Source organism: Neovison vison, chromosome 6 (assembly GCF_020171115.1).
Source record: "Neovison vison isolate M4711 chromosome 6, ASM_NN_V1, whole genome shotgun sequence".
Classification (NCBI taxonomy): Eukaryota; Metazoa; Chordata; class Mammalia; order Carnivora; family Mustelidae; genus Neogale; species Neogale vison.
Genome location: NC_058096.1, coordinates 147,118,702 through 147,407,059, shown reverse-complemented (window position 1 = coordinate 147,407,059; position 288,358 = coordinate 147,118,702). Strand labels below are relative to the sequence as shown.

At 40.7% G+C, this 288,358-nt stretch overlaps 5 protein-coding genes, 1 long non-coding RNA gene and 4 pseudogenes across 13 annotated transcripts; 5 read left to right on the top strand and 5 right to left on the bottom strand.

The window, feature by feature from the left end:
• Positions 1 to 12,098: 12,098 nt before the first annotated feature.
• LOC122909030 lies at positions 12,099 to 12,978 on the top strand (annotated as a pseudogene).
• A 9,289-nt stretch (positions 12,979 to 22,267) lies between these two features.
• On the bottom strand, positions 22,268 to 51,404 carry NR1D2 (nuclear receptor subfamily 1 group D member 2). The gene is made up of 8 exons (XM_044252557.1): positions 51,183 to 51,404; positions 42,354 to 42,620; positions 41,400 to 41,488; positions 38,937 to 39,081; positions 35,897 to 36,516; positions 34,009 to 34,194; positions 31,830 to 32,040; positions 22,268 to 25,651 (listed from the first exon to the last, which is right to left on the bottom strand). The coding sequence occupies exons 1-8, from the start codon at positions 51,196 to 51,198 to the stop codon at positions 25,455 to 25,457; spliced, it is 1,731 nt and encodes a 576-aa protein (XP_044108492.1). The 5' UTR covers positions 51,199 to 51,404; the 3' UTR covers positions 22,268 to 25,454.
• Positions 51,405 to 59,833: 8,429 nt separating this feature from the next.
• On the bottom strand, positions 59,834 to 60,111 carry LOC122910574 (small nuclear ribonucleoprotein E-like). Its single transcript, XM_044255191.1, is given in 2 exon segments — positions 59,834 to 60,084; positions 60,087 to 60,111. Coding segments are annotated over 2 exon segments (276 nt in total).
• Positions 60,112 to 66,825: 6,714 nt separating this feature from the next.
• LOC122910907 lies at positions 66,826 to 67,014 on the top strand (annotated as a pseudogene).
• Positions 67,015 to 104,779: 37,765 nt separating this feature from the next.
• RPL15 (ribosomal protein L15) lies at positions 104,780 to 107,266 on the bottom strand. The gene is made up of 4 exons (XM_044252555.1): positions 107,197 to 107,266; positions 106,345 to 106,533; positions 105,901 to 106,037; positions 104,780 to 105,136 (listed from the first exon to the last, which is right to left on the bottom strand). Exons 2-4 carry the CDS (start codon positions 106,514 to 106,516, stop codon positions 104,831 to 104,833), a joined length of 615 nt encoding a protein of 204 aa, XP_044108490.1. The 5' UTR covers positions 106,517 to 106,533; positions 107,197 to 107,266; the 3' UTR covers positions 104,780 to 104,830.
• Positions 107,267 to 107,341: 75 nt separating this feature from the next.
• On the top strand, positions 107,342 to 177,584 carry NKIRAS1 (NFKB inhibitor interacting Ras like 1). Of its 8 annotated transcripts, none has more exons than XM_044252546.1 (7): positions 107,342 to 107,591; positions 114,379 to 114,491; positions 130,663 to 130,904; positions 137,292 to 137,399; positions 141,764 to 141,839; positions 156,543 to 156,584; positions 162,711 to 163,263. In XM_044252546.1, exons 2-7 carry the CDS (start codon positions 114,398 to 114,400, stop codon positions 162,764 to 162,766), a joined length of 618 nt encoding a protein of 205 aa, XP_044108481.1. In that variant the 5' UTR covers positions 107,342 to 107,591; positions 114,379 to 114,397; the 3' UTR covers positions 162,767 to 163,263. The 8 variants fall into 8 exon arrangements, with proteins under 8 accessions (XP_044108481.1, XP_044108483.1, XP_044108482.1 ...); XM_044252548.1 differs by lacking the exon at positions 162,711 to 163,263 and adding an exon at positions 156,825 to 159,139 and having other exon boundaries at positions 107,343 to 107,591; XM_044252547.1 differs by lacking the exons at positions 156,543 to 156,584; positions 162,711 to 163,263 and adding an exon at positions 177,113 to 177,201 and having other exon boundaries at positions 107,343 to 107,591.
• UBE2E1 (ubiquitin conjugating enzyme E2 E1) lies at positions 139,287 to 225,725 on the bottom strand. Its single transcript, XM_044252556.1, has 6 exons — positions 225,562 to 225,725; positions 224,266 to 224,450; positions 220,202 to 220,252; positions 142,436 to 142,568; positions 141,135 to 141,282; positions 139,287 to 140,081 (listed from the first exon to the last, which is right to left on the bottom strand). Exons 2-6 carry the CDS (start codon positions 224,415 to 224,417, stop codon positions 139,984 to 139,986), a joined length of 582 nt encoding a protein of 193 aa, XP_044108491.1. The 5' UTR covers positions 224,418 to 224,450; positions 225,562 to 225,725; the 3' UTR covers positions 139,287 to 139,983.
• Positions 208,903 to 209,544, top strand: LOC122909027 (annotated as a pseudogene).
• Positions 225,726 to 259,286: 33,561 nt separating the features above from the next.
• On the bottom strand, positions 259,287 to 284,468 carry LOC122909022. The gene is made up of 4 exons (XR_006385065.1): positions 284,309 to 284,468; positions 283,153 to 283,326; positions 263,293 to 263,424; positions 259,287 to 259,348 (listed from the first exon to the last, which is right to left on the bottom strand). It is a non-coding gene; the product is annotated as an uncharacterized LOC122909022 (long non-coding RNA).
• On the top strand, positions 272,360 to 273,108 carry LOC122909021 (annotated as a pseudogene).
• Positions 284,469 to 288,358: the final 3,890 nt, after the last annotated feature.

Below are 288,358 nucleotides of genomic sequence, written 5' to 3'. Positions count from 1 at the left end.
GGAATCCCTGCTCAGCAGGGAGCCTGCTCCTCCCTCTCCTTCTGCCTGCCACTACCCCTGCTTGTGCCTGTACTTGCGCTCTCTCTCTCGCTCTCTCTCTTTCTGACAAATAAAAAAAAATCTTTTAAAAAATTAAATTTAAATTGTGTTTTTTAAAAAACAAATAAAAGACAGACCAGGGAAGAGGAGCCTTTGAAATAGGGGATGAATGAGGAACACTCTTAGTAAACCTTAAAGTCAAAAAATACAAATCAATGTAATATACTCATTTAGCCAGTGAGCATTTATTAAGCACTTACTATATTCTAAGTGCCACGGTAGTGGCTAAAAATAATTTATAATCCATGCCCTAAAAAGCTCACAGCCTTGAAAGAGTTGGGGGTGGGGGACATAAATAAGCAGATGAAGGTGCAGCACTTAAGTCAAACTGGTAAGAATCCAAAAGGTTTCCCAAGGGAGATGGTTGCTGAACCAAGCCTTAGAAATATGACAAATAGGAATCCACCAAAAGAAGGTGTGCAGATTGTTACATCTACCCATGGAGTAATAAGTGGTATAAGACGTACCCTCACACTGTAAACAACTAGAAAACTGGACAAAATACATGAAACGGTTGACATCAACCACAACAAGACTGTAATCTCTGAGAGAAAGTAAATAAACAAGGTGAACCCCCCCCACAACTGACCTGGTTTTCTGTCTGGAGGCACTTTCTGGACTTTGGCACAGGGAAGAGAACCCAGACAGAACCTGGCAGACTCACTGGAGTTAAGGATATAAATATAGGCCCCTGGGGAGGCTAAAATATTTGGAATTTATATGCAGAAAAAGTTTTCAAGAAATCCGCAGAGGGGTTTCCTCAAATCTTCAACTGAATACTAGTCTGTAAATACTTCGATAAAGCTCCACAAAGCCAAAAACAGGACAACGGCCAGGTAGCTCTCAGTTGAATAATTCCCACAGTCCATTTGGGGCAAGGAGATTTTTGATCCACCACCACCCCACCCCACCCCCCAGCAAGAGCAGAGAGGTATCACTGAATACAAGGGCATTCAAAGCAACTCCAAAAGTGTCATGCCTTAGTAGCAGAATAAATGGTACTCTAGACCCATCCTAACAAAGCTTAAAAACAAGCATAGAAAGGATCATCTGAGGGCACCTGAGTGGCTCAGTTGGGTAAGCATTCGACTCTTGATTTCAGCTCAGGTCATGATCTCTGGGACGTGCAATCAAGCCCTGTGTTGGGGTCTGTGCTCAGCACAGAGTCAGCTTGAAATTCATTCTCTCTCTCTCTCTCTCTCTCTCTCTTCTCCTTCTGCTCCTCCCCCTGCTCATGCTCATGCATGCTCCATCTCTCTCAAATAAATAAATAAAATCTTTTTTTTTTAAAGAGGATAAACTGATCTGCAAGTAAGCTGACTGCCTACCAAAACAAAACTGACATTCTATTTAAACAACAAATCTGAACACCAAAAAAAGTATCACTTATAATGCCAACATTTAAAAAATTACTAGACATGGAAAGAAGCAGGAAAAAATGACCCACATCCAGGAGAAAGAGTAGTCGAAAGAAACAGACCCCAAAATAACAAGGATAATGGAATTATCAGGGGAAGGTATGTGGGTAAGGGATGGAATTCCAAACCAAGAGAGTAGTTAGAATACACAGAGCTTCTGGACAATTCACCTGGAGAATGTCTAGTTCTTTTTGGTTCCACTGATGAAAACAGATTATTTGGGACAGACCCCCACTATTTTTAGAGGAACTGGGTGACCTGAAGCAAATGTAGAGCTAGGCTCCACCTGGAGAAATCTAGAAGATTCATGTCAGTCTTGCCTACTGTCAAACAGAATTGCTGTCTTCCCTCCCCACTAAGGCATTCCAAATTAAGTTCCCAGGGACAAGCTGGAATCTGAGTGTCTCTATTCTAGTCATAGTTTTCTCACTCAAAGATGAACTTGGATTAAATACCTGCATCTTTAAAGAAAGGAAAGGGATTCAGCTTAAAAGAGCACTTACTATGTGCCAGATACTATACTAGGCCCTCCAATATATATTATTTCACTTAATCCTTATATTAGCCTGTGAGACAGATACTTATCTCCTTAGAAATTGAAACACTAAGGGAATTTGGGTAAATTGGAAGGGGAGGTGAACCATGAGAGACTATGGACTCTGAAAAACAATCTGAGGGGTTTGAAGTGGCGGGGGGGGGGGGGAGTGGGGTACCAGGTGGTGGGTATTATAAGGGGCACGGCTTGCATGGAGCACTGGGTGTGGTGAAAAAATAATGAATAATGTTTTTCTGAAAATAAATAAATTGGAAAAAAAAAAAGAAATTGAAACACTTAGGTCCAGAAATTAAGAAGTTTGCTTGTGGTCAATTATGTAAAGGCCAGTTTGAACTGAAATCTGCAAAAATTCAATAAATCAAACGTCAATGAATGCTTTGAAGTCCTCTTGTGTAATAAAGTCTTTGTAGTCAAGCACAACCTGAGTCCAAATTCCAGTTCCGCCACTTGCTAGCTGGCTGCCTTCGGAAAGTTTCCCAGCTCTTCAAGACTCAGGTTCTACGTTATGTTGACTGGGAAGAGCAAATCATACTTTTTGTGATCATAGGGAAGATTAAGTGAGAAGATTAAAAATGAAAAGAACTCAGAATAGAGCCAGGTACATAGTAGGTATTCAACAAACAGCTACACAGTCTATCCTCTCCTGAATTAAATATCTGATCTGCACTTATAGCATGTTGGGGGGGTTGGGGGACCAAAGTTAAGATGTTAACCAAAGTTAACAAAATCAAATTTAAAAACTTTCAGCAAATGTATAAGACAGTGGTTCTCAAAATGAGGTCCCTTGACCAGGAGGATCAATATCACCTGGAATTTGTTACAAATTCCCATTTTCTGACCCCACTCCAGCCCTAATACTAAATCAGAAATTCCAAGTAGGGCTCCTTAAAATACAGACAGTGGGCCCTACTCAGAGTTTCTGATTCAGTATTAGGGCTGGAGTGGAATTAGAAAATGGGAATTTCTAACAAATTACAGGTGATATTAATCCTCCTGGTCAAGGGACCTGTCCGTATTTTAAGGAGCCCTCAGGTGATGTGGATGCACACTGAAGTTTCAGAACCACGTGTGTTAGAGTTTTGCCATGGCATTAATTTAACTCAAATATTGCAAAGACTGTGGTTAGATCCTAATAATCTGACGATCACTGTCCTTTGGTTTTTATGCATTTTTTTCAGATTACTCTAATGTACTTGCTGATTAAACCTCGATACAGGAAAGAGTAAGCCAAGTGAGGGGCCCCTGGGTGGCTCAGATGGTTGGTCGTCTGCCTTCATCTCAGATCATGTTCTCCAGGTCCTTGAATCAAGCCCCATGTCAGGCTCCCAGCTCAGCAGGGAGTCTGCTTCTCTCTCTCTATGCCTCTCCCACTGCTTGTGCCCTCTGTCTCTCTCTCAAATGAATAAATAAAATCTTTACCAAAAAAAGAAAAAAAAGAGTAAACCAAGTGAAATGATGTTGCATTAAACACGTTACAAGAAGGAATTCAATATAAAAAGATAAATGTCGAGAAGTTCTTAAGAAAAGTCATTTAAATGGCCAAATGGAAGATGGGAAGACTAAATTGGGAGCATCTTTCCTAATCTTAGGAAGAGGTAAGCGCAGATGACACCTCAGAAATCCAACTAATTTCACAATGAATTATTTTCCCGTTCAATTAAGCTATTCCTCCCCCAATCCCTTTCACAAAAACTGGGTTCCAAACTCACCTATTATGTTTTCACAACTTGAAAATCTGAAAAACAACAAAGCAATATCAATCCAGAAATCACATACTTGTCATTAGGTGCAAAAGTTTATGTGCTTGAAGACCTCAAAACATTGAATGCTACAGAACAAGAACGGGATGTGGGCTGTGGGCTGGGCAGCTGAAACCAATTATGCAGGAAATTTGGCATCTAAAGTAAATGGTACATCTGAATACTTGGAATGACTCTCAATTATATTAAAGTAGTTTTAATTTTTTCCAATTGCTACACTACTCCTCCACATCCCTCTCCCAAGGCTCTACTCGTCCATGCTTGCTTGCAGCTGATTTCAATTGTTTTCTATTTTCTTAATCTTCCCTATTATCTCCGCCGGTTTTTTTCCCTTCATCATCATGATTTTTTTTTTCTTACAAGGCACTCACGCAGCATCTGATGCTTCTACAAACGGAGAGATTTTTCTTCCCATCCTTGAAGCGACAGCTTGTCTTTCCCCTGAAGTGTCTTTGTCGCAATGCTTGATAAACTGTTTATTTTTCCTAACAGCTTTCCTTTTTTGTCTGAAAAACAAACATTAACCAAAAAAGTCCTTGTTTCCCTAAATTGATACTTTTTATGCAATCCCTGGTGCTAGAGCGCCGCCTGCTGAGAAAATGGGGATTAGCAGATCACACGGCTTTTGGTTTTGTAGAGGATAAAAGAATTCGAGTTGCCATTTTCTCATCCTAGGTACAGATTCTTCAGGAACAAGTGTAATATTCTTAAGAATCCTTCCACTCACTATCCAGCAGAAGTCAATAGACATTACCCCTAACAGAACTTCACCACAGTATAATAAAACTATTTTTTACCACCATCTACCAAAGACTTAACAAAATACCCTGTGTAGAAGAGAATTGCCAGCCAGTGAGGTAGGGCCTTTCTCTGAATCAGCTAATGATATGGAACTGGTGACCTCATATGGCAGACTATTCTGCCCACTACAGAGAGCCCAAATTATTGCATAGGCCTTATACTAAACTGAAGTCAGCTTTCTATACTCCTCATAGCTTTTATCTGCAATTCCCAATTCTTCTTCTGAGACACTACAAAATTTAATCATTTTTCTGCAAGTGAGCCCTTTAATATTGGAAATATGCTACCATATCCTCCTAAACATTCAAAATACTGATCACTCCCCAATAACTATAACCCAGAAAAATCTGATTTTGTGTGCAACTTGTTATGGACTAATGTTTGTGTCCCTCAAAATTCATATGTTGAAATCACGGCTCCCAAGGTGATATTTCGAGGTGGGGCCTTTGGAAGGTAATTGGGTTTAGATGAGGCCATAAGGATGGGGTCCTCACAATGGTATTAGTGCCCTTATAAGAAGCAATAAGAGAGCTTTCTCTTCCTTTCTTCCTACCTTTCTCTCAATCTTGCCCACTCCCCAGCAAGAAGGCAGAATCTGCAAGCCAGGAAGAGAGCCCTCACCACAACTCAACCATGCTACACCCTGACCTCAGACTTAACAGCCTCTAGACTGTGAGAAATAAACTTCTGTTGGTCAAACAACCCAGTCAATGGCATTTTGTTATGAAGTGATCCCACTCTACACACATACCACAGTTATATCTTGCAATAATCCATAGTACATTCTATACCCTATAAATTTTATATTCAAGGAGTTACATTTTCAAGTGAGCTAACTGGATGTCCCTATTCCACAACTGAGACACTGAAGCAAAACTTCATACACACACACACACACACACACACACACACACACAAATGCATTCACATATACACATATATGCCACAGCAAGTTTTTGCCACAATCAGTTTTGTAAAAAGCTCCTCACCAACTGCTAACCTGCCATCTCAGCTGAACTCAAAATTCTAATTTTCAGGGCTTCTCTGTTACTCCAAAACATTCATAGTGCCTGGTTTCTCAGAAACTTACATTTTCAACAGTCACCTGAGAAATTTTCTTGCTAGTTGGCCCATTCTCAAAAAATACAAATCCAGTGTGGTAGATTGAAAAAATGATCACAAATTCTTTTCCTCCTTCTACCTATGCCCTAGCAATGTGAGAGTCTTTTTCTCCACTTCTGGTCTGGCCCTGAGATTTTCTCTAATAGAAATGATATTGTATGAGCTCAAACGCTATGTCTCAAGAGGCTTTGAGTGTTCCTGATTTCACTCTTGGAACCCTGAGTTGCCATATGAATGAACCTAAAACAGATGCTGAAAGGTAATACATGGAGAAAGGTCTCAGTCATATGAGCCGTACAAGCTGAATCCACTATAGGCCTAACTCAGAGATAGAGCAGGTTTGGTTCCAGACTACCACAACAAAGCAGATAGTACAATAAAGCAAATCAAACTGATTTTTTTGTGTCCCAGTGCATATAAAAGTTATGTTTACACTGAACTATATTCTATTAAGTCCAAGTAACACTATGTCTAAAACAAAATATATGTACATTAATTTAAAAATACTTTATTGCTAAAAAAACGGTAACAATCATCTGAGCTCTCAGCAAGTCATAATCTTTCTGCTGATAGAGGGTCATGCCTCAGTGTTGATGGTTGCTGACTGATCAGGGTGATGGTTGCCAAAAGTTAGGGTGGCTGTGGCAATTTCTTAAAACACAACAAAAATGAAATTTGTCGGGGCGCCTGGGTGGCTCAGTGGGTTAAAGCCTCTGCCTTCAGCTCAGGTCATGATCCCAGGGTCCCGGGATCGAGCCCCGCATCCAGCTCTCTGCTCAGCAGGGAGCCTGCTTCCTCCTCTCTCTCTCTCTCTTTCTCTCTCTCTCTCTCTGCTTGCCTCTCTGCCTACTTGTGATCGCTGTCTGTCAAATAAATAAATAAAATCTTTTTTAAAAAAATGAAATTTGTCACATCAACTGACTCTTCTTTTCACTTGAATACCTAGATGTCATTGTAGGGTTATTAAGTAGCCTAACTTCAACATTGTTGTGTCTCAGGGAATAGGGAGGCCAGAGGAGAGGGAGAAAGATAATATTAATCTATTAGATTCACCCTTATTATACGGGTGCAGTTCATGGAACCCCAAAACAATTACAAAATAACACCAAAGATCACTGATCACAAATCACCAACACATAATGCTGAAAAAGTATAAAATATTTCAAGAATTCCCAAAATGGGACACAGAGACACAGAGTGACCAAATCCTGTTAGAAAAATGGCACTAATTGGGGCACCTGGGTGGCTCAGAGGGTTAAAGCCTCTGCCTTCGGCTCAGGTCATGGTCCCAGGGTCCTGGGATTGAGCCCCACATTGGGCTCTCTGCTCAGCAGGGAGCCTGCTTCCCCCTCTTCTGTCTGCCTGCCTCTCTGCCTACTTGTGATCTCTGGCAGTGAAAGAAAGAAAGAAAGAAAGAAAGAAAGAGAAAGAGAGGGAGGGAGGGAGGAAGAAAGGAAGGAAGGAAGGAAGGAAGGAAGGAAAAGAAAGATGGCACTAAATAGCATTTGCTTGACCCAGGTTGGCACAGACCTTCAATCTGTAAAAAATGCAATATTTGCAAAGCACAATAAAATGAGGTGTATCTGTATAAGCCAATCAAACCAGTCAAACCACCAACTGACCAGCTACCTGAGTAAACCCAGCCAAGATCAACCAAGCTTAGCCTAAACTAAACCTTCCCAACTGAGCCCAGCCTATACTGAAGAATGAGCTTCAGAATTACGAGCTAAAAAGCTATGAAGCTATATGAAACTGCAATATCACCTATAGTGCATTGTAGCCATAAATAATTAACTCACATCTAATCAAGTCTTTAGTTGTAATATCTAGTTCATAGAACTACACGGGATAAAGGAACAAGCTAACTTCTATTTGACAATGAGGCAAGTATATATAAGTAAGCACACACGTATGCACACTCTACACACAATCAATTTACAATATTTAGTTTTTTAAGTTAGAGAATGCCCTGAGAACTTTGCAAGCACATTTCTCCAGCAGTTCTCCTTACTGTGCCTAAAACCTAAATTAGTCCCAACACTGATTACAGTGTTCTGTAAACAGAAGATATAAGGCTGCATCTCAGGGATCCTAAGGAAAGTTGAGGTCCGGCCACTTTAGAACCTATGACAAAGATTTATCTATATGCAGTCTCTAAATTGATCACTTCTCAGTTAAATTTTTTTGGGACCATTTTAATAGTTAGTCTCTGAAACCCAGCCACACAATCTCTATGACCCACACAGAGTCAGGGAAAACCATCAGACCGACCATTTTTTATCTCAAAATTTTTATTCTCCTTGACAAAAAGAAGGACTATTATCAACTTCAGGTTGATTATTATCAACTGCAAGTAATAAAGCAGTCTAGGTATTTGAACTACAAATGGATAAATATGATAGGAGTTTGGGTTCATCTGGTGTAAGGAACAGTTTAGAGTTTTGAAATTCTTTTTAACTAATACTACATATTTAAAAAACCAGAATCATATTTTCTTTAACCCACTGAGCCACCCAGGTGCCCCTTCAGAATCATATTTTCTTAAGGCTTTTCTCCTTCATTTCTAAATCCAAGTGTATTATCAAGGAAACTGGAATCCATGTGCTGTGGAATGTTTTTACACTCCATTCATTACAGTGTATTATACTGTACAACACTGACATTCTCTTTTATAGGAGTTATTTCAAGGTTCATATGATTCTAAGGCTAAAATTTCAGAGGACTTTCTTCTCCCAGGCCCTCAAAGAGTCCCAGAATTTGTAAACCATACTCTTGACTGGAACATCAAGTTCTTTTTTCTTTTTTTCGGATTGTATTTATTTATTTGAGAAAGAGCACGCACAGGCAGAGGGAGAAGGAGAAAGAGAGCACACACAGGCAGAGGGAGAAGGAGAAGCAGGCTCCCTGCTGAGGAGGGAGCCTAATGTGGGGCCTAATCCCAGGACCCTGGAATCATAACCTGAGCCAAAGGCAAATGCTTAACCAACTGAGCCATCCAGGTGCCCCTGGCATATCAAGTTCTTAAGAGATTTTGTCCAAATTTAGTATTCACAAGATGGAAAGATTTCCAGATTAGTCAGACAAATCATTCCCCTTCTTTCCTTTGTCCTTGATTCTAACTGCTTTGGATAAAGAGAATGAAAGTCTTCTCTATGAAGCAGCAGTTAATACAATCTTGCAACTGAATAGAATAGGGTAACACTGGAGAATTCCAAAGTAAGGAAAGAGAAGGCACAATATGAGTGCAAGTTACTACCAGACTCTTCACAAAGCCCTTTCCGAATACTATCTCCCAGTGCTACAGCATCCCCAGACAGCAGATGGGGAACTGCTAACAGCACAGCTGGGGGGAAAAATGCTAATGTGAGCTCAGGTGGATATTTTTACCTCCCTGAGCTTCCAGTGACTTCTCTGAAAAACGGCAAAAGGTGTTATGTGAGAATTTCCTCGATACCTCCAGTTTCCTGGTAAGTGCTCTAGTTACTATTATTGCATAACAAAGTAGTTCAAATGTGAAAGTGTAAAACAATCATTTTCTTTTCCTCATAGATTCTCTGAGTCAGGAATTCAGGAAGCGCTTGACTGGACAGTTCTCCCTGGAGGGTTGCAGTCAGGTATTGGCCGAGGCTGCAGATATCTGAAGGTTCAACTAAGCTAGACATCCTAGATGGTTCACTCACGTGGCTGGTAACTGATTGGAAGCCATTGCCTGGGAACTCAGCTGGGGCTGCTGACAACACATGGCCTCTGCACCATGGCAATCTCACATAGCAGATCAAAGCTCCAAATGCAAGTCCCAGCAACAAAGGTGGAATCCGCATGGCTTTTTATGACCTAACCTTCGAAGTCACATAGATCACTTTTATCATATCCTGTTGGTCAAAGCACTCCCAAGCCTACCTATATTCAAGAGAAAAAAGCAATAGATTCCCATCTCTGAATGGGAAGTGTGTCAAGAATTTGTAGATGAGATTTTAAACCACCATTATTACCATGGATACTCACAAAGAGTAAGACTGACACTACTGCTGCCCTGGCCCATGTCTGAAGTCACCTACAACTGCAGATAACATTTCCTGTGATTGTTGACAGTGGCCATTGCAGGGGCCCAGGTCTTTGTTTCTCAGCCCAAGAGCTTTTTCTCTGTGTGAGAAGGAGCTAAGCCCTCAGAGGCAACCCTCAACCAATAACAGAGTCAGTGGATAAATACTCAACTTCCTTATCCTTTGGCAGGCCAGTTCTGAGGTAAAGTCAGTTGATGTCCAACATGACAGAGAGCCACTTGGCCTAAGGAGCAGCCAGCTCATTAATACCCTCTGTACTGGCTTTTCTCCCTTCTCCCTCCAGCACTCCCTCCCTCATCTTTGCTTTCTGGCATCAATTCCAGCACCTGACTTCCTGTCCTCCAGTCCGCTTTTGGAGACCCAAACTAAAACACCCATTATATGTGTCCTGATTAGAGAAGTCTGGGAACTGTTGCAACCGGTGACCTCGCCAGTTTAAATTCCTGCAATTATTATAAACCATAACAGAAATGTGGTTAACTGGGAAGGTCTGGGATTGCCCTGGGTGCTCAAAGAAGTCCTAGGGAGCCAAAACTGCTCCAGTACCTGGGTGGGTAAATGTTTCATTAATGGACCCCACTTTCCCCATGAAATAAAGTACTTTCTACAGCAAAAAAGGGAGATTCCTCCTTGGTCCCTTAAAAGGAGTCATAAAAGGGGACTTGGGTGGCTCAGTCAGTGAAGTGTCCAACTCTTGATTTTGGTTCAGGTCAGGATCTCAAGGTTGTGAAACTGAGCCCCATATTGGGCTCCGTGCTGGGCATGGAGCCTGCTTAAGACGTTCTTTCTCCTTCTTCCTCTGCCTCTCTCCTCTTCTCTCTTTCTCTCTCTCTCTCTCTCTCCCTCTCCCTCTCCCTCTCTCTTTCTCCCCCCAACACTGCCAAAAAATAATTAATTTTTTTTAAAAATGTTTAAAAGGTAGCCATAAAAAATCAGCATCGGCACTGAATAATGGCCTACAGCCTGAAAAGAAATTAAGCAAGATTGAAAATAAATACATCTGAGTAAAATCTAAACTTTCAGAGCCAGCAAACTTCAGCCAAGTGGAAGGTTTTTTTTATTCTTTAACTTCTCAATCATGCCTACTGGAAGTACTACAACCCAAGCTCAAGGTATGCTCTCAAATTAGCTTATCAGATGAATCAGCCTTCCCTTGGCTCTCAAGATCTTTTATAATTAGCTTTGTAACATAATGCACATAGGCAAAGCTCAGAGGAACGAGAAAATTCATTTAGAGAAGTTGCCAGAGTTCCAGTGTTTTCTCAAGCTTAGCCAGTTAATTCTACTTCTGGGCATAACCCAGAATGGGTCCCAGGGTCTGCCAGGCTTTTCTGGCTTCCTTTAAGTTGGAAATGTCTGGACAACCAGTCTTCAGTTTCTTTGGAGTGTTCTCTTGATATCCCACCTGAATGAAAGAAGTGCAGTTGCAGAAATGACAGACGTCCATCATTCATCAAACCTTGTACTGAAGTGGGAATTTAACTACATATATGCCAAACCTCCTTAACCCATAATTTGTTACTAACAAAGGTAACAAAACTGCATAGGACACAGCAACGTGGTTGTTTTCTTGAAAGAAGTCCAGAGACCAAATTACACAACTTCTAACACTGGGCTATTCAGGGGCCTGGTAAACACAGAAACCACAAGAGGGGAGGGAAGGGAAAGAAGTGGGGGCAGGATGTCTGCTCTAATTCCTCATTCACTCTGCTTTGCTCTGTTTCATAACAATGTCAGCTCTATGGAATAAAACCAAATGTGGTTTCTGTGTCTTTAAGGCCCAAGCAACTTGGGCAATGGATAGGTTGTCATGGCAACTTGCAATTCTACTGTCTACTAAATTGAAAAGCAACAATAGAAAATCCTTAGCAAATAAAGTAGGATACCTCTTAACAACAATTATCTGTTTATCATAGTCTGGTTTTGAGTTCTTCAAGTACAAATACCTAGAATCCTTTGCTATGTTTGATTAAAGAAGGGCTAATTTTTTCCTTTTTTTTTTTTTTCTTTTCAAAAGCTCTCAAGCAGGAGAGAAGAAAACAAACAAACAAGTTTCTGAGGGAGTTTAGATGTCAAGCGTCTTCTATGGCCCCAGAAGAATGCTCCCACTATACACACACACAAAAGGAGGAAGCGGGATTAAGCTACTCAAAAATCTATAGCAACATGAGGTAGAAAAACCTCAGTCAGTGTCTTACATCAGAAAAAGGGCTGAGACCATAAGCTTTGAGATATGTGCTTTGCACATATACATACAAAAAAGTGTTTTAAGCTCTTTTCGTTCCTAGCGCAGCCATGGCTCGTGGTCCCAAGAAACATCTGAAGCGTGTAGCAGCTCCAAAGCATTGGATGCTGGATAAACTGACTGGTGTGTTCGCTCCTCGCCCATCTACTGGTCCCCATAAGCTGAGAGAGTGTCTCCCTCTCATCATTTTCTTAAGGAACAGACTTAAGTATGCCCTAACAGGAGATGAAGTAAAGAAGATCTGTATGCAGCGTTTTATTAAGATTGATGGCAAGGTCAGAAATGATATAACATACCCTGCTGGTTTTATGGATGTCATCAGCATTGACAAGACCAGAGAGAATTTCCACTCGATCTATGATACCAAGGGTCGCTTTGCTGTTCATCGGATTACACTCAAGGAGGCCAAGTACAAGTTGTGCAAAGTGAGAAAGATCTTTGTGCGGACAAAAGGAATCCCCCACCCGGAGACTCACGATGCTCGCACCATCCGCTATCCTGATCCCCTCATCAAGGTCAATGACACCATTCAGATTGATTTGGAAACCGGAAAGATTACTGATTTCATCAAGTTTGACACTGGTAATCTGTGTGTGGTGACCAGGGGTGCTAACCTGGGAAGAATTGGTGTGATCACCAACAGAGAGAGACACCCTGGTTCGTTTGATGTGGTTCACTGAAAGATGCCAATGGCAACAGCTTTGCCACCCGACTCTCCAACATTTTTGTTATTGGCAAAGGCAACAAACCATGGATTTCTCTTCCCCGTGGAAAGGATATCTGCCTCACCATTGCTGAAGAGAGAGACAAGAGACTGGCGGCCAAACAGAGCAGCGGGTAGAATGGTCCCTAGGTGACGTGATTGGAAGTCTTTATACCTAATTAAAGGTCATACAGCACGAAAAAAAAAAAAGTGTTTTAAGATTACAACCCCAATAAAACATCAAAAACTTCTACCATCCACTGTCTATTTAAATGTATTAAAAAACCACTAGGCATCTTGTAAGACACTGGAGCTAAAAAAAAAAAAAAAACACAAGGAAGACCCAGTCTCTGACATCTAATAAGCTCATAGTGGCACATAAGATTTTTTTTAAGATTTTATTTATTTATTTGACAGAGAGAGAGAGAGATCACAAGTAGGCAAAAAGGCAGGCAGAGGGAGAAGCAGGATCCCGCTGAGCAGAGAGCCCAGTGTGGGACTTGATCCCAGAACCCTGAGATCATGACCTGAGCCAAAGGCAGAGGCTTAACCCACTGAGCCACCCAGGAACCCCGGCACATAAATTATATGACCGGTTTTCCCAAGTGTTATGGTTTGAATTGCATCCTCCAAAGAAACTGTATGTTTTAGTCTTAACACACAGTACCTCAGAATGTAACCATATTTGGAGATAGGGTCTATAAAGAGGTCATTAAATTAAAGCAAGGTCATTAGGGTCAGCACTCATCAAATCAGAATACTGTCCTTATAAGAGGAAATTTGGACACAGACATGTACAGAGGTAAGATGATGTGAAGACACAGGAAGAACACAAGCATCTACAACCAAGGAGAGAGAAGCCTTCTCCCGTGGCCGTCAGAAAGACCGAATCCTGCAAATACTTTGATCTCAGACTCCCAGCCTCCAGAACGGTGAGAAGTAAATTTCTGTTGTTTGCCACCCGGCCTGTGGCTCTTTGTTATAACAGCCCTAGCAAATGAGTACGCTGAAGCTATATTCTAGAGTAGTGGTTCTCAATCTTTTGGCTGCATCAGACTCCCCTGGAGGACTTATTAAGACACTGTTGGACCCATGCCCAGAGTTTTCTGATCCAGGAGATCTGGGGAGCGACCACAGAATCTACATTTCTAGTAAGTTCTCAAGTAATGCTAATGCTGCTGGTCTAAGCACTTCCTCTTGAGAACTACTGTTCTAAGAGGTACAAATTATATCAAATCCTAACAGATTCAAGTCAAGAGGCCTCTTTCTCCCTCCTTCCTGAATCTAAAATGGAAAGGATTCTTATCGATTCTGACCTGAGCTTCACACCCAGGTACAGTCACAGGTGAGCTTGCCCCATATACTGCAATCATGAAAAGCTACATCTTGCAGAGATCCTAAACTTTAAGACACAATATCCCTGTCCACTACTAAAACATAGCCCATGAATGCATTCTGATAAATTAGACCAGCAATTCTCCCTTCATCAAGAAATTAGGCAGGTATATGAGGGAAGGAAGGGTTTTCTTCCATTTAGTCAAAGGCGAAAGATGGGGGAAAGTGGACAAAAGTATTTGCCTCTCTTGCCCACACTACAACCCAGGCTACTGGCCCCCTGCCCTGGAGTCACACTTAAGAAGTTCCAAGTCTAAAGCTATGCCCCTCTCCTCAGGCCAAGTATGCCCAGAATCCATACCCCACTCCAGATGATGTTCCAGTACCTAAATTCCTTAACCAAATGACTCTGGGCCTGCTTTCAAGGCCTGAAGAAGGTTCCTTCCTTGACTTCCCACAGCCAGACCAAATTGCCAATATGCACAAAACTCGGCCCAAGGGACAGATGATAAAAGAGAGGGCATGAATAGAGCTTGGACCTAGGAGCTGGAGTGTCCATGAACTTGTGTGAAAGGCTCAGCAGCACATTGGTACTTGGGGTGGAAAGAGTCCTAATATGTAGTATTTACCAATTTCCATAGTATGAATATTCCCACCGTAGCCAATTTCAAGATACCAATATGAAGTCAACTGGCTCACAAAAATTCCTGGAAAAAAACAAACAAACAAACAACAATAACAACAACAACAAAAAAAAACAGTCCTTCACACTAGGGGACAAAGGCAGGAGTGGGGAAAAAAAACAAGGGCAAGCTGGTGGTCTTCATTTGTTTTTTTTTTAAGATTTTATTTATTTATTTGACAGAGATCACAAGTAGGCAGAGAGGCAGGCCAAGAGAGAGAGGGGGAAGCAGGCTTTCTGCTGAGCAGAGAGCCCGATGTGGGGCTCAATCCCAGGACCCTGGGATCATGACCTGAGCCAAAGGCAGAGGCTTTAACCCACTGAGCCACCCAGGCACCCCTCTTCATTTGTATTCTTGCCCTAACGCTGCCTATATTAAAGGTAAGCCAAGGGCATCATCCCTGTATCAACCAAGATTTGCTCTGGTCACCATTCATAGTGGCCAAAAATGCTGAGCTAACAAAGAAGGACCCTTCCTCCCTAACAGTAGTCCATTCAAGATAACATTGTTGGTTCCTTCCCCAAAAGCCATTCTCAAACCCCTTGTTCTCTCCAGAAGAGTCTGATGCTCTCTACAGAGGTAGAAAAATGGTACATACTTGCTTTCCAAGCTCTCTTGTAGCAAGATACACATTCTGGCCAATGGGAGCTGAGAGGGGGAAGTTTGCTTGGGCCTCCTGAGAAAGGTTTCTCCCTAAAAAACAAGAGGAATGGCCTCTCTTATTCTCTGGACATACTCCTTCTGCTGTGATACCTAACAGTGACACCCACCATCTTGTAATCATGAGAGAAAACATTACAAATATGCACAAGATGACAAAGAAGGATCAGAAGCTACTGGGTTGTTTTTTTATTTTAATTAATTATAGTAAAATACATATTACGTGGAAATTTACCATCTTAACAATTTTTAAGTGTACAGTTTTGTAGTGTTTAAATACCATCACACTGTTGTGCAACAAATCTCCAAAACTCTTACATTTTGCAAAACTGAAACTCTGAAACATTCCTCCCCTCCCCCACCAGCCCTAAGCAACTACCACTCTATCCACTCTATTTTCTACGAATGTAACTACTCTAGGTACTTCATATAAATGGAATCACATCGTATTTTTCTTTTTGTGACTGGCATATTTCACTTAGCATAAGGTTTATCTATGTTGTAGCATGTGTCAGAATTTCCTTTCTTTTTAAGTTTGAATAATATGTCACTGTGTATATACCACATGCTGCGTATCCATCAGTGGACACCTGGGTTGCTTCCATCATTTGGCCATTATGAATAATGCTGCTATAATGTGGATATACAAATTTCTCTTCAAGAACCTACTTTCAATTCCTTTGGGTATATATATCTAGAAGTGGAATTGCTGGATCATATGGTGATGCCATTTTTAATTTTCTTTTCTATTTTTAATTGTTTAAAGAAGCACCATACTGTTCTCCACAAAACTGTACCACTTCACATTCCCAACAAGAGTACACAATTGTTTGAATTTTTCCACACCCTCACCAACACCTGTTATTTCCCTTTGTTTTGTTTTTTGTTTGTTCACTTGATAATGGCCAATCTAATGGATATGAGGTGAGCTCCTGGATTCTTCAATGGCATCTGGAGCTATTGAACCAGACTGGAATTGCCCTGCCTCCAGAAGTCTTATGCAGGAAATAAGTAATAAATATCCTTACTGATGAACTCCCTTTTAGATAGGCCTTAAGCATTTTCTAACTGATGAGCTGTTTTTGTCTATAAGAACTCTAAGCAGAAAGAACTAAATTTAATGCTCTGTTTTTCATGTTTTCCATTATATGCTGTTTCTTGTACTCACAGAACTAACAAATTCTATCCCAAGGTCAAGTCATGATATACTATAACACCAAATACAATGGAGTATTCATAATTGTTTTATCCATAATAAACAAAAACTGGAAAGAACCCAGGTATCCACTGACAGGATAAACAAACTATGGTACATCCATATGAAGGAATACCATTTAGCAATAAAAATAATAAAATTATGATGGATAAATCTCAAAAACACTATGCTGAGTGAAGAAGTCTTATACAAGAGAGTACATATGGCCATGATACCATTTATATAAGTTATAGAACAGGTTAATCTAATCTATAGTGGAAAAAAATCAGAACAATAGCTATGACTCTGAGGGGTGGGGACTGCCTAGAAAGGGGCATGAGAAAACTTTCTAAGATCATGGTAATGGTCTATATCTCAACTATTTTTGGGTTACACAGTGAGAATGCATTTGTGAAAATAAAGTGGCAGATATACCCTAAAGACTTGTACATTTCATTATCTATAAACTGTATTTCAAAAGAACAGAGTATAAATCAGCATTTAACTCTAGTAAATTATACGCAAGACAAAAAATTTAAGGGGCAGTTTATTGAGGACTGCAATTTATTTTGAAATACACTTTTTAAAATGCCAAGATAAGGACTGATAGATGGAAGGACAGATAGCTGTGTAATTCACAAGTATAATAAAATGTTAATGGTGGAGGGGTCAGGATGTTCAAAATAAAATTCTTTTGATTTTGCTAGCTAAGAGTGCTGGAAAGTAACAATAGATACAAGTTTTGGTTTTATATGGTAAAAGTTTTCCTGACTACCTTGAGGGTTGGAAAAAAATTAAAAAGACTTAGGAAAAAGACAAGAGAATCATCAACTACAAAAAAAAATTTACACTTTTTCACTTCAACTACAAAATTTTATATTTTTGTTACGATCAAAAACTGGGAAGTGCTGCCATGCAGGAAAGGGCTCAGCTTGAACAGTGAGTGCTGCCACAGGTCTTAGGGCTTCCTGATGTTCCTTCCTTGTGCTTTGTGCGTCCAGTTTCAGTTGCCCCTTCCACTTGGCATTGGGAACCTTGGGGGACATGAAATTCCTAGAGTGACCCCTCTTCCCCCAGCACACTTCCTGTCCCTGACCTTAACAGCTGACTTTGAGCTAAAGGTATTGTGAACACTTAGCAGTGAGGCAGGCACGAGGGAGCAGGGAGTCACACCACAAGGAGAGGGGACAGATGACCAGCAGGGTGCAATGTCACACCAGGGTAAGGCAAGTGTGATCAGTCAACCTTTGGCTGCAGGAACCACATTTCTTTGTCTCCCCTCACCGCACCTCCAACAAAACAAATTTTTCATCCTTTTTTTTCTTTTTTAAAAACCACTCTCTAGTTCTTCTTCTGTGTTTGTTTAGTTTGGGGCGGGTTGTTTGTTTGTTTGTTTGTTTTACATACTATCATATCACAAATGTTAGCCCTGGAAGAGATGTGGGAGGGCTTCCAGTTAAATTCCTTCCTTTTACAGAAGGGAGCTGAACCCAATGATAAAGGGATCTTCTCAAGATCACTGAAGAGCAGAATCACAACTAGAAAGGTATCCTCAATCCTCAGTAAATGGTGAGAACATTCAAAACTCAGACATGAAACTTCTTCCTACCCTTTCAAGGGTATTTTTATTATTTTTCCTAGGAAGGAGCACTGAGCCCATTATCCCTGCCCCTTGTGACGGATGTACACCTTGAACAATAATAGCATCCAGTGGGCCCCTGGGTGGCTCAGTGGGTTGGGCCGCTGCCTTCGACTCGGGTCATGATCTCGGGGTCCTGGGATGGAGTCCCGCGTCGGGCTCTCTGCTCAGCGGGAAGCCTGCTTCCTCCTCTCTCTCTCTCTCTCTGCCTGCCTCTCTGCCTACTTGTGATCTCTCTGTCAAATAAATAAATAAAATCTTTAAAAAAAAAAAATAATAGCATCCAGTGGAATACAAATGACCTTCCTCATACATAGCCGTGTCCCCCTGGCTACATTCCAAGACCCCCAGTGGATGCCTGATTCCAGGAAGTACCGAAACCTAGATACGTGATTTCTTTTCCTATACATACAAACCTATGATGAAGCTTAACTTCTAAATTAGGCGCAGTACGAGATTAACAATAATGAAAAAAGAATGACGTAACAATATACTGTGACAGAAGTTATGTAAATGGCCGCTCTCAAAACACCTTAAGGCGCTGTACTCACCCTTCTCCTTGTGAGGATGGCAGAAAAAAAATGCCTACGTGGGAGGACGTAAGGCGAACGTCGCCACGCTATGACGCAGCGTGGGGCTCTTGCTTCCGGGCGCAATCAAGGCTGAGGGTAGGTCATTGGAACTCCAAAAAGCCCATCTGCGGGACAGGGGGACTACTGTATTCTTGTCTGAGGGCTTGGGAATGGGAGGCGGACCGGGTCATCTTTTGTCACTTGGTTAGCTTCTCCTGGAGACGTTACTGGAAATCAGAAGTATCCGAAGGTTGCGGTCATCACAGTCAACTGTCAGAGCAGTTCCCCGCTGAAAAGGCCTAAATCGGGAACTGCCAGCTCACTTCAGCCCCCGACGTGCCTGTGAGAGGCCAAGCCACACAGGCCAGCCCAGGGAGAGCCTCCTCAGGGGCCCTGCGCTCACTCCTCCCACCCCCCGCCCCCAGACTCTCCTTTCTCTTCTTCTTTATGTCATTTCCTAAGAAAAGACAATTACCTCGTGTCTGTAGAGGACATTACTGCAGAGTTTTTAAATACTTCTCATTTTAGTCTTGTAATCACTTGAAGTAGCTTACACTTCTTACAGATAAGAGAAAAAGTTATGTGGGGGTTGGAGGATAACATTAAACTCCTATTATGTACTGAATCCTGACTAAAGAGCTTCCCCTTACCCGTCACCAAACAATTCCACATATATGAGCTCTACATACGTATAAATCAGAGTACACCTTTAATTTGTATTATTAACAATTTCTCCATCACTTCCTTAAAGCTAGACGACCCTTTAATTTGTATTATTAACAATTTCTCCATCACTTCCTTAAAGCTAGACGACCAGCAAAATAAATCAAGCCTGGATCATAGCATTTGCAGCTTTGCATAGTATAAATAATCCTACTGCCGCCAATTTTGAGCTACCAATGGGCCATCACTTAGGGAGTTGAGAAGAGATGTGCAGGAACACCATGACAAAGTATTGCTACCATATCCATAAAAATAAAGGTACTGAGCCTCAAAAGCATAAATAAGAGTAAAATGTAATTAGGAAGTGAGGAATTTTAAGTATTATCTTCTCAAATATAATTCAAATGTAAGCTTATGTAATTTAACTTTTAATAATGGCTGTTTTAATAACCAGCTCCATAAATTTCCTGAAGTGTAACAGTGAGACCTCAAGAGACCTTATAAGCTGCTCCAGCACACCACAGCTAGAAGAGCATTTACTGGCAATTACTATTTAAGATGCTGTGATTGGTGGTCATTTGCTTCGTGTGCACACAACTTCCACAACACTGTCTGGATTAGTTCCCTGGATTTTCAAGGAAACTCATTTGCATTTGGATAAAAGGAGAAATTCTTGAGCCATATATCTATGTTCAATAAATATGTAATGAGTAACTAAAGCATCAGTTTATTCCTCCAAAGTCCTTTAGATAAAACAGCTTAGAAAGAGAGCAGCCTATGGGGCACCTGGGTGGCTCAGTGGGTTAAGCCTCTGCTTTCGGCTCAGGTCATGATCTCAGGGTCCTGGGATCAAACCCTGCATTGGGCTCTCTACTCAGCAGGGAGCCTGCTTCCCCCTCTCTCTCTGCCTGCCTCTCTGCCTACCTGTGATCTTTCTGTCAAATAAATAAATAAAATCTTTAAGAAAAGAAAAGAAAAAGAGCAGCCTAACTGTAGGGAGCAAAATGATCAAGAGAGAATGAAAGTGTAGGTGCTTTCCACTTTGGAAATTACCCTACTTGCATTTTACTGCAGAACCTGAACAGGAAATGAAATGGCTGTTGTAGGGGGGGAAATAGATGAAAATTTACAAGCAAAGCAACAAAGTATTGGGGAGGGGGGCAGGTGGAGGGAACTGCTGGGGTTACTTACGGATAAGGAGAATTCAGAGAAAAATGAACCTATAGAACAGAAAAAACAGAACTTACCTTAGAGACTTCTCAGAAGATCATTCTCAATTCTGTGGTTACCAGTAGGAAAACAGAGGGGGGAAAAAACATCTGAAAACATCATTTTCATCCCAGGTATTTGAGTCTTCTTTAAAACACTGGTCTCACACTCCTTAGTAATTTTTATTGCAATGTAGGAGAAATGCTAATTTCAAGACCATGTTTCCGTTCTTGCGACCGTGCCCCCATAGAAAGTATTCTGGAGAGGTTGAGTTCCTCCAAGATTGTCCTTATAATTCGCCCACCAATTTTGGCATTGTGAAGAGCAACTCTAACGTGGCTACTAGAATACAGGCCATAGTTGGTGTTAAACCTTCAGATCAAGAATTAAGAAAAGCAAATGTGACAGATTTTAAGAGGCCCAAATGAGTGTAAAACTAAAACCAGATCCAATTGATCTGGTTAATTGACTGTATTTATTCACATGCAGCACTTCCAAAATTCAAAAGGAATTTAATCTACTTTTTCATCAACTATTTATTCAGAGCTTAATGTTTATTATACCGTGCAAAAAAGGGACAAAATACAAATTTATAGAGTAATCCACAGAATATGATCAGTATCCTGACCAACAACCAAAGTGGGTTAACATGTTTTTCTCCTGAAATCACACCTTCCAAGGGTCCCAACAAGTGCTCAACACAGAAAAAAGGAGAAGGGGGCGCTACATGGCAGAAGTTTGAGAAAGACTATGTCCCACTGAAAACTTCCTTAAAGAATTCACAATACACACTTGCTCATTAGAGAATGGGACTCACATAAAGACATCTCGGTAACCTTGTTAACCCAGCATTTCCAAGTTATTTGATCAAGGAGCCCATTTCTCCTACCCAACATCGATTATCATCCACAGAAAAGTAGCGGGTATGGGATGCCTGGTGGCTCAGTTAGTTAAGCAGCTGCCTTCCGCTCAGGTCATGATTCCAGGGTCTGAGAATCAAGTCCCACATCAGGCTCCTTGCTCAGAAGGGAGCCTGCTTCTCTCTGCCTCTGCCTGCTTGTGTGCTCTCCCTCTCTCTTTCTCTGATAAATTCTTTAAAAAAAAAAAAAAAAGTAATGGGTAACACTGATCTAGGAAACAACTGTAGTGAGTGTAGATTGAAGTAATGGCCTCAACTTTGCTGGCATGGCTACAGCCCCTAGAAAAGGGGAAAGGAGGTGGTGGTCTTGCTGAGGCATCTTATGCCATTTATAGCCAAGGCTCAGTCTTGGCTAGATCAAGCACCCTGTTCTCTCACCATCCCCCTCTAAGACAGATTACAAGATACAGTCTCTGAATCTCTGATCCAGCTGTCATTACAGAAAACAGCAACGACCTTTGCTGGACTCTCTAAACAAACTAAAATCAAAAGAGTCCTTCATATACATTCCACCACGATGAATCAGAGATTTAGGTTAAGATGTACTGCTATGCTCAGGGGAAAGTAGGAAGTTAAATTAGAGTCTTACAAAAACATCGAGATAAAAAGATACCAAAACCACACTTGGTTAGAAATAATATTTATTATCCCCTCCCCCCATGTACACATTACTTTTCAGAAACATGAAGATATTGTCCATGTCCTCATCAATAAGTTTGTAGAAAATAAACTTAATTCATATCTTGACAATATATTTCTATCACTTTTTTAAAACAATAGCCATTTTATTTTTCCACATTAGTTCAAGAATAGCTTCAAGTTTTATGTTTTGAATCAAATCAAGACAATCTTTGTTTATAGGCAATTTCCTGACAGATCCCATCCCCCCCAACCCCTAAAAAAAAAATCTATATCCTAAGTGATAAACTCTTCTTGTACATTCAGCAAACTTTATATTGGAAAAGAAAAAGAATAATTGAGATAGGTACTTACTCTCGTGCACAGTAATAAATCTAGCTGAGCTTCTACACCTTGCTTTGCAATGATGTTTACATAAAATAAATCATTTCTTATCGAGTTACAATGGTAATTTCTTGAAATGTAGATACAAAAGCTATACACTTAATCCACTGAAATTGCCTTCTAATTTTTTTTAATCTGTAATTAAACCACCGCCTTAAGGAAAAGCTTCAACTCAAGAAGATGCTTCCCCTTTCCCTCAGCTATATCTGTCTAAAGCTTGAATCCTCTCTCAGATCATGTAGAGATACATTAAAAGCACAGGAAAAAAATGTTTTAGCTTGCTGACATAATGCCCTTAAGTTTGCTGACATAATGCCCATATTTTAACTTAAAATGTAAAATCAGAGTTAAAGCATCACTTAATTCATACAGTACATTATCAATTAATCAACAGTGTCCCACTGACCCAGAAGTTTCCCAAACTGGTTGTCTTCTCCACATTTAGTAAGTTTATACCCAATGACTCAATCAAAGAATGTGCTTATAATAGGCTGCTGGTTTAATTTTAGTAGTTTTAATACTGGGCTATTTTCAAATATAGAGATGCTGCAAGTGGCATATGAACTATTAATTTTGTTTCCCGTTACCTACAGGAAGAATTGTTCACATAAAATTTTACAAGACAAAATGCAACCCTACATATCTATATATAGATGTATACATGTATATATTAAACCTAACTAAAGTTGTATAAGCAATACTAACATAGTTCTGGTTACACACTAAGACAGTAACTGTTTTAAAGATAACATATTATAAAGAGGCTTAGGCAAAAGGCAAAAATTAAGAACAAACATGATCTTTGAGGTTTTCAGGATTACTTCAAAAAGCCATTTCTATTCCCCATAGAAGAAAACTATGCATTTATCTTAGGAAAAAAAATTATAAAAAGTTAATGCTATCATGTAAAGAATTCACAAAAACTATACTGTATATCCCATAAAAGTCTTACCTATGTAAGGTAAATCACAATTATGGTTTATAATGTATTACAGACATCACCATCACCTTTCCTCTTTAATAATGAGAGGATTTAACTTCTTTTTTTGACTTACTTAACAAGTGCCACAGAAATTAAAGTCCCAGTAGCAACAAGTTAAACAAGATTACAAAATAAGGCATTCTGCTCATGTATCATTAAAGTAACAGGCTGAGTAAAGTAAAGCAGGCTCTTTCCATTCTTACAGTTTTATATAATCCAAAAATTATACAGAAGGCAATCTTTTCAAAAAAAATTCCAATTAATTGCTGTTTTTCCAGGGAAACAGAAAAACATACATAAAATCCTCAACTTTGGTTATTTCTCCCAGTGCCATAAATAGAGGCTGATTTTCTCTATTTAATAAAGCCCAATATTAGATATGTGGAGGAAATGTCTCTGTACCACTTCTAAGCCTGTAGGTCACACACACTAAATGATTTTTCAAATTATAGAGTAAATCTAATTTGACAAAATCCCTGTAGTGTTATCTAGGAAAAAAAAAGTGGATTCAAAACACACTTGCACACAAACGCATACACACACATGCACACATATGCACGTGGGGCCAACACATTAAACAGGTTTTCTTAAAACATTGATTGGTTCTCCAAAAAGAATCAAAATATTTATCATTAGGCTGCAGCATGTGTATAAGGGGCAGCAATGTAACCTTTCTCGGTACAAGGTAAGAAATCTAGTACCCTGAACCAAAGATTTAAACAAAGATGAACTCAAAATACATATTTTTTGAAATTTGGACTCAACTGCCTGTTGTACTTTTACATTTAGTGCTGCTTAAATAAAAATAGAGCCTAAGTTCAATAACATACTGTCTAAACATTTAAAGCAATGGTTATATCAATAGGTAAAATGCACCTAATTTGAGTCTTTGACACCACTTGTTTTAAGTTTATTGTATGATAAAAGTTCTTCACAGTTTAAAATATTGTGAAGAAATGTGTTTATGTATAACTATATTCACACAGATATTATGTACACATACTATGTATTTGATGTACCCATAAACTTTGAATATATGTGTGCCAGGAGGATACCCCACACATATGCAGGAACCCTGAATAATAGGTTGGTGTGGACTGTGAAATGATTTCTCAGAAATACTTAGAAATAAGGAAAGAATATTATTATGAATAATTATAATAACAAAAAGTTTATCTTATTTACATAGTGCCTATCTCCCAAGAGGTAAATATGCTTTATAGACATTTTTTAGTATCTGTGAGGTGGGGCATTAAGAACACTATCAATTTTCATTTTCCACAACCAACTAACCTGCCCAGGATCGTACAGTTTAGTAAGTGGCAGAACAGAATACAGACATCAAGATCTCCTAATTTGCAATGTCTCCAATTACCAGATCAAATGGTCTTGTGGTGAAATCAAGTCTTCATCATACAACAGCATTTCTACCACGAAGGATTAATTTTTAAGTCTTCTTGTACTTGTGATTGTGCGTTATATTTATACCACAGGGAGATCAAAATGATTTTTGGTTTTGGCAGATGAAAAAGTCTAACATTCAGTGTGACTATAATTCAGTGTAACTTCTCCAGTTTAAGTGCGACACAGCTGATTGGTCTATAGGGGAAATGCGGTCAATGTCTAACCATGGCTGAAGAAACCTCAATCCAAACAGCTACTGCATAATTACAGAGATAGCCTACAATCTTGTATTGTCTTAAAGGTCTTTTCTATCTCCACATATGTTATACACATATAAATAAGCATTTTAGCACAAAATGTACAGTTAGCATGAATCAGTTCATGTTTAAATAAACAAAGGCCTTAGGGGTGAACTTTAAAGGCCAAGAGCTCCTCAGAGTGCATGTTGTTTAAAGATCGAAGATCTGGCAACTTTAGAAGAAGTTTTGTAAAAATAGAGGCCTCGTTTGGATGGTTTTTCATTATTAAGGTCCTTAGTGCGCGGATGAGAGTTTCCTGCAAAGCCTCCACAGAGTTGACGTTTTCTATTCCAGATCGATCTAACAGAGAGTAAGGAATAGACAGATATGAATAAGAGGATGTTATAAACATTAAATATAAATACCAATTAAAAGAAAACATTAAATAGAAATAAAATTCTTTTTCATCAATCTCATTAATGAGTCTACAACAAGGTTTTATATACATTGGAATAAAGGCAAAAGACAGTTGTCAACATTTAAATCCCAATGGCAAATTTCTGTACCTATTTATTATATTATAAAAAGACACATTACACAGTATACTTGATAAATCAAAATTTGGTATTTAGTATTTTGTTCACAAAACTAGAGGTTCTAATTTTTAAAATTAGATGCCATCTACTAATTTCAACTCTCCTGTCAAAATAAAATAGTGTAGTTTACAAATATATTTTTTTCTTCATACGGAATATATCCACAGTTGTATGTTACCATGTATGGCAGGCAACCTCTAAAATGGCCCCCTCACCCTGGTATCCACACCCTTGTGTATCCCTTTCCCCTTCAGTATGCTAGACTTACTGACTCACTACTGATGAATAAAATACTACCAAAAAAAAAAAAAAGGCTTCCATCATCAGCAAACCCATACTCACCTCCTCTGAGTAAAGCCAGATGCCAAGTGCCATGTTGTGAGCTGCCTATGAAGTAGCCCTTATGCTAAGGAACTGACAGTGGTCTCTGACCAGCATCCAGCAAAGAACTGAGGTACTCAGCCCAACACCTTGCAAGGAAAGGACTCCTGCCACAACCATATGAATAATCCTCGAAGCAGATCCTTCCCTAGTTGAGCCTTCATAGCCAACCACAGCCCTACTCACAGTTGGACTACAATCTCCCAAGAAACCTCAAGCCAGAAGCACCCATATAAGCCATACCCATATTCCTAATCCTCAGAAACTGTGAGATAATAAATGTACATCTTTTCAAGCCACTAAGTTTTAAGGTAATTTGATACGCAGTAAACAGGTAACAATACACTGTGTACCTTTATTACCTAGTTACATTAACCTGCATTCACTTCTATTTAGCATACTGTGTTTATTAAGCTCATCATACAAAATGTAATAAACTAGTGATTTAGTATAATCCAACAATAAAGCAAAGTATCTTAAAATTAGCAAAATCTATACTGTTTACCCATGGACTTTTTTTTTTAGTCATCATCAACGACTATTTCTTCCCTTTACAATAGGAGGCAGTAGAGCCTAAGAAATACTCAATGGCTCCCAGCATAGGGAATTTTAATTAATAAGAAAGATACTGCCAAGGAAGCAAAAATCTCTGGCCATTCACACCCTTTTTATTCATTGTTCACAAGGGTATTTAGGCTCTGCATTGTAGCTGGTAGCTAAAAAGGCCACTTGCAATGCAAAGACTAAAATTTCATAGTCAAGGGGGCAGTCTGATTAACTCTAAATGCAGGAAAAAATGATGAAAACAGGTTTATCTTACATTTAATAAAGTGTGGATTATTATTGAACTATGTGCTAATTATTATGGAAAAAGAAGCAATTTGAATGCTGACTACTGGTTTGGGAGAGTATGTTTTCAGATAAAACTGTTATATGGAGAAAAGACCTCTTAACATACAACTTTGATCATACAATCATAATGGCCATATAAAACTACGTAAAGCCTTCAATGATGCTTCCAAGTGTCTCTCCTGCCTTTAATATTCAAGTAATTGTTTTCTTCAATATCCTTGCAACTTAGTAATTCCCTCACCAAGCACTTACTGAATGTATATGGCTACTGGATAGGTGCTTAGGGAATTAGCAGTCAACGTAACAAACCAAAATTCCTTCCCTGAGAGACCTCTTAGAGCAGAAAAAAATACCTAGTTTGCATCACATCAGTAATTTACAATACCAACAACTGGGAAAACAATGACTGTGAGCCCTACAAACAAAATAATCTAGATCGGCAGAGAAGGATACTTGAGTTAGAACTAATATTATGAGTCTTTCAGTGAATACTCTGTTGGAAAGACTTATGCTTCCTCCTTACAACTCAGAACTTCAGGAAAATGGATTCCTACACCTAAAAATGTGAACTGCATTAAATCTTTCTAAAATTGCATTTCTAAAACCATGATTTCATGATTTCAAGGCCAAATAACCTACCTAAAAATCTAGCTGGATCATAAACAATAATCCTCTAGAAATTAAAACAATACAATGCACAGACTGAAATAAAAATTGATTTTCTAAATGATGTACTAAATGCTACACTACCTACCTCATCGTTTACAGTATAGTTTAATTCACGATATACCTGTCCTCTACTTCCTTAAACTCAGAGAGGTTCTTCATCGCTCAACACCAAATCTCACCAAAATCTTCTGTGTATAATCACGTCCTACAAGATGAAAGTCAAATTCCTTCCACAAAAACCTCTATGAGGACAACTAAAATCCACATTCAGATTGTTCTCACACCTATATGCCCATCCCTCATCTTCAACTGCAAGTGACTGCTGCCATTTCACACAATCTCAAGAACAATCTACCTTCCAGGTATAATTCCCTTTTTCTCCATGGCATCAAGAGTCTTCTAAGAGAATAGGCAAATATCGTGTTTTAGATTTCTCTCTCTCTTAGCAGCTAGAATTATTCTGTTAACAAGCAGTATAACAGAAAGGCTTTGAAGCTAGGCCAACAGTAGTCCAAATGCATACTCAGCCAATTTTTTAAAATGCATGACCTTGGACAATTTAACCCTTCTGTTCCTCAAATTTCTTGCCTATATTTGAAAATAACATATCCTAGCTCACATCAGAGGTCTGCTGTAAGGATAAAATTATATAATGAGGTCTAGAAACTAGCATTTTATCTAACAACAACCAAAACAAAACCCAGATGGCAACTGTAGATTCCAGGAAAAACAAAAAGCTATTTTAAATATAAAGCAAATTCTAAGCAATTAATAGAGAATATAAATGATCCATGTTATTTGATACTTGGAACATTTCCCCCTTGGGAGGCACAGGTTTAGGGCAAGATTTATATTGCCTCCGGCCGCCTTGATGGCTCAGTCAGTTAGGTGTTTGACTTCAGCATTGTAAGGCTCCTCACTCAGCAGGAAGTCGGCTTGTCCCTCTCACTCTCCCTCTGCCACTCCTCATGCTCATGCTGTCTCTCTCTCAAATAAATAAAATCTTAAAATCTGTATTGCCTCATCTACCAATTCAACCCCGCTGTGTCAATACTATGAGTACTATTTACATAATCCTAATACTCAAAATGTAGATTTTTTTACTTTTCAATATTTAGAATCATCAGATAAAGCATGGAAACTAATCATACCTATAGAACAGAATATAAATATTTTCATTCTTGATAATGTAAAAAAAAAAAAAAAAAAGGTATAGCAAAAGAAGCCAGGATATGGAAGGATGATGATACTGTCTCCCTAAGGAGAAGATTCTTTCTCTATTCTATCTGAGAGATTATGTAAAAGTGAATGGTTAAAGAATGTGAGCATATTATAATTTTATATAAAACAAAGTAACTGTAAAAATAAAACTTATAAAGAGAAGACACTTTTGTCAGTTGTATCTACTCAATAAAAAAAGCTAGAAGCATAATATTTAGAATTGAGTGGGCAACTCCCAGAACAATTAAGAAAGATAGTTCAAATTCTAGTTCCCTGGAGAGCAGGCTGGAGAAGGAAGGAGAGACTTATCTTCTGTAGTTTCTGAATTTTATTTTCTTGTATAGAGACTGCTTTAAAAATAACAATAGTCTTTTCTTCGTGGTAAAGATTTAAGTTAGACATCAACATTATCATATGTTTAAGTGAAAGCAAATTATTTTAAAATGCAAGAAACTGTGTGTATGTGTTGCTTGTGTACCTTCATTTAGACAGAACAAAAATAAGAATGCATTACATTCTTTTTTTATAAGTCTTTTCCACTCGGTATGTCACATATTTTTTTATGTACCATAATAAGCAAGCAAATGGTACATGGATGGACTGGTGAACAGACAGAGAAAGACTCCCTAATGTTGACAGTGATCTTTTTTGGTAGCAATATTATCATCTTTATGTTCATCTTAGTATTTTCTACTTTTGCAAAGAACCCATATTATTGTTATGACCAGTAAACAAAACAAGGCTTTTTCAAAAGGAGATTAAAACAAAATAAAAATTATGTTCACTTGGTAGAAAATGTAAGTAAATGGCATATTTCCTGGTAGAGAGCTCCCGTTATCCCCTGCCACTGTTTTCCTTTCTACCATCTCTGAGACAGTCCCTCCTGCTCCACCTCCTCTACTACACCTATCTCAGGAGAGTTCACTCCACTGCCTCCTACCTGAAGTTATTTCAACAGCCTCTCAACCTGACCCTCCAGCTCCAATGACTCACTTTTCTAATCTACCCAAGATAAACATGCAGAACTAATGCCAAACCATGACTCTGTCCATGCCTCATCATTCTCCTACACTGACTTTCCACTGCCCCATTTTTTCAGTTAAAACTTCTCTGCTTAGTTCTCCTTGTGGTCATTCCATAATCCAGTGTTCCTTTAACTCCCAAGCCTTCCATCCCTTTCCTCCTTGATATACACATAGGGCCACCTGCCCCTGCCTTACCTCATGTTCTCCAAAGCCGCTTCATCACTGTTTTGATAGGAAAATCTACTAACCCATCCTTCAAATTCGAGTTGTACTTCCATCTTCCCCACAAAGCTTTCTCAGGTAACTTCATCTTCCTTCCTAGACCCCTACTTTCTCAGTCAGAACCACACAGCTTAATACCATAAAGCTTTTTGTGTTAGTTCTCTCTCTCAAATAACACATATGCTTGGAGAGTAAGCGTGTGTCTTAATGCTTGTTCTGTCTCCCCTGTGCACATATTGATCAGATAAAGAAATTACAAGTATGGATTACCTTTAGTTTCACAATACATTTATTAATCAGATGTCAACTCAAACCATTAATAATTACTTCTCAAGAGACTGCAGAACGGTAGGTGAAGTGCAAGAAGCATTAACTACAAGGTTACTTGTAAGAAAATAAGTTATCTCTTATTAACCTGTTACTGTAATACTATTCCATATCATAAGTGCATTTTTAGCCACCGAGGTAGAGCTGATCAGAATAGGTAGCTAAATTATGCTTCCAAATGACATAACTCTTTATTTACACTCTTATTTACATATAGAGCTATTTACCTAACTCTTATTTACACCACTAATGTACAGGCCCTTTAAGATATACAAAGAACCTAATCTCATTAGGAGTTACTGATTAACAGTTTACCACATAAGCAGGGGCTATAACTTACACTTTATAACCCCCACAGCACCTGGTACAATGGCTTTTACACAGTAGGAAGCAAATACAAAACTTGAAGTAAGTCATATCAAAATACTGTACAATTCTCAATGTTTTAAAATAAAGTTAGTGATACCTAAAAATGGCTGGTACTTACTTATATATCCCCAGGAAAGTCAGTGTTTCAATTTCCCATTTGCTATTATCTTAATAGCTATTATCTAAATTGAAATACTTTGGTCAGAAATAATATAATATAAATGCAAGGTGGCAGGGAAACTGGAAAACATCATCAGTGACTCATATAAATAAACATTAAGTGTGAGGACTCAAAAATCTTGGTCACTCATTCAAACAGAAACTAAGCATCTATTCTGTGCCAGACCCCAGGTTGGCTCACATGGTACAATCCTTTCCTTCCACAAGGAAACTGAGACCCAAAAGAATAGAATTATTTATGCAAATCACACAGAAAATTCAGTGGCAAAGGTAGGTAAAAGCCTACTTGTAATTCACCAAGTTTTGGAACAGACCTCACTAATGTACCTTGATAATTTTAACATTTTCAAGTAATACACACTTTAATTAAAACTTAAATTCGTATCAGAACCACCTATGTTCCCAAAGTTAAATCCACAAAAGCAACAATTTAGAGTTGTAAAAATTACAGGCAAAAGTTAAAGACTAAGACTTGTGGTCAATTTGAGGCCTATATCTAAACATCATTTTATTATCATACAGCACTTTTGAATTTTTGCTATCTGATTTCGCAAAAACAACAGATTATTCATACAGTTTAGCATTTGCCTCAGGCTCTCTTGCCTTATAGATAGCTTGCTGGAACATAGTTCCACCTTCTCTCCACTTGGTTACTTATATTCTGGATGTAGCACAATTTTGCACCAGCCTGCTTACCTGCAGATACCAGGACAACAGCTGTAAACAAACTCATCTCTTCATCACTAAGTTGGAGGGCATTTAGCTTCTCACTAAATTCAAACATAGAGTTTAGCAGATCCCCTGCTCCCATTGAGTGTAAATCATCAACACTGTATTTCTTCCCACTTAAAAAGGTGACCGTACGCTCCTTTGCATCAAACAATGATGCAAACCGTACCATTAAAACCTGGAAAAAGAAAAATGTATTTGAAGGAGTTCAGTACTAATTCTAAGAAATAATTCAGTATTCAAGCCAGTTAAGAAACATCCTACATATAAAAGAAAGTTGTAAAAGAAAAATTGAGTTTATTTTTACCCAGAACCATTTCCTTAAGGCAAATTCTCTACCAAAGCAATAAATATCTGTGGAGTGAACATCAGAAAAATTCCAGCCACTAGTGGCAAAAATACTTGAGTCTTGTGATATTCTGAAACTCTATTAATAAAGATTCTGAAATGCAAATATAAAATTAAAGCAGGCAATAATGCCAAGAAATATGAAACTGGCCCTTGGCCAAAGGCATTAAAGAAACTCTTTAAGCTACCAAGTATATCACATGGTCTCTAAATCCTAAGTAAAAAGAGCAGTATTTCAACACAACAACACTTAGAGACATCAAAACACCAAATAAAGCCAAGACAAATGCACGGATAAACTCTAATTAGACTATTTTAAGAAACCATAACCCAAAGAGACAATACACAAAGAAAACTATTACAGCAGAAGTGTTCCAGACACCAAGTTATAATTCAAATCCAAACCAAATCAGCAACTACTTATCTATGGCACTCCCTCCCCTATAGTAAATGGTAACACCTATGTCACATATTTCTTTCTAACCAGAGGAATACTGAACAAATAGTTCCCTTTTGCAATTTTCCCAAAGACTTGTTTTACTCAAGACAATCCAAAAGAGGGTATTCTATGGCACTAACTAGAACACAGCAATCCCAACTCATATCACAAGGTGGAAAAAACACAAGTCCTGGAGTCTGGGATTTGTGTTATGGTGCTGTGTTAGAAATGTATTGGTAATTTCAGAAAAATCTCTCCATCTCTGTGGGCCACAATTACTTAGCCTCAAAAAATGAATGAACTGAACTTTGAACTTGGTCACTGACACCCCTTTAAGATTCAGAGTTTAAATATTAACTCTAATATTTTCCTTTACATTGAAAATCCTAACCTAACAGTTTTACTTCTAAATTATACCACAGCTATTTATGAACATGGCTCCTTTTCCATTCTGGGCCAGGTCTCCTAAAAACAGAGCCTTAAGGCCAAAGTTTACACGGAATGTGCACTACCATACATGAAAACAGGTTTGAGGAAAAAGGAAATGAGATGACAGGGATGACAGCAATTATCAGCAAATACCAGAGGATGCATTAATGAGCAGGCTGCCACTCAGTATCATTAACAACTGAGAGCTCAGTCTGTGGGACCAGCAGGGGAAAATGAAAATATATTCCCCAGATTCCGTCCCCCAGGGATCAAAGAAGTGGCCCACCAGACACCAACTTTCCACCCACCACCCTGCATTTCAGAATAATATTTAAGTGAGCTCTGAGCAAGTCCTGAGGCTCCTCATACTTCAGCAGCACTTAGAAGCCATAGGTGGGAGGCACTTAACACAGCACTTGTCCTACTCAAGTTGGCAAAAGCAGCTGTCCCCTAAGTCCAGGCAGACTACATCACAGCAAAGGAAGCCAGAGAAGAAAAGGTAGCAAGGATTCTGGATGAGATGAGGCCAAGAAAGTCCACGGTAACAGAGAAGACACATCTCACATAACCCTGAAACATTCTACAATCTCCTAAAAGAGAAAAATCACATTCTATTTACCCTTTGTACTCTGTACTAGAACACCAATCTAGGATTTCAGTGGGTGTCAAACGCTCTGCAGACCCTGCCTGCAGCCCATCCCTAGAAGTAAATACTACAACCTGGAGGAAATCTATACGCTGAGGATACAGAGAAGTTGTATTTCAAGCCCTAAGAAACTCTGGATTTGTCACACCTCTTGCCAAGATTCTGATATGGTTATTCTTTTGCTGGTAATTTTAGCCTCTGGACTATAAGCACTCATTTAGAAAAGAATGAAAATAAAATACTACACACACTGTGCATCGATATTCTAGATAAGTAAAACCTACCTCGAAAGTCCCAGCCTTCAAAAGGTTGACCTGGTCATGCTGAGAGAGATCTCTGAATCCAGGAATACGCTTTGCAAATTCCACCACTTCTTTCACTGCTGGGGTGAAGCTCATTGAAAATTCTTCCCAGATTTCATGCCCAGATTTATGAGGATCCACATATGGAGACTTACTCATTGGACAAACCTAGCATGGACAAAACAGAAAAACTATTAAATTATGAGAGATAGTAAAGAAACTTCGAAAGTAGCATCTCAAATCATTGGAAACCCCAATGTGAAAATAACTCTCACACACAGGTAAAATCTACTAATAATACTTTCTCTTCTTCTACTTGCCTCGTGTTAGAAAGACTCATTGCAACCTATTCTGAAGAGCAATTAGTGCATCACAAAAGAGGCGGCCTAAGCTATTTCAAAAACCTGGGTTTAAGAGTTTATTTTTTAGTACTGCTGCCACCTTATGCTGGTTTTATGATTTTCAAACAAATTCATACATACTTTATTAGCAGTCCTATTCATTAGTCACGGCAGATATTATAATTACTATTTCTTAGAGGAAATGAGATTCTAAGAAGTTTAGTTTATTTCTCTAAATATAGCTAGAAGTCACAGGCCTAGAACCCAATATTTAGTTAATATTTCAAAACTCACTTTTTTCCAAAAGGCACAATTACAGTATTATAATTTCAAAGAAGGAAAAATAGTGAGATGCCTCACTTTTCTAAAAAGGTCATTGACCATTTATTTCATAAACAGTGCTGTGACCACTGGCTTCCACTTGTTCAATTAGAGAATAATGATGGGAGATACAAGGGCCACCTTCTGTATAAGGATTGGTGAGGAAAAACCAGGAAGCCAAACAAGGTATAAGAACACTAGAAAGATGATGAACATTCACTGTGTACTCTGTTAGTAAAATCAGCCTTTAAATTTTCACTAAATCCATAGGAGATGCAGGAATGGGATGATTCTATAACCATGGAGAATATCACAAAATGAGAACCTAAATGCTTGTAAATTTTTCCCTCCTTAAGGTAGCCATTAAGTCTAATATGATATAAGATCACCTTTCTGACCCATGGAATCAAATACTTCCAAGTGACAAGAAAAATCTAACAAAAGAATTGGAGTAGTCTCAGCTATTTTGAAAATGAAAAAAAGAAGACTTTAATTACCTGGCTGTAGAAAATACCAAGCACTATCAAAGGACCTCATGGTTTATACTGGAAATGATGTGGTACTGCTGTTTTTTGATGAAAATTTGGCTGAATATAAACACTGTACTTTCATGTAGATTGTTGTAGTTGATTAAAAAAAAAACTTGAATAATATGAATAACATTAACTCATCTCATAAGACCAAGTCTGAGAAAATCCTTAGAAACTAGCGTATTAAATTATTTCTAAAATTCTCAAACAGTAAAATACCTAACCATGTTCTACATTCAAGGACCTTTTTGTATTATAATGGTTAAAGAACCCTCTCCATAGAAATTAAAGGATTACTAACTGTGGCAAGCTAAATGATCAGCCCTTTGAGAAAATCCCAAAGCTAGTAAAATAGTGATTAATCAGAATGCTTAAATTTTGAAAGGGATTTCTAAGAATTAAAGGATCAATTCTACATGATCCATATTTTATTTAAAATCTTAATCCCATAGTATCAATCAAATCGCATGCTGTACCTAGTTCTGTGTGAAATTGGGTCAATCAACAAATGATGTTATCAGTATTTGACCTAAAATATCACACAATACTGGTTCTGTAAGTCTCAAGTTTTCTGATACCACCCCTGCCCCTGAAGTGTGTATACTCCCCACAAATAAAATAAAACCTTCAAAAGCTTTCCCTGATGCAAGTTGAGTAAAAAAATTGATTTCACTATACCAGATGCATTCTCCCTCCAGTGTTGCACAGGTAACTATTCTTGTTCTCATTCTGAGAAAATCCATCTATCGAAACTCTATCACATACTCGTTGAGTATAAGCATTGGAGAAGTTCATACAATGTCCATTTGCAATACAAATGGCATGCCCATTTGGGTAATGCATTATGTTCCTCCCTTTGTACTGTCCATTGAGGTGCTGCTGGCTCTCACTACATTGAAAATGGCTGCTAAGCCCACTGCCACAATGGTCATGATTTAAATTATACTGCTCCATGCCCTTGGGAATCCGTTCTCTCTGAGGCTGCATGGTCTCTGCTGAGTTTTCTCGCTGCTCCTGATTATACATAAAAGTATCCTTGTGCGCCCTGGTCACCATGCCAATCACTTCATCCTTTGCAAAATCAGAAGAGGGAGAAGAGCTTTTGATGTTTTCTTGTTCCAGCTGGGGCTTGGGTCGCAGCTGTTCCTGGGCTGGTAAGGCTGTCTGTTCATGATGTTCCAAAGTGTCATTCTGCAAATGACCACTGAACTGGCTGTTCATCATAGTCTTCATTGCACTCTGCATTTCAATTAGCATCCTCTGTTTTTCACGCTTAGGAATACGACCAAACCGAACAGCTATTAAAGAAAAAAATATTTAACGTCTATATTCTAAATAAGACCTGTTCATACAAACGAATAACACCAAATTACCTGTTAGCTATGGCCTCTAGTAATACAAATAAAAAATATCTGCATGTTTCTGGCCCAAATTATTCTAAATTTGCTGGTTATATTTTTAATGTTACCAGAGGAAGTGGAAAGGAAAAAAATTTTTCATTTTTCTTCCAAAAAAGAACTAATAAGAGAAGATCTATGTCTTGGGTTTTTAGGAGCAAAACTTTAAAAAATTTTGAAATTAACAAAAATCACAGTTTGAAGCAGATCGGCATTACTACGCAGCACCTATTAACAAGGCTGAAGGCTGTGTTCTTAAGAAGGCAAATGGGATTCAGCTACCCCCAGCCATTAATGTTAATGGAACCTAGTAGGTACAAGTAGTCCCTGAACATCTAACCTTTGTCAATTCATTTTTATAACCCTATTCTCAAGACCCAACTATTAAATATCTGCTCTTGGGGTGCCTAAGTGGCTCAGTCATTTAGCATCTGCCTTCAGCTCAAGTCGTGATCCCAGAGTTCTGGGATCCCCACGTCAGGATTCCCATATCGGGCTCCCTGCTCAGCGGGAGGCCTGCTTCTCCTCCCACTCCCCCTGCTTGGGTTCCCTCTCTCACTCATGCGCTCTCTCTCTCTCTCTCCCCCAAATAAATAAATAATCTTTAAAAAAAAAAAAAAGAAAAAGGAGATTTGCTCTCTTCTTTTCCAGCTTTTTTAAAAGAGAAACTCTTTTTTAAAAAATTTTTAATTAAAAAAAATAGCCAATAGAAATGCAGCTTTTGGAAAATTTGCTGGATTTTAATTAAAATCAATGAAACAAAAATTAAATCATTCATCTTCCCTTTTTTTGGGGTCAAGTTTTAGAATGTGTTCTGTGTCCAACATTCCTATCCCTGAGGGACAGAAAAGAAAAGCTTTCTAGTCTAATATTCATATGGAGATAATAAATACCCACCCAGCAAGAACTCCTTACTAACCTAATTGTAGCCTGTGACATTATTGCTATCATGGACAATTTTATCATGTTTCACTCTACCTCTACTCCCTCCTTCATAAATGATTGCCATTTCTGTTCTTTCGGGGAAATCACAATATCACCAACTTTGGATCAGTATTTCCAGTAATATTAAAAAAAAAAATGTTCAGGCAAATGAAATCCAAAACATCAACTGCTGAAATCCATTACTCAAGAAGCTCTATTACAAACAGTATTTGTGTAATATATTTAGAGTAATTTAAGGGACTGCTTAAGTGATGCTTCCCTAGATAAATATCAGGTTCATTCTTAGCAATTCTTAATTAATCCTACTAAACTAATCCCTCTGAAAACCTCATACTCTTCTGTAATGTTACTTAGAACTGAATGAAACCATCCAAAAGTGATCTTCGTAAGAAAAGAAGAGTCAGGGGTGCCTGGGTGGCTCAGTGGGTTAAAGCCTCTGCCTTTGGCTCAGGTCATGATCCCAGGGTCCTGGGATCGAGCCCCGCATCAGGCTCTCTGCTCAGCAGGGAGCCTGCTTCCTCCTCTCTCTCTGCCTGCCTCTCAGCCTACTTGTAATCTCTACCTGTCAAATAAATAAATAAAATCTTTAAAAAAAAAAGAAAAGAACAGTCAAATGTTCCAGTGATGTCATCCACAGAAAATACTAATAGTCCCACAAATTGACTTTTATTTTTTATGGGAATGGATCATGCCAGAATTTAGCAATCACCTCCACCTCAGACCCTACTGTTCCTTTCAGTTTTGTATCCGCTTTCAATGTATTCAGAACCTATGCCCTAAAAGCACATTACTGTCTCAGTGCTAACAAAGTCACAGAGGTAATTCACATAGGAGAAATGGATTCCTCAGAAATGCTAAGAAATCAAGGAGAAAGAGCCAAGGATTCCTATATTTAAAAAAAAAAAAAAAAAAGAGGGGTGCCTGGGTGGTTCAGTTAAGCCTCCAATTCTTGATTTCAGCTCAGGTCATGATCTGCGGGTCGTGGGATCAAGCTCTGTGTTGGGCTCCACACTGGGCATGGAGCCTGCTTGAGATTCTCTTTCTCTCTCTCTCTCAAAAAAAAAAAAAAAAAAGAGAGAGAGAGAAAAAAATGAATTCTTTTTTTAGGAAATAAAGTATTTATTATCATTAAAGGGGGGGAGGTTACAAGAAGTCCCAAAGAGAGCCAAAAGCTGTTTTTCCAGGGTGATAACACTAAAATTTAACTTTAAAGAATTTAGCATCTTACAAGGCATCAAAATGTGTTTTCTAAAATACGTTTCACTCTAAGCACAAGAAGGCCACTGGTAAGTTGCCTATAGGTCTGGTTTATGCTAAGGAATAAAAGCCTAGTTCCATATGTTTTAAGAAGAGTACTCGTTAAAGTGGGAACATACCATCTCTCGACATTCCAACAGACAGACACTTTTTGAAGCGACACTGCTGACATCTGTTTCTATTCATTCTCATTATAGAACAGTTTTCATTCTTCAGGCACTTCTTGTACTGAATGTTTTGCTGAATGCTTCTCCGAAAGAAACCCTAAGAACAAAGGAAGATGTACTCAGCCATTTAAAAACATCCAGATGAAATCCTTGTAAGCACTCCCCCACAACTATCGAGTATTTTACTAGCTACCTAGAAGTAATTCTGGCTTAGAATACAGGGATACATAAAACTGACACACAGAATTTAACTGGATTCTTACTGTTATTAGTAAGCACCTATGCCTACTAGCCAACCAAAACTCTCCTTCCCCTTCTTCCCTTTGGAGAATCTTGGAGCTTGCCAAGCACCCCTTCACCACATTTTACCCTATTACTGGCCTCTGCCTGAAGCCACACTTTCCAGTCCAAACTTTAATCACACACAAATCCTAAAACTCTTGAAACATGAATGATTTTTAAAAAGCTGACAGAGAAATGTATTCCATAGCTGTAATTCCCTCACTAGAACCAGGACTCCATCAGAAGAGCTTGGTTTTTCCCAGATCATTACCTGCTAATACCAGCAAGGTCTACTTGCATGTGCCAGATGTTCCTGGCTACTTAAGTAACAGGTACATGTGACACCACACACCCATAGAGCTGCTAGTGATCCCAGCCTGATGGCTACAAATAACTGCCTTTACTACACTAACAATTTAAGAATATGTTCTGGAGGCACCTGGGTAGCTCAGTGGGTTAAGCCTCTGCCTTTGCTCAGGTCGTGATCTCAGGGTCCTGGGATCGAGCCCCACATCAGGCTCTCTCCTCAGCAGGGAGCCTGAGCTTCTCACTCTCTCTCTGACTGCCTCTCTGCCTACTTGTGGTGTCTCTCTCTATCAAATAAGTAAATAAAATCCTTAAAAAAAAAAAAAAAAAAAAAAGTATGTTCTGTGATGGGTCTTCAAAGAGCTCCAGCTCCATGGTCTCAGGAAGAACACAGAAATCAAGAACACAGCTACCAAACTTTCAAGTTGCAGTTTCCTTTAATATCATAACTAATCACACATTTCAAGAATCTGTATAATTTTGAAATACAACATTTTAAAATTTTATTATTGCAACGTTATATGTGGACACTAAAATATCTGAACTAGACTCCTCTCTAAGAGGCTATAGAACAATTAGGTGTATTTATCAAGGACACACAATTAGGATCCTTTGCTTTGCTTTTGTTTCTTTAGCAATACAGTGAAAATGATGCCTGCTCTACAGTTACTTCACATTTTTTTTTTTTAAAGATTTTATTTATTTATTTGACAGAGAGAGATTACAAGTAGGCAGAGAGGCAGGCAGAGAGAGAGAGGAGGAAGCAGGCTCCCCACTGAGCAGAGAGCCCGATGTGGGACTCGATCCCAGGACCCTGAGATCATGACCCGAGCCGAAGGCAGCGGCTCAACCCACTGAGCCACCCAGGCGCCCCTCATTTTTATTTTAAAAAAAAAGAAAAGAAAAGAAAGAGTAAACAGTATATAGAGAATTTTTTAAACAGTGGAAAAGTACTAGTTCTGTACTGAATACTGACTAGTCTTGTGAAGTGACCCAGTCATTAAGAGCTACAAAACTCACAATTTATTCAGGGCTACCCTAGAAAATATTTCTTCTTCCATCATGTATATTCTTCATCTTGCTCACCCATCTTATCTTGCCAAACCGGATTCCTACAAATGGCTTTCAGTCAGAAAACAGCAAGAGCAAATGTCTTGATGATATTAATTTCTGATGCTCAGGAGAAACAGTTGTGTCAGATTTTTAAAAAAGAGAGAGAGATTCCCTGGATGTAAGTAGGAGGTATAGACTATCTCACTTGGAATTAGCTGACCCCCCACCCAAGAAACTGTCAACAAACCTTAAAAATAAAATGAGGTTTCTCAAGTGTCCAATTTATATTCAAGATTCTTTTACTCATTTGGCATTACTTCTGAAGATCTACATTTTTACAAATATGTGGGAATTATTCCCAACTCCTAATACCTGATATATCAGAATGTCAACATATCTGAGGAGACCTATTCAAAGTTTGGTTTAAACTAAGCCAACAAGGCAGCAGTGCCTTGTCTGTTTTGCTCCCTGCTATTTCCCCACTACCTGGAATAGTGCCTGATGCATTAATGAATAAGCATCTGTGCACTTGGTTTCATACCATAATTAAGTTTGAGCAAGATAGCAAATTTATTTTGATCAAAATCTTAAAGAAAAAAAATATTTTAACTGTATTAAAAATACATTTTTCAAAACAAGTTACATTTATATACTACATAAAATATTTAAAACTTTAAGAATAGCTATTAACTTCTCTCATCCTCCCAAGTAATCAATTATGGAAACTGGCCAAGGCTAACTCCAATTTCTTTAATCCCAGAACCAGTAGCTTACCTTACAGCCTTCACAAGCATGAACTCCATAGTGGAATCCTGACGCCACATCCCCACAGACTTTACAGAGTAGAACCATGCCACTAAATTCTAAGACACAAACAGACACAAAAGTATAAAGCTGGAAGAAAAACTTCAACTGTTTGTTTTCTTTCCAACTAATTCCAATTTATTTTATTCAACTTGTAAGTACTTTTGAAAGATATCAATCTACTTTAACAATGCAAAGAAAAATCTTTACACCAAATTAACAAATCCAAAGAAATCTTAATTTTCTTTTAAACACAGTTTATGGGACTGCCAAATATATCTCTGAGAGCCTGATGATTTTAAACATACACTGAAATTCTATGAATCTAGAGTTACTTTACACCATATATATGCAACCAGAATTAAAAACAGTTCTCCTCAGACAGAAGAGTCAATTGACAGAGGTGTGAACACGTCTCCACAGGCTGCTGCTATACAATACACAATTCAATTCACCTAACAGGCACCATTCCTCCCCTGTATCAGCCCATCTTACCTCCACATTCACTTAGGGGTCCAAATTCCACCACTCATTTAGTTAACCCAATGCTGCTTTGTTTTCTAATCCCCAATGTTCCTAGCTCCAACTTCATGAAAGCAAACCCCTTCCCATAACAAGTACTCTGTTCTAGAAACCAGATTCAGTACCCAGAGTTCAGAAGAAAGGCAACTGTGAAAATGTGGTAGCAGGAGATACCCTAGAGGAAACACCGTCAGGCACAGTGCAGGTCACATTTCTTGCTCTGTGGCAAGAACCAATCTGACAACCCCCAGGCTGTAACTTTTAAAATCATCGCTGATTTCTTACCTAACTACTAAACTATCATTACCCAAAATGGGGTGAAATGACACCCAAATGAAAAACTGATAAAATAAACCCCACCTGCATTAATGGCACCAACCTTTGAAAATTAAAGTAACTTACTCGTCACTCCACTATGACTCTTTGTCATCCCAGGTGCACTCGATTTGCTTGTTTTCATAGAACAATCTATTCGATCATTCTTCAGGATGCCTTCAATATTGGAGAGATCACCATTTTTGGGATTACCATTGTTATCAGAATTTGAGCTATTTGGAGAAGATGGAACAGAGGAGGAGGAGGACTGGAAACTGTTCTCAGAACCCTCACTGTGACAAGAGGCAGGGCTAGAGGCTGAGCTTGAAGAACTGATATAGGCGATCACACCTCCTAGAAAAAGGGAGAATTCACATAATTAGATACATGCCAATATAGGTTTTCTATTTTTCCAAATCTTAACAGTAAAGTCACTAACTTTAGAAACAGGTTGCTGAAAATTATCCACGTACCCTAAAAGAAGAAAATAACTTACTTCCTTATTTCCTATTCTTCCTGCTTCCACAAGGCTCGAAGCACAGATCATTTCCATGGATTCAAAAAATAAGAAGGTTCTCACTGGCTTAATTATTCTGAGCACACAAAGATCCAAACCTAAAGCTTTTCCTTCCCTGGGTTTTTTTGGGGGGGTTTTGTTTGTTTGTTTGTTTTTACCTAAAAGTAATGAGAAACTTTCCTGACTGACTACAGAGCTTAGAGTAAGCAAACTGTTTTTGCCATGAAGAAGTCTGCTTCTGGTCCTCTCTCTGCCTCCTTCATTACAGTGACACAATCCTAGAAACAAAGTGCTGCCTCCACCAGCACTTGGCTAAAACATAGGTTAACCAGGAACAGATGTAACATTTGGAACTCCAGATAATTTATGTCAAAATGGGGAACCTTTCATAGCAGCTGCTCCCCGAATCTTTCCTGAAAGATTCCTGAAAACTTCTGTGACTACCCACTAATCACCAGCTCTATGCTCCCCCTTCTCCACCCACTTCCGCCACTGGCCTTGCAGACACACTTACCCGTAAACAGCTCTTAAAGAATCCAGACTCACCACCTGTTCTCTGACTTGCTATTTACAGTAAATGTTAAAAGAGGCTGAAAGAATGCATGCTCTAAGAGAATAACATTAAGGCTGACACTAGTTCTTTCTCCATAGAGCTACTCTTAAAACACTACTCAGGACCTCACCAATATAACCTCCACAACCCTAGTGAAAACGGTCTTGGCCTCTTTAAGAGACTATAAACCTCCCAGGTTAAGAAATAGTATTTAAAAGAATATAATTTCAAACATCTTCTCTCGAAGACATAAAATGCTGCAAGAGTTATCCCATGGCCAAATATATTATTTTTCCGAATCCCAGGCCAAACAACTAACTCTCAACTTTTCTGCCAAGATCTACTGTGGTTTCTTTTCCTCTTTCTTCTATCATCAACAAACATTTACAGGCCTTTTCAATGTGATACAAAGGTAAAATTATCTCTGTCACTGTCCTGAGCTCTTGTTTATTTTTTTTTATTTTATTTTATTTTTTTTCCAATTTATTTATTTTCAGAAAAACAGTATTCATTATTTCTGAGCTCTTGTTTAAATCTACAATTTACCTGTTTCCATCTCTTTCTCACTAGACAATAAGCACCTAAGTGCAGTGTCTCCTAATTTTCTATACATGCTTTACAAGTAACAAGCCTGCCATAAATATTTTTAAGACCTACTTCCCTGCCTTTGTGAAGCCCACATTTAATTACACAGACACATCCCAAATATCATAAAACATTGCTAGGAAGTCACAAAACAGGGCATTTCTGAAAACAATCTGGATAACTATACACAGTAGTAAGTGAAGAGTTCTCCACATTCCCTAAGTGATAACTGCAATTTAAGCATTCACTCTGAAATAAACTTCTCTGCTATTGAGAAATGATTCCCCAATCTTTTTTTATTTTTTTATTTTATTTTTTTTTAAAGATTTTATTTATTTACTTGACAGAAAGAAATCACAAGTAGACAGAGAGGCAGGCAGAGAGAGAGAGAGGGAAGCAGGCTCCCTGCTGAGCAGAGAGCCCGATGCGGGACTCGATCCCAGGACTCTAAGATCATGACCTGAGCCGAAGGCAGCGGCTTAACCCACTGAGCCACCCAGGCGCCCGATTCCCCAATCTTTTTTTAGATAAAAGCCACACTTCCCACACTTTATAAGTCAACACACACACACACGCACGCACGTACACACACACACACACACACACACACACACAGCAAAATGCTAAGGCCAAAACAATTCCAAAGAACAGAAAGACACACACAGAAGAAAAAAAATGGGCAGAGGAATTTTAGGTCACTTTTAGTCTGTTGTGTTGAAATAAGGTACCAGACACGCATTTATACCAACTATACATATGAAGGATGGGAAATTCCTGAGAAGTAAAGTGAAACCATTATTCTCAGGGATTTTTGGTCACAACCTAAAATCGAAGTTAAAACAGCACTACCATGTCAAAAAAATACAACAGTATTCATCATACACAAATGTGCATAAATGCAACTAAATGTACCTGAATTCTGAAGACAAAAAATACAATGTGGAGAATTCCATCCACTTTTCCATTCATTAAGCATACACCTGCTATTAGCATTGAAGTTGGAGGTGTGACTCTGTCTTTCTAGACTAACCCACTTCCCAAATGTTCTCTTGGCATGTGCTTATCATCTTCCCAAAGCAAAGCCAGAGCTTCATGATTAATACTAGACCTATGTGCTCCCCACCTATAAACCAGTCATTCTCAAAGTGTGGTCCCTAGATCAAGAGCTTCAGCATCACCTGCAAATCTCTTAAAAATCTAAATTCTCAAGCCCCACTCCAGATCTACTGAATCAGAAACTTTTATCAACCTCTTGGTGAAACTGATACACAATAAAGTAGTTACCCAGTAAAACCGGGACTGTCACAAGCCAATGTCTTTATCTGTGTTCAATGGAAGAAAATGCGACCAAGGGTAATTTTTTTAAGATTTTAATTATTTATTTGAGAGAGACAAAAACAGAGAGAGCACTGGGGGGGTGGGTGCGGAGAGGGAGGGAGGTGACCAGAGGGAGAGGAAGAAGCAGGCTCCCTCTGAGAAAGGAGCCAGATGCTGGACTTGATCACAGGACTCTGGGATCATGACCTGAGCCGAAGGTAGATGCTCAACCGATGGAGCCACCCAGGCACCCCAGTGACCAAGGGTAATTTTGATAATAGAAATGTCATCTACTGCTGATTTTGAAAGCTCCTAAAACTCCAAACACAAGGAGGAAAAATTTCCTAAGTCTGAGTTTATTCTCATGATCCAGAGAAATTATGTAAAATATGTATCATAAGAACCACCTGATACTTTTTCAAAGTACATGTTTTCAAGGCTCTGCCCAGACTAGAGAAGGCCCCTTAGGAATGATCATTTTTAATTTTTAACAAGTTCCCCAGGCAATTCTTTGCACACTGAAGTTTAAGAATAGCTACAATCACTGAATTAAAGCACAAACTGGTTCATAATTTTAAAAGTTGATGTTTTCATTGACATAACTGCCTGAATACCCTTAATATACTGTGAATCCAGAGATAAACAATTTAATTTGAAAGGCCAGCAAATGTCATGTTACCAGGTAAAACCACTGTGCCATCTGTTTTCATAAAATTTTAGAGATCTGAAGTTCACATTAGAAATTCCAGGTGTTAGCAAACTGCTAGTTTTTTCACATGTCTACACACTCAGAATAGAATGCAAAGGAAAGTATTATCCTTTGTCTTCAATAAACTCCAAAAGGAACATCTCACAGCTATTTATCTTACCTAAAGTACTACCACGTTAGGTGATAAATTCACTTCCTTTCATCTCAAGATAGTAAAAGATGAGAAGTGATGGTTTTCCTTAAAGTATGGTTTTCTTAGGGCCAGCGTTTGAGAGAGCCATTTGTGTTTACAAGGTCTTCTGACTACCTCACCTTAGAAATAAACTTGCAGAAATCCCAATGGCTTAATAACTGTTTTAAAACACAACTGGCCAATGGAAGGTATTGTTATTAACTACCCAAAAGCACCTTCCTTTCAAAACCTCCAAAATCAAACCAAAGAAAAATTACTGAGCTACTATCAATCCAGTTAATATCCAATTCCTACCTTTACAGAGCTTAACGAACCTTTTCGGCAAGCATTTGTGCCAAGAACCATGGTATCAAAGATGACCCACCTAGAAGCAGCTCCATTCTCCTAGCAAGACCTTCAACACTGATTTAGTTGTCTTAGCAGCCACTCTTGCTACCAGACACCAAGACCTGATGGTTAGTGACCCAAACAGTTACAATTTAATTTCCTAGAAAGTTAAGAAGTACATCTAATAGTTCCTCAACCCACTGAAGAAAGGGAAGTGAAAACTAGAAGTTCTCAAGTACCTACTGAATACCAAGAACAAAGTGACACAACTCCATATCACATTTTGACCTCACAAGCATTTACTTCCATTATCCCTTTTTCCACAGGAGGAACTCAGAGCTCAGAGAGGTTTAAGTGGCAGGTCCAGGGTTGAAGACCAAGGCCAGAGTATAGACTATATTATCTCTTACTGTTAAGACCTGGGCAAGCAAGTCATTTTCAATCTCTCTAAAACTGAGTCACCTTCTATAAAACGGGACTATCTGCCAGAGATATAAGATTGAAATGAAGTGATGTTCATAAAAGGGGATTATTAAAGTGTTTTTTACAGACATGGTTTTCAATGATAAAGCAAGAAAGGTAAAATTCCCGAACCAGCAAGTCCCAACACTTCCAGAAACAGGCAGAATGTACTTCTTAGATGTCTCAAGCTAAAATTAGCTGAAGCAGTCTTCTCTATTTTTAGTTGGAAAAAAAAATCCCTGGAGCTGGGCCAGGTTCCCAGGCGAGGGCTTACCCAGTGGTCAACTTCAGATAAGCCAGAAGTCAATATCTAATTTTATACTGCTGGGAAGCACTTACTGTTCACCATATATTGGGTTTTCTTACCCCAACTCTAGACTTGCCCATCACCAAAACCTTCTCACTCCCACTGCCCACCATCCTGGAAAGTGTGCTTGATTTCAACTCGTGACTATGCCTTGTGACTTAGAATGAAACAGATTTACCATCAAGAAGCTTTAGTCTTCTCATTTTAAAAGTAGGTTACTAATAATTTCTACTCACAGCATAGTAGATAGATGTAACCTTCCAACTGTGTCCTGAATGTCAGGGCTCTAAAGAACATGGTCCTTTCCCTAAAAAGCCTTATAGACCAAATGAGGAAACAGCTGTGTTAACCATTCACTCCCCTGCATTGTGAGCACTGTTTCATACAAATTACTGTGAACTGCTGAGGATGACACAAGAGCACTCTGGAAGGCAAAAATCAAAAGGGGCAAACAGAGCAAAGATGACGATAAATGGGGTCTTGAAGAACATACAAATCATTTAGTGATATACCACATAAGAGACTTAAGAAAACAAATAAAAAATGGAATGACAAAATAAACCGGTCTTATTCTGTAAAACAGTGTTTTTTGTCTCCATGTAAATTACCAGGGGAAGTAGGAGATTGGGAACACACAAGTGCAATCTAACATCTGGGGGAGAAAGTTTGACGAGCAATAAGACTAAAAGAGAGGAATGACAAGATTAGGAGGCTTTACTGACACCCACCCTTTTCCATCAACTATACCACTATACCAGCTATACCCTATACCACTGCAAATCAAGTGGATGCACACAGTTATTTCCTTTACCCCCAAGAAGACAAGACCACCCAGATGTGCACATGCTATCAGATGTTATGTGGGCTTAGACCTAATACAGCATAGTAGCTTATGATCCCCAAGTGGACTTTGTGGATTCAAAATCTGGCTCCAACACTTGCCTGAATAAGTTAATTAACTTCAATCTACTTAGCTCTTCATCTTCAAATGGTAACAGTACCCGCCTTCACAGAATTAAGTTATGGTATCAAAGTAGTGACACATGTGAAGGGCCCTACACATAGTAAGTACTCAGCCAATATGGGTGATTATTATTTTACCACCATACTTAAGAGTTCAATTAGAAGAGTTCAAACAAAATTAATCCCCCTTATCCTTCCTTCTTTCCTTTAATTTTGAGTGTGTAATATGGACCAGTGGTTTCCCTGGAGGTTATTTCCATACCATCTTCTGAGTATCTTAACTCCCTTCACTAGTCAAGCAACTTGCTACTTCACTTCTAAGTCCTCCCATGATCTTGCTGTTTCTCTCTTCTCTCTACAACTGACTTCTTTATAGTAACTGCTCTCTGACATTTTTTTTTTCAAGCTAGAAATACAGGTTTGTAAAAACAAGAATGAACTATGTGGGAATGTTTTTCCAATTTTTAAAAATGTGAATTACAGCTATGGTTATGAAGTTTGTGCTGTGAGTTATCACTTAAAGAACCTGGTATATTCACCCAAAATCTGCGACAGAAACCTATACAGTTGATTTCTACCACTTCACTATTTCACATCTGCATTAGTCATGGGTAAGTAAAGACACAATATGTCATGACAGAGGAAATGGTCATTGGCTGAATGTGCTGTACTAATACAATGGTATCAACCAAAGGGATGGGTCAGAGGTGTGCCACATAGAATGAATTTGGCCCCACCCTAAGGGCCAATTTGAAGGAAATTACAGGTAATGCTTACCAACACTCCCTCTAACAATATATGGCAGAAACTGTCAAATGTACTGGATAACAGCTTAGAACAAGTTGAAAATGGAGCCAAAAGGAACAAGACAAAATTTAAGAAAACTGCTAATTCCTACACTTTACAGCAAACAATTATCTGCACAATGGATGAGACCTAGCTTCAAAATAGTTCACATAAAAAGTCCTAGTTGATTGCAAGGTTACTATGAGTCAGCAAAGCCAATAAGCCACAAAAGCACAGCCTGCCAGAGAATTCATTTGCAGCAGAATCCAAAACTTGGAACTTGGTAACTGTCCAACCAGTTCCACAGGAGCTTGTTCACCTCTGGGGGCTACAGCCCAAAGGGCAACATGGATGATGATCAAAACAACACTGCAAAGACCAAGTAATAAGAACTGAAAATGGAAGAACTGGGGTGATGTGTTCAACAGTTATCCAAAGGAAGTTTTATTATCTATAGCTCCAAAAGGCAAGATTAAAATCAGTGATACTGTTCCAGGAAGGTTCAAACCAGACTGAAAACTTTCTAGCCTCCTGAGCTAGCCCACCCTACAAGGCTACAAATCTGGAAGAATTCATTCATCCTGAAAGCTGGGTTGAAGAGGCTGAACCTAATAATCTCTAAATCCTTATCAAGCAAAAGTTTAATTCCCTGACAGATTACCCAATATTTTTAAAAACACCCTCAAAGGCTAAACAGACACAGAGGCAATTAAAACACAGAAAATTGTCTTTATTTCTACTATTGGTGAAAAACTCACACTTGTTTTCAAGGTATGGTTTTTTAAAAGTGTGTATACGTATAAAAATATTTACTTAAAACTTAGAAAATATAAACTGGCTTTTTTTAATTCAAATTCAATTAGCCAATATACAGCACATCATTAGTTTAAGATGTAGTGGTCAATAATTTATCACTTGCGTGTAACACCCAGAGCTCATCACAAACTGGCTTCCTCCTTAACTTCACTGGCCTCAGGTGTAAAGACCATCAATGAGGGCAGACAAAAGGCGAAAAGGGAGTACAGTATTGTTCTGTGACGCTGTAACAGGAAACGTAACTAGAAAAATATTGATAAAGCCGAATTCTGTTGATCAGGTTCAAGAAAGGTCGGCAATCAATGGGTTTTTTAAAATCAACTTAAATAAACAATGACCAGTCCGTCCTAAAGTTCCGGGGTCACTTAGGATCACCTAAGTCATCTCGACACTACGTGAGATGAATGATTAGCTATCTGTATGACCTATAGGCTCCCAGCCCAAGGAGATTTTCGAGCCTTTTTTATGATTGAAGGTGTGTAAGGTAGGTCACGTCCTAGAGCAACCATTTTTCCAGGAAATACTGAAGCAGCATCATAACAAAGGCGGGTGCCGTCCTAGCTACCAGACATTGCTCGAGATCTAAGCACCTCAGAACTCCGAGGGGTCTCGCTTTGGGGAAGCACCGAGTCTTCTCCCCAAAGAAACCCCTCTCCGCCTGTGGCGCGTTCTGGCCCCACACTTCTTCCTCAGTATCCCCAAAATCTGCGGCCAGTGCAGTCTGCCTAGCCCAGTCTCCTGACGCTGGGGTGGCAGCGGGTGCACTGCGGCGCCCGCGCTCGCCGCGGGACCGCCCGGGCGCGGGATTCACCGCAAGCGCACGCGCGGCCTCCTCCGCAGTGTGCAACCCCGCGGGGGAGGAGGGAATCGCGGCCACGTCACAGCGCGGAGGGTTCCAAAGGGGCGGGGCCTCCCGGAAGGCTGCGGCGCTCCCCGCCGGCGCGCGCGCGCACCCACCCCCACGTGTCCCTGCGGCCCCGGGGAATGTGGGTCACCGAGCCGAGCGGCCTCACGTGTCCCCGCCCGCCACCGCCGCCTCAGCGCCCATTATGTAATGCCGCGTCACGAGCCCGCCCAGCCAACCGGCACCCGCGCGCCGCCGAACGTAAACACAGCGCGCACGTGGCTCGCGCGGCCCGGCCATGTGAGGGGGGGGCCGGGCCGGCGCCGCCGGGCCGCGCTGCGGCGTTGCAGAGAGCCGGGAGGGCGGCCGTGGAGCGGCCCGGGGGTAGACGCGGGGACCGAGCCAGAGTCGATACGCACCGCACGACAGCCCACCCCACCAGCCCTAGGGTTAGCCCCGCCGCCGCCCTCCGAAGTGCCCCAGCGGGATCCGAGCGCCCCTCCGCCGTGCCCCCACCCTCCGCAGTCCGGCTCTTACCCGCATTCACCTCCATGGTGCCCTCCGGGAGGGAACGAAGCCGCCCGCTTCCCGCAGAGGTGGCAGCGCCTCCTCCGCCTCAGCGCCGCGCCGCCCCGGGCTGGAGGCAGCGGTGGTCGCGGGGCCCGCTCATGGGCAGGGCGGGCGGGGCGCCCGGGACCCGGGCCCCGCGGCCAGAGAGCCGGCTGCTCTGAGAGAGGGCGGCGGCGGCCGGCGAGCGGCGCTCCTCGCGGAGTCCCTGACAACAAAAGCGGCGGCGCGGCGGCTTCCTGCAGCCAGCGCACCGCGGCGGCGAGGGCGGCTGACGGGGAGGGCAGCTGCGACCATGTGACCCGCGCACACACCCCCTCCCTCCGCCCGCCCCTCCGCTGGCCGCTGCGGCGACTCCGCCCCCTCACCGCCGCCACTTCTCCCTTTCCCTCGGCTTCTGCATTCTCGTCTTCGTTCCTTTGGCCCCCTTCCCCATTCCCTCCTCCCCAGATCCCTTTTCCTCTTTCCCCTGCTCCCTCCCCTCCAGGCCGACCTCCGGTCTCGGGCTGGGAGTCCCCTCCATGTCCCCTTCCTCATTCCCTCCCTCCCGTGACACCTCAAGTCACCTCAGTGGTTACCAAGGACCGCCCAGAGGCGCCAAACAGACCGACCTTTCGAGACCCCGGACTGGGCCAACCCCACCTACCCACAGGTCGCGCGCTCCCCCCACGTCCTTCCCCGCCCCCAACAGACCGTTAAACGCTGGACACTTTGCGGGTAGAACCCATTTCGCTTCAGTCTACACCCTTTGGGTTATTTCATCCAATCCCATAGCTTAAATAGACCTGTGTTCGGAGCCTTGCCAGATTTGAATTTCAAAGCGAGACTTCTCTGAGCTCTAGATTCCCACTCTTGACATCCCGTTTGATTATGCCCCCTTGATGTCCCTTAAAGATCTTAAATTAAAGGTGTAGTCAGGGGTGTACATGTGTTAATACTCAGTGAATGCACACGTAAGATTTGTGCGCTTCACCTTGTGTATAAATTTCACATCAAAAGTAAAAAGCTGGAAATAAATGACATGTATGCTGAAGTATGCAGAGGGAAGCCCATTGATGTCTGCAACTGAAACGTATTACAAAAGTAAAATGAGCTGATGGCATGGATAAATGGATAGAAGTATATTAAAATGGTAGTTGTAGATGTTGTAAATGGATATTCATAAAATTATTTTCTAGTTTGCTCTTCGAATATGTTAGTATAAAATGCTGGAGGAAATGTAATGTGTAAAACATTTTTACATGTGCCACACTCCTTCTTCTGTGCCCGCAATCCATTACATACACACACGTTTGTTCCTTCTCCATCTCAATCTTTATGGCAAATCTGCAAGTTCTTGAAACCGGCAAACTGGATTTCTTCCGATTGTGTGTGTGTGTGTGTGTGTGTGTGTGTGTGTCTCACTCTGCCTTCTATACCCTATTTAATAAATCAACAAATTTGAGCTATTCTACCTTCATATATCTTCAATTTCTTTGCTTCTCTCCATCAACATTACTATTACTCTAAACCAAACAATCATCATCTCTTGCCCAAGCTACTGTAATAGCTTCCTAACTGGGGAAAGGGACTGTTCCTCACATCCACCTACAGTCATTTCTCCCTCTCAGTGTCATTTTTTAAATGTAAATGAGATCAGGTTACTCTACTCAAAACCCTCAAATAGTTTCCTATTGCACTTTAAGGAAACTCCAAAGCCTTAGCCTGACCTGCAAAGCCCAGCACAGACTGTAGGCCCTGATTCTCTTTCTAAGGCTTGCCTGCCACCGCCTAAACACTGTTCTCTAACCACAGTGCTCTCTTTTCTTCTCTACCTCAGGGCTTTATCACTCTATGTGATGCTGATGCAAGAGTTCCCCAGGCTGTACTTTGTAGCTTACTTTTTCATTTTATTTATCAACCACCATCTGTTTCTGAGGCCAGTATGAGCAGTCTAGAAGAAAGAAAAGAAATCATAAAAGAGGATACCTCTCTGAAAAGGCTACATACTGTATGATTCCAACTATATAACATTCTGGAAAAGGCAAAGCTATGAAGAGAGTAAAAATATCATTGATTACCAGGGGTTGGGGAGGCAGAGGGATGAAAAGGTAGAGCACAGATGATTTTTTAGGGCAGTAAAACTGTTCTGTACGATACTATGATGGTGGATTCATGTCCAATGTACAAACAAGAGTAAAAGCTGATATAAACTAAAGACTTTGGATAATTATGATGTCAATATAGGTTCATCAGTGGTAACAAATGTACCCCTGTTGTTTGGGCTATTTCTATAATGGGGACAGAATGTATAAAGGAACTCTCTGTACTTTGTTTGATTTTGCTGTAGATATAAAATTGCTCTCAAAAGGGGAGCCTATTGGGACGCCTGGGTGGCTCAGTTGGTTGGACGACTGCCTTCGGCTCAGGGCGTGATCCTGGAGTCCTCAGATCGAGTCCCACATCAGGCTCCCAGCTCCATGGGGAGTCTGCTTCGCTCTCTGACCTTCTCCTCGCTCATGCTCTCTCTCACTGTCTCTCTCTCTCAAATAAATAAATAAAAAATCTTTAAAAAAAAATTTAAAAAAAAAGGGGGAGCCTATTTTAAGAGAGAAAGAGGATACCACCATTTAAATTTGAAAAAAAGAAGAGTGGAGTTGAAAATAAGCCATTGCAAAGGAATGTCCCTTAAGCATCTTAAATTTAAATAAATGAAATAAAATCTGTGTCCATGAGCCTTGTGTTTTCAAAAGGCCACCTCTGACCTGAGAGACATTGTGGATAATTATCAGAGGCTATAAAACTAGAATCCAGGTCAGTGACCAGCCATACCACTAGCCACTGGAAACATTAGGTTTATCAGGGCAAGGAGGATGCAGAGTAGCATCCGAGTTGGGACAGTCCCCAGGGTACTGTCGCTGCAGTGGAAATTGCCTTTTGCTGCTGTCATTCCAGGAAACTTAAGTATTAACTCTGTAGAGTCCATGGCTCAGTCTGTAGGATTCTCAGACTATTCATTCTACCTACTATTATACCTACTATTCTATTTCTACCTACTCCACCTTCCTCATTCCTCTGACCAAAATAATAATTCTGCTGAATGAAGACTGTGTCTTCAAAAGTCATCCATTAAAAAATGCAAATTAAGGAGCACCTGGCTGGCTCAGTTGGTGGAGCATTTGACTCTTGATCTTGGGGTTGTAGGCCCGAGCCCTATGTTGGGTGGAAAGATTGCTTACAAAATCTTTTTCAAAAAGGCAAATGATTTCCCGTGAAAGCTTCCTCATTAATTCTTATATTCCACTAATATTCCACCAGGGCCCTGGGAAACTGAACACAGGATAGACCGATCTGGATGTGGATAAAGAAGAGACGAGCCTAAATATTTGAGTCCTCTCGTCCCAAGATCCAGTAAAATAGATCAACTGAGGTATTGCAGTATGAGGACCTTGATGAAAGAGAAGTATTGGGAAAGAAGATGGATTTTTTTTTAAGTTAAAGCCAGTTAAAAATGTCCAAAGTCATTCCTCATTTTAAAATGTTCCAATGAATACTGCTAGTTCCCAATACCATAACAACATTCTACTTTGTCTTCTCTATGTCCTGGTTCAGGAGTTTTCAAACTCTATATTCTTATAATGATTAAAGACATCAAAAGGCTTTTTTGGGGATGTATTCTTCCAGAGTTACCTATTAAAAATGAAAACAGAAATGTTTAATACACAAGAATACACACACACATATATATATATATACATATATGTATATATATACAGAAAAAATATCAATAAGATCAGTGATGTGTTTATGTGCACATAAACACACATCCTACACACACTATAATATGATAATATCTCACAAGATGTAATAAAGTGAAATATAATCCTAGCAAAAGAGTCAACTTCATTTAACAAATATTTTTACACTGTCCCAGTTTTTAAATTTAAATTTGAATTATTTAAAATTAGATAAAATTTTGGGATGCCTGGGTAGCTCAGTTGATTAAGCTCTGCCTTCAGCTCAGGTCATGATCCCAGGGTTCTGCAACCGGCTCCTTGCTCAGCAGGGAGCCTGCTTCTCTCTCTGCCTCTGCCTATAACTCTGCCTGCTTATGCGTGCACGCTCTCTCTCTCTCTCTCTGACAAATAAATAAAATCTTTTTAAAAAATTAGATAAATTTTTTTAAATTAGATAAAATTGAGGCACCTGGTAGCTCAGTCAGTTGAGTAGTCAACTTGTGATTTCAGCTCAGGTCATGATTTTTTTTTTTTAATTTTTTAATTTAATTTTTAAAGATTTTTTTTTTAATGTGACAGAGATCACAAGTAGGTGGGAGTGGGGGGTGGCAATGGGGAGGGGAGGGCAGGGAGCAGGCTCCCTGATGAGCAGAAAGCCCCATGTGGGGCTCCATCCCAGGACCCTGAGATCATGACCTGGGCCCAAGGAAGAGGCTTTAACCCACTGAGCCACCCAGGCATCCCAACTCAGGTTATGATTGCAGAGTCATGAGATTAAATCCTGAGTTGGGCTCCACACTCAGCATGGAGTCTGCTTGTCCCTTTCCCTTTGCTCCTCCCTGCCACTCATGCGCTCTCATTCTCAAATAAAATCTTTTTTAAAAAATAGATAAAATATAAATTTAACCCCTTGGTTACACTAGCCATGTCTCAAGTGTCAAATGTCACATGTACCATACTAGTCATTACAGATTTATAGAGCCTTTCTTCCTCTTTCTGGGTCAGTATGACAAATTATCCACGTTGTATAAGTTTTCAAGTTTATTGAAACAAAATTCTTCATATTCTCTTGTTATCTCTTTAATCTCCATCAATTCTAACTTCTCATTCTTAATTTTGTTTGCACTGTTTTTTTTCTTTGCTCGGTCCTCAAAGATTTAATTTATCCATTCATTATTTTTGTTTTCAACTTCACGAATTTCTGCTCTTTTTCTTGATCTCCCTTCTTCCATTCACCTTTTCTTTCTAAGATTTTATTTATTTATTTTACACAGAGAGAGAAAGATCACAAGTAGGCAGAGAGGCAGGCAGAGAGTGTGGGAAGCAGGCTCCCTGCTGAGCAGAGAGACTGATGTGGGCTCATTCCCAGGACCCTGGGATCATGACCTGAGCAGAAGGTACATAAGCCTAACCCTCTGAGCCACCCAGACGCCCTTCTGTTCACTTTCAATCTGATTTTTTTAACTTCATAATTTGGACATCTATCTCATCAATGTTGCTTCAGTTGACCAGAGTCAGTTTCTCTTATAATGAAAGAAACCTCATTGGTAAAATTACTTTAATCATTGTCACCTATTACAGAGATTATTTTGCTTACTACTGCGTGTAATAAATTACCCCAAAATGTAGTGATTTAAAATAGCAGCAATCATGGGGTGCCTGGCAGGCTCAGTCAGTGAAGCATCTGACTCTTGATCTCGGGGGTTGTGAGTTTGAGCTGCGCATTGGGTGTAGAGATTATTAAAAATAAAATCTGTGAAAAATAAAATAAAAGTAAAATAGCAGCAATCATGTTATCCTCTCTGCTGACTTCTATGAGTCAGAAATTTGGGGAGCCCCTGGTTGGACATTTATGGCTCAGAGTCTCAACACTGACAATCAGACAGTAGGCAGAGCCAGAACAGCAGGGGGCTGGAGCAGCTAAGGGCTGGACCAAACTTTCTCTCTCCAGTAACTGCAGAGCTTCTCTACACTGTCTCTATATATGGGCTACTCTGGAGTCCCTCACAGCTTGTTGGCCTCAGGGCAGTCAGGCTACCTACAACACAGTAGGCCAGGGCTCCTGTGCAAGCATTCCAGGGAATTAGGCTGAAGTTGTCTCACTTTTTTCTGACCAAGCTTCCGAAGTCAGGCAACATCAATTTCACTGCATTATTGGTTTGTAGCAAGGGAGTTAAAAGCATACCCAGACTGGAAGATAGGGCACATAGATCTCAATCTCTTCTGAAGAGGAACATCAAGGTCATATTTTGGATAGCATGTGAGATGGAATATATTGTTGCAGCTACCATTGTTAAAATAGGGTACAATTTTAAAGAATAACACACGTACACAGTCCATCTTGATCTGAATACCACAATGCAGCATCAAAAACTTAAGATATACTTCTCTGGGTAAGCATTTTCATCCCCTCTACCTGGCCACATTCTCTAAGTGTTGATGTAAGGGGAAAGATTGCTCCAGAGAAAGGAATGAGATAACAAGTGGGTAGGGTAAGGCCCCCACTCCACAGGATTGTTCCAGTTCATTGTTTTATTCTTTGTGCAGCTGAAGGTCAATAGAATAACATTCCAAATACAGACCCAGTCTCTTGTCTATTCTAAGTCCTTTATTGTCCACCATCAATAGTATTTTATAGCATTGGAATGGGACTACTCCCTCAAGGGGAGAATCTAATAGGAGAAAGGGTTATGTCTACATGTAATGAGTGCAACCTATACAACTTGACATGGAAAGCCTGGTTGAATTTAAGTCCTCCACTGATTTAATAACATACTAAACAAATTTGGAGGAAAAATAATAATGGAAATAAGGGGAAAAAAAAGTTGCATGGCTGTTCAACAAACTAAATTGCTATAAGAAATGTTTGAGGGTGCCTGGGTGGCTCAGTGGGTTAAGCCGCTGCCTTCGGCTCGGGTCATGATCTCAGGGTCCTGGGATCGAGTCCCGCATTGGGCTCTCTGCTCAGCGGGGAGCCTGCTTCCTCCTCTCTCTCTCTCTGCCTGCCTCTCTGCCTACTTGTGATCTCTCTCTGTCAAATAAATAAATAAAATCTTTAAAAAAAAAAAGAAATGTTTGAGTATTGAATATTAATTATCTTCAATACTCTTTATCACAGTTTGAAAAAGAAACCAAAAACATCAAATACAAAGAGCTAGCCCTAACAATAGGGCATGCTTTCCCACTAAAGGAACAACACATCTTGCTGACTTTCTCACTCATCTTCCCATCTGATCTTCCTACTTTTGAAAACTTGTCTAACTGAGAATCCCTCCCAGCAGTGGAATCTGTCCTAATGTGACCCCCATTAACTGAACAGTCTCCTAAGTTCTCTATCTCAATTTATCAGCAACATTCAGAGGGCACTGAGAGACTTGGGTGTCTCCCTTTCATCTAGACCAGTGGTTCTCAAAGTGTATGGTCACTGATCACCGCAGCAACACCACCTAGGAACTTGTTTGAATGCAATTTCTTGAGCTCCACCCAGGTCTAATGAATCAGAAACTCTGCAGGTGACGCCAGCAATTTCTGTTTTAACAAACCATCCAGGTGATGCTGATGCACTCAAGTTTGAAAACACTGCTTATGGAGCCAGTAGCATCCATCAACAGAGAATTGATCAGTCCTGTATTTCAGGGCTGTAGGACCATGGGACTAAGTGTATAAGGCCAGTGGCTGCCTCTTTTCAGATTCTTTGCACCATGCTCCCAAGTGAGCAGGATTTGTGTCCTGTAATGTGTACATAATATGACAGGATGTAATACAGCTGTGTAGGATTCTATATGCAAAACCCACATTGCATGCACTTTTGATTTCGGTTCTTCCTACAGACCTGGATGACTTTCTGTCCACAGACTCTAGGAGTAAACTGCTAGTCTCGTGAATTGGTATGCTTACTACTACCAAGTCTTTACTAATTACCTACAGATTTATTTATCTATATTCTAGAAAGTAAATTTATTCCTAAGGCTTAGACACTTCTTTCTGACTGTGCAGGAAAAACAAAATGTCTTAATAGTGGTAACAATAGGATTGTTATTTAAACCATAGTCAGTATACAGGACCATCTCCTACCTTCTAAATCCATATAAAAACTCATTCCTCCTCCTCGTGATGCAGTTCTATAAAAGAAAATTGGAAAAAGTATACCTTACCATTTGCATCATAACCAAGAGACTGCATACTGATTTTTCATATGTCTGGATTCTGTTGTTTTAAAGCAATATGTTGGGATATCCAAAGACTTTTTTTTTAATTATGATTATTTTTTTATTTGACAGACGGAGATCACAAACAGACAGAGAGGCAGGCAGAGAGAGAGAGAGAGAGAAGCAGGCTCCCCGCTGAGCAGAGAGCCCGACGTGGGTCTCGATCCCAGGACTCTGGGATCATGACCTGAGCCAAAGGCAGAGGCTTTAACCCACTGAGCCACCCAGGTGCCCCTGGGATATCCAAAGACTTTACAATTTGTGACTAACATATTCAGCTTTGGTCTAGTAATGACCTTTTTAAATTTTTTTAATAAAAACAATCACAGAGTATTTATTGTCCTCTGGTAATAACATAAAGGTAACCAAAACAATATGAACAGGGGCACCTGGGTGGCTCAGTGGATTAAGCCTCTGCCTTTGGCTTAGGTCATTGTCTCGGTGCTCTGGAGTATAGCCCCGCATCGTGCTCTCTGCTCAATGGGGAGCTTGCTTCCCCCTCTCTCTATGCCTGCCACTCTGCCAACTTATGATCTCTCTCTCTCTCTGTGTCAAATAAATAAATAATCTTTCTTAAAAAATGCAAACAAATATTTTAGAACTACACTCCCAACAAAGGATATCTAAAAAAAAACAAAACAAAAACAAAAAAAACCTACATGGCCTTCTCAAGAATTTCTCACTTTATTGATCATTTCTAGCTGGAGACACTTTGGAGCAGGGTAATATTAACTCCTTTTAGTATGATCTGACCCAGTTGTTTTCTTGACTTTGTTTCAGAATGAATCTCTTCAACATCATCTAACATGAGGTTCATGTACTCATCAAGACCAATGATACAGCCCTCTATCCACATGTTCACTTGCTCATAAAGCCACACCTGAATTCGAGATCTGTTCTGCAAGTCTCTGAAGATAAGGTTGATGGGCTAAATGATCACCTTCTGCACTTTTGGCCCTGGCCACGGTACACCATGATGGAAGCCGACTTTGTAAAGATCTTTTAGGTATGGATCTTCTCTCGGTCTTGGAAGAGAGGCCAAATGTAATTTTAGATTAAGCCAGGAGGCACATTGGTTTTTTTACTACCTCACTATTCAAAGTGTAGTCCTAGACCAGAAGCATTAGGATTACCTGGGAGCCAGAATCTCAAATCCCACCCTAGAGTTACTGAAGCAGAATCTGCATCCTATCAAAAGCTCCAGGTGACCTATCTGCACAAAAAAGTTCAAGAAGCCCAGCAATGCTATACCCAGGAGACAGAGGCTTTGCAGCAGGAGTGTTCTCTGCAAGGAAGTGGTAGGCAGCCTTCTCAAGATGTCCCACAGTGACCCTTGCCTCCTGTTATTCACTCCCTTGTGTAATCCCCTCCCTTGAGTGTGAACTGGACCTATGAATTGCTTCTAAAAATAGACTATGGCAGGGACTCCTGGGTGGCTCATTCAGTTAAGCCTCTACCTTCAACTCACATCATGACCCAGGGTCCTGGAATCAAGTCCCTCATGGGGCTCCCTGCTCAGCAGGGAGCCTGCTTCTCCCTCTCCCACTCCCCCTGCCTGTGTTCTTTCTCTCTGGCAAATAAATAAATAAAACTGCGTTTGAGATGATGTTATAAAAGACTGAGACATATCTTGCTCACACTCTCTCCCTGGCTCTTCTTGCCTGCTTGCCCTGATCAAGCAAGCTGCAGGGCTGTGACCTGCCCTGGAGAGATTCATGGGATAAAGAAGTGAGGGTGGCCTCTGGCCAGCAGCCAGCAAGGAACAGTATCCTGCCAATAAGCACGTGCATGAACCTGGAAGTAGATCTCTCCCCAGCTGAACCTTCAGACAACTTCAGCCACACCTAACACCTTGATTGTGAGATATTAAAGCAGAGAACCCAGCTAAACTGCATGCAGATTTCTCGCCCACAGAACTGTGAGATAACAAATGTTGTTTTAAGCCTTTAGGTTTTAGGGTAATTTGTTACTCAGCAATGGATGACTAATAATGAGCAGGAACCAGTAGATCAGAGATATTAAAAATTCAGATATAATCCAGACTCCCCAGAAGTCACAGGGACCTAACAGACCATTAGATAAACAAACACCTATAGGCAGAGTGAACACTAAAGAAGATTATCACTGAATCCAAGATGAGTAGTGAGACTGAAAACTGGGATTGATTTCAAGTTCACATACGTGAAGCAGGAGGGCCCATCCAGCACTCTACAATGAAGCTTTAAAGTAAATGGGGCTTCCCAGAGCTTCCCAAGATACACACACAAACACATGTGCACGAACACACAGAATATCTAATCAGCTTTTAATTTTTTTTAAAGATTTTTGTTTATTTGTTAGAAAGAGAGAGAGCGCAAGCAATGGGAGCGGCAGACAGAAGAAGAAGTCTCCACACTGAGCAAGGAGCCTGATATGGGACTCAGTCCCAGGACTCTGGGATTGTGACCTGAGCCAAAGGCAGACATTTAACAGCTGAGCCACCCAGGCATCCCTATAATCAGCTTTTAATGCTTCATACAAATATAAACAGATAGCAATGGATCACTAAACTTTTAAGGGAAGATTCTACCATGATGGTAAGAAAACAGAAACTATGAAATAATACACGAAGCAATTGTCTTTATTATTGGAGAGATAAGAGCATCCATGAGATGGATGACAGTGGGATGCTACAAAAAAGCAACACAAAATATGTAAGAGTTCTTGAAAATTAAAGGCAACTTACAAAATAGAAGAAGTATTAGAAAAGTTAGAAATTGGGGGCCTGGGTGGCTCAGTCGTTGAGCGTCTGCCTTCCGCTTGGGTCATAATCCCAGGTTCCTGGGATCCAGGCCTGCATCAGGCTCTCTGCTTGGCAGGAAGCCTGGTTCTCCCTCTCCCACTCCCCCTGCTTGTGTTCCCCTCTCTCACTGTAACTCTCTCTGTCAAATAAATAAAATATATTTTTTAAAAAGTTAGAAATCGATGAAATCACCATTAAGCAGAACATAAAGACAAAAGATGGACATTAGAAATTATTATTTACTTATTTTAAAATATTTTTAAAGTTTTATTTATTTAAGTAATCTCTACATCTCACGTGGAGCCTGAACTCATGACTCTGAAATCAAGAGATGCAGGTCCACTGACTGAGTCAGCCAGGTGTCCCTGAAGTGATTATTTTTTAAACTTAAAGATTAATCCAAGAGCAGGAGTTCCAGAATGAAAAGTATCAAGGAAATAACTGAAAAGAGTTCCCTGGAATGAAATGAAAGGGTTTCCAAATTAGAATACACACATATTATCCTGTGCAACTACTGAGGAAAAAAAAAAAAAAACTTCAAGGCGTGTCAAGATGAAATGTCAGAACATCAGAGAAGATCATAAAAATATCCAGAAAGAAAGATCAGATCACATACAAAACAATAGAAATCTAAATGTCATCAGACTTCTTAACAGTATCACCGAATGCCTCAGGAATGCCTTCCAAATTTTGAGATAAAAATACTTTATCTCAAAACTCAATCAAACCATTAGTCAAATTCAAAGGTAGGATAAAGATATTTTCAGACAAGTAAGTGTTCCAAAAAACTCCCCTTCTGTATACATTTTCTTAGAAGGTCACTAAGGCAATATAACATAGCCTGGGAGAATACAGGGAAGAGAAATGTGCATGTTTATGTGTGTGTGAGTGCAGAAGCATGTGGGTGGGCTAACACACCTACACATATGAGAGGTACTGGAAAAAGGGATGTGTGTGACAAGGAAGTGTTACTTAAATTCTCATCTTCTGTAATAGCAAGTCAATACTAATACCTAAAACTTAAGAATAAAAAAAATAGCACTTTAAGGATCTCATGAAGGATGGGGCAGGAAACCACTGTTACTCATCATAAGACTTATGGTACCATTTGACTTCTTAAATTGTGTGAATTTATCAGTTTGATTAAAATAAAGATTACTTTGAAAACAAATACTGGGGGCACCTAGGTGGCTCAGTCTGTTGAGCATCTGCCTTCAGCTCAGGTCATGATCTCAGGTCCTGGGATCAAGCCCATACCCAGCTCCACACTCAGCCGGGAGTCTGCTTCTCCCTCTCCCTCTGCCCCTCCCCACCATTCATGCTGTCTCTCTCATTCTCTCTCAAATGAATAAATAAAATCTAAAAAAATAAAATCAAAAACCAGGGTGCCTTGTAGCTCAGTCAGCTAAGCAACTGACTCTCAATTTCAGCTGAGGTCATGATCTTCCAGTCCTGAGATTTGGGCTCCACACTGGGCAAGCATCTGCTTGAGTTTCTCTCTCTCCCTCTTCCTCTGTCTTTCCCTTCCCCCTCCACCCCTGCTTCAAGGAGAGTACACACTCATGCACACATGTGTGCTCTCTCGCTCTCTCTCTAAAAAAAAAAAAAAAAAAGTGAAAACTATCCAACTCCCCTTAAATACCACAATCTAAAAAATAATAGAAAATATCTACAGCTGCATTACAGCTGTTTTTAGGTGTCTGAGCTGCTTTCTCACTGGTCCCATGTCTGGTCAGGATATTACTAATAAAACTGTCTTTTTCTCTCTTCCAAATTAAAAAGAAAGAAGAATATTTTGAACCTATAATTGCATTTCTAGGACTCTCTGCTAAGAAAATAATCCTAAATATACAAAAATCTTTATGTGAAACAATATATAGCACTGTTTATATACTATTACAAAATTGGCAAAATTAACCCAACCAAAAGGAAATTCCCCTTGGCCTTTAAAAAAGAATATTTATGAAGATGAGGCCAGAATGTGAAAATGTTGATTATCTAACATTAAGTGAAAAAATCAGTATGAAAAACTGCATATGAAGTAATACTAACAATTAAAAATTAATGATTTTTTAATTTTATGCATTAAGAAAAGATTGGAAGAATACACCAAATTGTTAAAAAATGTTTTTGTTTTAGGGGCGCCTGGGTGGCTCAGTGGGTTAAGCCGCTGCCTTCGGCTCAGGTCATGATCACGGGGTCGTGGGATCGAGTCCCGCATGGGGCTCTCTGCTCGGCGGGGAGCCTGCTTCCCTCTCTCTTTCTCTGCCTGCCTCTCTGTCTACTTGTGACTTCTCTCTGTCAAATAAATAAGTAAAATCTTTAAAATGCAAATTATTAAAAGAAAAAATTTTAAAAAATAAAAAAATGTTTTTGTTTTGATGATGATAGTATAGATGATTTTTTTCCTTTTATTTTGTGCATTATCAAAAAATTTTTAAATTTTTGTATAATATTATAATGAAAATACTTGAAAATATGAATTAAAATTAATATTTATGTTAAAAATGTCTTTGGAGTTTACCATTTTGATGCTGCTAACTTGACCTTAATGTTTTTATCCAGTGAATTTTTTTAATGGAAATCATTTCAAACTTACAGATTGTTGGCTCTTGGACAAGTTTATGGATACAAACATTTAACCACAATTACCCCAATACTGATAGATTTTCAGCAAGAAAGTATTAACTAGAGAAATCCATCACACCAACATGACTTGAATAATTTATTATTGAACAAATCAATAAATGATCAGTTTTTTATATTATGAAGTTAAACTATTTCAAATAGTTTCCATTTTGATTTTGGTTTGGAATTATTTCATAAACATCAAACTTTTCCCTAAAATTCTTATTTAAAAAAGAGCTGATTCATTGATCAATTTTTCTTCTTTCTTCTTTTATTTTTCCTTCCTTTTTGGCCAATCAGAGCTTCAACCATTAAGCTTTCTTTTCTTTTCTTTTAGATTTTATTTATTTATTTGACAGAGAGGAAGAGAGCACAAGCAGAGGGAGCTGCAGAGGGAGAGGGAGAAGCAGACTCCCTGCTCATCACAATGGGATCACAGGATCCTGAGATCATGACGTGAGCCAAAGGCAGATGCTTAACTGACCGAGCCATTCAGGCTCCCCACATTAAGCTTTCTTTCAAGAACTTATTTCTTCCAAGTCCATTTGCCGTATCAAATTTTGCAGATTTTCAATTTGCCAAGATTTAATTCTGTTATTTTTGAGTCAAAACAAATCTTACCATGTTCAATTTTAGCCATTTTAAGTTTTATTTTTACTATAATATTCATTATGAATTTGATTTTTTAAAGCCTGTTGTTTTCCGTTTAAAAAAAATCTAACTCAGGAAAATATGTGATAAATTCTCCTCAGATATTTCAGGATTGGTACAAGGTTCACAACTGGGCTACTCCACTGTGGAACAAATGTCCCAATCATTTTTCCCATTTTGAACCGAGTCTCCAAGCTGCTGATCAAGAAAAAGGTAAAGGCCTAGTCAAAATACCTTACTTCATAAATAACTAGAAATGACAGGATAATATTTATCATTAGCACTTTTAGATGCCCACTTTATATCAGGCACTATAGTAAGTCCTCAGGATGAAAAGATGCTAGTCTCTACTCCGACAACTCTAGGGCTTCTAATGAAGGAAAAGGACTATTACAGTCTTCATAATATGTTCATTAAATTGGGTATACTTAAAAAAATTTTTTTTTAGATTTACTTATTTATTTTAGAGAGAAAGAGAGGACAGAGAGGGGAAGAGAGAGAATCTCCAGCAGACTCCCCACTGAGTATGGAGCCCCATGTGGGGCTTGATCTCACAACTTCCAAACCATGACCTGAGCTGAAATCAAGAGTCCGATGTGCAACAAACTGAACTACCCAGATGCCCCTAAATTGGATATACTTAATGCATTGGTTAAATTGGATGTATTTAATCTTTTGCCACAGTTGATATTTAAGACTTTGCCAGTAAGCAGATAACTACAACGCTGCATCACCTCTAACTACTTCCCTGGTCCACCTGGTTTTTCTCCGTCCTGACATCAAGGCTCTAACCTAGCCCCCACCCACAATATTCCATTCTGAGTGATTCTTTTTAATCTAAAACTATGTTGCCTCCCTGCATAAAGCCCTCCAATACCTGTTCATTTCATATAGAATAAAACCAAGGTTCCCATGACTTAGAAGATCCAACACGACCCAGCCCCTGCCTCTGTCTCCAGCCTCATCTCCCGCTACCCTCTCCCTGACTATCCTTGCATTCCTGCTTCATTGTCCTCCTATCTTTTCCTCTATCCTCCCAGATCAGAGCCTTTACATTTGCTTCCTTCTTGCTTGGGATGATTTTCCCTCAGATCATCACATGGAGCCACATTTTATCCACACTTTATCTCTATTTCCTTCTGGAGACTTCCCTGATCCCCATTTAATGTCTTTTGCTCCTTGTTCCACAGTTCTTGTCACTATCTGAAATTGTTTTATTCATTTACTTTATTGTCCCCTCTACTAAAATATGGGATACATGGAAGCAGGGACCCTGTCCATCATGGTCACTGGTGAATTCCATTTGCCTGACACGTGGCTATTCCAAAATAAATATTTGTGAATTCAGTGAATAAATGATGTGTAGGAAGAGCTGAAATAGAGGAATGAGACACATGTCATGGAAGAGTCCAAAATGTCATCACTAAAGAGATGGATTTTGTTTGGATAATGAGTAGAAATTCATATGGTAGAGTGCAGGCAGTTGAGAAGGGGGCCTCGTGGAAGGATGGAGAAGAAATGAAGCTACGAAAGATCCCAGAAGATAAGTCTGTGTGGAGATGACCAGAGCAGAAAGAAGGAGCAGGTGTACTGAGGAAGGAGATCAATATGGTTGAAACCTGAGTTGTAGCTTTGCGCAGTGGTAGTATCGTAGCCAATGAGGTTTATCCGAGGCGCAATTATTGCTAATTGAAACCTGAGTTGTTTCATTCCTGTCTGACAAAGACACTGCTCAGCAGAATAATGGCCCCCAAATACATCCATATTCTGTAATGTGATTCCCCAGAATCTGTGATTATCTTATGCTAAATTATGAGGGAGTATTAAGGTGCAGATGGAATAAGGTCGGCTGACCCTAAACTAAAGAGATTAGCCTGGGGAGCCCAATGTAATCATGGACATGCTCTTTAAATGGAAAAGAGCAGGACAGAAAGTCAGTGTCCATGTGATGCAGGCTGAGAAAGACCACACAGGCCATTGCTGGCTTTGAAGATGGAAGGGCGGCCACAAAACAAGGAATTTGGGCAACCTCTAGAAGCTGGGAAAGGATTTTTCCCTAGAGCCTCCGGAAAAGAATACAACTCTATAGATGCTACAGTCTACTCTACAGTCTACTCCATTGTGGACTTCTGGCCTACAGACCTATAAATTAATACATTTGGGTTGCAATTTGATGCTAAATTTGTGGTACCTTCTTATAGAAGCAATAGAGAACAAATACAGACACCACAAAGTCACTCAGGTAGAATGAGGAAAGGAAAAACAAAGCTCCCAGCTAGTTTTGAGTATATGGACTGGTAAAAGTTTTGGTAAGCAGTAGAAAGGCTGCATTCTACTCTTGGAATGCTGACTACACACAGTTCATCTTTGCCCAAAATGTGAAAACAACCTGAAGAACTGAGAAATCTTTAACAGGGAAAGAACAGGTAAACGAGATGGGAAAGAAGCCCGCTGTGGGATCCCCACTATTTCCCTCGTCATCCTTTCAAGATTAAGAGATAATTGATTACATGGATCTCTTAAACACTCTTAGAGATTCTATAAAAATCTATTAGGTACCAAGTCTTCTGATGTTCTCTGGAATTTTTTTTTTTTTTTAACTAGAGAGGAAATGGATGCATTCATTTAAAAGAGGGGGGAAAATCTCTGAAGAATGTTTTATTTTCTCAGGAAGATGGGCAAGCTGTGAATAATCACCACTGTGGTTAGCATTCATTCTTACAGAATCGATCCTTGCAGGTCAACCAAATCCCTTTCTTTTGCTTTATAAATTGAGCTGAAATAGTTGTTGCTGACCCGAGAGTGCTGGCTGCCTGCCGGAAAGTGCTGCCCTGCAGGCCCTGTGTAATGAGACAATCCACAGGGCTGATCTCAGCATAAATAAAAGTTCAAGCTGGGACTTAAATTTTTAACACATTTGCAGTATGAAAGCAAAATAGCCAGAGGAACCGCAATGGAATGACATCATTCAAATCACTGAATAAGCGTTTAATCATTCAAAGAATCAATATCATAAAAGACTTGTCATTATGACAGCATGGCCCATAGCTGCCTAGGATGGATATTTCCTTCTTGCTTTATACCCAGGACAAAACATAAGGATACCATTACATTTGGTGTTTAGTTTTGCTTTATTGGAGTGCTTTGTTTGGGGGCGAGGAAAGGTGAGAAGATGTTTGGTTTTCCTTTGTGGAAAAATGTTTTTGCATGTAAAAGATGGAAGGAAGGAAGGAAGGGGCAAATGATAAACACACACACGCACACACACAAACCCTCCCCATTTCTTTTGGACTAATATCAAAGTCAGGTCATTACTTCGCCACTCTTTGATGAGCTAGATTTAGAAATGTCTCATAGCATTTTTAATATTTGTAATATGAATACATAAACTTCAAAAGGCAAAAAATTGTAGTCTCATAAAATATTTATTAGGTTGCTGGTGTGTACACCTTACTAACCCTTTGGAAGCATTGTTTAAAAAAAGTGAAGAAGTATTACATGGTGTGAAACTAAATGTATTCTATTTTAGAGTTTTTATTATTTGTGGTTATATATTCATGACTGTGCCACACTATTAGATTTTCCTTCTTAAAATTAATGACCTGTCCTAGGAAAAATGAAGGAATAAGTAAACCAGGGCAAAACATCTTAAACCAGATGTTAGCATGTTGAGCAATAATTTTGTACTTCATCTTAAGTATATTTTTAAAAATACATAAGCATGCAAATTTTAAAATGACTTTACTGGATTGCAAAAACATTTGTTCATTAACACTCTTTGTTAACCGCCACAACTGTTCTAACACCTTATGAGTACATTCCCCTAAATCTAGCAGAAAAGGTCAGAAGAGGGTGCCTGGGTGGCTTTTTACTTTAAAATTAAAAAGTATTTTTTAAAAAGGAGTACTTAAAAAAAGTACTTAAAAAATGGGCGAAATGAAGCACTAAAGAACAGGAGTTTTGCAGGTGAGGCTGAGTTTTGAAGGGCCACAAACTATTATAATATTTGTATTTTTGCCCCTTAAAAAACGATTTTCCCTTCCGGAGTTGGGAGGAATTGCCCCTCTGAGACTTCATCATGTAAAGAATGCAAAACCAAAAAAAGTAAGGGCTAGAGTGTCCAGAGAGGGGTAGATGGGAAGAAAGAAGCAGTGGGGAAAGGAGGATACAAAAACTCATTGAATGTGGGCAATTGTCCCTCTGACCCCATATATTATATAAGCCAATATGTGCGTACAGCAGATTTTCCCCAAGAGTGGCGCTATTGACACTTTGGTCTGGATAATCCTGTTTTAGAGGGCTGTCCTGTGTGTTATAGGGTTTTATCCCTGGCTTTTACCCACTAGATGCCAATACCAAACCTCCCAGTCCCCAGTTGTGACAACCAAAACAGTCTCCAGACATTGACGAATGTCCCCTTGGGGGTGGGAAGAAAGAGCAAAATTGCCTCACTGAGAACCACTAGTGATTCACAAACTGACAGCAGAAAGGAGAACTAGAGCTCTGGGGGTGTGGAGTAGGAGAGAGAGTAACTGCTGTGGGGGAGGTTAAATGACAAACGGAGACAGCAGAACAGTACTGTATTAGTTTCTTATTGTTGCTGTAACAAATTACCACAAACTTAGTGCTTTAACACAATGCATATTTATTATCTTACAGATCTGTAAGTCACAAGTCCAACAAAGGTCTCACTGGACTAAAATCTAAATATTAGCAGGGCTACATTCCTCTCTGGAGGCTCTTGGGTAGAATCTGTTTTCTTGCCTTTGCTGAAAGCTCTAGGAGGCTGTCCACATTCTTTAGATTGTCCCCCTCTTCCCTCTTCAAATTTTGAATTTGTTAAGTCAAATCCTTCTTATGTGCCCATCTCTCTGACCCTCACGCTCTTCTGCTTCCCTGTCATATTTAAAGGACTCTTGTGATTACATTGAGCCCACCAGATAATCTCCCCATTTCAAGGTTGGCTGCTTAGCAACCTTAATTCCACCTGGAACCTTAGTTCCCCTTTGCTTTGTAACTTACTATATAAATATCACAGGATTCAGGTATAAATATCACAGGATTCGGGACATGGACACCTTCAGAGGGGCCATTGTTCTGCCTACCACAAACCCATATGGGACAATCCCATTAATTTTCATATTACTGACTTCTGCCATAGGAACAAAACAAAACAAAACCCTGCTTTGGAGGAAGAAGCAAGAATGGAACACACTACTAGTTCCTTCCGTTTCCAATGAGAGGCACCTGCAATCTTCTTCATTTCTTTCTAAAACATTGAAGATTATTTTGTGGGAGGTAATAATATATAGTCCTTAGGTGAGCTTGTTTTGTTTAAGATGTACGCTTCAGCTCATGAAATTGCAAGGGAAGACAGGAGCTTCCAGATATCATTTGGTATAGCAGTTGATACAAATGACTGGAATTTCACTGTGTGATTTCTTTGTTTATTAAACCCCTGTTTATTTAGCCCTATTTTATAGGCACTTTCACAATAGCTATTATTGAAACCTGCCTCCTGTGACTAACTCACAACATCCCTTGAAAAGTCTTCTATATCCATAATCACGTCTGATGTTTCCATTTAGTTGTGAGTTTTCAGGTCCATAAATGCACCACATTATAAGGAGATCAAGGGCTCTAAGCCACGTTCCTTTACAACCATTTGTAATCTATTGGCTTCAGGGTAATATGGCTCGTAGAGGTTCTCACCAACTCTCAACTCAAAATTAACCTCTCCATTTACAGCAACTTTAAAAAACAGAGATAGACTCCACTGACTAATCCACTGACTAATAACTCGTATTGCAGCGCCAGATAAACACGGGATCAGAAACTCTGTCTCTGCCCAGTTCCCAAAAGGAGGAAATATGAGACAGTCTTTGGGGCAAGGAAGCAACCGCCAATGCATTTCTGAACCCGCTGGATAGTTGAGGGTGAGAAGACAGATCTGGGTCTCATACCCCTTCACTACTTTTTGGAAGCCCACTTCCCTCCCTCACTCTCTCCCTCTCTTTCCTTTCCCTTTTTCTTTTTGCCTTTCCTCCCCTTCCACTGATATTTATTGAACACCACAATAGACAAAACAGACAAGAAACCTAACTGCACTAGACTTATGACTTCTGGGGGTGAAGGTGGTCAGATAAAGAGTAAATAAATAAGTGAAACATGGGGACTGGCAGATGGTGCTGTTATGGGGATAAAATAAATGGAGAAAGGAAGAAGAGAGAATGCCAAGGGCAAGGATGGGGGAATTTTAAATTTTAAATAAAGGGTCTAGGAAGTTCCCACTGAGAAGGTGACATTTGAGCAAAGACTCAATGGAGGTGAGGGAGCGAGTCATGTCTTTGGAGGAAGATCATTCCAGGCAGAGAGAATAGCCACTGCAAAGAGCCTAAAGCTGGAGCACGGGTAATTGTATTCCAAGACAGCAAGGAGGTCAATGTAGCTGCAAAAGCAGGAAGAAGGAAAAACAGTGGGAAATGAACTCAGGGAGGTAACTATGCCCCTCAGTTCCTGGTAAGAGTGAGACTCAAAGGCAGTGAGTGTGTTCCTCTGTCTTGGGGGAACATTTTGAAAATCGTGGGGTGTTATTGATTGTCACAGTGATGGCAGGGGTGCTACCTGTATTTCATGACTACCTGTATTTCAAGACTGCCGGAAATCCTGCAACTGTGTGGGACAGTCCGACTCAGTGGGGAATTGTCCTGTGTTTAACACAACTTCCAAATGTATTGTCACAGTGAAAGGAGGAAAGAATATTTTATTATATGAGCCTAGAACTTCATTTCACATATAAACACAGACTACTTTTGGTATGATTTTAATATATACCATATTCTCTAGGAGTGTAACTACTTTGCAAATGAAGGTAAGGTTGTTTATCTAGTTTGGAACTTTGCTAAGATTTTTTAAACCGTTCAGAAATCAGATCATTGGTGTGCTGGGTGGCTCAGTCATTAAGCATCTGCCTTCGGCTCAGGTCATTATCCCTGGACCTGGAATGGAGCCCCGCATCAGGCTCCCTTGCTCAGCAGGAAGCCTGCTTCTCTCTCTCCCACTCCCCCTGCTTGTGTTCCCTTTCTCACTGTGTCTCTTTAACTTATAAATAAATAAACAAATAAATAATAAAATAAATAAATAAATAAATAAAATTTTAAAATCTTAAAAAAAAAAGAAATCATATCATTGACGGCAACACCGTTTATGGTATTCGAGTTGCTGATAACGTACACACCTGTATCAGGCTGTATTTACAGTTATTCTGCAGACAAGCATAAACACTATTTATCACTTCATTAGATCATCTGTACTAGTTATATGCAGAAATTTACATATTGAAATACATATTGTTTGTTATAGATTATTTTTATATTTCCTTTATATTACAGTTTGGGCATTATATTGATTTTTCTGAAATTATATTTGTAGATTAGTTGTTATATATACATTTATTATGAAAGTAAAGAGGGCATTATAAATTTTTATTATAAAAAGAGGGTGTTGGGGGTGCCTGGGTGGCTCAGTTGGTTAGGTGTCAGACTCTTGATTTTGGCTCAGGTCATGACCTCAGAGTCATGAAATTGAGCCCTGTGCTCAATTGCATTGGGCTCCACACCAGGTGTGGAGCCTACCTGAGATTCTCTCTCTCACTCTTCCCCTCCCTACTCGCACACATGTGTTTGCTTTCTCTCTCTCAAAAAAAAAAAATTAAAAAAGAGGGTGTTGACCCCCAAAACAAATAATCTAATTAAAAATGGGCAGAGGGGGTGCCTGGGTGGCTCAGTCATTAAGCATCTGCCTTTGGCTTAGGTCAAGATCCCAAGGCCCTGGGATGGAGCCCCGCATTGGGCTCCCTGCTCAGTAGGAAGCCTGCTTCTCCCTCTCCCACTCCCCCTGCTTGTGTTCCCTCTCTCACTGTGTCTCTCTTGTCAAATAAATAAATAAAATCTTTTTTTTTTTAAATGGGCAGAGAACATGAATAGACATTTTTCCAAAGAAGACATACAGATAGCAAACAGACACATGAGAAGATGCTCAACATCACTTATCATCAAGGAAGCAAATCGAAGCTACAAGGAGATGTCACCTCACACCTGTCAGGATGGCTGATAAGAACAACACAAGAAACAGGTGTTGGCAAGGATGTGGAGAAAGGGGAACGCTCTTACATTGTTGGTGGGAATGCAAACTGGTGCGGCCACTCTGGGAAACAGTATGGAGGCTCCTCAAAAAGTCAAAAATAGAACTACCCTATGATCTAGCAATTGCACTACTTGGTATTTACCCAAAGAATACAAAAATGTTAATTCAAAGGGAAACATGCACTCCTGTGTTTACAGCAACATTAGTTACAATAGCCAAATTATGGAAACAGTCCAAGTGTCCATTGACTGATTAATAGAGAAAGATGATGTGTTTTATATATATATGGAGATATATAGAGAGATAAATGTATATCCATGTATCCATCTATATATATATAATGGAATATATTACTCAGCCATAAAAAAGAATGAAATTTGCAATGACATGGATGGAGCTAGAGAGTATTATGCTGAGTTAAATAAGTCATCAGAGGGGTGCCTGGGTGGCTCGGTGGGTTAAAGCCCCTGCCTTCAGCTCAGGTCATCATCCCAGGGTCCTGGGATCAAACACTGCATCCAGCTCTCTGCTCAGCGGGGAGCCTGCTTCCTCCTCTCTCTCTGCCTGCCTCTCTGCCTACTTGTGATCTCTGTCAAATAAATAAAATCTTTAAAAAAAAAAGTCATCAGAGAAAAACAAATAACATATGATTTCACTCATATGTGGAATTTAAGAAACAAAACAAATGAGCAAAGGTGAAAAAAAGAAAGAGAGAGAGAGAGGCAGATCGAGTCCCGCATCGGGCTCTCTGCTCAGCAGGGACCCTGCTTCCTCCTCTCTCTCTCTCTGCCTGCCTCTCTGCCTACTTGTGGTCTCTCTGTCAAATAAATAAATAATCTTTAAAAAAAAAAAAAAAAAAGAAACAAACTTAACTATGGAGAACAAACCGATGGTTCCAGGGGCGGGAGGGATGGTGAAATAGGTGGTGGGGATTAAGGAGTGCAGTTGTGATGAGCACTGGGTGTTGTATGGAAGTGATGAATCACTACAGTGTACACCTGAAACTAATATTACACTGTATGTTAACTAACTGGATTTTAAATTTTAAAAAGAAAGGATTGGGTCCTTTGAACCTCAAGATAGGGTAGAAACTGCTAGTATAGGAGTCTTGTAGGCCTTTTGTCCTTTTTTTTTTTTTTTTTCCTTATTTTATCCTTTACTCTGAGGTTGAAAGACACTGGGGAGTTTTGAGCAGGAGTACCATGATCTAACAAATTTTAGAAGTGTCACTCTTGCTGCTTTGTAGGGAATAGATTTTAGGGAATCCCAACCCAAAGTGTAGAAGGTTTATCAGGACCGTCCTTCTACACTGCTTGGTGGATCCCTACATTTTTATCACTGTAGCCCACCAAGGCTATCAGAGTGCTGCTCTGCCTCTCTACATCTCGGCTACCCCTTCCTACATACTCCTTCCTGAGTGCCACACACCTTCTCCAGACTCCTCATGTTCTCCTGGATCTGGGTTCTCTAAGTTTTCACTGCTTTTAGCTCCAAAGCCTGCATATACATGAATATAGATAAAGTATACATATACTTTATATACTTACATGTGTGTATATATACTTACGTTGCATACTTATACGTGTGTGGATATATACTTTATTCACTTTATATATGTGTGTGTATATAATTATATATAAAATTTATTCTACCTTTCTAGTTGTCCTCAGAGAGAGAACTTGTCCAGATTACCTATTCCACCAATTATAGATCCCACCGTTATTAAAGGTTTAATGGTTTGACTTTTATGATTTAAAAAAAAATTTTCAAAGAAAAGAAACCGAATGATAACATGGTTCTAAGTGGTAGAATTCAGGTAATTTAAAATTTTTTTTTGTATTTTCAAATTTCCTGTAATTTAAAAAAAAAAAAAAACGTCTTCTTGCTTCTTAGCATTATGTTCAAGAAGTTTGAAAGTCTGGGTGCCTCAGGGGCTCAGTGCATTGAGCACCTGACTCTTGATTTCAGCTCGGGTTGTGATCTCAGAGCCATGATCTCAGGGTCATGGGATTGAGCCCCTCTTTGGGCTCCGTATTCAGTGGGGATTCTGCTTAAGATTCTTTCTCTCCCTCTCCCTGTACCTTTTCCATCCCCCAACCCCCCACTTGCTCTCTCTCTCTCTCTCTCTTTCTCTCTAAAATAAATAAATAAAAATCTTAAAAAAAAAAAAAGAAGAAGAAGAAGAAGAGGAAGTTTGAAAGTCTAAAGGCACTTGGCTGGCTCAGACAGTAGAGCATGTGACTCTTAGTCTCAGGTCATGAGTTTGAGCTTCACCCATGTTAGGTGACGAGATTACAATAAAAAAAAAAGCCCCATACATTCTAAGCATATTTAGAAATAGAAATAATTTGTACAGGGAGTCTAGAATGTGGTTTTTATAGTCAATTTTAATGTACATTTTATTTTTTTTTGAGATTTTATTTATTTATTTGACAGAGATCACAAGTAGGTAGAAGGGTAGGCAGAGTGTGGGGGGAAGCAGGCTACCCACTGTGCAGAGAGTCCCATGTGGGGCTCAATCCCAAGACCCTGGGATCATGACCTGAGCCGAAGGCAGAGGCTTTAACCCACCGAGCCACCCAGGCACCCCTAATGTACATTTTAAACATTCTTATTAAATGATGTGAAAAACTTAAAGTAACTTACTATTCCTTGGAGTACTCTGAACACTTGATTAGCCAATAAGTCGAATGTATGTTTACTACTTATTTAAAATTAAAAGTGATTTAGTGTAAGCTTGTTAAGAACACAGTCAGTTATTTTAAGATACATGAGATTTTGGAAACATAATTCACCTAGAAATTACAATTTAATTGACTATTAAAAAAATCACTGGGGGCACCTAGCTGGCTCAGTTGGAAGAGCATGAGACTCAATCTCAGAATCATGAGTTTGGGCCCCACTTTGGTTGAAGAGATTGCTTAAATAAATAAAACTTTAAAAAAAAAGAAAATTATTGTATATAGAAGAGACTACATGTAATTAAATAATTATATTTCCACTACAGACACGAATGTGTTTTGAAAAATCACATTTAAATATTTATCTAAAACTGGTTCAGTTTTTTTTTTCCAATTTATTTATTTTCAGAAAAACAGTATTCATTATTTTTTCACCACACCCAGTGCTCCATGCAAGCTGTGCCCTCTATAATAGCCACCACCTGGTACCCCAACCTCCCAACCCCCCACCACTTCAAACCCCTCAGATTGTTTTTCAGAGTCCATAGTCTCTCATGGTTCATCTCCCCTTCCAATTTACCCCAAAGCACATACCCTCCCCAATGTCCATAACCCTACCCCCCTTCTCCCAACCCCCCTCCCCCCAGCAACCCACAGTTTGTTTCGTGAGATTAAGAGTCGCTTATGGTTTGTCTCCCTCCCTATCCCATCTTGTTTCATGGATTCTTCTCCTACCCACTTAAGCCCCCATGTTGCATCACCACTCCCTCATATTAGGGAGATCATATGATAGTTGTCTTTCTCCGCTTGACTTATTTCGCTAAGCATGATACGCTCTAGTTCCATCCATGTTGTCGCAAATGGCAAGATTTCGTTTCTTTTGATGGCTGCATAGTATTCCATTGTGTATATATACCACATCTTCTTGATCCATTCATCTGTTGATGGACATCTAGGTTCTTTCCATAGTTTGGCTATTGTGGACATTGCTGCTATAAACATTCGGGTGCACGTGCCCCTTTGGATCACTACGTTTGTATCTTTAGGGTAAATTCCCAGTAGTGCAATTGCTGGGTCATAGGGCAGTTCTATTTTCAACATTTTGAGGAACATCCATGCTGTTTTCCAGAGTGGTTGCACCAGCTTGCATTCCCACCAACAGTGTAGGAGGGTTCCCCTTTCTCCGCATCCTTGCCAGCATCTGTCATTTCCTGACTTGTTGATTTTAGCCATTCTGACTGGTGTGAGGTGATATCTCATTGTGGTTTTGATTTGTATTTCCCTGATGCCGAGTGATATGGAGCATTTTTTCATGTGTCTATTGGCCATCTGGATGTCTTCTTTGCAGAAACGTCTGTTCATGTCCTCTGCCCATTTCTTGATTGGATTATTTGTTCTTTGGGTGTTGAGTTTGTTAAGTTCTTTATAGATTTTGGACACCAGTCCTTTATCTGATATGTCATTTGCAAATATCTTCTCCCATTCTGTCAGTTGTCTTTTGGTTTTGTTAACTGTTTCCTTTGCTGTGCAAAAGCTTTTGATTTTGATGAAATCCCAATAGTTCATTTTTGCCCTTGCTTCCCTTGCCTTTGGCGATGTTCCTAGGAAGATGTTGCTGCGGCTGAGGTCGAAGAGGTTGCTGCCTGTGTTCTCCTCAAGGATTTTGATGGATTCCTTTCTCACATTGAGGTCCTTAATCCATTTTGAATCTATTTTTGTGTGTGGTGTAAGGAAATGGTCCAATTTCATTTTTCTGCACGTGGCTGTCCAATTTTCCCAACACCATTTATTGAAGAGGCTGTCTTTTTTCCATTGGACATTCTTTCCTGCTTTGTCGAAGATTAGTTGACCATAGAGTTGAGGGTCTATTTCTGGGCTCTCTATTCTGTTCCATTGGTCTATGTGTCTGTTTTTGTGCCAGTACCATGCTGTCTTGATGATGACAGCTTTGTAATAAAGCTTGAAGTCTGGAATTGTGATGCCACCAACTTTGGCTTTCTTTTTCAATATCCCTTTGGCTATTCGAGGTCTTTTCTGGTTCCATATAAATTTTAAAATTATTTGTTCCATTTCTTTGAAAAAGATGGATGGTACTTTGATAGGAATTGCATTAAATGTGTAGATTGCTTTAGGTAGCATAGACATTTTCACAATATTTATTCTTCCAATCCAGGAGCATGGAACATTTTTCCATTTCTTTGTGTCTTCCTCAATTTCTTTCATGAGTACTTTATAGTTTTCTGAGTATAGATTCTTAGCCTCTTTGGTTAGGTTTATTCCTAGGTATCTTATGGTTTGGGGTGCAATTGTAAATGGGATTGACTCCTTAATTTCTCTTTCTTCTGTCTTGTTGTTGGTGTAGAGAAATGCAACTGATTTCTGTGCATTGATCTTATATCCTGACACTTTACTGAATTCCTGTATAAGTTCTAGCAGTTTTGGAGTGGAGTCTTTTGGGTTTTCCACATAGAGTATCATATCATCTGCGAAGAGTGATAATTTGACTTCTTCTTTGCCGATTTGGATGCCTTTAATTTCCTTTTGTTGTCTGATTGCTGAGGCTAGGACTTCTAGTACTATGTTGAATAGCAGTGGTGATAATGGACATCCCTGCCGTGTTCCTGACATTAGTGGAAAAGCTTTCAGTTTTTCTCCATTGAGAATGATATTTGCAGTTGGTTTTTCATAGATGGCTTTGATGATATTGAGGTATGTGCCCTCTATCCCTACACTTTGAAGGGTTTTGATCAGGAAGGGATGCTGTACTTTGTCAAATGCTTTTTCAGCATCTATTGAGAGTATCATATGGTTCTTGTTCTTTCTTTTATTGATGTGTTGTATCACATTGACTGATTTGCGGATGTTGAACCAACCTTGCAGCCCTGGGATAAATCCCACTTGGTCGTGGTGAATAATCCTTTTAATGTACTGTTGAATCCTATTGGCTAGTACTTTGGTGAGAATTTTTGCATCTGTGTTCATCAAGGATATTGGTCTATAGCTCTCTTTTTTGATGGGATCCTTGTCTGGTTTTGGGATCAAGGTGATGCTGGCCTCATAAAATGAGTTTGGGAGTTTTCCTTCCATTTCTATTTTTTGGAACAATTTCAGGAGAATAGGAATTAGTTCTTCTTTAAATGTTTGGTAGAATTCCCCCGGGAAGCCATCTGGCCCTGGGCTTTTGTTTGTTTGGAGATTTTTAATGACTGTTTCAATCTCCTTACTGGTTATGGGTCTGTTCAGGCTTTCTATTTCTTCCTGGTTCAATTTTGGTAGTTTATATGTTTCTAGGAATGCATCCATTTCTTCCAGATTGTCAAATTTGTTGGCGTAGAGTTGCTCATAGTATGTTCTTATAATAGTTTGTATTTCTTTGGTGTTAGTTGTGATCTCTCCTCTTTCATTCATGATTTTATTTATTTGGGTCCTTTCTCTTTTCTTTTTGATAAGTCTGGCCAAGGGTTTATCAATTTTATTAATTCTTTCCAAGAACCAGCTCCTAGTTTGGTTGATTTGTTCTATTGTTTTTTTTGTTTCTATTTCATTGATTTCTGCTCTGATCTTTATGATTTCTCTTCTCCTGCTGGGCTTAGGGTTTCTTTCTTGTTCTTTCTCCAGCTCCTTGAGGTGTAGGGTTAGGTTGTGTACCTGAGACCTTTCTTGTTTCTTGAGAAAAGCTTGTACCGCTATATATTTTCCTCTCAGGACTGCCTTTGTTGTGTCCCACAGATTTTGAACCGTTGTATTTTCATTATCATTTGTTTCCATGATTTTTTTCAATTCTTCTTTAATTTCCCGGTTGACCCATTCATTCTTTAGAAGGATGCTGTTTAGTCTCCATGTATTTGTGTTCTTTCCAGACTTCCTCTTGTGGTTGAGTTCTAGCTTCAGAGCATTGTGGTCTGAAAATATGCAGGGAATGATCCCAATCTTTTGATACTGGTTGAGTCCTGATTTAGGACCGAGGATGTGATCTATTCTGGAGAATGTTCCATGTGCACTAGAGAAGAATGTGTATTCTGTTGCTTTGGGGTGAAATGTTCTGAATATATCTGTGATGTCCATCTCATCCAGTGTATCATTTAAGGCCTTTATTTCCCTGTTGATCTTTTGCTTGGATGATCTGTCCATTTCAGTGAGGGGAGTGTTAAAGTCCCCTACTATTATTGTATTATTGTTGATGTGTTTCTTTGATTTTGTTATTAATTGGTTTATATAGTTGGCTGCTCCCACATTGGGGGCATAGATATTTAAAATTGTTAGATCTTCTTGTTGGACAGACCCTTTGAGTATGATATAGTGTCCTTCCTCATCTCTTATTATAGTCTTTGGCTTAAAATCTAAGTGATCTGATATAAGGATTGCCACTCCTGCTTTTTTCTGATGTCCATTAGCATGGTAAATTCTTTTCCACCCCCTCACTTTAAGTCTGGAGGTGTCTTCGGGTTTAAAATGGGTTTCTTGGAGGCAACATATAGATGGGTTTTGTTTTTTTATCCATTCTGATACCCTGTGTCTTTTGATTGGGGCATTTAGCCCATTAACATTCAGGGTAACTATTGAGAGATATGATTTTAGTGCCATTGTATTGCCTGTAAGGTGACTGTTACTGTATATTGTCTCTGTTCCTTTCTGATCTACCACTTGTAGGCTCTCTCTTTGCTTAGAGGACCCCTTTCAGTATTTCCTGTAGAGCTGGTTTGGTGTTTGCAAATTCTTTCAGTTTTTGTTTGTCCTGGAAGCTTTTAATCTCTCCTTCTATTTTCAATGATAGCCTAGCTGGATATAGTATTCTTGGCTGCATGTTTTTCTCGTTTAGTGCTCTGAAAATATCATGCCAGCTCTTTCTGGCCTGCCAGGTCTCTGTGGATAAGTCAGCTGCCAATCTAATACTTTTACCATTGTATGTTACAGACTTCTTTTCCTGGGCTGCTTTCAGGATTTTCTCTTTGTCACTAAGGCTTGTAAATTTTACTATTAGGTGACGGGGTGTGGGCCTATTCTTATTGATTTTGAGGGGCGTTCTCTGAACCTCCTGAATTTTGATGCTTGTTCCCTTTGCCATATTGGGGAAATTCTCCCCAATAATTCTCTCCAGTATACCTTCTGCTCCCCTCTCTCTTTCTTCTTCTTCTGGAATCCCAATTATTCTAATGTTGTTTCGTCTTATGGTGTCACTTATCTCTCGAATTCTCCCCTCATGGTCCAGTAGCTGTTTGTCCCTCTTTTGCTCAGCTTCTTTATTCTCTGTCATTTGGTCTTCTATATCGCTAATTCTTTCTTCTGCCTCATTTATCCTAGCAGTGAGAGCCTCCATTTTTGATTGAACTTCATTAATAGCTTTTTTGATTTCAACTTGGTTGGATTTTAGTTCTTTTATTTCTCCAGAAAGGGCTTTTATATCTCTGGAGAGGGTTTCTCTAATATCTTCCATGCCTTTTTCAAGCCCGGCTATAACCTTGAGAACTGTCATTTTGAACTCTAGATCTGACATATTACCAATGTCTGTATTGATTAGGTCCCTAGCCTTTGGTACTGCCTCTTGTTCTTTTTTTGTTGTTGTGAATTTTTCCGCCTTGTCATTTTGTCCAGCTAAGAGTATATGAAGGAGCAAGTAAAATACTAAAAGGGTGGCAACAATCCCAGGAAAATATGCTTTAACCAAATCAGAAGAGATCCCAAATCGTGAAGGGGGATTTCTCCTCCCTCACGATTGGGTGAGGGATCTCCTCTGATTGGGATCTCCTTTGATTGGGATCTCCCAATCTCTTCTGATTGGGATCTCTTCTGATTTGGGGATAAAAAGAGGTTCAAAAAGAAAGAAAGAAAAAAAAATAAAAAAGAATTAAAAAAAAGAGATTGAATTAAAAATTCAATCAAGAATTTAAAAAAGAATTAAGAAAAAAAAGATTGAAGAGATTAGGATCTCTTCTGATTTGGGGATAAAAGAGGTTCAAAAAGAAAGAAAGAAAAGAAAAAAAAAGAATTAAAAAAAAGAAAATGAATAAAGAAAAGTATAAAAAAGAAAAAATATATATATATTAGATAATCTAGTTAAAAAACGTTAAAAAAGGAAAGGGTAAAAGTTATAAAAATTTTTAGCAGAAGAAGTGAAAAAAAAATGAAAAAGAAAAAAATTAAATTAACTGCAAGACTAAAAAATCACAGGCAGAAAGCCATGAGTTCTGTGGTTTGTTTTCTCCTCCTCTGGAATTCTGCTGCTCTCTCCTTGGTATTGAAACTGCACTCCTTGGTAGGTGAACTTGGTCTTGCCTGGATTTCTTGTTGATCTTCTGGGGGAGGGGCCTGTTGTAGTGATTCTCAAGTGTCTTTGCCCCAGGCGGAATTACACCGCCCTTACCAGGGGCCAGGCTGAGTGATCTGCTCGGCTTTGCTTTCAGGAGCTTTTGTTCCCTGAGCGCTTTCCGTAGAGTTCCGGAGGACGGGAACACAAATGGCGGCCTCCTGGTCTCCGGCCCGGAGGAGCCGAGACCCCGGGGCCCCGCTCCCCAGTGCGCCCTCAGCGAACAGCTCCTAGTAACTCGCGTCTGTCTAACCTCCCGCCGCGCTCCGAGCTCACCGAGCCTGCGGCCGGTTCAAGGCAACTCTGAGCTGCGAGCTTACTGTCGGCTCTGTCTCTGCAGCCGGCTTTCCCGTTCCAATATCCGCAAGCTCTGCGACACTCAGATACCCCCGATCCTTCTGTGACCCCACGGGACCTGAGGTCACGCCGACCCTGTGTGGGCTTCGCCCCGGTTTAGCCTCCGGAGCGATGTCCCTCAGCAGAGCAGACTTTTAAAAGTCCTGATTTTGTGCTCCGCTGCTCCGCCGATTGCCGGGAGCCGGCCCCTCCCCCCGCGGTCTATCTTCCCGTCGCTTTGGATTCACTTCTCCGCCAGTCCTACCTTTCAGAAAGTGGTTGTTTTTCTGTTTCTAGAATTGCTGTTCTTCTCTTCGATCTGCCGATGGATTTGCAGGTGTTTGCAATCTTTAGATAAGCTCTCTAGCTGATCTCCTGCTAGCTGAGGTAGTCTCAGCCTGCTACTTCTCCGCCATCTTGACTCCTCCTCTTTCAACTGGTTCAGTTTTAAGAACAGTTCCAAAACACTGAAGACTAAGTAAGTCATGCAAAACTGTTCCTTGATTCTATTAGCCTTGAAATGTTGGCCGAAGAAATTACTGATAATGAAAATGCTTTCAAGAAAAAAAAATGGAGAGAAGATCATGGAGATCAAGCACTGTAATTTTTTGAGACAGACACTGTTGGTGCTCAGCCAGAATACTGAAGATTTTTTTTTTAAGATTTTATTTATTTATTTGACAGACAGAGATCACAAGTTGGCAGAGAGGCAGGCGGGGGCGGGGGTGGCAGGCTCCCTGCTGAGCAGAGAGCCCGATGTGGGGCTCAATCCCAGGACCCTGGGATCATGACCTGAGCCGAAGACAGAGGCTTAACCCACTGAGCCACCCAGGCGCCCTGAAGATTTTTTTTTTTTACTGATTCTATGTTGCCCTCCTCAGCTTCTGTGTGCTTTTGTTTCTAAGGGCCCGCACCTGTATCCTAGAGTTACAGGTGCCACTTGCCTGCTAGGTGACATTCTAGTGCCTGGGAGTTTACACTCTCCCCAGGTGACCCCAAGCCCATAAGAGACTGGTGCAGGAATGTGTAAAAACCCGGTTTCTTTGCCATGTGTTAGGACAAACTCTGAGGCATAACTTGCACACCAGTATTCCCCAAGAGGACTTCCGTGATAACCATGAACACAGGAATCCCTGATGTGGAGTCAGTTTCTATAGATGTCATTATTTCAAATGACAACTTTTCTAGGCAAAAAAATATTAGTATCATTTTTTTTTCTAGATCATGTCAAAATGCAACAGGATTTACTTTTAGTCACAAATCAAATATGGCATACTTTGGAATTAAATAGTCTTGTTATATTCAGAAATGTTATTAATTTACTAAGGAATTACTGGGGACTGGGGGGTAAACAAGCACAAATAGTATACACTTTGGACCATTTTTATATGATGATATATAAACTGAAATTCCAGACCTAGGGTCTGCAGAAAAAAAGAGCTATTCCTGGCCCAGGTGAAGATCCAAATTATTGATTAAGTGGTTGCTCAGGGGAAATGTAGAATTAGAGGACCAGAAATTGGCTCTTTTTTTTTTTTTTTTAACATGTAATGTATCATTTGCTTCAGGTCCGTAAATCATCAGTCTTAAACAATTCACAGCACTCACCAGAGCACATACTATCCCCAGTGTCACCAGCCACCCTATCCCTCCCCACCCCTACCCCCTAGCAACCCTCAGTTTGTTTCCTGAGATTGAGTCTCTTATGGTTTGTTTCCCTCTCCAGTCCCGTCTTGTTTCATTTTTTTCCCTCCCCTCCCCCTATGGCGCCCACCCCTCTCAAATTCTTCATATCAGAGAGATTATATGATAATTATCTTTCTCTGATTGACTTGTTTCACTTAGCATAATACCCTCTAGCTCCATTCACATCTTTGCAAATAGCAAGATTTCAGGTTTTTTTGATGACTGCTGAGTATTCCGTTTTATATATATATATATATTTTTTTTTTTTGCATCGTCTTTATCTATTCATCTATTGATGGACATCTATTGATGGACAACTTCCATAGTTTGGCTATTATGGACATTGCTGCTATAAACATTCTGGTACATGTGCCCCTTTGGATTACTACATTTGTATCTTTAGGGTAAATACCCAGTAGTGTGATTGCTGGGTCAGAGGGTAGCTCTATTTTCAACTTTTTGAGAAACCTCCATGCTGTTTTCCAGAGTGGCTGCACCAGCTTACATTCCCACCAACAGGGTAGGAGAGTTCCCCTTTTACCACCTCCTCACCAACATCTGTCATTTTCTGACTTGTTAATTTTAGCCATTCTGACTGGTGTGTGATGTATCTCACTGTGGTTTTGATTTGGATTTCCCTGATGTTGAATGATGTGGAGCAATTTTTCATGTGTCTGTTGGCCATTTGGATGTCCCCTTTACAGAATGTCTGTTCTCGTCTTCTGCCCATTTCTTGATTGGATTATTTGTTCTTTGGGTGTTGAGTTTGATAAGTTCCTTATAGATTTTGGATACTAGCCCTTTATCTGATATGTCTGTTGTGAATATCCTCTCCCAATCTGTCGTTGTCTTTTGGTTTTGTTGACTATTTCCTTTGCTGTGCAAAAGCTTTTGATTTTGTTGAAGTCCCAATAGTTCATTTTTGCCCTTGCTTCCCTTGCATTTGACGATGTTCCTAAGAAGAAGTTACTGCAGCTGAGGTCAAAGAGGTTGCTGCCTGTGTTCTCCTCAACTATTTTGATGGATTTCTCTCTCACATTGAGGTCTTTCATCCATTTTGAGTCTATTTTTGTGTGTGGTATAAGGAAATGGTCCGTTTCATTCTTCTGCATGTGGCTGCCCAATTTTTCCAACACCATTTGTTGAAGAGACTGTCTTTTTTCCATAGGACATTCTTTCCTGCTTTGTTGAAGATTAGTTGACCATAGAGTTGAGGGTCCATTTCTGGGCTCTCTATTCTGTTCCATTGATCTATGTGTCTGTTTTTGTGCCAGTGCCATACTGTCTTGATGATGACAGCTTTGTAATGGAGGTTGAAGTCTGGAATTGTGATCCAACTGACTTTGGTTTTCTTTTCCAACATTCCTCTGGCTATTCAGGATCTTTTCTGGTTCCATATAAATTTTAGGATTATTTGTTCCAGTTATTTGGGGAAAAAAAAGGATGATATTTTGATAGGGATTGCATTAAATGTATAGATTGCATTAGGTAACATAGACATTTTCACAATATTTGTTCTCTTTCAATCCATAAACATGGAACGTTTTTCCATTCCTTTGTGTCTTCCTCAATTTCTTTCATGAGTACTTTAGAGTTTTCTGAGTATAGATTCTTTGCCTCTTTGGTTAGGTTTATTCCTAGGTATCTTATGGTTTTGGGTAAAATTGCAAATAGGATTAACTCCTTTATTTCTCTTTCTTTTGTCCTGTTGTTGGTGTAAAGAAATGCAACTGATTGCTGTGCATTGATTTTATATCCTGACACTTGACTGAATTCCTGTATAAGTTCTAGCGGATTTGGAGTGGAGTCCTTTGGGTTTTCCACATATATTATCATGTCATCTGCAAAGAGTGATAGTTTGACTTCTTCTTTGCCGATTTGGATGCCTTTAATTTCTTTTTGTTTTCTGATGGCTGAGGCTAGGACTTCTAGTACTACGTTGAATAGCAGTGGTGATAATGGACATCCCTGCTGTGTTCCTGACCTTAGGGGAAAAGCTCTCAGTTTTTCTCCATTGAGAAAGCAGTGGACTTTTCATAGATGTCTTTGATGATATTGAGGTATGTACCCTCTATCCCTACACTTTGAAGAGTTTTGATCAGGAAAGGATACTGTACTTTGTCAAATGCTTTTTCAGCATCTATTGAGAGTATCATATGGTTCTTGTTCTTTCTTTTATTAATGTATTGTATCACACTGATTAATTTGTGGATGTTGAACCAACGTTGCAGCCCTGGAATAAATCCCACTTGGTCATGGTGAATAATCCTTTTAATGTACTGTTGGATCCTATTGGCTAGTATTTTAGTAAGAATTTTCGCATCTGTGTTCATCAAGGATATTGGTCTGTAATTCTCTTTTTTGATGGGATCCTTGTCTGGTTTTGGGATCAAGGTGATGCTGGCCTCATAAAATGAGTTTGGAAGTTTTCCTTCCGTTTCTACTTTTTGGAACAGTTTCAGGAGAATAGGAATTAATTCCTCTTTAAGTGTTTTGTAGACTTCCCCTGGGAAGCCGCCTGGCCCTGGGCTCTTGTCTGTTGGGAGATTTTTGATGACTGCTTCAATCTCCTTACTGCTTATGAGTCTGTTCAGGTTTTCTATTTCTTCCTGGTTCAGTTGTGGTGGTTTATATGTCTCTAGGAATGCATCCATTTCATCCAGATTGTCAAATTTGTTGGCATAGAGTTGCTCATAATATTTTCTTATAATTGTTTGTATTTCTTTGGTGTCAGCTGTGATCTCTCCTCTTTCATTCATGATTTTATTTATTTGGGCCCTTTCTCTTTTCTGTTTGATAAGTCTGGCCGGGGTTTATCAATCTTATTAATTCTTTCAAAGAACCTGCTTGTAGTTGATTTGTTCTGTTGAGTTTTTTTTGTTTCTATTTCATTGATGTCTGTTCTGATCTTTATTATTTCTCTTCTCCTGCTGGGTTTAGGCTTTCTTTGCTATTCTTTCTCCAGCTCCTTTAGGTGAGGGTTAGGTTCTGTACTTGAGACCTTTCTTGTTTTTTGAAAAAGGCTTGTATTGCTGTATACTTTCCTCTCAGGACCGCTTTTGCTGTGTCCAAAGATTTTGAACAGTTGTGTTTTCATTTTCATTTGTTTCCATAATTTTTTAAATTCTTTAATTTCCTGGTTGACCCATTCATTCTTTGGTAGGATGCTCTTTAGCCTCCATGTATTTGAGTTCTTTCCAACTTTGCTGTTGTGGTTGAGTTCTAGTTTCAAAGCATTATGGTCTGAAAATATGCAGAGAATGATCCCAATCTTTTGGTACTGGTTAAGACCTGATTTGTGACCCAGGATGTGATCTATTCTGGAGCATGTTCCATGTGCACTAGAGAAAAATGTGTATTCTGTTGCTTTGGGATGGAATGTTCTGAATATATCTATGATGTCTTCTGGTCCAGTGTGTCCTTTAAAGTCTTTGTTTCCTGTTGATCTTTCTCTTAGATTATCTGTCCATTTCAGTGAGGAGAGGTGTTAAAGTCTTCTATTATTATTGTATTATTGTCCATGTGTTTTTTTGATTTTATTAATTGGTTTATATAATTGGCTGCTCCCATGTTAGGGGCATAGATATTTAAAATTGTTAGATCTTCTTGTTGGACAGACCCTTTACATACAATAGAGTGTCCTTCCTCATCTCTTGTTATAGTCTTGGCTTAAAATCTAATTTATCTGATATAAGGATTGCCACACCAGCTTTCTTTTGATGTCCATTAAAATGGCAAATTATTTTCCACCCCCTCACTTTAAATCTAGATGTACCTTTAGGTCTAAAATTAGTTTCTTGCAGACAGTATATTGATGGGTCTTGTTTTATTTTGTTTTTATCCATCCTAATACTTTGTGCCTTTTGATTAGGGTGTTTAGCCCATTTACATTCAAGGTAACGATTGAAAGATATGAATTTAGTGCCATTGTATTGCCTGTAAGGTGACTCTTACTGTATATTGTCTCTGTTCCTTTCTGGTCTACTACTTTTAGGCTCTCTTTTTGCTTAGAGGACCCTTTTTAATATTCCTGTAGAGCTGGTTTGTTGTTTGCAAATTCTTTTACTTTTTGTTTGTCCTGGAAGACTTTATCTCTCCTTCTATTTTCAATGACAGCCTAGCTGGATATAGTATTCTTGGCTGCCTGTTTTCCTCATTTAGTGTTCTGAATATATCATGCCAGTCCTTTATGGTCTGCTAGGTCTCTGTAGATAGGTCTGCTGTCAATCTAATATTTATACCATTGTATGTTACAGACCTCTTGTCCTGAGCTGCTTTCAGGATTTTCTCTTTGTCACTGAGACTTCTAAGTTTTACTATTAGATGACAGGGTATTGACCTATTTTTATTGATGTTGAGAAGGGTTCTCTGTGCTTCCTGGACTTTGATGCTTGTTCCCTTTGCCAAATTAGGGAAATTCTCTGTTATAATTTGCTCCAATATACTTTCTGCCCCTCTCTCTCTTTCTTCTCCTTCTGGGATCCCAATTATTTTAATATTGTGTCATCTTATGGTATCACTTGCCTCTCGAATTCTCCCCTCATGGTCCAGTAGTTGTTTATCTCTCTTTTTCTCAGCTTCTTTATTCTCCAATATTTGGTCTTCTATATCACTAATTCTCTCTTCTGCCTCAATATGGGATTCCATATTGATTAGGTCCCTATCCTAAGAGGTACTCTAAGAGGTACCTTAGAAGAGGTACTTCCTCTTCTTCTTTTTTTTCAAGCTGAGTTTTTCCACCTTGTCATTTTATCCAGATAAGAATAGATGAATGAGATAATAAAATACTAAAAGGGTAGCAACAACCCCAGAAAAAAATACACTAACCAAATCGGAAGAAACCTAAAACCAGGGGTAGAAGAAAGGTGGAAAAAAATTATATATATATATATATGTGTGTGTGTGTGTGTGTGTGTGTGTGTATACACACATATATATTATATTAGACTGGTGAACAGAACAGAGCCACACACTTGATTTTGGGTGTATTTTGCTCTATTAGAAGAAAATGCTCCCAAAATTATAAGGAAAGAAAAACTTGTGTGTGTGTGTGTGTGTGTGTGTGTGTGTATAGTTATATATACATGTACACAAAAATAAGGATAAACATGATGAAGAGATGGGATATGACTGTAAAAATGAAAATTTTAAAAGATTCTAAAAAAGAAATTGATAAGATAAGAAGTTGGTTGAAAATGAAAAAATAAAAAGAGGAAAGAATGTGATTGAGCTGGAGATCAGATCTGTTAGAAGAAACTGTATCCCAAAATTTTAAAGAAAGAAAAACCTATATGTATACAAAAAATAAAGTTAAAACAATGAAAGGTTAGAATATGACTATAACAATGAAAATTTAAAAAGATTTTTTAAAATGGTATCAATAAGAAAGGGTGGTTTAAATGGTTAAAATAAGAAAGAGGAAAAAATTTTTTAATAGAATGAGAAAAAAATAAAATTTAAAAAATTTAACTTTGAAAGACTAAAGAATCATGGGGGAAAAAAAAACATGAATTCTGTGTGTAGCTTTCCCCTAGCTCTGGAGTTCCGCAGTTCTCATTGCTCAGTGAAATTGGTCTTGGCTGGTTTTCTTGCTAATCTTCTGGGAGAGGGGCCTGTTGCGGTAATTCTCAAATGTCTTTGCCTGAGGTAGAATCTCACTGCCATTGCCAGAGGCCAGGCTAAGCAATCTGCTCATGTTTGCTGTTGGGAGCTTTTGTTCCCTGAACACTTTCTGTACAGCTTTGGAGGACGGGAATGAAAATGGCGGCCTCCCAATCTCTGGCCTGTAGGAGCTGAAGGCTCAGGGCCTCATTCCTCAGTGTGCCCTGAGAGAAAAGCAGTTAATCCCTCCCATCTCCCTGGTGTCTGGCCACACTCTATGCTCACCCAGCCTGTGACCAAACATTTCTATCTCTGGTGCATGGCCCCGTTTAGAGTCTCCAAACCCAGCAGATTCCTGCAGCACATTCCCATGCCACTCCTCCTGGAGGAGGAAGGTGAGTCTTCCCAGATCTACCACCCATGCGGTTCCTGCTTGAAGAGCAGTGGCCTGATGGTGCCTCAGATCATGGTTTAAGGTAACCCTGAGCTGAGAGCATCTTGTTGCCTCTGTCTCTGCCACCGACTTCCCTGCTCCAATACCTGGGAGCACTGCCACCCGTGGTCAGATTCCCCTGGTCTTTTTGTGACCCTATGGGTCCTAAGACCACATTGTCCCTGTGAGGGCCCCACCCCCCACTTAGCCTCTGGAGCGATGTCCCTCAGTGGAACAGACTTCTAGAAGTTCCGATTTTGTGCTCTGCTGCTCTGCCACTTGCCAGGAGCCGGCCCCTCCCCCCCCACCGTCTATCTTCCCATATATCACCTTAGATTCACTTCTCCACACGTCCTACCTTCCAGAAACTGGTTGCTTTTCTGTTCCTAGAATTGCTGCTATTCTTCACTTTGGTCTCCTGTTGAGTTTGTACGTGTTAAGAATGGTTTGATAACTATCTAGCTGAACTTCTGGGACCTGATGATATTTAGGTCTCCACTCCCCCACCATCTTGCCCCAGAATCTTGAAAATTGGCTCTTAAGAGAAATCTCAGGCAGCTATCATGACCTAAGTAGATCCCTTTGTTCCACTACAGAAAAACTTCTCTCTAAGAGATCTGACCTAGGGGTGCCTGGGTGGCTCAGTCATTAAGGATCTGCCTTAGGCTCAAGGTCATTATCCCAGGGTTCCTGGGATCAAGCCCTGCATTGGAGACCCTGCTCAGCAGGAAGCCTGCTTCTCCCTCTCCCACTCCCCCAGCTTGTGTTCCCTCTCTTGATGTGTCTCTCTCTGTCAAATAAATAAATAAAAGCTTTTAAAAAAAGAAAAAATTTAAAAAATATATGACCTAGACATCCAGACTCTCAGAATACTCTTTCTTCCAGGTGGAATTGGAAAATTACTGACAAACCTCAAGTTATTGTTTTACCCACTTTACCCAAGAACTTGAAGCCATGTGCCCAAGATGATTCCAGCCAGGAATTGGGAGTATAGGAGTTTGAATTCCAGTGATCTGACTCCTGCCTCCTTGTCTTTAACTATCACCCTACTAACACACAGAACTCTCTTTGATGTTCATAATGGGAGCTAGAAGCACAAGAGAGACTAAGAAGCTTGCCTGAGGCATCACAGTGAGTCCCAAATGGTAAAAGTAGATTATCTTTTTTAAAAATCACATTTTTAAAAGTTTATTTATTTATTTATTTTTAGTAATCTTTATATCCAATATGGGGGTCGAACTCACAGCCTTGAGATCAAGAGTCACATGTTCAGGGTGTCTGGGTGGCTGACTTGGTTAAGTATCTGCTTTTGGGTCATGTCATGATCCCAGGATCTTGGGATTGAGTCGGGTTCCTGGCTCAGGGAGGAGTCTGCTTGTCCCCCTGTTATGCTCTCTCTCAAATATATAAATAAAATCTTTTTTTAAAAGATTTTGAACTAAGCCAGCCAAGTTCCCCCAAACTAGATTACCTAGTTGGATATGTGTGTAGGTCTTTCCTTCCTGTTAACCTCTTGATTCTTCTAAAATTCTCTTTGAATAGTTTCTCCTGTTCCCAGCTACACTACAGAGTAGTAAGGAGGTCAGCATGGTGACAGAGGTGACCACAAAGAACCCTAGAAGGTAAAGGGGATCTTCAATAGTCTGGCCACCCAATCCCACTTGGAGACCATTCTCAATCTACAAGCCCTGAAGATTAAAGTTTTATTTTATTTTAAAAAGGAAGTGACTTTTGTTTTGTTTTTTAGTACTAGCAACTATACTGTATATGAATATGATTCTAGGCAACATATAGTATTATGCCCAGGATTGGAATTTCTGTATCATATGATAATTCTATTTTTAATTTTTTGAGGAAACTCCATACTCTTTTCCACAGTGGCTACACCAGTTTCATTCCTACCACCAGTGCATGAGGACTCCTTTTTCTCCACACTCTCTTGAATGTGTCTTATTTCCTGTGTGTGTGTGTGCATGTGTGTGTGTTTAGCTATTCTGATAAATACGAGGTGATATCTTATTGTGGTTTTGACTTGCATTTACTTGATGATGAGTAATGTTGAGCTTCTTTTCATGTGTCCACTGGCCAATTGTGTGTTTTCTTTTGAAAAATGTTTGTTCATGTGTTCTGCCCATTTGTAATGGGATTATTTGGGGTTTTGGTGTTGAGCTGTATTTCTTTGGATATTTTGGAATTTAACCCTTTATCAAATATGTCATTTACAAATATCTCCTCCCATTTCACAGATTGTCTTTTAGTTTTCTTGATTGTTTCCTTTGCTGTGCAGAAGTTTTTATTTTGATATAGTTCCAGTAGTTTATCTTTGCTTTTATTTCCCTTGCCTGAGGAGACATATCTAGAGAAATGCTGCTATGGCTGACATCAGAGAAATTACTGCCTATGCTCTCTTCTAGGATTTTCATGGTTTCAGGTGTCAAATTTAGGTCCTTAATCCATTTCGAGTTCATTTTTGTGTATATTGTAAGAATGTGGTCCACTTTCATTCTTTTGGGTATGGCTGTCCAGTTTTCCCAACACCATTTGATGAAGAGACTGTCTTTTTCCCATTGCATGTTCTTGCCTCCTTTGTCATAGATTAATTAACCACATAATCATGAGTTTATTTATGAATTCTCTATTCTGCTCTATTAATCTATGTGCCTGTTTTTGTGTTGGTACCATGCTGTTTTGATTACTATAGCTTTGTAGTATATCTTGAAATCTGGGATTGTGATACGTCCAGCTTTGTTCTTCTTTTTCAAGATTGCTTTGGCTATTCAGGATCTTTTGTTCCATACAAATTTTAGGATTATCTGTTCTAGTTCTGTGAAAAAATGCTATTGGTATTTTGATAGGGACTGCATTAATTCTGTAGATTGCTTTGGGTAGTATGGACATTTTAACAATATTTATTCTTCCAATCTATGATCATAGCATATCTTTCCATTTGTTTGTGTCATCTCTAATTTCTTTCATTTCTGTCTTATAGTTCTCAGAATATGGGTCTTTTACCTCCTTAAGTTTATTCCTAGGTATTTTATTATTTTTGGTACAATTATAAATGGAATTGTTTCCTTAAATTTTTTTCCTACTACTCCATTATTAGCATATAGACATGCAACAGATTTGTGTATATTGATTTTATATACTGCAACTTCATTTAATTCATTTATCAGTTCTAATAGTTTTTTGGTAGAATCTTTAGGATTTTCTGTATATAGTATCATGTCACTTATAAATAGTGAAACGTTTACTTCTTCCTTACCAATTTGGATACCTTTATTTCTTTTTCTTGTCTGATTGCTGTGGCTAGGACTTGCAGTACTATGTCGAATAAAGGTAGTGAGAATGGATATCCTTGTTTTATTCCTGATCTTAGGGGAAAAGCTCTTATTTTGCACCATTGAATATAATGTTAGCAGTGGATTTTTCATTTATGCCTTTTATTATGTATGTTCCCTCCAAACCTACTTGGTTGAGGGTCTTTTTTTTTTTTTTATCAAAAATGGATGTTGTACTTTATCAAATGCTTTCTCTGCATCTATCAAAATGATCATATAATTTTCATCCTTTCTCTTAATGTGATGTATCACACTGACTGATTTGCAAAATTTTTTTAATAAATTTATTTTATTTTTTAAAGCTTTTTTTTTTTTTAAGATTTTATTCATTTATTTGACAGAGAGAGAACACAAGCAGGAAGAGTGGCAGGGAGAGGGAGAAGCAGTTGCCCACTGAGCAGAGAGCCTGACATGGGGCTCAATCCCAGGACTCCAGGATCATGACCTGAGCCAAACACAGACAATTAACCAACTGAGCCACCCAGGTGCCCCTGACTTGCAAATATTAAACTACACTTGGACCCCAGGAATAAATCCCACTTGATAGTGGTGAATGTTTCTTAAAATGTATTTTTGGATTCTGTTTTGTTGAGGATTTTTATTTTGTTGAGGATTTTTACATCGATATTCATGAGAAATATTGGCCTGTGGTTCTCTTTTCTTGTGGTGTCTTTATCTGGCTTTGGTATCAGGAAATTCATCACAAAATGAATTTGGAACCTTCTCTTCCCTTCTATTTTTTGGAACAGTTAGTGAAAAATAGGTGTTCACTCTTCTTTAAATGTCTGGTAGAATTTACCTGTGAAACGTCTGGTCCTGGACTTTTGTTTGGTGGGAGGTTTTTTTTTTTTTTTAAAGATTTTATTTATTTCTTTGACAGACACAGATCACAGTAGGCAGAGAGGCAAGCAGAGAGAGAGGGGGAAGCAGGCTCCCTGCCAAGCAGAGAGCCCAATGCGGGACTTGATCCCAGGACCCTGAGATCATGACCTGAGCTGAAGGCAGAGGCTTTAACCCACTGAGCCACCCAGGCGCCCCTGGTGGGAGTTTTTTGAACACTAATTCAGTTTCATTGTTGGTAATTGGTCTATTCAGCTTTTTTATTTCTTCCTGATTTAGTTTTGGGAGGTTATATGTTCCTAGGAATTTATCCAGTTTTTCTAGGTTGTCCAATTTTTTGTCATATAATTGTTTGTAATATTTTCTTATAATCCTTTGCATTTTTGTGGTGTCAGTTGTTATTTCTCCTCTATCATTTCTGATTTTGTTTATTTGACTTCTCTCTCTCTCTCTCTCTCTCATGAATCTAGCTAAGGTTTATCAATTTTGCTGCTCTTTTCAAAGAACCAGCTCCTGGTTTCATTGATTTGTTCTATTGCTTTTTAGTTTCTACTTTGTTTATTTATGCTCTAATCTTTATTACTTCATTTCTTCTATGGTTTTGGGCTTTCTTTGTTCTTCTTTTTCTAGGTCCTTTAGGTGTAAGGTTAGGCTCTTTATTTGAGAGTTTTCTTTCTTGAGTTAGAAATAAAGGCAGTAGCTTTTAAAATATAATGACATTTATGAAGAATAATAAGAGGAAGAGCACCATACTGAAACAGCAATAATGCTGTTGCTCAAAGCATTTTCAAAACTTCAAAAGTATTTTGCACGTCACATAAAAACAATCAGTGATATTGTAGCCTTACACATATTTATTTCTACCATTACATTGTAGGATGCATTTCAGTAGGCAAACTTTTCAGTTGGTGGCTAACATCTTCAGTGTGATTTTGATCTTTGAGTTAGGCACTTCTCGAACTTGTTCTTAGGTTTTGTTATTGATCCTATACTGGGGCCTCCAATTCTCTCTTCACTGACTAATTTTTTTTTTTTAAAGATTATTTATTTATTTATTTGACAGAGAGAAATCACAAGTAGATGGAGAGGCAGGCAGAGACAGAGGGAAGCAGGCTCCCTGCTGAGCAGAGAGCCCAATGCAGGACTCGATCCCAGGACCCTGAGATCATGACCTGAGCCGAAGGCAGTGGCTTAACCCACTGAGCCACCCAGGCGCCCTTCACTGACTAATTTTAAGAAAGGGAAGAGCCAAGGTATGGTGAGGACATAGAGGAGCAAATCTATGAGCAGTCATTATACCAACATATACCATACAAAAATGACCAAGAATGAACAAATTAGAGAACTAAATTGGGAAGGGGTGGAACATTCAGCTATTTTTTATTCTAATCACAATACTAACGTGGGTGTGTTAGCAGTAATAGATTCTAAAAGAATCCAACTACAGGCCAACAGACAGAATTCTTTAATGTGAGTGATCATATTTGGGATTTTCCTTTCTGATAAGTGAAACCTCCTAGCTTAGTTAATAATCAGCCTTTGGGAGTGCCTGGCTGGTTCAGTTGGAAGAGCATGCTACTCTTGATCTCGGGGTTGGGAGTTTGAGCCCTATGTTGGGTGTGGAGATTACCAAAAAAAAAAAAAAAAAAAAACTTAAAAAAAAAAAAATCAACCGGGGTACCTGGGTGGCTCAGTGGGTTAAAGCCTCTGCCTTTGGCTCAGGTCATGATCTCAGGGTCCTGGGATTGAGCCCCGCAGCAGGCTCTCTGCTCAGCGGGGAGCCTGCTTCCTCCTCTCTCTCTGCCTGCCTCTGCCTACTTGTGATCTCTGTCAAATAAATAAATAAAATCTTAAAAAAAAATCAACCTCTGGAACTTAAATGGTCTGTTTACAGTCTCAGAGAAAGAAGTTTAGTGATTAGATGGCTGATAATTATATTATCTATCAATTACTATTTCTAAATCAACTAGGATTGCCAAATAATCAACCTCTCTTTGCTTGCAATGAGAATTGCAAGCAAAAGAGTTCAGATGGTCATGGTATAACAATTAAATTAAATGGTTCAATCAATTTTAAAGGTGAGTCTTCCTTCACTAATATTTGAGAGTGAGCTGTGAAGTATGAATTCCAGATGTTTCTTTAAATTTGAATGCTTTAATTATGAGTTTTGAAGGTACAAGCTAACCATGCCACCTTTGCAGAGATTTTTTTAAGGTAACCTGATCGGTATTTCCTAATAAAGGCCTCTGTTTTATTTTTCCTATATAAAAATATTAAAAACTCTATGTATAATGATGATGTTCACTGCAGCATTAATAACAATAGCTAAAATCTATGAATGAGCTAAATGTTCAAGCAACATTCCCAAGGCTGAACTAGAAGGTATTGATGGGGCTGTGGGGAGAGGGTTGCTGGGCAAAACTGCCAATTTGGGTGAGTCTCTGTGGGGTGGTCAAGATATAGTTTGTGGCTGCGTATCACCTCACAACTGGTATCTCAGCCCAGCTTAGCCCTTCTAGGACAAATCCAATGATTGCTTTTATTCCAAATAATGAATATTTATTTATTTATTAAAGATTTTATTTATTTATTTGACAGAGAGAAATCACAAGAAGATGGAGAGGCAGGCAGAGAGAGAGAGAGGGAAGCAGGCTCCCTGCCGAGCAGACAGCCCGATGCGGAACTCGATCCCAAGACCCCGAGATCATGACCTGAGCCAAAGGCAGCAGCTTAACCCACTGAGCCACCCAGGCGCCCCCCAAATAATGAATATTTATAAACTTATTTTGAGTATCCAGCACTTGAGTTGGGGTGGGGGGAAGCGGGAAATGCAGACTACATTGAAGCCTGTGGAAAACTAAAGGTCTTTATCAACCCAAATATTCATTCTTAGTAAAGTTATAGCAGTTTCTTCTTGTATAGTTAATGCTGATGGGATAAAACTCTTTTTTGTTGTTTTTGTTTTTGTTTTTAAAGTAAGCTCTAGGGCGCCTGGGTGGCTCAGTGGGTTAAGCCGCTGCCTTCGGCTCAGGTCATGATCTCAGGGTCCTGGGATCGAGTCCCGCATCGGGCTCTTTGCTCAGCAGGGAGCCTGCTTCCCTCTCTCTCTCTCTCTGCCTGCCTCTCTGCCTACTTGTGATCTCTGTCTGTCAAATAAGTAAATAAAATCTTTTAAAAAAAAAAATAAATAAAGTAAGCTCTACACCCAATGTGGGGCCTGAACTCACCATCCACAAATCAAGGGTCGCATGCTCTGCTAACTGAGCCAGCCCAAAACCCCATGTCATAAAACTCTTGTCTAGAATTTCTATAAACCCAATATCAACCCAACAAAGGAAATGGAATCATACACGCCTTAAAAATCTGTGGCAATAAATATTATTCTGATAAGAAATTTATGCATCAAACAGATTTTGTATGGGAAAACCAGACTTTAGATACCTCATTTTTACCTACTGAGAATTACCACAAAAAAGAAAAGAATGTCAAGGGTCTAAAGCAGCAGACCTGTACAACAGAACTTTCTCTGATGGTTAAAATATTTTCTGTGCTTTCCAAAGTGATAAACAGTATAGCCGTTGAGCACCTAAAATGTGGCTAGTAGGACTGAAGAATTGACACTTTTTTTTTTTTTAAGGTAGGCTCCATGCCCAGCATGGAGCCCAATGTGGGGCTTGAACTTATTTCCCTGAGATCAAGACCTGAGTTGAGATCAAGAGTTGAATGCTTAGCCAACTGAGCCCTTAGGTGCCCCTGAAGAACTGACTTCTAAAATTATTTTAAAAATTTTTTTAAAGATTGTATTTATTTTTTAGAAAGAGAGAGCACACACATGAGAGAGAGTGAGAGCATAAGAGAGCAGGAGCAGGGGCAGGAGTGGGGGTAAGGGGAGAGGGAGAAGCAGGCTCCCAGCTAAGCAAGAAACCATATATGGGGCTAGATCCCAGGACACTGGGATCATGACCTGAGCGGAAGGCGGACGCTTAACCGACTGAGCCACCCAGGCATCCCCTAAAATTGTATTTAATTTAAATATAGTCACAGCTGACTAGTGGCTACCATATTGGACGGCACAATTCTAAAGTATTTTTCAGTAAATATTTGTGTAGTTTCCAGAAAGAAGCCATGTCACATAATAAAGTGGCAGGCAAATTGTTTGCTGAGTTGTATGTAGATAACCTTAATTTGTATTAAGAAAAAAAATCAACTCAGTAGGTGGTTGCATTCTCTGTAAAGAGTTTAAAAACAACAAAAGCTGGCTAAATGTCATCACTGTTTTTACTACCTTTACATGCTGACAATTCTAAACAATGTCAGTTACAAGAGTACTCCTCTTTGCCAGGGTGGACGGCAGTAGTTTCTGCTCTGCCCCCTTGGTATACCAGCTCTTCTCCACAATACCTCACACATATACAAGGACAAAAGAAAATCAAGTGGATTAGTGTATGTGAAGGCTATTAGAGTTATTCACAAATAAATGGTTCTTCCTCTCCTACCAGACACATGGTAAGATTTCACTTCCTTACCCCTTAATCTCAGACTTGCTTCTGAAAATCTCAGCAGAAGCACTAAAAGCCAGGGCATGCTATACTGTGCTCTCTTTGCCCTTTGCCTTGGGCACATGGCAATGTTCCAGATAGCAGCTACTCCAATAGCCTGGTTTCTAGAGAGGGGACCGTGATGAACCTTCATGATGAACCGAGTATGTGCAAGAAAAAAACTATTATTTTAAGCCACTGAGATTTGGGGGAATGCTTTTTACTATAGCTTAATCAAGTCTGCCTTACTGATACCATATACCTACTAATATCCCTTAGTAATTTCAGAATTTAGAGATGAAATCACAGCTCAGAATCAAAAGGATAAAATGAACAGTTGAGTTTCCAGAACTTACTCTATAGAAAGTCACCTTCAAGAATATTTTTATTCCAGGGCACCTGGGTGGTTCAGTTGGTTAAGCGACTGCCTTTGCCTTAGGGCATGATCCTGGAGTCACAGGATCAAGTCCCACATCCGGCTCCCTGCTCGCCAGGGAGTCTGCTTCTCCCACTGACCTCTCTCCTCTCATGCTCTCTCTCTCTCTCTCTCTTTCTAAAAAATAAATAAGAAAAATATTTTTTTAAAAAAAGAATATTTTTATTCCAATATAATTAGCATATAGTGTTATATAAGTTTCAGGTATACAATATAGTGATTCAAAAATCCTATACTCAATTCTCATTACAGAAAGTGTACTTTTAATCCCCTTCACCTATTTCATCCCCCCCCACCACCATGGTTCTCCCCTCTGGTAAGCACCAGTTTGTTCTCTGTATTTGAGTTTGATTTTTTTTTCTTTTTCTCTTTGTTTCTTAAATTCCATATATGAGTGAAATAATATAGTATTTGTCTTTCTCTAACTTATTTCACTTAGCATTATACCCTCTAGATCCATCCATGTTATTGCAAATGACAATAATTCACTTTTTATGGCTGAATAATATTCCATTGTGTATGTGTATATAGAACCTCTTCTTTATTAATTCATCTATCAATGGACACTTGGGTTGCTTCCATATCTTGGCTATGTTAAGTAATGCTACAATAAACCTAGGGGTATATTATCTTTTCAAATTAGTGTTTTCATTTTCTTTGTGTAAATACCCAGGGCTGGAATTTCTAGGTCATATGGTAATTCTATTTTTTTTAATTTTTTGAGGAAACTCCATACTGTTTTCCCTACAGTGGCTACACCAGTTTGCATTCCCAACAACAGTGCATGAGGATTCTTTTTCTTTCTTTCTTTTTTTTAAAGACTTTATTTATTTGACAGAGAGAGACACAGTGAGAGAGGGAACACAAGCAGGGGTAATCAGAGAACGAGAAGCAGGCTCTCCCTCTTGCCAAGTAGGGAGCCCACTGCAGGGCTTGATCCCAGGACCCTGGGATCATGACTTGAACCAAAAGCAGCAACTTAACAACTGAGCCACCCAGGTGTCCCTGAGGATTCCTTTTTCTCCACACCCCCCCTAATGTTTCTTGTGTTCCTGTGTTATTTTAGCCATTCTGACACGTGTGAGGTGAAACCTCACTGTTGTTTTGATTTGCATTTACTTGATGGTAAGTGATACTGAGCATCTTTTCATCTATCCATTGGCCATCTATGTGTCTTCTTTGGAGAAATGTTTGTTCATGTCTCCTGCACATTTTTAATTGCATTATTTGGGGTTTTTTCAGTGTTGAGTTGCACAACTTCTTTATATATTTCAGATATTAATCACTTATCAGATAGAGCATTTGCAAACGGCTTCTTCCATTCTGTAGGTTGTCTTTTAGTTTTCTTGTTTCCTTTGCTATGCAAAAGATTTTTATTTTGATGTAGTCCCAATACTTTATTCTTGCTTTTGTTTCCCTTGCCTGAGGAGACATATCTAGAAGAATGTTGCTAAGGCCAACGTCAAAAATTACTGCCTATTCTTTCTTCTAGGATCTTCATGGTTGCAGGTCTCACATTTAGGTCTTTTATCAATTTTGAGTTTATTTTTGTATATGGTGTGGGAAACTGGTCCAGCTCTAAGTTGTTTTGCCTTTTTTTAAGATTTTATTTATTTGACAGACACAGCAAGAAAGGGAACACAAGCAAGGGGAATGGGAGAGGGAGAAGCAGGCTTCCTACCAAAAAGGGAGCTCAATGTGGGGCTCCATCCTAGGACCCTGGAATCATGACCTGAGCTGAAGGCAGCCGCTTAACAACTGAGCCACCTAGGCGCCCCCCAGCTATAGACCCTTAAGAGCAGAGTAATGATGGTTAGCAATGAGCTAGCAACCACCCTCCATTTAATACAGTATGGATTCTGGTAGAAAAATGGACAAAAGATTATAAAGAAAGGTCACTGTAAAGCAAACATAAGGCTTTTTTTTTTTTTTTAAGGCCAACATTTTTCTTTCTTTCTTTTTTTTTTTTTTAAGATTTTATTTATTCATTTGACAAGACAGAGGGGGAGAGAGAAAGAGAGACAGGCAGGCAGAGGGAGAAAGACTCCCTGCTGAGCAGGGAGCCAAATGCAGGACTCCATCCCAGGATCCGGGGATGATGAACCGAAGGCAGAGGCTCAACCAACTGAGCCATCCAGGCGCCCCCAAACAGAAGACTCATAAATAAGGCTCAACTTTGTTGATTCAATTACTTAGGGTCAAGCAAGGCTAGGTTGCCGTAAGAATGAACACAACTAACACAGCGGCTTAACACAAAATATTCTCACTTGTCCAGTCTGATAAGGATTGAGCAGTTTTCTTCCTCTTGTAGCTATGCTATTTGGATTATTGGCCTCCACTGGTATACCAACCCTTGTCTTGGAAGAAGTAATAAATCATTTGTGTTCATTCCAAGAATGTCATAAAACTCCAACCTAATTGTATAAAGGACCAGGAAAACATAGTTTAGGTATGTGTCCAGAGGGGAAAAAAAAAAACTATGATGCGCACATGGCTTTGCCTCTGCCACACTCTTAAGTGCAAAAATAAACTAGGTAAGAATACCATTTTTCCTATCAGATTGGCAGAGCAGAATCTCTGCCAATAGTTTTTAACTGCCATTCTACTTCTAGGAATTTATCCTACAGATAGACTGACATAGGCAAAAAAATTTTGTAAAAGCAACAGACTGGAAGTAATTTTAAATGTTCTTCGTAAGTGGCCACATCAAATTATGATGCATCTGTTATGATGGAATACCATGCAGTCATAAAGTGATGTAGAACAAGCTCTCTGTGACTAAATGAAAAAAAAAAAAAATCAGTATTAACATTTGGGTAAAAAACAAAGTATTTTTTGTGCACATATGAATCTCCTGATGAAAATCCAAAAAACTGATCAGATTGTCTCCACAGGGGACCTGAGGAGACTTTTACTGCCAACCTTAATTGTACCTTTTCAATTTTTAGACATGTCAATGTATAACCTAGTCAAAATTTTAATCTTATTGGGAGGATATGAATTCAGCCAGCCACTTTGTGACCGTGAGCAAGTTGCTTCATCTTTAGGTCTGTGTGCTCATCAGCAGAAGAGTTGTTATTAGTACAACCTGCATTTGTGGGGTTGTAAGAAGCCAACTGCTCTATTTCTAAAGAAAATTTTGATTTAGGTGTTTTTTAATCACATTTAGAAACATTGACGTAAACAAGAAGAGCTTGTTGGATTATCAGGAAAGCCTCTAAAGTGACATTTAAGATCTGGGAGTTTTCTCATCACAAAGGCATTAGGAGTGCTTGGCTGGTCTGAGAACAGCAAAGACGCTGCAGTATCAAGAGAGCAGTAGGACATGAATTCAGTGGTGGGGAAGTCTGTAAAGATCACGTAAGTCATCTAGGACTTCAGCTTCTAGCACTGGAATGACAACACTTAAATAGCTACAGTAATGGATAGCAAACTAGAGTACCAAGAATATAAGCAAGCCCTTTTTGGAAATAAGGAACATTGACCTTTAGCCTGAACCCTCCCTGCTGTCTCTTTCCCAAATTAGCGTTGTTTGAAAAAAACATTTAAATGGGTATTTTCTAATTCACACAAGGACCAAAGAACCAAGAGGAAAAAATTCTCAAGACTAAATACTATACATTTTATTTTCTCTCAAAGTGACTGCTTCTGCCATTACAATTTTTTGTAGGTTAGGGTGTTTGGCTTGCTTATTAGCATTAGATGACAAAAGATAACAGGTCCATTTTAGTTTAATAAACATTTATTCCTTTAGTTGAACAACCTCTACACACAAAATATATATATGGTTTAGGATCTCTGAGTGGAAACGGAATTTAGGTCTCAAGAGGTTTTGAGCCTTTTTCTGGTAATCATTTAACTGAGCCTAAGACCCCTAAAAAAAAAATGTAAAAACTGGTTCAAGGAAACCAGCAATTAGATTTTGAAATCAAACTATGGATTAAGTTAGCAAACTTAAAATTGGGGCAATTCCTCTCCTGTAGTTCTTACACACCCAAATTCACCCTGAAAAACAAAAACCTCATCTACTGTTAAGACAAAATGGACACAGAATAGTGGTATACTTAACATCAACATGGGCACAATTGATGGGACTGGCAGATTTTGAGGGGTTTGAATTAAGGAGAAAAATGACTGGGCGAACACATGTAAGGATTAGATTGGAAACTATAGACTTGTACTGACACCAACTACATGATTTTTCTCAATAGCCTATGGGAATGTTTAAGTGGGTTGACCCAAGATAACTTGGGACTTGGAATGAGCAATGACATACTTTTAAAGCCAACCCCACTTTTTCTCCTGAGGTGGCTAGTGGATTCATAAAGGTCACAAAGACCATGGATAAAGTATTTAAGATTCTAATCAAAGCCAACTTTAATTTTTTATCCTCACACTTCAAAGGTTATCTGAGGACCACCAGTTTCCCAATTCTAGCACTAATTACTAGCTTACATTATCTTAGTTTTCTCATTTACCTAATGTTCAATTTCCATCAGTTTTCATAGAGACCATTAACTAACTGCTTTGCAGGAAATTCAGGATTCCACAGATCCTATGGAGTTGTGGGATACAACCAGGAGCCTCCACATTTTATGTTAACTTCAACAGTCCTGTGGAGACCAAGGCAATTTTGCTTTGGTTAAGCAGGATGTATTTTCATTTTTAAGAAAATCTTCCTGTAACAGGTAGGTTTATTCAATTCTCTTAAAAAATTGGTGGGATTCTTTTTAAGTATCCTTTCCAAAGCAACAGTTACATAATTGGAATATTGGATTCAGTATAAAAAATGTAGTTCCTAGTTAATGCTGTTTGCGTATGATCATGATTAAAGATTAGGATAGTCTTCACATTTCCAAGCAAGATCCAGTTTTAAAAGCTTCTTCTTTCCAAACCCCTAATAACAGCCATTTGAGAGTAAAGCAGAGCATTACATCACCCCAATGAAGCTGTAGGTTTCATTACATGCACCAACAAATCTACATGGCTACCTTATGCATTCCACTTTTACAGATTTTATACCTATTATACCAAACAGTATTTTAAACACTGACATATAAACTCCCTAATAAGATAAAGCAAAGACAAAAGTGTTTATCTTATTAGAAACAAGATACACCATCACTTATAGTCTTCAAACATTATTGCACTTTAACTTTCATAATGTGACAATGCATTCATGGAACAATCTGCAGACAACTAAATTTAACAGACAAATTAAAGAACACTTTTAAGCAGACATGACTGTCCTAAATTGTTTATTAGGTAAGAATTTTACAAACATTACTTTGATTAGCGGTAACGGTGGAGCTGGAGAGTATTGCGTCTTCTCCATGCCGCACGGCGGGAACCACCAATAGTGTGGTGGAACTTGTGACCCTTTCCAAGGCCACGGCTCTTTCGGCCTGCAGATGTCAGCCCTCGCATCTCCCTGTGCTTGTGGACTGGTTTGGTGATCCACTGGGTATCAGGATTTCTTCTGATAGCTTTATGGAATGGATCAATGAGGATAACCTCAAAAAATTTGTATGTGGAATCTTCACCAACCCAATAAGAATTCAAGACTCTTAGAGCCCCGCAGTGACGTCCAGCTCGCTCCTGTAATAGGAAAAAAAGGCTCAAGGTCAGCCTGTTTCCCACAGTAGGAAATTAAGAAAAATCCCCTTTAGTTTACCATACCAGACAAGAAACTGACTAGGGCTGTTCACTTAGCTACCTGAATATTTGCTAAGCATCTTCCCAGAGGCTAGGACCCCAAATATGAGTAAGACTTACTACAATAAACACATGAAACCTTATTTGAAACCACTGCCTATTATCACCCTCTCCTTGACCAAGGCACAAATGTTAGTAATATCTAACAAAATTTAGGAACCTAGTCCTTTTCTAAGACAACTGAGGGGTCAGCGAACTTTTCATACAGAACCTTAATAATGAGTGTATTATTTTAGGCTCTGCATGGTCACAATGGTCTCTTTAATATAAAATGTCTTTGTCTTTTCTTTTAAAAATAAAAAATTTTCAGTTTACAGAAGGCAACAAACCCTTGTTTATCAACCTCTGGGAGAGCATAGCTTCATTTACTAACCCAGAAAGACAACTTACAACTGAACATTCGAAATTAGCCATATGAACAAATGCACAGCCTCTGTACACCTGGGGAGGTATGTTCTTCAAAACAAAGTTTACTTCCCTTCAAAAGCTTAGGTTCCAAGGCTCACACTAACCTTAAAACACATTCCATTACACACAAGCAAAGACACATTAAAAACAAAGACTTTGACAGCAACACTTTACAAAGGTCCTCAAACGCTTCTCCACCATTTCCAGATGACTGATACAACTGCTGAAAAATCACTTACCTCTGCAACAGACTGAAGGCTTCGTGCAAACTTGAGCTGATTAACACCGTGATGGACAGGCTTGCCGTAGGTAGCACCCTTAGGAACCGGGCGTTTGCGGCCACCACGACGCACACGAATCCGATATATGACATAACCTATACAAACACATTTACAGTGGTCTTATAAAAGCCAGACGGACGAAGACTCACTAACTTGCTACTAAATGCTGCAATGTCCAATGTATTTTGGGCTGTAAGCCAAATACTACATACCTGAAGATAAAATAAATGACCACTTGAGACTTACTCTAAAAACACACACATTCCACTGTTTTTCGAAGTACTTTGTGACACAAGAAGACTAACTTCTCATTCCCACTCTACACGGAGATATATAAATACCAGTCTTCTAGCATTTCCCCAGGAAGACAATTTTATCCAAGGATCCAGACAGACTACTCACCTTGCTTGGCCTTGTACCCCAGCCTGCGCGCTTTATCGGGCCGGGTTGGGCGGGGGGCCCTGTGGAGCGCAGAGAGCTGGCGGTACTGCCAGCAGCGCACCCTGAGAAGAAAGCGCATTACATCGGACTGCTTCTTCCTCCATAGCTCCTGGATGTACTTGTAAGCGCCCATCTTGGCCTACCTTTGAGCTAAAAAAAACACCGTGATGCATTTAAAATATGAGACGATCGCGTCCGTCCATCTTAGTTCCCCACCAGCCACAAGAAAACCACTGAAGCTGAAAACGTCTCTCCGTGAGCTGCAGGAATAGCTGCGCCCTAGGAAACAGCTCTGTCACCTCTGCGACCCTAGCGCGGAACAGCGCCAAGAAGGGTCTCGGTACATTTTTGTTTGATGAATGAATGGCACCAGACCTGAGCACTGAGGAGGGCCGCTGAATGCGGCAGTCGGTGTCCCCTAGGGCCTGGCCTGCAAAGAAACCTCGCCGATACCATAGGTTAAGGTGCTGCGGCCGTTATCCCCGAAGAATGTCTCGAGGAAAATCCACTACTGCACTCAATCCACAGGCCTCGCTTTAGGACCCTCTAGGCCCGGCCTTCCTTTCCTCAGCCCCATGCTTCCTTTTCATTCACGTTACAGGGCCCGCTCGAATTCGCGCCGCCATCACATCACCACCCCAGCCCGCCTCGGGAGCCGCCTCTCCAAGCCCGCGCAGCCCCGCATCCCGATCGAACTCGCGCCGCACAGGACACAGAAGGAGCTCCAAGGACGCAGGGTCCCCGAGTCTGGATGGCTGAAGCGAACTGAGATGAGCGGCGGATGCAACAGCGAATACCAGCAACACAGCCTACCTGATGGCTGCCGCCCGACGGAAAGGAAAGAGCCTTTCTCCCACAATCCTTTTTGGGCTCCTCCCCCTCAGCGGCGAGCCTCTTTCCGGTGGTAAGCTTCGGGTCTCACGGCCTCATGGGACATGTAGTTCCGGGAGCGAGCCTGGTGGGCGGAGTTCGGCCCGGATTGGACGCAGCCTCCCTTATTATCCCACCCCTCTGGTGCTCAGGATCTGAGTTTAAGACGCAGGGGCGGCTCAAAGAGCGAGAGTCCTTGGTTAGGCCTCGGCTGGCCGGCGTCCGCGTCGGTCTTGCAGGGGAGGAGGCAAGTTGGGGGCGGGGCTCACGTGGCCGAAACCCGTCGTGGAGCCACTCTGCGGAAGCACCGCGTCTTTGGAGCCTGTGGAGGTGTTAAGGTTTGTGTCTTGAGGTACAGAGAACAGCTTAACGCGCCTCAGGCTCCTCACCTGGGGAGTCGCGGCGGGTACCCCAGTGCGGCGCTATCTATCCCCCTTATCCCACTAGCTGCACCCCAGCAAGCCAAATAACACGCTCGTGCTGTCAGGGCTTCACGGGTCGGGGCGCGCGCCCCGCCTTCGGGCTTCAGCCTCTGCAGGCCCGGGCTCCGGGGGATTTTACCCTAAAGTAGGGTCAGAGGGTGGGGAACTGGTGGGGTTAGAGAGGGGTGCGCGGGTGGCTCGGCGCCTTTCCATTTTCGTGCCTTTCCTGCCGACTTGGTCCCAGATTTGCTACGTCAGAACCAGTTTTTTGTTTGTTTGTTTTAAAGAAAGGCAAAATATTTTTATGCCAAGACCTGGTTTGCAGGTGCGAGTGTTTGGGGAAGAAATGCCGAGAAAATGCTGGCGTTTTGGGTTGAGTTATTATTTTTTTTTTTTAAAGATTTTATTTATTTACCTGACAGATCACAAGTAGGCAGAGAAGCAGGCACAGAAGCAGGCAGAGAGAGAGGAGGAAGCAGGCTCCCCGCCGAGCAGAGAGCCCGATGCGGGACTTGATCCCAGGACCCCGGGATCATGACCCGAGCTGAAGGCAGAGGCCCTAGCCCACTGAGCCACCCAGGCGCCCCGGGGGTTGAGTTATTTTATTGAGAAACATTTAACCAGTTTTTTGCGTCTCCAGAATATTTTCATTTTTGATGCAGTCATGTAGTTTACCTTCTAACTTATTAGCGGGGTTTTCCCTCCCCTCCTATTTCCCTTTTTTTTTTTTTTTTTTCCCCAAATTGTAGCTTTACCATTGCAGGAATCCTCACATGGTTCATTGGTTTATTCATCAAATATTAATGAAATGCCTAATACGTGCCAGATAGTGTCCCAGCTGCTGGGGGATGCAGCAATAGTGAACGCAGAAATTCTAGCTTTCTTGGAAATGGGCAATAAACATAAATAAGATACATATTATGTTCGGTAAAAAGTACTAATGACAAACGTTAAGGGAAGAGAAAGGAGAGTGTTGGCGGGGCGGGGGTGGGGTCAGAATTTTGGATGAAATATTCGGGATTAGTCTTCTTGAGAAATAACGTTTGAGAAAAACCCGGAAAAATGTGAACCTTGGAGATTTGGGCTGATTTCAGTCAAAAGGAAAATTGCCAAGGCTGGAGTATGCCTTGATTCAAACAGAAACAGCAAGGAGGCAGTGTGGCAGGAATGAACCATAAGGTTTCCCTAGCAGATGACATGAGAGCGATGGAGGTTCTTAGGTTTTCACACTGCCTGAGATCAGAAACTATTGGAAGATTTTAAGCAGAAGGGTGACTTCTTGTGACTTACATTTTTAAAGGATTATTGGGATTGCAGTTTTGAGCCTAAAAGAAGGGAAAAAGTTGGGGGCGCCTGGATGGCTCAGTGGCTTAAAGCCGCTGCCTTCGGCTCAGGTCATGATCCCAGGGTCCTGGGATTGAGCCCCACATCAGGCTCTCTGCTCTGCAGGGAGCCTGCTTCCTCCTCTCTCTCTGCCTGCCTCTCTGCCTACCTGTGATTTCTCTCTCTCTGTCAAATAAATAAAATCTTAAAAAAGAAAAAAAAATTAAAAAAAAAGTTTAAAAAAAGAAGGGAAAAAGTTGAAGCAGAGAGACTAGGAAGTTGTATTAGTTTCTTTTTGCTAATTACAGCATACTTAATATATCACAAATATATTGTCTTACACCGGTCAGAAATCTCTGTAGGCTAAAATCAGATTGCTGTGTTCCTTTTAGAGAAGCTAGGGGAGAATCCGTTTGCTTGCTTTTTCCACCTTTTTTTTTTTTTTTTTTTAAGATTTTACTTATTTATATGAGAGGAGGGGGGTAGGTACCAGTGCAGGGAGAAGAGCAGAGGGAGAGAGACAAGCCAGTTCCACATAGGAGGGCAAAGTGGGTTAAGGGGCCAGTCCAATGATCCTGAGACCATGACCCTAGCCAAAACCAAGAGTGAGATGCTCAACCAACCGAACCACCCAGGTGCCCCTGCTATTCCCAGCTTTTAGAGGCCACCAGCATTTTTTGGCTTCTGACCCCTTCGTTCATTTTCAAAGCCAGCAGTATAGCATCTTTGTACTCTCTGTTTCTCTTTCTGACACACTTCTCTCCTTATAAAGATACATGTGATTACACTGGATCTACCCAGATAGTCCAGTATAGTCTCCCCATCTCAAGGGTCTTAATTTAATCACAGCTGCAAAGTTCCTGGTACTTTGTAAAATAAAATACTCACAGGTTTTGGGGATTATCACATAGATATCCTTAAGAGACCAGGTGAGAGAAGTTGGTTCCTCTGATCACTTCATTAGTGGACCTGGTAAGTAAGTGGTCCAGTCCTGGATGTGTTCCAAAGGTGGTGGCTTTACTGGTGGATCAGATGTGGGATATAAAAAGAAAAATGAGTCAATGATTGGCTATAAAAAATTAATTAATTAAAAAAATAAAGGGATGCCTGGCTGGCTCAGTGGGTAGAGCATATGACTTTTTCTTTTTTTAAGGCTTTATTTATTTATTTGACAGTGAGATCACAAGTAGGCAGAGAGGCATGCGGGAGGGGCGGGGAGCAGGCTCCCTGCTGAACAGAGAGCCCAATTCGGGGCTCCATCCCAGGACCCTGGGATCATGACCTGAGCTGAAGGCAGAGGCTTCACCCAGGTGCCTCTAGAGCATGTGACTCTTGATCTCGGGGTCGAGTTTGAACCACATGTTGGGCATAGAGATTACTTTTAAAAAATGACTACAAAGTTGGATGAATCATTTGGAAAGGAGTTCTGGCAATGCAAATAATTTCTGCTAATTCCTTAATTAGTTTTTGCCGTTTTTTTTTTTTTTTTTAAAGATTTTATTTATTTATTTGACAGAGAGAGATCACAAGTAGGCAGAGAGGCAGGCAGAGAGAGAGAGGAGGAAGCAGGCTCCCTGCCAAGCAGAGAGCCCGATGCAGGACTCGATCCCAGGCTCCTGAGATCATGACCCGAGCTGAAGGCAGCGGCTTAACCCACTGAGCCACCCAGGCGCCCCTAGTTTTTGCCGTTTTGTTTCTTCATTTGCAATTTGCAGTTTCTTAGTAGTTTTGTAAGATTTGGATTGGTATTTTCAATTGACTCTGAGATTGCTGAGGGCGGGTATCATTTCTGGTTTTGCCCTCCTAGTTTGTTCCTCATGAGTGGCATTATAGTAAGACCTCAGTAAATATTTAATGAATAAAAGAATGGTAAGCTAGAATCTGCTCATTATATTTTATTATGTGCAGTATTGTTTACAAAACCTTTTAAATGTATGTTTATGTAAAATTATTCATATATGGATAAGTGTTGCGCACAGTACCTGCTGTTTGCATAAATACACAGTGTAAAAGTTTTCTCCATGCGAGGCTTCATAATATGATTATAACATCTCTCTGTGATGTTAAGTGTTTCAGTATTAATATTGTTTTAGTAGCATAAAAAAAAGTTGTGTTTAACTTATAAAAGTAGAATGATTTCCTTAGAAAAATAGAAGTATTGGCAGTTTTGAGCAGCTGTTTCTGATAGCTCTTTAAAGGGGTTATTGACCAAGCTCAGTGTTTTCCGCAGGAATGGATCAAGTCATGTTTTTATTCTCTAGAAACATTATTGATTAGCCTGGAAAGCAAAGCAATATGCAGTTAAGACTGCATTGGATTTTGCCTGTTAAGGCTGTTCTCTCAAGTCTTTTATATCAGATGAGGATTAATAGGTCACAGATTGAATTTTATTGTTCAGCAGTTACTTAGGATAGGGACTAAGTAGTACTAAGTAGTTCTAACTAGTGCTGTACAGTAAGCACTAACTGGGGGTGCCTGGGTGGCTCAGTCAGTTAAGTGTCTAACTCTTCAGCCCAGATCTTGATCTCAGGGTTATGAGTTCAAGCCCTGCATTGGGCTCAAAGCTGAGTGTGGAGGCTACTAAAAAACATTAGATACTATTAAAAAAAATTAATACTTTTATTAGCAGGTTGTTAACCTTCAGCTTTAAGTAATTTTGTTTCCCACTTGACAATGACTTAGAACCTAGAGTGTTTCAGCTGTGCTTTGATTAATCATATTTATCCTTTCATCTTTGTTTTGTTTTTAATGGTATAAAATATTTAACATGGATTATTCTGTTTTATCTTGCTTCTTTCCTTATGAAATGCCTTAAAATCCTTACCAAGTGTTTGAGTACCCTCTGTTCAATTATTTTTACTGTTTGCCTTTGATGGAGATTCTCTGATAGACTAAAATAACTCCCCCAGTTTATTTATACACACACACATACACTGAAAGTAGTGTGTATCTTTAACACACTTCATCTGCTAATCCTATTAGCAGTGAGTCATCAAAGTGTAATTGTAGTATGCCACTTTTAGTTATTTATATAGTTTTTAAAGATCTTATTTATTTATTTGACAGAGAAAGACAGCAAGAGAGGGAACATAAGCAGTGGGAGTGGGAGATGGAGAAGTAGGCTTCCCGAGGAGCAGGGAGCCTAGTGCGGGCTCAATCCCAGGACCCTGGGACCATGACCCAAGTTGAAGGCAGACACTTAACGACTGAGCCACCTAGGCACTGCAGTAGTATGACACTTTTAAAGCAAGTATATTAAGACCACTTCCTAAGAGTGGAGTATTCGATTGGGATTTCTCAGGATTCTGTTGGTTTCAGCATTTTCCCAGTTTGCTGGAGTCCCCAGAACTCATATTTGCCTCTCTTTTATGGGGAGTCTATTGCTGTTAATAATTGGGTTGTTTTTTCCTTTTAACTATCTAGTTCACTTAACTGCAGCATGTACCTGCCCTTTTAAAGCACTTGTGTTTGTTTGAAGATTGATATGATCTGTGGTAAAGGGCCATTTTCTTATTGAACAGGAAAAGAAGAGAAGGTAAGGTATTTAGAAATTCTGCAGGGACTAAACCATTTTCAGGGGATGGGAAATAACAATAAAAAAATTAGAATTTAGATTCCAGTAGCAACCTTTTCTGACAACGGAATTGCTCTATGCTGCCATCATTTTTCTTATCTGACAGATTTCTTTTTTATCCTTTTGGTTGGTGGCGTGGTTAAGTGGCAACTTCCTTTAAATTTTAACTATTGTCATTAAAAACGCTTTGAAAGAAAGATTCAATGATATCATATACTTATAGGAGATCACAAAATGCAAAAAGAGTAGAATCCTACAATCAATGAGATGACATTAGATTAATCATAAATTCAGGTGTAGAAAACCTTTTAAAATAGTCCATAGCTGCTGACATAGGAGATATCATACCATAGATGATCAGTGTGTCACAGAGCTCTCCTCTTACAAATAAAGGCTGAGAATTTTTCTATTGCAGTTATGTTGAAAATATATTTTAAAAAATGGTGCCTGGCTGGATCAGTTGGTAGAGCATGCAACTCTTAATCTCGGGGTCATGAGTTTGAGTCCCACATTGGGCATAGAGATGACTTTAAATATTTAAAAAGTAAATATAATATATATGTATTTGTGTGTGGGGGGTATATATATATATCCCTTAAGAGAAGTAGTTCTCATAGAAATAAGTGATAAGTATTCTTGGGAAGATTTGGAAGGACCCCAGACATGCCACCAGAAAATAATGGCTACATTGCATTAAGTGATGATTATTTCTCTACTGGTAAATGTACTGTACTCCTCTGGAAATGAGTGCTGTGTTACTACTGTGCTGCAATAATGGTAGCAATAAAATTTTTCCTGTCAGCAGGTTGGTGTTGTGGCTAATTTAGGTTATAAAAATTACAGACTTTTGGGGGGACCTGGATGGTTCAGTCAGTTAAGCATCTGCCATTAGCTCAGGTCATGATCATAGGGTCCAGGGATTCAGCCCCCCATCAGGCTCCCTGCTCAGCGGGGAATCTGCTTCTGCCTTTTCCTCTGCCTGCCGCTCCCCCTGCTTGTTCTCTCTCTCTCTTTCTGTCAAATAAGTAAGTAAAATCTTTTTTTTTTTTTTAAGACTTTATTTATTTATTTGACAGAGAGATCACAAGTAGGCAGAGAGAGAGGGGGAAGAAGCCCCCCACCAAGCAGAGAGCCTGATGTGGGGTTCGATCGCAGCACTCTGAGATCATGACCTAATCTGAAGGCAGAGGCTTAACCTACTGAGCCACCCAGGCACCCAATAAATAAAATCTTAAAAAAAAAAAAAAGCATGACTCAAAAAGAAGCATGAAGAAGAGAGCCTAGTTTTTCACTCTCCTGAGAAAAGACGGATGGCATTAATAGCATTAATGTTTCTCTAAAAAATCATGTCCATTCTCTATCCAAATTTTTGTCTTCATGCCTCCTTAAATTTTTGTTTGAATGTTGGGCTTTTTCCAGGTAAATATTGATGAGCAGGCAGTGTCTTTCAAGGATTTGTTTCATCTAGGATTTGATTTAGATTTCTGTAGATTTAGTGTTGAAATATTCTTTGAATAAAATGTGTGTGTTTTTTTAAAAGAAACATGTATTTGTATCTACATGTATTCTTGTGCTTATCTAGATTACCTCTGCAAAAATGTGTAAGAAACTGGTAACACTGATTGCTCTAAAGGAGCAAATGGGAGACTAGGAATGGGGTTTGGAAGGCTATGCCTTATTGTATATATCCTTTTTTATTTTTGGCATTTCCCCCTGCATATGTATGACTTATTTAAACATAGAAAAAAGGAAAACCGGTTGATTCAAACAGTATACAGTTTCACAGATCTTTTATTCTTTTCACAGTGGTATATCCTGAGAGAAGATGGGAAAGGGCTGCAAGGTTGTGGTCTGTGGCTTGTTATCTGTGGGGAAAACGGCAATTTTGGAGCAGCTTCTTTATGGGAATCATACTATTGGTAAGATTATTTTTCTCTAGTTTCTCTGTAGGTTCTGGGAACTGTTCAGGGTCTTTTGTTGGCCATGCTAACCTAAAGATGGGTAATGGTATTAAAGTGAGGTATAATCCATAAGGACTAACAGGTTGAAGTCAACAGAAACTGAAAAGCAGGGGAAGTAGGGGAAAGAAAAAAATAATATTTGTTATGGAAATTCAGGAGTATTTGCTGTAAGTTACAACAGGTAAGAAAACAAATGTGTATGTGCATATGTAGTTTCCCATGTATTTACATAATAAATAGTGGTGTTGGAGTCATAGAATCACTGACCTAAGAATACACTGAACAATGATCTGTCATTCAAGTTTCAAACAGGACTTTCCAATTCTGCTATAAAAGTTTGAAAAATGGAAGAAACTCTTATTTGCTCTAATATGACCTAATTTTATGAATTGGATTTTCACATTCATTTTTCCATTCATTGAGTTAAATAATTAGTAAATACTTGCGGTATGATACAGGCTGTAATGAGACCTTTTGAAAGTGCAGAATTGAAGTAGACCATATCTCTGTCTTTTTAAGGAGATCATCGTTTAATAAGGAATATAGACATTACAGGTTAGAATGAAATGAGTGTTTGTTAGATAAGTGGAACCATGGATCTTCAAAGTATTTATCTCTAGCAAGTAGCTCAGAGCACATTTCTTTTATTGACCCATCTTGATGGGTCTTGATGATCTTTTATTGACCCGTCTTCTCTTGCAGCTTCCCAAAATAATAGTTAACAATTTTGGTTAACTCCATATTTGGTTTTTATTATGATGCCAGTGCCTGCAGTTCTCAAACTTTTTGAGAATTTTTGGTTTCAGAATCCCCCTGTCACAAACACTGCACTATGGTTTCTCTCCCGCCCTTTTTTTTTCTCTTTTAGAGAAGGGGAAAGGGGCAAAGGGAGAGGGAGAGACAAAATCTTAAGCAGGTTCCAGGTGGTGCTCCATCTCACAACTCTAGGATCATGACCCGAGCCAAAATCAGGAGTCAGATGCTTACCTGACTGAGCCACCCAGAGCCCCCGCACTATTGATTCTTAAATTTTTTTTACCTCCCAATTCTAATTTATGCCTGTGCAAAAATAAATTATGTCCAGGGGATAAAATCTCTTTATCCTCTTAAAATCCCAAACAGGTTTTGTTTATGTAGGCTTTATCATTCAATATTTTTACTGTGTTAGAAATTAAAACTGAGGAATTTTTAAAAATACTCATTTATTGCTTAAAATAATAAACCTGTTATATGCTAAGATAACATTTTTATGAAAAGTAATTATATTTTCAAAAAAAGTAAGAGAATGAGCATTGATTTACATTTTGAAAAATCTAATGTTCAGCTTACTATAAAGCAGTCAGATTATCATATCTACTTGCTTTTGTATTTAATCAGTTGTGGTATATTTTTTTTAGTTGAAATATATGAAGAAAACTTGCCTCACACAGATAAATCATTGGAAGAAGTAGGAGTATGTTATAGCCTTTCCAGATAATTTTGGGTATTCTTTGCTATTTCACTAAAACTCAGTAAGTGATGTTTACTTAAAGCTTATTGGAAACCATATTAGTAAACTTTTCCTATTCTATTGATCTATCTTGAACTATAAATGGGATTTTTACCCAGTACTGGTTTTTAAACATCATGAATTGGTCATTTGAAAAATACTGGCTCACTGAGATAAGCAGATCTTCCAAATAATATTTATTAATATCGTCACCAATCTTATCAGTATTAAGAAGCTATCAAGTTCGTGGTGATGGGTACAATTCTTATTTTCACTCAGAAGCCCAAATTTTATCATTGACAACAAATATTGCCAGTTACATTTCTCAAAAATGATAAGCTCCCCTTATTCATTTTTAGAAAACATCTATCAAATACCCCAAATAACATAGTTTTCCTGTCCTTCCTTCTTTAAAAAAAAAAATTGGCTAGTTCAATCTGCAACTCAAACACAAGAGCTTTTCCTCCAATTACCACAATTCATCATGCAGAATACTTTATACATTAATGACACAGAATATTTAAAAATGTAAATGTGTATACTCAAGATTTGAGATTTAAAATATGTAAATTTTTACTGATTTGTCAAGGACATTCTTTTTTTCTTTTAAGATTTTATTTATTTATTTGACAGAGAGAGAGATCACAAATAGGCAGAGAGGCATGCAGAGAGAGGGGGGGGAAGCAGGCGCCCCGCTGAGCAGAGAGCCTGATGTGGGACTCGATCTCAGGACCCTGAGATCATGACCTGAGCCAAAGGCAGAAGCTTAACCTATTGAGCCACCCAGGTGCCCCTGTCAAGGACATTCTTATGTTGGCTTTTTCCCCCCCAAATGGCAAGTATGAGGTGGTGAAGAATGCTACTACTAATAAATACACTTGGTGCTCTGCCTTGATTTGTCCTAATGCACCAGCAGATTTACCCACCTTTGTTTTCACACCATCAGTGCAAATGTCAACACAGTGGAAAAGACAAATGTCTTTGATCATTATGAAAATAGTTTGGTGTACATGGATTCCCTGAAAGGAGACACTGAGGGATCTTTAGACCACACTTTAAGAACTGCTGGTGCATGTAAATTTTCTCAGCTGAGCAATAGTTTGTACTATGATTGTTTCTTTTCTTTATTTTAATTTTTCTGAAGGCTGATATTTGCTTTGTCATTTCTTTAGTTTTATTCTTTTGCTAATTCTTCCACATGTACACATGGTTCTCAGTTTTTACAAAGTCAGCTACATCAAATACCTCCACCTTTGGAGATTATCCTTCCAGGAGTTAGTGATTCTCTTATGTTAGCTTGTTCCACAGCTATCACTGTGGAACTTTTCTTTACCTTTCTTCCTGGGTTTGAGTTAGTGTGTGTGTGTTTTTGTTTTTGTTTTTTTTTTCTTTTTTAAAAATTTATTTAGGGACGCCTGGGTAGCTCAGTCAGTTAAATATCTGCCTTCGGCTCCTGTCATGATCCCAGGATCCTGGGATGAGTCCTGCATTGGGCTCCTTGCTCAGCAGGGAGCCTGCTTCTCCCTCTGCCTGCTGCTCCCCCAGCCTGGCATTCCCCCCGTTTGTATTCTTGTTCTCTCTCTCTCTCTCTCTCTCTCTCTCTTTCTTTTTCTCTGGCAAATAAATAAAATCCTTAAAAATATATATTTATTTATTTTTAAAAAAAGATTTATTTATACGAGGGGAAAGGGCAGAAGGAGAGGGAGAGAGAGAATCCCAAGCAGACTCTGCACTGAGCGTGGAGCCTGCCATGGGGCTGGATCCTGCAACCCTGAGATCATGAACTGAGCCCAAACCAAGAGTCAGCTGCTTAACCAGCTATGCCATCCAGGAACCCCTGAGTCCTGTGTCTTAGATCTCTTATCTTCTTTGGGTTTACGCCCTCTTGGTGGAACATATCTTACAGGACTTTTTGTCAGTTGAAGAGGTTGTACAGGAGTGGAGCATCAAGGTGATGACAGTTGTTAAAGTGCCCTCTATGCCTGGTACTACTTTGGTACTATATTGGTACTACTATGCCAGTAGTAATCCTGGAGCTTCTGAATAGTGGTATTTTCTATTTTTCCTGTACCTCTGTGTTAGGGTGTGTTTTCTGGATCTGAGGTCTTCATCTCTCTATGAGTATGTGATAATTTTGATGGAGGGCTTACTCAAATAGTTACCTAAAGAAATGTACGTGACACATTTTTTTTGAGCCATCATATATTTTTTAAAATTTATTTATTTGACAGACTGAGATCACAAGCAGGCAGAGAGGTGGAGGGGGAAGCAGGCTCCCTGCTGAGCAGAGAGCCTGACGCGGGGCTTGATTCCAAGACCCCAGCATCTTGACCTGAACCAAAGGCAGAGGCTTTAACCCACTGAGCATCCCAGGCACCCCAGCCTTCATGTTTGAAAATGTCTCTTACTCTCAAAATTAGAATTTTGAAGGGTATAGAATTCTAGATTGAGAATAATTTCCTTTCAGAATTTTGCAAGCATTGCTCTATTATCATCTTTTCTTTTTTTATTATAAAATTCATCATACACATAGAAAAGTGCATAAAACATATTAATGGCTTAATGAATAATTATAAAACAATCCTTTGTGTAATCTCCATACAGGTCAAAAAGTAGAATAGAGAGTACTCCAGTAGCTGCCATATTTCTCTCTCCAATTACAACTCAGCCTTTCCCTTAACTTTTAGTTAATCATTTCCTTTTCTTTGTAGTTTTCCCATTTATATATGTATCACTAAATGATACAGTTTACTTTTGCCTGTTACTGATTTTATGTCAGTGTAATCATTCTGTATAAATTCTTCAGTTTCTGACCTCTTTTGCTTAACATTATATTTGTAAGATATTGTATTGTTAGTACTGATCTGTATTGTTGAAGGTAGCTATGGTTTAATTTTCATAAGGGCTTGGGGCATCTGGGTGGCTCAGATGGTTGGGCATCTACCTTCAGCTCAGGTCATGATCTCCAGGTCTTGGGATCGAGCCCCACATCGGGCTTCCAGTTCAGTGGGGAGTCTGGTTCTGCTTCTCCCCTTGTTCCTGCTCTATTTCACTGTCTCTCTCAAATGAATAAATAAAATATTTAAAAATTTTCTTTCATAAAAGCTTATGGTATTCTATTATATGAGTATACCTCAATTTATCACTTCTCTTTTTTTAATGTATTTTTAAATTAATTTTTGAAATTTTTTTATAAACATATAATGTATTTTTATCCCCAGGGGTACAGGTCTGTGAATCGCCAGATTTACACACTTCACAGCACTCGCCATAGCACATACCCTCCCCAATGTCCATAACCCCACCCCCCTCTCCTGACCCTCCCCTCCCACCAGCAACCCTCAGTTTGTTTTGTGAGATTAAAAGTCACTTATGGTTTGTCTCCCTCCCGATCCCATCTTGTTTCATTTATTCTTTTCATACCCCCCAAACCCCCACGTTTCATCTCCACTTCCTCATATCAGGGACATCGTATGATAGTTGTCCTTCTCTGATTGACTTATTTCGCTAAGCATGATATGCTCTAATTCCATCCACGTCGTTGGCAAATGGCAAGATTTTATTTCTTTTGATGGCTGCATAGTATTCCATTGTATATATATACCACATCTCCTTTATCCATTCATCTGTTGATGGACTTCTAGGTTCTTTCCGTAGTTTGGCTATTGTATCACTTCTCTTTTGATGAACATTTTGATTAATTCCAGTTTGGGCTATTAGAAATAATGAACAACCTGGTACACTTAGCCCAGCTATTATGTGGACAATTTCTTTTCTTTTTAAGATTTTATTCTTTATTTGAGAGAGAGATGGAGAGTGCATGCACAGGTGTGTGAGGTGGGTGGGGGGATGGGGCTCAAAGAGGAAGGGGAGAGGGACAAGCATATTCTGTGCTGAGTGTGTGCAGAGCTGAACCATGGGTTTGATCTTTCAACCCTGAGATCCTGACTAGAGCCGAAATCAAGAGTCAGCTGTGTAATGGCCTGAGCCACCCAGGCGCCCCATATGTGGACAAATTCTGGGTTATATATGTAGGTGTGAAATTGCTGGTTCAGAGAGGATGAGTTTTTTCAATTTTACCAGATTCTCTTCTTGTTTCCAGTGTTGCTTTTGAGAAGCCATTATGATTCTTGATCGTTTGGATGTGGAAGCTTTTGTAGGTTCTTTTCTTTGTCCTTAGTGTTCTGCAATTTCACAGTGGTGTATCAAATTAGTTTTCATCTGTGATAGTGGGCACTCAGTGGGCTCTTTCAATATGGAAATGGATGTTCTTCAGTTCTGAATTATTTTCTTGAGGCTTTCCCTCTTCTGTGTTCCTGTTCTCTTTCTGGAACTTTCTTTTGAGAGGACTAGTCCTCTAATTTTTTAATTTCACTTCTGTTTTTAATCTCTCACTATTTTGTTTCACTTTCTGAGTTTTTCTCATCTTTATATTCTAGCCCTTCTCTTGAGTTTTCATTTCTTAGTACCCTGTTCTTATTTCATGGGTGTCCTATCTTATCCCTTCTAGTAAATATTTTGTAGTGTTTTGTTTTCTTTGCATAGTCTTTTCCCTTTAAGGTGCTTTTTTCTGATTTTTGGTCTCTTTTCCTCAACTGTCTGGTAATCCCTGGTTATCTGTTCTTAATTAGGAATGGGAAACTGAAAAGCTAATTGAAAGCTCTAAGAGTGAAATTAGGATTTATGACTTGGAGTTTCACTGTAAGGTGATCCAGTAGAGCATTTGTTGAAGGAATCCTGGATATTAGTATATTTAGGAATTTTCCTTTTTCACTGGCCAGGTTCTTCCGCCTCAAGGGTAAGGACCTTGCTCCAACTTGAAACCTTCAGGAAAGGATTCGGCATTCTAGATGCCATTAAGAGCATTTACGATTCATGGGAACAGGTCAAAATGTCAACATTAATAGGAGTTGGAAGAAGTTGATTCCAGCCCTCAGGGATGCTTTTGAGGGGCTCAAGACCAGTGGGAGAAGTAACTTCAGATGTGGTAGAAATAGCAAGAGAACTAGAATTAGAAGTGGAGCAAGCCTGAAGATGTGGCTGAATTGCTGCAATCTCATGATAAAGCTTTAACAGATGAGAATTTGCTACTTATGAATGAGCAAAGAAAGTGGTTTCTTGAGATAGAATCTATTTCTGTGATAATGTTGTGAAGACTGTTGAAATAACAACAAAGAAAAAAAAGAAATAACAACAAAGGATTCAGAGTATCACATAAACTGATCTAATAAAAGCAGCATCAAGGGGGTGTCTGGCTGGCTCAGTTGGAAGAGTGTGTGACTCTTGATCACTGAGTTGTGGGTTTGAGCCCCATATTGGGTATAGAGAGTACTAAAAAAATTAAATTTAAAAAAGGCAGCAAGGTATGAGGGGATTAACTCCAGTTTGTCTCTTCTTTTTAAGTAAGCTCTATGCCCAATGTGGGAGCTTGAACTCATGGACCTGAGATCAAGAGCTGCATGCCCTACCAACTGAGCCAGCCAGGTGCCCCAGAATGACTCCCAGTTTTTGAAAGAAGTTCTGCTGTGGGTTAAAATGCTATCAGACGGGCACCTGGGTGGCTCAGTGGGTTAAGCCTCTACCTTCGGCTCAGGTCATGATCTCGGGGTCCTGGGATCGAAGCCCACATCGGGCTCTCTGCTCAGTGGGGAGCCTGCTTCCCTTTCTCTCTCTCTGCTTGCCTCTCTGCCTACTTGTGATCTCTCTCTCTCTGTCAAATAAATAAATAAAATCTTTTAAAAATGCTATCAAAGCATCACATGCTACAGAGAAATTCTTTGTGAAAGGAAGAGTCATTTGATGTGCTAGGCTTCACTGGTGTCATATTTTAAGAAAGTGCCACAGCCACCCCAGCCCTTAGCCACCACCCCAGTCAGTCAGCAGGCGTCAACATTGACGACCCTTCAGCAACAAAAATATTACAACTCCCTGAAAATTCAAGTGATGGTTAGCACTTTTTAGCAATGAATTATTTTTAAATTAAGGTATGTACTTTTTTTAGACATAATGCTGTTGCACACTTAATAGACCAGCATGAAAGGGTGGTACACGCAGAGTGATCTCCAAAGGCCAGAGGAGCCATAAGACTGGAGAAAAAGGCCAAGTCAAGCTTGACAAAAAATGGTTTATTAAAGGGACTTGCAGACAGAGATGTGTCTTGAGTAGCTACAAGTTGATCTCTGCAACCCTACCTTATAGCTTATAAAAGCTATAAGACCTGCTTTTATAGCCCTAGAGGCTGAGGAGTAAAAGCTGGGAGACCACCTGGGAAGAAATGTTTGAGAATCACAGTCCAATCTCCAGAGCTGATCAAGGACATTACGCCCTAAGGATCTAGTGAAGGGTATGGCTAAACAGAAGGAATATGGTGGGGGGTACTGTGCTTAAGAAAGCTTCTGATCACAGAGTGGTCATCATGGCGGATTTGTCCAAGATGACTTTAGTTTGGTTCACACACTCCACCTCTCAAATCTGGCTCTCACAATCTCCCATGCCCACCTTTTCTGCAGTATTCCCTCTGCCATCAGAGAGTGGCACTTGTCAGTAGCTTCCTTTGCCAGACTGTGTTCAAGTTGAAGGCATAAACCACAGCAGTAATGTAGATAGCAACAGGAGAAGAGACCTATGAAAAGGGGAGCAAACCACATATCTAGCATGAATCTCATTGTAAACCATCCACATATGTCTATGTTCATTGCAGGAAAGGGTCTCCTTTATCAGAACATGAGAAGCAGCAGGCTGAGGATAAAAGAATAAATGTGTAGTAGGTACTTGTCTAGGGGAGATTCTCTCCCTCTGTTGAGATGTTGTTATTGCCTCTGCCCTTTGTCAGGAGCACAGAGGTAGCCTGTGGTGCACGAGTAGGTGGGACATACCAGGCATGTTGCCCTGTGGCCAAAGAGTCAGCCTGTACATGTAAAATTAAAAGTGGTACAAACAACCATGAAAGGCGACTTAAAGCCTTTCAGTATAGGTGCTTGTCTGGAATATGTATGTGTTGACTGTTTTCGGCCCCAACTCCAGCAGGAACAATGGTGACCTCCTTAGCTCTCTCGAGCATTTCTTACTGTGGCAAGAAATGGTCACCACAGATGGTCTTAGTCGAATTTAACAAGTGTATAGTTTCCGGCAAGACTTGTCTATCCATGCAGCCATGGCATCTGTAAGAGAGCTCTGAGTTGAGCTTTAAGAATGCCATTCTTCTTTTCAGTTAGCCTGGTGGCCTGTGGACTATAGGGAAAATGAAACCACCAGTGTACGTCCTCACATCATATCTAGTGAAATGTGTTTCCATATCACAGTCTATCCTTTGAGGATATCTGTACATGGCACTAAGTTGTTCTAGGGCATTGATGGCGGCATTTTGATTGGCCCTTTTACAGGGAAGGATTTAGATGAGCCCTGGCTATAGCCACACAAGTTAGGGTGTTCTTTTTCCCTTGACTTATGGTTAGAGGGCTTATATAATCAGTTTGGCAATCTAAAACCAGTTTGATTGCATGATGTATGTATCTTGTGATGTGTGGAACTTTTTAGGTCTCAAATGGGAGCAGATCAGTTACTGATACTGCTTGGAATTCAGTATAGTAAAGGGGCATGCCAGCTCCCCTCATTATGTTTCAATCCCCCTTACATTGCAATGCCCACTGCTTATAAAAGCATGCAGCCAGTTCTGAACTTTGCATGGAGGTAAGGGCCCTGCTTTTTGCTAAGGTGTCTGCCTCAGTATTCCCATTGTGTGAGACAGGCCTATGCACTGAGACATGAAAAACAGTATGGGAGGCAGCAGGGTCCTATATTCCATATATCCTTCCATAATTCTCCCCATAATGGTTTTTGTAAAACTTCCCAGTCAGCCTGAGCCCATTGGGCCCTTATAGAAAGCCTAACTATCCATGCAGAGGGTAAGGGGTCAGAGTTCATGTATACCTACCATCTAGGCAGCTCTCAGTTCAGCCCATTGGCTGCTTTTATTATCTGCAATCTCAAACTGGACAGTATCAGTCTGAAGTAGGATTATTCCTGCAGTTTAGTGACTAGGATTCCTTCTAGGAGAGCCACCCATATACCAAGCATTTTCAGGAATAGGATGTGTGCCTTTTACTTGTGAGGGGTTTCCATAGGAGGCTTTTGGGGGATGGCCATTAAAGGTTTCATATTCTTCTGGCTCCAAAATACCATGTAATTCAGCTCCCAGGGGACTGTTGGCAAGAACACTCTGTTGTGGGTAAGCATGCTATCTTTGCAACGTAGGGGCTTGTCTTACGGCCAGTCTTGTGAATATATAATCTAGCCACCCTGTTATAGGCAACCCAGTCTGGACGGTTACTGGAAGAGCGGCAGTTAGGGGCTCTACTTGTTGAAGGGCCTTATAGCCCTCTATACTTACTTGTTCAGTAGGAAAATATTGGATCTTTGTTCCCTTCCAGAGTTGTGATCAGAAGTTCAACCGGGTTAACTTTCTGTGCTGTTCCTGCCAAAATGCCCAGCTTATCCCATTTGGCATTGTTGGTCACATCTAGGGTCATGGGGACAATAGGTAAAGGCATTCCTGGGCCTGTGCTTGAGTAACTAATAGCTTCATCAAAGCCAGCTTGATGTTCTTCCTGATGCCAGTCAGCTTCCTTTTTCACCAGATGGTAGAGAGGGTATAGGCAATGTGTTAAATTGGGCTAAAGGCCCTATAGTACCCTGGAGATCTAGGAACCCCTGCAATTGCTTAACTGTCTGAGGGATGGGAAACTGTTGAATCTTGTCAGTCACTGAGCCTTGTCAGTTAACCTGACCAGGTGACCCCCAAAAACTGGACTACTGGCCCAGTGCCTTAATCTTTTCTGTAGCTTGATGGCACATCCTTGCTTGTTCAGATGAGAGCAGAGACTGTTCAAGTAAAGACAATAACAGAAGTCTCCAAAGGTTAGCATCACATCATTGACATATGGTACCTTTTAACTATGAGTAGTGGTGGATATAAAGACAAGTCATGAGCAGGCCTACCATGACAGATAGTGGAGCTAGGCAAATATCTTTGTGGCAATGTCTGGAATACCTGTTGTCAACCATCTCATGTGACTCAGGATGCAAAGGATACTAAAGAAAGCATTGGGGGGCAGGGGAAGGCACCTGAGTGGCTCAGTCAGTTCAGCTCTTGGTTTCAGCTCAGGTCATGATCTCAGGGTGATGGGATCAAGTCCTGCATCAGGCTCTGTGCTCAGCCATGAGTCTGCTTGAGATTCTCTCTCTCCCTCTCCCTTAGCTGCCCTCCCACATATGCTCATGTGCATGCGTATACCCTCTCAAATAAATTTTTTTTTAAGATTTTATTTATTTGACAGAGAGCATACAGGCAGTGAGAGGGGCAGACAGAGGGAGAGGGACAAGCAGGTTCCCTGAGCAGAGAGCCTGATACAGAGCTCTATCCCACAACCCTGAGGTTGTGGAGGCAGACACTTAACTGACTGAGCCACCCGGGGGGGTGGGGAAGGTAAGCCTTGGCTAAATCTGAAACCACATGGTAAGAGCCTACATACACCATGTACATTCTGTTCAGTGATTTGGGTAATATTAGTACAACCTTATTTAGTTCTCTATAATCTACGGTCCTTCTCCAGGTGCCATCTGGTTTCTTCACAGGCCATATAGCGCTATTATAGGGAATTTGTGCCGGGCTGATTATTTGTACTCTTGCTAATTCCCATATAGTGGCAGGTATTTCCTTAAATCCTTCTAACAACCAGTATCGCTTTAATTTATAACCTGGGAGGGAGTAATATGGGATCCCAACTTGCATTTCCCCCTTAATAGTTTTAATTAGGGGCACCTGGGTGGCTCAGTCAGTTGAGCCACTGCCTTTGCTTTGAGTCATGACCCTGGAGTCGTGGGATCGAGTCCAACATCGGGCTCCCATCTTCATGGGGAGTCTGCTTCTTCAACCTTCTCCCCTCTCATGCTCTCTTTCTCACTCACTCTCTCTCAAATAAATAAAATCTTTTTTAAAAGATCCCTTTAGTTACTGTAAATTAAATGTGAAATTCTCCTACAGAGCTTTGTAGTAATTTTTCCCAGAAGAATATCTATGACTAATATATCCTTCAGTATTGGAGAAACGAAAACCTCATAAGGAGCAGTTGGATTTTTATTCTCAAGCACACTGTTGTGCATTTTCCCCTTATGCTCTTCTTTTCTTAAGATTTTATTTATTTATTATTTTTTAAAGTTTTATTTATTTACTTGTCAGAGAGAGCACACAAGCAGGCAGGAGGAGCGGCAGGCAGAGAGAGAAGCAGGGAGCCTGATGTGGGACTTGATCCCAGGACCCTGAGATTATGACCTGAACTGAAGGCAGACACTTAGCTGACTGAGTGACCCAGGCATCCCAAGATTTTATTTATTTGTCAGAGAGAGAGAGAGAGAGAAAGAGCTCATTAAGCAGGGGGAGCACCAGGCAGAGGGAGAAGCAGATTCCCCGCTGAGCAAGGAGCCAAATTTGGGGCTCCATCCCAGGACCCTGGGATCGTAGACACGAGCCAAAGGCAGATGCTTAACCGACTGAGCCACCCAGGCTTTTCCCTCCATAAGTGTTGGTGGCTGCCCTAAATGCCATTCTGAATTGCCATGAATTAGGGTACATTCTGCTCTGGTAGCCACTCAGGACATGGTTTTTTGCTTATTTTATGGTGTCCAGTAAATTGTGAGCTGTACTCGGAACCTCCTGTTGCCCTCCGTTACTCTTACACGGAAGCAACCTTGGTCCTATCCCTGGTCTCTCCGGGCAAGGGGGTACCTGGCCCTGGTAAGAAATCACTTGTGGCTTAGTTTTTTTCCCAGGGGTGGATAGAGGGCAGTGACTTAAATTGCTGAGCAGAAGTAAACTCCTTCCTTGAAGCCACTAGAACAGTATTTGGTTGGCAGTCTGTCTTTTCTCTGTTTATGCCCACTGCCAGCAGTTTATGCCACATTTGCTTTTGGGCTACCCTAATGGCGCCTTTGTTTTACAGTAACCTTATTTCTAACAGCTTTGATTACATATATTACATAAAATTCTTAACGCTCAGAAACCTTAATTTCTAGTAAAAACTAAGTAAGCAATTGTGAACTCTTATACCAGCATTCTTCACTTAGCAAAACTTGAAGGTTCCAAGACACCAGGAAGATTTGGGAAGCTAATTAAAAAGTTTGCCTAAAACTTTTTATCTGTTCAGTCTTTGTGTTACTAACAATTATGTCTAGATGACCTGTGAAAATTTCATGAGACATTAGACAAAATCAACCAACATTCTAAGTCATTTTTGCTGACAAACTGTAATAGATGAATATGAACTCAACTAGTAAATTTGATTATTGGAATCATATTTGATGTTGATAACTCCGAAGACATACCTGTTTTAAATAAACCAACAAACTTAAAACTTTAAGAAAAATTATGTTAGATCACATGAACTTAAAGAACATTTGGGTTAATTTTTATTATATTTGAGAATTTAAATTATATAATGCTTAATTTTCTTTAAGCCAATTAAATAGAGGTTTCTTTTAATACAAATTTTAGCAATACCATCCAGAGGTAGAAAATACTACATAACACATACCTATGGACACACATACATACAGATACAGAAACTTTATAGCTTCTGTTTTAAAATTACTGCCATGAAGTAGGTACAAAACTCACTCAAATGTTGCATCTAAATTTGTTTTTTTGGTAGATGGAATAAGGTAAGGTAAGGTAACCTGTATAGATGGCTTAAGCTTTTTCCACTTATGTTTGGAAAAAAACACTTAAGATTTATATGTCCTTTTAACAGACAGAAAACCAAATTCTAATTTTTCATCAACTTACTTTTGATATTAAAACTCATTTTAATATAAATCCATTTTAATCTTAGCCAGCTTGGTGACATATAAAATTCCTTTCCAAATATTCCTTTTCCACAGACCTTCTACAATTTTCTCCATTCTGATTTTGTCCTGTTTTTTATTCCTCTCCAGACTACCAGATCCTCTTTAGGACAGAATTATTTTTTTATTCCTCAATAAAAAAGCATCTCCATTTTTCATACCTTCTCCTACTGAAAACACATCCTACTTTCCTGGCATACAAAGACGTTTCCCGTGAGTTCCATGTTTTAGCATCCCAGACTGGCTTCAAATGATGGCTGTAATCTGAGGTTGCCACATTTTATGCCCTCCAGGGCACACAAAGCGACAGACACACTAAAGTCTCAATTTGTGCATCCTGGTTTTAGATAGTATCTACCAAATTAGGACCCAAAAGGGATGTAGATAGTCTCCTGTCCTTCTCCAGTTGTAATTCTTTCTCCAGCTCCTTTATTTCACTTCTGCCCCTAACCAGGCATTGATGGCATCCTGAAGGGCCCATAGGAGCAGCCAACCCACCATTGCTTGGTGGCCTTCCTTACCCTAGTGGATCATGCAATATGATTATTAGATATTACATATTAGATATTAGATATTAGAGCTATTTGTAATAGCTCTAATCCATATGGCATTTTCAGAGTGTCCCCATGCAGAAATCCATAGCCATCAAGCAGACAGACTGTGCCTTCCCACATTGCTGTGGTCAGCCACTCCAGGGTTTCCCCCAAAAGAAGCTTCATTCCCTTGCCTATTCAGTTTCTGGGCTCCTCCTGGCTGGTTCATCAACTGTTCTGTGAAAGGGAAGTAATAGGCAAAATGATATTCGAAGGCCAGAGGAGCCATAAGACTGAAGAAAAAGGCCAACAAGTCCAACTTGACAAAAAATGGTTTAAAGGGGCTTCTGAACAGAAGTCCCTCTTGGGCAGCTGCAAGCAAGTATATCTCTGTAACTCCACCTCCTATAAGACCTGCTTTTACCGCCCAAAGGCTGAGGAGGAGTACAGGCTGGAAGACCACCTGGGAAGGAATGTTTGGGAATCATAGTCCAATCTCCAGAGCAGATCAAGGACATTATGCGCCAAGGGTGTGCTTAAGGGTGTGACAAAGCAGAATGGGGCAGGGAAGACTGTGCTCTGGAAGGCTTCAGATCACAGAGTGTTCATGGCAGATTTGTCTAAGATGGCATTAGTCTGGTTCACAGAGTAGTGTAAACTAACTTTTATATGCACTGGGAAAGCAAAAAATTCAAGACTGATTATATTGTGATGCTCATTTTATTGCAGAGGTCTGGAACAGAACCAGCAAATTTCTGGGATATACCTGTATGTTTTATTGGCATAGGATGTTATTCACATGATTTTATTTCTGGATATAGCTCATATTTAAATAGAAAGATAGTTCCTGGGGCTCTAGATAACCTATCTTATAAGCCTCTTCACTGTTCATTAAAATTCAGAGTGTTAATCTCCCCTTAATTCCGTTATCAACAAATGATTATTGGATACTTGCTATGTACACAGAATGGTTTGTTTCTCTCAAAGACGTGGGACTAGTTGAAGAGACAAAACTCATACAAATGCCACAAACAAAAATGCATTTTAAAAGGATCACTCAGTCCAGAAGGGAATAGAAACTAGGACATCAGTTATGAGATGAGTTCATTCATTCATTCATTCAGCAAACATTTACTAAGGCCTTTCTAGGTATGTAAGTCAATCTGCTAGTCCTCAGAGCTGTAAAGACAGATAAGCCAGTGTTGGCTCTCAGCGTTGACAGTCCCATTTTTGAGGGGAAAGATAAGGAAAAATTGAAGTGTAAGGTGGTATTACTGGTACAAGGGACAGGAGAGGATCTGTAGAGTTCACATTTCAGTGCCGTTTGGGAAGGAGGTCTTTTAGCAGGTGTTTACTGAGCTATTGCAGTCGTTCGGGTGAATATAACAAGCCAACAGGAATGAAGGAGGCAACAGATAAAAGAGGTGTTCCAGCAGCAGAGTGGCTGATTTTTGATAACTTTCATCCACTCTTCTTGGTCAGCAAGAACTCTGAAGACTGCCAGGGAGAGATGGCGATAAAGGGAAGAAAGCAAGGAGGAAGAACAAGTGCAGGGAGGAGAGAGAGGTTTTGTTAGTTTGAAGTCCTTGCGTTACAATGACATTCACATATAAATGCCCAGTAGGTACTTGAGAACTAAAGCCTAGTGCTCAGGCCCAGACACGACATACCAAATTTTGAGTCCCTTAAACAGACTCTGGAAATACTGGAAGTTGTATAGAATAAAGGCAGCAAAATTACCACAGGTTCTGTCCTTGGCTGTGATGGAGAAGAAAATGGAAGTACTTAGTTGTTGAAGCTGCTTTTAAAATCTGCCTTTCATTCTCCAATTTCGGTACTAAGTTCTTTGACTTTGTAAACAGTTACTTTTTAAAAAATACCTACTACCAAGTCTCATTGCCAAATTTTTATTTCTACTTTTATTTCTAATCAGACGAAATATATTTTAATGCCACTTTGTTCACTTACTGTAACAACTACCTTTCACTTTAAAGAAATTTAGTAAATGGAAATACAATTCTTACATGTAGTAAATAGGGAAACCTCTAGAAAGCAAACTTCTAAAGGAGAGGAAAATACTAATTGGTACTGAGTTATCCAAAAAGAATAATATTTTTTCTTTATTGAGGTTTAATTGAGTTAACACTTCATTAATTTCAGGTGTACAGCATAATGGTTCAATATGAGAATAATTTCTTTTTAACCCCAGGAATGGAAGATTGTGAAACAATGGAAGATGTATATATGGCTTCAGTGGAAACAGATCGGGGAGTAAAGGAACAGTTACATCTTTATGACACCAGAGGTTTACAGGAAGGTGTGGAGCTTCCAAAACATTATTTTTCATTTGCTGATGGCTTTGTTCTTGTGTACAGTGTGAATAACCTTGAATCCTTTCAAAGAGTAGAACTTCTGAAGAAAGAAATTGATAAGTTTAAAGACAAAAAGGAGGTAAGTGGGTTTGTTAAAAATGCTAACATGAATTGTAATATTTAACTTGTAGCATGGACTTTTGGGCAGTAACAATATTTAAAAAGCCTTAAATTGTATTCATGTATCTATAATCTTCATATTTTTTCTTAGCCCAGGAAATACAGGATTGAATGAATTCAGTCAGGACCAGCGTTTGACTTTCTGCTTTTGCTTGCTGCCATGTGCAAGTTGAATTTTAATGACATGATGTCTCAAATACTACATAGTTCACTTCATATTGTTTGGGATCAATGTTTCCTAGGGCTCTCTTTATCTCGTTGCCTAAACAGGATTTTCAGCCTTAGCAGAAAATAAAAAATATAAACATAAATACATATAAATAAATAAAATGATTGGATTATACTCATTTACTACTTAGAAATAAGCTCCTTACTGTGATCTGTAGCCTTAAATGATCCAGCCCGTACCTATCCTCTTCGTCTTGTTTTTATAATTTTGTTCCTCTGTCACTGCACTCTGGGGACACTGGTCTACTTCTTGTTTTTGTTTTGTTATTTGTTGTTTTTTAAAAGACTTTATTTATTTATTTGACAGAGATCACAAGTAGGCAGAGAGGCAGGCAGAGAGAGGGGGGAAGCAGGCTACCCACTGAGCAGAGAGAGCCTGATGTGGGGCTCGATCCCAGGACCCTGAGATCATGACCTGAGCCGAAGGCAGAGGCTTTAACCCATTGAGCCACCCAGGTGCCCCTACTTCTCGTTTTTTTCAATGTGATGACTTTGTTCCCCTCTTAAGCCTTTGTCAATTGCTGGTTCCCTTCCTGGAACTCTTAATGCAGCTCTTACCCCATATCTTCACATGGCTGACTCCCTTTCATCTAGGGAACCACATAATGTATTGGTTAACAGTGTTGGCTAAGATGTTCTTAACCTAGATTTTTATATTTTATTTATTATGTTAAACTACTTATTTTGAGATAAGTGTTGATTCACATGCAATTGTAAAGAAATTATAGAGATCCCTTACCCAGTTCCACCAGTGCTAACATTGTATAAAACTAGTATAATGTTACCACCAAGACATTTATAGTCAAGATACAGAAAACGGTTCCATCATTGCAAGGATCCCTCCTGTTACCTTTTTTTGCTATAACCACTTTCCTCCCATCCTGTTCCCTTAATCCCTGACTAATCTGTTTTCCATTTCTGTAACCTTGTCATTTCAGAAGGGTTAACATAATGGAATCATACAGTGTGTAACCTTTTGGTATCAGCATTTTTCAGTCAGCACAATTCTCTGGAGGGTCATCGAAGTTTTACATGTATCAGTAGTTCATTCTTTTTTATTGCTGAGTGATAGTCCATGGTATTTATGTACCAAAGTTTATTTAACCATTAACTCGTCGAAGGACATCTGAGTTGTTGGTATTTTATTATTCTGAATACTTATTTGCTTTGTGAATAGATTACAGTCACAAGGTTCAGTTTTCAAAAGACATAGAGGCAGGTAGCGGATGGATGCTCTCCTCCCACCCATTTTCCCCACCGAAACACATAAATGCTGTTGTTATTTTCTAGGGTATCCTTCATATTCTCCTCCCTGCCCCCCCAAAAGTTGAAAGAGTGATTCATTGACCACTCATATTTGGTACTTGAATCTTGGGTCTGCTTCTCAACTTTCTGCCTCAGTGTCCTTAATCATAAAATGGGGATAATAGTACCTTTCTCATATGGTTGTTACGGAGATTTTAAGAAGCACATTCATTCAGCAAATGCATATTGAGCAACTACTATATGCCTGGCATTGTTTTAGGTAAGGTGCAGACAATACAACAGACAACACACACATTTGTATCACAAAGAGTCAGATGCTATGTAGAAAAATTTAGAGCAGGATGCAAGGGTACTATTTTTCTGTAGGGCCATCTGGGAAGGCCTCCCTGATAAGGTGACTTCTAGCAAAGATTTGAAAAAAATGAGGTAGGGAGCCAGACCCGTGTGGAGGCTCCAAGTGGGGGAACTAGCAGGCGCAAGGGTCTGGGAAAGTCTGCTTTGTCATGTTCAGGAACAACAGTGAGGCCAGACTGGGCTAGGAGGAGGATGGTAGGAGATGAGGGCCACACTTTGGATCAGAAGCCACTGGTTTTGAGCAAAGGAAAGACATAATAGATTACGTTGCTTTATTTATTTTCATGTTTGATTTTTAAAAGTTGAATAGGTAATGTTTGCACATGGTTCAGAAATAAAAATGATATATAAAAAGGACTATTGTGAGGTCTCGTTCCCACCCCTATGCTCAACCACTGAGTTCCTTTATCTCAAGCATACTATTCATTTATTTTTTTATTCATTTATCGATTGATTGATTGTAAGCTCTGTGCCCAACATGGGACTTGAACTCATGACCCTGAGATCAAGAGTCATATGCTACACCACCTGAGCCAGCCAGGGTGCACCTCAAGCATGCTTTTTAAACTATTTTATCACTTTACTTATTCTGCAGCATCCTTCCAAAATTTCTATTAATACAAGCAAATAGGAATATACATAAAGTTTTCCCCAACCTCTACTTTCTTACACCAAAGGTAGGACAGTGTTATGCACTTTATTTTCCATGTAATGTATCTTGGGAGTCCTTTCCATAGCAGTATTCAGATTCCTTTAAAAAAAAACAAAACTGATGCATATTTGTTGTATGGGTGTATCATCCATACTTATTTTTTTAAAGATTTTATTTATTTATTTGACAGATCACAAGTAGGCAGAGAGGCAGGAAGAGAGTGAGAGGGAAGCAGGCTCCCCGCTGAGCAGAGAGCCCGATGCGGGGCTCGATCCCAGCACCCGAGGATCATGACCTGAGCTGAAGGCAGAGGCTTTAACCCATTGAGCCACCCAGGCGCCCCTGTATCATACTTATTTAACCAGTTCCAAACTGATAGGACACTTGGGCTATTTACAGTCATTTGCTATTATGAACTATGCTACAATGAATAATCTTACACATTTATTATTTTGTATGTTTTATAGTTGTAAGATCAGCCAAAATGGGGTTCTTGAATCAAAGGATATATTCTCAAATTACTGACCATAACAAGGGTATGAAAGTACCTGTTCTCCAGTCTTTTTTTTTTTTTTTAAAGATTTTATTTATTTATTTGAGAGAGAGAGACAGTGAGAAAGAGCATGAGCGAGGTGAAGGTCAGAGGGAGAAGCAGACTCCCCATGGAGCTGGGAGCCCGATGCGGGACTCGATCCCGGGACTCCGGGATCATGACCTGAGCCGAAGGCAGTCGTCCAACCAACCGAGCCACCCAGGCGTCCCCCTATTCTCCAGTCTTGACAACGGTGTGTGTTTGCGGATTTTGTGCATTTTCGGGGTGAAAATGGTACTTAGGGGGTGCCTGGGTGGCTCAGTGGATTAAGCCGCTGCCTTCGGCTCAGGTCATGATCTCAGGGTCTGGGATCGAGTCCCGCATCGGGCTCTCTGCTCAGCAGGGAGCCTGCTTCCCTCTCTCTCTCTGCCTGCCTCTCCATCTACTTGTGATCTCTTTCTGTCAAATAAATACATAAAATCTTTAAAAAAAAATGGTACTTTAGTAGTTTCAATTTCCTTAATACGAATAAGGCTAAACATCTTTTGACTTGTTTTAAAAATGTTCATTTTGGCTGCTGTGTTGACAACAGACAACATAGCTGGGGAACAAGGTGAAAAGCAAGTTTTGTGAAATGCTATTGCTCCAGAGTACTTAAAAACAGTTACCAGTTGAGGAGAAACCACTTTATTTATTTTTTTGAAAGATTTTATTTATTTGACAGAGAGAGATCACAAGTAGGCAGAGAGGCAGGCAGAGAGGAGGAAGCAGGCTCCCTGCTGAGCAGAGAGCCCAATGCGGGACTCAATCCCAGGACCCTGAGATCATGACCTGAGCCGAAGGCAGCGGCTTAACCCACTGAGCCACCCAGGCACCCGAGGAGAAACCACTTTAAAAAGCAGAGAGGTCAGACTGCGTCATGGTGCAGATAGGTCGGGAAAGCTGAGGACTAGCATGTGGCCAGTCTTTAGAAGTTTTTAAAATAATTAGAGTAAAACAGTGAGATGAAGTTTGATTGGACGGGATATAAGGAATGGACACAGCAAAGATAAGCTCTTTGAAAGAGTTTTGAGTCAAAGGGTAAATATATTGTCCTTTAAAGGGAATCAGGAGCTGAAGAAGAATGTGTAAAAGAGAGAACTTTTTTAGACAAAGAGCTAGTGTTTGCATACTCATGGAATGATTCAAAAGAGGAAATTGATGAGGAGGGGAATAATTGCCGGAGTGATAGTCTTATCTGGGGTAGAAGATGGTAGGTTGTTAGATGTGGTGGTGGATGCAGGTGAAAGTTCTAACTGCTTGTTTTCCTACTGAAATAGTCCAGACATCAGCTGAGAGAGTAATGTGGGGAAAGAAGAGATGTTGGAGGTTGAAGAGGGCCAAGATAGGAGCTGTTACAATATTTGCTGGGGAACACCAGCTCACTTCAAGTCAGTCCAATTCAGAGTTAAGGTTGGGGGGGGGTGTTGACCAGGTGAATATAATGGGATGATGATGGCAAGGTAATAAATTAAAAGAATCTAAACTGGGCTGAGAACTTAGGACAGGAGAGGGATTGAAGGACAGTGATAAAGGTGGGTGAGCCAGTGGGTTGTAGGTCCTTCTGGTGTTGAGGATTGTTGTAGTTACGGCGTTAGGCATGGACTAGGAAGGCAGAGGTGGGAGTGGGATTCCTGGAATTGGGACCATGTAAGGGAGCATTAATAATGACAAGAGTAGGGTGTGTTCATGGGAGTAAATGGCCAAAGTCAGGAGGAGGTTAAGGCTATTTGGGAAGGGTCATCCATGTGGTTAGTGAAGTCACTAGGACTTAAGATAAAAGTAGTGTGGGGGTGACCATGAGCCAGGTCTTTAATGAGTAGCAGTAGGATGGGGGTGGGAAACACACAGTGGATAGTATAGACTAATAGTACCAGCCTTCAGTTTTAGGGTTCTTAGAGAAGGACATTATTGGAGAGGGCATTGAGGGACAAGGTTACCCCTTCCATCCCATGCTCACTGTGGTGGTAAGTACTACAGAGCTGAGCCAGTTTCAGCTAAAAAGGTGAAGGGAATATTCAAAGCAGATATGGGGACAGAAGGGGGTTTTGTTGAGTCTAGGGGCAACATGGAACAGTTTCTGCAACTGGATAGGTCAGGGTGGGCGATGGGAGATCGGAATAGGAGATAACATGTAAAGCTGAAAACATGAGTGATGAAGAATGACAGGAGGGCCTGAAGGGATAGATCCTGTTGAGAAATGAAGGAATACGAGAACTGCCAAGAAAACGAGAGCTCTGGGCCTGCTGTTCCATCCTACCTGGGAGGCACGGTCCAACTGGAGCACAGAGAGCTGTCTTAAGGCAGAAACACAGCAGTGGCTTGTATGTCCTCGTTCAAAACTGTTCCTCAGAGGTGCCTTCTGTACCAACTCTTACTGCCCTTCTACTTTCCATGATCTTGTTTTATTGTCTTCTTTATATAGTCAAGGGCCTGAAAATTGGATATTCTCTCTCCTCCAGACCTCCCCTCCTCCTGAGCTTTGACTGCCTTGTGACTGCCGTGTTCTGGTGGCCTGAAACTGCATGGTGTAGAATAAGCATTCAAGCTTAAGGGAAGGACTGACTGCCTTACATTTAGTGTAAAAATACTGCTGTTGGTCCCTACATTCGACACGTTTAGCACTTGCATCAGGCACTTATTTGTGATCGGGAATAATGTGAACGGAGTAACAGTTCCTGTTCTCATAGAACTTACGTTCTAGGGGTAAACTCTCACAGCCCCAGTCCTTTGTTTTTTTGAAGTAGGTATTGCAGATTTCCCAAACAGCAGGTATAGCTACACTGAAATGTGGACACATTTCAGAAACTGTTGTCTGTTTCTTAGGTATTAATTGCCCCAAGTTTAGCTTCTATTCATTCCTGACTTAAGTAACTTCACTTACTGATGACTTAAAATGTTTCCTAGTTAAGAAGGTGTAGAGCATCTGTATTTTTAACAAATATGCATTCAGGAAGAATGAGGTTAATGTCCTACTAAATTGACTCAGGTCATATCTGAGAATCAGTTTTTTGTTTTTTGTTTTTTTAAGATTTTATTTATTTATTTGAGAGAGAGAGAGACAGTGAGAGGGAGCCTGATGCGGGACTCGATCCCGGGACTCCAGGATCACGCCCTGAGCCGAAGGCAGTCGTCCAACCAACTGAGCCACCCAGGCGTCCCTGAGAATCAGTTTTGAAGCAGCAATTCTATTCAACAGAACAGTTCTCTTGATTTTTCTGTTTTGCTTAGGAACTGATGTTGGCGAAGTGTAATCTTTTTTCTTTTCCTTTCAGGTGGCAATTGTTGTATTGGGAAACAAAATTGACCTTTCTGAGCAGAGACAAGTGGATGCTGAGGTGGCACAGCAGTGGGCAAGAAGTGAGAAAGTGCGCCTGTGGGAGGTAACAGTTACAGATCGGAGAACACTGATTGAGCCATTCACTCTCTTAGCCAGCAAACTTACCCAGCCCCAGAGCAAATCAAGCTTTCCTTTGCCTGGGAGGAAAAACAAAGGGAACTCTAACTCGGAAAACTAAAAATCAGTAATGCTACAACTGTTTGTTGAATAGTGATTGCCTTAGGTGTCCGTGAACATATTTAAAACAGGCCATTTGCATCTACTTTTATCCTTAGGAAACTGTTAAAGAAGTAATTTAAGTAATTTAATGCACTTTAGGTTATAAATTATTTGGACTAAGTTTATTGCCTGATACGAAATAATAGATTTGCATTGTCATTGTTTGAAACTTGTCCCTGAACTTAGCACCTTTGCTGTTTTGTTGTACTTGTCTAAACAGTAAAATAAAGTTTGGGTAGTATGCAGATGTACCTGTGAGCAGTAGCTCCACAACCCCCAACTTGTTCCAGAAACCCATTTTTCTATATAACTACGCAAACTTACTAGCTTAAATATAATTTTGTTTTTAAGAAGTTCACTAATCATCTAATGTCATTTTTAGATCACAACCAGTAAACAGTTTAGGTGTTAAACTAAATTTTATCTCATGGAGACCCTGCTAAGTAGAACAAAACCCATGATTTAACTTTGTTCAAATTATATGTTTAGCATGACTTGAGGTAGTAGGTGGTATAAATATGTTCAAAGCATTTGCTCTTTCTTTAGAAAACTGCTAAGCACTGAAAGGCACTAAAGCTTCCATTTTCCACAAGTATTACTGTGCCTTTTGCAGTAGTTTTCTGAATACACAGTCATGTGGAATAAAACAGATCATAAAAATATTGGAATTAAGGTATCTTCAGGTTAGATACCGGAGTTTGTGCTGTGGTATTCTTTGAAGATTTTGGCAATATCCGAGCCGTCGGACTAACTATATTTTGCAAGTTGACACTATTGTACTTAGTATTTCAACTGGCAAAGCAGCCTTTCTTTTTTTTCTTTTTCTTTTTTTTTTAAAGAAGTGGGGGCAGGGAGGAGAGGGAGAGGGAAAGAGAATCTTAAGCAGGTTTCGTGGCTCAATCTCATAACCCTGAGATCAAGACCTGAGGCCACAGTCAAGAGTCGGATGCTTAACCAACTGAGCCACCCAGGCTCTGTCAAATAGCTCCCTTAGCTATTTGATTTATATATAAAATATGAAATAAGCTGTTCAGCAAAAAGACATGTTAAAAAAACTAGTACACTATAACTTTTTTTTTTAAGTAAACTCTACCAATGGGGCTCAAAGTCAGGACCCCAAGATTAAGAGTCTCACCCCGTATTTAAGTGTAATACTTTTAAGGCTAGCTACAGTGGATTTAGTTGGTTCATTTCTGTGAGAGTTCAAACCAAGAACTGTATAATAGAAAACTTGTAAATCAGCCAGTGTTGCTTCTGTTTAATTGGCTAAACCTTCTCATCACAATTTGGGGGGGTGGGCAAAAAACTATTCAGATAATGGTTAAGTCATTACCTGAGGTTGATCTCGGTTTCTTTCCTATTATTTTTAAAGAGATGAAGAAATACTTTTACAGTGATTTTAAAAAGTCTCTGGAGTACACGCAAAAAAAAAGAATTGCTGGATATATATATATACACACACTTATATATATATATACACACTTAGGTACTGCCAAATGCCCTCAGATGTATTAATTTAGCCATGAGAATCCATCTCTGACCTTTTCTAAGACACCTAAGAAACAGAGTAGCACACCAAACCTAACCTAGGTCCTTGCACATTATTCAGTGTGTAGTACTTGTAGGTTGTGTAGTAGCAAAGCCTTACCAAGTTTAGAAGAATCTACAAACTACAAACACAGGCAAAATAAAGTGAATGAATACAGCAGTGTTAGGTGGTTGTTTTAATATTGTTTATTAGCACAGTAACAAATGCAGACTTAAGTAGTCCACAACATATAACCAATCCACTGAGCAACTCCTATTTCACACCTTACAGTTAACAGCTTAAGGTATTTTACTACAGGTTTTCACAAGTCGTGATTCAAACCTCTTATCTTGTCACAATAAAGTAGATTGGCATATAAAATAAAATACATAACTACTCATTTCCTATATGGTGTCTTATAGCCACGTATCCATTTTATATATATGAGATGACAGTCTCTAAAAACTGTTAAATATCAATGTTCCCTCCCAAGAAAGGAAAACAAGTTCCAATTTTTTGAACAACAACAAAAAAGTGTAGTCTTGAAGGATTTTACATAAATGGCCATGTGTGTAACCTGTACAAAATTAAGCTATTTTAAATTTACAGACTACAAGCAACTGAACCCAATGTCTATTCTCTGTACTACATTTCAGCTAATATTGCAGAACTAATGACGGTTTTAAAAGTTGCTATTACCAATTCTGTTTACTGTAGCAAGATACCTTAAGTTACAACAAAATCTTAGGAAATAAGACTGAATAATATCTGTTATAGAAATACCCTACTCTTTACCAACTCCCACCCTCCCCCACCCCTTCAAAATCATAAGCAGCTCTCTCTGTGACAGACAAATAATGTAAGAATGTGAAAACCCAATTTATGTAGCGTATCTCTTGGTCCACTGTCTGGCCATTCTGTCATGTTCTGCTCTGTTGGTCATATACTGAGTGGCAATACTTCCCACCAAAGGGTCAGCTGGAAGAAAAGAATGTAGATTACTTTGGAGAAAGGAAAAGAATGTTTCAAATTTTAGCAAATAAATCAGTGACGGCTTGGGAAGAAGTATGCAAAGTATTTGTGAAAAACCAGTTTTGAAACACCATTCCATCATCCTGGGCACTTGTAAGGGGAAAACGTCTCAGCAAAACAGAATGCTCAGGCTTTAGTACTAGTGTGGCTTTATCTTAGTTCATTCTATTTTTCTCCCAGCAAACACCACCCAATTAGAGGTGTTTTTGCTCTTACTAGGTAAGTTCAATAAAAACTGGAATGTTCAAGGCTGCAATGAACATGGAATCCAACTGTGTTCACCTGACTTTGTGGAATACTGTAGTCCTCTGGGCTACTGCAATGTAACACTACGTCTATGCCAGTTACTTAGAAAAAGCCAGGTTACCAGGTCAAAATCTGGACCTTAACAATTAAGTATAGTGTTGCTCTGAAACCTAAATAGAATCTGTAATAATAAAAAGAATAAGCTTCCTCCCCCACCCCCCACAATCAGTCTGATAATCACTATTAAGCAAAGAATTATCACTTTCGAAATTGAACACCAGCTTTAGGGAAAGTACTCAGTGAACCAGAAGGCACAGGAGAGGTTAGGCAATGACTCAACATTTAGTTATAAGTATGTGATTTAAGAGAACTGTATGAAAAATTTAAAACCTCTTGTTCTAGAGCACAGAAGTTGCTGTCTTTTTCAACTAGTAGATTGAACTTCTCTTGATTAAAACTTTCTTTGAAAAAAAGATTAGCTTTTTTTTTTTTTAAAAAGATTTTTTTATTCATTTGAGAGAGAGAGCATGAGCAGGAGGGGCAGAAGGAGAGAGAATCCTAAAAGAGACCCCACACTGAGCAGAGGGCCAAATATGGCCTGATCCCACAGGCTGAGCTAAAAACCAAGAGTCAGATGCTCAACTGACTACACCATCCAGGTGCCCCCTACATTTTATTCTTTTGAAGGTCCTTGTACTTTATCAAAACAAGTATTTTTCAGGTGAGAAAGAAGAAAACAAATATTAACCTTACCAGGGTTACAGTCTGTAAGAAGGGAGCAGATAGAAAGGAGAACTTTAGAAATGGTTAGTGCTGGACTCCAATTATCTTTTAATATATCCAAGCAAATAACTCCTTGACTGTTAATATTACAGTGATAGATTCTTGTCCGAAATGTAACCTAAAAAAAATAAGACAGTATTAAAATTTAAACAGCAAACAATGAAATTTTTACTAAATTGTTTTTCAGTTGAGTGGCTATACTGTAATTTAAAATTTTTTAATTTTAAATTTTAAAAGATGAATAGAGTTTAAAGCTGGTAAGATAGGTTAAACGACTTTAATCTGAAATTAGAATGTTCATTGATACACTGTCATTTCAAAAGTAATATCCATCAACAAAAAGCAAGGTAACTTCAGTTATTCTAACACTTTCAATGTTTTAAATATTTTCCTAACTTTTCAAGTTTGAAATAGCTAATTGTTTGCTGACCTCTTGTGTTATCTGGTGGTACTACATGGCCTTAAAATAAACTTCATAATGAATTCAAACAGCTAAAACACAGTGGGTACATAAACAAAAGCAAGATGTTAGGTACAAAGGCTATAAAAAAAAAAATGAAGATGAGATTTGTTTCTGCTTTTTCTGATTTTTACATTAGATCCCGCAGATATCCCGTCTACCTAGGTCACAGAATCACTGTAATGGAGTCTCCACAAATGAGGAGCCAGAAATGGGTAAGGATCATAGTAGTAGACAAATTAACACAAGCCATATGAGCCTGGGTTACTTTATTTTGGTTTCCTAACTTTTTTGTGTGAGATACAGAATCATTCCAAAGTAAAAATTTCCACTTAGTATAAATAAGAATCATAGATTGAATGTCATAGGAGATACTATCCTAGATTAGAAAACTGAAGCCTGGAGGTTAAGAATTTGAACAAGACCAAAACATGACAAGGAGCAGAATCCAAGTCTTTGGTAGGAGATTCTGACTTTCTCATTATTTTAGTGCATAGATATTTTGAAACCATTTTTAACCATTCAGTAACTTTTTCTAAGTGGAAAATATAGTCACACAGTGATACAGCTGTGTCACTAAAAATAGCAGAATTTTAAGCACCATCAAAACAAAGCACATACTTTTAGAACTGTGGTCTCTGCAAGAGGCAAAGCCCCCCTCCCCAGTGCAGATTTTGTGTCCATCCAAATGTACTTAGAGATTTGTTGATATAACAGAAATCTACCTTTTGTGATTAAAACTCAATTTTAAAACCTTCAACAGTCTCTCATAGCAATGTGTAAATTTAACTATAAATTGGGACATTCTTACCTTTGGAGGCTTGAAGGGGTATTCTGGTGTAAAAGTGATATCAAGGAAGAATACACCACCCTCATACACGGATCCTGGAGGTCCCAGAATGGTTGATCTCCATTCATAGATGTTATCACCTTTGGGACCAGCACTGTGAAGTAATACATCAAAAGGTAAGCAGGTGGTGGCACTATCCAAGTTTTTATAGGGTATTCAAAAAAGGAAAAAAGATAACCTCTTCTCTTCCTTTTTATTTAATGGGGGGATCCTCTCCATAAAATAGAAGTGTCTTTCAGACACAATCTGATTCTGGACTGCAACAAACCCATCAGCCTTAGGTCAAGTAAACTGAATGATAAAGAATGTTTAAACTATTCTAAGCCTATTTAAGTTGTGAATAAGCAAGAAATTCTTCAATTCTCAAACCTCTCCTGGATACATCATAAGAAAACGTAAGCAGTATTCAGTGGTTTCTGCTCACAGTTCTTCGTTTCTGATGACCATTTTAAGCATAAAGTTTCATTTTTGACCCACTGACTGGGGTTCTTGTTCATTGCTCTTCTACTCCCATAATCTTATCCTAAAAGGAGTCCAATGGATTTTAGTACCTTTTACATTATAAACCATGTCGGGTGGGAGGAGCACAAGGATGACAGAGTATCCAATGACAAGTTATTCCATTTGCCTTTCAATGTATAAAATTCTGTAATCAGGTTCTCTAAATATTAGAGTGGGTATGTTTCTTTATCCCTTTCCCTGTTAAATCACTGTTATTTATATTTAGTTATACCATAGTACCCTTCTGAAGCACTCTGTTGGCTTGTAGAGTGCTCTGCTCTGTATCCAAGTACAATAATAAAAACAAGTGTGGGTAGGACTCTCCTACTGAGGAGAGAGGAAAAGACAAGTTTGGGAAATGGTTTTAGATACTAAATTTAAAAAAAGACTTCCCACAGCATGGACAGGACAGTACTAACGTGGTTAACTTACATGTTTTAGCTCAGATTTCTCAAATCTAGCTACTAATCGTTGCTTCAAGGATAATGAGGCGTGTCAGCAGGAAGGTCTTTACTTGGAGAGACTTGTATATCCCAGTCAATACACAGGACAATTTCTACAGAGCAGGCAAACTGCTATTTTAAACGAATGGATGGTATGAACTGGATTCATTCACTCTTGAATGCACATGTACACGAAGTTAAATGGCAAGAGATTTCAATAATGAACAAGCCAAGAAATCCTTGTCTTCAAGATGCCCTCTGCTAACTGATTAGAGAGGAGGTTCAATTCCTTCATTTAAGAGAAAGGTTAGAAGAAGGGAAGGGGGGCGGGGACCTGCCTGGGCCCTACACTTTCCACAAACCCACTACAGATTTTTCTTTCAGAATGAGTTTACAAAAGAAAACCATAAAGAAACAAAAGCTGGAGAAGAAAACATAATGTGGCAAAAAAGGAGGGAGAAAATACAGATAAAAGAACATGAGCTAATGGGAAGAGTAGAGCCAAACTGGCCAAGAGGCAGAGAGCTTGGACAATGACTTGAGCACTTATTAGCTATGTGACTTTGAACAAGTCACTAAACCTAAATCACAAATTCTCAGGAATGTTTTGCTAATTAAAATGGGGGGTGGCATCTCTGTAGAAAAAGAGACTCAGCAGTTTCTCATTAAATGGTAGTGATCATAATAATAACAGTTATGAATTATTCTACTGATTCAAATAGTATGGTCCTTTAATATCCTTTGTAACTGGTATTCTTCAGAACTATTAAAAGACTTGTTTTAGACTGGACAAGGTGGGATGTAGAGAGAACTTTTAATCAGTTTTCTACTTCTAGAAACATGAGGTAACCTCTAGTGAAAGGATACTCTCCTGATACAGCTTCAAACCCTGAGGTTAGAACTGGTCCTTGGTTATTTGGTCTCCCTACGTGTTTGCATCCAGTGTATGTATCTGGACAAAAAGTCTATATACACTGGCCATTACCAGCCAGGACACCTGTTTACCAGACTAGAATTAATTGAAAAGTGGACTAATGAGTTAAAGACACCACTGATACAGAGGTTGCAGATAACAGATGAACGAACTATCCTATTTAATCTGGTTCATCTAGTTCATAGTATCTAAGGTTTAAAGGCTAAAAGGCAAAGACAATCATCTGCTGTAAACCTCTCTTTTTTACCGATGAGGAACCAAGGCCTGAAGGAGAAGCTAGGCCATCTAAAATCCAGTAATGGCAGCATTCCATACAGTTTACCTCACAGTCAGCTTAGTAATGCTAAGAAAGAGACCCAGAAAAAATAACAGTAAAGTCCATCTAACCCTAGAGGTGACATGTTGACATGGGCCCGATGCTGCTGGCCCCTCAGTACAGAAAAAAGAACAAAGGTTTAACAATATAGCACTATATGCAGCTTTTATGGATTTTATGGAAAACTGTACTTTCCAAACTTCATTGTTCCTCAACATCACCTATAGAACTTTCAAGTGAGAGAATGAGACCTGTCATCCTAGGCCTACTGAATTTAGAATATTCGGAAGGGACTTAAGAATCTATGGTGATCTTTGAACAAGTATTGGTTGCTTCTGGGAATCACTGGTACAAGTTACTGAAAGACAATCAGTTCAGAACATAAGCTTTAACATTACAGCTTATCACCTATGATACAAGTAGATATTCAAATCAAGGTGGCTACTTGTGTGTAATCAGCTTTCAGTCTGGGGTATAAACTTTTCTGAAAGTTCAGAAAAAAAGACGGCATTAAGTATACAACATAAACATAACTATAATTAAAAAAGTAACATGTTTCATTAAACTTTGAAAACTGATAATAAAAGTGGGCTATATTAAGAAAAATAATACTAAATGAAATAATATGAAATGTAGTTGAAATCCTAAAGCATGCAACAAGAGCCCTGTAGGAAACTAAACAGCATGGATCCCTTATCTACAGGTCCTCAGCCAGGGGACTTGGGAGTTACAGGGAAGGATGAGAACCCATTGGAAGGACAAAGCATTGCTGCTTGATGAAAAATTTTACTCACCTTAAAGCTGTTACTGGAGAAATTCATATAACTTTTTGTCATATGCATTTTATTAATCATAGAATGAAACAAAAATTATGGCCCTGCAAATCTTCTGCCCCCTTTTTTTTCCTTCCAGATTCTCACTGTAAAAGTTAGGATCTACTGGTCTAGAAGGTGGGTAAAGAGACCTATGGGGGGAGTGGGGAGGGCACAAGTTTACAGCTTTCAGAACGCTACTGTGAAGGTGAACGAGGAACAAGAGAATCTTTACGTGGGACACTACAGGGAAAGGTCTGTTCCAGCACCCCACCCTCTTCTCTATAAAATGACTAACTAGGTTTACCCACAGGTCAGCATATTTCTTTACCAACCTTCTGTCCCCACCCTTTAAGATACCTTTTAGTTTCACAATAAGAAATACAACTTAAGTTTGAAACACTTACGGAAGTGTACTTTAGAATAGCATGTGATCTAAATTAGTAATTACTAAAATGAATATAAAGTATGGGAGATGGGGGTGTTTAAGAGAATATGAGAACAAAAAAACAAAAAACAAAAAAAACAAGTCCCCATTTGAAGATGTTGCAACATTAACTGTGATTAGAATCTTGGCATGAGGCTGAGACTGAGAAGGTGGAAGGAGACCATGCATTTGTTTGCCTTTGACATTTTGTTAGAGAATTAGTTTATTCATAACAAAAACACCTTTCAAAATAAACATATAATACACAGAACTCTTACACAAGGCAAAAGAAAAAAAATTCTGCCCTTGATTCAGTCTTTTTTCCTTCTAGTCAAAATAAATAGAGCTGTGGCAAACATTTTAAGAAAAATAATATAGTCAAGGGCACCTGGCTGGCTCAGCTGGTAGAGCATGCGACTCTTGATCTTGGGGTTTTGAGTTCAAGCTCCACACTGGGTGTAGAGTTTACTTTTTTTTTTTTTTTTAAAGAAGAAAAGAAAAAAAAATCATTCCTATTTTTGACTCAGTATTTTCTTACTTCTGTAATGGTTTCTGACTTCAGAGAGATACATTAACATTAGCAGCAGGAATTGTCATGAACCACAACCTTCTTCTGAAGGAGCATCTGCCTATTGACTGATCAGCAACAAACTCAATGACAAGGACTCTTACCTCCACCAGCCTTTCCCTTAATGCTTGAAACCCATGTTTCCTCTAGTAACCACGGGACAAGGTGGCTACATGGCCTACTTCTTATGCCTTATTAATACTATTATTAGTAATAGCATTTGAATAGTATAAAATGTTATCCATACAAGTCATTTAAGGTATAATCCTAAGAAATAAAACCAGTTAGAAAAACTGTCATTAGAGCAGTCTTCCAGAATTTGATGTGCTCTCTGGATTGATCTGAAAATTTCTAAGATGATCATATAAGCTAATGTTTAAGCTTTAATTTGTTTTAAAATCGTGTTGTTGTTGTTGTTTTAAGTCCTCCCCCATTCCCATCCTCAATACTAACTTACTATAGACTACTCTTCTTCCATTTCAACAGCAACCGAAGATGCATTTCAGTTTTTAAAGAACATCCTGGAAGTAAGGTGAAATTATAATCAGTGTTTTTAAAGATTATATTTCTATCTGATCAATTTTTTAAATTTTTATTGGGAGAGATGACCCCTGCATACAAACAAAGAAACCCTAACTCAGATATTATTTTTGGCATAATTCTATAAAGCTTAGTTATGTGGTCTCATATCTTAGGGGAAAAAAAGTTGAGGGTAAAGGCTGGGAAGATGAAAAGATAAGGAACATGCTAAAGACAAGCATTTGGATAGCAATAGCACAAAATAAGTGAAAAATAGAGCAAGTTAGCAAATGTGCTGGCATATTTCAAAAGGTAGATAGAGGCTCATGATCAACTGAGTTAGAAGTTCATTCTAACCACCTAAAAATCCCAAGTAACCTCTCAAACCAGTTGCTTATACAAAATGTATTCTGTCATAAAATCCTCCAAACTCCTACATTCTCACTGCCCCCAAAGCAGTCGTTCTCAGTAGAGGATGGTGGGGGCCCCCATGTGATATTTGGCAATGTCTGGAGATTATTTTGGGATGTCACAGCTAGGATGGAGTGTGCTACTGTCACCTAGTGGATGACAGCCAGAGGTGCTGCTAAACATTCTCCAATGTACCAGGCACCAGATAGCCCCCTACAACAAAGAATTCTCTCAAGGGGCTCCTGGGTCAGGTCTGCCTTTGGCTCACATCTCAGGGTCCTGGGATCAGGCCCCACATCAGGCTTCCTGCTCAGCGAGGAGCCCGCTTCTCCCCCTGCTTATGCGTTCCCTGTCAAATAATAAATCTTTTTAAAAACTTCTCTCAACTCAAAATGTCAATAGTGCCAAGGCTGAGAATCCTGCTTAGAGAAATGTGCTCAAGGTAGCCCTAATAAGGTAAGAGCTTCACAGTTTGAATCCATTGTCAGGCTCTAGTGCCCAAACGCTTATGTTTTACTGCTGTGTGTGGCGGGGGGCGGGGAGAAATCAATATCCAGGGTTGCTTTTAAAAGTCAGATTTGCATATGCCCTAAACGTTCCATAGACCCCTGATAACTCAAAATGTGGTCTCTGGACAAAGCAACATCAGCATCCTCTGGAAGTTTGTTAGAAATGCAGATTTAGACTCCACCCCACACCTAATGCATCAGAATTTGCACATTAAAACTTTGAGATTCTAGCTACAGAGGACATTAAGTGGCAAATGAATGCCAACTCTACCTTTTGATCTAAGTTTAAATTACCAATTATATTCTCGAGCTCTTGGGGTGCCTGGGTGGCTCAGTGGGTTAAAGCCTCTGCCTTCGGCTCAGGTCATGGTCCCAGGGTCCTGGGATGGAGCCCCGCATAGGGCACTCCGGGGCTCAGCGGGGAACCTGCTTCTCCCTCTGCCTGCCTCTCTGCCTACTTGTGATCTCTGTCTGTCAAATAAATAAAATCTTTAAAAAAAAAAATTCTCTAGCTCTTTCCTTCACCACCTATAATTCTCTGCAGTAAGAAACAAGTATCGGGCGCCTGGGTGGCTCAGTGGGTTAAGCCGCTGCCTTCGGCTCAGGTCGTGATCTCAGGGTCCTGGGATCGAGGCCCGCATCGGGCTCTCTGCTCAGCAGGGAGCCTGCTTCCTCCTCTCTCTGCCTGCCTCTCAGCCTGCTTGTGATCTCTCTCTGTCAAATAAATAAATAAAATCTTTAAAAAAAAAAAAAAAAAAGAAACAAGTATCAACCCTGGTAACGCTTACTAAGTACCATATAGAGAACTTAGAAAATGCTTATAGAGAAGAGACCCACAATCAAATCTATATTCCTGACAACCCACTATTCAAAATCCATTCTTAATTTACTCTTCTTCTGCTAAGAAATGAAAAGAGAATATGACAGAATAGTATGAATGCAGCAATCTACCAGAGGGAATCCTCATCGCCCACAATTATGTCCCAGTAGACCGACTACTCTCCAGGGAATGAAAGCTGCCTTCTCCATGACATCTATATAGCACATGCAGAGGAATTTTATAAAAAATGAAAAAAAGTTTCTTGTTCTCGCCATCCCTCCATAAAACAGTTGCTATCTGTAACCTAGAAGTGAGTGGCAGAAGGAACTTGAAAAATCAGAAACCTCAGTAACGTGACTACTAACACACTAGTGACATGATTTGGTGAGGTGACATTGCTATTACAAAGTGCGTCTGTCACGTACTGATAACTAAGAGAGGCCTCCTACAAAGTGGTACTGCAGGGGATGTACATCCAGGTTACCATTCCCTGGGAAGAATTACAGTTTAAAGGCCAACCTAAAGGACTCCTATGTAAGAATTCACATCAGTAGTTTCCAGTATATCTAAGCAGTTGCACTGGAACCAAGTGGGCCCAAATAGGGGATTACAGTTTCCTACACATGGGAGGAAAACAGACTCAACACACTTAAGATCTAGAACAAGATGATCCATGTCCACTAAGAATGGTGTTCCCATGGAGGGCCCCCCAAATCGTGTCATATCGACTTTGAGGAAATGGTGCCCTTCTCCCAGCAGAAAGGGGATAAACCTTCAAAGGAATTTGATACAACTTTTCTTTTTTTTTTTTTAAAGATTTTATTTATTTATTTGACAGAGAGAGATCACAAGTAGACAGAGAGGCAGGCAGAGAGAGAGAGAAAGAGAGAGGAGGAAGCAGGCTCCCTGCTGAGCAGAGAGCCCGATGCGGGACTCGATCCCAGGACCCTGAGATCATGACCTGAGCCGAAGGCAGCGGCTTAACCCACTGAGCCACCCAGGCGCCCTTGATACAACTTTTCAATCTGATTTTAGGCCTATAGAAGCTGTAGAGTTTATGGGCGCCTGGGTGGCTCAGTGGGTTAAGCCGCTGCCTTCGGCTCAGGTCATGATCTCAGGGTCCTGGGATCGAGTCCCGCATCGGGCTCTCTGCTCGGCAGGGAGCCTGCTTCCTCCTCTCTCTCTCTGCCTGCCTCTCTGCCTACTTGTGATCTCTCTCTGTTGAATGAATAAATAAAATCTTTAAAAAAAAAAAAAAGAAGAAGAAGAAGAAGCTGTACGAGTTTATTTCTGAAGTCTGTTCCAAACCGGAAAGTGGACAGATTGGCAGGTATTTACATACATTGCTACAGCTATATGGCTATACAATCTCTCAAAGATCAGATTTTAAGTCTCTAGAGAACAGTGATTTTCCACACATATTACCAGGGCTTAGTATAATAGTAATTAGCAATATTTAATTTTAGCTAATATTTAATATTAAATACGTACCACTGTTCAGAATTACGTTGACAATACTGCTAAATTTGGTGAAATAACAAAACACTACAAGAGCTCAATCTTGCTCAGCTAGCCATTCAATTGTGTTTTTACCTTATATGTTGCTGCTTTAGAAAACAATCCAGGCTTTCTGGAAATCTACACTCCAGTCTTGAAAGAAAATCAGATGCAGGAGTAAGGACACAATTTTAAAAAGAAAACTCGTTTCATAATAATTTGAAAGAGACAATAGTAGGGATAGTGAAACAAGCAGATCTACAACACTGTGGACATCAGTGGGTCCTTACTGTCAGGGAGGAATGGCTGAATAATGATAGTGTTTAGTAAACTGAACTAAAAATCACCCTTTAGGGGAGCCTGGGTGGCTCAGTCAGTTAAGTGTCTGCCTTCAGCTCAGGTCATGATCCCAGGGTCCCAGGATTGAGTCCCACATGTGGCCCCCCCTGCTCAGTAGGGAGTTTGCTTCTCCCTCTCCCCATGATCGTGCTTGCTCTCTCTCAAATAAAGTCTTAAGAAAAATTAAAATAAAAATAATACTTTAACTTTTGGACTGCTGATATACAAAGTAGGGGTTAAAAGTACCAAACAAGTGAAACTCAAGCTAGTTAGATGTCAAGGGCCTAAAAGGAATTGGGGTGGGGAAGGGTAGAGAATGGCACATAGGAATGATTAGAGAGAATTAAATAAGATTGGCATTTCTGGTGTCTCAAAAACCATTTTTTTTCTATACAAGTTTAAGTACGTAGGTGGTCAGGACAAAGGTGGATCAGACAATAGCTCTTTTCTGCAGAACTACACAAGCTTAAGAACAATTCTAATTTGCTCTTTGCCCAGAGAAGTTAGAGAAACAGAGCCAGAACAGAATCCAGTTCTAAAGCTATTCCTCCTCTACTGAAACTAAAATAATCCAGAGGAGGATATCTGCACCTTACAGTCAAGTGGTTTGAGTCCTGATTTTTTAGTTGCATTGCTTATATTAGCATATGTAACACTGCTATCTAAATGAGTAAGTAGAAGTCAATTATTAACCTCTGGTTCTTACAGTAATCAGTTCACAAGGCCTTTAAAAGCACAACCAGCTCTTCTATTGGGATGGTAACTGTACTGAGGCTAAATGAGAGTATTGGAGGAAAGCAGAATCTCTTGTTTAGACTTTTGTAGGGGATACAGTACAGTTGTTAACACTTGTACCTTCCACACATTTAATGCAGGTCCTTAAAAGCAGCAGTGTTGCAAGGAAAGCTACTCAAAGGATACAAAAATTCTCAAAAAGGAACTTACCAGGTTTGACTCAATTCTAAGATTCTACAGTAGATCTTTTGATTAGGAAATGACCACAGTTCAGTTTCTCATTCACTCACACTCAACTGCACAGCCTCCACAATGCAAATGCTGCCAATCTCACACTGCAGGTGAGGCACTCGGGGGTGGCACGGTCAGAGGGAAATGTGCAAAGTAACAGTGTAAATGCACAAGGAGCAGGTTCAACATCTTGCCATTGAGCAGAGAAAACTGCCTGCACCGTCTTGCTGCAGTGATTTGGAGGCGGGGGGTCATTTATCACATGATCTGAACTCTTGTTTGGTAAAGCTTGCTTTCTTTCTTTTTTTAAATAAAAATAATTTTAACTTTTTACTGCCCCTTTTTGCTCTTAAAAGTGAGACAAAGGGTGTCTCAGAACATCTTCCTACACCACCTAGTCAGCCTGGAACTGCCCTGCCCGTCTCTTAATTGTAGCAATTTTAAGGATTCTTCATCCTCAAGGGGCATCTTCCTTCCAGGGATTTGGGTAAACACCTGAGGCAGGTGTCTCTCATCCTAAGTCCAGATCCCTACAACTTCCCTCAGTACAGAACTCATGTGGATTTGGAGGATAAAGATGTTTGGAGCTAAAGCTGACATTCACATCTGGGAAAGGCTAGATCGGCACTTCTCCCAAGACCCTTTCACAGCAAGCCACCAGGTCAAAACTATTTTCACAATTCTAAACAGTATTTGCCTTTTTAACTCTCCTCCTCTCACATTTGTACTGTGAAGTTTTCCTGAGACTACATAAGGTGTGATATGACAACAGAATGAACGCAGAAGCAGATAAAACCAGCTGTCTTCAGACATTAAAGCAATTCTCATATATGTTAAACAGTGCCACTCTTCTAGGTGTTTTAGCTTTGGAAAACATTATTTTCATTAAAAATGTTAACATGTTTTTGTTATTTTAAAATGAATGATATTTTTAATGTTTCAGCTTTAATCTTGAATACAGTAAAATCCGTAATAATTAACCATATAAACAAAAGCACTTTGTGGCCCCTAATTTTTAAGAGTGTATAATGGGGTCCTAAAATAATAAAGGTTTGAGAATGGCTAGGCAGATTACTTTAATATCAGCACAACTGGGCAACAATTAAAAACAAAACGAAAAGTTTTGAATAGGAACTAGAAGCTGTTGGTCTCTCTGCCCTTCCCCCTCTTCTCTGCAACTTAGAAACCCTAAAGTCCATGTAAGAAGTATGACTACCCCAAAGCCTACCTACTGGAGAGACCATATGGAAAGACCAAATATGAGGGATGAATGAGAAGCCCCAGGTGTTCCAGCCCTTAGCCATTTGAGTCTTCTTGGCCCAAGTAGCAGACTTGTGAGTAAAGAAGCCTTCAGATAGTTCCAGTCGCCCAGCCAGCCCCTAGATATACCAGAGGTTTATGATAAATGGTGGCTGCTGTTTTACACCACGTAGTTTTTAGGTTGTTCTGTGAACACTCCCCAGGAATAACCCTCAACCAATAGTTGATGGTGGAGTGGGACAATTCTGAGGCAAGTGCTTTACTCAATTCCCCAGAGTTCCCTTTGGCAACTTTCACTGTGGGAGCGCTTAATAAAAGGCATCCGTTACTGACAGTCTTTCCTACCCTGTCTTCTTCCTTCCCACCTCTATCTTTGTTTCTTACACCACTAAAAACTACCTGTATTAGAATTCTCCTCTTAAGGGTCTCCTGGGGAAAGTAAAGCTGACAGACCACTGAAGCTGGACACACTAAGGAAAAGATGAACAGATATGATTACATAAAAAGCAGAAAATCTGTAAGAGAAAGACAAACAGATTAGAAAAGGGTAAGAGAACTGCAGTACATGATTAAGGGTTAATATCTTGACTACGAAAAAACCTGAAAGGGCACCTGGGTGGCTCAGTGGATTGAGCCTCTGCCTTCAGCTCAGGTCATGATTTCAGGGTCCTGGGACAGAGCCCCACATAGGGCTCTCTGCTCGACAGGAAGCCTGGTTCTCCCTCTCTCTGCCTGCCTCTCTGCCTACTTGTGATCTCTCTCTCTCTCTGTCAAATAAATAAATAAAATCTTAAAAAAAAAAAAAAAAGAAAGAAAGAAAAAGAAAAAACCTGAAACATACTAACTGCAATGGATAAAGGACTCAGGCATTTCTCAAAAGAACTCATATGACCAATAAATTCTCAATCTTACTTAGACTCAAAGGAATGCAAATTAAACACGGAGGCACATTTGCCTATCAGACTGGCAAACATTTAACGATTGTATTTATTTATTTGACAGAGAGAGAGAGCAGGAGAGCACAAGCAGGGGGAAGTGGCAAGGAGAGGGAGAACCAGGCTCCTGCTGAGCAAGGAGCCTGATGTGGGGCTCAATCCCAGGACCCTGATAACATGTCCTGAGCTGAAGGCAGATGCTTTTAACCCAATGAGCCACCCGGATGCCCCAAGACTGGCAAATATTTTTTGTTTTGTTTGGCAAACATTTTAATAGACTGAAAAACCTGTGTTAACTGGATGATGAAATAGGCATCCTTTCCCATTGCTGGTGGGAGAGTAAATTAGTAATCATAGATTGTGATTAAGTAAAATATATTCAAATATAAATCCAATATACCCTTTGACACAGAAATTCTGCTTCTCAGAGCTTACCCTCAGGAAATGAGTGGAACATGCACATGGCTACAGTACCAGGCTATTTATAAGAACCTTATGTATGATGAAACAAGTTTGGAATGAGCTAAACTATCAATAGGAGGCAGGCTAGACTGTGGTACAACCATACAGCAGTATACTATGCAGCACTTAAATGACACAAGGTACACATACTCAACAGGGTTTTTGAGAATCCACAATGGGGGTTCCTGGGTAGCTCAATCGTTAAGCGTCTGCCTTCAGCTCAGGTCATTTCAGGGTCCTGGGATAGAGCCCCGCATCAAGCTCCCTGCTCAGCGGACAGCCTGCATCTCCCTCTCCCACTCCCCCTGCTTGTGTTCCCTCTCTAGGGAAATAAATAAATAAAAATTTTTTTTTAAAAAAAACCACAATATAAAGTGAAGTGAGAAGGCAGACTTCCCAACAGTGTGCAAAACGACCTCATTTTCATTATAAGACATACCACATAACCAAACTATTGATCAAGGTTGTACCTGCAGGATGAGATGCAGGGGATTTATTTTAGAATAACAACGGATTCCCATTCTTAAGAATGTAACAAAGGGTAGAAGAAATGAAATCAAATTCACCTAGCATCAGAGAAAGTCAACTAATAGAGAAAGAAGTAACTGTGGTTACCCTGGGTAAGGATGGTTTCTGCCTGGAAAACCAGGCCTTCAAATTTGCAGGGATGCAGGATACTCAATCTAGGCAATTTCAGCCCAGTTTCTGTAGACTGTACTTTAGAACAGAGTTGCTAAGGGTCTCAGAGGGGTGACTTTTGACAAGTTCATTCCTGCCTGTCAAGGCCCAAATACGTGTGCAATAGTGACCCAGTGAAGTACTGCATCTTCGGGTGAAGATCTACAACAGTCATTCACAGAAAATGAGTAATACTGCTCCCATCTCCAATTTACAGCCCTGTGAAAGCCGTCAGTAACTATTATGGGGGTTAAGGTGTCCTGTGGTCTCCCATTAAAGGACAGATCTGGCCCTCGTACTATAAAAGCTTCTATCGACACTACCGCTCTATCCTGCCATCTCCTCCCTCCTCTCTTCAAATCAGGCCCTCTCCTAACCTCTTCTTTATACCATGCTCCAGATAGGGTGCTGAGACAGAGACTGAACCCAGGGAGAGAATGCAAACCCCTCAACAGTGTAAAGCAAAGGGGCTCAAGTTTATATAACAGCCCACAAATATTTTTCAAAACAAGGCAAAGGGATCTGACAGCCAACTCAGCAGACACACCCACCAAATACCTACGGTTAGCAAAGATGATCTGTTCAATGTCTAAATAGTCGAGAAATCTAATAGTCCATTTATCTAATAATAATTAAGACACGAAATATCTGAAGTGGATGGCTTTAACTACTGGTAAATTGTGCCTTAAAAAGTAGATAAAGGAGAAAAATACTCTAATATGTACAGAGAAATTGACCTTTTTAAATCATTCTTTCCTCTAAGCATACTCCCTCCTGTGCAGAGAGCCCAATGCAGCCAAAGGCAGACACCTGACTGACTGACTGACTGAGCCATCCAGGCACCCCTCGTTATTCCCATTTTAAAGATGGGGAAGCATTCAGAAGGTTAAGTTAACGTTAAGTGATGGGTCTGTACAAATTCCTAAAGCTAGGAAATCACACTTCTGGTCAATACAACCCAGGCTTTCTTACCCACAGTGATTTTTTTTTCCCCAATACATCCATGGAGTTTCCAATATAATTATCTGCTTTGGACTCCCCACCAATTTTGTTTAATCACATTTACTACTCTGCCTTTCCTACCTTATTATTTTATTTGTCTTTTATACTTGGATGGAAGCTAGAATTACAAACAAGAAAATCTTGTATTAAAATTTCTTAAAAATTGATTCAGTTTTTTTTTTTTTTTTTTAAGTACATACCACATGGAGTACTACTTAGTGTGGAGGAGAGGGGATTTTAATAATAATGTTACAACTATAAAAATTGAGAACTCCCAGCTTAATGAAAACCAAAGATGGTTTTGGGAAACAAGCATCAGTTCAACTGAATAATAGTCCAGATATTATGTTCTTAAATTGCAAAAAGAATAAGCAATACAATTTTCTTTCTTTCTTTCTTTTTTTAAAGAACTTTAAGTGGGGGGAAATGCTAAAAAGGAGGTGTAGAACATGATACCTACTTTCCCAGCTCAGAAGTCTGTTTGGTCCACTCCATTCCATTCCATTCTAGTCCATGGTGGCACTGGGAGGTCCAGCAAATCACTGGAATGAATGACCTCCACTGAAATGGAGGTCAACTCCTGCCTGAGGATACAATATCACCCACTGCTCAATGCTCTGTGAAGCTGAGGCCTCTGCAACCTCTTTGTTCCCTCCCTCTCCATTGCAGGATCTACAGCTCAGAACCACCAGGAAATCACAGGGTCAGAAGGTGAGGAGAACTATTTACTGCACTTGGAGAGTCATTGGTTTCCTTCTTGGCCCCAGAAGGCCAGGAGAGAAAGGCACAGGCTGCTTATATTTGCAGAGGGCTGAGAGTGTGAATGAGGGACTATGCCCTATGGGTCAAATACAGGGCTGCGTTTGGAGGGGAGAGTCTGTTCTGGCCTCTTGTTCACTGCTAAACCTCACCACCAAGTCTCTGCCCTGCTGTCTACATATCTTCTTCTAGCTGAGGAGAGGAGACAACAGCTTTAACAAAACTCGGTGCTGCAGCAGCTGCTAAAGCGGCCCAAGTTGGAGCATCCACATGGGACATTTCACAGCCGACTAAGTCTAACAAATTTTCTCCTAGTGCTGGTAAGCAGACACGTGACCTTCACCAGTGGCCACTGACCAGCTACCATTCTGACTTGTAAACTAACACACACAGTGCATATGCTACCACATGCTAAAACCTGGTGCTTCCTAAAAACATTCTCACCATGTAATATTTAATAAGAAAGGAGTGCAGAGCATAACGCCCAAAAAGAAAAGGGTCCTAACAAAAACATCAGCTAGTAATTCCCAATTTTATATGAAAAACACTCGCAGAGAATTAACTGCTAAGGTTTATGTCCATTCAGGCTAAGTCTTATGGAAAATGCCAAAAGGCAAGAAAAATTCTGAAAGAGAGGAGGCAGATGTTCCAAGCCGAAGGTGAGGAGCTTGGCTGAGAGGTATAAAATGTGGCTAACAGCCCACATACATAATTGGAAAATAAAGTTAAAGAAGAAAAGGACATGAAAAATGAAATGAGAGGGGAAGTTTTAATTTCTTATTTTTTTCCCTCTTAAAAGGAAAAAAAATAACCCCAATTTAAGTACTGGCCCAGAGGGAGAAGACAACTATCTCAGAACATATACACAAAGATGATAGATTGAACCCATGATACCAACTTTCACTCCTTCCCCAAACTCCGACAATATGACAGTAAAGATTTTTAAAGGCATAAACCTACAAAGATGGGAAGAAAAGGAAAGGGGATAATATTCACAGAAGTTTGGAAGTTAGGAGGCAAACTGGCAAGTTGTAAAGGATTCGACATGATATATCCAAGAAGCTGAATCCTAAAGTGGCTGTGAAAAAAGCCAAAAATCAAGCCCAGGTAGACCACATAACCCTCCCTAAAGACTCAGGAATCTGTGGTGCCTGAGGAGGTTGAGAATGAGGCAGGGGAAGTTTTAAAATAAGAATTGGTTAAAAGTGTGTATCAGTGGTCCAATTCCAAGACCCTGTGTGAAAGATGGAATTCTGAGATGGGCAGCATGATATCCTCCCGCTAATATACTCTGACCTCCTCCATGAGAGCATGAATGGACAGAGCTATGACTTGCTTCTCCCTAACAGAATAAGGCAAAGCTGATTGTACACCACTCTTGGATCAGGTTATGTTTTCTGTAAATTGTTATTACATAAGACTCAGTCTTAACTGACAAGAGAAAGACTGTCCTGCTGGCCCTGAAAGAGCAAGCTGCTATGATATCAGTTGCCCGAAGAGAGGGCTAGAGAACTGCTGCTGTGGTCTCTGAGAGCAATTGACTTCAGTCCTATGGCTGCAAGGAAGTAAACTCCACGTCACAACTGCGTAAGTTTGGAAGCAAACCCTGAGCAACAGATGAGCACACAGGCTAGCTAGCTGGTTCCTTGAATGCAGCCTAGAAAACCCTGAATAGAGGTCTAAGCTGTGCCCCAACTCCTGACCCATGTGAACTGTACATACTGAAATGTATGTACTGTTTTGAACTGCTAAAGTTGTGGTAGTTTGTTATACAGTAATAGTTATCCTGCCTGACTGGGGTTTATTTTCTGGAGAGGTTTAAAACTGAGGGTCTCTGAACCAGGGGACATTAATATGGATGAGGGCAGAGGTGCTGTACTGACAATGAGCTTATGCATGACCAACAATAAGATCCCCAGTTTTGTTTCTCAGCTCCCAGAACAAAGCTTGGCCTTTACCCTCCAGGCAGTCTCCTTTGGGGGATGTTAACAGCCTAGAGGAAAAGTCTCCCTAACTAAGTTAACAGATAACCAAGGAACATGGTTCCTTGATGATGGAAATGGCAAATGATGATCAAAACAAACTAGAAGACAGTCAATTAGAGAAAACAGAATTTAGAAAGAAAATTTCAAAATAAATGAAATTACTAATATCCAGAGAGACAGAAGATACTGCACTGATAAAACAAGGATATGGGTAAAACAAAACAGTATTCAGAAAAGAAAAAGGAGGGTAGGGGTCAGGTGCTGATAATGGGCGAAGGCAGTCAAACAGTACAAACTTCCAGTTATAAGATACCAAGTTCTGGGAATATAATATATAGTATAGTTAACAATACTGTATCATATTGCTATCAGGTAGATCTTAAAAGTCTCATCACAGCAAGAAAAACTGAAACAATGGAGGTGATGGGTGTTAACTAAACTTACTGTGGTAAAGTCATTATGTAATATACACATATATCAAATCACTACATTCTATACCCTAAACTAATACGATGTTATATTTCAATAAAGTGGGGGCAGGGAGAAAAGAAAGAAGGGCCTTTAGAAACTAAAAATGAAAGCAAACAAACATACTTCAACATAATAAAGGCCACGTGTAACAAACCCACAGCTAACATTACTCAATGGTCAAAAACTGAAAGCTTTCCCTGTAAGATCAGAACAAGATGAGGATGTCTGCTTTCACCATTTTTATTCAACATAGTACTAAAGGTCCCAGCCACAGAAATCAGACAAGAAAAAGAAACAAAAGGCATCCAATTGATAAGAAGTAGTAAAATTGTTGACTATCTGCAGAGGACATAATCCTATATACAGAAAACCCTAAGGACGCCACCAAAAAACTATCAAAATAAATGAATCTAGTAAAGCTGCAGGATACAGACTATACTGAAATCTGTTGCATTTCTATACACTAATAATGAAGTAGCAGAAAAAGATCTTACGAAAACAATCCCATTTAGAATTGCACCAAAAATCATAAACAATCTAGGAATAAATTTAACCAAGAGGTGAAAGACCTATACTCTGAAAGATATTGATGAAAGAATTTGAAGATGATATAAACAGAAAACAAACCATGCCCCTAGATTGGAGGAATATTGTTAAAATGCCCATACTACCCAAAGCAATCTACAGATTCGATGCAATCCCGACCAAAATACCAAGAGTATTGGGGCGCCTGGGTGGCTCAGTGGGTTAAAGCCTCGCCTTCAGCTCAGGTCATGATCCCAGGGTCCTGGGATTGAGCCCCACATAGTGGGGGGAAGGGGGGTCCTTTGCTCAGCAGGGAGCCTGCTTCCTCCTCTCTCTCTGCCTGCCTCTCTGCCTACTTGCGATTGCGGTCTGTCAAATAAATAAATAAAATCTTTTATAAAAAAAAAATACCAAGAATATTTTTCACAGAACTAGAACAATCCATCCTAAAATTCATATAGAACCACAAAGACCATGCATGAACAGCCAAAGCAATTTTGAGAAAGAACAAAGCTGGAGGTATTACTGTCCCAGATTTCAAATTATACTTCAAAGTTATAGTAATAGAAACAGTACGGTACAGGGACAAAAACAGACATACAGATCAACGGAACAGAACAGAGAACCAGAATAAACCCACAATTATATGGTGAATTAATCTACAACAAAGGAAGCAAGAATATACACAATGGGGAAAGGACAGTCTCTGCAACAAATGGTGTTGGGAAAACTGGACAGTTATATGCAAAAGAAAGACACTAGACCACTTTCAACACCATGTACAAAAATAAACTCACGATGGATTTAAGACTTAAATGCAAGATCAGAAACCATAAAACTCCTAAAAGAAAACACAGCCAGTAATCTCTTGGATGTGAGCCTTAGCAGCATTTTTCTGGACAGGTCTCTTCTGGCAAAGGGAACAAAAGCAAAAATAAACCAGAGGGGCGCCTGGGTGGCCCAGTGGGTTAAAGCCTCTGCTTTCGGGGCGCCTGGGTGGCTCAGTAGGTTGGGCCGCTGCCTTCGGCTCAGGTCATGATCTCAGGGTCCTGGGATAGAGTCCCGCATCGGGCTCTCTGCTCTGCAGGGAGCCTGCTTCCTCCTCTCTCTCTCTCTGCCTGCCTCTCTGGCTACTTGTAATCTCTCTCTGTCAAATAAATAAATAAAATCTTTAAAAAAAAAAAAAAAAAAGCCTCTGCTTTCGGCTCAGGTCATGATCCCAGGGTCCTGGGATCGAGCCCCACATCGGGCTCTCGCTCAGCAGGGAGCCTGCTTTCCTTCCTCTCTCTCTGCTTGCCTCTCTGCCTACCTGTGATCTCTGTCTGTCAAATAATTAATTAATTATATTAATTAATTAATTAATAAGCAAGCAAGCCAGCCAGAGACAAACCAAAATACTAAGCTTCCGCACAAGAAAGGAAACTATCGAAAAATGAAAAGGCAACATGGATGGACTTAGAGGGGATTACACTAAATAAGTCAGACTGAGAAAGACAATGAAATATGATTTTACTTATATGTGAAATCTCTAAAAACAAAGCAAACAAGTGAACAAACAAAAACCAGAAACAGACTCCTAGATAACGGGGGGCGGGGGGGGCGCTTAACAACTGATAGCTGCCAGAAAGAATGGTAGTAGAGGACAGGCAAAATAAGCAATGGGGATTAAAAGGTATAAACTTCCAGTTATAAAACAAGTCAGTCACAGGGGTAAAAATGCAGCAAAAGGAATATATTCAGTAATATTTTATTATGCTAACTACACCTACAATGATGAGCACTGCATAATATATAGAATTGTGGAATCACCATGTTCTACACCTGCAGTTGACATAACATGGTGTCAATAATACGTCAATTAAACACATACACACAATGAACCAAAAAATTTTCAAAAATATAATGAAGGGTAAAATTATAATCTCCCAAAAAAGGAAGAAAGAAGGTTTAAAAAAAAAAAGAGAGAGAGAGAAAACATACAACTTTTCTTGGTACACATGTGTTTTCTGCAGGAATGTAGTTAGAAATGGAAAGACTAAATGAGAATAAATCAGAGGACCTTAAATGCCTACCAAACCATTTAGATTTTAACAGCTTTGCACCTACAGGAGTGAAGTGAAAAAACAGTCACTGTTTTAAGAAGTAGAAAACTCTAAATACTGAAAACATCAACCTATTCAGAAATAGGAAGCTACAAATTCAATCTTCAATGAATGAAGCAGAGAGATCCTAATTAGGAGACTACAGAAATCTAACAACCTGGATTAGAGCAGTGACAGTGCGAACAAAATTATCTGGGGGGAAATCCTAAGTACTTCACTGTGACAATCCCTAAGAGCTATCAATAAACCAAATCCTCTGACTATATCTATACATACATGCCTACATCCAATTCCCACTGAACAGGAAGAAACCCCAAGAGTCTCTGCAGGGCCTGCCCAGTCTCCTGGCAGCATTGCTAACCAGATATCCCAAACACTACCATGCAGCACTTAGTTAAGTCATCATTTGCTAAATAAACAAAATTTGAGTTTATGTGTATGTTCCTGCATGTTCAATACAGTATTAACATTTCAGAAAACTCTCAAACCATGTATCTTGATTTTAGTTCAGAAAATATTTATGATTAGTTATATGCTTAACTGATACTTGCTTGCTGTTATATGTAGTTAAAAAATACAGCATACATATGCTATTTTAGATACTGTCTAGGTTTCTTCCAAAAAGTTACAAAAATACCAGGTTTAATATTCTTTTAAAAACACCCTTTAAATGGCTTTATGGCTTTATTTAAATTGAATTTATGCCTTATGGCAAATAAAGATGGAAGTATTTTGGAAGGAAACACATCTCATCAGTTTATCTGGCAACTTGGTTGGGTTGTGTTTCTTTTAAAAAGAACCAGGGCTCACAGTTTATAAAGACTCACGAACAGGCACATTCAATAGCAGGAGGTAAAAGGAATTCCAACATAAACTCAGGCTAGCCTCTAAAATCCAGCGGATTTTTAACCACTAATACCTCTAGCAGAATTTAGTTAACCAAAAGCATTGTCCATATTTAGCCATTTCAGTGTTTTGTGAACATGTGCTTACAGTAACGATGAGCGCCACACAGAGCCACGGGGAGGCACACCAACTAAGACACTGCTGAAGCGAGAAGACAAAATCTGAGCAGTCAAGAGTTGTTTGGCAAGACAGCAAAGTCTGCGAGGTGCCCTCAACAGCCTGGGAGGAAGAGCAGCTTGCGACAGCAGTCCCAGCCCCACAGAAACCTGATCGCAGGACAGAACGTTTGTTCGTCTGTACCCAGCCGCAGTGAGAGAGCTCGGCAGCCAGGAGCAGACAGCTGCTGGAGCAGGCAGGCTGACAAAGGAACGAGCCTCTGAGTTCCAGTCTGGTCGAGCAAAATGCCTTTGTCCTTCAGCAATAATCATGTTAATCAGAGCCATCCTCCACGTCCAGAGACCCTTACACATTCGCTTCATGCAAAATATACATATAGTACGGTTCTGGAGAAGAGCTGCCTCCTCAAAGGGAAGGAAAGGAACATTTCAGTGGCTCGGCAGTTGGGGCTGCTAGACATGGAACTGAGATTGTAAGATAAATTTTAATGTGTTTTATGAAAATACAATAAACCAATTAAAAGTATCCATTTAGACCGTATTTGTTCAGTATTATGCTATGGAGAAAATTCTTACAAGAGTCACAAAAATGTCTGCTGTCTGTTTTCATAAAACTCCCAGCTAAGAGGAGGGTCAGCAACAAATTATTAAAACAGAAAGCAGACTATTAGAAGATGGATAAAAGGGAATGGAGTAAAGGTGAACTCAAGTGCAGGTGGCTTAGAAATGGGCCAATATAAACACACAGGCAATTCTCTCTTTCCTTCCCTCTCACACATGCACGCAAACATGCTGGCTTTCCACCATAAGAGCTCCCGTTCTTTCGCTTGTGAGGTGAAGTGGGAAAAAAAGAGGACAAGTATTTAGAACAAATTTCCCAAAATGAACGGTCTTAGTGATGTAGGTCAGTGATTCTTACACACATTTCTAAGACAAACTTTTCACCAAAAGGTAAAGAATAAAGGGAAAAGGATAAAGTATTTGTTTTTCATAAATTTTATTTAAAATAAAGTTCTATTCATTCTGATATCCAGTTCTTCCTATTTTGTGATAAAATTATCTTCCATTTTGTGAAATGTTGATGACAGTAGATGGTAATTTTGTTTTCAATGTCCTTGCAAGACAAAATGGAATTAGCAATAATGTATCAGCCCCTTGTGAGTTGAAATTTAATATTTAGTACTGTAGTAACAGCTTTTGCCTGTAACCCTGGGTGGTTGGTATCTGTCATAGCAATTTTTTTTTTAAGATTTTATTTATTTGAAAGAGAAAGTGCACAAACAGGGGGAGTGGTAGACAGGGAGAGGGAGAAGCAGACTCCCCGACGAACAGGGAACCCCATGTAGGGCTAGATCCCAGGATCCTTGGATCATGACCAGAGCCAAAGACACCCAATCGATTGAGCCACCCAGGCGCCCCTGCCATTGCAATTTAAACAGCAAAAAGGACTGGTCCCAAGCCTGAGGCTCAACTAGCCCAGCACCTTTCAAGTGTCCTCAGGATCTCAGCTCTCCAGCGGGCCTAGGTTAAGGCCACCGCCTGCCACACCCTCTGCAGTCCAGTGGCACTTCTATCACTCAGACTCCTCCCCGAGAACCGCACACACGATAGCAGCCACTTCCACGTGCACAGAAGGTTCACAAATAGCTCCCAAATCACAAGGAAGTCCTGCCTGTCAGCAGGCTGACACACACTGTTTAGAGTCCCTCAAGTGGCAGGTGAAGTGAAACCTCTTTGTGCCAAAACTATTTCCTAAATAAATTTGTTGTTATTCTGTCTAAGCTGGTATACATCTCTAGTTTGACAGGCAACCAAAAAGATATAGGCTTTGGAAAGAACATCCTAAAGCACTAAATGTGTTATTTTATAAGGACTTCTCACTTATCTTGGTATCCCTTGCTCCCTCAAACTTTGATTCTCCCACATGAAAATCCCTATCTTCAATTCCCTATTTCTTCTTTTCCCCCTTCATTTCAGAAGTATATGTGCATCTTTCCAAGACAAACATGTAGTCTATCAAATTCCTCTTCCTTTATCACTGAATCCAGCACTTCATTACAAAAAGTTCAAACTTTTCCATGCAAAAAGAGAAACACAACTAAATAAAGCCTACTCCTAAGTATACTCCTAAATACCCCTTACCACCCACCTTCCCTTCAAGCTACGGGTCTAGCTTTCCCTGGCCCTTTAGTGGCAACTTCCTGCTTCCACCTATGCATACCCTTCCACCTAAGATTCAATCCTGCTTTACCTCAATATTCCAGTCAACTGTTCTCTTAAATGTACCAATGACCTTCCAATCTCAAACAGCATTTCTGACTTTCTTCATCAGCTTTTTGGTCAAGAACTTATCAACCCTGCCTTCTTGAAAACTTTCTTGCCAATCATGACATTAGTTTTCTGATTCTCAGCTTAAGTCTCCTCTTACCTCTGATCTCCCCTCTCCCCTTTCGAAAGCCTTTCCCTGTTAATCTGTCAAAGCACAGGGGCAAACCCCAAAGAGCTCCCCTTGCAATGGTATAAAGAGTGATGCATTTCACACGCCTCTTTCAGAATTAGACAGATCATCGAAGCAGAAAATCAATAAAGAAACAAGAGCATTGAATGACACATTGGACCAGATGGACCTCATAGATATATATAGAACATTCCACCCTAAAACAGCAGAATACTCATTCTTCTCAAGTGCACACGGAACCTTCTCCAGAATAGACCACATACTGGGTCACAAATCAGGACTCAACCGATACCAAAAGACTGAGATTATTCCCTGCATATTCTCAGATCACAATGCTTTGAAACTGGAGCTCAATCACAAGGAAAAGTTCCGAAGGAACTCAAACACCTGGAAGGTAAAGACCACCTTGCTTAAGAATGCTTGGATCAACCAGGAGATCAAAGAAGAACTGAAACAATTCATGGAAACCAATGAGAATGAAGACACTTCGGTCCAAAACCTATGGGATACAGCAAAGGCGGTCCTAAGGGGAAAATATATAGTCATCCAAGCCTTGCTCAAAAAAATTGAAAAATCGAGAACACACCAGCTGTCTCTACACCTTAAAGAACTGGAGGATCAACAACAAATCAAACCAACTCCACACATAAGAAGGGAAATCATCAAGATTAGAGCTGAGATCAATGAGGGAGAAACCAGAGATACAGTAGAACGTATCAATGAAACTAAAAGCTGGTTTTTTGAAAGAATCAATAAGATCGATAAGCCACTGGCTACACTAATCCGAAAGAAAAGAGAGAAATCCCAAATTCATAAAATTATGAATGAAAAGGGAGAGATCACAACTAACGCCAAGGAAGTAGAAACAATCATCAGAAGTTATTACGAACAGTTATATGCCAATAAGCTTAGCAACCTAGATGAAATGGATGCATTCCTGGAAAAATATAAACTACCAAAATTGAACCAGGAAGAAATCGACAACCTGAATAGACCGATATCTAATAACGAGATTGAATCAGTGATCAAAAACCTCCCAAAAAACAAGAGCCCAGGACCTGATGGATTCCCTGGGGAATTCTACCAAACCTTCAAAGAAGAAATAACACCTATTCTCCTGAAGCTGTTTCAAAAAATTGAAGCAGAAGGAAAACTTCCAGACTCTTTCTATGAAGCCAGCATTACCCTGATCCCCAAACCAGGCAAGGACCCTACCAAAAAGGAGAATTTCAGACCAATATCACTGATGAATATGGATGCTAAGATTCTCAACAAGATCCTAGCCAACAGGATCCAACAGCACATTAAAAAGATTATCCACCATGATCAGGTGGGATTCATCCCTGGGCTACAAGGATGGTTCAACATTCGCAAATCAATCAATGTGATACAACAAATTAATATGAGAAGAGAGAAGAACCACATGGTCCTCTCAATTGATGCAGAAAAAGCATTTGACAAAATCCAACATCCGTTCCTGATTAAAACGCTTCAAAGTATAGGGATAGAGGGAACATTCCTGAACCTCATCAAATCTATCTATGAAAGACCCACAGCAAATATCATCCTCAATGGGAAAAAGCTTGCAGCCTTCCCGTTGAGATCAGGAACAAGACAAGGATGCCCACTTTCACCACTCTTGTTCAACATAGTATTAGAAGTCCTAGCAACAGCAATCAGACAACAGAGAGAAATAAAAGGTATCCAAATTGGTAATGAAGAAGTCAAACTCTCTCTCTTCGCAGATGACATGATTCTTTATATGGAAAACCCAAAAGACTCCACCCCCAAACTACTAGAACTCATACAGCAATTCAGCAATGTGGCAGGATACAAAGTCAATGTGCAGAAATCAGTGGCTTTCTTATACACTAACAATGAAAATACAGAAAGGGAAATTAGAGCATCGATTCCATTTACTATAGCACCAAGAACCATAAGATACCTTGGAATAAACCTAACTAAAGAGGTAAAGGATCTGTACTTGAGGAACTATAGAACACTCATGAAAGAAATTGAAGAAGACACAAAAAGATGGAAGACCATTCCATGCTCTTGGATCGGAAGAATAAACATTGTTAAAATGTCTATACTGCCTAGAGCAATCTATACTTTTAATGCCATTCCGATCAAAATTCCACCGGCATTCTTCAAAGAGCTGGAGCAAATAATCCTAAAATTTGTATGGAATCAGAAGAGACCCCGAATCGCTAAGGAAATGTTGAAAAACAAAAATAAAGCTGGCGGCATCACCTTACCTGAGTTCAAGCTTTATTACAAAGCTGTGATCACCAAGACAGCATGGTACTGGCATAAAAACAGACACATAGACCAGTGGAACAGAGTAGAGAGCCCAGATATGGACCCTCAACTCTATGGTCAATTAATCTTTGACAAAACAGGAAAAAATACACAGTCTCTTCAATAAATGGTGCTGGGAAAACTGGACAGCTATATGTAGAAGAATGAAACTCGACCATTCTCTTACACCGTACACAAAGATCAACTCAAAATGGATAAAAGACCTCAACGTGAGACAGGAATCCATCAGAATCTTAGAGGAGAACATAGGCAGTAATCTCTTTGATGTCAGCCACAGCAACTTCTTTCAAGATACGTCTCCAAAGGCAAAGGAAACAAAAGCGAAAATAAACTTCTGGGACTTCATCAAAATCAAAAGCTTCTGCACAGCAAAGGAAACAGTCAAAAAAACAAAGAGGCAACCCACGGAATGGGAGAAGATATTTGCAAATGACAGTATAGACAAAAGGTTGATATCCAGGATCTATAATGAACTCCTCAAACTCAACCCACACGAAACAGACAAACACATCAAAAAATGGGCAGAAGATATGAACAGACACTTCTCCAATCAAGACATACAAATGGCTATCAGACACATGAAAAAATGCTCATCATCATTAGCCCTCAGGGAGATTCAAATTAAAACCACATTGAGATATCACCTTACACCAGTTAGAATGGCCAAAATTAACAAAACGGGAAACAACATGTGTTGGAGAGGATGTGGAGAGAGGGGAACCCTCTTACACTGTTGGTGGGAATGCAAGTTGGTGCAGCCTCTTTGGAGAACAGTGTGGAGATTCCTCAAGAAATTAAAAAATAGAGCTTCCCTATGACCCTGCAATTGCACTCCTGGGTATTTACCCCAAAGATACAGATGTCGTGAAAAGAAGGGCCATCTGTACCCCAATGTTTATAGCAGCAATGGCCACGGTCGCCAAACTATGGAAAGAACCAAGATGCCCTTCAACGGATGAATGGATAAGGAAGATGTGGTCCATATACACTATGGAGTATTATGCCTCCATCAGAAAGGATGAATACCCAACTTTTGTAGCAACATGGACGGGACTGGAAGAGATTATGCTGAGTGAAATAAGTCAAGCAGAGAGAGTCAATTATCATATGGTTTCACTTATTTGTGGAGCATAACCAATAGCATGGAGGACAAGGGGCGTTAGAGAGGAGTAGGGAATTTGGGTAAATTGGAAGGGGAGGTGAACCATGAGAGACTATGGACTCTGAAAAACAGTCTGAGGGGTTTGAAGTGGCGGGGGGGTGGGAGGTTGGGGTACCAGGTGGTGGGTATTATAGAGGGCACGGCTTGCATGGAGCACTGGGTGTGGTGAAAAAATAATGAATACTGTTTTTCTGAAAATAAATAAATTGGAAAAAAAAAAAAAAAAAGAGTGATGCATTTCATTGGAGGGTCTGGAGGTCCAGAGTGGACTTAATGGGCATTCATGGAAGGAGAAAGCAGAAGACAAAATCAGAATCTGATACAAATTCAGTAACTCTTAGCATTAACTTAACAGATATTGGGCCTCAACAACACACTAGAAAAATAATGTCTACTACAAAGCAATGACTTTCAAACCATACTCCAGATGGGGGAAGAAAGTTTTGATGTTTTAAATGCTTGATTTCCCTGAAATCTGTTTTAAGAAAGGGTTACAGTGCTTTCAAAAACCTTTAAAAGTACACTTCATAGTAAGATACAACTAAACACACAAGGAACTTGAAAATAAGAACAGCATACAAATTCCAATTCAACCCTCAGTTTCTTATCTGGCAAGTGTGGCCAGTGATACCCTCCTACATACCACCTAACTGAACTAAACTGAGAAAAAGTAATGGAAGTACTACAAAGTGGCTTTGAACCCTACAGCACTATTTAAACCTACACAATTATTTTAAAAGCAGTAAGTGCTAACATTTCCATAGAAATAATGACTACTTGAGTATTAATAATGGCTATCACAAAAATCTAAAGCTACATTTTGGCTCTCCAATAATCAACTTAATCTTTTCATTTTAAAGGTCAAAATTAATATGGTAAAATTCCACATAGCTAACGAAAGTATTATAATGAAATCAAATAATACAAATGTTAACATATTATTAAGGTACGTACTGATTAAATAAAATTTAAAAACATACACTTGCAAGAACGGTGGAAATGCTTCCTAAAGACTGCAAATGTTGGGGCGCCTGGGTGGCTCAGTGGGTTAAAGCCTCTGCCTTGGGTTCAGGTCATGATCCCAGGGTCTTAGGATCAAGCCCCCCATCGGGCTTTCTGCTCACAGGGAACCTGCTTCCCCCACTCTCTCTGCCTACTTCTAATCTGTCAAATAAATAAATAAAATCTTAAAAAAAAAAAGGACTACAAATGTTGGGGCACTTGGGTGGCTCAGTGGGTTAAGCCTCTGCCTTCGGCTCAGGTCATGATCTCAGAGTCCTGGGATCTAGCCCCACATGGGCTCTCTGCTCAGCAGGGGGCCTGCTTCCCCCTTCTCCTCTGCCTGCCTCTCTGCCTACTTGTGATCTGTCAAATAAATAAAATCTTAAAAAAAAAAAAAAGAGAGAGAGACATTTTAGAGACCTACCTTTTTAAGCCCAAAGATTGCTTTAAGCATGTTTTAATTTCACCACTACACAGTGAACTCTGCATTTCTACATTAGATACATACCTGAAATAATTACTCTGTGTATCTTTAAGTTGAAAAAAATATTCCTCATTTTTAATTTCAAAACTATAATCTCAAATTACTCTAAAGCAATAAAAAATTATACCTGAAATAATAAATAAAAATATATAAAAATTTATACCTGAAAATTCTAAGATTTCAGAGAACAACCTGCTCTCATAATTAAATGTGAAGCTTCTATCGTACATTTAACCCTCCCATTTAATACTATCAAGAATCCATGAAACAAGATGGGATAGGGAGGGAGACAAACCATAAGTGACTCTTAATCTCACAAAACAAACTGTGGGTTGCTGGGGGGAGGGGGGTTGGGAGAAGGGGGGTAAGGTTATGGACATTGGGGAGGGTATGTGCTTTTGGATAAATTGGAAGGGAAGATGAACCATGAGAGACTATGGACTCTGAAAAACAATCTGAGGGGTTTGAAGTGGCAGGGGGGTGGGAGGTTGGGGTACCAGGTGGTGGGTATTCTAGAGGGCACGGCTTGCATGGAGCACTGGGTGTGGTGAAAAAATAATGAATACTGTTTTTCTGAAAATAAATAAATTGGAAAAAAAAAAAAAAAAAAAGAAGTTGGTCAGGGCGCCTGGGTGGCTCAGTGGGTTAAGCCGCTGCCTTCGGCTCAGGTCATGATCTCAGGGTCCTGGGATCGAGTCCCGCATCGGGCTCTCTGCTCAGCAGGGAGCCTGCTTTCCTCTCTCTCTCTCTCTGCCTGTCTCTCGGTCTACTTGTGATCTCTGTCTGTCAAATAAATAAATAAAATCTTAAAAAAAAAAAAAAAGAAGTTAGTCAAATGAGTAATTAATCCATATATTCATTAAAAGCAGACATTTAAAGATTAAGTCCTCACTAATTCTCATTTAACCATAGGATTTAAATTCAGTATTCCACGAAAACGGTATCACGATGCTAGGTATTTAACACAACCTCCTAGCTTTTGAAAAGGCCAAAGGTGCAGCTTCCTCCCACAAGACACACATAAAAATTATTATTACTTTACTATCTACTAAGGAAACAGATCCTAATTTAAATTCCTACATACAGACCTTTTACTGAAAAGACTAATAGCTAATTAGTTAGGACCTATTCAGTTACAAGCGAAGATACCTAACTTAAATGACCCTGAGCCAAAAGAAGAATTTATTGGCCCACATAATTTAAAACACCAAGGGAGGGAGGGAGCACCTGTGTGGCTCAGTCAGTTGGGCATCTGCCCTTGGCTCATGTCATGGTCCCCGAGTCCAGGATTGAACCCTGCATCAGGCTCCCTGCTCAACAGGGAGTCTGCTTCTCCCTCTACTCCTGCATGCGTGCACGTGCTCTCTCTCTCTAATAAATAAAAAAAATAAAACACCACGGGAGGGCCCAAAGGGATACAGTCATTAAGAGCTCATGACCTCAACTATGTTTTCAGACAGGCTCTCCACACGTGGCAGCTTGGAAAAGCAGACATCAGAAGTTTAAGACTCACATCCAACTCACAGCTACCTCAGGAAAAGGGATAACCGTTTTTAAAGAGCCCTCCCCAATACTTTTGCCACAGCTCCTATCAGTTCAGATTAGGTCACATACCCCGCTCAGAAATAATCACTGTTCTTAGAAGAATGCGGAGCTCGGGTGGGCTGGCTTGAGTCATGTACCACTCCTGGGGGTCAGGAGAGACTCTTGATGGAATGAAAAAGGTTATTATAAAATGAGGGGTGGTGGTACCCTAAAGGAATGTTAGATGAACAAGTAACATCTATGTCAGTCATGAGGCTGTGCTCCCCCAAAAATACCACCAGGGTGTTTTGAGGAGCAGTGGCAGACGAACAAATGCAAAAATTGTACAGAGGCGCCTGGGTCGCTCAGTGGTTTAAGCCTCTGCCTTCGGCTCAGGTCATGGTCTCAGGGTCCTGGGATCCAGCCCCACATCGGGCTCTCTGCTCTGCAGGGAGCCTGCCTCCCCCCCTCTCTCTGCCTACTTGTGATCTCTGTCAAATAAATAAAATCATTTAAAAAAAAATTGTACAAAGCAGGGCTTTTGGATTACATGTAGTTATTCTCACCAATTTATTCATTTTCAAAAAACAAGTAATTAGTGACAAGTGCCTCCTTTTTCCTGCCAACTTTCCTAAATGTATTTAATCTTAAAAGCTGAATTATGAAGACAAATGTATAACAAACTAAAACTTAATAGTTAAAACTGTAAGGGCACCTGGGTGGCTCGGTGGGTTAAAGCCTCTGCCTTCAGCTCAGGTCATGATCCCAGGGTCTTGGGATCGAGCCCTGCATCGGGCTCTCTGCTCAGCGGGGAGCCTGCTTCTCCCTCTCCGCCTACTTGTGATCTCTGATGTCAAGATTTTAAATAAAATCTTTAAATAAAATCTGAAGATTTTAAATAAAATCTTTTTTTTTTTTTAAAGATTTTATTTATTTGACAGAGAGAAATCACAAGTAGGCAGAGAGGCAGGCAGAGAGAGAGAGGGGAGAAAGCAGGTTCCCTGCGGAGCAGAGAGCCCGACGCGGGGCTCAATCCCAGAACCCTAGGATCATGACCTGAGCCGAAGGCAGAGGCTTTAACCCACTGAGCCACCCAGGCGCCCCTTAAATAAAATCTTAAAAAAAAAAAAAAAAAAAGTTAAAACCGTAAAACTTCAAGAAGAAAGCATAGGAGAAAATCTTTATAATCCTGGGGCAGGCAAAGAATTCCTAGAACACAAAAAGTATGACTTATACAAGGAAAAAAAACAACAAACTGGACTTATAAAAATTTAAAAGATTGGCTCTTAAAAAGACACTAGTGAAAAACTGACACCTAACATCCTACTTAATGGTGAAAGACTGAGTGCTTTTGCTCAAGACCAAGACAAACAAACCCACTGTCACTATTCAATACTGTACTAGAAATTCTAGCCAGTGCAATTAGGTAAGAAAAAGAATTAAAACTATCTCTATTTATAGATAACATGATCTTGTACAGAGAAAATCCAAAGGAATCTACTAAAAAGCTATTAGACTAAGAGACAAGCTAAGTAAGGCCGTAGGATACAAAAATCAACATACAAAAGTTGACTGTATTTCTATATTGTTTACCAATGAATAATGGCAAAATAAAAATAATTTTTTAAAGATTTTATTTATTTATTCGACAGAGACACAGCAAGAGAGGGAACACAAGCAGGGGCAATGGGAGAGGGTGAAGCAGGCCTCCCCCAGAGTAGGAAGCTGATGTGGGGCTCAATCCCAGGACCCTAGGATCATGACCTGAGCCAAAGGCAGACACTTAACAACTGAGCACCCAGGGGCCCCTAAAATAAAAAAAATTTTAATTCCATTTATAATACCATCAAAAAGAATAAATTTAGGGGCACCTGGGTGGCTCAGTGGGTTAAGCCTCTGCCTTCGGCTCAGGTCACGGTCTCAGTGTCCTGAGATTGAGCCCCACATCTGGCTCTCTGCTCAGCAGGGAGCCTGCTTCCCCCCTCCCTTTGCCTGCCTCTCTGCCTACTTCTGATTCTCTCTCTTCGCTGTCAAATAAATAAATAAATAAATAAATAAAATCCTTTAAAAAAAGAATAAACTTAATAGAAGAAGTCCGAAATATATATACTGGAAACTACAAAACATTTCTGCAAGAAATTAAGTTAGACCTAAATAAACTGAGATGACATCTTATATTGACAGATGGAAATCTAGCATTAAGATAGAAAGAGTTCCCGAATTTATTCTACAGATTCAATGCAATCCCTATAAAAATTCCAGCTAGATTTTTTTTTTTTTACAGAAATTGATGAACAGATGCTAAAATTCATATGAAAATGCAAGGGATCCAGAACTGCCAAAATAATCTCAAAAAAGAATAAGGTTAAAGGGAGTTGAGGGAAATTGGAAGAGGAGGTGAACCATGAGAGACTGTGGACTCTGAAAAACAATCTGAGGGTTTTGAAGGGGTGGGGGGGTGGGAGGTTGGGGTACCAGGTGGTGGGTATTAGAGGGCACAGATTGCATGGAGCACTGGGTGTGGTGAAAAAAATAATGAATACTGTTATGCTGAAAATAAAAAATAAACTAAATAAAAAAAGAAGAAGAAGGTTAAAGACTCTCATCTCTCAATTTCAGAACTTACTACAAAGCTACAGACATTATGACAGTATGGTACTGGCCACAGGCTAGACATAGAGGTCAGCAGGACAGAACTGGGAGTCTAGAAATAAACCCTCACATTGAGAGTAAACTGATTTTTGACAAGGCTGCCAAGACAATTCAATGGGGAAAGAACAGTCTTTTTACCAAATGGTGCTGGGATAATGGGATAGCCACATGATAAAGAATGAAGCTGGACCCCTTCCTCACGCCATACATAAAAAATTAATTTGGTGCACTGACTTAAATGTAAGAACTAAACTACAAAATTCTTAGAAGAAAATAAAGAAGCAAATATTTGTGACCCTGGGTTAGATAATGGTGTCTCAGCTACAACTCCAAAAGCACATACGAAAGAAAAAATAGGTAAATTGGACGTCATTAAAAATCACAAACTTTTGGGCACTTGGGTGGCTCGTTGGGTTGGAGCCTCTGCCTTCGGCTCGGGTCATGATCCCGGGGTCCTGGGATCGAGCCCCACGTCTCTCACCTGAGAGCCTGCTTCCCTTCCTCTCTCTCTGCCTGCCTCTCTGCCTGCTTGTGATCTCTGTCTGTCAAATAAATAGATAGAAAATCTTTAAAAAAAAAAAAAAAATCACAAACTTTGGACTGCAAACAACACCACCAAGAAAATGAAGACAACCTACAAAATGGAATAAAATATTTGCAAATCATGTATCTGGTAAGGAACTTTTATAAGGAATATAAAGAACTCTTAAATCTCAGTCATAAAACGACAAAGCAAATTTTCAAATGGGCAAAGGATATAAACTTTTCTCCCAAGAAGATATATAATGGCTCATAAGCACATTTAAAAAAAAGGTTTAACATCATTAGCTATTAGAAAAATGCAAATAAAAGTTACAATGAGATACCACTTTGCACCTACTAGCTGGCTATAATAAAACACAGATAATAAGTATTGGCTAGATGGAAATCTAAAATAGTATACCCACTATGAAAAACAATTCTGCCATTTCCCAAAATGTTAATACAGTCCTCCCCTTTTGGCCTTCCATTTAAATCCTTCCCCCATCTCCTAATGTCTATAAAATTTTCCCTGACTACACTTTTATTTCTCCCATGTCTGACCCTGCCAGGGCAGTTCATGATTGTATCACATATTGATTTGGGCATTTATAATTACTTCTCCTGTTATTTTTCTTGAATTTGTGTTGCGATTATCTTCCTCTGAGCTCCTTAAGATAAAGACATACTTGGGCAAGAGAACATAATGGGACCAAACATTTATTAAGTACCTGCTTAACTAACTACTTAATATGCATTACCTTAAAACAAGTTTAAAACCCAGAGCCTGAGTTTCTTTATGTATAAATCACGATACCCAAGGCCTGTTGTAAAATACTGGGAAAAGTCCAAGATATCCTAAGTTTAAAAAGGAAGATGCGGAACAGTGTCTCTAACATATTACCATCTGTGTTTATAAAAAATGGAGGTAGGGGAGGGGAATACGTGTTTGTGTTTCTTTTTTTAAAAGATTTTATTTTAAAGGGGGGGGGCAGAGGAGTAGGAGATGGACAAGCAGACTCCATGCTGAGTGTGATTTAGGGCTCGACCCCACGACCATGAGATCACGACCTGAGCCAAAATCAAGAGTCCAATGCCTAACCAACTGAGCCACATAGGCGACCCAAATGTGTTTCTATAGATAAAATATATCCATAAGTTGCACAGGGAACTGGCAACAGCAACTGCCCTTCAGGGTGGAAATGGGAAAACTGTTTCTCTATACCCTTTTCTATTGTTTGAATTGTCTTTTTTTTTTTTTTTTTAAATTTGACAGAGAGAGATCACAAGTAGGCAGAGAGGCAGGCGGGGGGGTGGGAAGCAGGCTCCCCACTGAGCAGAGAGCCCGACGCGGAACTCGATCCCAGGACCCTGAGATCATGACCTGAGCCGAAGGCAGTGGCTTAACCCACTGAGCCACCCAGGTGCCCCTGTTTGAATTGTCTTATCATGTGCACTCATTACCTCCAAACTAAACTTTTTAAAAATTACAATGTATACAATACGCACAAACGCATATACAGATGTTATCTATTTTTTGAAGTATATTTTTAAGATATTAAAACCCACAGGGTATTTCTACACTTTGAGGTAAAAATACACTTCATTTCAGTTGTAATTATCTTACTCATATTTATCACCACCCTTACTTTCTTTGAAAGTGCTTATTTTGACATCATGTTCTACTGAGGCAGGACATTAATTTACCAGATGTCTTCCTTTCATCTAGAAGTTAGAAGACTGACCCATGCTTTATTTTAATTAGTACTGTATGTGCCTGGTGAACAGAGTCATTACGCATATGCATCCTGATTTGCCCAGGATAATCCTGCTTTATGCCTACTGCCCTAAAATTACAAATGATAATTATATGATCACCCTACTAATGAATCAAAGGGAGAAGAAGTTTATTCTTCTTATAACATCCATCAGGAGAACCATTCCACCAACTTAACGAAAAAATTACCCCCCAAAATTTTTTTCTAAAGATCTCATTTATTTTTTTGACAGAGAGATCACAAGTAGATAGAGGTAAACAGAGGGGGGGGGGGAGCAGGCTCCCCACTGAGCAGAGAGCCCATGTGGGGCTAGACACCAGGACTCTGGGATCATGACCTGAGCCAAAGGCAGAGGCTTACCCACTGAGGCACCCAGGAGCCCCAAAATTACAAAAAAAATTTATAGTAAATTCCTCTTTTGGAAGTATCAATAAGTGTATAACAACATGATTAATGTTTGTTTTTGTTTTTTAGAGAAAAGGAGCCGGCTCATGCATGAAGCAGGGGAGTTGCAGGAGGAGGAAGAAGAGAGAGAGAGAAAATCTTAAGCAGGATCCATGCTCAGCACAGAGCCTAACATAAGGTTCGCTCTCAAAACGCTGAGATCAGGACCCAAGCCAAAATCAAGAGTCTGATCCTTAACTGACTGAGCCACCCAGGGACCCCTATCATGACTAACATTTTGACCTCACACAGCACACCCAGTCCCTGTCCTTAGAGTATTTCAAGGTAGTAGATATTTGTTCATCCTGATAAATCATTTTAAAAGGGAAAAAACAAAAACAAAAACTAGACACCATACTACTGTTATTTTAAATAGGGAAGAAAAAAAAATAAAAATGCTCCTTCCATTTTTCATCTCTTCACAATTCCATCTTGAATGGTATACTTCAGGATACAGTAAATATAATTAAATACTCCAGTTTCCCTTTTCACTATCCATTCTTGAACATGTTTAAGAAACAATTAAAAAAATCAAATGTTGCATCAGACCATAAGAAATTTATGTAATCGTTCCTTCCTGACTTTTAAGAACAACTTTCTCTCATAAGTACTGGAAGTTTATTATAAAACAAGAAATTTCCCAAAATAGCAGAGTTTAACAATTAATTTTATTAGATAATCCCAAGCACTGGTTTCCAAACTTCAGCTGAGTAAGGACCCTTCTGGAGCAGGGTTGGCCAGCTATAACTCACATAGGCCAATCAGGCCCACTGCCTGCTTTGTTCATTAAGGTAAGAATGGCAAATTTTACATTTTTTAAGTAACTGAAAACAATTTAAAGAAAATAATACTTTGTGACACTAGTATCTTATCAGTGCCTATAGATAAAGTTTTATTGGAACACCACCATGTTCCTTCATTTATGTATGGGCTATTTTGTACTATGTACTGCTTTTGTACTATGGGTAGAGTTGAACAGTTTAAATATAGACCACAGAGCCTGCAAAGTCTAACATATTTACTATTTGGACTTGTACTGAAAAAGTTTGCTAACCTCTGCTCTAGAGGCTTTCAGAAAAGAGTAGATCCATATGCTGAAACAACGGGGGAGGGAGAGACGGAGAGAAGATTTTTTTTTTTTTTTAAGATTTTGTTTATTTATTTGACAGAGAGGGAGAGATCACAAGCAGGCAGAGCAGCAGGCAGAAAGAGGGGGGAAGCAGGCTCCCCACTGAGCAGAGAGCCCGATGTGGGGCTCGATCTCAGAACCCCGAGATCATGACCCGAGCTGAAGGCAGAGACTTTAACCCACTGAGCCACCCAGGCACCCGAGAAAATGAATTTTTAACCACTGCTTTAAACCACCGCCTGGTACAATTCTGTCATAGATAATATATTTAGAAAAAAATGACCTAGACTATTTCTCTATAGACACTTGTAAAAAGGGGAAATTGTCAGTAGATGCATCTAATTTCATAGCTGAGTTAAGGTGTGAGCAACCTCAGACAACAGAGAGGTTTCCTTCCTTCTGCCAACACAGTACATACATGCACAACCAACCAACTCAGCCTTCCCTCCTTACAGGCATGCAGTGCACACTGCCATTTAGATCCTGAGATAAAAAAGAAGTCCATTAAGCAGAACACTTTAATTTCATGTGATAAATTGATTTCCTTTTATCTTAAAATTTGCGCTTTTGAAGATAGGTTTACAAAGTCCTTCCTAGCCTACAGGTCACATTTTCTTTTTTACCACCAATCTCCCCCACCAAAAACAACTACTTTAACAGTTTACCTTTCACATGTAGACCTTTAATCTATCTAGAACTTTCCTCACATATGGTATTGGGGTAGGAGTTGTTTTATTTGCCTCCATATGGTGAGTCAGTTTTCCATACACTCATTTATTAAATGCTCCATTCTTTCCCCCACTGTTTTTCTGATACCATGGTAATCATATATTAAAATCCAAAAACACACGTGTCTATCTCTCAGCACTCTTCATCTTCTTCATTTGTCTATCTTAGTACCCTATAAGGCCAGGGCAAGAAAAACAGGGTACTATTGAGGCACATCTTTATATATCTGGTAATGCAACAACCACTCCCTCCCAACTTATTCTTTTTCTAAGACTGACCTAGCTGTTTCCGAACACATTCTCCATACCTAAATCTAGATTAAGTTTATAGAGTTGCCTCAAAAAATAAAATCCAACTGGAATTCAGACCGGAACTAAATTAAATTTATAATGAAGAATTAATACCTATACACCATAAAATTAACAGATAGTGGTCAGAGAGGGAGAAGACACATGCAAAACCTAGAAAAAAGGTTTAATATCTAATGTATCCAAACAGAACTTTGGTAGAAAGAGTAGGCCAATGATTATGATTAGGCAATACACAGAACAGAAAACATAAAAATCTAACAAGTATAAGAGACTAACATAAAGTGGTATAATCCAAGAAAATGCAAATCACATTATAAAATACCACTTTATATCTACAGAATGATAAAAGCTGAAAATCCGACCATGCCAGGGAGATCCAGGGAAACAAGAACTCTCATGCCCCACAACTAGTAGGCACGCAGAAAAACACAATCATTCTGGAGAAGCACGTGGCACAACTTAAGTAAAAGTGAACTTCAGCAAACTCTGTGATTCTTCTGCAGTTTGGCTAAATTCTTACAGAGGTTCACAGAAGCATATGCTAGCATGCTCCCTGTTGCTCTGCCAGTGGTGGGGGAGAGCTAGAACCAACTGGGCTTCTGCAAACAGAAAGGAAATGTACCTGGTGGAATTTTAGGTAGCAGTTCAGAGCAACGAATTAGGCCTCTGCAGAGCAACAGGGAGAGATTAAAACATAGTGCTTAGTAAAAAAGCAGGAAACAAAATGAGATAATATCATTTATATAAGTTAAAAATACAAATACACTAAATGCATTGGCAAGAAGACATATTAATAATGTACAGAAACACATTAGAAGGAGTGCACTACAGGTTAATTGTACTAGAAAATGAGAATAAAATGGAATAAAATAAGCAAGAAGGAAAAGGAGAAAAAGGCACTTAGTTTATACAAATTCTCGGTTTTTATTTTGTGGTGGAGAAACTGCCAACAAACACCAAGCTAGCTACTGCAGCCTGCACCTGGGAGAGACCGCTCCCAACACAACACACACACACAGCTCTACCACTAAAATTATTTTTACATACACCAGTTTGGCATGTAACAGTAAAAGAGCCCTAAGCATAAAAGAAAATTATAAATGGTAAAAGAAGTATCAAGAAGACATCTTGAACTGGTATAACCACAATGCAGGATGAAGATGGTATCGTCTGTATTTTGAATAAAAAGTAGGATACCCATTAAAGAGATAGAGAAACACAAGAAAAGCATTTGGGTGAAGGAACTAAGTTTTACACAAGTTTGTTTCCAGTGTTTGGTTGAAAACACGGACTCCAGAGGGCAGCTGAGGAAGGCTATAGATAGATATGAGAGTCATCTGAATTGTCCATTGTTATATATGCCACATATTTATTAAAAACGACTATGGCATTAAAAAAAATAACTGTGGCATGGAAGATGTATGCAGTGCTAATCATGAACGCTCTAAGGAAAGTGGAAAGATGCTGATTTAAGACAAAATAAACTAAAAGGAAGCAGAGGCGAAAGTAACTGTAGAAGGTAAGAGTGGAGAAGGTAGGGAGTAAATCACTACGGCTCTCACTGATTGAAAGTAACCTGTGTGTTAACAAAAATTAAATAAATACTTTTAAGTTTAAAACACCATTACAGGGGTGCCTGGGTGGCTCAGTGGGTTAAGCCTCTGCCTTTGGCTCAGGTTATGATCTCAGGGTCCTGGGATCGAGCCCCACATCGGGCTCTCTGCTCGACGGGGAGCCTGCCTCCCCCTCTCTCTCTGCTTGCCTCTCTGCAAAGGCAAGAGGCTTTAACCCACTGAGCCACCCGGGGGGCCCCGAAGAGTCTAAGTTTTAAATGTCTACTTCATTTAGTGTTCTAAAATGAGTAATTTTCATTCTCTTGGAAAGTATAAAATCGTATGTATCGTATGTATAACTTAAAAGATCAAAATTTTTAAAATCTAAAAATACACTTGTAACTCATGGTAATGAGATTTCATATCACAAAAACTGCTATTAGGTTTTGATACAAAATTGTATATAAGAATAGACTCAGTTTTATTTCCTCAAGCTCTGAATTCAGTTTATGTAACAAAAGGAGGCCTAAAGCATTGCTTACCTATCTTCAGATTAGGGTGAAAGAATTTATGGATATTTAAAGCAGATACAAGATACTGAAATGAAAAGATCTATTCTAAGAACCACCATAAGACCAAAGATCCCTTCAATGGGCCATGAAACAGTTCAAATCTACCTTCTTACCTGATCCTAACAGAGAGCCTATTAAACCTGAGATTTACCACCCATTTAAGTAAGTCAAACTAAAAGTTACACCATACATACTTTCATCTAGTCGTAATAAATCTTTCAAGGTAAACAAGCAACCACTAGAATAATCACAGCGTTAACAACCACTAGAATAATCAAAGTACTAAGTTCTGTGTCAGACTTTTTTTTGGAGACTCCTTTTTTGCCGGAGCCTCCAATAGCAGTTACCCCTCACCACCACCATCAACCCCTCTCCTACTAGAACTCTAAACCACTACCACACAAACACACTTCCACAAAACAAATAGATCTAGGACAATGATAAAAAACTGGGACTTGCAGTTGCATGTGGTATTTTCACTCACTAACCCATAGGATTTCAAATTTGCGTCAGAATAGTTCAGCATAACACTGTTCAAAAGTAGTCATGTGTTGGAGCGCCTGGGTGGCTCGGTTCATTAAGTGCCTGCCTTCGGCTCGGGTCGTGACCCGATCCAGCCCCTCATCGGGCTCCCTGCTCCTTTCTCTCCCACTCCCCTTGCTTGTGTTCCCTTTCTCACTGTGTCAAATAAATAAATAAAATCTTTAACCAAAAAAAAAAAAAAAAAAGTAGTCATGTGGCTTTTTTGGTTAATAGTGACTACAAATGTGGCTCCAGAATCCCAAAACTGGATGACATTGGTTTAGAAAAGGCAATTTTTAAAAATAAAAAAGTATAAAAGATGATTTTATGATGTTTACACTTTCTCATTAGATTTAAAATATATTTACATATCCAACAGAAATCTGAAGTAGAAATGTAATCTGTAATAATGTAGCTATCTAAATTCTATTATAATCAACATCTATAGTAAGTTCTTCTAATGTGGCTTGACCTGTAATTATATTAGAATTAATATGCTCTCAACACACATCTAATCCTAAAAACCAGTATAAGTGGAGGGATTAAAAAATATCAGAAGTCTAAAACAACTAAAAATCCTAATCACAAAGTGTAACTGATATGGCCAGAAACAGTATCAGTCTCCAAATATCAACATGAATTTATTTATTTAGATTTTATCCATTTATTTGAGAGAGAGAGAGAAAGCACATGCACAAGGCGGGGGAGAGCAGGGGCAGAGGGAGAGGGAGAAGCAGATTCCCCACTGAGCAGGGAGCCTGACGCAGGGCCCAGTACCAGGTCCCCAGGATCACGACCTGAGCCAAAGGCAGATGTCCAATCAACCGAGTCAACCCAGGTGCCCCATCAACATGAATCAAATAAAATCTCTTATTCATTATAGCACATAAAATTTTAAGCACAAGCCATTTAAGATAAGTTTAATTCTTCAAATAACTCCTTTCAATCTTTTCAAACAGTTCACCAACATTTATGAAAGGAAATATGATCAATATAAATGTATAGAATAACAAGTATTATTTTCTAATGATTGATTTTTATTTACAAAAAAAAAATGTCTTAGGTCTTTTAGTCACTTCAGCTTCTGGCCAAGATGGAATAACAGGTACCAAATTTACCCTACCACCTTAAACAATAACAAAAGCCAAAATAGATGAAACAATAGTCTGGAGACAATAGACATCAAGGGAGTTCAGGCTCAAGGTAATGATTCCTGAAAAAGAAAAACGAACATAGGAAGGCCTACAATTGCCCCTGCAATGTAGGGATGGACAGATCAGTACTGCCTCAGTAGAAGTGAAAAGTTAGCTTTCATCACGGTTCTGGTAACTCCTTTTTTTAAAGATTTTATTTATTGACAGAGAGAGACATAGAAAGAGAGGGAACACAAGCAGGGGGAGTGGGAGAGGGAGAAGGCCTCCTGTCAAGCAGGGATCAATGCGGGCCTCAATCCCAGGGAACCCTGTTCTGACCACTCTTAACAAAGCTTAAAAGCAGGTCTCAAAAGGATCAATCTGGGTTGGGAGAAGGGGGGGTAGGGTTATGGACATTGGGGAGGGTATGTGCTTTTGGGTAAATTGGAAGGGGAGATGAACCATGAGAGACTATGGACTCTGAAAAACAATCTGAGGGGTTTGAAGTGGTGGGGGGGTGGGAGGTTGGGGTACCAGGTGGTGGGTATTATAGAGGGCACAGCTTGCATGGAGCACTGGGTGTGGTGAAAAAATAATGAATACTGTTTTTCTGAAAATAAATAAATTGGAAAAAAAAAAAAAGGATCAATCTATTTCCAAATAACTTAAATGCATCTGACCTTTAATGGCAAACCTTAGGAATATATTTAAAAATACAAAAATACCCAGCACTCAAAAAAGTTACGATTAACAGCGTATGGTATTCAATAAAAAACTCCCAGATACAGAAAGGAGTTCAAAAATGTGAGGAGAGGGATGCCTGGGTGGCTCACTCAGTTATGCCGCTGCCTTCGGCTCGGGTCATGATCCCAGGATCCTGGGATTGAGTCCCACGTTGGGCTCCTTGCTCGGCAGGGAGCCTGCTTCTCTCTCTGCCTGCTTGTGATCTCTCTCTCTCTGACAGATATATAAATAAAGAATAATTTTTTTAAAAAATGTGAGGAGAAAAACCAATCAACATTAAAAATTCCAGGAATGACGGAGAGAATAAAATAATTTTTTAAAGATTTTATTTATTTATTTGACAGAGATCACACGTAGGCAGAGAGGCAGGCAGAGAGAGAGAGAAGAGGAAACAGGCCTCTCACTAAGCAGAGAGCCCGATGCAGGGCTTGATCCTAGGACCCTGGGACCATGATCTGAGCCAAAGGCAGAGACTTTAACCCACTGAGCCACCCAAGCACCCTGGAGAGAATAAAATTAACGGACAAAGACAGTAAACTGTTGTTATAACTATTTAGCAAGTTCAAAATGATAGACAAATGCCTGAATGTGTTAGGTGCAGGCATGGAAATTATAAAAATACCCAAATCAAACCTTTAAATGAAAAATACAACATCTGAGATGAAAAACACACTGGATGGGATTAACAGTATGTTAGACACTGCAAAAGAAAAGATGAATAAACCTGAAAACACAGCAATAGAAATTACTCAACACACAAACACACACACACACACACACACACACACACATTGGAAGTAAAGCATCAGGGATCTGTGGAACAACTTTAAACAGCCTAATATACAAAAAGGGGAAAGACCTGAGAAAACATGTTAAAACTGTCACCCAGCAAAAATGTTTCAAAAACAAAGGCAAAAATAAAGATTTTTTTCAGGTGTACAAAAACCAGAAGAATTCACCAGAAGAACTGACTGTAGGAAATGTTAAAGATAGTCTCTCAAGTGGAAGATAATGAGGTGTATATCTGAAACTATACAAAATAAAGAACACCCAAAATGGTAATACATTTGTGGAAAAGATAAATTTTAATTATTTCTTAAATCCCTCTAAAAAATAAGTGTCTAAAGCAAAAACAGTAACAAAGTATTGTAGGGTTTAAAACTGGAAGGAAGAAATGTTAAAGGATCCTATACTAGAAGAAGGGGCATAATATCACTTGACAGTGTAATATGCTGAAGAAGTATGCTATGAACTCTATACCAACCACTAAAAAACAAAACAAAAAGGTATAGTTACTAACTCAACAAGGCATATGTTGATCAAAAAAACAAAACAAAAAAACCCACCCCAACCCAAAATAAAGTGTGGAAAAACGGAAACGGAATAAACAACAGATGGAACAAACAGAAAACAAACATTAAGACAGGAGATTCAAATCCAATTACATCAAAAGAAGCATTAAAGGTAAATGGTTCAAACATTCCAGTTTAATGGCAGACTGTCAGATTGGAAAAGATCAAGTCCCAACTATATGCTGCTTAAAAGAAACTCTTATTAAATTTTTTAAAAGTTATGTGCCAGCTATCATTTATTAAATCACTAATCAATATGAAAATCTTCTCCTGCTGGGACTTAAAACTATCAACTTGTAAAATAGAGCAACAATACCATGGAAAGAAAGGGACATTTTTCAACAGAATGATAAAGATTCTCAATTCTCCAAATTATCAGACTCTGTCTTCTAGTGAAGGTACATACCATATATTACTTCTCTCTATGCCCAAAGTACTTCAAAAGATTTGATAAAAAGGGTGCTTATCAAATAAACCATTCTCACTCAAACAAGTAAGCTACTCCCCTAAGCAAAAAAACAAAAAGCCAAAGATTAAACCCAACCAAACACAAACTATGTTCAATGCCTTATAAAATGCAATAAGACAGTTGTGATTTCTAACATCACATAAACCTCTGAATTGAAAGGTGGGATCAGCCAACACTAAAAATAAAAATACACATCAAGCTGGACTTGGATGTAGTGGGCAACATTCCCAAAATGTAGTCCCTCCCCACTTCAGAAGAAAGCAAATACATCACTAAATATTTCAACAGTTAAACATATTACTATCTGTGTGACACTAACATCATGGGATGCTTAGAATTTTGAGAGTATTCCTAGCTCTGATGCTAGGTTTGAAAGATAACCTCTCTTACTCGGCCCCCTAAGTCTAAACAGCACACCTGTTCAGATTCCTTGCTTTTAAATCCTGGCTGCCAAACTTTCTAGCCGGACAAGTTACTTTACTTCCTTTTTTTTTTTTTTTTTTTTTTAAAGATTTTATTTATTTATTTGACAGATAGATCACAAGTAGGCAGAGAGGCAGGCAGAGAGAGGAAGGGAAGCAGGCTCCCCGCCAAGCAGAGAACCCGACGCGGGGCTCGATCCCAGAACCCTGGGACCATGACCCGAGCCGAAAGCAGAGGCTTCAACCCACTGAGCCACCCAGGCGCCCCAAGTTACTTTACTTCTTTATGCTTCAACTTTCTCATCTGTAAAATAGTAAAAAAAATTTTTTTCTTGAAGAATGCTTTTTAAAGTAGTAACAGTCATTATGAATTGAGGCCTTACTACAATCAGGACACCGTTCCAAGTAATTTATATACAATGTATTTTTAAATCCTCAAAACCTATGAGACAAACATTGTTATCCCATTTCACAGATAAGAAAACTGAAGTACAGATATTTGTGTTCCTCCCAAATTTACATAGCTCAATCTGATTCTAAGACCTGCCATCTTAATCAATATGCTAAATAAGTAACTCCTTTATAAATATTTTTCCCAAAAATTGCGTGTCTTTTGCTTTAGAATGGCAACTAATTAATATGAGCTCTATCTTCTTCATTTTGAATAATCCCAGCAATCTAGCACAAAGAGAGCATAAAGCAAATCAATGAAAGTGGGCTCAATGAATGGATTCTGTGCATGATCTTGTCATGTCACTTACGCATGCAGGGGCTGTAATCAGAAGACTGGTGCTCTATCCTCAACCATACCAGTCCTCAGCTGTGCCTTTTTCAGTCACATTACCCCCCTAGATCTGAGAGTTCTCATTTATAAAATGAAGACGTGAACTAAAACTAAGTTCCCTTTCAGCTCTAAAATTTCCAAGAAAAGCCAATATTGCTCTTTTGGAGAAAGAAAAAAAGAAATGCTTCTCACCAGAACAGAAATAATTTGCTGTTTTCAGAGTAACATTTAAAGCCCCTTTATTTGTTTAAAATCTCTTGTTCTCCCAGACTGAGAGCTCCAACAAGGCCTGGACCTTGTCTGTCTTGTTTATAAATATCCCCAGTACAGTTGTGGACACATGGAAGATACCGGATATTTAATGAGTGAAATGCATTATAGGTGAAAACTTGTGAGCAATAAATGAAATGGGGACCTTTTTTTTAAAATTTTATTTATTTATTTGTCAGAGAGAGAGATTAAGCAGAGGGAACAGCAGGCAGAGGGAGAAGCAGGCTCCCTCCTGAGCAAGGAGCCCCATGCTGGACTCAATCCAAGGACCCTGGGATCATGACCTGAGCTGAAGGCAGATGCTTAACCGATTGAGCAACCCAGGTGTCCCGAGAACCTATTTTTTTATGTAGTACTCTAACTCAGTTGTTTCCTAAATTCCATGAATGAATAGCTAATTTTATGACCTGAATACTCATTTTGGATACTGCTATTTACTTTAGTTACAAAAACTGTGAATTCACCAGACTTTAAAATGTTTTAGTTCTTGCTGTTCCCATGTATTTCACCTGTACCATCTGTACCACCTCATCTGAGGCCATGCTCTTCCAGTCAGGCTTTGGGACAGTCAGTAGCAGTTTGCATTATGAAAAAAAATAAAGCATACTTGTAGAGAACAGCAGAGATGAGAAAAAGAATCCCTGGCTTCTGCTGTTTCTGGTACCCAGAACATTTTGAGTTATCAGTCACATACTTGGATATCCTTACAATGATCTCACCTTTTTATTTCAATGAGTCAGAATTAGACTTTTGTTACTTGCACACAGAGAGTCTTAATAACAAAAGTGGTATCAGACTGACTCCCTAATTCTCCCGACAGTGAAGTGGTTGAGAGCACCGGCCCTGGAGCCCAGACTGCCGGGGCTCCTCTCTGGGTTCCTCCACTTTCTAGCTACCTATATAACCTACGCCTGGATTTCATCATCTGTAAAATGGCAAGAACAATACTCACTAATAGGAATGGTTTAAATTTTAAATCAGTTTTTACATTTAAAGCCCTTAGAATGAAGCCTGACCCACAGTAACAGCCTAAAAAGAATGAGCTATTACTGTTTTTGTTGTTCGGTGACCAAGAGCTCCATGAGGGATCTAATGCTGTGATTTAGGTGCTCCGACTGTGACCAGTCATTCGGCTCTACACACTCCCTTCCCCATGACACAGGGACAGAGAGTGCAATGGAAAGGCAACACCATTGGCAGGCAGCGAGAGGCTCCACATGCAGGTGAATGGGGAAGCAGAATAAGGTAAGAGCACAAGGAAAAGCAGCCGCTAATCCACTGCTCCAAGCATCGCACTGTTCTCTCGTGAAGAGCTTCCATGCATCCAAAACCCCAAACCTGCCCCCACTCCAGTATTTACTCACACTACTCCTCATTCTGTTCTATTGGGTTTCTAAACCTAAAGATTTTTTGTATGTTTTTATTTCAAAAGATCTGAGCTTGCCAAAAAAAAAAAATACTGATGGTTATAAACATTACAATTCTTTGTTATTTGTGATTTTTTATTTTGTGTGTAATGGGGACTGGGCAAAGAAGGCTGATATGCAATGATCAAGACCCTCTATACCTGTCAATGGTCCTGTGAAGGGGTAAGACAACTTCAAAAAAAGGATTTAGAATAAAATTTAATATCATCCTGATTGAACTAGGACCAAGTATGGCCCAGAGATTAAGCGCTTGCATTTAGGAAATACAAGGTTCTACACCTTGTGTACTGTTGGCGCATATCGGTGCAGCCACTATGGAAAACAGTATTCTTCAAAATATTAAAAATTAAACTACCATATAATCCAGCAATCCCACTTCTGGGTATGCAGTCAAAGAAAACAAAAACACCAATTTGAAGAGATATATGCACCCCCATGTTCACTGCAGCATTATTTACAATGGCCAAGAAACATGGAGTATTTACACAAAGAAAATGAAAACACTAACTCAAAAAGGTATCTGTGTTCACTGCAGCGCTATTTATTAAGAGCAAAGATATAGAAACAACCTAAGTGTTCATCAAAGGACAAAAGGAAAAAGAAAATGAAGGGTGGGTGTGTGTGTGTAAACACACGATGAATTATTATTCAACCATAAAAAAGAATGAAATCTGGCCATGGGCAACAACATGGGGTAGATCTTAAGGATATTATACTAACTGAAATGTTAGAGAAAGACAAATATCATTTGATCTTACTTACATGCAGAATCTTAAAAAAACAAAACAAACAAAAAGCACTCCCTAGTGGTTGCCAGAGGCTGGGACGGGGTTAAAAGGTACAAACTCCACTTACAAAAGAAGTCAGTAATGTACAACATGGTGACTCGGTTAATAATACTGTATTATGTAACTGGAAGTTGCTAAGAAAGAAGATCTTAAAAATTCTAATCACACACAAAAATTTGTTAACTGTATGGTGATCAATGTTAACTAGATTTATTGTGGTTATCATTCCACAAAATTCGCAAATACTGCATCATTATGTTATACACCTGAAACTAATGTTATATGTCAACTATATCTCATTTTTAAAAATGTCCAAAGCTTCAATAGAGCAACCTTCTCATTTGTACAGCAGTTCTACCACCTACCTTGGGGCTAGGCACAGGGTAGATGTGAATACTGCTTGCTGTTTTTATAACTGAAGGTGTGACATTTTTTTTAACAATTTTATTTATGCATGTATTTGTAGGGAGGGGGCAGAGGCAGATGGAGAAGCAGGCTCCCCATGCAGCAGGGAGCCTGATGTGGGACTCGATCCAGGACCCCGGGATCGTGACCTGAGCTGAAGGCAGACAATTAACCATCTGAGCCATCGAGGCGCCAAGGTGTGGCATTTCTTATAGGTACTAATTTAATGATTTCCTGTTTCATAAGAAATTAAAAATATCATGTTGTATTTGGAGGAAATGGGCTACATGTCCTAATAGAAACCTAAAAATTCAGTGGCTTAAAAAGGATCTATGTTTAGGGTGCCTGGGGGGCTCAGCTGGTTAAGCATCTGCCTTCAGCTCAGGTCATGATCCTGGGGCCCCAGCATAGAGCTCCACATTGGGCTTCCTGCTCAGCAGGGAGTCTGCTGCTCCCTCTGATCCTCCCCTCCTCTCATGTTCTCTCTCTCTCAAATAAATAAATAAAATCTTAAAAAAAAAAAAAAAAAAAGGATTGGGGCACCTGGGTAGCTCAGTGGGTTAAGCCTCTGCCTTCGGCCCAGGTCATGGTTTCAGGGTCCTGGGATCGAGCCCCATATCAGACTCTCTGCTCAGTGGGGAGCCTGCTTCTCCCTCTCTCTGCCTGCTGCTCTGCCTACTTGTGATCTTTGTCTGACAAATAAATAAAATTTATAAATAAATTCACTGATCTATGTTGATTTTCAGGAAGAGAGGTGGCTCAGTACAGGGCTGACATTCAGAGATTCTCTGCCAAGGTGGTCCTACAATTCTCATAGTATTGCCTCTACCTCTGGGTTTAAGGTGGCTGTCCACATTGTCACAACTTCTCAGCAAGTGGGAAAAGGAAAAGGAAAGTCCAGTGCAGGGTGCTTCCCTTTAAAGGAAATGACCTGGAAGTTAAATGCATCACTTATTTTCACATCTTTTTAGCCCAAACTTAGTCATGTGGCAACATGCACTACACAGAGGACTGGGAAAACGTGTCCATCTCTAGGGTTTCTGTCCTTAAAGGGGTTAAAGCTGGGGACACCCAAAGACTATACACACACACACACACACACACACACAGTTATTGTAAAAATAAAAACTTAAAAAGTAGTTACTATATTATTCCTATATTATTCACAGCATATGCTAAGTATAACACACACATACACCACTAAAATCTCCACATATGGAGATTCAATAATTTATCTATTCTCCTACAAGTAGATGTTTCATTGTAATTTATGCTTTTTGAAAGCTCTCAGGTAATTTTTAAGCAGCCTAACTTACATCTTTTCACGAAATAGCAATTGAGATGAATTTTGGTTGAGTATCTGACTCTGGTTTCAGCTCGCGTCATGATCTTGGGGTTTTGAGATCCAGCCTCAAAGGGTCTGGCTCTGTACTCAGTGGGAGTCTACTTGAGATTTTCTCTCTTCCCCTCCCTCTACCTTCGCTCTTCCCCTCCCTCTACCCCCGCCCAAATAAATAAATCTTTAAAAAAAAAAAAAAAATCACAGATATAGAGAACTGATTGGTGCTTGCCAGAGCAGGAGCAGGGGTCAAGAGGTACAATTTCCACTTACAAAATAAGTCAGTCATGGAAATGTAATATGCATTTATTAGCATGGCGACTATAGTTACCAGACTGCAATTCTAAAAGTTGCTAACAGAGTAAATCTTCAAAGTTCTCATGATAAGAAAAAACCTTCTTTTTTGGAAACTAAATCTTCTTTTCTAAAAACTACCCACTGTGGTGATCATTCCACAAGGGTTGACTCTTGAACACGAGGGGGAGAGATGCCTACCTCGCTACACACACACACACAACTGAAAATTCACATGTAAGTTTTTCACTCCCCTCAAAGCTTAACTACTTTATAGCCTACTGTTGACAGAAAGCCTTACCAGTAACAACCAGTTTGATAACACATATTTTGTACATTTCTATGTATACATAGAAGTATACATAAAATAGAGGGAGGAGTCAAGATGGCGGAGAAGTAGCAGGCTGAGACTACTTCAGCTAGCAGGAGATCAGCTAGATAGCTTATCTAAAGAGCGCAAACACCTGCAAATCCATCGGCAGATAGAAAAGAAGAAGAACAGCAATTCTAGAAACAGAAAAACAAACACTTTCTGAAAGGTAGGACTGGCAGAGAAGTAAATCCAAAGCAACGGGAAGATAGACGGGGGGGGGGGGGGGGGGGGGGCCTCCCGGCAAGCTGCGGAGCAACGGAGCACAAAATCAGGACTTTTAAAAGCCTGTTCCGCTAAGGGACACCGCTCCAGAGGCTAAACCAGGGCAAAGCCCACACAGGTTCAGCGTGGCCTCAGGTCCCGCAGGGTCACAGAAGGATCGGGGGTGTCTGAGTGTCGCAGAGCTTGCGGGTATTGGAGCGAGAAAGTCGGCTGCAGAGACAGAGCCGACAGTAAGCTCGCAGCTCACGGTTACCTTGAACCGGTTGCAGGCTCGGGGAGCTCGGAGCTCGGCCAGCGGTCAGGCAGACGGGAGTTACTGGGTGCTGTTCTCTGAGGGGTGGGGCCGCAGGCTCTTGGCTCCTCCGGGCCTGAGACCAGGAGGCCGCCATTTGTATTCCAGTCCTCCGGAACTCTACTGAAAGCGCTCAGGGAACAAAAGCTCCTGAGAGCAAACCCGAGCGGATTACTCAGCCCGGCCCCTGGTAAGGGCGGTGCAATTCCGCCTGGGGCAAAGACACTTGAGGATCACTACACCAGGCCCCTCCCCCAGAAGATCAACAAGAAATCCAGCCAAGACCAAGTTCACCTACCAAGGAGTGCGGTTTCAATACCAATGAGAGCAGCAGAATTCCAGAGGAGGGGAAAGCAAAGCACGGAACTCATGGCTTTCTCCCTGTGATTTTTCAGTCTTGCAGTTAAAGTAATTTTTTTCTTTTTCATTTTTTTTCTCTTCTTTTGCTAAATTTTTAAATTTTTTAAATTTTTTAAAATTTTAAAAAAAATTTTTTAACTTTTACCCTTTTCATTTTTAGCGGTTTTTAACTAGTTTATCTAATATATATTTTTTCTTTTTCATACTTTTCTTTATTCGTTTTCTTTTTTTAATTCCTTTTTTTTTTCTTTTTTTTGAACCTCTTTTTATCCCCTTTCTCCCCCCTCACGATTTGGGATCTCTTCTGATTTGGTTAAAGCATATTTTCCTGGGGTTGTTGCCACCCTTTTAGTATTTTACTTGCTCCTTCATATACTCTTAGCTGGACAAAATGACAAGGCGGAAAAATTCACCACAAAAAAAAGAACAAGAGGCAGTACCGAAGGCTAGGGACCTAATCAATACAGACATTGGTAATATGTCAGATCTAGAATTCAGAATGACAATTCTCAAGGTTCTAGCCGGGCTCGAAAAAGGCATGGAAGATATTAGAGAAACCCTCTCAGGAGATATAAAAGCCCTTTCTGGAGAAATAAAAGAACTAAAATCTAACCAAGTTGAAATCAAAAAAGCTATTAATGAGGTGCAATCAAAAATGGAGGCTCTCACTGCTAGGATAAATGAGGCAGAAGAAAGAATTAGCAATATAGAAGACCAAATGACAGAGAATAAAGAAGCTGAGCAAAAGAGGGAAAAACAGCTACTGGACCACGAGGGGAGAATTTGAGAGATAAGTGACACCGTAAGATGAAACAACATTAGAATAATTGGGATTCCAGAAGAAGAAGAAAGAGACAGGGGAGCAGAAGGTATACTGGAGAGAATTATTGGGGAGAATTCCCCCAATATGGCAAAGGGAACGAGTATCAAAATTCAGGAGGTTCAGAGAACGCCCCTCAAAATCAGTAAGAATAGGCTCACACCACATCACCTAATAGTAAAATTTACAAGTCTTAGTGACAAAGAAAAAATCCTGAAAGCAGCCCGGGAAAAGAAGTCTGTAACATACAATGGTAAAAATATTAGATTGGCAGCTGACTTATCCACAGAGACCTGGCAGGCCAGAAAGAGCTGGCATGATATTTTCAGAGCACTAAACGAGAAAAACATGCAGCCAAGAATACTATATCCAGCTAGGCTATCATTGAAAATAGAAGGAGAGATTAAAAGCTTCCAGGACAAACAAAAACTGAAAGAATTTGCAAACACCAAACCAGCTCTACAGAAAATATTGAAAGGGGTCCTCTAAGCAAAGAGAGAGCCTACAAGTGGTAGATCAGAAAGGAACAGAGACAATATACAGTAACAGTCACCTTACAGGCAATACAATGGCACTAAAATCATATCTCTCAATAGTTACCCTGAATGTTAATGGGCTAAATGCCCCAATCAAAAGACACAGGATATCAGAATGGATAAAAAAACATAACCCATCTATATGTTGCCTCCAAGAAACTCATTTTAAGCCCGAAGACACCTCCAGATTTAAAGTGAGGGGGTGGAAAAGAATTTACCATGCTAATGGACATCAGAAGAAAGCAGGAGTGGCAATCCTTATATCAGATCAATTAGATTTTAAGCCAAAGACTATAATAAGAGATGAGGAAGGACACTATATCATACTCAAAGGGTCTGTCCAACAAGAAGATCTAACAATTTTAAATATCTATGCCCCCAACGTGGGAGCAACCAACTATATAAACCAATTAAAAACAAAATCAAAGAAACACATCAACAATAATACAATAATAGTAGGGGACTTTAACACTCCCCTCACTGAAATGGACAGATCATCCAAACTAAAGATCAACAAGGAAATAAAGGCCTTAAACGACACACTGGACTAGATGGACATCACAGATATATTCAGAACATTTCATCCCAAAGCAACAGAATATACATTCTTCTCTAGTGCACATGGATCATTCTCCAGAATAGATCACATCCTCGGTCCTAAATCAGGACTCAACCAGTATCAAAAGATTGGGATCATTCCCTGCATATTTTCAGACCACAATGCTCTGAAGCTAGAACTCAACCACAAGAGGAAGTTTGGAAAGAACCCAAATACATGGAGACTAAACAGCACCCTTCTAAAGAATGAATGGGTCAACCGGGAAATTAAAGAAGAATTGAAAAATATCATGGAAACAAATGATAATGAAAACACAACAGTTCAAAATCTGTGGCACACAACAAAGGCAGTCCTGAGAGGAAAATATATAGCGGTACAAGCCTTTCTCAAGAAACAAGAAAGGTCTCAGGTACACAGCCTAACCCTACACCTCAAGGAGCTGGAGAAAGAACAAGAAAGAAACCCTAAGCCCAGCAGGAGAAGAGAAATCATAAAGATCAGAGCAGAAATCAATGAAATAGAAACCAAAAAAACAATAGAACAAATCAACGAAACTAGGAGCTGGTTCTTTGAAAGAATTAATAAAATTGATAAACCCCTGGCCAGACTTATCAAAAAGAAAAGAGAAAGGACCCAAATAAATAAAATCATGAATGAAAGAGGAGAGATCACAACTAACACCAAAGAAATACAAACTATTATAAGAACATACTATGAGGGCGCCTGGGTGGCTCAGTGGGTTAATGAGATATCACCTCACACCAGTCAGAATGGCTAAAATCAACAAGTCAGGAAATGACAGAGGCTGGCGAGGATGCGGAGAAAGGGGAACCCTCCTACACTGTTGGTGGGAATGCAAGCTGGTGCAACCACTCTGGAAAACAGCATGGAGGTTCCTCAAAATGTTGAAAATAGAACTGCCCTATGACCCAGCAATTGCACTACTGGGTATTTACCCTAAAGATACAAACGTAGCGATCCAAAGGGGCACGTGCAACCGAATGTTTATAGCAGCAATGTCCACAATAGCCAAACTATGGAAAGAACCTAGATGTCCATCAACAGATGAATGGATAAAGAAGATGTGGTATATACACAATGGAATACTATGCAGCCATCAAAAGAAATGAAATCTTGCCCTTTGTGACAACATGGATGGAACTAGAGCATATCATGCTTAGCGAAATAAGTCAAGCAGAGAAAGACAACTACCATATGATCTCCCTGATATGAGGAAGTGGTGATGCAACATGGGGGCTTAAGTGGGTAGGAGAAGAATAAATGAAACAAGATGGGACTGGGAGGGAGACAAACCATAAGTGACTCTTAATCTCACAAAACAAACTGTGGGTTGCTGGGTGGAGGGGGGTTGGGAGAAGGGGGGTGGGGTTATGGACATTGGGGAGGGTATGTGCTTTGGTGAGTGCTGTGAAGTGTGTAAACCTGGCGATTCACAGACCTGTACCCCTGGGGATAAAAATATATGTTTATAAAAAATAAAAAAATTTAAAAAAAAGAAGTATACATAAAATATACTCATAAAGTAAGCTAGAGAAAAGAAAACATTATTAAGAAAACATAAGAAAAATACAATTTTTTAATTTTAAAAATTTTAATTTTCATTTAAAATTAAAATTTTAAATTTTTTTAATTTTTAAAAAATCCATTTTGGGGGTGCCTGGGTGGCTCAGTCGTTAAGCGTCTGCCTTCAGCTCGGGTCATGGTCCAAGGTCTTGGGATCAGGCCCCACATCAGGCATCCTGCCCGGTAGGAAGCCTGCTTCTCCCTCTCCCACTTCCCTGCTTATGCCCCTCTCTTGCTGTGTCTCTGTCAAATAAATAGATTAAAAACTTAAAAAAAAAAATCAATCCATTTTTAAGTGGACCCACACAGTTCAAACCTGTGTTGTTGAATACTGAATCACAATGCTGTACACCTGAAACAAATATAATGTACCAATAAACATTAAAAAAAATAAACAGAGGGGTCTAATGGGCCATCAGAATAAAGGTTAGAATAGAGGCTATAAAGAATCATACAGACATGACTTTCTCAAGAGAGATTTTCTTGGCAAAAATATATCTTAGGGCCGCCTGGGTGGCTCAGTTGGTTAAGCGTCTGCCTTCGGCTCAGGTCATGATCCCAAGGCTTGAGTCGTGCATCGGGCTCCCTGCTCAGCATGGAGCCTGCTTTCCCTCTTCTCTTGCTACACCTGCTACTCCCCCTGCTTGTTCTCTCTCTCTGTCAAATGAATAAAAGAAATAAAAAAATTTTTTAAATCTTTTAAATCATTCTGGAGCCAAAATTCCAGTATGTATCTAACCAATAAAAAGGAGATGAGAAAGGAAGGAAAACATATAGTATATTCTAACAATGCTAGGGCTTCTCTACAGAAATTCTGAAATAAGGGCAAACTCTAGGGCTCCTTGTCTTAGGGACCCAGAGCCAGCAGAGCCCATCAATCCATGCTAAGTCACAAACTCTCTGGAGGAGACTATCTCCTTTCCTTCTTTTGTTTTTTTTTGAGAGGTTTCTTATCTGTACAAGTTACCAAATAAAACCTGTAGGGAGAAACAGAAAAGACCCCATTTCTAACCTCAAGAAGTATGCAATCTCTCTTCTAGACCCATTCCCTTTCTTCACTTTTTCCCTCACCTTCTCTCATTAGCTCAATTTAGAGCTTCAAAAGGTCTCTAACCTTTCCCTTCTGCTGCCTCAATCTGTAAAAACCCTCACATTTTACCTCTAGGAAGAATAGAGGGAGGGACTGCCCCTCAGGCTACTCCCAACCCCTTTCTAGGGTTTGTCAGAATTGATGGAGGGTTAAAAAAAAAAAAAAGAATTGATGGAGGGTTTTCATTCTCCCACCCCCCAACCTAGCCGCCAGGCAAATTCACTAATCTCTCTTCCTCTCCAACCACTGAAAAGACTCAGTTACAGGTGTGCAGGGAGAGGGACAGGATTAGATAGTGCTGCAACCACATGACAAAAATTTTAGATGAAAGGGGATAATAAAAATAATAAACAAATGTGTAATTAGGTCACTAATAAACAGTGTCTTACTTATTATTTGTTTTGTCATTCCACGTGAAGAGCATATATCATACTTTTGTATCTCCATACATTCTAATTCAATGCTGTGCACATGGACACATAAATGCTCAGCATATAATTGCAAAATTAAAAAAAAAATTGTGTTTCTTTGATTTTGTCTCTGTCTGTCAGATAAATAAAACCTTAAAAAAAAAAATTTTCAAGTCCTTTTTTTTTTGATGGTGGCTATTACTCTAACATTTCACTGCAACACCACTGCCTTTTTTAGCAAATGCTTCAACTAACTTAGGCAAATATCCAAATAACGATCCCATCTTCTCAAACTGTAAAACTGATCTAACTTTTGTATCACTAGGTATACCGTATTTTCTTAAAAATTAAACCTGTATTTAAAATCTTAAGGATAGGGGCACCCGAGTGGCTCAGTTAGTTAAGTGTCTGCCTTCGGCTCAGGTCATGATCCTGGGGTTCTGCGATTGAGCCCCAAATCAGGCTCCCTGCTCAGTTCCCTGCTTCTCTCCCTCTCCTTCTGCCCCTCCCTCCTTGTGCGCTCTCTCATGCGCAGTCTCTCAAATAAAAATAAATACATAAATAAATAAATAATAAAATCTTAGGGATAAATATTACCCTTAACATAAAATAGAAATTGTTTTGGTTTTTTTTAATCAACAAAAAACTAAAACAGACTTTGTGGTTTAGTCACCTTCAACTTGACTATAATAATTTCTCAGTGACTGATGTTAATATCTAAAGAAATGCCCTAATAACATTTACACAACTACTGTACTGCTAATCAAATACTATAATTTGTTATGGTTCTCTTTCAAATTGTTTAAGTTATTTCCTGGTGTTAAGCACAAGCAATAAAAATAAAACAATCAGATTTTAAAGAACTTAGTCTACTGCAGTGACAGACACAAATGGTTATGAATGAATGTGATAAATGTTGTAAAGAATTACATGTCATGGGGCGCCTGGGTGGCTCAGGGGTTAAAGCCTCTGCCTTCAGCTCAGGTCATCTCAGGGTCCTGGGATCAAGCCCTGCATCGGGCTCTCTGCTCAGCGAGGAGCCTGTCCCCCCCGTGTCTCTGCCCGCCTCTCTGCCTACTTGTGATCTCTGTCTGTCAGATAAATAAAACCTTAAAAAAAAAAAATTACATGTCATGGGACACAGGTGAGAGAGTTGTGTGGAATGAATCATTTTTATCTGAGTCTTGAAGAATAATAAGGACAGAAACTGAGAGATTAAATATTCCTGAAATATTCCAGGGAGCAGACTAAATGTATTAAGTAATGGGTGGAGAAACAATAAGATGGGAATACAGTAGACTGGAATCAGGTGATAAGAAGTTTATATCATATAAATCTCATATATATTATTTCGGGCACTTCATCTGAAGAGCAACTGGAGGCCTTAAACTTTCAAGAAGAGGAATGCCACAAAGATCAAACCTAAGGAGAACATTTAGAAGTAAATAGCCAGCCTGATGAAACAGTATCAGTAGCTAGGCTGTAAAATAAGCCTATCTTTTAAAATTTAAATACAGTTTTGCTAAGTAAAATTTAACAAGCAACAACTTGAAGTAAAGCCTATACTTCATAGAGCTACTACAAGAGGCAGCAGAGTTAGGCATAAAGGCTTTGAAGGCCAGGACCTAAATAGCTTCACGACTGGAGAACCAAGTGTCCTTCAGCAAGCTACTTAAACATTTGAGGCTTGTCTTATCTGTAAAATGAGAATAACAATCATATTCACATCAGGTTAATGGCTATCATTATTATTTAAGTTTTATTCTATTTTTAAAATCTCCACAGCACAGAATATGAAGCAAAAAGAAGCTAAGATTTGTATGGTAGGTCAAAAGAGCTGTCCAAAATACCACCAATCAAGTTTTCCACTGTTCATTACTTTGTATAAAGTGAATACCCAGAATACTGGACACTCTGATGTCATTTTACAATATAATTACAAAAATTCGGGGCACCTGGGTGGCTTAGTAGGTTAAGTGTCTCCCTTTGGCTCAGACCATGATTCCAGAGCCCCACACTGGCTCCCTGCTCAGCGGAGAGCCTGCTTCTCTCTCTCCCCCTCTGCTGTTCCCCCTACTTGTATTCTCTTTCTGTCAAATAAGTAAAATCTATAAATAAATAAATAAATACTAAAATTCATTTCAAAGTCCAATACAAACTACTTGAAGTTTTTTAGAATGCTGATTATTTTATATTATTGGTCTCATTTCCCTTTAAGCAAATACCCATGTTATATTTGCACTGAAATTTTCTCCCCTTAAGAATTCCGAATGACCTGTGTAATTTTTCTATAATGGATAAGTGGGGAAAAAAATTTTCCTAAGGGGCCTTTCTCTTAGCTGTTTATTACTAGTTAAGGGGGGGAAAATCATTAAAAAACTGGCCTTTCAGTGAGAAAAATTACCCTTCATTAAGAAACGATTTAATTCCTAATCAATGCAACCCCGTATCTCCTGTAATATTAAGATATGCTAGAATTACATTTCATTTTATAGGATAAAAAAGCTAATAAAAAAGGTTTCAATAACTTAATTTTTTTAGCAACTAAAATTGCAAATACATGTCTAAGAATGTTTATATCACTACTCCAATCTGTTTTAGAGCCTTAACACCTGTGTTTGTCCTACACGTCCCCTTTAGTCCACATATTTCAGTTATTATAACTAAGCATTACGGCAAAAATATTACTCCATAAAAGCATCTACCAAATCAAAGAAACTGGAAAGCATCCTACTATACAGTAATATCACACTGATAAGAGGCTACCCATTGCATAGATAAATCTTTTCCTTACCACGGGTAACCAACCAAGGGGGGACTAGAGGAAATCTGGCAAGCTGCCTCCCAGACCACTGAGGGTTCTTCATTGCTTCCTCAAGCTTTCATTTGCTGTTCCTGCTCTTAAAGAGGTACAAAGCCAAACTCTTGATGCTTCCACACTGGCAGACTCAAGCTATCTTCACTTCAACTGAACAGTGAGGAGGCCAGGCAAGGAGATTACAAAGACAACTAACAAGCTGCTTTTGTTGGGTTTGAATGCTATATACCCACTACAAATCATCCACACTTCCACCCAACCATTATGTCAAGACAAGATGAATACTGTTATACCTCCCTTCATAGGTTTAGACGCCAATTTTGGGTAGCATGTCTCTAATTTTTATGAAATTTCTAGATGTAATAGATAGAGATATCTAGACATAATAGGTATGATAGATATATCAATTACATGTAGACGTAACAGAAATGCTATACAAGAAAATGTGAGCAAATCTGTTAAAAAAAGAAAAAAAGGATACTTACAAAGAATAGTTTCAAAAACTCTTTTTTTAGGAGTTGGAAATTTTATGAGAATTTTATTCTTCAAGTATAGGTCAAGTGTGGTGGTCTATCATTCCTTTACTTAAAGCTCTCCAATGCTTTCTACTGAAACTGATAAAATCTGACTCCTGCCTGCTTCATCTCCCACCACTCTCATCCTCACTCACAATGGCCATTCTTGCTGGCATTCCCCATGTAACACCTGTTTGCTGTCTTTCTGCCTAAAATGCCCTTCTCATAGCCAGGTCCTTGTCATCATTAAGGGCCATCTCCCTAAAATGGCCTGTAACAATGACCCAATCTGCCCAGCCACTTGCTATGCCATTACCCTGTTTTAATATTTTTTTTATTTTTTAAGTCAGAGAGAGAGAACACGTGTGCCTGCACTAGCAGCGGAGCAACAGGCAGAGGGAGAAGCAGGCTCCTCACTGGGCAAGGAGGCCCATGTAGGACTCAATCCCAGGATCCTGGGACCATGAACTGAGCCGAAGGCAGACACTTAACCGACTGAGCCGCCCAGATGTCCCAATTCCTTAGTATTGTTACCTGAAATCACTTTTGTGCATTTTTAAACCGTCCTCCCTCCATACGAGTGCAAGCTCCATAAGGGCAGGGACATGGTCTTTTTTACTGCTCTATAGGAAATGCCCAGCAATTGTTAGAATGAGCAAGTGAATATAGTGAAGAGCAGCTGGTTACAGCTGTTATCTTAGGTCAAAGGACCACACAATAGAAAAGACCAGGTCAGGCAGAGACCAAAGCATTGGCAGCATGTTCAGTGATGTGTACTGCTCAGCCTCATTCACAGTAGTAACAGGCAGAGAACACAAATGGACCAAGAAGGAGACTGTCCCGCCCACCTTAGCTGAGTCACTGATAACCTTGCCAGGCCCCAATACACTTGGCAAAACTAGTACTAAGATTTAACTGAAACAAACAAAAAACTGTTATTAATACAGACAATTCTCACGATGCAAATGATGTGTGTTCAGTAAGTTACATATTTTAAAAACTCATTCAAGGAACCTAATTACTACTCTAGAAGGCCTGGTAAATACCTGTTAGGGAATGAATCATACCTTCAAAGTTAGGCCAATAACAGTTCATATATATAGTCTGGATGCACACAATTTGTATCTCTTCCCTCAAAAAGTCAAGTATCTACAAACTGTTTTTTTTAACTTAAATGAGCATGTCCAGTAGAAATTGCTGAGAAAACTTCACCTGAGTGTCTCATCCTCTTTTTGCAGAAGGTACAATGAGGGGGAGGGGGCAACCAGGGTGTAAGGAAAGCCAGAAATCCAAGAGTGAACTGTCAAAGATTTCAACAGAAAGGAAAATGCAAATTAACCCTGCAGTAATGTAATTAGGTATCCTGAGATTTGACATAGCCCCTTAAAAAAACAAGGTAGCATTTCTTTTATGCACCTCCAAGTTAAATGACAATGTGCAAATGTTATCTCCCTCAAACCATGCACTACAGTAGATAGAGGCCTGCCAGAGATCATCAAGTAAGCTTCAGAACTGAAGATAACTGCATTGGAGGGGTTTACTAAAAGGGCTGGGGAGTGTGTATCTTTGGAAAGCAGTGAGAGCTGGACTGGAATAAAAAAATCACATAGGTTTCAGGAGTGGCTGTGGAAAAAGAAGAATGCAGCAGTCATCTGGCAACAGAATGGAGAATGGATAAAAACTCATTTATCAATACACACCACGTAATAATTAGGACACAAAGGAGCACAGAGAAGGGAGCAGCCAGTCCTTTTAGCTACAAAATTTCTACCACAAATATTAATTTGGGCTCCAAGATCTGTTTTTTGTTTTTGTTTTTTTTTTAATTAAGTAGGCTCTATGCCCAATGTGGAGCCCAACTCAGGGCCTGAACTCACAACCTTGAGATTAAGACCAGAGCTGGGGTCAGGAGTTCGATGCTCAACCAACTGAGCGACTCAGGCACAGGCTCCAAGATCTTAACAGCTTTTTACTTTTTTTCACAATCATATGTTTTATTTTATTGGAGGGGAGGGGGCAGAGAAGGAACCTTAAGCAGGCTCCACACCCAGGCAAAGCCCAACATGGGATTCAATTCTACAACCCTGAGATCATGAACCTGTTCAAGAGTCAAACACTTCACACTTAGCAACCCAAGTGCCCCCACAATCATGTGTTTTAATTTGCAGGTACTACAATACAAAACCCCTTCCCAATATATAGAGAAGTATAATAGCTGTATTAAAAATAGTAGTAGAAAGCCCTGCATCTACACAAAACCTAGCAGTATTGCCAGATAGAACAGAAATCAATTTCAAATTTCAACTCTAACAAGAATTGTGTCCTCAACATATGGTTTATTTTAGGGCTGGTCCATATCACCTGACAATGTTTTCTTTTTTTTTTTTTTTTTTCACCTGACAATGTTTTCTATGTAATAAACACTTCAGATGTGAAAACATCTCAAAATACTAACAACTTCTGGGGAGGCTACCGGTCTGCTGAAAACTGAAGCTCTGTGTTCGGAGGACTTCCACAGAAACAATTACTCAGAAAAAGGACCAAGGCCAAAGAAGTATCATATGCTATTAGGTAATAGTTGATATTTTTGTCTTTACTGCTAGTCTCTGCTCACACATTACTATAATCACTTAACATATATTTGTTTTGAAATACTTAGGTTAGAGGAAAGTTATCTTTCATATTTATAAAACATCCTCCTGGGTGCTTGTTATAAAAACAAATGTTTTCTTCTAGTGTCTTTGATGTATACCAATTCAACATCTCTTTTTCTTTAGGATAAGTGTTTCTAGCAAAGTCTACTACGAAGTAAAATTTTATAAAGCCAACTCCAATAAATTACCTTGGAAAACTGAGATGTATTCCCATAGAGGAGGAAGGATTATGTGTAGTAGGAGAAATTTAAGTTATTGGGGAGCAAAGCTCCTATGGAGCCAAATACTTGTGGCTCTACATGTTATCATTTGCTTCCCTCTGGCAATGCCTAATACTTTTGTCATTCCAACTAATACTCTGAACTTTAAGGGTGTCTCCCAATCTTGAAAATGTCTTAAATCTACCCTCAATGTTCCCAGAACTCTGTATCCCTTTGTAAGATAGTCTGAGTCACTACCTACCTACCCAAGCAGCACAATCCAGCTGCCGTCATCTTACCCAGTGATCTCCAGCACCAGGATCTGAGCCTAAAGCTTCATATTAAACAAATAAAAACCATGTCTTATACAAATGGCCAAAAGACACATGAGAAAATGCTCCATATCACTTGGCATCAGGGAAATACAAATCAAAACCACAATGAGATGCCACCTCACACCTGTCAGAATGGCTGAAATTAACAAGTCAGGAAACAACAGATGGAGGTGAGGATACAGAGAAAGGGAAACACTCTTACACTGTTGGTGGGAATGCAAGCTGGTGCAGCTCCCCTGGAAAACCATATGGAGGTTCCTCAAAAAGTTGCAAATAGAGCTACCCATGACCCAGCAACTGCACTACTGGGTGTTTACCCAAAAAATACAAATGTAGTGATCCAAGAGGCACCTGAACCCCAATGCTTATAGCAGCAATGTCCACAATAGCCAACTTATCTGTCCTTCGACAGAGGAATGGGTAAAGAAGATGTGGAAAATGTGCACACGTGCGCACACAACCTGCCACGATGGAATACACAGCCATAAAAAATGTAATCTTCCATTTGCAAGAACAAGAGGGTATTATGCTAAGTGAAATAAGTCAATCAGAGAAAGACAATTATATGGTCTCACTCATATGTGGAATTTAAGAAACAACAGAGGACTATAGGGGAAGAGAGAAAAAAATAATGTAAGACGAAATCAGAGAGGGAGACAAACCATAAGAGACTCTTAATCATAGGAAACAAACTGGGAGTCGATGGGTGGGGGTGGGGGGGATGGGGTAACTGGGTGATGGACATTAAGGAGGGCATGTGATGTAATGAGCACTGATATATAATGACTGATGAATCTCTGACCTCTTCCTCTGAAACCAATACATGTTAATTAACTGAATAAAAAAGCAAAACCGAACTCTGCAAATAAACTCTTCCTTTTATATATGCTATTAGCCAACTTTCACATCTAGTATTGCCTAGCAGTGAATAGCACTTGACCATACTCCACAGGATGTTCTGATATACTAAGAGTTCCATAAAACATAATCAACCTTTATTAAATCAATTTGTTTATTCAAGAAAAAAAATTTAAAACCCAAATAGAAACCATGTCTCTATGTCATCAATTTTAATTTAGAAATTTGTCGGTTATTTGAATCAGAGATACCATAAATAATTTCTCCTCTAAATACTCATTTACTATAAAGGCGTACTAGAAGAGAACCTCTAATAAGGATTTGAAAATGTGAAAAACATCAATCTTAAACCAAAGAACCTTTAAAACTTTTAAACAAAATTAGTGTCAATGAAAAAAAATTAATGTCAATGAACTACAGCATGTTTCTGAGACTAAAAATGTTGTAAAGTACCCAACTGAGGGCACCTGGGTGGCTCAGTTGGTTGAGCATATGTCTTTGGCTCAGGTCATCCTGCATCAGGCTCCCTGCTTCACAAGCAGTCTGCTTCTCCCTCTGCTCTTCTACATGCTCATTCTCTCTCTCAATAAATAAAATCTTTTTTATTTACCTGATTGATCACTTTTGTGGTGATGTGGATAAAAAGACACCAGACCTAGACCACTCAGGATGTTTGCACATCGCATGCCCCAAGTCCCCCACACCCAAATTTGAATGGGAATCTGGCACCTGAATTTTTTATACACAAGCTATTATGTACACATACTGCTCTGCTGGGAAATATTAAGATAAACGTTTGCATCATGTGACATTTCTTATCTGAAACTATTAACCCATATTCAACAATGACTCTAGTTGTCCCACTTTCCCCTGGCTTACTGTGTGTAATTTATAAGTATGTGTCTTGAGAAGACCAATCTCAGAAAAAGTGACAATCTTTTTTTTTTTTTTTTTTTTTATTTATTTGTCAGGGATAGAGGGAGAGAGAGCAAGCAAGCACAGGCAGACAGAGAGGCAGGCAGAGGCAGAGGGAGAAGCAGGCTCCCCGCCGAGCAAGGAGCCCGATGTGGGACTCGATCCCAGGACGCTGGGATCATGACCTGAGCCGAAGGCAGCTGCTTAACCAACTGAGCCACCCAGGCGCCCCAGAAAAAGTGACAATCTTAATTATGTTACACAGGACCAAGGATCAAGAGTACCTGGTTAATATGAAACAATAAAATATGACTGGTAAATAATTAGAAAGATGATGCTTATATGATGATGCTTTAAGAACTCTAGGTAAAAACAAACAAAACTCCAGGTAAGTTCAATGTAAAGCTTAAACATAATAAACAATCTTAAAAGGATGAAAAAAATTGAATATGATAATCTACACTGTATTAAAAGTAAACACATAGGGGCGCCTGGGTGGCCCAGTGGGTTAAAGCCTCTGCCTTCAGCTCAGGTCATGATCCTGGGGTCCTGGGATCGAGCCCCGCGTCAGGCTCTCTCAGCGAGGAATCTTCTCTCTGCCTGCCTCTCTGCCTACTTGTGATCTCTATAAAATAAACAAAAATCTTTAAAAAATAAATAAATAAACACATATACCCATTCATTCTCATGCATCCATAAGTGTGAAAAGTAAAAAAGATCAATGCAAATCAAAGCATGTAAAAAAAATTTAAGGATGGCAGCAGGAATTTACCGATTTTCCAATTTACCCACTCTCCAGTATTTATAAAATATGCCTTGGTAATGGGATTCATCAAGATGTGATATGTGAACCTGGCACTTACATATGATATCCATACTACAATGTTAACCATAAAGATCACAAAGCACTTGACTCTTGTAAAACAGAAGTCAACTTTTTTCTAGTGGGGGTGGGGCGAATCTGAGAATCCACTAAAAAAGACACACACCACCCAAGAAAAATAATTATACAATGTTTTAAGAAGTTCTGCGCTAAAGTGTAAAAATCTGAGAATACTAAATCACCTCCCCTGGATAAACACATGAAATCTTCTAATTCGGTAGAGTAACACAAATATTTTTTCCTTCTTGAAATCATTCCCTCTTTTGCATCACCTCTTCTACATTAGATCTGTAAAATCCAGTGATTACTTGCTCATCTTTCCCGACCTCAAAGTGTTATTTCGGCACTCATGACCACTCTACCTCCAAACACTTTCTACTCGCTGCTGTCTGACATTACTCTCTTGATTTTCCTTCTATCTCTCAGTCCCCTTTGCTTCTCCCTCGGACTATACAACCTCTAAACTAGAGGTTCAAGTCTGCATCCTGGACCCTCTTCTCATTCCAACTTTCTTCTCTTGATGAGCTTGAGGGATTCCTCAGACAAGGGCCTCTATATATTGACGTCTCCCAAATGTGTATGTATCTCAAGCTTATGAATATTAACTTGAGTCTAAAATACTCCTCTGAGCTCCATTCACCTGTATCTAACTTCTACTTTCTATCGCCACCTTCATTTGGATGCCTCCATCTAAAGCCTAACATGGGGTGCCAGGGTGGCTCAGTCGGTTAATTGTGTGCCTCTGATTAAGGTCATGATCCCAGGATCCTGGGATTGAGGCCCGTGTGGGGATCCTTGCTCAGCTGGGAGCCGGTTTCTTCCTCTCTTTCTGCCTGTTGCCCTCCCCACTTGTGCTGTCAAATAAATTAATATATTTTTTTTTAATAAAAAAAATAGGAGTGCCTGAGTGGCTCAATGGGTTAAAGCCTCTGCCTTTGGCTTAGGTCATGATCTCAGGGTCCTGGGATTGAGCCCTGCATCGGGCACTCTACTCAGCAGGAAGCCTGCTTCCCCCTTTCTCTCTGCCTGCCTCTCTGCCTTTTAAATAAATAAATAATAAAAATTAAAAAATAAAGCCAAACATATCCACAAAGGACTCATTTTCTATGCTGCCTTCATCCAAAACACACACACAGTGGTCCTATTCCAGTCTTGTTCCTATCAGTAAAACATGGCCATTGTCTACCTAATTGTTAAGACCACAGAAACTTGGAGCCATTCTTGGTCCTTTTTCTCACCTCCCACATCCAATCCATCAACAGATAGAGGTGTTCTAATCCCATCTCCACTGCCACCATCTTAATCCTAACTGCCATCACCAGTTGCTTGGAATAGAGCAATACCCTCCTTTCTGATCTCTGTTCTTCCACTTATGCCTTCCTCCCAGCTATCTGCCACATAGCAAGGAAGGCAGGAAAAGACTTTTTAATCACTATTGAAATGTCACCTCCTTGCTTCAAAACCTTGAATGGCTTTCCACTGTTCTTAGAATGAAATCCAAACTCTACCTTGGTTTACATGATTCCGCCTCACACGGTACTATTCCCCACCTCATGGCCTCCAGGTCTGTGCTTCCTCAGTCTGGGATGTTCTTTTTGTACTTTGAACAAGGTTTTTCTCCTTTCTTCTCATCTAGCAGGTCTTTGCCTAAATGTCTTTTTAAGCCTTCTCCAAGTAACTTCCCTACCCCAATTACTCTCCATCAATGCACTGTTAATTTCTCTCTTACTAGCTGACACGATTTGTAGATATCTAACCTTCCACCTGGTTACTGTCTGTATTGCCTACTAGAATTTAAGTTTCAGGGAAGTTTGAAACTCAACATAGGGAGTTGAAGCTCAAGCTGCTGTGCACACAGAAGAGGAACTGGGGCCAGGCACCTTCTCCCTTCCCCAGGCTGCACCCTTGACCCACCTGATTCCTCCTGGTTGAGGTGGGCTCAGCCAAAAGCACCTCAGTCACTCCAGCACAGCCTCCACCACACAAACTTCTGGCCCAAGTGGTGGAACTCCATTTACCTAACACCGTCATTCTGCATACTCCCATCCCAGTGGAGAGCACTCCACAGCCAAACCTAACAGCAGGGGAGCAGCTGGAAGGTCCTAATCACATCCAAAACTCAGACCCCCACTCTTCTACCCTTGGTATTGCATATGAAAACCAGTAGCAGAGAGCCTCCCAAACCCACTGGTTAAACACCTGAATGAAGTATTTGAAACTGAAGGCCCCAAATCAAATCTTCCCAAGAGCCTGTTCTGCCCTTAGAGGCAGAGGCAACTTCCTCTTCTGCATTGGACATGCCTCTAGGTACCTAGTTTTCCCTCCTCTCTAAGCAGGTGTTCTCCAAGAAGGAAGCAGGACAGCCCTCAGAAACCCCCATGAATAGCCAGGGCTCGAACAAGCCCTTAAGGGAACTGAGACTCCCCCGATCTTTAGGTTCTAAGCACAATAGATGGACGGTAAGTAAATGGCAAGGTACTAGGGAGCTCTCCCCCCACCATCCTGATACCATGACAGGGTCAGTTCCCCTGAGTGAAAATGCTAGGGAGCTAAAGGAAGCAGACATTCTGGGAACTGGATGACTTCTGAAAACTGGAGGCTTAGTGCGGGAGCAGGACTAGGACCAGGTTAAGGAAAATCTAGGCCGCCAGTGGCCCCGGTGCTGAGTTCACGAGGGGCCTTGTGATACTGTGACCTCTCAACCCTGTCTTTCCCTGGGAGACTGGAAAGGCTCATTGTCATCAACCCTCCCTAAACTGCCAATTCAGGGACTGAGCACTTTCTTGGGCTTTGTGTCTCATGTATTTCTTATATGTGATTTAAAAATAAATCACTTATAAAGTGATTTAAAAATAAGTAAATAGGGGCGCCTGGGTGGCTCAGTGGATTAAAGCCTCCGCCTTCAGCTCAGGTCATGATCTCAGGGTCCTGGAATCGAGCCCCACATCAGGCTCTTACCTCAGCAGGGAGCCTGCTTCCCCCTCTCTCTGGGCCTGCCTCTCGGCCTACTTGTGATCTCTCTGCCAAATAAATAAATAAATAAATAAAATCTTTAAAAAAAAAAAAAGTAAATAAAATAAAATTAAAGTTCCACAACCCAGAGGCCAGATCTGTTTTAGTCACTGAGTAGCACAGAGAGGATTCTCCTATTTTAAATGAATATAATCTAATTTACTTATGCTTTTGTCACTCTTGTACAATCTTTCTGAACTACAGTCTAAAACCTTTTTTTCTTTTTAAAAGATTTTAATTATTAGAGAGAGCGAGCGAGCATGGATGCACGCATGTGTCTGTACATGGCGGGGGGGTGGGGAGGAGAAGGAGAAACAGACTGCCTGCAGAGCGCTGAGCCCATCAAGGGGCTCAATCCTAGGACTCTGAATTCACGACCAGAGCAGAAGTCAGATGCCTGACCAACTGAGCCACCCAGGAGCCCCTAAAACTTTTTTCTAAGTAAAATCCTTCCAAGCTGCTCTATCTATTGCTATTTGAAAATGTGCTTCTATGCCTCTTTTTAAAGAAATTAATTAGGATCCATCCCACATCAATTTTCCTCTATTTAAATAGATACAAACAACCAATGTCCTGGTATTACACATAATGATCAGCATTTCAACGCTAGCAGATCCTACTGCAACTCTCCATTAATTATTTATATTCAAAATTTAATACTGACACAACTCAGTACTAGAATCAAGTCAGATGTGACATCCGTAGCGAACGCAAGGTTAAATGCTATTTAAGAGCTTGATAATACAGTCCCTTTATTTTGGCCTGGCCTTGTCCTTTGTCATATTCGGGTTCTTTAGAAGCAGACAGAATTCAGTTTTTAACTACTTTTTTAATTGACATACTAGTGAACAGTGTGCTGCCCCAGGTAACAAAACCCAGTGATAACTTTCAATTACATTCTGCATATGAAAACCGTTGGCTTCCTAGGACTTTGCTGACTGGACTGAAACACTACCTTGGCCTTCCACAGGTTTATCACCTATGCAGTGCAGCAGAGACTCTACAAAACTATCCATAACCACTTGCGTAGAGGTTTCAAGAAAAAAAGCCATGAGCATACAGCAATTCCTGGATTACAATGTTCCAGCAAAGAGCTCTGATGAGGTTCTTAGCCTACAGAGTAGGAAGTTTCCCAGAGGATTAGAGGCATATTCTGACACCAGTTACTAGGTCTTTTGTTTCACTTTATGGCATGGCTGCATAAGAGACGCTGAATAAGAATGGGCTTATTATGAAACCCTGTTTCACTCCACTGATGACTGGGAATGTGTCAGATGTCTCAGGCGGGTGCCAGCATCTGTAACATAACTGACTATCTGGAATAGCTTTAGGATTTGGGGGAACATTGCTAGAAAGTCCAATTTACTTAGCACACCTAAACCCACGCTTACTTGTCAGCAAACGGTAATCTTATCAAGTCAAAACATGGTAACCAAAGGTACTGGTATTTTCTTTATACATCTTCTCAATCTAGCCGAAAGCACTGATCCTGTCTTTTGCATCACACTGCAGTCCAGAGCTCCTCTGTGATTCCGAGAAGGTGAAAATTGCCAAAACTGCTTGGATGCCAAGTCAGAAAGACTGCCAGCAACAGACAGCTGTAAAATGTGACAGCAATTTTCCCAGCTCTTTCCATTATTTTCCAAAGAGGGTAATGAAGACATTCCATTAAGCCATCAGACTCAAATTAGGTTTTTGTGTCTGTGTTTTAATTTAACAAATATGTATTGTTTATCTTCTCTTTCTTGGACAAGGTAGGGATGGCAAAGACATCCCTGCTCTCAAGGAACTTAAAATCTACGCAAAAAGAAAAAAAAAAAAAAAAATCTACCCAAATAGCACTGGGGACATATGCTGCTTCTTTTTGTTCTATACAAGTAACTGGAATATTACTCAAGGACAAAAAATGCTTCCAATCCTTTTGAAACTGTCACTCCATCATAAAGTTCAGGCTTCCAGCCTTTCTAAATATATGCTCTCCACTTATGACCTCAGTTCCATATTCTATCACCTTCTCTAAAATTGTGTTTTTAAAACATTACAGTAACTCCCTCCCTCGCATTTTCACTTTTTTTCCTACTTGCTTCTTCCTCTCAGCCTACAGAGCACTCTTTTTTTTTTTTTAAGATTTTTATTTATTTATTTGACAGAGAGAGATCACAAGTAGGTGGAGAGGCAGGCAGAGAGAGAGAGAGAGAGAGAGAGAGAAGCAGGCTCTCCACTGAGCAGAGAACCTGACATGGGACTCGATCCCAGGACCCTGAGATCATGACCTGAGCCGAAGGCAGCGGCTTAACCCACTGAGCCACCCAGGCGCCCCAGAGCACTCTTAATTCTACACTTCAAAGGCCAACAAAAAAATTTCCTTGACCTCCCGTTAAGGCCTGCAGCTCTCCTCCTACTTTGCTTCTGTCCAGGTCATTATCTCCCTATCCTTGTGTAGACACCCCTCAGAGCACAATTCTCAATTCACCTCCTCCCCTTGGCAATTAGGAGTACTTCAACCACCAACCAAACTTTTAAATCTAATGTGTACTTCCCCTGCAAAGCCAGGTCCAGCCCCAGCATCCCTGCCAGCCCACCTCAGATTTAATGCATGTACCCTAAACACACAGTTGTGCCATGATGCCTATAACACACTGTCAAATGGTCCCACAAAATAAACATACAGAGATAAGAGAGAGTGACTCAGTCAGTTAAGCTTCTGCCTTGGGCTCAGGTCATTATCCCAGGGTCTTGGGAACAAGCTCCACATTGGTCTCAGCAGGGAGCCTCCTTCTCCCTCTCCCTCCGCAGCTCCTCTTGCCTGTGCTGGCTTGCACGCTGGCGTGTGCACGCTCACACTCTCGCTTTATCAAATAATAAATATACAGAGTTTAAAGAAAAAAGCCATGGGCATACAGCAATTCCTTGAAGATATATATTGTATATGGTGAAGTTCTAATAGCTGATAGAGTGAAGGATGCACTTCATTTCAACTTTTCTGTAGCTCTGAAATTCTACAAAATAAAAAAGTTGGGGGGAAAAACACATAGGATCAAAATCAAGGAGAAAAGCCAGGGTCCCTGCCTTTTAAGGCGTTTATAATCCATCTGTCTAAACTAATCTAAAATTAGATTAGGTAGATGTCAGATTTCAATAACTGATTAACAATAAACTTAAATGTAAAATCAAACTGCAAATATTGAGGCATTGGGTGGCTCAGTTGGTTAAGCGTCTGATTTCAGCTCAGGTCATGATCTCAGGGTCCTGGGATGGAGCCACTCCGGCTCCCTGCTCAGCAGGTTATCTGCTTCTCCTTTCCCTCTGTACCACCCCCCCCCAACACGTGTGCTTGCTCGCTGTCTCCCTCAAAAAAAAAAAAAAAAAAAAGGAACTACAAATATTACTGAGAGCCTACTACATGACAACAATATGTTAAACACTCTATATGGTCAACAAACCATACAAATTAGACCTTGGAAAGAGGATTTATCTATAATCCCTCTGCTCCCTCAAACTAATTCCTCTTCCTGCCTTACTGACTTCTTTTAATGGCACCACCATCTTCCCCAATACCCAAAGAACCAGAGTCCTTTCAAGTCCTACATCTCTAAATCAGTGGCCAAGTTCTCTAGACTCCACTGCTTTCCCATTCTCTCCTCTCCACTTTGATGGCTGTCACCTGCCCCCAGGCCCACCTGGCCTCTCACCTGGGCGAATGCAGCACTCTACAAGTCTCCTGCTTCCCACCAAACTCCACTCCACCCTTGCTTTGTCTCTATCCAGATACTCAGTTCTAACCGGATTAGACATCCAGCCCAAAAGGGTTTCAATGATTCTCCAATAACTATGTAATGAAACTCAAAGCCTCAGCCTGACACTGAAGAGCACAACCTTTATCTCTTACTGGTTATCCTCCCACTCTGGCCAGAGGTTTATTCACTCTTTCCTAATAGTGCCCTCTCAGCCTTTCCTCTACTACAGAGATGTCTCTTGCTCTTCCCACTCCACTTCTAATCTCCTCCAGGAAGTTTTATCTGAGTGCTCCAGACACTATTCCTCACACCCAGGCCAAGCAATCTCTCACTGCTCTGAACCTTCATAACATGTGATGTGCACTCATTACCTTCCAAATAATACTCATGTTTCCAAGTACTACTCAAGAACCATACACACATTTCTTACCACCCTTACTCGACAATGAACTCCTTCAAGGTCATCAGTTTTCACATGTAACAGCACTCAAGGTTTGTGACAAGAATATAATATTAGTATCCTGTGCAGTAATCCATAAAGATTATGATATGTGGCCTTGTAAGCTATAAGCATCTTTCCTCAAAATACTGCTAACATTTAAACAATGTGGGGTGCCTGGGTGGCTCAGTCAGCTAAGCATCTGTCTTTAGTTCAGGTCCAGGTATCCAAGTCCTGGGATCTGTCCCGAATAGACTCCCAGATCATCTGGAAGCCCGCTTCTCCCTACCCCTCTGGCCTCCCCTCACTTGTGTGCTCAAGAGCTCTCTCTCTGATTTAAAAAAAAAAAATCTTTAAAAAGCCGCAACAACAATGGTATAGGGGTTTTCATCTTTTTTTGTGATAAAATTTGCCATTTTTGTCACTTTTAAATGTAAAATTTGATGACATTCTAATATTGTATAACCACCACCACTATTTCCAAAATTTTAATCACCCCAAACAGAAACTGTACCCATTAAGAAATAACTCCCCCATTCTGCCCTCTCCATAGCCCTGAAAACCTCTAATACTCTGCCTCTATGGATTTACCTATTCCAGGTATTTCATTCTACTAGAATCACAATATTTGTCCTTCTGTATCTGGCTTATTTTACTTAAGTTAACATTTTTGAAGATTCAGTCACATTGTAGCATATATCAGAACTTCATGCCCTTTCATGGCTAAATAATATTCCATTGTAAATACCACATTTTGTTTATTCAATCATTTGCTGATGGATACTTGGGTTGTTTCCTCTTTGGGGCTATTATGAACACGGACAACAATCTGTTCAACTCCGTGTTTTCAATCCTTTCCGGTATATATCTAGGAGTGTAACTGCTGGGTCATATGGTAATTCTGTTTAGCTTTCTGAGGAACAATACTAGTATAGTTTTATAATCCAGACACATGGTCTTTTAGTAAACAGAACAGTCACAAGATTTCCTACTTATTTAGTAAGCAATTCACTTCTGGATAAATTACCTTCCTTCCTACCCACTCAGGCCCTAGATGATGATCTAATTTCCAGGAACTTGACCCTCGTTTAGGGGCTTTGATTGCATTGACACTCCTGCCTCCTGGTTATTGCTGTTTTTCAACGTTGCCTCTGCGCACATAAAGGCAAACACACTGCACTGTTAACTCTCCAAATGAAAATTATTATGAAACTGAACACTGTTCAGATGTTGAAGTCACATTTTTATCTTTAATGCATTTAGTAACATCAGATTAATGAAAAACAAAAAAGGTTTTTTTCAGGTGAGATACAGGATTTTGTAAAGGACTTCTGTTGAGCCCATTTCTTATACCCAAACCACCATTTAAAGCAAGCTAGATTTGGACAAGATGTATAGGCCTTTACTATTCCAAGGAAAAGGCCTCTTTTCCTTTCAAGTTTAGCAGCCTGGGATTTCTAAATTAACATCTCATTATTATTACCACTAATTCCAGATTTTATAAAACCATAAAAATAAAAAAATGTACATTCACAGAAACTATCTAGAAGGATATACACAAAGTGCAATTAGCTCCAAATTAGGAGCATCTCTGTAAAGGAGCAGGATCAGAAGAGATCATGAGGGGGATTTTTCACTTTTTACAGCGCAACTTCTACATCTCAAGTTTTCAAAAACATTCACTCCAATTATTGTATAATGGCTTAAGACTATTTAAAATACAAGCAATAGGGGTGCCTGGGTGGCTCAGTAGGTTGAGCCTCTGCCTTTGGCTCAGGTCATGATCTCAGGGTCCTGGGATAGAGCCTGGCATCGGGCTCTCTCCTCAGCAGGGAGCCTGCATCACCACCCCCCCAACCTCTCTGCCTGCCTCTCTGGCTCCTTGCGATCTCTCTCCGTGTCAAATAAATAAAATCTTTTAAAAAAATAAAATACAAGCAATAAAAGATAATGTTAATTTTAAAAATGAGCAAATAAAAGGAGCTAAATGAGCAACTCTAATAATACCAACATCTAACACATACAGAAAACTCTCATCTCATTTGAATTTTTACAATACTATGTGATAGGCAAGTCAGTTGGCCCTTTTAGTAAATAAGAAAAAGGTTAAAAAAACTTTAACTTCTTCAACAAATCCACTACGTTTTTAAAATGCTCTTCACTTTAGCCTTTAAATTATCTTTAAAAAGATAATTTAAAAGATTTAGCTGGGGCACCTGGGTGACTCGTGATTGAGCATCCAACTCTCGGTATTATTCTGGCTCAGGTCATAATCTCGGGGTGGTAGGATGAGCCCATGTCCAGGTCTGCACTCAGAAAGGAGTCTGTTTGAGATTCTCTCCCTCGTTGCACCCCGCCCCACTCATGCTTGTACACACACTTGCTCGCTCTCAAATAAATAAATCTTAAAAAAAAAATAAAAGTAAGATTTATCTGTAAAACTTTAAAAACCAACTATATCTGATTCTATAGTTCTCCCAGAAAAATAAAACGCATTTGTTTAGTAGGGTTTACATATTTAAGAAACACAAAAATAATTATCAAATCAAGTCATATAAAACAAGAATTTATTTTTTATTATTCTCCACCTTGCTTGAAACATTTAATGACTTCTCAAAGACATTTTATTCTAAAAGAGTAACTCTAAAAAAATTTGAATTTTTAGGTTTCAAGTTGCTATATAAATAGTTTACTCAAAATACTAGTATTTCCTTACACAAATTCTGAATTTAAAGGATTTGGGAAAATATCATTTATTACATACAGACATACTATCTATAGAAACATGTCTACAGATTGGTTATATAGCTGTAACTAGACAATTTAGAAAAGCCTGAGCCCTAGACTATAAATAACAGGTACAAAACTGACTCTAGTGGCCCAGAGTTCATCAGGTATCTAAAAGGCATCATTTTGTTTAAATAAAAACTTTTAAAAAGTTAACTAAAAGGCATAATTTTAAAATCCAGGATAGAGCATGCTTGAGGAAATCATTACAGTAGTTAAGACAGTATTTTTTTCCCCAAACAGCCAAAATGCAAGGAAAATACTAACCAAATGCATACATAGTACATGAGTGGGGAGACTATTACTTAATCTGCATACACACACAGAACCAAACAGATACCAAAGAATTTATGTGGTAATATAGAAAAATTTTTAAATATTGACCTAAAAAACTTCGGACTGGTCAATGACTATAATCTGCACTCTGTTCTTTTTTTTTTTTTTTAATTTGACAGAGAGAAGGGGATCACAAGTAGGCCGAGAGGCAAGCAGAGAGTGGGGGGAAGCAGGCTCCCCGCTGAGCAGAGACGCCCCCCCTCCCATGCAAGGTTCTGGATACCAGAACCCTGAGATCATGACCTGAGCTGAAGGCAGGGACTTAACCCACTGAGCCACCCAGGCGCCCCTGCACCCCATTCTTTAAAAAAAATCTACTCAACACAAGATCCAACACAGGATTTAACTTTATGTGCTCGCTCACACATTATAACATATTTAGCAACTGCATTTCACACAAGTTTAAGTTCAGTAACTTTGAAGTTTGCCAAGTAAAGTGCGAAAATTACTGGAATGCAAGCAATGCACCTTCAAGAGAAGCAATTCTTCCACTGATCTGCAATAATCAACTGTGTATTGAGAGGTTACTCTGTGCCAACTGTTGTATTTTAATAAAGTAACAGGGTTAAATTTAAAACTACAGGATGAATACTGATTGAAAAAAGGCAGTCCTACAAAGGATTAATACATAAATAGGTTAATTTAAAGTCAATTGTTTAACTCATTCAAAACAGAATTCATAGTTAATGAAATTACAATTTCAGAAGGACCAAGCTATGGAGCTCTCATGCTGAGTAACATCAGAAAGATTTACTAAAAATAAACATGAATGCATTCAATATGTCATTTAATTCATACATTTTTAACTTCAAAAGTATCCCCAAATTATCCTCTTCCATCTCAAATAATGTACATTAAAATGTTTAATAACTGAATCCCAAAAGGTACCAACACAAAAACACAAAACCAAATTTATTTAAGGTAGCTAAATATTGGGACTACTATATGACCACTCATGGCTTTTAGTCAGCAACACTAGTAAACGAACACAAAGTAGAAACTTTAATTCATTATCACCTAAGAAGTCATGCTGTAAAAATGTTTTCAGAAAATAAAGCAGTCTACGGGGCGCCTGGGTGGCTCAGTGGGTTAAGCCGCTGCCTTCGGCTCAGGTCATGATCTCAGGGTCCTGGGATCGAGTCCCGCATCGGGCTCTCTGCTCAGCAGGGAGCCTGCTTCCCTCTCTCTCTCTCTGCCTGCCTCTCCATCTACTTGTGATTTCTCTCTGTCAAATAAATAAATAAAATCTTTAAAAAAAAAAAAAAGAAAAGAAAGCAGTCTTTATTCTTAAAACTCACCATAATATATTCTTTGCAAATTAGATACCTAGTGTCTTCTCCCAAATTCAAGAATTTTTTTTTTTTAAATTTTTATTTAAGTATGTCACAGTTTGTCTCCCCACACCAACCATCCAATACCCATCCAGTTTGGTGCTTCACCAGAGCACCCCTAACATTCACAGGTTTTATCTTGAAGGGTAATTAAGAGGGTTTCCCATGAATAAAAGTTCTACATGTTCAGCAGCACAAATCTCTCACACATGAATTCAACTCAAATGCTGTGAAACTAAATGTACTTTTCCCATTTTTTAAAAATTATTAATCCCATGAAAACCCTCAAAATGTTTACAATTTTAAAGCTGACTGCACATATTTGCAAGAAAACCATTAGGTTTTGATCAATGTTCTTAGTTTTGAAAGATGCTTTAAAAACTGTATAATTTCATCAGCTTAAGTCTGAACTCACAAGAGGCACATTGGAAGAGACAGGATACCAAACAGGAGCAATAACTACACAGCATGCATCTACCATGGGGAATGCCCAAGGATTCAACACAGCCAAGGGAAGCTATAGGCTTCTATCTGAACAATGATTCCACTAAAATAAAAAAGTAAAATGTCACAGCCCTAACCCTTGCCTATTTCTCCACTTTCTCATTAGTATAAAAATTCTTAAAAGCCATGAGAGAAATCCTTAAGAAATTAAGTGGTTCAGTTACAAACCATAATTTAAGAGCATTTCAAATTCAAAACAACTTTCCTTACAAAACAGGACAAAATTTTACCAAAGAAAAGCCCACACCTGACCAACAGTAAGAACATATGTAACCCAAACGGCAATATTAAAGTTTCCATTTAACCCATTAACCATACTTTAGAAAGTTCAATGTTAATAAACAAAATATTTCATTTAGTTTTTCAACTTGAATTATTTCCACATGCTTGTTTTAAATTCTGCGCACAGCCACTGAATACTTTCTCCTACTGACTTCTTTTAAGTTGAGAACACTTCTGATATGCGGCATCCCATTTCAATGCTAACCCTGAGAACTGAGGATTAGGTTAAATGTTACACCTAATTTTTAAATTAGGGGAGTAACAGATTTGAATTAATCTTCCTTAAATAAATGGCCTATTACAACACATTAATTCTTTCCTCACTTCACTGTTGACTTAATAAAATCCAAGTCTTTTACCTCAACAGCGGCAAAACAATTATTCTAAATAAAATAAAGTGATTGGCAAATGCTCCACAAAGCTGGAATCAAATTGCTTTGAAACTGAAACACACGTATGTATACATGGAAGAGCTTAAATCTATAAAATTTAAGAAACCTTTCTATCAAAGCCACAAATTATGTCCTGAATTGATCTGCCAAAGTCCAACACGGAATTTATATATACAATGAAATAAGCTTGAGAATCTGTTGTGATTTAACTCTATGATCTATTAGCTTAACAGAGAGCTTGAATAACAGATTAAGATGGCAAAGCAATTTTCTAAAATAAAATGTACCTGAGTATCTAAAAAGGTTTTACATAATCCTTAATGACATATCCAAGGTCCACAATTAGGCCAAATGTACACCTTTAAATTCATTTCACAGTTCTGTTTTATATATGTGAAGGGTCCACGCCAGATAAATTCATTACTTCTCTTCAGCACTGACACTGAAACTGTCAGAGGCTCATCAAAACATTACTTCCAGGTTAATCAATTTCACCTGTTACTTGATGTTAGCACCAAAATAATTCATGAAATAAAAGCAGTTTTTAATAACAACAACAACAACAACAAAAAAAAACCCAAGATAAAGATTAGAAGATTTTTAAAAAGAAAAAATTGTGAAAGGAAGCTCACCTGCAGTTAGGTGGAGGGTCTAAAGTGATGTCTGCCAGTTCCTTCTGAATCCTGGAGTCAGGGAAGTGAGAGAGAAACACAAGAAACATGAAGGCGTTGGTAGCCTCCCACCGGTAACGCATAGGTCTGGCAGATAACCCTAACTGCCTGCCATGATAACTGGGTTCTACTGAGGGAGAAGGAAGCTACACATCAAAAGCTTCAGGCCCATAGTTTAGGAAAAAACTTCTTCCCCACCGGCAGTGAGCTGGCGGTCCGGGGTCTCCTGCTGTTATCTAAAATGTTTCGGTTCCAGTCTTGCCTCGCACACTGAGGCAGTTCTATTTCTCGGGGTTTTCCATTTAGGAAATCACTGTAAAGCTTCGCTTGCGGACTCGTTTTCTAAGTTGCATTAGAATGTGCCGGGACACACTCACTTCTGCGCTTCACGTCTTCCCTGGACGGAGAAACCCAAGCCGCCGCGTGGGTGGGAAGGGTGCGCCCCCAATCTCCGCCCGGGTCACCCCCCCCACACTCCGGGCACCTCGGATGCCCTCCCCCCCGCCTCGGCAGGGCGCCCTCCCCAGGCCGTCCCGCGTCCTCAGTGACGAAGCCAACATGGCCGCTCCCCGCGAGGCCCCTCGGGTCCTGACTGACCTGCCCCGCGTCGCGGGGTGCCGGCGCAGCGTAGGCCGCAAGGCCGAACCCCCGCTCGGCTGCCGGGGCTTCCCTCCCCCAGCCCGCGCGCGCCTGACAACTCGGGAGGCGCACGCCAGACCCGCGGGTGAAGTTACGGACCAGGGGTGGCGAGAGCCCGCGCCAGGACGCACAGCGACTCCCCCACTCGCCTCCACCGCGCCCTGGGACCTCCAGCCTTGACGCCGCGCGCGGACCCCTGGGCGCCAACACTCCCGCCCGCCCCTCCAGCGAGACCGGACACTAGCAGCCGACCCGCACAGGTGCACCCAGCCTCGGTCCCGCAAAGCGCTCGCACTCTAGCCGCCCCCCCCCCCCTTTCCGGACCTGCTTTTTCCTGGGTATCCTCTAAATTCTCTTAGATCTGCTCCCTTCCTTCTCCATCTCAGCATGAACACAGAACCAGGGACAATACCCCCGCCCCCCGCCCCTGGCCCATTTTCTATCTTTGCACCAACCCAGGACTTCACAAAGAGCCCCATCCCCCACTCCTAGGCCGACGCCACCAAGCAGTTCACACCAAACCCTGGCCTTTGTCTTCTGCTTACCTAGGCGCTTAGAGCATCAATTAATAAGACAAAGTTTGAGACCTTTAAGCCTGTGACATCTACTAAATGGTGCCTTCTATTGTTATAACCTTTCTTGGTCCTATCACATAAAACCCCAAAGGGCTACGGTACAACTTTAAAAAATCTCACGGAGGTAGAACGGTAGTAAAAAACTAAACACACACACTGTCTAAAGGCAATCAGAATCACAATGGTTGCTTTTCTCTTTCCGAAGGTTCTCTGAGGGTGGGAAGATAGGCTGGGTAGATGCAATGGGTAGGTTTCAGAAGGCATTGTTTTCTCCATATGTAAGTAAAGAGAAATTAAGGGTGGTTATTAGGGAAGTTCTTTAGACCTTCCTATTGGAGGACACTTCCTGCCCCCTACAAATCTGGTGAGCTTCAGAAGGCGGTTTGATCACAGCCTTTACAGACATCTACTTATCTGTGTCTTGCTAAATTCTTTTGCTACCAATAAGCATTTCAGTTTTGAGACATTCCCAAACACCCGGGCTGTTTGACTCATTACTGTATTTTGGACTAAAAGTTTGGAATCCTGGTTTCCTGATTCTTTATGTGCATGTTAGAATGACTATACCTTAAGACCTATGGACATACGCAAAAATATCCTCCACCTGAACACAACTTGTATAAAAATACATATTGACTTCACTTCTTGCCAATTCAACCTCTACTATATTTACTGAAAAGGTGGTTACTTCTTTAATACCTAAAAAGTATACTACCAGTTTTAACCACTTCATCTCTACAACTAACATTTGCACAATTTCCGTAATACTGACAAAAGATTCGTACGAGTAACTCATACATACGTTTCACAGAACTCTTCTTGTCCAGACCACTCTCAATGGGAGCTTTTCATCTACCTATGGACTACAAACGAAACCACTTTCCAATATGCAGTTAAGTAACTTTATGTCTACCAATTCAGGCTTTTTATTCTGTCTCCCGGTATATGGGCCCTTTCCAAGTCCACAGCAACACTCAACTTCCAAGTCCACGTATTTCACAGAGCAGCTTTAATAGGGTCCCACTAACATTAATTTCCCCCTTTTTCTTTCCAGTATATGCTGCCCCTCTCCCATTTTTTGCCTTCACTATTAACCTTAGCTCTGCTTTAACACCAACAGCCACTCTTTCCACAAGATATTCAAGGAGCGAAAACTGATGTTAACTTTATACGTAAAATTACCCCCTTGTAGCTTCCCACCTTTCATTTTTTGTACACCTACTAATCTCTTTCCCAGGAATTTTCAAATAAGTTTTTAAACTTACTTAGCATAAATGGACAAATTGTGTGTAATGAAAATCTCCCTCAGTAATTTGCTGACACAAAGGAAGACTATTTTATATTCGACACCTGTGCTTTTACCCCTAAATATATTCATGTGCGCCAGTGATATCCTGGTACACAAAAAATACTAATAATCTGAAGCAAATATCCTGCCTTACTCAGGTCAGTACCAAAGCTGTTCCAGCATGGATTGGGGGCACAGGTACTGCAGGTCAGGGTAGTGAGGGGTAGGGAGTTGGGGAGATTAAGGAAAGCCCTATCCAATGTGAGCAGGGGAGATGCCAGGTTCTGGACTAATCAATGAGGGCCAGTTTGGATTCCTGGGAAGCCGAGGTGCCATCAAACCACCTCTCCAAAAATAAGTAGAATCTTGCGAAGGTATCTTGCCATTGAACTCTAAACCTCTATATTCTTTAAAAAAGCTAACATCTCTCCTTCATTCCCCCCATGGTTAGATAACCAAAGCACTTTACCAAATTTTCAAATTTCTGGAAAAATGACAGAACAAACTTTGACTCTGAGTTCCAGGCTCACTACTCAGTGGAAACTAAAGACTCACATTGTTTTACATTCCTTTAAAAAAGATACCCCTATTTAACCCACCATTTGTATTCCTTACTGTCTTCCTGGTTTGCCACCTGAAAGTTTAATGACTGTCCGCCTGAGAGCAGCAGGATTTATGAAAGGGCACGGGGTTTCCCCAGAATCAGAGAATATTACTGAATGAAGGATGCTTGAGGTAAAAAAAAGTAGGTTCTTTCAGAGACTAAGAGGAAAATAGTAAAGAAAAAAGAACCACTGCTTGAATTCAGTTTGGGAAAAGAAAAATTTTTAGAGCATATGAGAGGATGTATCATGAAAAAAGTGAGTCTCCCTTTAATTTAGCAAAATTGAAGTTTTTAAAGAGAAAAAGAGAATCCCCAAACAACCTACAACACCCATTTTACATCATTTATCATTTGCCTCAACTCTCCAAATCAGAAGAGTCTCTTTAAGTTCCATCGGAAAACACCTGTTTTCACCTATTAAATTTTTTACCCCACTAACAGGAGTTATTCCTTATGCAGTTTATGCAGCTCCACTCAAAAAAAAAAGATCACAGTGCAACAGGTGAAGAGGAAGCAAGACGGTAACAGAATTCATTCTGATAGAGTTGTCTGGGCAGGTATTAGTAATTAAGTGGGATGACAGCCTTGAGAAGGGTCACAAGCTAGTGATTAACAGGACAAGTAATTTGAATTCAGATTTGGGGGTCACTAATAAAAGTAATGAGGATTCTTACAAACTTTAGCAAGAAATGAGAGAGGCAAGCCACAACAGCTGCACGTGGGTAACTATTAAAAGGGAAAAACCAGAAGCAATAGAGTAAAATAATTAAAGCTTTTCCAAGCCCTTTTTTCATTTTTAACAGCACGCAAACCATGAGGAGCATTCAAGCTACCCCTCATTGGGAGGCAGACCAAATGAAGCAGCAAGAGGCAGTTCGGAAAATAGGAAGCCTAGGAGGTTGGGGGTGGAGTACGGTACCTCTTGGCGCTGGTAGAGAGGAGTTTGGAGTTTTTGCTCATGCTGACTTTACTCTCCTTCTTCTTGGGGGTGTTTGCTTCTTTCTCGGTTTGCTGGTTGGAGGACGAAGATGAGGAGGAGCTCGTGCTGGCCCTCGAATCGTCATCCGACATAGCGAACCCCCCACCCCACCCCGCAAACAGCCCCTGCAGGGGGAGAGAAACCAAACAAACACACAGACCATGCAGTCAGTGTAAATAAGGAACTCGGGTGCTGTCAGAAGGGTTTGGCCAGGGGTGCACCCGGCCGCCCACCGCCCTCCTCTCGCTTTTCCAAGTCTTCAGGCCCATTAAGGCTTTAGCAAATCCGACGCGGCTTGTTTATTTTTGGCCCCAAGTGGGGGACGCGGTGGGAAAACCAGAAGGAGCTCAGCTAGAGGCCCCTCCCGCGCCCCCCGGGGCTCCCCTCGGGGCAGGGAGGGGAGAAACCAAGCAGGCTGAGGGCAGGGTGGGGGAGCCAAGCGCCTCGGCGGGGCAAAGAGTGCTGGCCTCGGGGCTGTTTCAGTGGGCTTTCCGGGGGTCGCGGGGGGCCACTGATCAGGGCGAGACAGCTGGGGCCAGGAGTGGAGTTTGGCGAGGTCGAGAAGAGAGAAGGGGCGGAGAGGAGTAAGAGAGGAAGCCGAAACGGGGGGACGGAGGCGGGGAGCGGGTGCCCGGTGGGGGAAGGGAGAGGCCGGCGGGGGGGGCAGGGGCGACGAGGCCCGAGGCCCCCCCCAGCGCCGCGCCCCGACGCCTCTCCCCGCAGGCCTGTGGCTTGGCCGCCCGGCCAGGGCTGCGCGGCTGGGGCGGGGGTCCCGAGCACACGCCCGACAGCCACCCCTAGTGGGGGTGGGGCGAGGGTGAAGGGGGGGCTCGGCCTCCACAGCGGAGGAATAACAATGAGCCCTTCCGCCCCGGAGGGGTTAATCCCCGCGGGCCCCCGCCCCGGGGGGGAAACGGGGCTCCCCCGCCTCCCCCTCCCCCGCTCCCGACCCCCTCAGCGGCCAGTGGGGGGCTCCCGGGGCAGCGCTGACAGTTCGAGCCACAATGCCCCCCCATCCCCGACGCGGGCGGCCCCCGCACCCCACGCGGCCCGGGGTCCCTACCCATCCCCCGCGGGCGGGCCCCGGACCCCTGGGGCTCCTCGGCCCCTCTCCGCCCCCCCTCAGCCCCGTGCCGGGCGGTCCGGGAGGCGCGGGTCGGGGGAGGCGGCGAGGGGTGTCCCTGAGGCCCGGCGACGCGGCCGGGGGGCGGCGGGCGGCAGGGGGGATCCCCGTACCTCTCTTTGTGTCTGGCTCCTCCGTGCCGCCGCGGCGGCTGCTGCTGCGGCTGCGGCTGGGCCTGGCCACTCGTGTCTCTCTCTCGCTGGGAGAGAAGCGGAAGTGCAGCAACAGCAACTATTAAACAGGCAATGGCTTCCCCCAGCCACACACGCTCGCACACACACTCCTCCTCCTCCTCCTCTTCGCCCTCACCCCTCCCCCACCCGGCCCGGTCCCACCCACCCGCGCTCCCCTCCCCCTGCACACCTCTGGGGGGGGCGCGAGGAGGACACCGGGGACCCCGGGAAACCCACTCCCCCACCCCAGCGCCGCCGCGGGACGCCAGAGAAGGGGCGAGGGGTGGGAATTTTCGCTCAAGTGGTTCGGGGACCTGGATCCTGGGCTGGAGAGGGCAAGCCGTTCCGAGATGGGGGGCGCTGGGAGCGATAGGAACTGTATGGAATAGGGCAGTCACGAGAGGAAGTTCTTTCCAATAAGGGCTTTTGGAAAGGAGGGGGACAAATTGGTAGGGAAGGTAGTAATTTGGTGGGAAGGACTTTGGACCAGAGAATGCAGTGGAAACTCCCCCGAAAAAGTGATCAGTTTAAGGGGAAAAAAGAAATCCTACAACAGGGTTTCCCTTTGAGCTGACACTGGCTTCACCCTCTGGCAATTTACCTGCTAAGAGCAGAGGTCGGTTTAGGCACGCCTGGGAGAAAAATCTCAAAGTTGGAGTTTTCTGCTCAGGCACGTGCAATTTTACAATTTTAGATTCTTTTAGTCACTTTTCGTAAAAAGTGGTGGTGTGTTGTAAAAGTGATACAAAGGATTCGTGACAGGTAAAACCAACGTGTATCGACCTTACAAATTGTGAGAAATCACTGGGAAAAAGAACCCTTTGCTATCTTTGCTATTGAATTAGACTGGATTTAGAATTTTTGGTGTCGGTTTACTTTAAATAGAAAGTTGGATTTTGAAAATTAGATCCAAAGTTTTGGGACTCTGGAACCTGCTTAAACAATAATATAAATGCTATTCAAATAATATTTTTAGAATAATCACTCAGTAATTCTTATGAATTGTTCCCTGTGTAGCACTTTTACCAAGGTTAAGATTAAGCCATCAAAAAAAAAAAAAAGATGAATGCATCAAATTATGATTTAGTTTCTCACTTATCATTTCAGTTGAAGGAAACTGAAGATATATGTGCAATGCCACATATACAGGATCTGGTACATTAAGGAGCCGCTGAGAGATTTCCATGGGCATTCTAAATAATCTCGTTCAAATTGCCATCCTTTTTCATGGCAACAGTGGCTTCAGTTACCATAGGGCAACACAATAGGTATAAAGCTTATGGCAAATCCACTAAGCAGGAAAACAAGCATTCTTACCACCCACCTGAAACCCTTCTAGCCCTCAACATTGAAACTCCAACTTTATCAGGACTGAGAAAGTAATTGGGCATGCTTCTTAATCCTTAGCAGGAAACCTGTATCTACTGGGAATTGCCAAGAATCAAGAAGTGGAAAAAAACTTTATAGGTCATCATATCAGCCTCCAGCCTTCTACCTTCAGACAGAGCTATCCCTCAGTCACTCCAATGCATAGAAATTTTGAAAGACCTCCACACATAGCATTTGGTTTCAGGAGTCCTGATGGAGCATATATATTTTTTTAAATGACATTCTCTGCTCTATGTTATTTGAAAACAACCACCAAAAAATTCTCTCTAAAACCAGGTTGTAGGGTGCCTGGGTGGCTCAGGTGGTTAAGTGTCTGCTTCTGGCTCAGGCCATGATGCCAGTATCCTTGGACCAAGCCCATGGCTGGCTCCCTGCTGCTCCATCCCTCTTCCTGTGCCTGCTGCTGTCCCTGCTTGTGCTCTCCCTCTCTGTATGAAATAAATAAATAAAATCTTTTTTAAAAGTATATATTTTTGTGCTTCTAATGAAAAAGATATAAATTCAAAAGAAAACGATAAGCAAGTATGAAATAAACTGAGTTGGAATAAAGGAAATAAAGTTATTACAATTGAGGCTTTCTTTTACAAAAATTTGAGTTTCTGATACTTTAAAATACATGTACACACTATGAGTACGACCAGTAAAAAATCATGTATGTATAAAGAAGAGAGCTGACAGAACACAGGAAAATAAAAGATTTGATTTGTTGATATGACTAGGACAGTGCGTGAATTTTTTTTTCAATTTTGGTTTGCATATGTCGCATACTAGGATACTAAATATAATAATATCTAAAGAAAAAAAATCCTGAACATGGTAGTTTGTGTTTATTGTTGATGCTTGGGTTGGATCCGTCCCTCGGGAAATAAATCATGTAATCGAAGGGCTCCTCCTCTATAAGAGAAGTGTTTTCCCAACCACCAGTCCAGAAGGATAGTAGCCCTCTTTTGTGTAGGGGCCCTTATCTCTAACCTTGGTTAGTGCTTTATGGTTTGAGAAAGACCTATTGAGGGGGAATAAAAACCTCAAAATGTTTAGAAAAGAATTCACTGCTCTCAAAAGACTAATCATTACATCAGATTATTTTAAATATACAGTTGTCTCAGTCACAAAAAACTAAAAATTCATTTGCAACCTTCCAGTTTTACTTATTAGCTACAAGGCCTAAGGAGTTAAATTGAACTCCCTGAGCCTCAGTTTCCCTGTCTCTAAAGGGCAAGACTACCTGTGCTGCACTGACAGGCAGAGCTGTTTGAAGAGTCAAATGAGGCTCTATGATAAAGATGATAAAGATGGTTTGTTAACTGTTATGCAAAGTAAATTATTAATAATCCCACCCTGATACTACTAATTCTCAGAAATTCTGTTATGACATGGAGCCTTTATGACTTAGAATTGATGACAAATATAAAAAGCCTCCTATGAGAGAGTCAAGGAAACATAGAATTTTATTTACTAGACAGGTCCTAAGATATATTCAAGTTCAAATTTCTAGTGTTATAGATGGAGAAATTAAGGCAAAGAAAGCCTGGTTATGTCTTGTTCAAGGTCATGCAGTAAGTTGGTGGCAAAATTGTGGCTATCGCTCATGCTGCCGAGAGATGATATGGGGGGGAGAAGAGGGGAAAGCCTCAATTACATTTAAAAATGTGTATTAAGGGGCACCTGGGTGGCTCATTGGGTTAAGCATTTGCCCTTGGCTCCTGTCCTGATCCCAGAGTCCTGGAATCAAGCCTGCATGGGGCTCTCAGCTCAGCGGGAAGCCTACTTCTGCCTCTCCCTGCCTCTGTCTCTTCCTCTGCTGCTCCCTCTGCCACTCCCCCTGCCACTTCCTCTACTTGTGCCCTGTCACTCTCTTTCACTATCAAAATAAATAAATAAATAAAATCTTTTAAAAAGGTATTAAATATAAAAGAGCTCTGGGGATGCCTGGCTGGTTCACTCGGTGAGGCAAAAGACTCCTAATCTTAGGGTTGTAGGTTCAAGCCCCACATTGAGTGTAGAGATTACTCAAAAATAAAATCTTTTTTTTTTTTTTAAGATTTTATTTATTTCTTTGACAGAGATCACAAGTAGGCAGAGAGGCAGGCAGAGACCGGAGTGGCGGGGTGGGGGGGCAGACTCGCTGCCCAGCAGAGAGCCCGATGCGGGGCTCAACCCCAGGACCCCGGGATCATGACCCAAGCCTAAGGCAGAGGCCTTAACCCACTGAGCCACCCAGGCACCCCAAAATAAAATCTTTTTTTAAAAATTGAGTAATGTTTTCAGGGCGCCTGCGTGGCTCAGTGGGTTAAAGCCTCTGCCTTTGGCTAGGGTCATGATCCCGGGGTCCTGGGATTGAGCCCCGCATCTCTCTCTCTCTCTGCCTGCTTCTCTGCCTACTTGTGACCTCTGTCTGTCAAATAAAAAATATATTTAAAAAAAAAAACTGGGTAATATTTTCAAGAACATATTAACAATTGGGTGCCTGGGGGGCTCAATTGGTTAAGTGACTGCCTTCAGCTCAGGTCATGATCCCAGAGTCCTGAAATGGATCCCCATATCCCTGGAGCCTGCTTCTCCCTCTCCCTATCTGCCGCTCCCCCTGCTTGTGCTCTCCTGCTCTTTCCCTGCCAAATAAATAAATTTTTTTAAAAATAACATATTAACAATCAAGACAGATGGGAAAGTGGAAAAAATGGAAGCAAGTTAAAATAATCACTACTTTGACAACATTTACTTAAAACAATGACCACCACTGAAGTTCCTACTCCCCATTCTGAGAAAAATCATCATTGTTTATTTATTTTATATTTTTGGATATATTTTAAATAGGTAATACATTCTCATGCTATGTCAGTGTTAAAGTAATCAAAGGTATGCCAGGAAAATATCTCTCTGCCACTCCCCCAACTCTGCGGTGGGCTGTGCTTAAGCAAGCAAATGCATACAAATACACTGGATGCTTTGGTAGGAAAGCTCAATTTACATTTAAAAGATGATTGCAGTCACAGAAGCCCAAGTGATGTAATACTGTGCTATCTCTGAGCTTTGAGAAAGTGGGCTTCAGTTTTTACTAATACCTATTCCTTATCCTCAGAATAATCCAACTCTTTTCTTCAAGCCATCTTTAGAGTATCAAGTACTTTTAAGTAGAAGCACTTGAAGATCAAGGTGTTGACTGATCCCTAGTAGGTGAAATGATACAGTTGATTCAGAAGAAAGGGACCCAGTCTAACTTTTGAGCATTCCTATTTTTGGCTCATTGCTTACACTGAACTTCAGGTGTTTCATAAAAGCAACTGTTCTCTTTGGCCAATTTCACATCGAAAGAACCGTCAAGCAAATTAACACTTGTTAATATGCGTTTTTAAACTTGCCTTATGGCTGGATAGAAAGGATTTCCTTTTTCTGTCAAAAAAAAAAAAAAACTTACGTTTGGAATTTAAAAAGAATTCCTATAAAGTCTTTCTGAAAATACGGACTCACTGCAGATTTCAGTGCACTTGATTTATTTTATGATGCTCCTTTGCCTGAAAAATGCATTCCTTACACAGAGAGATAAGGAAGGTTCGCAAAGAAGGGTCAATTCCATAAAGTCTAATGATATCTAGGGCTTTTATCTTCAATTCAGGTCATTTTTATGTAGGCCTTTTTTAAAAAAACACTGATCCCTTTGAAGGACCTAAGCATTGTTAGACTTTAGTGGTCCTGAATGTTGCTATCACAGGAAGCTAGGACAGAGCTAAATTATTTTTTTCTACCACATGGAGGCATTGAACAACCATGTGATTTTCAAAACTTACCAAGACTTGATAAGAGTCTGGTGCTTTCTCAGGCAAGGGCAAAAAGGTTTGTTTGATGCTGACAAATGGGTAGCGTTTAGTAGGAAAGCGTTCTCTCAATTTATAATTTAGCATGTCCTTTGTAGAACTTATTCTCTAAACAAACTAGCTTCTTCAGCCTTCTTTATATTGATAACGTAAGGACTATATTGAAACATACTGGACTGCAATTCAGGCAGTTTGGGTTCATTAATCTCTGAAACCGTTTCTTAAACTTAACACTTTTTTTTTAATATTTTATTTATTTATTTGACAGAGATCACAAGTAGGCAGAGAGGCAGGCAGAGAGAGAGGAAAGCAGATTCCCTGCTGAGCAGAGAGCTGGATATGGGGCTCAATCCCAGCACCCTGGGATCATGACCTGAGCCGAAGGCAGAGGCTTCAACCCACTGAGCCACCCAGGAGCCCTCCTTAAACTTAACACTTTCACAGTTTTTTTTAAAAATTGGGAGGAATGAAATAGTAGGGAAAATTACTTCTATTTCACTCTCTAAATTATCTATTGTGAAACTTTTAAACATCACTTTCCCCGCAGTTCCATGGTGTGGCAACTCTACAGTCAAGGATCCAGTTTTGAATCCAAACTTTACCTCAATAACTGCAAAACCCCAGAAGCGATCAGCGGCAAAGATACCAATCTTGACTTGCTGAGCATACATGACGAGTTCTGTCTTTGCAGCAGACAGTACTCATGTCTCAGCCACAAATCAATTAATCAACAACATTTATTAATCGCCCCATGTGTGCTAAGCATAGTACTGGGTGTCTCAGCAGATGTAAAGAAGTCTAAGAGGTACTCGCTGGCCTCCAGCAAGGGCCAGGGGAGAAGGGATTATAGCTAAACCTAGAAGGACAAGAAAGACTTGAGAAGACAGAGAGGCATTCCCTGAGATGAAAATGGCATATTTTAAAAAGACTTTATTCATTTATTTGAGAAAGAGTGAGAGATCACAAGCAGGGGGAAGGGTAGAGGGAGAAGGAGACTCCCCAGTGAGTAGGGAACCTAATGTGCGGCTCAATCCCAGGACCCTGGGATCCTGACCTGAGCTGAAGGCAGATGTTTAATGACTGAGCCTCCTAAGCGCCCCGGGCATAACATTTAAAAAGATAGGGAAAAATCACCAGACAGACTCAAAGTATTTCATTGTTAAAATATAGATACGTATAAGGTAGAAAATACTTTATTATTAAAAACTAAAATAATGAAACCGGACTTTATTCTTCAGAGTTGTCACTGGTTAGAGCACCTGGGTGGCTCAGTGGGTTAAAGCCTCTGCCTTCAGCTCACCTCATGATCTTAGGGTCCTGGGATCCAGCCCTACGTCAGGATCTCTGTTCGGCATGGAGGCTGCTTCCCCCTCTCTCTCTGCCTGCCTCTCTGCCTACTTGTGATCTCTGTCAAATAAATAAATAAAATCTTAAAAAAAAAAAAAAGAAACCCAGAATTGCCACTGGCATGAAGGACAAAGAAAAATGGGATTTCAGAGTAAAGGGTACTAAAGAAGCTTGAGAGCTAAATGTAATATATGATCATGGACCAGGTCCTGTACAGGATGGGGGGAAAATTTGTAAAGAACAGAATTGGGTCAATTGAAAAAAAATTAGAATATGGAATTTAGATTAAAGTGTTGTATGGATGTAAAATTTCCTGAAGTTGATAACTATACTGAGAATATTCTTGTTTCTAGGGAACACAATCTGGAATATTAAGGGGTAAAGAGGCATGATGTCTGTAAACTATGTAAATTACGAAGAAAAAAATTAACAATGTGTGTTGGGGCTAGGTGCAGAGAGAGAGAGAGAGGAAGGGAAGGAACAAAAGCAATGTGTCAAAATGTTACAAATTGGTGAATCTGGGTAAAAGGTGCATGGATATTCTCCTTACTACACCTATGGTTTTCCTTTCAGTTTGAAGGAACAAAAATGTGTTTCTGTCAGAAGGAATGAAATGCAGGGAGATGAAGAAGAGATTACTAACGCATTTCATACCTCTATATTGTTTTACTTCTCAAAAGAAGTGTGATTCCTTTAGTACGTTTTAAATCAAACCAGTAAGTCGTTAAAAGAACAAAAAGATATGTGGAGGCAGAAAACCCAAGAAGTGACTGGGGAGCCCACGAATAGGCTAATTTAGTTAAAGGACTCAGAAAAGTGACTGGATGGACAGAAGGATGAAGAGTGGGTTCCCTGAGTTTGCAGAGGGACTTCATGGAGAGCTAAGAAGCCTGGATTTCATTATAGGATGAAAGGTACCAGGGAAAGATGTGAAAGGCATTTTAGCTTCAGGGGTATTTTAAGAAGATTAGTTTGATAGAAAAGGCAGAAAGGAGAGAAAGGAGTCAAGGAAACCAGGAGGAGGCCATTGAAGAGTATATGCATCGGGAAGCAGTTCCTAATTCCTAATTCTCTGCACTTATTTTAATTAACTGCAGTTTAGTGCTGAAGCTCTGGGAATTTCAGTCCTCTGACAGCAGAGACTATGCCTACTCAGAACTATATAGAACAATGCTTGGCACCTAGTAGGCAAGCAATACAAAATTCAGGTAGGGAATGAAAACCATCCTTGTCTTTCATAGTGGTGATTTATTTCCCTTTTCCTGTCTCCTATGGTGTTCCATCATTCCACCCAGGGGTCGACAAGGGGCTTGTGGAATCTGTGGTGCTTTTCCCAGGGGAAGCATAAGTGACCCCAGGGCGAGGCGTGCACTGATCCCCAGTCCCCCTAGCACGGCAAGGAATCCAGACATGGACATCGGAGTTACAGAATTCCAAATTGGAAGAGCTCTAGAGACCACGAGATGGACCCAGTTCTGCGGACAGACAAGGAAGCTGAGATCCAAAGAGGCAAGATGGGTTTTCGGAGATCAGGCAACTAGTTAGCAGCAGCCCTTGGAAGAATCCAAGTGGACTACGGAGATGTGTGGAATCTATATGCCTACCCCTCTAACATGGAGCAGCAGACAGTGGCCAGAGGAGCCAGAGGTAACTTGGCTCTGCGGAGGCAAACACATTTGTATTTCATCTTACCCAGTCTGCTTTCTGTGGATCTGGGCTGTCAGAGTCTTTGATACCCACTCCACAGCATACGTTAGGCTGGACCCAGATTTACTACACACACACACACACACACACACACACTCACACGCACAACTCTTGCTTTCCTAAACTACTCACTGAATTGAAGCAATCCTAAATATCACAGTGCAATGGTAACAGGTATTTGCCCGGTGTGGTTGTAAGAAAAGAAATGAGATTCCTACATCCCCTTCTTCCTCCCTGACTTAACTCACCTTGGGAAGTCTTTTTAGGTCTTGGCGAAGAGGAAAAGCAGGAAAAAGGGTTGGGCACGACCACTCTGGCTTTGTGGCTGAGGTTACACCCATCGGCCTCGGTTTCCCACAGGTTGTGAGGAGCTGAAAGTTGGAGAATATATATATATTCTCCATATAGCCCCGTTTTCCCACACCTCATTCTTCCCTACTCCTCCATCTAGTTCAGGGTAGTTAAGAGAACAAACAGATGAGTTTCTATGCCTGTATAGCCTCTTACTAGCAGTGACCTCAGGAAAGTTCTTCAACCTGCTCAGTCTTCATGCTGCATCTGTAAAACTGAACTAATAAAACTCACTTCATAAGATCTTTTGAAGGTTAAATGAGAAATGTCTGTAAAATGCCCATTAGCCCTGGTGCCTGGCATGGCCATACCCAATATGTGGTAGCTATCATCAGTTGAACTTAATATGTTATCCAGCTTGATGTATTTTTCAAAGTTCAAGGCAGCAACCTCAGACTTTCTTCAGCTATTCCAGAGTTAATAAATTAGAAGAGTGCATGCAGCTCAACCTTACTTATATACTATTTTGTATTATTCCCTGTCAGTTGAGAAATGGTAAGCAAAGGGAGGGAAGGACCCCTGCCCTCTTCCGGCTCCAGCCAAGGCCAAGCTCACAGAACTGAGTAACCACCTATTGATGGATTGTTCCAGTGGCAAGAGCCTCTGATAAATGAAGATAAATGATAGATGAAGAGCATGAACGAACAAGTAAGTCAGAAAACATCTGGTTTTGCCCAGTAATGTTCCTCTCCAAATAAGTGAGTCAGAATGGCCCAAGTATGTGATACTTCTGCTTAAATTGTTTGGAGAACTGTCAGGTGAACGATCGTTTCAGAGGATTTGTGTCTGTTGCACAGAATTCTCTTTCTCTTTAGATGGACCATTAGTCCAAACTCTTGAAAATGTTGAATGAAGAGATCCAAAAGAAAACTGGCTATGAACAGGATGGGATTTCCAAAGACATTTAAAACACGAAGAAACTCTCTGGGAAATCTGTTAATCACAATATGGGCACGTGTGGAAAATGTTGGTGAAAATATTTAGACTCTTTAACACGATTATTTTTCCCCTATAGAATTTACACAATGGATCCCCAGAGGCAATAAAACCATCATAATCACTTCTTGTTTGAAAAAGTCATTTTCTGCAACATCTGCTCAGGTTCTTAAGTCCATTCTAGGGGAGAACTTTAGAACTGGACAGTTTGGAGGGATATTTATCCTTTTTTTAGAGTTCTAAAGTTTTATTATATTCAAGGGTTGAGTGCCATAACTTTTCTATGAAAGCCAATTTTTTCATTATAGTTACATAAAGATTTATATTCTGAAACCCTCAAATACTAAAAAAGCCACTTATCTGCAGCTCTGGGTCACTCCTCGGCACCACTGTGTCCTTGAGCGATATGGGTGGGGAGATTAGGAGTTTTACATTCCAATATTTAGTTTGTTTAGTTCCAGTTCTGTCTTAGCTTAAAATAAATCCTTGGGGGTAGTGGGTGGGTTTAAGAGGTATATAGTTAAGATGTTATTTTTGGAAACTGTTAGAGAATGAAATGAAAACTTGTGATTTTCCTTCAACTTGGCTTGAAAACAAAATAAAGATCTTATGAACTGGGAAGTGAATACATTTACTCTCCTCAAACTTGCTTACTTGTAAATGAGTGACTTAGAGCAGAGCCTGGAATAGGGAAATTCAATTCTATACTTTTTTCTTAGCTCTGTCGCTGTGTATGGATTGATCCTTACCATAGTCATCAACCATCCTCTTCTTAAACACACACACACACACACACACACACACAAAACAAACAAACAAACAAACAAAAAACCTGCTTTATGTTTAAACACATACTATTATTGAAATCACCCATTTATTTTTATTGTACATCTAAATGCTATACAGTGCCCAAACTAGATAATTTAGGTTTGGCCCCCTATAGGGATGACTAGTAAGGCTTTCCTTAGGAGTATAGGGTGTTTTTGTTTAGTTTTGTTAGTATAGGATTTTTGTATTCTCTCCTTATGAAATATGCATCAAACTCTCACTTGTGACTTGTGTAAGATGTGAAGGCAAAGCTGTGCTGTATGTTACCGTCACTGAGAGGACATTTGGGTGTGGTACCATGCTACCTCTGAAACTATTTATTTAGTTAGTAAACCCTACTCTGATGTGGGGTTTGAACTCACAACCACAAGGTCAAGAGTCACATGTTCTATCAACTAAACCAACCAGGTGCCCCTGGAACAACTTGAATACACAGCTTCTGCTTTCTAAAAAGTCCCTTTTTGTTTATTTGTTTACTTTTTACTATGAAAAATTTCAGACATTCATAAAAATAGTACAAGGATCCGCATATACCCACTCTACCATTCACATTCAAGAACTGGTAATATTTGTCTTATTTACTTTTTCTTCTTCTCCTCCTCCATCCCACTCTTCTTCTTCTTCTTCTCCTCCTCCTCCTCCTTCTTTTTTTTTCTTCTTCTTCTTTGTCTTCTCCTTCTTTTTTTTTTGCTTTATCATTTACAATGACAGATATTAAGACAATTCACCCCTGGGGCACCTGGGTGGCACAGTCAAGTGAGCATCTGCTCTTGGTTTCCACTGGAGTTGTGATCTCAGGGTCATGGGATGAAGCCTTGTGTGGGGTGCCATGCTCAGGAGGGAGTCTGCTTGAGGTTCTCTCTCTCACTCCCTTTGCCCCTCCTCCCATGTGCATGCACGCTTTCTCTCCCTCAATCTCAAATAAATACAGAAATCTTTTTTTAAAAAAGACAATTTATCCCTAAATTCTTCAATATGCTTCTTCAAAAAATAACCACATACCATTATCACACCACACAAAACTAGCAATAGTTCCCCTGTATTGCCTAAATGTTTTATACATATTCCATTCTCTAATCTCCTTTTAGGTTTGGATAGGTATTCTATTAAAGACCATTCACATTGCTTTTGTTTGCTTTGTCTTTTTTTTTTTTTTAAGATTTTATTTATTTATTTATTTTAAAGAGAGAGCAGGAGGAGGAGCTGAGAGAGAGAAGGACAAGCAGACTCCTTGCTGAGCCCCAACACAGGGCTCGATCCGGTAACTCTAGGATCATGACCTGAGCCGAAACCAAGAGTCAGTTGTTTAACTCACTGAGCCATACAGGCACCCCTGTTCTGTCTCTTTTAATCTAGAACAATCTCCCAACTATTCCACATCTTTTCCCCTTTTTTTCCTTGTGGCATTTTCATTGAGTCATTGAAAAGACATGCCAGTTTGTATTGTAGAATGCCCTACATTACAGATTTGCTTAAATATTTTTCATCAGGGTACCATTTAATAATACCCCTCTATCCTTCCTATATACTGTATATTTCTTTTAAAGATTTTATTTATTCATTTAGGAGAAAAAGACAGAGCAAAAGCAGGGGGAAAGGCAGAGGGAGAGGGAGAAGCAGACCCCCTGCCTAGCTGGGACCCCGCCGTGGGGCCTGATCCCAGGATCTGGAAACCATGACCTGCACCGAAGGCAGACACTTAACCGACTGAGCCACACAGGTGCCCCTATATTCTGTAAATGAGGTGTGACTCATTCCAGTTAAACTTCTTCACCAAGAGAGTTAAGTTATATGTGGCACCGTACTTCCTGTTGCATCACATCAAGAGGCAATGAATGCTTGTCCCGTAAAAGGAATCTCCTGAGAAGCAGAAACATGTACATTTCTCCTTTGTCTTAAAAAAAATCACTGGAGGGGCGCCTGGGTGGCTCAGTTGGTTAAGGGTCTGCCTTTGGCTCAAGTCATGATCCCAGGGTCCTGGGATTGAGCCCTGAGCTTGGCTCCCTGCTCAGCACGGAGTCTGCTTCTCCCTCTTCATCTGCACCACCGCCCAACTTCCTTTCCCCCACTCATGCTCTCTCTTTCTCAAATAAATAAAATCTTAAAAAAACAAAACAAAACAAAACAACAACAACAACAAAAAGAGCTGACCAGAACTGTACCCCTGGACCAGAACTGTAAACGTGATATACCCTCCCTCTCAGATGGGTCTCAGTTCTCTTGTGAGAAGGAAAAGCAATACTAACTCTGTAACTTTCACAGGGTTATGGTAAGGACCACAGGAGAATAGAATAAAATGAATAATTACGATTTATTGAGCAATCACTATGTCAAGCCTTATGCAAGAATTTTCCATTTACTATTAGAAATGGAATATTCCATTATACTACTAAAATTTATGATTCCAATTAATCGTTACACTAGTCACAAGAGATAAGTACTATTACTATCATCTCTATTATGCAGGTGAGGAAACAGAGACACACAAAGAGAGTGAAGCGATTTTGCATAGGTCACACACGGTTAAGAGGAGGGGCGGGATGCAAACTCCACCACCCGACCGCAGAGCCTGTGCAGGAAATCACCGTGAGTACTACACAAAAGCCAAGTATCAACACAGAAATACCAGTCTTTGTGGTAGGGGATGGAGAGGATGTTGTTTTTTGTTTTTTTCTTTGTCTTTTTGTCAGTTTTTCACTGATGTTATTCTATTACTTTCATATCCACGAAATGAATAGGCATTTGGAGGGGAAGACGTGCAATATGGATATAAAATAACAATCAGAATCATTTATTACTTACCTGCACTGGTGGTACTGACAACGGAATAAAGGAAATCACATCAACAATAATAAAAAAAAACTTTGCCTAGAGGGAAATAGACATACGAAGTAACACCATAAGCAGATATCCTGTATTTTCTTTACAATGCTCCTCCTTTTGTCCCATTTTATTTGATGTATGGCTCACTTCACAAAAATGTTTAAACACTGATTTCCAAATAGCTTCACTTACTTGGTCCTAAAACAATATTAACAGGCCATGTGGTTTCTGGAAGGATCTGTTCTGCTATTTCTGTAAAAAAATGTTTTGCTTTTTTTTCTTGTTAGATTATTTATTTATTTAAGTCATCTCTACACCCAACACGGGGCTCAAACCCCTGACCTCAAGATCAAGAGTCACATGTTTTTTCAACTTAGCCAGCCACGTACCCCCAGAAATACAACATGTTTAATTTAGTAACTGTGATAATTCTAACCCTGAAATATTTATTATAATTTACATAAAAGTAAGATCTTTGGAATAGATTTTTAAAAATATATACATCAAAATATATACAAAATATATACATCAAAATTATAGCAAGTCGTGGCAAGGTAAACATATCAGAAAATTAAAAATCATAATTGTCTTTTATCATACCTGAATGATAATAAAGAGAAAAAAGTTCTTGAAAATTTCACGTAGCTGATTTCCACTTCAAAGCTCCTAACGATGATCTTTTTTTGGAGGGGGAAGAGTTATACAGTGTTATTACTAATTGCTAGCTGAGATGTATTGATTGCTTTCTATGTCTTAGGCACTTCACCTGCATTATTCCACTTAATCTTTGCAACTGCCCTATAAGGTAGCTGCATTTATTATCACCTACTTATAGACGAGAAAATTTGCTCTGTAAGTAACTGGGAACAGTTACACAGATATTAGGTGGCAGAGCCCAGAAGTCAAACTCAGGACTGACTCCAGAGCCCAGCCTCCCATCTATGGGTCAGCTACCCACAGATGACGATAAATAGCGACAACAATTTTCCTCAACTGAATTTCAAACCCTAAGAACATGCAAACTCATAACTTAGTAGAATCCCTTGTGCTGAACCGAGAACAATGCAACACAAGAAACTGGATTGCAAAATGTAGCTTTAGAGGCTGGGACTCAAACTCACATTTCCTGCACCAGCAGCAGAAGAGGATTCTCACCACTTACCGGGGCCCCCTTTCCTCCCCACCCTCCTGAACAGCCTGTGGGTGTTCTTCTTGAAGATTCTTACAGCCACACTGGTGTCTGCAGCTGCTTTGGCATCCCTCCCTTTTCCACCTCCCCTTCAAAGCTCTGGTGGGCAGGGTGTCTTCTTTCCCAACCTCTGGGGTTTCACCCAGCAGCCAATCAATACATATTTGTTAAATGAATAAATGGGGGTTTCACCCAGCAGCCAATCAATACATATTTGTTAAATGAATAAATGAATGAATGAGTGAATGAGCAAACAGCTGCCCAGCCAGTCATAGGTGGAAAAGTACACAGAGGTACTTAAATAGTAAGCCATTTGCCTAAAATAGCCTCAGTCTGACCAGAATACAAATTTCACTAAACTTCATCATTAAGTTGGGGAATGTTTATTTATTCTGTATTAGATACATTATTTACTTCACATTTCATACTTGGTTGCCTCAATATTATTCAACACTGCACTTGCTATGTGATTGGGTCCTGTCACCTAATCTTTGATCCTTGTTTTCTTAATTATAAAATGATGCTATTAAGCCATACCTCACGGGTTGTCCTAAGGATCAAACAAGGTCACGTGGGGTGGGGCTCCGCAAACTGTTCAGTGCTTTCTGATGCTGTCATCATTGTGCATTTATTAGCCCCTGATATTTGCAGCCTTTGTGCATCTAGTTGGTGGGGTGGACCTAAATGCATGATACAAAAAGGGTGATGTTGTGGAGAGAATTCAGGGGTCCCTCATGCCACCCACTAGAACAAAACACGCTGTAGCCAGAGCTGTGTAGGTGGACCTATGGAAGTCCAGCAGCCAGACTACACCTTGAGAGAATTTAAAAAAAAAGGCCCCTGGAAGCCCCCCAAACCTTTGGAATCTCCTTGCTCTTTCCTTATCTCAGTCACAGCCATAACCATTCTTCAGTCAAGACTCTGTCTAGACTTGGGGCACCTGGGTGGCTCAGTGGGTTAAAGCCTCTGCCTTCAGCTCGGGTCATGATCTGGGGGTCCTGGGATTGAGCCCCTGCATTGGGTTCTCTGCTCAGTGGGGGGCCTGCTTCCTCCTCTCTCTGTTTACTTGTGATCTCTGTCTGTCAAATACATAAATAAAATCTTAAAAAAAAAAACAAAAAAAAACCTCTGTCTAGACTGACAGCCAAAAACCAGATTGTCTAATTAAGCCATTGAATCAGCCCGGAGACAGTCATCACTTCGAAAAGTGCTGGGGTTGAGCTCCTGCGCAGGTGGGCACATTCCAATAATCATCAGGAGGCAGCATCCCACCTTCTTCTCCCCAACCATCCTTTATGGGTAAAGAAGAGGAAAACAAAACTCAGGTGAATTGTCTTTCAGCCATTCTAATTAGTTTTCCCCTCCTTGTTGGGATTTATTTGAGCTAGTGAGACAATCATCATTTGCCCAGGAAGCTCTGTTCCTCCAACATTGGGATCTCAGAGAATTAACATTGTGAAGCAGAAAGTTTGTTGATTATAAACAGGGCTTCTTTCTTGGGTCTTCTTTACTGCCCCCTCTGTGTCCTCCCCTGTGCTCTTGGCTCCCTGTCACCACCCTCTCCTTCCATCTGTGTGAAGAGGAAACCCTCTGAAGTGTCTGTGAGACAAACAAACAACACGCCCCCTCCCCCCTCCCATTTTCTTCCTTCAAGGTTCTTTGCAGTAATTTTTAAAACTGAAAATTTCACAACAAATAGTTTTGATGGGTTCAGGGACATAAATTTTAATTCTCAGCCCCCAAGCAAACATTTCATCCAAAGATCCCTTACCTTTTTAAAAAAGAGCAAAGTAAATTTCTGCAGCAAAGAAAGACCTAGTATTTTCCTGGGCCTTCTTGCAAACAGAGGCCCCTTAGACAATATTTACATCTACGTGTGGGTGAGTTGAGACTGTGCTTGGGGGCAGTTGGAATAAGAGAGGCATTGATAGATTCCAGTAAGGCTGGCGGATATTGAAGAGTATGGTGTAAGTCGGGGCGGGAGCACCGGGTTTGTGAAAAACGTCTAGTATTTCTGAGCCCTCATGTCCACTAGGCAGCGTGCGAAATGCTCTACAGATAACGTCTTTTCATTTTACCTTCATAACCACCCCCTTGGAGCAGACACTAGAGTTCCTGAGTGATAGCTGGGGAAACCGAGGCCCGGAGGGATAAGGGACCTAAAGCCTCTAAGGCCTTTGCTATTCCTGTTTGGTCTGTGGACCAGCAGCACCGATGACACGTGGGGGCTGCTTCCAATCTGCGTGGTAACAAAGGTGATGAGTGCACACATTCTAGGGCGGCTCCATATTGCTAGGGATACTGCAGCCGCCGGCGCGCGCATGCGTTCTCGTTCTGACCCGCCTGGGACCTGAGGTTTACCTTCCTGAGGCTGTTGCTCATTGATAAAATGAAGATGAGCTCAAGCTCACTGTTGAGAATTCAAGGAACTTCAGCGGCAGCTTTCCAAAGGTTTCTAGAGGGCTTTTTGAAGTTTGAGTAAGTGGCAGGTGGCAGATCATTAACTAGTTTGCAAAAAGTTGCTTTTGAATAATAATAGAGGTAATGCACCCTGGGTATGGGAAATTTGGAAAATGAAGGAAAGGTAAAGGAAACACAAAAAATTCTCCCATGATTCCCATATCTCCTGAGATAACCCCAAAAACATTTAGCTGTGTTTCCTTTCAGTATTTTCTCCTCACATATGTATGTGTATACTTTCTTTTTTTTTTTTACCAAATAGGTATCATTCTGTATGTATGTGTTTGCATCTTGAATTTTTTTTCTCTTCACATTTACATGGGGGGCAGGTTTATTTTCATTTTTTATTTTATTTTTTAATTTTTAAATTATTTATTTATTTATTTGACACACAGAGAGAGAGAGAGATCACAAGTAGGCAGAGAGAAAGAAGGGGAAGCAGGCTCCCCGCTGAGCTGAGAGCCGGGCTGGATCCCAGGACCCTGAGATCATGACCTGAGCCTAAGGCAGAGGCTTAACCCACTGAGCCACCCAGATGCCCCTGGGGGTCAGGTTTAAAATACTTTCAACCAGCGAAGACACAAGCTGCTTCCCAGGGCTCAGACTCCAAATCAGAAAGTTCTTTCCATCTAGTTTTGCTTCCTTCCGCTGCAAGGTAAAGAGTAAAATGGGAACTGCCCTGTGCTGAAGTGGTAGACCCCACGTGTTTGGAGAGAGAGACTCTTGAGGGACTGAGGGCACATACAGGAGACCCTCAAGGTTCATGGCTTTGGGGCCCTGCAGAGGACTCACGTTTGTGCGGGGCCACAGAATAACAGGTGGCCTTCCAACTGTGCAAATTCCTTCACAGTTGGCATTGTCTGGTTTTTGTTTTTGCTTTTGTTTTTAAGTCTCTGTGCCCCAGAGCTCAGAACTGTGCCTGGCACAGAGGAGGTATCTGATAAATCTGCCGGATGAATTAATGGATCAGTTAATTTAATGAATGAACAAATACATGAATGAAGCGCAGAAAGAAGATGGGAAGCTTCCTACTGATAGGAATCAGACATCTCCTCCCACCCCTACTGTGGCCAAACATGCTCTCTCTATGCTGCAGCTTCTACCCTAAGATTATTGCTTTGCAGCAGTCTTCAGTTTTCTATACCAAACATCCCTGGGAGGGCTACCTGTTTGATATAAGAGGTTTTGCAAATATACGGATGCTGGGATATTAGGGATGAGTTTTTCTACAGTTTGCCATAATCATTAATACTTTAGCTAAACCAGCTTGCTGAGCTGAGTCCTCTGTCCTTTCGAATATTCCGATGTTGTGTCTTCATCGAGGCTATTTTCCCCAGGGGGTGAGGAGATTTTTGCCTTTGAAAGCCCAAGGATTAGAGAGCAGTCAGTGGAATCTTCCCAGGGAAAGCTCTTTGGGGGGTGACATTGTTTCCCTTGGCAAGAATAGACTAATCTGGAATGGGAAAGAGCGTGACTCCCACAACTTGGAGATTTCCCTGGTTTCCCAAAAACCAGAAGAATTCTTCCTTTAGAAGAGCTAAACTGGTCAGGGCAGAGGGCACACCTAACCAGAAGGTGACTCAAGAAACATGGGTTTGTTACAGGTCATGTCTTTACAGAGAAATCTTTTCCCAGTCAGCTCTTCAGTTGACAACCAAGAGGAAGCACTTTTCACCACCTTCACAGCTGCCCTCCCTGTCAACTGTCCTCACCTCTCACGTGGATTCCGGGCTGTGGCTCCCGATCAGTCTCTCTGCTTCTACCCGTGACCTCTTTACTGTTCTGAATCTGCAAATCATAAATCAGATTAGGTCACTTCTCCAGTGGCTTTCCAGCTCTGGGCCGAATCTAAATCTAAATAAATCTACCGGGTCCTATATGAGCTCACAATCCCAGCCACCTTTCTGATTTCATCCTGTTACTTTTCCCCTTGAACAGGCTCCTAGTTGTTTCTTTTTTTTTTTTAAGATTTTATTTATTTATTTGACAGAGAGAGATCACAAGTAGGCAGAGAGGCAGGCAGAGAGAGAAAGGAGGAAGCAGGTTCCCTGATGAGCAGAGGACCCTGGGATCATGACCCAAGCTGAAGACAGAGGCTTTAACCCACTGAGCCACCCAGGCGCCCCACCCTAGCTGTTTCTTAAATGCATCTGAGTGGCTCAGTAAGTTAAGCAGTTACTTGTCTGACTTGTGATTTCAGGTCGTGATCTCATAGTCCTGAGATTAAGCTCCACTTCAGAGGAATGTCGGGCTTCCTGCGCATTGGGGAGTCTGAGGATTCTCTCCCTCTGTCCCCCACCCCCTGCCCACCACACCATTCCCACTCTCTCTAAAATCAGTCAGTCAATCTATCAATCTTTTTTTTTTTCTTAAGATCTTATTTTATTTATTTGACAGACAGAAATCACAAGTAGGCAGAGCAGCAAGCAGTGAGAGAGGGGGAAGGAGGCTCCCACTGAGCAGAGAGCCAGATGCGGGGCTGGATCCCAGGACCCTGAGATCATGACCTGAACTGAAGGCAGAGGCTTAACCCACTGAGCCACCCAGGCGCCCCTCTATCAATCTTTAAAAAAAAGGTACCTAGCACACTTCTGCCTCAGGACTTTTGCTCTTGCTGATCTGTCTGCCAGAACAGATCCACATACTCCCACTTCTCACCTCCACCCTCGCTGCTCTAGTCGCTTGCCTCGCTCCCTAACTCCTTTGTTTCTGCTCAAATGTCACCTTGGCCCCTCCCCACAAAGGCCCGTCTAAATTAGTTACATCCTCTCCTCCCCAGAATAAACCTTTCCTCACTTTCTGCCCTCTAACCCTGCCCTAATTTTCTTCATAGTTTCTCTTACCACATGATATTCTCCATATTTATTTATCTCCTTCCCAACTAGAATCTCCATGAAAACAAACATGCTTGTTTAGTTTCATTCACTGCTGTTGTTGAGTACCTATAACTGTGCCTGAATCCTAATTTTTTTTTTTTTTGGTGACTATTGAATGATTACTAAAGAACAACAATGGTACAATTTATTATTCTTTCTTACAGTTCCATTACCATTTTTCCAATAGAGTACCCCCTCTATTATATTTTTATTACAGGGCTTTTCATTTCAAAAACTCGGAATGACTAGGCAGTTGTAAATAGATTGTGAAGTGCAATAAAACATGTAATAATTTTTTTCATTTGCTCCAGAAATAAGGCTATGTAATTGCTGGGATCTGATTCTGCCTCATGTGTCTTGAGTTTCTTGGTTTATTTTCAGGAGGGCCAAATATCAGGTGTGTATATGGGAGAACATCTGGCCTTGTTTTTTCAGGTTTCGACTGGACTTCAAGACAGGTTACAGGATCTAAAGATTAAATGCCAGCGTTCAGAACATTAAGAGATTTGAGAGATGACTTCTTGACTTAAAAAAAGAAATTGAACCTCCATTATTTCATGTAAAACTCCACATAATAGATATACTATGTTTCAGTTTCGCTTGCTTCAAAAAAAAATGCAACAAAATGACAATGCAACAACTTTGGTCTGATAATTTCCTCTACATCTTTCTATTATTAAGTATATAATTTCATGAATGTCACCTGTCAGGCGGCATGCCCAAGAAGGAGGGAAGACATAGCGAGAGCTACATGCTTGCTGGTGGTTCTATCTCTGAAATGACCCCCAGTTACCTCCATCAAGCCCCTAGTTCAGTATTTGCCAAACTTCACTAAGCAGAAGAGAATCGCCTGGGGAATCTTGTTAAAAGTGTAGAGATTCCCAGGCCCCACCCACAGATATCCTGATTCATTACATTTGGAGAGGAGCACAGAGTGGCCTTGTCAAGTCTTCACTCCTCCTGAGACACTCGGCTGGATCATAACCCACCTGCAGGCAAGAACCACACCCATTCAAAACATACAAAGGCTGCCATGACACAGGGAGATGGTTCCTCAAAGATTTTGGCACTGAGACAGTTCTTTCTCCTGGAATGGTCTGAGAGCCAAGAAAGGAAGGCAGATAGGGGACTGAGGAGAAGCAAACACCCAAAGATAACTGCACTTTATAATAATAGAGACTGACTCAGAGACAGCCAACATTTCACAAACTTTCCTTTTTCTTTTCTTTCTTTCTTTTTTTTTTTTTTTGATTATCAGCTTCAAGAGATAACTCTTTTTAATCTTGTCAAGATAAGTTTTAGGATGATAGATTCATAATGATGTCTCCTTTTAAAATTTGAGAATATCTTGACTATCCAATCAATTATAATGGCCCCTTTGGACCCATTATGGTTTTTTTTTTTTTACTGCTCATTTCTAGAATCAGAGCAGCGAGAGGAAGGTGAGTGTAACTCTTCCATCAAAGAAGTCTAGTGGCTGATTTATAGGATTTAGGGGAGCCCTGTGATGCCAACCTGTATACCCCAAGACCTGTTACTATCCATGAAAATTATTCTGTTAATAGTTGTGATGGGGGTGGTATAATGTTTATGTTGGCTTCCCCCTCCCCATCATTAATCCTGTCCTTTATTTTCACTGTTTAAAAAACTCTCAAATGCATGTTTGCATTCATAGATACTCATTGTTAAAAAGAAACAAACAGAGGTGCCTGGGTGGCTCATTTAGTTAAGCATCTGCCTTCGGCTCAGGTCATGATCCCGGAGTCATGGGATCAAGTCCCACATGGGGCTCCCTTCTTTTTTTTTTTTTTTTTTTTTAAAGATTTTTTATTTATTTATTTGAGAGAGAGAGACAGTGAGACAGAGCATGAGCGAGGAGAAGGTCAGAGAGCGAAGCAGACTCCCCATGGAGCTGGGAGCCTGATGTGGGACTCGATCCCGGGACTCCAGGATCACGCCCTGAGCCAAAGGCAGTCATCCAACCAACTGCGCCACCCAGGCGTCCCTGGGGCTCCCTTCTTGATAAGGAGTCTGCATCTCCTTTTACCCACTGCTCCCCCTGCTTGTGCGCTTTCTGTCAAATAAATATGTAAAAATCTAAAAAAAAAAAAAAAAAAAAAAAAGGAAAGAAAAGAAAAAACCCAACCAACCAACCAAACAGAAGTGCTTGAGTCAAAAGAGAAGTTTTCACACCCAAAGGAGCCATGTTTCTAGGTTGGAGCAAATCATTCCAGACCATTTTCTATGCATTAAACAAATAAACAAACAAACAAAGAAGTCCATTAGGGCCAGAAGGGGACTAGTGGTCCACTTTACTCACCAGAGCTATGGCCAAAACCATTCCACCTTCTTTCTCTCAAAGACCTAAATGACTTTGGAAGGTCTTGACAGCTTTCTCTACCCCTTGGCACGGCTCCATGCTGCCATCAACCAGCTGGCTGCTTTTTGCACTTTATTCATTGAGGATTTAATCTCTCAGCTTAACTGTCTTCCTCTCCATTTGACTCCTGTCCTTGTTCTTGGTAGTGGCAGCAAGTGCATTAGGGGTCTTTTAGTACCCCAGCTTGTCGGAACTTGTTGCCCCTCCCCCCATCTACTCGTCGCCCCTCCCCATTATCTACCCCCACCAAACCCCTTGCTTGCAGCTTTGACTTGGCAGCACTGTCACTGCATCAGCCTTGGGACTGCTCCAAAGGCTGATTTCCAATACCCTGTTCATGGACGAGTGTCTTAGGTCCTCTCCTGCCTCTTCTCTCTCACACCATGCTCCCTTTCCCTCTGCCCAAGAGTGTCCTCTTACAACTCCCCGCTTAGCCAAATCATTCTCATCTTTCAGTATCTTAAAAAAGTCACCTCTTCCAAAAAACTTTCCCTTCCCCAATCACTCTTTCATCCCCCACGTTATTCTTTCATGGAGCTCATCACAATCTGTAATCGTCTTGTTAATGTAAGTATTTAATAATCATCTCACACACCCACTAGAAGGTCACCTTCACTGTGGAATCTCTAGCCTCATTCCAGGGCCCAACATACAGACATTGGTCAACACATTTGCTGAATGAATGAAGGAAATGAGGTCACACTCGATGTATTTGTTTGTGACTATTTTGTTTTGTTCTACATATGTACAATTTAGAAATCTTTCCATGTCAGAATATGTAGACTGGCCACTTTAAAAAAATGTGACAGCGTTGTGTATGTACATCATACTTGTATGTACCATGTGTACTGAATTGTGCCTGTACCGTAGGACATGTGGCTTTCCGTTCTTTTGTTTTTTACTATTAAAAAGACTAAAGCAACAAACTTTCTTCTACATGTATCTCTGTGCATACATGCAAACATTTCTGGAGTTTGGATTACCTAAAGCAGAATTGCTAGGTTAGAGGCTAGGAGCATTTAAAATTGTCATAGGTATTGCCAAATTGCCTTAGAAAAAGAGCTTTGCCTCCAACAGCATGTGAGCTCCTTCTTATGCACCTTCACCAAAAATGTATTTGATCAATCAACCTTTTAAATTTACCAATTTGATAAACAAAAATATATCTTATTTAATTTGTATTTTCTTAGTCAACAATGAAACTGAGGGGCGCCTGGGTGGCTCAGTCAGTTAAGTGTCTGACTTTGGCTCAGATCATGATCTCAGGGTCCTGGGATGGAGCGCCCAGGTGGAGCTCTGTGCTCAGCGGGCAGTCAGCTTTTCCCTCTGTCCCTCTTCCGGCTCATGTTCTTTCTCTCAATCTGTTGAGAACATACTAATCTTTTAAAAAAGATTTATGTATTTTTTTGACAAAGAGAGAGAGAGAGAACACAAGAAAGGCGAGCGGCGGGCAGAGGGAGAGGGAGAAGCAGGCTCCCTGCCCAGAGCCTGACGTGGGACTCAATCCCAGGACGCTGCGATCATGACCTGAGCTGAAGGCAGGCGTTCAACAGGCTGAGCCGTCCAGATTCCCCTAAATCAATGAAATCTTAAGAAAAAAAAAAAAAAAGAAAACAAAAACCCCCAAATATTGAAATTGAGCATTTCCATTTATAGACCACTTTTTTTTATATGAATGACCTATAATTATCCTTTGCCTATTTTTCTAGCAGGAAGTTTGTTTTTTCATTTACTGATTTATAGAATCTCTTTGCTTGTTATAGATAATAATCCTTTCTCTTTTTAAAAAAAGATATACTTATTTATTTGAGAGAGGGAGAGAGAGCATGAGCAGGAGGGAGAGAGACCCACAAGAGGATTCCACACATTCCATGCATTGGGCTCCATCTCACAACTCTGAGATCAGGACCTGAGCTGGAATCAAGAGTCGGAAGCTTGCTTAACTGACTGTACCACCCAGGTTCCCCAGATAATAATCCTTTCTTTACTTACTTTCACATACTTTCTCCTTGTCTGTTACTGGTCTGCTAACTGTGACCATCTGAGGAGACTTGAAATACATAAGGCTTTCTTCCCATTCTTGTACCAATTTAGATGACTTTCTCCTGCACTAGTGATTTTCCTCAAGTATCTGGTAAAGTTGAGTTTTTTGGTTTATATTTGTAGATGATGGTCTAGATTGAGTAAGACACTCCCTGTACACATGCCGGCCAATGCATGTTCTGACAAGGGGAGTTTTTGCTCCAGTGACTGTGAGAGAGACCAGAGAGCTAGGGAGTGCCGCTAGGTGGCCTTTCCTTTCCAATGTCTTCTAGATATGGAGCTCCCTGTTTCTCACTGTGGCAGAGCTTACCTGGGCCATTACCCAAGAAGTTGTGGGTCCAGTCCCCCCTCAGGGAGTTTTATGCAGGGAACCTTCCTTTTTACAACCAGGTGCTAACAGGTTTTCCTGAGGGCGATATTCCAGAGTCAGCTTCTGACAAGCAAAGCCAAGTTTTGCTGCCTTTTAAAAGTTGTCAATTTGTCTACCCACGGCTCAATCCTTTCCCTAGCTCTTGCTGCCTCTTTTCTTGGGGGTTTTCCATGATGCTTCTGGGAAATTTCACTTTTGGGGGAAGACGCTTTCTTTGGGTACCACAGAGCTGAGTCCAGTTTTATGAGATTTTGCTGTTCCTCTCACTTTAAAATTCCTTTCTGCTCTCGTCTCTTGGCGGCACCCTTTCCAGCTTCCAGCACGGCACAGGCTCACGGGATTGTTATAATTCCTCTGCCACTTCAGTGGGGCTTAGGTGGGGAAGAGTTAGAAACACATGCTGAGTCAGCTTTCATGAACCAAAGTCCCTAGAAGATGTTGAACTTTGCAAATGAACTATTTTTACTTCAAGTAGAACAGAGAACATTGAGAAGTACAGTGACAGCAGTTAGTTCCGTAGCTCAGAGGTTAGAGCACTGGTCTTGTCAAAGTACAATTATGGAGAACAATAACCACAGTGAAGTTTTTTAAGCTAAAAAAAAAAAAATCCACCTTCAGAATTCAAATGAAATTACTTTATGGGAATTCCTTTCGGTCCATTTCTAACACAGATGGCCCACCCAAACCCTTCTGTCTGTTAGAGTCTTCGCAGCCTCACCACACAGGCTTGGGTTTGAAAGTCCCTGGAGGTGAAGACACTGATGCTGCATCGATTAAAAATTGACCCCACAAACTGACAAGGAATTCCTGAGGTGTGATCTCCCTGAGGAGTGGCTAACACAGAAGCAGAACGCAGGCGGCTCTGTAGGACTTCTACCAGATTCATGGCTCCATGAGAGGCAGGGATGCAATCAGATTTCTTTTCACGTTCACAGAATCTGCAGGGTGCCTGGCACCGAATGGATACATGAAACCCCTCTCAAACTGCACACTTTAATTTATGACCGGGTTGCAGATTTGTGAGCAAAATACATGTTGTTGTTTTAAGCCACAATGTCTTATCGTCATTGTGATGCTGTGATAGATAACTAGCGCAGACGTATTGAGATTCTATTAGTTTACCAGTCACTGGGTAGAAAGCAAATCTCCCAGGGAGAGAGACAGGGAGGTGAGAGATTCCTGGCTCCCGAAGAAGGGGCCATGTGCCGCTGAGCAGGAGGCAAGAACTGCTGGGCTGGGCAGTCTGGGTCTGTGGCAGCCAGCTGGGGGCAGGAAGGCGCTAGGTGCAGGGGAAAGACTGACATCAGGGAGCCCATTTTCAGCTCTTAGACCCAAAGAAGCAGTCTTCATGTCCCCTGCACAGAGACGTTCTGCTCAGTCCTTTGTATCAGAATAGCCAGTATCTAGTAAGCTGTTTTTATGTGCTAGCTACTTGATAGGTCTCTGCATCCACGATCTCTAATCCTTTAGCCACTCTAGTAGTAGGTATTATTTTATTTCTTTCATTCTAATTATGAGGAAATTGAGGCTGAGAGACTTTAAGCAAGTTACCAGAGGTCCTGGAAGTTGGAAGTGGCAGAGCCAGGATTCAAATGGGATTCTGTTTAATAGTGAAACTTCTAGAGTGCCTGGGAGGCTCAGTCAGGTGAGAGGCTGCCTTCAGCTCAGGTCATGATCCCAGGGTCCTGGGATCGAGTCCTGCCTGCATCAGGCTCCCTGCTCTGTAGGGAATCTGCTTTTCCCTCTGTCCCTCTCCAACCTGCTCGTGCTCTCTCTCTTGAAAATAAATAAATAAATAAATAAAATCTTTTAAGAAATGAAATCCTTATTCATTGCTGACCACTTTGACAAGTTACTGAATGGCTCTCGGCCTCAGATTCCTCATTGGTACCAGGGGTGTAGTAATGGTTCTCATTTGGGAGAGAGGACAGAATAAGATGTGTTAGACCTAAGCTGTCTGTTATGACAGCCATTATCATATGTGACTATAGAGTAAAACGTCCAAACTGAGTCTCAGTCCAAACTGAGACATGCGAAGTGTAAAACACAGATCAGGTTTCATAGAGTTCATATTAAAAAAAGACTGCAAACTATGTCATGAGGTTTTTATATTGGTTACATTTTGAAATGATAACGTGGTTTAAAAATGTTATTAAAATGAAGCTTACCTGTTCCTATTTCCCTTTTAAAATAGGACTGCTAAAAAGTGTATTATTACATATGTAGTTTTCATTGCATTTCTCCTGGACAGCTCTGAATTAAACCCTTAGTGTGAGAACATTAAGAGGTGGCTGTTATTGCCGACACAGCTCAGCTGAGCAAGTCCCTTATCAGCATGTCCCGTATTTGTCACTGTACCATTTCTTTCTCTTCCTTGGGTTGCCTACTTTTTGTATATGAGCCCATTTATTTGTTTAAGATTTATTTATTTATTTGAGAGACAGAGAGAGAGTGGAGGGGGAGGCACAGAGGGAAAGGAAAAGAGAGAATCCTGAGTAGATTCCAAGCTGACTGTGGAGCCCAAAGTGGGGGCTTAATCCCCTGACACCGAGACCACAACCCAAACCTAAACCAAGAGTCAGATGCTTAACTAGCTGAGCCACCCATGGTGCCCCTCTACATGACCTCATCTCATCTACACAATAGCCATTCCGCAATTTGATGATTGTCAAAAAAAAGTCTTCTTTCCCATATTTTCTGATACTCTTTCTCATACTCATTTTTCCTGCAGTTAGTGGTGAAAGCCTTCTGTGAAAAGGGCATGTGGGTTTTTCTACAAGAGCGGAAAGGAGGGATGCTCAGCTGGCTCAGTTGGTAGAGCATGTGACCCTTGATTCAGGGGTTGTGAGTTTGAGCCCCACACTGGGTGTAGAATTTACAAAATACAATACAAGACAATAGCAGTAAGGAAAGGAAAGCTGGGAAGACAGCTCTAGGCTTGAGAGGCAGGGAGCTGGAGAGGACGGTGCTAGAAGGAAAGAAGAAAGAAAGTGTTTAATTGCCTGGACCTGAGGACAAGGTGAAGGACAGATGGCCTTTTTGCAAGAGGAAGGCCTGGGTACCTTTCAGCTAATCATAATCCTGAAGAGAGTCCGTATCAGGACCTTCCAGGGAGCAAGCTGGCCTCTGAGTGGAGGGCTAGAGCTGCACGCAAACCTGAGTCCTTCCTGCAAATCCAGATGAGCTGCTGTGAAAAGCCAATGAAGCTAACTTCCGTTCTCATCAGGTTCATGGCTGCACAGGGGTTTCAGGTAATGACCCGCGGGTTCACCATGAGGACTCCACTAGATTTTACGGTAAAACAGAGATTTTTAGATAAAATTGTTCTTTCCACAAGCTGAGACTGGAATGTCCAGAAAACTATGAACACCATTATTCCTCCTAATTCTCAGTCTTACAAAATTAGATTCTTTTTGTTATGTGATAATAGGGGACGCTGCTCTGTTTGTATGTTCAAGATACTGATTCTAATTCCCTGTCACTAGGAGAACAAAGTGGACTTTTCTGGAATGAATCATGCTTTACAGAAAGGAATCACATGCTTTCCTTGGGAAATTTGCAACCTCACACTCCGTCCCAGAGGGACAAAGGATAATGATTTCATGTTGTCTAGCTACTTACTCCCTAGTGGTTCTGAAACATGGGTTTTCCTTTGAAAGGAAAGATGCCTTGTCCTTTCTAAAGGACATCACACGGCTCTCTGTGGCACGGTTCAGCCCTGGCATCCACCACAAAGACATTTGTGTGTCCTTTGGGGCTTTGCGCCAGGCATGCAGACTGCCCAAACTTTCTGCCCATCTGCCGCATGGAGGGCAAAGCCACGGCTTCTGCCAGCCCAAGGCAACAGGAACACTGTTCAAGAACAAAGACAGCCATTGCTCCTGTTTCAAGCAGCCCATGCACTGCCTAGGTATGAGCCTCAGATCACCCCATGCCCTCTGGCTGGCCCACGCCCTCTGGCTGCCCCGATCCGGGCATTAAGTATGGAGGAGTGAGTGTGAAACAAGGTGTGGTCTCACAAGCATGACACAGGGATGATGAGGAAGGTCTTCTTTGCTGGGGTGGCCTTGGTGGTGGTGGCAAATTCTGTGGGCTGAGCAGTGGGGCCTTTTTCACAGTGCCTGAGAAAGCTACCTCCTCCCTGCACATTTTTGATCCCTGCTAATCCAAAGCTGAGGATCCCTGTGGGCATCCCCAAATTGGGGAAGCCATTCATCCAGAAGTTATGAGAGTTGGCTCTGGAGAGATTTATAGTTCTAATCTTGGCTCTGTTAGTTACTTTGGCAAGTTGCTTTCTGCCACCACCACCACCCCCGCCCCCGTCCCCGTCCCCGCCCCCAGAAGTCTACTCTAAGGGAAGGAGTCAGCGTAGTTAGTGATTTGAGAGGCACAGGCACAGGCCTGAGAAAAGGGACAGCAGGCAACTGTTTACTCCATTCAGGCTGCTGTAATGGAATACCATTCACTGGGTAGTTTCTACACAACAGAAACTTATTTTTCACAGTTCTGGAGGCCGAGAAGTCCAAGATCAAGGTGCCTGAAGATTCAGTGCCAGAAGATTCTGGTGAGAGCCTGCTCTTGGCTCACAGATGGCTGGCCATGTTCTCGTTGTGTCTTCATATGGCAGAAGGGATGGAGAAGCTCTTTGGGAAAACTTTTTTTTTTTTAATTGAGGTATAATTAGTATATAGTATTGTATTAGTTTTAGGTGCACAACAGAATGATTTGATATGTGCATATATTAGAAAGGATGACCACAATAAGTTTACTTAACATCCATCACTACACATAGTAACACATTTTTTTTTGTTCTGGTGAGAATATTTCAGTCTATTCTCTTAGCAACTCTCCAATGTACAACACAGTGTTGTTAACTATAATGTTAACCATGCTGTACACTATATCCTTAGGATTTATTTATCTTATAACTGGACATTTGTATGTAGGTCCTTTTTTTTTTTTAAAGATTTTATTTATTTATTTGATAGAGAGAGACACAGCGAGAGAGGGAACACAAGCAGGGGGAGTGGGAGAGGGAGAAGCTGGCTTCCTGCAGAGCAGGGAGCCTGATATGCGGCTTGATCCTAGGACCCTGGGATCATGACCTGAGCCGAAGGCAGATGCTTAATGACTGAGCCACCCAGGTGTCTCTAAAAAGATAAATTTTTGAGCCAGCTACCACAGTGGACAACAGAAGAGCCAGCCTGTAGGGTAACTCCAGAAAGTGGTATAGAGGGGTGCCTGGGTGGCTGAGTCATTAAGCATCTGCCTTCGGGTCAGGTCATGATCTGAGGGTCCTGGGATTGAGCCCTGCATCAGGCTCCTTGCTCAGTGGGGAGTCTGCTTCTCCCTCTGCCTGCTCGGCCTGCTGCTCCCCCTGCTCGTGCTCTCTCTCTTTCAGGCAAATAAAATCTTAAAAAAGAAAAAGAAAGTTGTATAGAACACAGAGGTCACAATCATCTTGGCCAAGAGGTGAGGGAGCTGGGTTACTTACACTCCATACGTCAGTCACATATGAAGAGCCTCCCAAGGTGGGGGGTCAACTCTCGGACATTTCTGACTTGTCATGTTCACAGGCAAAGTGGATTTTCACGGCCCAAAGGCTCAGGCTCACAAAGATACAAAGATATGGGGGGTAGCCTTTGGGAGCCAGTCTGAAGAGCACCAAAATGTTCAGGGGTTCTGAGTGGAGCAATGGCAACATTTGCTATACTCTCTAAGAATCATGTTATATTTTGAAAGGTGAGTATTGGAGCATCTGGGTGTCTCAGTTGTTAAGTGTCTTCCTTTGGCTCAGGTCATGATTCCAGGTTCCTGGGATTGAGTCCCACATTGGGTTCCCTGCTGAGCAGGAAGCCTGCTTCTCCCTCTTCCACTCCCCCTGCTTGTGTTCCCTCTCTTGCTGTGTGTGTCTCTCTGTCAAATAAATAATTAAAATCTTAACAACAACAACAAAAAGAAAAGTAGTGTAATCATAGCTTTTATCTTGAAATGATGGATGAAAATATAAATTACGTTATATATATAAAAATTGCATAACATACATATAAATTTCACCATATAAAAGGGAACACAACATGCCTTAAAATTTCATATATACAATTATTTACATATAATTATTTTTGCCTGTGATTTATGAATAATTTTTTCTTTTATTGTGCTATATTTTACCTTTTCTATGGTGAACATGTAAATAGTACACACACTTAAATAGTACAAAATAATAATTGTTTTTAAAATTACATCATGGCTGGCAGGCCCAGAGATGTAACCAGATATAAGCTTTTTTTTTTTTTTTTTTTTTTTAATTTAGAAAGCAATGACCTAAAACACCCATTGACTCCCTTTCTTGGGCTTCCTACTCATGTGATTTTCTCAGGGGCCTGGGGCCTCATCTTTCCTAGAAAGAGGCACTGAAAACATGAGTGGATCAGTGCACTTATTTTAAGCTACTGTAAAATTATTACAATCTGAGCCTGCATTTTGTTAGGCGATACAAAAAAACTACACACACACACACAATTCTTTTTGCAGTAAAATAGGTGATTCTAATAGTAAAACCAATCCAAAATTATGAAAATCAGGCCAATCATAGAATGGAAACTATCTTTTCAAATAACTGAGGCATAATCATGTGTTCTTTAATTATGTTATATTTTATCATTTTTCTAGCACTCAAAATCAGTAAAGTGACAGAGTGAGAGAAATACTTGGAAGTTGCACAAGAAATATATTTTTGTTGGTGTGCCTTTCCCCCCCCTCCTTTTGACAATTCATGATGGAGACAATAAAGATTAGTCACGTATGGGAAAGTGACTAGGGGAGGCCAAGTGCACTCACAGTCCTACAACACAGCTTAACCATGTTTCCGACATGGGTACTTACTTGTCAGTGTTCTCTCAGGTCATTTAAATCCTAGTTTTATCCTGATATTCCAAAGAATCAGTCCATTAAAGATATTCAACTAAAGAAAAAGCTATTATCATTTGAGAAGCACAAAATATTGAAACAGGTTTTATAACAAAAATCTACGCATTAGCCTGTATCTTATTTCCATTCTCTGCAGTTGAATATTCCAGACTCATTAGCTCTACTGTTTGCAAGATAGTTTAACAACTGCTTGGTTTCCATGGCCAAAATGATTATATTCTATCCTCGATTCTCATATAGCTCTCTCTTATGTTCAGCTTACAAAATTAATAAAAGAAATAGTTACTATAATGGGCAGAATCGGTACTCTAGAATTTGGGGAACTTGGAACCTGTCACCCCCCAAAAAGCAATGAGTTCTTTGGGTAGGAAGTATCATAAATATTTGGGTAGGAAGTATCATAAATTTACTTCATAAACGAAGTATCATAAATTGGGAAATTCCTACCCAATGAGTTCTTTGGGTAGGAAGTATCATAAATTTATAAATTCATAAATCATGAATTCTGATAAATATCATAGCTTTCCCTGGACTAAGTAGAGATGGAATGAAATGAATGGGTGAGAAAAATAGCAGCTGGCATTAAAAAAAATGATTTTATGTATTAGTTTTGTTAGACCTTAAAAACACAATTTGTTATTATTAAATACAAAAAGAAAAAAAAAAAGGTAGTTCTACAGTGGAGAAACCTGGCAGACACTACCTGAACCAAGTGATTAAAGTGGACATCTTCAGTAATGGGACAAATTGATGTGATGCATCAAGAAGGACAGCATCACTGTGGGCTATTCCTGCCAGAAATACATAACCTGAATCATGAGGAAACATCAGATAGACCCAAACTGAGAGACAGTCCACAAAACAGCAGGCCTACACTCTTCAAAAATGGCAATGTCAGGAAAGACCAAAAAGAAAAAAGAAAAAGAAATTTAAAGGCTGAAAGACGGTTCCAGATTAAAGGAGAATAAAGAGACTTGACAAGTAAATGCATCGTACAATCCTAGATCCTGAATTGAGAGGAAAATTGCTGTGAATGACATTGCTGGGAAATTGGCAAAAATTGCATGTGGACTGTAGCTTAGATAATAGTATTGCATTAATGTTAAATTTCCTCAATTTGATAATTTTATCAGAGTTATGTAAGATGTCTTTGTTCTTAGGAGATGCATGCTGAAATATTTGGTTGGCATAAATAGTTCAGAAAAAGAAAAAAATATATATCTAGATATATTCCCATAAGCCTTAGTGCAGTTTTAAAAAATGAGGTAAAAGTCACATAACATGAAGTTAACCATCTAAAGGTATACAAATCAGGGACACCGAATACATTCACAATAATATGCAACCACTACCTCTATCTTGTTCCAAAACATTTCACCAGCCCAAAAGAAAATTTTATGCCCATTTTTCTTTTTTACTTTTTCTTTTTAATGTAAGCTTGATGTCCAGTGGGGTGTGAACTTACAACCTCAAGATTAAGAGTCTCATGCCCTACCAACTGAGCCAGCCAGGGTGCTAAAAACCTCATACCCATTAAACAGTTACTTCCTTCCCCTGAGTCCCTGGCAACCACCACTTTAATTTCTGTATCTACAGATTTATCTATTCTGGGTATTTCTTAAAAATAGGATAACACACTGGGGCGCCTGGGTGGCTCAGTGGGTTAAAGCCTCTGCCTTCGGCTCAGGTCATGATCCCAGAGTCCTGGGATCGAGCCCCACATCAGGCTCTCTGCTCAGCGGGGAGCCTGCTTCCTCCTCTCTCTCTCTACCTGCCTCTCTGCCTACTTGTGATCTCTCTCTGTCAAATAAATAAAAAAAATCTTTAAAAAAAAAATAGGATAACACACTATGTGGCCTTTTATGTCTGGCTTCTTTTACTTATCACAGTGTTTTTGACGCTCATCCACACTGTAGAATGTATCAGAACTTCATTTTGGGACGCCTGGGTGGCTCAATCGGTTAAGCATCTGCTTTCAGCTCAGGTCATGATCCCAGGGTCCTGGGATGGAGCCCCACACCCGGCTCCCTCCCCAGCAGGGAGCCTGCTTCTCCCTCTGCCTCTGCCTCTCCCTGCTGCTCGTGCCCTCTTTCTCTCTAGCTCCTTCTCTCTCAAATAAGTAAAATCTTAAGGAAAAAAAAGAACATCATATCTTTTTATGCTTGAATAATATTCCGTTGTATATATGTATACTACATTTTGCTTACCCGTATATCCATCAATGGACATTTGGGTTGTTCTTCCCTTTGGGCTACGGTGAAGTCTTCAGTTCTTCTGGGCACATACCTAGGAGTGGAATTGCTAGTTCATACGGTAAAGTCATGTTTAACTTTCTAAGAAACTGCCAAATTGGTTTTCAAAACATCTACATCATTTTACTATTTATACTGTTCTTTGAAATTATTTCAAAGTAAAAAGTTAAAAAGAAGAGTGTGCGTACCTGGGTGGAAGGAAAAGGAAACATAAAATCACAAAAGGAGGAGAGTAGTGACAGATCCATCCAACAGAGTGGACCTGCCTGTGGACGGGGGACCCTTCAGGCGCCAGGAAGGGGAGACGCCAGAGTGGAAAGTTCTTTAAGGGATGACACAGTTTGAAAGTGCCATGCTCAAACTCCTCCATGACCAGAAACCCAGCCCCAGGCAGGTGGAGGAAACCACAGTGTGCCCAGACTTTCTCTTCTCCTTTGGGGTGTCATTAGCAGCTCTATGTGGGCACAACTGCTCTGAAGGCATGAGTGAGCATGCTTTTGGAACTTAGCTTTTCTAAACAGGCATCCATGGGAAGCTGCAGAAGTCGGCCTGACTGCCATGTGAGGCGGACCCTTGTATGTAAAACGAGGCTAAATGCCTGTCTCATATGGTTGTTCTGATACTGAAAGAACACAAATGTGGCAGAAGTCTAGCAAAGACTGTACAACGTGGACAGACCCTGAGGATTATAACTGAGGCCTCTAAATTCAAGTTCCCGTAAGCCTGTTAGTTACTCCTGCTGCTCAGAGTGTGGTTCCCCAACCAGCCACATGGGGAACCCCTAGGAGCTTGTGAGAAATGCAGCCGTTCAGGTCCAACCAGCTGGCTGACCCAGAGTCTGCATTTCAGCAAATCCCCAGGTTTTGGCATGCCCATTAAGGTTGAAGAAGAGCTGCTCTAATGCTGTTTCCTAAACTTTTCTAATTTAACAGCCATCTGGGACTGGTAATTAGAGAACCCCCTTTCCCATGTCTTCCTGCAGTAGAGCTGAATTCAGTGAGTCTAGGATGAGGCCCTGGAATGTGAATTTTTAACAAGCCTCCTGGTGAGACTTCTGGTTAGGTAATTTTATTTTATTTATTTATTTTTTAAGATTTTATTTATTTATTTGACAGAGATCACAAGTAGGCAGAGAAGCAGGCAGAGAGAGAGGAGAAAGCAGGCTCCCCGCTGAGCAGAAAGCCTGATGCAGGGCTCCATCCCAGGACCCTGGGATCATGACCTGAGCCGAAGGCAGAGGCTTTAACCCACTGAGCCACCCAGGCGCCCCTGGTCAGGTAATTTTAGTAAGCAAAATTTTAAATGCATAGTTTTATTTTTTGTAAGATTTTATTTATTTATTTATTTGAGAGAGAGAGAGAAAGCATGAGCAGGGGCAGGGGCAGAGGGAGAAGCAGGCTTCTCTGCTGAGCAGAGAAGCCCCTGATGTGGGGCTCCAATCCCAGGACCCGGGGATCATGACCTGAGCTGAAATCAGGAGTCAGACGCTTAACTGACTGAGCCACCCAGGTGCCCCTAAATGTATAATTTTGAACACAAAGGGGGAAGTGGATCTTCTGGAAAGAGAGAGAGAGAGATTGTAAACATATGTTAGGAGGATTGAGTATTACTAGCTCAAGCATCTCTGAAATGCCCTGGGGCTTCAAGGGGGACTCTTAGCCTCAGGATCTGACACTTTTCTCCCACTGCAGACAGAGTTTTATGGAGACTCCGCTCTCTGCTGAACACAATGTTCTTCCCCCTTAATCCTAATACTACAGAGGACCATACTAATCTCTGCTGCTGCAGAAAAGAAATGAGCTCTGAGAAGATAAGTAGTGGCCCACAGTCCCTCAGCCAGTAAGTAGTATTAGGACCTGAATTCTGACCAGTTTTCTTCGGCCTGCCATGATGCCAAGCAGCCTGGACCTGTCATGTATACCCCATCCAATGTGGCAGCCTGAGCCCGCCGGAAGCTCTCCTGCCTGGCTTCCTTCCACCTTCCCTTCTCTTCTGTCTGGGCCACTGTGGGTGAGGAAGCAGAGAACACTCCTGTTCTGGGCTGGAGGGCTTGGTCTGGCTCCCTGTCCTGGTTATCTCACTTTTCTAAACCTGAGTTTCCCTAACTGTAAAATGGGAATTATTTTAAGGAAGTGTGAAAGGAAGGATATTCTTTGAGGATGAAAGAAAAAACTGTGAAGATTCAGTATAAAACACATTAGAGTTCCTGGCATATAGTATATGTTCAATTAATGGTTGTCATTTCTGTCATTATTTTATTGTAGGGGCAGCAATAAAGGATATTTAGAGATGAAAATGAAACAGCTGATAGCTTGTGGTACCTACTTGTATATAGAGTAGGAGTAATTCCTCAAAGACAGACTTGCCTGTAATTTTGATACGTCTGTTTTCAGGCAATTTTGGTTTGCAAGATATATTTGTTTCCTGGAGCTTCTGTTTCAAATTGCCACAAATCTCATGGCTTAAAACAACGGAAATTGGGGTGCCTGGGTGGCTCACTGGGTTAAGCCTCTGCCTTCGGCTTGGGTCATGGTCTCAGGGTCCCGGGATCGAGACCCGCATGGGGCTCTCTGCTCAGTGAGGAGCCTGCTGCCTCCCCCCTTTCTCTGCCTGCCTCTCTGCCTACTTGTGATCTCTCTCTTTGTCAAGTAAATTGAAAACAAAACAGAACAAAACAGAAATTAATTCTCTCACAGTTCTAGAAGCCGGAAGTCCAAAAGTGAAGCATTGGCAGGCCTGTGCCCCCTCCAGAGGCTCTGGGGGACTATCCTTCCTTGCCTCTTCTAGCTTCTGGTGGTTCCTGGCATCCCTTGACTTGTGGCAGTGTAACAAGCCAATCTCTGCCTCCCTCGTCCCAGGGTCTCTGTGCACCTTCTCCTTTTCTGTTTCTTATAAGGTTGCTGGTTGGGGCACCTGGGTGTCTCAGTCATTAAGCATCTGCCTTCAGCTCAGGTCATGATCCCAGAGTCCTGGGATTGAGCCTTGTATTGGGCTCCCTGTCCAGCGGGAAGCCTGCTTCTCCCTCTCCCACTCCCTGTTTGTGCTCCCTTTCTCACTGTGTCTCTGTCTGTCAAATAAATCTTAAAAAAAAAAAGGATGCTGTTCACTGGATTTAGGGTCCCCCTAGATAATCTAAGTTGCTATCATCTCAGGATCCTTAACTACATCTTCAAAGACCCTCTTTTAAATAAGGTCCCGTTCAAAGGTTCCAGGCGTTAAGATGTGGGCACGTCTTTTTCTGGAGCCACAGTTCAGCCCACTACACAAGGCTTGGACTGTCTCTCATTTCTTCTGACCCAGGAGAAAAGCAGTTTGTGTTAAGGAGATGTGGACAGGACATGGCACCAGAGAATAGGTCAACTCCACCGTTCTCCCTCAAGCAGCTCCTGCTTCTCATGGTTTCTCTTCTCCCAACTTCATGACCCTCATGATCCCACTATAATGGCCCAGGTCCTTCCACGTTTCCCAATTCAAATTTCTAAGTAATGGAAGGTTGTTGGTCAGCCTGGGTACAGGATGATGTCAGGGGAGGTGTCTTTCTCTGGGTCAGTCCCTCGAGGTCTTGAGGTGGTCAGGGAAGGGGAGGAAGCATGGCCTTCAGGCCTCTGCGGTGGATCTAGTGGAGGACGGCTTCTCTTAGATGGAGGATATTTGAGCAGACAACCCTTGCAAGGGCCCTTGGAGGAGAATGTGGTGGAATCCTGGATTCCACATTGTACCTGTGACTGTGCTCCCCTTAGGAAAGTGCCATACTCCTTTTAAGGCAGTCACATTTCTGGGGAGACATCCAACACATATCCTGGGTTTGTGTTACAAGGGAGGTTCTGGTAATGGTATGATCAAAATAGGGCCCCATTCATGGAGCGCCACTGTCATTTTTCATCAAATCTTTGTAACGGTGCTACACAGGAGGGTGGTCAGCTCTGCCACCATCCCATGGAGGAGGAAATCAAGGCTTGTAGCAGCTAGATTACTCACCCAAGGTCTCTGCCTCCAAAGCACAGCGGCAGAATGGCTCCACAACCTTCTCCACTGCATGTTTTCAGTAATGCCACACGTTAGTCATCCCTCCAGAAACCAGGTTGGAATTAATGTAAAGCCAAGGGTGCCCTATTAGAAAAGAGAGCAACTCCAATTTAGAATGATAATAACGGTAAGGAAGGAGAGACAGATGTGCGAAAATAAGTGCTGGGGAATGTTGCCCACCCCAGCAAAAGTGTTTAAAATCTCATATTCATTCAGTCAATTATTTTTTTCTGTCTTCTGGTGGTATCACTGAGGGGTTGCTCCCTGTACAGTATACGAAGGACATTCATTAACATTCTTTATCTTTTCCAACTTAGGGATTAACTTGGGGTGGGGAGCCTCCAGCTGAGAGTGGAAAGGACCCCCAGGGAGCTAGGAAGTCCCTGTAAACACTGGGAGATGCAACTACTCAGCTTCAGGGCCAGGAATGGGAAGGAGAGAGCCTGCCCCAGGGGAGCGGAGAGACACCAAACTCCTCTTCCTCAGTAGCTGAGGAAGTGAACTGGGGCGGAAGGGACTGCTTGGAGTTCTTGCAGAGGAATCTGCCCGCCGTTCACTCCCATTTCCCAGGTTTGGCTCAACACCATCACTCATGGAACCCAGGACCCTCAGGAGAGGGCTACTGTGGGAGACTCGTCTTTTCCCAATTCACTACACACACTCTTAATTTTCAAGGAAAAACTTAATTTTGAAAGTAATGAGGCAGGAACACCTGAGGGGCTCAGTTGCTTAAGCGTGGGACTCTTGGTTTTGGCTCAGGTCATAATCTCAGGGTTCTGAGATGGAGCCCTGCCCTGGGCTCCCCTCAGGGGAGAGTCTGCTTGGGAGTCTGTGTCTCTCCCTCTCCTCTAGCATTTCCCCCACCCCCACACTTGCTCTTCTCTCTCTCAAATAAATAAATAAAAATTTATTAAGAAAGTAATGAGGTGATCTTTAAATGAATTAGATTTCCAGTGGGGAGCCCTGGCTCCCAAGCCTAGGGCCATGTACCCTGGCTTCTGTATCATTACCCTCTTTGGGTCTGCACTACTTCTTTTTCCTTTTCTTTTTTCCTTTCTTCACTTTTTTTTTTTTTTTTTTGCATCCTTCAAATGCACCTTTGCGAAAAGAGATTCAAACTCCACCCGCCCAACTCAGGGACGTCATTAGGACCTCCATGGGCCTGCTGGGCTCTGTTGCCTGGGTGTGCTAAAAATAACTGGGTAGGTTAAAAAAAATGTTGAAGCAGATTTAGGGGCTCTTGTGGAAAATGAAACACAGAAGCTGGGCCCTGGGTGGTTCTATTTAAAGATGATCACCATCTCATCCCTTCCCGTGGATTTCCATGTGAAGACTTTATTCCCCTAGTGCGCTGGCTGAGGGTGGGGGTGGGGTCTGATCTGCACTGGGGCTCGCTCCTCCCACGACCCACTGCACCGCAGCTGCCCAGAGAGAAAGGAGCGCACGCGCCTGACCCGCAGCTCAGTTCTTTACTTCCACGATTGTCCCTTTGAATTGAGGAAAGCGAAAATAAAGTTTTCAAGGCCAATTTCACAATTTTATCTTCTGTGAAAAGCAAAATCAACGAGGCTATGAAAACTTACAAGCAGTTAAAACACTTTTATGTCGTCCTCCCCTTAGAGAGGGAGAGAGGAAATCAGAGTGCTTTGTTCAAAGCAACAGCCAACATAAGCCTTTTCTTCTTTCTTTCTTTTCCTTTTTTTTTTTTTTAAACACATCTGGTCTCAATCTTTATACACCAGTGGACAAAAGCAATTAGACAGCTCTGCTTTCCACGTCATAATAATGAAAGTCATATATTTTCCATGGCTGTCTCATTTGGTTACCCAGCTCTGTAGAGCGAGCTTAAATGGAATTTAAAATGCAAGTCTTTGCTTGACAGTACTCTTAGTGACCTGAGGGATCAGTACTTCTGCGTCTTCCAGAACTGGGTGAAGAGAAAGGGTAGGTATTACAAATGTGTGTTAATAGGTCCCCCGCTGTGCCATCTTTCTAACAATCCCTAGGGGATGGGGACAGGCATCCCCTAGGGCTTTAGAATTAGAATCGGTTCAGATATAGCAAGGTCTCTTGGACAGTCTGGTAGAGAAAGCTAGAGGTGCTTCACAGAAGATGAAGCTTTGATTCTTTGATCACGAGGGCAAAAACTCAACACAGCCCAGCCTAAGCAAAAAGGAGAACTGGTTCCTGTAACAGGGAAATTTAGGGGCTTGAATCTGATCACAAAACTGATTCTGAGGCTTCAAACGATGCTACCTCTTTTCCTCTCCTTTTCCCTCTCCCAACACTGGCAACACCAGGGGAAGGGTTGCCTCAGTACCCATACTCACAGTAATCATGTTGAAGTTAATCCTCATGGATTCAGGTCCTCAGGCTTAAACTAATCACAGTGTTGAGTCACTGGTCCAGTCCCAGAGATGTAAGAGGGGTCAGCTCCATGCAACACACCATTGAGATTGGGTCAGGATTGGTTTTCCCAAAGAAAATTCTGTTTTAGCTTCAGAAGAAGGGGGAATGGATGCAGAATGACATAGCTAGCCCAGATGGGACCTGTTTGAGTTGGAGATAATCACCTCCTCCAGGCTGATGCAGTGTTGTGCACCCACCACTTGGGGATGGGGGCATAGCACCTGCCTTCCAGCTTCTGTGGAGCAGAAATAGCCCCAAACCCAGGACACATGGTGGAGTGAGTAGAGCTAAAGTTGGATACTAGCCCTCTCTCCCTTTGGCAGGATGCTATTATGCAGTGTGATACCTGAACAACCGTCAGTAGTGGCACAGGTGGTGGGCAAACCCTGCATATGTCCTGGGCATTGGCCGCAAAGAGATCAGTCGCGCCAAGTTTTCATGCCTGATATGCTTAAACTGCGGCTTCCGCATAAGGGCATATGCACTAGCTGTTTTACAAGTGAGTGTTTGTTGAAATTGGGTGTGTGATGTTAACTCATGGAGGGTGTGCTGGAGTGGAAGCTTCCAGATGTGGTTTGATTACCAGCTCTGTCCTTCACCATCTGGGCTTACTTGCTCTGATCCTGATGGTTTTTTTAGGTCTCAACTTCCTCATTTGTAGGAAAGAGGACTCTCCCCAGGGCCCTTCCCTCCCATGAGAAGTCTATATTGGAAAGAGCAAGGTCTGGTGTCTTGGGGCTCTTTGCTTTCCTTCCAGTCTTCTCCTGCCTCTGTCAACCAATACGCTTCTTCCTTCCACCTCCGGGGCCCTCCCCTCAGCGGGTCTCCTCAGCTGCGTGAAATTGGTGGTTTTACTGTCTCAGTCAGATCTGACACCTCCAGGGCATGTTTAGGTTGTAATATCCCTCCCCTACGGCATTGGTGACACACAAACCCCTTCTATGCCTGTTAGGCAAATTAGCACCCACTCACTGACCTGAGCTCCAGCAGACGCTAGCTGGGGACAAACTTCTGGAAGAATGAAATGCAAAGCACAGCGGCCAGCGGATGGCTATCCCATGGGGTGGGGCACTCCCGGCTTGAGCAAGCACCATTTTTATTAATACTATTTTTTAAAAGATTTAATTTATTTATTTGACAGACAGAGATCTCAAGTAGGCAGAGAGGCAGACAGAGAGAGAGTGGGGGAAGCAGGCTCCCCGCTGAAGCAGAGAGCCCAACACAGGACTCGATCCTAGGACTCCGGGATCACAACCAGAGCAGAAAGCAGAGGCTTTAACCCATTGAGCCACCCAGGTGCCCCTTGAGCAAGCACCATTTACAGGGACACCTGTAGGGGAGGAAGGGACCCTGTGCTGTAAACACCCCCCCCCAACCAGGGAGGCCTGGGGGTGCTGAGAACTGACTGGCCCAGTGGATGGATTTGTACTCCTTGTTTAGGTGGGTATTTAACAGGCCTATTTGCATTTGCCAACAGCAAATTCTAGCGCCCAGCACAGAACCCCACGTGTGCCTTTTTCTCTTCTGTTATCTAACAGAAACCAAACTTCCTTTTAGGTTCTTGTGCCTGGTCCCACCCACCTAGGCCTGGGAAAGCTAGGGCAGAGTGACCTAGGTGACCAAGGTTAGCCCCTGCCACAGCTGCTGGAGGAGGGTTTGGCAACTTTATGAAATGTCCTTTGGGGTGAGCTGGTCTGCTGCTGTTTTACCACTTAGGGGCACCTTGGTCTTCCCAGGTACATGCTTTAGAGTTACTGGTCTGCGCAGGGTTAGGCAATGCCCACGGATGCCACTGGGTGCCAGTAGTGAAGTATTCTGGGGTCCGGACAACCAGTCACACACAAAAGGAATGTCTTCTGGTAATGTCTCCTCTGTCATTCAAAGCTTTCCAGAGTTCAGAGCACACATAGGGAAGCATAACAATAATGGTGCCTATGTTCACAGGGTACCATTCAGTCCTCAAAGCCCTTTATACACAGGATAGTCTGACAGTTAACAACTGGAGCTCCTGGACTCAGATCTTCGCTCCTGCAACGACCGAGGAAACGTCAGCGAATCGCTTCAGCTCCTGGAGCCTCAGATTGCGTGTCTGTAAAATGCAAGCCTGTAATTTCCTCCACCTTCACACATTTGGGGAGAGTCCATTGCAATAATCCATGTTAAGCTCTTAGCACACGGTCCGACGTAGAATAAAGACCGCAGACATGTCACTGATTAACTGCTATTCTTACCCGTGAACTCACTGACTAGAACAATCCTGTGAAGTTGGTGGGGCTGAGATATTTTCTTTTAAAAGTGAGGAAAATGAGACCAGAGCATGCAGGAGCTGGGGCGCCTGGGTGGCTCAGGCGGTTATGCATCGACTCTCGATTTCGGCTCAGGTCATGATCTCAGGGTGGTGAGATCGAGACCCGGATCAGGCTCGGGACTCAGTTGGGGAGTCTGCTTGAGATTCTCTCTCAGTCGCTAAGCGGCTGCCTTTGGCTCGGGTTGTGATCTGGGGTCCTGGGATCGAGCCCCACAGTGGGCTTCCTGCTAACTGGGGAGCCTGTTTCTCCCTCTGCCTGATGCTCCCCACTGTTTGTGCTTCCTCTTCCCTGCCCCCGTGTCAAATAAAGAAATAAAATCTTTAAAAAACAGAGAGATTCTCTTTCTCCTTCTCCCTCTGCCATACCCCCACATAGTCCCTGAGTGCATGTGTGCTCTGTCACTCTAAAATAAATAAATAAATCTTAAAAAAAAAAGGGTTAAAAAAACGTGGGATAGGCAAGGGAGACAAGGGGGGAGAGAAAGAGGAGATGTTCATAGGCCTGGGAGACCAGGTGACCCATACAAGGGACTTCAGAAGGGGCAGAGGCTCACCCAGGCCACAGAGGCTTTGAGTTTCCTCTGTGGGTGCAGGAGGGGTTGTGACCTGTGAGTGACTGGCACCAAGACAAGGCCATTTTAAGGGGACCCTCATGGAAGGGTTGGGAACTTTACAGTAAATAAGGAGGAAAATATTTGATTAACCTTTTATCCTGAAAAAGAAAAGACACCAAAAGGTTGACAAACACTCCGCCCTCTAACGAAATTTAGATTGTGGTTTCAGCCATGTGCTAATTCTGAGAATAGCAACAACAACAACAACAAAACTCAACTTTTTTTTTTTTCCTGATAAATCTGTATGGTAGTCTCTGCTTCATTTTTGACTTTCACATCACATTCATAGAAAGGGCTACAAAATCATTTGATGGCTTCATCCACTTTTTTAAGGTCTTTTCTAAATCCTCCTTATTCACATTGTGTCATCATTCTCTTTTGTCTCCCCGGTGCCATGAAGCGGCCTTGCTCAAGGCTGGGGCTGCTGCTGTGCTACCCTCCCGGGCTTCCTGAAACCCTGCAGCTCTGCACGATTTGCAATTTCACCTTATGAACCGATTTGCATCGGATTTGCATTATGATTTGGGATATTGCTACAAGCCACAAAGGTGTTGATGGGTAGGGATGTCTGCTAGCGTGAAACAGGGAGAGACTTTATTTGAGTGTAGACAGTGTTACGGTCCATTAGCATGTAAGTTTCACGTTATGACAACTTTGCTTCATAAGCGAGTCATAACTGTAGGCATTTGGGTAACAAATACTCAGATAAAAACCACCCTCTGTATAGGAACGGAGTACACGGTTTTGATAAACACAGGACTCCGTAGCCAAAAAACATAGCTAAAGGCCTCTTCAGGTAAGCAGTTGTAATGGGATGAGAGAGAGCAAGAAAGTGATGATGGTAACAGATTATATATAACACACTGAATAAAATAGAAAACCACTGGTCCATTCCGACATGCATAAAGAAATGACTCAATTGAAAGCCTGACGAGGGATGAATTATTGACATAGTTTCAATGGTTTCCACACAATACTTATGAAAGGGAACAGAGCCCCTGTTGAAGAGGAAGCCGGCAGACTCCACGCTCATCCAGGGATGCAAGGGAATATCAGTGGGATTGGGGCAAACTGCAACCATACACCGTGAACCCAGCATTGCTTCTGCTCTATTCCTGACAAAGATGCGCTCGTCCTGCCTGAATCTCACCAAGAGGAATCATCAAGTCAAACCAAAATTGAGGCACACTCCATACGTGTCTGGACTGTAGTCTGCACAAATGTCAAGGGCATAAAAATCAAGGAAAGAATGAGAAGTTGCTCAAACTCAAGTTGCCCAAAGGGACACCACAAGGACACACGTATGATTCTGGACCCAATCCTTCTGCTGTGAACATGGTATTCTGGGGATAGCTGGAGAAAACTGCATGGGGTTTGAGGATTAGATGGGAACAAGGGATCGATGTTAATTTTCCAACCTTTAAAAGGGGTGTACTCTGCGTGTAGGAGGATGTCCCTGCTTGTGGGAAATGCACACTGACATCTTCGGTCATCAGGTCTGCAATTTACTCTCAAATGGTTTAGGAACAAAAATGTTCTTTGTACTATATTTGCAACTTTTCTCTAAGTTTAGGATTGTTATTTTAAAAAAAAAAGCAAGGAAGGAGGTCATTTTCACTGAGCAGTCTGCAAATTTCCCCCAGATGCAGGGATGGAGTTACGGGGTAGTGCCAAGGAGAGCTGCACTCAGGAGAGATGCCGGCAGCTGGGGGGAGGGTGGCATCTGGAGAGGAAGGCAGAGGGGGCTAGAGAGACTAGACTGGAGGTCTGTGCTCTGACAGCGACAGTATGCAAAGTGGAAGACACATCTGAGATGCATTGAGGAGGGAGTCTCCCTAAGGTTTGGAGAAAGGGAGGAGAAGATGATGAAGGTTCCAAGCTTCATAGAGGGAATGATGTGAGGCCAGCAGTGAGTTGGGACCTTGGGGGAATGCGCTGGGGCAGGGAGATGATGGGTGCTATTTGGGCATCTTGCTCTGAGTGCAGTCTGCCTGTGACATTGGGCTCCCCACTGATCTCCAAGCCATCAATCAATGGGGTTCATCTTCTCAGAGGTGGAGCTGGAGATCTTAGTGTGACATTTTCCTTGAACCACCAGGAAGCAATGAAATAGGATCTAGAACCAGGAAGAAAGATCACAGTAAGCAGCATGGATTTGGGAGTTATGCACTTGGAAGCTAAGAGAACAACAGAGATTAGTGAGGGACAGCATGGGAGAGAGAAAGGAGGCTTTGAAGAAGGTGGAGGGGAAGAAGGCTGTGAAGGAGGCAGAGAAAGTGTGGCTAGAGAGGTAGGAGGGAAACCAGTCTGATTATTAAGTAATGTGAACATGGACCCCATATTTTCCTCTGCCCTACTGAGAAAAAAATCTACCAGATCACAAGGGTTTCCCACTTACTTTCTGACATTCTGGCTTCTGTTGTGTTTTGTTTTGTTTTTTTTTTTTTCATTACATATGTACTAACCCTTAATGCTAAAGTAGACCCCACCCCACATTACACCCACAATCTGCTTAATTCCCTCTTGCTCAGTTTCGATAAATACTCAAGTCAAGCAATTACCAGAAGGGAGACATGTGTAGTTATTAAGGTCCTGGAGTCTTAACTTCCTGGGTTCAAATCCAAGCTTCATCATTTACCAGTCATATGACCTTGGGAAAGTTACTAAACCAGTCTGTACCTCAGTTTCCTCATCTGTAAAATGGGCATAATAATAGATTCCCCTGCTAGATATGTTATGAGGGTTAAAGGTATTAGTATTTGATAACTACTTGGAATAGTAAACATATGTGCTATTAAATAAACTTGAACTTAAGCGGGCTGTTAACCCTACACGGTCCAGACACAGATGTCTAATAGCCCTTGCTCTTTTGTGAGCACTAGACAAGTTATACTTTCACCAAGCTGCTTCCTGTAGGCCAGAAACTTTTGATGTCCAGAGGCCAGTTTAGTCACCTCTTTATTGACATTGGAGCCCAATCTGTTGATCTTAGGAATCCCAAATTACTCTCATACACTGAAGATGACCCCAAAGTGCTGGCTGGAGGAGGAGTAAGGAAAGTCTGAACCCCAGGCGGCACTGTGCTCCTGGACATTCTTTCCTGCCCTGTCTCAGCTCCCAGTAGTCTAGTACAGCAGGGCTTCTCCGACCTTACTGTGCATACTCAGGACCTCAAGATGCTTATTCTGCTGCAGCATGGATGAAACTCAAGGACATTGTGCTAGGTGAAATAAGCCAGTTTCCCAAGGACAAATACTGTATGATTCCACTACATGAGGTGCCTGGTGTACTTAAATTCATAGAGACAGACACGGGGAAGGGGGTGGGGAGCTGCTGTTTAATGGGTACAGAGTTCAGTTTTGCAAGATGCAGAGGTCTGTGGACAGATGCTGGTGATGTCTGTAGAGCAATGTAAAAGTCACTAAACTGTACTCTTAAAAATGGTGAAGATGAGGAGTGCCTGGCTGGCTCAGTCGGAAGAATGTGTGACTCTTGATCTCAGGGTTGTGGGTTTGAGCCCCACAGTGGGTGCAGAGATTACTTAAAAAAAAAAACAAAAACAAAAAAAACCTTAAAAAATTGTTAAATGGGCTACCTGGGTGGCTTGGTCGGTTAAGGGTCTGACTCTTGATTTCTGCTCACGTCTTGATCTCAGGGTCATGAGTTCAAGTACTGTACTGAGTTCCATGCTGGGTGTGGAAATGACTTAAAAAGAAAAAAAATAAGGGAAAAAAAAAATCTCTTCTCATGCCCAGCGCAGCCATGCCTCATGGTCCCCAGAAGCATTGGAAGCGTGTAGCAGCTCCAAAGCATTGGATGCTGGATAAACTGACCAGTGTGTTCACTCTTGCCCATCTACTGGTCCCCATAAGCTGAGAGAGTGTCTCCCTCTCATCAGTTTCCCAAGACTTAAGTATCCCCTAACAGGAGATGAAGTAAAGAAGATCTGTATGCAGCATTTTATTAAGATTGATGGTAAGGTCCGAACTGATATTACCTACCCTGCTGGTTTTATGGATGTCATCAGCATTGACAAGACCGGGGAGAATTTCCGTCTGATCTATGACACCAAGGGCCGCTTTGCTGTTCATCGGATTGCACTCGAAGGAGGCCAAGTATAAGTCATGCAATGTGAGAAAGATCTTTGTGGGGATGAAAGGAATCCCTCATCTGGTGACTCTTACAATCCACTATCCTGATCCCCTCATCAAGGTGAATGACACCATTCAGATTGATTTGGAGACCAGAAAGATTACTGATTCCATCAAGTCTGACACTGGTAATCTGTGTATGGTGACCAGGGGTGCTATCCTGGGGAGAATTGGTGCGATCACCAACAGAGCGAGACACCCTGGTTCATTTGATGTGGTTCATGTGAAAGATGCCAATGGCAACAGCTTTGTCACTTGACGCTCCAACATTTTTGTTAATGGCAAAGGCAACAAGCCATGGATTTCTCAACCCTGTGGAAAGGATATCTGCCTCACCATTGCTGAAGAGAGAGACAAGAGACTGACAGCCAAACAGAGCAGCAGGTAGTATGGCCCCTAGATGACGTGATTGGAAGTCTCTATACCTAATTAAAGGTCATACGGCATGAAGAAAAAAAAAAAAGAAATAAAATAAAATAAAAAAAAATAAGTAAAATGGTTAAGATGATAAATTTTACATGCGTATTTTACCACAACTAACTTTTTAAAAATATAGATTCTGATTCATTAGTTCAGGAGCAGAGCCCAAGATGCTAATTTCTATGAGACTCCCAGGTGTTGCTGACACCATTTGACCACACTTTGTGCCGAGATCATACTTTGAGTCGCAAGCTACTATAAAGCTGAGCTAGGTCCCTTTAGTTCTTTTTTTTTTTTTTTTTTTTAAACCAAGCCCAACACCTGCTTTGCATTAAAGCTATAGTAACTGCTTGAAAGAAATAGAATTGGACTCTAAGCCTTTGAGAACCCTGGCCTCTTCATTCTACACTCAGAGAAGCTGCCAGCAAAGCCTCCATCCAGCAGACACAATCAAGCAAAATACGTCTATAGCCAGAATTATTTTCTGGTCCCCTGGGGCTGGCCTCTCACTAGAAAATTATCTCCAGCCCAATAGTTCATCTGGTCAGTTACAGGGCATGGTTCTTACAATGCGTTTCAGCCTGCAGCGTTTCTTCGGCTAACCCATGAACACAGGGACCCCCCCGAGATGTTCACTGCTCATCTCCAGGTTGTAGCTCAGTAGCTGGTACGTAGTAGGTGTTCAGTAAATATTTGTTGAACGAAAGTAGTTAACGCATACATAGTGCTTATAAAACAATGTTCTGAGAATTTTATATGGTAGATTATATTTTCCAAAAAAGGCCGTAAATGATCTCCCATCCTACATGTTTTTCTTATACTGGGACTGCAATAGTCCTCTGAGGCGTGAGGTTTATGTCCCCCCCACCCCTTGAACCTGGGTGAGCTCAGTATGGATCAAATGGACACTTGAAGAGAAAAGTAAAGGACTATTTGCACAAGTCTATGTATGTTTTACCACTGGAGAAAAGATCTTTCTCGAATTGGAGTGTAGCTTCTTCCTATATCAGTCTGTGATCATCCAGGGCTACACAACAGCTACCTCCCGGGTCTCCTTCGGTGGATTCCCAATGCTTTATTCTCTTGGATCTGTGGGTTCACTGGGGGTTGACTGAACCAGACTGTACCCAGCTGGCGTGGTTTGGTTTGGCTGCACACACCTGTCATCCTTCTCTAGACCCTGTGGGCTAGCTTAGGTATGTTCTCCTGGCAATGGCAAAGGCTCAAGAGATGAAGCCAAATCACACAATGGCTTTTCAGTCCTCCCCTAGCATCACATCTGCTTATCCCAGCAGTTAAAATGAGTCTCACAACCGAACCCCAGTCAAGAGCTGGAGAAGAGAGTAAATATTTTTAATAATAGTCCCACCCTGCCCAAATGTTGACCACATATTTTGAGGTCTTAGGAATGTATGTAATCATTCCCTCATTCCCTTCAATACCCAAGCACATGGTTTCCAAACACTGCCTGCTGTTCCAACGTATAAATATGTCGGAACGTTATTTTACTCCTCAGGGGTCGAACGTGGGGCTTGCTTCCTATTATTGCTGGTGTAATTAATATATTACAATAAACATCTATGCACCTAAGTCTTGGCTCATATCTCCTGATTATTTTCTTACAACAAATTCCTAAAAGTGAAATTTGTTACCAGACGGACTCAAAATTTTAGCTGAGGACAGAGTACTAACGGCAGAGAGCTTTGCTTGAACTCCCTCCTGGATGGATCACACACCGACTGGTCTATATACATGAAACTTATCTGCTAAGGAAACTCTTCACTGCAAATCACAGAAATGACTTTTATTTTATTTTTTTTTTTTTAAAGATTTTATTTATTTATTTGAGAGAGAGAGAGTGTGAGAGAGAGCATGAGCGAGGAGAAGGTCAGAGAGCGAAGCAGACTCCCCATGGAGCTGGGAGCCTGATGTGGGACTCGATCCCGAGACTCCAGGATCACGCCCTGAGCCGAAGGCAGTCGTCCAACCAACTGCGCCACCCAGGCGTCCCACAGAAATGACTTTTAGCCTCAAGTGAGTTTGGGTAGCAAAAGCCAGTTTGGCCCAGGATCCAGCAAAACAGAACACTTAAGTTTACCAGGGAGAGGACCTTCATATGGAGAACTGTAGTTAGAGTCAACAAAACACTTACTTTGCAAAACACTATGGGAGGACCAAGCAAGGTTCCTGTCTTTGAGAAACATTTATTTTTTGTAACGGAATTCAATCACTGAACCATACTTAGGAGTAAGGCATATTCCATTTGTTAAAAAATTAGGGGTGCCTGGGTGGCTCAGTGGGTTAAGCCTCTGCCTTCAGCTCAGGTCATGATCTTAGGGTTCTGGGATTGAGCCCTGAATCGGGTTCTCTGCTCTGTGGGGAGCCTGCTGCCCCGCCCCTCTGCCTGTCTCTCTGCCTGCTTGTGATCTCTCTTTCAAAAGAATAAATAAAAAAATTTAAAAAGAGTTAAATTAAGGGCACCTGGCTGGTTTAGTTAGTAGAGCACCTGACTCTGGATCTTGGGTCATAAGTTTGATGTTGGATGCAGAGATTACTTTAGAAAAAATAAAAAAAGAAAGAAAATAAATAAATAATTAGATTTACGTTCTGGGCTCTCACCGGGCTCTCATTGGGCTGGTGGAGAGTCAAATGTCAACTTGAGAGGCAACACACACACACACACACACACACACACACACGCATACACACGCACACACTCTCTCGAGTTGTATAATGAACATCAGCAGGAGTTACACCACAGACCACGTGGAAAGTTGGGAAGGTTGTCATCATGAGTGCAATGCATCCACCCTATCCCACTTAGGCTGTACAAGGACGTGGAGGATCATGCAGGCAGAACAATGGAGATAGGCCCATAGTTGGTGGGTGTGCTCCCTGTTGCTGTTGCTCTTTGCCCATGTTCCCTGAAGGCGGGTATCCCTGTGCATGGTTGCGAGGGTAGGTCCACTTCCTCTGGACACAGCTCAGCCATGAGGATTTTTCTGGACACTGTCAAGGTGAAACACTTAAAGCCCAGTCCTCAGGGGTACCCACACAGCCATCCCTGGTTCTGCTCCTCCCTCAAGAAGCTATGTTAGGGTGTGTTGGGGGGAGGGGATGTGTGAAATAGATCAGGGGGATTAAAGAGCACGTGTATCATGATGAGCCCTGAGTAGTGTATAGAATTGTTGAATCACTTTATTGTACACCTGAAACTAATATAACTCTACTGGAATTCAGATAGAAAATTTAGTAAAATTAAAAAAACAGAAGGTATGTTAGAAGAGGCCCATGTTCTAGAGACCAATAGGACATCCACGCTCCCTTTCACTTTTGAAGCTCCTGGCCACCATCTTCTTCCCCTCAATCCTTCAGGTAAATCACCCTTGGCAGGGGCCAGAAACTCAGATGCTCACAAGAATAGGCAGGTACATAAATGAATGACGGTCGTCCTGTAAGGTCTTGGGGAGTGGTGGGTACTGTGGTAAACTGGAAAGTATGTGATCTGTCTTATGGGAACCAGCATAACTCAGATCCTGCCAATTTTTGCCAAGGGACTATAGGGACCCAGAGATGCTAAATCTGTTATTATTATTATTATTTTTTTAAAGAACCCAGAAATTTAGATTCTCATGGGAAATTGCCTCCTTTTTGAAAATTGCAACTAATATTTTAAATTCATGTAAAATACTTCCAGGCCAAATAAAAAGATATCCCAAGCCATCAATTTTAACTTGTGGCCTAAACCTCAGAAAACAAAGGGGAAGGCCATCCCACCAGGCAGCTTCCCTTTTTCCCACAGAAAACACACAAAAAGACTCGTTAACTCTCCTTGGGGCTAAGGGAAGTCAGACTTCCAGGACACAAAGACTCAGCTACCTTCTCTCAGGGGAGGGAGACAAGAGGGGGTGGAGTAAATACTTTTCATTCTTTCTGGAGCAGCCACGGAGAAACAAATCCTTTCTCAGCCCATGTGGTTGATGGAGCACATTACAGTCTTCATAATTTGGATGGCTATTAGCTGGAGAGTCAGACGCAAATAACTACGTGTAATAATTACATGGTAGCATTCAGACAGACCCAGTGCATGAGCCTGCCAGACTCCGGGTGTGGAATCTGCAAATGCCTGGAGGTGGGTGTGCACGGCCGTGGTGGAGGGTCACCAGATGCAGCTGGATGGGAGACTGGGGGCCAGTCTGAGCCTGGAGGGCTTCACTTAAGTGTCAGGCTAAGACACACTTGGATCTTATTCCTTAGGAACGAAGGGCCGGTTAAGACTTTCTGTGAGGGGTGTGGTGTGACCAAGGCTGCCATTTTGAGTGTTGTTTTGGAGATCAATGCTTGTGTTAAGGTGGATGAGGAGGGGAAAGAAGCGGATGGGTGTGGGAAGACCTGTTCAGAAGCTATGGAAACTGTCTAGGTATGAGTGAAGGGCCGATGCAGGTGTGGGTAGGGAGAAAGGAAGGAGCCGTCATGGGCCCTGTTACAGAATTGACAGGAAGTGAGGCACCAGGGAGGGGAAGCAATCAAGATCACAATCTGGGCAGCGATGCTCTCCCTTCCTCTTTCAGGCCCCTCAGGAGGATGAAGGGGAGAAAACAACCATTTCAGAGGAAGAGGTGTATAAATTTCCATGCCCACATGAGCCAAAGCATATAGAATGGCCCTCGTCCTCCCCCTTCCCAGCCGACCACGTTTTAGAATTATGTAGTTCTGACACGCACACTTGTTCACATGGAAACATCTCTGACATCAGGATGCATCTGACAACTGATGGTGGGCCAGAGTTTGATAGGTGTGTGCAGGATGATGGGCTGGATTATGATCCTGCAAAATCCCTATGTTACAGTCCTAACCTCCAGTACATCAGAATGTGTCTGTGTTTGGAGACAGGATCTTTAAAGGGATGATAGAGTTAAATGAGGACTTCATTGTGGGCCATCATTCAGTATGACTGGTGTCCTTACATGACGAAGAGAGTAGGACGAAGACAATCATGGAGGGAAACGCTGGTGAAGGCCCACAGAGAAGACAGCCACCTACCAACCAAAGAGAGTGGCCAACAAGGACCAGCCCGGTTGCTGTCTTATGCTTGAACTTTGAGCTTTGGGACCATGAGACAATATTTCTCTGTGGTGTGAGTTACTCAGTCTGCTAGGCAGCCCTAGCAAACTAAGACAGTGAGTATTTTTCTTTCTTGAAGGAACACGACATGGTGGTGTGTCTCAGCATTGGTACAATCTTGGAGTCTATGAATTAATGTCCCTCTGTGACTTACTGTCCCCATGCATATATGCTTCACTCTGATTGGGCTAACTATATAATTTTTACCATCCAAACTGGGATCATTTTAAGAGTGACAAAGGGAGGAAATGCTACTCATAATCCTGCAGAGATGACAGGGTAGGTTGGCACTGTCCTAGACCGATATTCCTAATGCTCTGCCCTGCTTGCGAGAACGTCTTGAGAAGGGCATGGCCTTTGTGTCAGAGGGACTTCATTCCTGGAGTTCTCTCTGGGGGCCATGCCCTGGGCCACCATTGCCCCAAAAAAGAGCACCAATGATATTACCAACAGAAACAGGAAAGCCAGGCATTCTTTGGTGACACATTTAGCTCTGGACACATATAGAAGATTGTATCTTAGAATATCTTGGTGACATGATTGGACAAATTCCCCAAAGGCCCTGAAGTCTCAAGTGCATCTTTCTCAATTGATCTGCCACAATAAGGGAAATTCCCACAGGGCTTCCTCTTTTTTTTTTTGAGTTAATGCCTCAAAAAGTCATATAAATGCAAAAGCAAAAAAATAACTTATGAAAAGTGACAATACACTGAACTATTAAAACTTCACTTCTGTGGGCTCATTGGTGAAAACCATTTACTGAGTGTGAACCATGCATTTCATATCCATCGTCTCATTTAATTCTTACAACAAACCCAATGGGATTAAAGAATACTATTGCGTTTCTTCAGACAGGAACATTTGGTCTCAGAGAGATGAAGGGACCTGTCCAAGGTCACACAGCCTATTTCAATGTAGAGCTAGGATTTGCATGTGGGTTCATAAACTCCAAAGCTGGTTCTCTTCTCCTCTGCTGTCTGATGTTCTTTTTACCTCAACTAATTTTTGTATGTTTAATATTTTATGTAAATATTATATATTTATAATATATAATTGCAAATATTTTATGTATTTATCTGATTTAGTACTTCATGATAAATAAGGGCTGGGAGGTGAAGTAGAAAACCAAATGCGATACTTTGAAAATGAGAGATGAAGAAACACGTTTCCTGGCTTGCCTATGCTGGCTCTATATGTCCAGGGCTGTATTTCCTAGAACCTAGTTCTAATACTATTATTTGGTATTGAATTGAAGAAGACAGGCAATAGTCCTCACATTTTCCTTTCCTTTCAGAAGGCAATTATCTTATATTTAGTGGTTTAAATTTTATTAGGGTTGTGAGAGGCCCAGAAAAAGACATGCAGTGTATTAATCAATCACTTTATTACAGCTTCAGTTTATAAAACTGGATGGGATTTTTTTTTTCTTATACCCATGCTCTAGTGAAGCAATGTTTTTGTTCTATTTAAGCAAAAAATCACTCTAACACATTTTCAGAGCTACAGATGCTGATAATAAAATGCTAGGGTGGAAATCAAAATAGATATCTGGAGGTGCAAACTATGGGTTTTTCTACAGCAAAGTAAATCTCTCATTACCCCGCATATTGACTCTGGAGTAAATCTGTCAAAAGTCCATTGTATCACATGCATTATATTGTTCTGCACTTCCTAACTTACTTAGGTTTAAGAATCCTTCAACTTGTCTCATCTGAAGAAATCTACATTTAGGGTCCTCCCTCTTGCTCACTCAATTTTGCTTTTAAGAAAATATTTATTGTGGGGCACCTGACTGGCTCAGTCTGTAGAACATGTGACACTTGGTCTTGGGGTCCTGAGTTCAAGCCCCACGTTGGGAATAGAATTTACTTAAAACAACAACAACAACAACAAAACTTAATGAAAAAGCAGTCCCACCTTGCTCATTCTTCAGTGACCATATTGAAAGAGACAAGGACAAGATTTCAGCGGAGACAATAGAAGCATTCTGGTTGTTAAAGTCTGTATATTAATACTAGTTACAAATAAAGAGAAATTATGCCACATTTTGTAGAGGGGAGGGGGCAGAGGGAAAGGGAGAGAAAGACTCTTAAGGAGGCTCCATGCCCAATGTGGAGCTTGACATGGGACTCCATCTCACAATTCTGAGATCAAGACCTGAGCCCAAATCATGAGTCAAATGCTTAACCAACTGAGCCACCCAGGTGCCCCAAATGATGCCATTCCTGAGTTGTCTTCTCCTCCAGGAATCTAGTTTGAGTCCAGGGCACTAATACTTGATGGAAACATTGACAATTCCCATCCACTCTCAGACCCTTGGTATTCCAGCGTAAAACTGATGGTGTGATGGGTACTCTATAAATAGCCAACAATGCTGCTGAATGGGAAGGGAGGGAGGGAAGGAGAGAAGGAGCGAAGAGGGAAGGAAAGAAGGAAGGAAGGAAAGATGGAAGGAAGGAAGGAAGGAAAGAAATATTTTCTGGAGGAGTCTAATTTTCATTTATAATAGCTATAATAAAACCTAGAGAAGTAAAACCCAAACCAGATTTGCTTAAAAGTCCAGGCAACTTTGAATCACTAAAGGCTTGATTATAGCTCATGTAGTACTCGGGTCCCATTCCTACTTCCCCTAATTTCTTCCTTCCTGTGGGGCACATCATTGCTCATTAGTACCTTCACCAGATGGTAGGCTATGAGAAGTGAAACTCAATTCAGTAATTTATTTCTTGGTGTTTCAGCAGCTCTTGCATCTCCTGGGGAGGGAGAAGGCTAAAATTAATGGCCAGAATTAGTTACTTGGATTATCTCAGGTTTCCACATATACATTTTTTTGTTGGCTAGGTGGGTTACTGAGAGTTGGATCTTATGAAGAGAGTTTTTCTATTTTAAATGACTTGAGAGAAGTGGGACCTGGTCAAGGTAAGAGAAGGCTGGCGTCAGAGAGGAAATGGCAGAGAACAAGAATTGACATTGGTGCACCATGAAGGCGATGATCAACAAAACTAAACTAAAAGGCCACTTGCGGAATGGGAGAAGATACTTACATGTGATAAATCTGATACGAGGTTGAGATCCAAAATATATACAGAACTCATATAACTCAATAACAAAGAAATAAACAGCTGGATTAAAAAAAATGGCAGAGGATCTGAACAGGTATTTTTCTAAAGAAGACATAGATGGCTGACAGACATATGAAGGAATGCTCAACCTCATTGATCATCAGGGAAATGGAAATCAAAACCACAATGAGATATCATCTTGGTTGAATGGCTATTACCCACCCTTCTGCAAAAGTCAGAATGGCTATTGTCACCCCTCCCCCCAAAAGCCGAGAGATAACAAGTGTTGGCAAGGATGTACGAAAAGGGAACCCTCACGCACCGTGGGTAGGAATGATTCACACACCCACTATGGAAAACAATATGGCAGTATCTCAAGAAATTAAAAATAGAATTACTATACAATTTAGCAATTCCACTACCGGATATTAATCTGAAGAAAAAGGAAAAACTAATTCTAAAAGATATATATGTAACCCTATGTTTTTGCCTATGTGTACACATACCCCTATGTGTATGCCTATGTTTGGCATTATTTACAATATCCAAGATATGGAAAGTAACCTAGGTATCCATGGACAGATGAATGAATAAAGAAGATGTGAGCTATATATACACACAATGGAATATTACTCAGCCACGAAAAAGAATAGAATCTCACCATTTGCAACAGTAAGGACAGACGTAGAGGGTTTTATGCTAAGTGAAATGAGTCAGACAGAGAAAGACAAGTACCATATGATTTCATTTATCTGTGAAGTTTAAAAAAAATTAAAAATTAAAAATGACCAAAATAAAATAGACACAGACCTTTATATACAAAGAACAAACTGGTGGTTGTCAGAGGGGAGCAGGATGGGGGGACCAGTAAAACAAATGAAAGGAATTAAGAGGTACAGAGTTTCAGTTATAAAATAAATAAATCACAGGGATGTAATGTACAGTACAGGGAACATAGTCAATCATATTGTAATAACTCTGTCTAGTGACAGTGGTAACTAGACCTTTCACAGTAATCATTTTGTAATATATAAAAATATCAAATCACTATCTTGTACACCTGAAATTAATACGATATACTATGTTAGTTATAATTAAATAGAAAACCCAAAAGATTTGATTTGGGGTTCTCCTGGTCAACTTCTACTGCAAAGACTTAGGTCAGTTTGGAAAATCTATGGCAGATTTGCACCAGAGCTCTCAAAGTTTACCTCATTTATCTTCATGTCTTTGTTTTAGTCATTCAACAATTGGTGGGTTTCACAGAGAGAGGTGGGTAGTAAGGGGCTTTAAAACCAAAAGAAAATGATGGAGGCAAATATTACATTTTAGACTTCTGGGTTTTAAAGCATTCTTTCCCCTCCAAAGAAAATCAGTCTGCCGAAATATATCTGTTGAGTATTAGATTTTAGTAAAATTATAGTATTAATTCTGGGATTCAGTTTCCCATTTTTGTAAAAAGATGAGCTTGGCCTCTTTAACTTTGATATCTTGTTGGGGTACAGTTGTGTGTGCATAATTTTTATTAGCTTTGTAGGGGAAATGGGAGATGATGTATTCAAAGATGGGACAAATTAAACCTTTTTTATCTTGTCACCTTCAATTTGTTGCCACAGGAAACTTAAAGGAAAAAGAAAAAAAGACTAGGAATCTGGGCAAATGGAAAAAGGCACATTTCCCTCATTCACCTGTCTTCACTTTCAGTTACCCCTATGTACACTCACATTCATTTAGCTTGCTCCAGGTTTGGAAAACCAGCTTCCTCTTTGGTTCTCCTCACGGTCAGTTACCAGTGGTCTCTGGAATTCAGTCCTTGGCTTCAGACCATCTTGCCTTTATTCTAACTAAGCCCCAGGTTGATGTTTACGCTGGTCACTTGAGAGATAGGTTCCTGGCTTCTGGGGAAGAAAGCATTTGGCTTCTCAGAGGATAAGGGTTTCACCAGTTTGGGAAGATTCTCGAAGAGACAGGTGGGAGGGTTGGGGAGAAAAGGGTGGGAAACTCTGGATAGGGGACCTATGCTCAGAGGGCTCGGCTGCTTTTCCCTTATCCCCAGGACAAATTGTGGTTAGAAATCTCAGCCTATTACTCTGATAGAAAATAAACAATTTTATTTTATTTTATTTTTAAAAAAGATTTTATTTGACAGAGATCACGAGTAGGCAGAGGCAGGCAGAGAGAGAGAGGCAGGCTCTCTGCTGAGCAGAGAGCCCGATTCGAGGCTCGATCCCAGGATCCTGGGGTCATGACCTTAGCCAAAGGCAGAGGCTTCTGCCTTTGGTGCCCTAAAAAACAATTTTTAAAAACAACTCACAAGGGGCACCAGGGTGGCTCAGTGGGTTAAGGGTCTGCCTTTGGCTCAGGTCATGATCTCTGTGTCCTGGGACTGAGTCCTGTGTCAGGCTCCCTGTTCAGCTGGGAGTCTGCTTCTCCCTCTCCTTCTGACTCTGCCCCCTACTCATGTTCCTTCCCCTCCTCTCTCTAAGAGATAAATAAATAAAATCTTAAAAAAAAAAAAAAGGACTCACTAATTTTTATTTTAAGTTTCCGTTCTTAAAATGGAATGGAGTGGCAGAAGCTTATTTTAAATCAAGGTTTCACCTTTCCTCTCAGGACTCACGTATTGTCAAGGCATTGGAGGGGATCATTGAGTTCTTGGTCATCTGTTACTCAGGTCACCCCAAGACACCAAATCGCCCCCCTGGGTCTTATGCTTGGCGCAGAGGCCTCATTCTGTTGTTTCTGTGTCTTCCCAAGGAACGGAAATCTCGTGGGACTGGCTCTACCTGGACACACCACAGAGCCTTTCCTCTAGGGTGTCTGGCTACCTTTGTGGGGTATAAGCGGAAGGAGGACGCCCAGCTTTCAGGGTTTACATACCTCTTTCAGGTTGTGCTGCCTCCCTGGGGTTCTGTGAGCAAGCAGGACAGAGGGCTTCTCTCTGCAGACTCGCACGTCCTTCCTCTCTCTAGCCCTGAGGAAATCTTCCCTCAAACATCAAGTCTGTCTAACATTTTGCTTCTACAAACATTTGGTTGGCTTCTGGCCTCCTGGAGTTTAAGTAGTGAGTCACCTTTGTTTCTGCTCTGCTCAGGCACATCCCTCCCCTGGGACAGTGAGCTCACAGCTGCGTAACAGGCCTGAATTGGCCGGAAGGGGAGGGATGGGCAGAAAACTAGACTAGGAGAGGGGGTGGGGAACGAGCGCTATCCCTGGAAATATTAACTCAATCTGATAGCACAGTAATTCACTTCTCCAAGACAGGGCACCTAGGAAAGAGGGACCAAGCATCTTTATCTTTGTACGAATCCCTAATGAATCCCAGGACAAAGTAAACCAGACCCATTAGAGGCTGGTTCTTTAAAAGGAAACCCTGAATCCCAAAGAGGTCAAAATTGTACCCGCTGCCTTAGGGAACAGGATGAAGGGAGTCCCTGGTCTCTGGGGGAGTTGCCAACCCAACTGCCACTCTCCTGGTGCCAGCTGGGTCCCCTGGGATGGAGCCTACTGGGTGCGCAGAGCCCAGGCCCCTCTGTGCGCCAGAGGAGTGGTGGGGGTTGGGGGCTGTTGCAGCGCACCACAGATCTGCATTTAATAACCGCTCCCTACCAGTTTTTTATGATCTTGGTGACAGGTTTATTACATTGAGGATAGGAAGTTTTCAGTGGGACACGAGCTCTCCTGGGGGAAAGGTCCCACAGTAGTACACCAAAAACCAACTGACTGGATGAATTAGAACGTGCTGGAATTCCATTCCATAAAGCCCCTGTCGGCAGCCGCAGGAGCGCCCGCACCGCCCGCATCGCCCGCATCGGGCTATCCGTTAGGTATTTTGTTAAACAGAATCACTGGAGTTCTGTACATTTACTTAAATATAAACTACAGTAAGACAAAATAAACATAAATTTTAAAGCTGAACGAATAAATATGACTCCTATAACAAGTGTCTTTGCTTTTGGCTGGGAAGACAGCCAAGCGATATGTGCTTTGGATTAATTTTTTAAGGGAAAACAAATTAATTACTTAGTAAATATAGTTTGCTAGACAAGATCCCTCAAAACGTGGGAGAATATTGATAAAGAATAGTTATTAGTGATTCAAGTGAAGTCTATTTATTATTTAAAAGTTGGTTACTTTAGCACAAGGGACAAATATTTGCCTTTTTAGGTTGGCCTGAAAAGTATTGATATATTTGAATAAAGATTAGGCTGACAATTAATCAGTGTTAACATCCAAAGTTGGCTTGAAGCTGGAATTAACTGAAGTCCCTAAACTCTGATGCAGGTTGGAAATCCTGGGCCCCAACAGAAATCACTGAAAGGTTTAGGAATGCAATGCTAGTAGGTCTTTCTGGCTGGTATTGGGTTTGTCCTCAGCCTCTGAACAAGCCCAGGGGTTGGCACTACTCACTACCCCACCATCAGATCTTCCCTAAATGTTTCTGGTGTATTTAAAAAAGCACATCTTCCTGGATGAGACTGCTTTTCTGAATTCTCCTGAAATACCACTTCAAAGTTGTTTTCAACCGGCAGCAGAACCTGAGAATGCCAACCTGGGGCTCCACTCGTTTTTATACAAAGATCCTGGGACCCACCAAGGGACAGTGATTCCCTGTGAAGTCAGGAAGCAATGAGCTACAAGGCTTTTGCCTCCTGTAGGTGGAAGGGTTCCCCCTTTCCATCGCCCCTCGATTTACTGATCTGGGAATAGGGTGAATAGAGTGCTTGGTCCCATTTATTCCTGAGCAGGGTTTGTCATCCATGTCTCCTGAATTAAATCCAAATCCAAATCTATTTCATTATCCATCCTTTCTTCCTCCTTAAGATTTTATTTATTTGAGAGGAGAGAGAAAGAGAGAGAGAACAAGAGTGGGGAGGAGCACAGAGGCAGAGGGAGAAGCAGTCTCCTTGCCAAGCAGGGAGCCTCATACAAGGCTCGATCCCAGGACCCCAAGAAAGATCCGAGCCGAAGGCAGACACTTAACCAACTGAGCCACCCAGGAGCCCCTTCATTATGGTTTCCTAAGCCATGTTCCTCAGAACATTCATTCTGTATGATACTAACAGATGTCTCCCACCTCCCAGAAGAGCCTCTGTGGTCAAAGGCTGGTTGTTACAAATTTAAACAGACTGCTTTTTTCTCCTACAAGAACTCTCAGACCTCTAATATATTCATATATATTGGAAATCTCTAAGAGGAAAATAGGTCATCTTATGTTAGAACATTTCATGATTTTATATATACACTGCCTGTGTTTTCCCTCTGAGAGTTTATGGGAGTGCTGGCAAGAAATAGTTTGTTATGTTAAACACGATTTGTTGGACAAACTGAGGAGCCCAGTCTGTCAGTTCCAGAGAGAGAATTTTTCATGCAGAGAGCTGGGGAGAATGGGAAGTTGAGGAAAAGGGGGACTTGTATCCGGTTTTAAGTGCTCTTCCCCTTCAGCTTCCCTTTCTGCCTGCTGCTTGCTGTTTTCAGTGAATCCTACTTGGAACTTGGGGGCTGGAAAAGCTGAACTGTGAGTAAGGTGCACAGTTTAAGGAGGCACTCCCTTTCGGTGTTGTCAAATGCTGACCCTGCACTTACCTGAAGCCAAGAGTAAGTGCTTCCTTAAATCATGCACTCCAAGTTCCTGGCCCTGTCCTTGGGATGAGTGGTATGTACAGTGGAGTGTGGAGTGTGGTCCCCAGAGAAATAGGTTTCCTGGGATGGGGTAACTCTGGATGTGCTGACTGACTCAATCACACTCTGGTTGAATAAAGATAAATCGGGTGATCAGGCCAGTTGTGTGGGACATGAGCGCTGGAGAAGTCATGATGGTGGGAGGTTGCCAAGAGAACAGGCAGGTCTAGGGGACAGAATATCATCTACAAGAACTGGCATCGGGGGGCACCTGGGTGGCTCAGTGGGTTGAAGACTCTGCCTTCAGCTCAGGTCATGATCCCAGGGTCCTGGGATTGAGACCCGCATGGGGCTCTCTGCTCAGCAGGGAGCCTGTTTCCCTTCCTCTCTCTGCCTGCCTCTCTGTCTACTTGTGATCTCTGTCTGTCAAACAAATAAATAAATTAAAAAAAAAAAAAAAAGAACTGGCATCGGGTTTTTTTTTGCATTTTTTTTTTTTGCGTATGTTGTTTTTTAAAGAAGATTTTTATTACTATTATTTTTTAAGTTATCTCTACACCCAATGTCGGGCTCGAACCTCTAACCCTGGTATCAAGAGTTGTATGCTCCACCGACTGAGCCTGCCAGGCGCCCCAAGAATGGACATCATTTTAAGAAGTGCCCTATGTGTGGCTCAGAAAACCCATGAGCTGAAGGGAATGGGAAACTGAATGCCTGAATATCAGGAAAGGCACTGGGCTAAAGGACAGAATGACTGTGTGAGGTGGGAGGGAAGAGTAGATGAGAGCAGGCTTCTGGATGTGCACGGATCTGCACAGAAGAGATACAGGGTTTAAGAAGCGACTTCGATGCTTTTAATATGGGGAATCTCCTCTACGGCTTACATGATTCGGAAGTGGGCACTGTGTATAGATTTTATGAGATAACCTCAAAGGTTTATTTTTATAAACCAGAATTTAGCACTTTGCATTTGCAAAGCAATTAATAGTGTATGTGTTAGTTAATATCCCTTTTTTGGTTCAAGAGCAATATTTTGTTACTTAAAAATTAATAGCAATATCACAAAGGGCTTATAAAAAGAGATGTATTACTCCAATAGGCAATTCCATATAATGCTAAGTTTTTATTTGCCATTACTTTAATTACTTAGATATTATTTTATATGTTTTCATTATTTTAAAGTGCCTTGGGAGTATGAAAGATGTCTTTCAGATAATGTATTCCGTTTTAGCCAGAACGGCCTAATCATAAGTAGCTGTAGATTAATGCATTTATCACTTAAAATTTCTTTTTAATGTTCTGTAAGCA

Excerpts from the sequence above, each read along its gene's own strand:
- NR1D2 (XM_044252557.1), bottom strand. Across the intron at positions 34,195-35,896 it reads CTGGAGGGAGAATGCATCTG|GTTTGTCCAATGAGTAAGTC; the intron begins GTATAGTGAAAT and ends TGTCCATGCTAG. Across the intron at positions 25,652-31,829 it reads TGTTGTCCTGGTATCTGCAG|ATCGATCTGGAATAGAAAAC; the intron begins GTAAGCAGGCTG and ends ACTCTCTGTTAG.
- RPL15 (XM_044252555.1), bottom strand. The coding sequence starts at position 106,516 with ATGGGCGCTTACAAGTACATCCAGGAGCTATGGAGGAAGAAGCAGTCC. Across the intron at positions 106,038-106,344 it reads GGGGTACAAGGCCAAGCAAG|GTTATGTCATATATCGGATT; the intron begins GTGAGTAGTCTG and ends GTGTTTGTATAG. Across the intron at positions 105,137-105,900 it reads GCCTTCAGTCTGTTGCAGAG|GAGCGAGCTGGACGTCACTG; the intron begins GTAAGTGATTTT and ends TTCCTATTACAG.
- NKIRAS1 (XM_044252546.1), top strand. The coding sequence starts at position 114,398 with ATGGGAAAGGGCTGCAAGGTTGTGGTCTGTGGCTTGTTATCTGTGGGG. Across the intron at positions 141,840-156,542 it reads AAATGAGGAGCCAGAAATGG|GATCTACAGCTCAGAACCAC; the intron begins GTAAGGATCATA and ends TCTCCATTGCAG. Across the intron at positions 156,585-162,710 it reads GGAAATCACAGGGTCAGAAG|TAACGATGAGCGCCACACAG; the intron begins GTGAGGAGAACT and ends ATGTGCTTACAG.
- UBE2E1 (XM_044252556.1), bottom strand. The coding sequence starts at position 224,417 with ATGTCGGATGACGATTCGAGGGCCAGCACGAGCTCCTCCTCATCTTCG. Across the intron at positions 142,569-220,201 it reads GACCCTCCACCTAACTGCAG|TGCTGGTCCCAAAGGTGATA; the intron begins GTGAGCTTCCTT and ends ATTACTTCACAG. Across the intron at positions 140,082-141,134 it reads TCTTACAGACTGTAACCCTG|CTGACCCTTTGGTGGGAAGT; the intron begins GTAAGGTTAATA and ends CTTTTCTTCCAG.